Source organism: Zalophus californianus, chromosome 10, assembly GCF_009762305.2.
Source record: "Zalophus californianus isolate mZalCal1 chromosome 10, mZalCal1.pri.v2, whole genome shotgun sequence".
Classification (NCBI taxonomy): Eukaryota; Metazoa; Chordata; class Mammalia; order Carnivora; family Otariidae; genus Zalophus; species Zalophus californianus.
The window spans coordinates 6973791-7262148 of NC_045604.1; the positions used below are offsets into that span (position 1 = coordinate 6973791).

General features: G+C 43.8%; 3 protein-coding genes across 6 annotated transcripts; 2 read left to right on the forward strand and 1 right to left on the reverse strand.

Moving 5' to 3' along the window:
- Nucleotides 1–4122: 4122 nt before the first annotated feature.
- DDR2 (discoidin domain receptor tyrosine kinase 2) lies at nucleotides 4123–151888 on the forward strand. 4 transcript variants are annotated; one of them, XM_027612090.2, is made up of 18 exons: nucleotides 4123–4251; nucleotides 30381–30528; nucleotides 92177–92285; nucleotides 116940–117042; nucleotides 118472–118703; nucleotides 118998–119145; nucleotides 119527–119632; nucleotides 123507–123690; nucleotides 127278–127521; nucleotides 130361–130423; nucleotides 131218–131348; nucleotides 133821–134031; nucleotides 135444–135667; nucleotides 136879–137006; nucleotides 139121–139312; nucleotides 139602–139836; nucleotides 142968–143117; nucleotides 145086–151888. In XM_027612090.2, exons 2-18 carry the CDS (start codon nucleotides 30523–30525, stop codon nucleotides 145218–145220), a joined length of 2601 nt encoding a protein of 866 aa, XP_027467891.2. In that variant the 5' UTR covers nucleotides 4123–4251; nucleotides 30381–30522; the 3' UTR covers nucleotides 145221–151888. The 4 variants fall into 4 exon arrangements, with proteins under 4 accessions (XP_027467891.2, XP_027467890.2, XP_027467889.2 ...); XM_027612089.2 differs by lacking the exon at nucleotides 4123–4251 and adding an exon at nucleotides 4624–4771; XM_027612088.2 differs by lacking the exons at nucleotides 4123–4251; nucleotides 30381–30528 and adding an exon at nucleotides 83776–84142.
- A 4148-nt stretch (nucleotides 151889–156036) lies between these two features.
- Nucleotides 156037–187111, forward strand: HSD17B7 (hydroxysteroid 17-beta dehydrogenase 7). The gene is made up of 9 exons (XM_035722538.1): nucleotides 156037–156159; nucleotides 157851–158054; nucleotides 162641–162733; nucleotides 163758–163872; nucleotides 167460–167654; nucleotides 170576–170680; nucleotides 171423–171479; nucleotides 182327–182425; nucleotides 184855–187111. Exons 1-9 carry the CDS (start codon nucleotides 156125–156127, stop codon nucleotides 184954–184956), a joined length of 1005 nt encoding a protein of 334 aa, XP_035578431.1. The 5' UTR covers nucleotides 156037–156124; the 3' UTR covers nucleotides 184957–187111.
- Nucleotides 187112–211365: 24254 nt separating this feature from the next.
- CCDC190 (coiled-coil domain containing 190) lies at nucleotides 211366–216221 on the reverse strand. The gene is given in 3 exon segments (XM_027611943.1): nucleotides 211366–211951; nucleotides 212223–212349; nucleotides 216026–216221. Coding segments are annotated over 3 exon segments (909 nt in total).
- Nucleotides 216222–288358: the final 72137 nt, after the last annotated feature.

Genomic DNA, 288358 nt, shown 5'->3' on the forward strand with positions numbered 1-288358 from the left:
CTTGGGGTTAGAACCCAGCCCAGAAAGGGAAAAATTTCTTAGAGTTAAGATGATCTTTGAAAGACCTTCAAATTACTCACCAAGGCAGTATTCATGCTTCTATGGACATAGCTTTATAGGATAATTCTTTTTTATTTTTTAATTTTATTTATTTATATTTGACAGAGAGAGACACAGCGAGAGAGGGAACACAAGCAGGGGGAGTGGGAGAGGGAGAAGCAGGCTTCCCGCCGAGCAGGGAGCCCGATGTGGGGCTCGATCTCAGGACCCTGGGTTCATGACCTGAGCCGAAGGCAGACGCGTAACGACTGAACCACCCAGGCGCCCCTATAGGATAATTCTTAAACACACTAAGATTCTCAAGTGATGAGCTAAACTCAGGAAAAATACCAAAGGAAAGTCTATATGCAGCTGTCTGGATATTTAGACCATTCTGCTTTAAAGAGAACCAAAGTATTTCTATTGCCTACAAGATTTCCTCCATATCGATTTAAAAAAACTAAGCTTTTATACTTAATATATGGCAATGGATTTGTCTATTGTGGACAGATTAACCAATAACAAGGCATCTTATTTTAAGGATTGGGTTCTAAAATTGGTACTTAAATACCATATGACTCCATTGTGTACAGCGTTCTCTGATTTTGGTTGGTGAGGTATAATTTCTTTAAAATCCAGGGATTGTCAGGCTTTGTTAATTATCAGTGCAGCAGATAATTTGACCTGTTTTCTAACGTCTGACACCGTTTTTCTGAGAACTGACCCCCTTGTGAGCGGAATGGAGTGGTATTCCTATGTCATGACCCATGGCCTTCCATGATCCATGACCAGGATGAGTACATGAAACACACCTGACTAATCAAATTCTTCCTCTCAGGGTTCTGGAACTGGTCTTCAATAATACTAGTCATTCTCTCCTATTCATTTAAAATAAAGGGCTATACGGATGCCTGGGTGGCTCAGTTGGTTAAGCCACTACCTTTGGCTCAGGTCATGATCCCAGGGTCCTCGGATGGAGTCCCGAGTCAGGCTCCTTGCTCAGCGGGGAGCCTGCTTCTCCCTCTGCCCTTCCCCCTGCCCCCTGCCCCCTGCTTGTGCTCTCTCTCTCTCAAATAAATAAATAAAGTCTTAAAAAAATAAAGTAAGGGGCGCCTGGGTGGCTCAGTTGGTTAAGCGACTGCCTTCAGCTCAGGTCATGATCCTGGAGTCCTGGGATCGAGTCCCGCATTGGGCTCCTTGCTCAGCAGGGAGTCTGCTTCTCCCTCTGACCCTCTTCCCTCTCGTGCTCTCTGTCTCTCACTCTCTCTCTCTCAAATAAATAAATAAAATCTTTAATTAAAAAAAATAAAGTAAGGAGCTATACATTTGAGAGCTAAGGCATCATTTTAGGGTAACCATCTTCAAAAACACATGAAAGAATCAGAAAACCCTGATCTGTTGAAAAACAATAGGTTAAAGCAAGATGTATAGGGATAAGCAGGAGAGAGAGAGAGAGAGAGAGAGAGAAAGAGAGGCGAGGAGAGAAAGCAGTTAAATAGGAGCAGGTTACGGGGGGCTAACTTGTACTTTTAATTCCTTGTGAAGTTGAAATATACCAATTGGGTTTGGTTTCTGTGACTACTCCTATAGTCTTTTAAGATGTGCATGTGTGTGTGTGTGTCTTAAGCTAAATTAGTGACACCCTTTACTTCCATCTTCTATTTTATTTCCTAAAGCATCACAAAGGTGTCCAACCCTTGGCCATTTGGAGACAGGAATACCATAGTTATTTCAATTTTTAACACTTGTATTTACTTGAACTTTGGCTTGTAGACTAGAAAAGATCTTGAAAAGTCATCTTGCACGTTTCCTTACTTCTAATTAATACTGCATCTTGCCCATTCCAGATAGATCCCTCCTATTTTTAGTAAAGTCCAGGTAGTGGAATTCTATACTGTTTGGTAGTAATTCATTTTTAATGTAGAACAGCCCTCGTAACTAGGATGTATTACCTCCCGTGCAACACAAGTAATTCTGATTGCAGTGACTCATGTTTCCCCAGCCAAACCAGGGGGCAAAATCTGTTCACACAAGAGTAACAAAATGGTATTTCTTCACATCTGTTCCCACAATTTTAGGAATTTCAGCCTTACTTAAAACTCTATCAAATAGTTCTGAGAGTCTCCAAGAAATTTTTTCTGTGTATTCCACGAATTACTCCTCTCAGCTTTGAAGTGACATTTGCCTTTTCTTTCCTTCCAGCCGTGCTTCCTGTAGCAATGGCTGTCGCCAGGCCTGAGGAAACATACCCTTCTCCCCCAACCTGAACTGTCTTCCAGAAAAGGAGGCTTCAATCTGATAATTCCTTTTAATGCTTTAAATGTCCCCCAAATATTTTGGTAAAACATCATTTTCAGCTTTTCCTTTTATTTTTTTTGGTAGCATCTTCTTAGAGTTCAAGGTTAGACCCCAGATTTGGCCGAGAACAACCTGAGTGATAGACATGGTATTTTCCTTAGAGCTCCTCCTCACTTTTGACACAGCTTTGTTGCACTTGGGACTGTCTTTCATCCCTTGGTACTCACTTCACTCAGCAAATTAATTCTTCCCAGGAGTCTGCTTTGTCCACATGCCAGTGGACACTTGAGAGAGCTGCCCGTCCTTCCTCAACGCACACCGCCGTGTCTGGGTTCTGGAATCACCGTCACTGGCTCAAGCTGGAATCCTAGTTATACACACATGTGGACAAAAAATCCTGCCAATGGAGCAGAACCACCTTAGATACTGGTGATTGGGGATACATCCTTATAGGTAGCTCTTCTTTATTAGGTTCCCGATTTATGAAATTATTACCCTGTTTTCCACATTTGACCTGTGGTCTCACCACATCTGTGAAATTATAGGTCATCCTATGGGTGCGTTCTTTATGGTAATGCCAAAGAGGGAAACTACTATAGACAGAGATATTTGCGGAGGATTCTAGGACCCTTTCTATAACCAGATGTGTGGAAGTTGTCTTAAGCAAGCACACAGCCAAGTGCCCCCAAGTGCTCAATGTACATTTACTGAGTTAAGCCAAGCGTCCTGGCCTGAGTCACCCTTAGACTTGACCTCAGAATTTCAAAGTTAATTGAAGAAGAGCCTCCTTACGAGGTTGATCTTGCCTCTTTGTAAAATAGCCCCAGTTCTAGTTTTTTCTCTTAGGTCTTGTTTTCTGCCCGTGGTCCTCTCTGTGGCTGCCCTCGGAGCCACCTCCAGCTTCTCTGTGTCCTCTTCTGTGTGAGGCACAGCCACGAGCGGCCACCTTCTGACTGAGCGTAAGGGCCTTGTGAGGACTTACCATGGACAGCATGGCTCTTCCCGGCCATCCCGGGGGGGGGGGTCTCCTCCCTCCCCCCTCTTAGGAAGTATCTTCTGCTCCACACTTACTGGGAGAATGTCCTTCCATGGTCCCCTTTCCCTCTCCTTTTCCTGTGTACCTCTTTTCTCGCTCCTCTCGGGGGCTGTGCAATCCCAGAGTGGCTGTGCGTGCACCAGCAGAGAAGAGATGGTGATAGCTCGAGAGCCCAGGGGAAGGAAGTCTCCCTGGGAGGGGCCCGCCTCCCAAGGGTGGGTTAAGTCTTCATCAACTCTCTGTTGCCATCTACCCTCCTCCACAGATCCCTTGACCTTGCGTCTCCACTTGCCCTGCCTTCCTGTGCTCACAGACAACCAGGAGCTCCAGGGTAGCCCAAGCCTGGGTTTGGTGGGAAGTGATCCGGGCTTGGAAGGGTTAAGCACAGGAGCCTTGATGGATGGAGAAGATTATTAGGTATCTTTGAGGTTGCCGAGGAAGGGCTTTTCACTGTCGTCCAACACTCCCCTTTCACATGATTTCTGGCCATGGCCACGGATAGGAGCAGGGGGGCGGGGGGGAAGAGGAAAAAGGAAAAAAAAAAGATTTTTCAAAATAATTTTGAAAGTCCTTGTACACGCTTGTGTTTCCATCTGGCAGCACGAATCTAGGACAGCAATAGACCCTTAGAGGCAACAACCAACTGGGAATTGAGTGGAAAAAAAATAGGAATCCTAGACCCGCAAACTGTCCAGTTTTTTTGGTAGGAGAGGGAGTGGGGGGAGGGATTAAGTCAAATCTTTTTGGGGGAGGGCTCAGCTCTGGGCTTTCAGGGATAAAACACTAAAGATTAACTCCATGTGTGTGACCCAACTGTCCTGGAAATTTCAACTGGAAGAGAATCCAAACCTTAAGTTGTGCTTATAACTTCAGCCCAAGTAAGAAAAATGAGGTTGGAGGGGCACAGGGTGGGGACCAAGTCTTAGGTGGTGGGGGAGGGCTTGGGGATGGATGCGGTGGGGACAAGGCGGAAGAGAGCTATGTCTTTAATTCTGTCCTATGGTTATACATATTTTTTCTTCTATGAATGGGTTTTGCTGTAAATTATAGCTTTGCCCGTGGTCCCTTGGGTCAAAAGAAATAAGTCTCTAAACAGAAAACAGCTCTGATTGGTGACTTTCCTTCTTCCCTCCCCAACCCCCTTCCTAATTGAAACCAAATGTGCAATATATTGGATGCTGGGATCCCTGGCGCTCTCCCAGGAATCCTCAGAATGTGAGGTTTCTCTCAAAGCATCTTGCATCAGCCTGTGGATGTATGCCTACCGCCAGGCTCCTTCACCGGCAAAGTAGAAAAAGGAGCGCTTCACAACAAATTCTTTTTTTTGGGGGGCTGGGGGAACGTAGTGGATTATAACTCTGTTTTCTTCTTTCCAAATCTGTGTACTCCTGGATGAACGTAAGTTATGTGTTTTTGTTTCTCTTTCCTTTTTTTTTTTGTTTCTTTTCTAAAAACAAAAGCTCTGACTATGCTTCTGATGTCTCAGGAAAAGTTTCAAAAAGGAGGCAGAAGGGGGTTTCAAGCCAGGCGAGGAAGGGAAGGGAATGGGGCACCATAGACTCGAGAAATCTAAGATCTCACATTTTTTGTCGGGGGTGGGGTGGTCCTGGATTTATATTTACAGAGGGAAGAATAAAGAACACTAAACCAAAGAAGACGGGAGCAAAACAGACGAATCCACAGAGCTGCAAGGTCCAATAAACAGCCTTAGCAGGGTTGAAACTGTTGGCAGGCAGGACAGGCCGATTGCAGAGCTGGTTTCCTTCGGCGTGGACAAAGCGGAGCGGGGGAGCAAGGTTTTTAGGCGTTTAGTAGTGGTGTTTGAGGGTCCCGAGTTTTGGAGAGGACAACTTTTTGTTCTTTCGTTTTCTCAGCGGTGTCGCTGACTTGCTTGTGCGAGGGGCAGCTTGGGACGAGGGGTGCCTTCACCGTGAGGTTTGGGGTGGCTTGGAGGGGGCCTGCGTGGAGGGGGTGCTTTCCACCCCGCCTGGCTGGCCCGGGGTGCCTTTCCCTTTGTTATCCAGCGACTTGGGACAGTTTGCAGTTGGGACCTCTGCGTCCTGGCTGAGGTTCCAGAGTCCCATCCAGGGAGAAAGAGAGTTTTTCCAAGTGGGCTGAAAAACTCTCTGGCCAGCTGGCGGTTTGAGGCGGGAGCTCACACCGTTCCAGCCAGTGGGGGGTCAGCACCATTTTGCCGACTGCTTTCTGCGTCCTCTCCCTAGAGGAACACGGAGTTAGAGCCCCGGGAAGAGCCTGAGAGACCCATCTGGCCCCTCATTCTGCAGATGTCGGAAATGGTAGCAAGGAACTGACATGATCAGGGACGCACAGCGCGGTGGTGGGGCTCCAGTATTGGGGCTGGAAATGAAATTGGGGCTTTCTTTGCTGCCAGTCTAGTGCTCCTTCCACTACCTGCCTCTACTTTCTTGTTCCTTTCGTGGCTGAGATAATGGAGGCACTTTAATGAACAAGTCCCCTCAAGGACCTTAGTTACCTGACGGGAGGATGCTAATGGTGGTTCATCAGCTCATGGCATCTATGGTCATACAGTTGACCCTTGAACAACAGGGGTTCAGGGCGCCGACCCCTGCACCATCAAAAATTCACATGTAACTTTTGACTCCCCCCAAACTTAACTATGAATAGCCTACTTTTTTTTTTTTTAAAGATTTTATTTATTTATTTGACAGAGAGAGACACAGCGAGAAGAGGGAACACAAGCAGGGGGAGCGGGAGAGGGAGAAGCAGGCTTCCTGCGGGACAGAGAGCCAGATGTGGGGCTCAATCCCAGGACCCTGGGATCATGACCTGAGCCGAAGGCAGGCACTTAACGACTGAGCCACCCAGGCCGCCCTGAATAGCCTACTGTTGACCAGAAGCCTTGCCGATAACAAATAGTTGGTGAACACGTAGATTGTATGCTACATGCCTGCATATGTGTGTACATTATATGCTGTATTTATATAGTAGTGGAAGCTAGAGAAAAGAAAATATTATCAAGAAAATCATAAGGAAGAGAAAAAAACATTAGCAGTACTGTACTGTATTTATTGAAAAAAATCTGGATTAACAGACCCATGCAGTTCAAACCCGTGTTTGTCGAGGGTGAACTCTATTTGGTTGTGTGTGTGTAGAAAATAAAGAAGTTAACATCTGAGTACATACTATCGCCAGGCTTCACATTCAGAACTTTCTTTATATGTTTGATGGGTTTTTACAGTTCTGTAAGACAATTCCTCTTTTATAAGTAAGGATATTAAGGCTTAGCAAAGTGGAGAGAGTTGCTCAAGGTAATGCAGCTAATCAGCTTGAAATTCATGTATGCCTGACTCTAAGACCTGTGCCCCCCTTTTTTTTTTTAAAAATCATTTGCATTTTACTTTTTTAAATTGAGACCTAGGACATAATGGCTGGATATTTGTATACATTGCAAAGTGATCAGCTCACTCAGTTCAGTCACCCTCTGGATCCTCACATTGTTACACAAGACCTTGCGGTGAGAGCTAAAATCTGGGCCTCGCGTCTCGTGGCGATAGTGGCCCCCTCATTCCTCCGCACACACATTTGGTTACTTCCCCAGTCGAATTCCACATTCCCCTCCATGACCAGGAGGTGAAGGTGTCAGGCGAGGGGGGCAGCGTGGATTGTCTCATGGAGATTGCGTCTCTGCGCGCGTGGCTGAGTATTTATCTGGGTGCCAGAAGGGGGCTGCAGGTGGGCATCTCTGTGCGCTTGGAAAATACTTAACTCTGTTATGCAAGGAGCCTAGGATTTAGAGTCAGAAAACCTAAGTTCAGGTTCTGGCTCTATTTTTTACTCCTGGCAGGGTTGCTTTCCTTTCCTGCACCTTGGCCTCTGTATTTATTACGTGGGAATAAGGGCAATATTTTTCAGTATTATTGTTTGAAGAGATATTGGACACGAATGTGTTCTGGAGCCTGGGAAGGGCTTAATCATACCCGTTCTGATAATGATGATCATTCTAAATCCTGGCACGCAGTGTGGGACGGCCTCTGCCATGCTGGTTGTGGCAGCCAGGGCTGGTGTTGGCGGGAGGGCGGCTGTATCTGGCTGTGCATACAACTCTGAAATGGGAGGCCCCGGTCCCCGCGTCCACCTCCTTTGGGTGGAGGCCATCCCTCTTCCTGGGGAATATTTCCAGGGTTTCTATCTGAAACTCCCCTCTGGTGGCCTGGTTTGGCCATCCCTCTTCACCCAAGGAAAGCGGCGGGGGTGCAGGGGGACACCATGTTGTTCGGGCATCCCCTGCTTCGGTCCGCACCCCGTCTAACCAAAAGGGGAGTGTAGTCAGGAGCCATCCCTTGGTTTCTCCTCAAAGGAGATCGGCTTTTGAGGAGTTTTGTGTCTAGCTGAGGGTAGATCCTTGACCCAAGACTTTCTTGTCCCGGGCAGGTGCATCTCACCCGGTCTTTTACCTCATGTTCCCCCTTCTGTGCCTGTAGTCAGAAGGAATGCAGCCGCTCCTGGGGGTGGGGCAGGCGGGCCAGCGAGCAGTGGGGAGGGCCCTGCCCCTGCTTCGGGTCCAGATCTGCTTGCTTTATAAACGCCAAAGGTAAGGAAAGTGGGGGAAGGCATTTTCAGAATCTTTTACTAAGAATCCTCAAATTGAAACTTCCAACAGCATCTATATCTGTGAGATAATAGAATATGCGTATTGGTCTCTGCCCCCGGCTCTTGGCACAGGGCTCCCAAAGTCCTCCTCGTTTTCTAAGAGCATGATAAGAGCACTGGGGGCATTTTGGTTCCAGGCTTTGGTCTCTGACTCTGGTTCCTGACACAGAGCTCCTAAATCCCTCAGAATTTCCTGGGTGCTAGGAATGTCCTTTGTTCTAGTGAGGTGACTCTGGGGGCGCTCCTGGATAGGGTCTGGTCACCAGAAAGACTGAGCCCTGATTAGAAGCCTGGAATTTTCAGCTCCACCTGCTGTCCTCTGGGAAGAGGCGAGAGGCTGGAGGGTGAGTTAATGGTCCATCATGCCTATGTGATGAAGCTTCCATGAGAACCCCCAAAGTATGCGGTTTGGGGAGCTTCTGGGTCGGTGAACACGTCACGTCTATATACTGGGAGGGTGGCACGCCCCGACCCCACAGGGACAGAGGCTCCCATTCTCGGGACCCTCCCAGACCTCACCTGTGTATCTCTTCTTCTGGCTCTTCATCTGTCTCTCTCATCATACCCTTCTTTATATAATAAACTGGTAAATGTAAGTCAGGGTTTCCCTGAGTTCTGTGAGCCGCTCTAGCAAATGATCAAATCCAAGGAGGGGGTGGTGGGAACCTCTGATTTGTAGCCAATTCAGACAGAAGTTGTAGACCTACTGTTTGCATTTGATGTCTGCACCAGAGGGGGAGAGTCTTGTGGGACTGAGCCCTTCACCTGAGGGGTCTGCACCAACTCCAGGCAGTTTGTGTCAGAGTTTCTGGATGCAGAAAACCCACACAGCTGGTGTCGGAAGTATTGTGAGTGCATGAGTGGAGGAAACTGAGTTTTTCCTAGATGGTGTCTGAGCACAGAGTGGGAGCATCATCCAAAGGAGCCCCATCAGCCCCCGTTATCCTCCAGCCTCTCTGTGAACTGTCTTTCTCTCTTCTTCTACCCTGGACTTTAAGTCAGATGAATTATCCATCACACATAAAGAATATAGTTCAGACTTTTCCATATGATTGCATTTCTAATAGACATGCTAAAAAACAAAAGTGGTTGCTGCCCCCCCCCCCTTTGGTTAACATCACACCATTCTAAATTAGTATTCATTCTCAGACATGTTCCTCTAGCTCCTTTATGAGATCCACTTTCAGGAATTTTACATCACCCACACCTCAGACACGCAACCCAAACACATGTCTCACGGGCATCCAGAAGGCTCACCCCCATTTAAAAACGGACCTCCACAGCCATGCTGAAGTCTCGTGCCAGCTCACCTAAATGGTGACCATCCGAGCGCAGACACACTGGGTTCTTTATGCCCCTTGCCCTGTTGGAGGCCATGCACCATATGAATCGCCTCTCTCCCAGCGATGATGACTCAGTCCAGAAATGTGCCCAACATCCCCAGGCATCCAAGAACGTCTCTGAATTCAGCAACCATCCACAGCAAGGGCTGCTACCCAGTAAATTAGAAACCTCGGTGGAACTTAAAGATCTCCAGACCCATTACGTCAGAGTATCTCCATTTGGGGGTTGGGAACCAGTACTTTGAAGTGTTCCCAAAGTGGTTCTACTGTGAACCTCTCCTGGTAAATATCCACGTCTGTCACCTCAGCCACTCCTTGGCATGGATGAAGGGCAGGCTGCGGGGAGAAACCAGCCCGGACTACATCCCCCTTGGCCATCATCCTATAAAGAATTTAACTCTTAGTGCCTCCCTTCTCTCGTTGGCATACCTCCCTCCTCTAGTTGCCTTCTGTGAGCTTCCTGCAGACCTCCTCATGATGTATACAACCTTGCTTTTCCGCTTAAGTGGAAGCTTGTCAAGGACTCACACTCTTTTCAGTGTGAAGTCAGACAGACCTGACTTCCAATCCCAGTCTGAGCTCACCCACTCTGGGACCCTGGGTGACCTGCTCAAACCCCTTAAGTCTCAGTCTCCCACTCTGTGAAATCAGGATTATAATTCCCATTTAATGGGCATTACAAATGCCACTTGTGAGCACTCGGCATGATGTTGTGCCTGTAACTAGATGAGGTCCAGGTGGATAATTTATATTCAGTTCAGTGCTGCTGCTTGGTTCTCCTTGTTTTCCCATGGCCCATTCCTCGGTGAAGAACATTCACCTGCCCAAGTCCACTTCTGCCAGCAACACCACCCAAAGTGCTCTCTCAGCGCAAAAGACGTGGGTTCAAGTTCTGGCTTGGCCACCACTTATTAGCCATATGACCTGGGACAAGACACCCAATCTCCTTGGATCTTTTTTTCATATCACAGATTTGTTAGGAGAAACAGGTGCCGTTAGCTATTCAGGGAGGCCAGCGCAAAACCTCACACACGGCACACGCTCCGAAAAAGTGAATGCTCAGTAAATGGTGCCTCTCCTGTTCTGAGATGATCATCAGTTCCTCATGGGCTACAGGCCCACGGTGCGTGACCCTTGGGGACCGATATCTTGGATTGATTCCTTTCATTTGAACACCTTGGTTAGGTCACGGATGTGATTCGTTCGAAATTGGCCCTTTTGGATTTGAAATGACAGCCGTCATGTCATCCCTCACCCCCAACCCTCCTTCCCCCACCGCACCTTTACCTTTACCCAACCTTCCCCCTAATACTGGAGACACACCTGTGCCCAATACCATCTTGTCACTGGGAACTGATCACAAGAGTGGATTACTTGGCCTGGGGTCCACAGGACACCAGAAGAAAAAGAGAGTTGGCAGTTTTGGCAGGTAGGGAAGGGATACTAGATGTAATCCGATGGGCAAGTTAATCCCGTTACAATGAAAAGGTTTAGAAGCCATTACCATGCAAAGAGAATCCTATTACAATGAGAAGTATGAGTCACAGTGACGAAAGCTGTTGTAACTGAACGCAAAATGCATTCAGGAAAGGGAGAGATGAGCTAACAAAAGAGAAATTCACATTTTGTGCTTCTGTAGGAGTTCTCCAATAACGGACTGGTCCCACTAAGGGTTCCAAGCTGGAGGGACCATGGGGGGCAAACTGGCCTTGACTTGTTCGTGTTCACCTGTTTCCCCCCCCCTTCTCCTCACACCCAAGTCTCTACCTCCCTTCCCCATCCAGCTACACTTCTCAGAAATTTCATACCTGTTTCTCTCTGGTTGTTCTGGGGTCCCTCGGCAATTCTATTTTATTTTATTTGGTTTTATTCTATTCTGTGAGCATTTATTCATTGCCTATTAGTGTAAGACACTCTGTTTAACATTTTTAAATAGCCATAGCTTAATAAGGGAACTAAGATGTCCAGATGCCTGTCCAGGGACATTCACCAGAATACCCATCACCTAATGGCTAAAGTGATGGTCTCTTTCAACTTTCTCTGTCTCTTTTCATTCAGTGTGCATGCCTTTGGATTTGTTATGATTGAGCCTGTGTTATTCAGACATGACTTGGTTGAAAATAATTCTCTTCTTATTTTGATTTCCTTTCTTATTTTTGCTTTCTAACCTTTCTGTTTTGTGTGGAACTATTTGATGTTTCCAAGTTTCTGTAATTCTCCGAGCAATGGAGAATCCCAGCATTTGGCTGGGTATATACTTTTTTTTTTTTATTTTAAAGATTTTTATTTATTTATTTGACAGAGAGAAAGACAGCGAGAGAGGGAACACAAGCAGGGGGAGTGGGAGAGGGAGAAGCAGGCTTCCCGTGGAGCAGGGAGCCCGATGCGGGGCTCGAACCCAGGACCCCGGGATCATGACCTGAGCTGAAGGCAGACGCTTAACGACTGAGCCACCCAGGCGCCCCTGGCAGGGTATATACTTTTTAGCTGGAATCTCACCTTGGCCTCCCAGCACTGAGAAAGTTCAGGTCCTACCCAGCCCAAGTGTCCCTGAGTCTTGGAGGAGCAATGAAAAGGCAAAGAAGTTCTAAAATGGGCTTAGACTCACTCCGAAGCCCCTGGGTTCAGCTGGGCTTCTCCTGGACACACTGGGCAGGGTCTGCAGTGGATCACTCATTCACCAGTCTTGTGGATTGTATTTTGTGCCTAGAAAGACACCAAAGAAATGTCGGCAGAGTCCCTTGGAGCTATTGCTCAGAGGTTAATGCTACCTGCACTGTGGTGTGTGGGTCGAAGGGGAGGGCATGTGAAGAATAGAGCCTTGCGTGCAAAATGTAGTGAGGGAGAAGAATATGTCGTAAGGTTTTGGTCCCAGCACCATCATTTTCTGGATTTTCTAGAAGTCTTTTAACCTCATTGGGCCTCAGTGTCCTCATCTGTCTCCCTCATGAGTTTTTAATCCCCTCCTTTTTAGGTTTAGATAAGATAATGTATAAGAAGCTTTGTATACTGGAAAATGCCGTGCCTATGAAGATGGTAGGTGGCATGCCCTTCGGGACGCATTTCATAGGTAGCTAATCCAGCAAAATTTACTGGATGCAAGATTGTCTTTAGGGTCTTCATGGCTTAGGCAACCGAAAGTAAATTGAGATGGCAGATGGATTAAAAAGAAGGACAAAGAGTATGTGAAAGAGAGATAATGTCTACAATTTGAAAGTCTAGGAGTAGTAAAGGGGAGTTGCTGTTTTTCTAAATAAATGTATGAGTATATATAGCTTTGATTAAAAAATGTTCCAAATACAAACTAATTCCTTTGCCATATATGTATATGTGTGTAAATTTAAAGTTTATTGTTTGTATCTTAATTATAAATTTTTGTGTATTCATAAAAAAGATGGACAAATAATCTAGTTTTTTTTATTTCTTCTTTTAAAATTTTGAACATTGTATGAATTCAGAAGAATCAAACAATTAAAATCTTGGCGAGCTCTCTTATCGAAGAGAAGCAGTTTCTCACTGATATAATGTTTTTACTCCAATGGAGCTGATTTAAAAAAAAAATCAGATTTTTTTATCCATTATGAATTTTATAGCATTCTGGGAAGCTCTGTCATCACTCTTTTTTGCTCAATTCATTTATTTATTTCTTAGCAAATAGTTATTATGTGCTTACGCTCTGCTAGGAGCTATTCTAGGTTTCAGTGGTCAAGAAGACCAGTAAGATTTTAGATGTTTATGATCGTTCATTACCTTAGACAATCACTCCTTTACATTCTGCAGAGCAATAGTACGAATTCGGGCAAAATTCAGTTTGGAAAATCGGTATCCAGGATTAGGTTAATAAGATTTTGCTGTTTAAATTTTCACTGTAATTCAAAAATAGTTCTTGTATAGTGAGTATCAGCAGAGCCAGATGTTATACAAAAAATAAGATACAAAGTTTAATATTTTATTTTTCATAACTTCTTTTTTTAAATTAGTAGACTTTATATTTTAGAGCAGTTTTAGCTTTACAGGAAAATTGAGAAGAAAGCACAGGGTTCTTGCACACTCCCTTTCCCTTTGCACACAGCTTCCCTGTTAACATCTTGTATTAGTATTGCATTTCATTTTTCAATCAATTACTCAATATGTATTTATTAAATATCCACTTTATGTTCTACACTAGTTATGATGGAGGTAGAAAAGAGTAAATCATATTTACGCCCCTCAAATGGTTTATAATGTAGTATGTCTACAGGTTGGAGTCCCTCATTCATTAAAATTTTTTTGTTGTGCACTTAGTGCCTGCCTGATTCAGACTAAGGTTTAGTACAATGCCTGGACATAGTGGACATTCAATAATTATCTGTTGAATATATGAAAAATGAGAATGAAGGATCTAGAAGTAGAAGACATCATCTCTGTCCTTAGGAGCTTGGGGAACAACTGACACCTATGACAGGGACTAGAGAAAATTTCAGAAATAGATAAAATAGTATTGGATCTCAGTAAAGGTGACACTGATGTAGGCAAATAAGGCATAAAGAAATCGGCAACAGTCCCAGCTTCTTTACTGGGATTATCTTCCTTACCAGAGGCATACAAAGCTTAAGAGGAGGGGTGAAGGTTACAAGGCTGCTGGACTTGTCCTTGAGGACATACCCTCTTGAGATTGTGGGGAACAAGCGGATCTGAAGAAGAGAGCAGTGGCAGTTAAATACACTCAAGAGCAGATAATTGTTCGTAAGACAGACATAGTTCTACTTTTAGGATGTTTACATTGTGTAGAGTTTGTTAGGGAGAGAATGTTAAAATAACATCACAGAAAATTTGAAATCGAAATCCTAGTCCTAGTAAATCCCAGCAAGTTATTTTTTGGATATTGACAAACTGATTCTAAAGTTTATTTGGAGAGGCCGGAGACCCACAACAGCCAACTCAATATTGAAGGAGAAGAACGAAGACAACCGACAGCTGATTTTGAGGCTTACTCTGAAGTCGCAGACGATATGGTATAATCAAAGCCCTGTGGTGTGGGTGAAAGAATCGACAAATAGACCAATGGAACAGGATAGAGAGCCCAGATAAATACAGTCAACAGAGCTTTGACAAAGGAACAAAGGCAATGCAATGGAGAAAAGACAGTCTTCAGTAAATGGTGCTGGAACAACTGGATGCCTATGTGCAGAAAGAAAATGAATAAACTGAGACATAGATCTTTCAGAAGAATCATGGACCTAAATGTAAGATACAAAACTAAAAAAACTCTAGAAGATAATACAGAAGAAAGTCTAGGTGACCTTGGGTATGGCAATGACTTTTTAGACACAACACTAGAGATGTGATTCTTTCTTTTTTTTTTTAAATTTTAATTCCAGTTAGTTAACATATGGTATCATACTAGTTTCAGGGGTGCAATATAGTGATTCGACACTTTCATACATCACCCCGTGCTCATCACGACAAGTGCGCTCCTTTATCCCCATCACCTATGAAAGATGCGATTCTTGAAAGAATTGATAAGCTGGACCTCATTAAAATAAGAAACTTCTGCTCTGTGAAAGACAATGTCAAGACAATGAGAATACAAAACACAGACTGGCAGCAAATATGCCAAAAACACATCCGATAGGGGATGGTTATCCAAAATATGCAAGGAATGCTTAAAATTCGGTGATAAGAAAAGGAATAATCTGATTAAGAAATTGGCAAAAGACATGAACAGACATCTCACTAAAGAAGAACACATATAACAAGTAAGCATATGAGAAGATGTTCAATATGATATGTCATTAGAAAATTTCAAATTAAAACAACGAGTTACCACTACATACCCCTTAGAATGGCCAAAATCCGAACACTGACAACACCAAGTGCTGGTGTGGATGGAACCACAAGATCTCTCCGTCATTGCTGGTGGGAATGCAAAATGGTATGGCTACTTTGGAAGACAGTTTGGCAGTTTTTTTTTTTTAAATAACACTAAACATACTCTTACCATCTGATTAAAAAGTCATGCTCCTTGGTATTTCCCCAAATGAATTGAAAGCGTATGTCCACACAGAAACCTGCCTCAGATATTCGTGATGTTTATAGCAGCTTTATCTGTAGTTGCCAAATGGATAAACTGAATGGGTAAACTGTGGTCCATTCAGACAATGGAATATTATTCTGCAGTGGAAAGAAATTAGCCATCAAGCCATGAAAAAAACAAGGAAGAACATTCAATGCATATGACTAAGTGAAAGAAGCCAATCTGAAAAGGCCAATCTGCATTCTGTGTAATTCCCACTCTGCGACATTCTGGAAAAGGCAAAACTATGGACAGTAACAAGATGAGTGGTTGCTGGGCATTAGTGGGGAGGGAGAGATGAATATGCAGAGCACAGAGGATTTTTAGGGCAGTGAAACTGTTCCATATGATACTAAATGGTAAATACATGTCATTATAACACTGGCCAAACCCATAGAATGTACAACACCAAGAGTGAACCCTAATGTCAACTATGAACTTTGGGTGATAATGATGTGTCAGTGTAAGCTCACTGAGTGTTAGGAATGTACCACTGTTGGGGCTCCTGGGTGGCTTGGTTGGTTGGGCATCCAACTCTTGATCTCAGCTCAGGTCTTGATCTCAGGGTTGTGAGTTCAAGCCGCACAGTGTACCACGGTGGTGCAGGATACTGATGTGGGGAGGTTGTGTGTATGTGTTGGGGGGGTGGGGGTAAGGGGTATATGAGAACACCCTAGTTTCTGCTGAGCTTTGCTGTGAACTGAAAACTGCTCTGAAGGATGAAGTCCCAAATCCCAAATTTCTAGCATTTTGATTTCATCTTGGCTACCTTTTTATTTGAAGGCAGACCTTGTATTATAGTTATAATGATGAGCATTTATTTTGTTTTTAAGATTTTATTTATTTATTTGACAGAGAGAGAGAGAGAGAGAGAGAGCACACAAGCAGGGGGAGTGGCGGGCAGAGGGAGAGGGAGAAGCAGGCTCCCCGCTGAGCACAGAGGCCAACGCAGGGCTCAGTCCCAGGACCCTGAGATCATGACCGGAGCCAAAGGCAGACACTTAATCGACTGAGCCACCCAGGCACCCCATGATAAGCATTTCTATTTAAAAACTATTTTTCTTTTTCAGATAACTATTGCTATTGTACCCTAACTTTAGTCATATCTTATTTATTAAAGGTAACAGAGGCAAAACCCTTGCTATCAATTAAAACGATTAATAAAGACTAATTTAACAAGTTGATAGCAGATATTTGGGAAATCTATTTGTCACAGCATTCAAATTATAATAACTATCACCTGGAAGGATAATAATTTGTTTAATGTAACATGCAAATATTCTCACTTAAAATCATGGTGTGGTAGAAAGAGTGGGATAGGCCAGGTTAAAAGAGTAAGCTTTTTTTTTTCAAAGATTTTATTTATTTATTTGATAGAGAGAGATACAGCGAGAGAGGGAACACAAGCAGGGGGAGTGGGAGAGGGAGAAGCAGGCTTCCCGCGGAGCAGCGAGCCTGATGCGGGGCGCGATCCTACGACCCTGGGATCATGACCTGAACCGAAGGCAGACGCTTAACGACTGAGCCACCCAGGCGCTCCAGCTTTTTTTTTTTTTTTTAAGATTTTATTTATTTATTTGAGAGAGAGCGAGCGCGAGAGAGAGCACACGAGCGGGGGGAGGGAAGGGGCAGAGGGAAAAGCAGACTCTCCGATGAGCCGGGAGCCCGATGTGGGTCTTGATCCTAGGACCCCGGGATCATGACCTGAGCCGAAGGCAGATGTTTAACCGACTGAGCCACCCAGGTGCCCCAAGAGCAAGCCTTTTTTTTTTTTTTTCTTTTTAAAGTCTTTATTTTAAATTCCAGTTAACATACTGTGTAATATTAGTTTCAAGTGTACAATAGAGTGATTCAACTCTTCCATATAACACCTGGTGCTCATCAGAGCCCAGGCTCTCCTTAATCTCCATCACCTGTTCACCCATCCCTCCCAACCCCTGACCGCTCTGGTGACCAGCAGTGTGTTCTCTAGAGTTAAGAGTCTATTTCTTGGTTTGTCTTTCTCTCTCCTTCTCTTTCTCCCCCCTTTGCTTATTTGTTTTGTTTCTTAAATTCCACGTATGAGTGAAATCATAGGTATTTGTCTTTCTCTGACTGACTTATTTCACTTAGCATTATACTTTCTAGCTCCATCCATGTCATTGTAGATGGCAAGGTTTCATTCTTTTTCATAGCTAAGAAATATTCCATTGTATCCATACACCACCTCTTCTTTATTCATTCACCAATTGATGGACATTTGGGCTGTTTCAATAGTTTGGCTATTGTAGATAGTGCTGCTATAAACATCGGGGTGCATGTATCCCTTTGAATTAGTGTTTTTGTATTCTTTGGGTAAACACCTAGTAGTGTAATTGCTGGGATGTAGGGGTAGTTCTATTTTTAACTGTTTGGGGAATTTCCATATTATTTTCCAGAGTGATTGCATCAGTTAGCATTCACACCAACAGTGCACAAGGGTTTCCTTTTCCCCACCCTTGCCAACACTTGTTTCTTGTGTTGTTGATTTTAGCCATTCTGACAGGCATGAGGTGATACCTCATTGTGGTTTTGATTTGTATTTCCCTGATGATGGGTGATGTTGAGCATCTTTTCCTGTGTCTGTTGGCCATCTGCATGTCTTCTTTGGAAAAAGGTCTATTCATGTCTTCTGCCCATTTTTAAATTGGATTATTCATTTTTTGGGTGTTGAATTTTTAATTTTAACTGCCACCTATTAGCAGTTGGACTTTGTGCAAGTATATTTTGAACCTATCTGCATTTCAGTTTTCTCCTCTATAAAGAGCAATATGAAGTTTCCCTATCTTCTAGTTCAGTTATGTTAATCACTATCCATACCAGCACCCACTCCCCCATTTTTCACTTTTATAGCTGAGTCTTCAATCACTACAGTCTCCCTACAGTTCTCACCCAATCCCATGCACTCTGAATATCCTCCTCTGTCCTCTCACATTCACTCAGTGCTGCCCTTCTCTAAAGGCCAAGCTTAGTTTCAGATCCTCTGCCCCACTCAGATCTTACTTCTTGGAATCCCTAGTTCTTTTGGTCACAATCACATCGTCTAGCAAGGAACATGTCTTAGGTGATCTCTATAACTCACCTTGTAGCATAATCCGTAGGTATTTGCTGAACTCTCAATATATATTCTATTAAGATCTTATTATTTGCCTATCACAGCGTTATTTGTTGCTGGGAAAATTCTTAGAGGGCTGTAATTGAAGCCCCATGTACTGTAGTCTTTGAGGATGTAAAGGAGCTCAATAGATTTCTGTTACTTGGTTATTCGGTAAGATCAGTATGTCCAGAGAGCCAGGTTATGGAGAAATGGTGTAAGCACTGGGCTTTCTATCAGAAGTACTGGGATAAGTTCCTGCTTCTCATGAGCTGTGAAAATTGAAGAAAGGAACTAATTAATGTCTTCGTGAGTACAAATGAGGAGGAATAAACTCACATGTGAACACTTGGTACCTTGGGTATATAATGCACACAGGGCTGATTTTTTAAAAAGCAATAAGTAGAGAATGGTTATTCCCAGAGACTCAATTCACGTTCCAGGATACAGCACCAGATTTGGCTTCTCCTGGCTTGACGATGGGCAGAGCTAGGGTCTTTCTTCTGATCATGCTTCTTCTTTCGTGGGTTTGCTCAGACCTTTGGGAATAGAAGTGCTTACCTTTCACCTTCCCCTCCCACACTAGTGTTCAGTCTTCTCTGAAACCCCTTTCATTTAAAAAAATTATTATTATATATTTTTTTAAAGATTTAATTTATTTATTTGACACAGAGGGAGACACAGCGAGAGAGGGAACGCAAGCAGGGGGAGTGGGAGAGGGAGAAGCAGGCTTCCCGCGGAGCAGGGAGCCTGATGCGGGGCTCGATCCCAGGACCCTGGGATCATGACCTGAGCCGAAGGCAGACGCTTAACGACTGAGCCACCCAGGAGCCCCTCATTTAAAAAAATTATTTAAAAATTCTCATTTGAACATTTAGTGTCTTGTAAAAAGCAAATTAACTGTTCCTTATTATCATGTTTGGAGGTGAAAAAAGTTTTAAACCTTTTGTTCAGCCATTCATTACCAAAGGGACATCGAGCTAAGATATACATTCTAGACTTACGTGGGTCCCTCAAAGGAGTGTGAAAAGTTACTTTCTAATCTTTTCGCTGTGCTTTTGGTGATAAACTTTGTTTTTGCAGGATAGAAGGTGATCGATGGTCTTCCTAGTATCTCTTCACAACTTTCTGATGTTTACTTGCCTCCCTAATTTTCATGACGTAAGGTGCTAACTTCGGCCCCTCTAACCAGGTCCACAGGCACCCCACTTTCTCCAGAAAAAAGCGAGGCCTCTGCTGTACTATATGCTTAGCTGTAGGAAGTTCCAGCTCTAGGATACCAGGTCTCCTGACTTTCATTTTCTAATTGATCATGTAGTTGCCAACACTTATGATAGATACTCAAAGACACTCCGTGTCTGAAGTTATCCTGTGAATCACACGCAAACTTGTGATGACTGTGCACTTCCAGGTGATTCTGTCCCTGGGAGCTTTGGGCCTTGGGCAGATAATCTGGGAGATAACGGGAGCACTGAAATAGGCGGACGGTCTCATTTCCAGGCCCAGCTTCCCAAGTAGTATGATCTTGAAAGGGATTTCAGGGTTTAAGGTCTAAGTCCTCATTTGAGTTGGTCAGGGCAAGGAAGAGTCTGGTGAAGTCCTTAGGCAGGTAAATAGAAAAAAAGAGTTTGACGCTTTACAAATGGCCCCGCATTGGTTACCTGCAGACTGTGTGTAACACACGAGTCCTGGTTTTGAGGGAGATGCTGCATGTGAACAGTCTAGATACACTCACGATATTGCTTTGCACAAAGGTGATTAAGGCACGAGCCGGGGTACCTCCCAATTTCTTTTGAGAATAAGCTGATATTAGGTTTTCCAATCAAGTATTGAAAAAGTCGTAATGAAAAAAATAGAAACTTTAATGAATGTTCTTATACTTCATGCTATATTTTAGTAGTGTTTTTTTATAACAAAGTACTTGGCGGGGCGGGAGTGGGGAAGGTGCTATAAGACTTCAGTGCTCGGAGCCTCTAAAGGTTCTTGATCCAGTCCTTTGTAGGGGCATCAGCCATAACTGTCATCCCTGATTCGTTCCCAAATTTACTCAACCACAGGTCCTCAGAGCCATTGGGGAAGTACTATGATGCTCTTCAAAAATACATTCAGGGGCACCTGGGTGGCTCAGTTGGTTAAGCGGCTGCCTTCGGCTCAGGTCGTGATCTTGGGGTCCTGATACCAAATCCTGCATCAGGCTCCTTGCTCAGCGGGGAGTCTGCTTCTCCCTCTCCCTCTGCCGATCCCCCTGCTTGTGCGTTCTCTCTCTCTCTCAAATGAATTAAATAAATAAATAAATAAATAACTTTACAAACAACAACAAAACCCCAAAATACATTCAAATCCATCCCTATGATGAGGTTATTGTAGTTCCTACTGAGTGATCGGGCAACAAGCATTAGGGAAGAGCATCCACCCCACTGATCATGGGGTCTTAAAACACTTTCTTCTGAATAAATGAAGGTTAAATGACAGTGGTGACAAAGCATGGCGATGCCTAGGTCCACATCCTTTGCTTTGATCAGAGCTCAGCAATTCCCAGCCCTGCCGCTAGCCACGACTCTTAGGACCAGGCAAGTGGCTTCAAGTGTGAGGTGATTAGTGTTCCATATTCAAAAAAGATACTCTCTTGGCCAGCCCCCGACCGCCTGGGTTAGTAGCTTTGCTGATGCTGATATAGGGTGCTTTGGGAAGTTAATGAAATGGTACAGAAGGCTGTATGGAACAGACATTCTGCAGGGGTGGCTTTGGTCATGGGTTTCTGAAGGAGCGGAGTCTCTGTTGCTTACCCTTGGTGAAAACGCAGGAGCAGGCTTTTCATGGGAGGCAGGTGCTGATGGGATAGACTCAGCTCTCTAAACATCTTCCCTTGCAATTATCCAATTTGATGTTACTCAAAACTGAACAATATATAGACGTATTTGATAGGAAATTTTTTTTCAGCTCCTCAGAGTAATTGATTACTTAGATGTTGTTAAAATATGTATAAGCATAAAACAAACATAACTTTAAACTCGATAAAATAAATTAAAAACATTATTTTACTGTGTCAAATGATGTGGTCAGTTGAAACTAGCCACTAGTGTGGAGAGTAAAGATAGAGTGGAACCGTGTGGCCTCGGGGCCTAGTCTATGTTTAATCTGGGTTGTTATTTAAATGTAATTAATATGCATGCAAAAAATGCCCGTTGGTGTAAGTATGTCAAGCAAATTGTTAATAATAGCCTCAAGGGTTTGTAAGTTCAGGAAAATCAAATCTCATATTTAACCAAACTCTGCAAGTAGGAAATGGTCAAATGGCAGTTTTTATTTATTTATTTATTAGAGAGAGAGAGAGAGAGAGAGAGAGTGCGTGCAAGGGTGCGGGGCGGAGCAGAGAGAGAGGAACAAGCAGACTCCACGCTGAGTGCAGAGCTTGATGTGGGGCTCCATCTAACAACCCTGAGATCATGACCTGAGCCGAAATCAAGAGTTGACACTCTACTGACTGAGCCAACCAGGTGCCCCCAAATATCAGTTTTAATGAGGTATCATTTGATAATTTGTTAAATTGTCTATTCACTTGAAAAGGTAAGATCAGCCTGATGGTGATATTGAAATTGCTACAAAAGAGTATCTCACACAATTACTAATAGAATTAGAGACAGAACAATTCTGCTTTGTGTATTTATGCCTTGGGTTTCTGCTTATAAACTGGTAGGTGTTGGTATGTAAGAAGTCAGAGTCCACATCACGCATCTGCTCGCAGCACGAACTGATGTCTGTGGCGAGCCGATGGAACTGCCCCGTGCCATCGATGACTCAGCTCTCCCATCATGTCCTGTTTGTAGATTGGCTCTTGACTTGATCTGGCTCTCATTTGGCCTTTGTACAGTTGTGAACACGAGTGGAAAGGCAGGCACTGAAATTGCACAACTGTACTTGGTTCCCACCCATATTAAGAGTTTCAAACTATAGAATCGTAGATATAAAATTTTAAAAATTCTAGAAAGTTTATGGGCGGCAAGAACACAATTACACTTGGGGACACTGCTTTTAAACTAAATTCAGACTCCATTGTTTCTCGGGAAAGACTTTCTGCTCTCCCCACTCTCTTTTAAGTGTTTTCTTAATTAAAAATAACAATCATGGGGCGCCTGGTGGCTCAGTCGGTTAAGCGTCTGCCTTCAGCTCAGGTCATGACCCCAGGGTCCTGGGATCGAGCCCTTCATCGGGCTCCCTGCTCGGCGGGGAGCCTGCTTCTCCCTCTCCCACTCCCCCTGCTTGTGTTCCCTCTCTCCCTGTGTCTCTCTCTGTCAAATAAATAAATAAATAAAATCTTAAAAAAAATTAAGATATTCATTAAAAAAATAAAAATAACAATCATGATGAATTCAGAGTGATGTGTTTATTGTGTACCAAGATTTGGGTGAAGCCCTTTCTATACATCATCTCACTGAAGGCTTGTGAGAGTTGCGTGAGGTGGGTGTTTTTCTTATTTTATGTAGGCGGACACGTGGTGCGAATCACACAGCGGTTTGCATGCAGATCTCCCTTATCATCACACCCAACTTTTCCCCACTGCTTAGTTGCTTTCCGTAGGTGAACTTCCATTCCGTATCGGGAACTTCCCTTACCCTGGAAGTAGACACCACTGTTTTATAACAATCTCCTTACAAGCCTGTCTTTTTCACTGGCCAGTGGGTCTCTAACCTGAGTATACGTCAGAATCACCTGGAGGGATTTTTAAAAATGCAGATCCCAGGCTCCACTACAGGCTTAACTGAATTAAGACATTTTCTGTGCAGCGTTCGGGGACCCTGCACTTGTCTTCTAAACATCCTTCCCCAGGTGATTTTTATGGCCGGTGTTCCTCTGATGCCCTTTGAGTAAAATCGTGTCTGACTGCGGCTGCCTCTTGTGGTTGTCTTCTAACCACCTCTGCATCCCCAGGACTTGCTTGCTAAATGTTTGTTGAATAATTCAGAGAATGAATGAAGAAACAATTATCAATAGAGAATATGTTCTTGAGAAGAGCACTCTTTGGGCCAGACCTTTGGGAAAATGTAGAGATACATGTTTAAATATCATGTAATATACTCAGGCTAGACTCTACCCCGGGGCCCACACGTGGCAAGAAGCCTTCGAGAAGGTGGCAGAAAGCACAGCTCTGTCTTCCGGAAAAAGAACAAAACCTTGCCGGGTCCATTAGCATGGGGTAGAATCTGTCTTCCTCCCTTTTAAAAAAACCAAGATCAACTGAACTAGAAAAATTTGGATGCCTGGGAGGCCCAGGAAGAGGTCAGTTTCCCTAGTGTTTGATAGAGGAGAAGTTTTCTGCTTAACGTATAGTTCTGAGGTCAATGTGGATTAATTCCATTATTCAGCAAGAGGGTTTCTGAATGCTTACTAAGTGCCTTGAATGTAATAAGGCATGGTCTTTTTTCTTCCTGAATTTATGACCCCTCAGACAATTCAGGAAACAGTAAAGCCACACGAGTGCGTGCGGGGCTAGGGGCTCAGTGTCTTCAAGTGCAAGAGCTCACGGAAGTGCTGGTACAGCCGGGGCCCCTGGAGCTGGGAGTTGCATGAGACTGGCTAGAATCCGATAGGCAGAAGCAAAGAGCAGGCAGAGGGAGCCTTGGCAGTCAGACTGCTTATGGCTCGTTCAGTTAACAGGATGTGCGCCTGGGGCAGTAGAAGTTTGTACCGGGGAGCACAGAGAAGTACCATCGCCTAGATGTGTTTTCTTACATTAAGGGCAGCTTCGGATGTTGTGGAGTTTGGAACATTCTTTTTTTTATCTTGAAGCAGGTAAAGTATTGTTTTAAGAAAATTAATGTGACTGTAGCCTGTAAGGTATGTGGCAGGGGAGAAGGGATTGAGTCAGGAGACTCATTAGAAGGCTGCTCTCAGTCATCCAGATGTGGTTGGGTTTGGACCAGGCTGGTAGAGTGAGCAAGGAAAAGCCCAAGCAGCTGTGGGTCCCTGGACGCTGCGCAGAAAATGTCTTAATTCAGTTAAGCCTACTCAAAGGACACGAGGAGAGAGCATTGCTGGAAATGGTGCTGAAGCCCAGGGAAGCTCGCAGGCTGGCGATGTGCACCCAAAGACCCCATTTCCCCACAAGAACTCTTTGTTGGAAACCAGCGTCTTAAGCTCCTGACCAGGACCCCAAGTCAGAATTTCTCACATAGCTGTTTCACCCTTTGTTGTTGGCAGAACGGATGGCTCAGAAGATTCTGGGATGGCCTGCCATTTCTCTCTCCTTCTCTGCCTGCTGTCTCTTCCCCGCCTGGTTCCCACACTGAGGACCTCTCAGTCCTGACACTTCTGCGTGGGACCTACCGGGGGAAATCTTGCTAATTAGACAAAGGTGGTGTCTCCCAAAGTACAATCCTCGGCAACCTGTGGGTTTTTAAATAGACAACAGCAGGGGCAGGGGCAAGGGCCAGAGTTCTGTGGTCAAACAAGTTTGGGAAATATTCTTAGAAGAATGACCCACGTTTCTTCCCTGCAGGACTTGCCAAGGTCTTTAATATGGTAATAAGCATTTTGGCTGTCCAAGAGAGACGTAGCTTATAGCACTCCACAAATGTTTTGGACCATGGAGTTCTTTTTTTCGAGAAGTGTCTTAAGGGGAGAGGGCTTCATAGCATACATTTGGAGAAATTAGAGACTGTAGAGAGTTTGTCTTAAGAATAAGTCTCTTGCGGGGCGCCTTGCAGGTGGCTCCGCTGGTTAAGCATCAGACTCTTGATTTTGGCTCAGGCCATGATCTCAGGGTCCTGGGTTTGGGCTCCGTGCTCAGCCCAGAGTCCGCTTAAGATTCTCTCTCTCTCTCCCTCCGCCCCTCCCCCCACTCACGTTCCCTCTCTCTCTCTCTTCCTCAAATGAACAAATAAATCTTTAAGAATAAGTCTCTTGCACTAAAGGTTGGTGGTGAAATGGAGAGAAACAGGAGACTGGAATTTTGGTCTGAGTTCTACTACTAACTGGTTATCTGGTCACTGGGCTGCCCTGGGTCTGTTTCCCCAGAGGTTACACTAATACTAGATGAAGCCTTAAGTTCTTTCAGCTCCAGAAGTCTATGATCATGTGCACATTCAGAAGAAGAACATCGTCTGTGATTTTTCTACTCTGTAATAACACTGGGGGCAGAGACAACGGTGGGGAAAGTTGAGGGCAGAGGGGCAGGGACAACAAGATGAGTAAGATGTGGTTTGAACCCCGAGCTGATGATGTGGTTGGGCACAGTTCCAGGGCTGGGCTGATGTAGCAGAGATAAAAAGAAGTTTCCAGTTTGTTCTCAGGCCTCTCTGAGTCCAGCTGTGTTATCTGGTGCACGCGCAAGGCCGAGTTAGTGCGATTTCCCAGTGGTCACTTAACCATCTGGCTACAGATTTGCAGATGCGAGCCCTTAGATAAATCAGTTAGCCATCTGGGCCTGGGATTTCTTCATCTGCGAAGTAAGAGAGTCGGGTTAGATCAGAGGCTTCTGATGTTTTCTGAGGAGAAACTATTTTTGAGTTGTTCTGGTTCTTACCTGGAGATGTTCGTCCTCTTCCACCCACTCAAGGCAGATGGGCCCCAAGGTTTTGTCTTCATTTTTCTTCTCTTATTGTCAGATCATCTTATCTGCCTCAGACTTCACTTACTGCTTTTATGTGTTTGATGTTCAAATATGTGTCTCTAAAACTGAACCCTCTCTTGAATGTCAGACCCTAATTTCTACCTCTGTGCTCCACGTGTTTACCTGTTTCCATCTTAATAAAACCAATTCTTTTTTTTTTTAAGAGGGGGGAGGGGTGTAGAGAGAAAGAGACAGAATCCCAAGCAGACCCCATGCCCAGCACAGAGCCCGACGTGGGGCTCGATCCCACAACCTTGAGATCATGACCTGGGCCGAAATCAAGAGTTGGACGCTGAACAGACTGAACCACCCATGCGCCCCTTAAGGAACCCAATTCTTTATGTTCAAAACCAAACTCACCCATCTTCCCTTGCGTACCAGTTCCTCTTCTGGTTTTCCCAGGTTTTGTTAATAATGACATGCTCCTGGTCACATGCAGGTTGGAAACCCACACTTCTTTGATTCCTTCTTTCTTCCCTGCTATAGCGAGTCACTGGTCAACCCTCAATTCTCTCTGCATTACCATTTCTTTCTTTTCCCTTCCTGATGTCATTGTTCTAGGTCAGGATCTGGTCGGCTCCTCTGCCCCTTGTCTCTCCTCTAAAGCATCCCCCGTGCCAGATTGAGCCCGTTGCCTCTCTGAACCTGCCAGCTCTCTCATCCCTCTCTTCCAAGGCTGACAAAATCTTATTTATATTCCAAGAGGCAGCTAAGTGACGCCTCTTCACTCCTTCAGGCCTTCCCTGAACACCCCACTGGCCACATTTCTCCTTCTTTTAGCACCTTATTCTTGCCTATCTTATTACCCCCCAACCCATGTACATATATGGGTATAGCCCTTATATCTTATGATATAAATTATACACCTTCTTGGAGGCCAAGGGACACGTTTTCTTAACCTGTAGCACTTGCAGCACCTGATATGCACTAGGAGCTAGAAATGCCATTGGATAAGTTAATAGTACATTATTTACCCATTATTCAAAATAATTGTCTGTAAATCGAAACAACACATTCATCCTAATAACTGATCTAACCAAACACTAATAAGACAAAATAAAGAATCTGTAAATCCCGAAGTAATGAAATCTTGGCCTCGGTGTCTCACCATTCTCTCTTTTGTATCTAGTTTAGGGATGATTTTCTGAAGAATTTTGATTTTGATTTCAGGTACAGTATTGGGCTGATAAAGTCATTAACTTACAGTTAAAGATAACTTGTCTCTCTTGTGAGACCATCCCTAGGAAGCTGCTGGCTTTGCTACTTCATTCGTACATCAAACCCCAGGGCTGGTTTCCTTTCTGGCTGGAGAATCACGTGATGATGGGTTTCAGCGCTGGGGCTTTGGGAGAGGGCAGACCTGGCTTCGAGTTCTGACTCTGCCTTTGTTCTCTGTGCTGCCTTGCCAGTTTACCTCAGGTCTCCCAGACTGCAGTTTCCTCATCTGTAAATGGAGGTCGTGATACATCTGTCCTACAATTATTGCAGGTGCTCGTTCTACTCCCGGGAATTGTTCAGGAGTAAATCTCTTGTTTCCCATCCTCACCCGAAGGGCTCGTCCAAACCTGGTGGGTTTTCTCTCAGTTCTGTGGCTCTAAAAATGCAAACCACACTGTCCCATGTGACTTCAGAGGCAGACTGGAAAGTTGAGACAGAAATGCAGGGGATGTCGGTGCCTGTTTTCCTTGCCGGGGGGAGGAGGAAATCAGATCCGTGTCTCTGATTTAGAATCAGATGATGACAAACAGCTCATGAGATCCTTTTTGTTGGAAAAAAAAATTCTCTACCGGGCGCCTGGGTGGCTCAGATGGTTAAGCGTCTGCCTTCGGCTCAGGTCATGACCCCAGGGTCCTGGGATCGAGTCCCGCATCGGGCTCCCTGCTCCTTGGGAGCCTACTTCTCCCTCTGCCTCTCTCTCTCTCTCTCTCTGTCTCTCATGAATAAATAAATAAAATCTTTTAAAAAAAATTCTCTACCATCTTCTCTTGCCCCAGTCTCTGAGATCTCCAGGCTTCCTAAAAGGCTACACCACTGGGGTTTCCAGTGAAGAGCCAGCCCAGTCCAGGACATAAGATCAGTCTCCTGTCTTATGTCTGTTCATAGAACAATAAAGGAAGGAGGCTACCGATTGCCAAGCATTGAACACCTACTATGTGGTAGGCACATCTTATAGATAATTACGTTTACTCTTTTTTTAAAAAGATTTTATTTATTTGAGAGAGAGTGGGCACCTGAGTGAACGGAGAGGGGAGAAGGAGAGGGAATCTCAAGCAGACTTGGCCCTCGGCGCTGAGCTGAGGGGGGCATGGTGGGGGAGGGACACAGGAAATGACTCGATCTCATGACCCTGAGATCATGACCTGCGCCGAAATCAAGAGTCAGACGCTTAACTGACTGAACCACCCAGCCACCCCTAGATAATTACAATTAATCTTTTTTTTTAAGATTTTATTTATTTATCTGACAGAGAGAGACACAGCGAGAGAGGGAGCACAAGCAGGGGGAGTGGGAGAGGGAGAGGCAGGCTTCCCGCCGAGCAGGGAGCCCGATGCGGGGCTCGATCCCAGGACCCTGGGATCATGACCTGAACCAAAGGCAGACGCTTAAAGACTGAGCCACCCAGGCACCCCTACAATTATTCTTAACTTCATGAGATAGGTATCATTACTTCCATTTTACAAGTAAGTGGAAGCGAAGATTATATAGCTAGTAAATCTCAGAGAGAGGCAGTGAACCCTCATTGGTCTGCATCAACTTTAGCATCTGAAGCCTGCAGTGTAATTGGACCAAATTACCCCTATGAGGGGAGGGTTTCCTGCAGGTGAGGGGTATTCTATGTTTCTATGACAGGGAAGTTGTGACCTAAGAGGGTTAATCTCTGTTAACTTAGTACCACATGGAAATAGTTTTTAGAAATACTGTCTGGGGACACTTGGACCCTGATCCTTCCTTCTTGCCTCACGATTATGTGACACCAATGATAGTGAGTGTGTTTCCAGACAGGTCCATGTTTGTAAACATTCCTGTAAAAATAGGTACAGAGATTGTTAACACAAGTCTTTCTGGCACAGTGAGGTAAGCCCCAAGTATAATACTGGGTGAGCCCCAGTAGTATGGCAAAAAATTGGATACTTTCTCAAATTTTGAATACTTGGGCTGCATGCCTTCTTAGGGAACCAGAAGCCAGAGGAAAGCTGTAGTGATATATGTGACATCTGTTCTTGCTCCGTGTGGCCCCTTTATTCCCATTAAGCCCTGTGTCCTTCACTGAAGAAAGTGGCAAGTTACAGTAGCTGTTGAGCAACCCACCTGAATACCGTGGCACTGTGCAGAGCTGGGTGTTATTGTATCCATTTAGTGGAGGTCGAGAGACCCGCAGAAAGGATGTAACGATATATACTAAAATGCAATGCCTCCCAACACATGTAACAGAAAACCCGAGGTGAAATGTATAGAGTGCTCATACTTGAGTGTTAAAAATTAATAAAAACTCTACATTCATATATCTTCATTTATGTGTAGATAGTTCTAGAAGACTGTTCAGGCAACTGATAACTAGTGGCATCGAAGAAAGGCAGTGATAGTCTGAAGGAGAAGTGAGACCTACTTTGATTGCACGGAATGGTGGGTCCAGGGCCAGGGCAACCCTGGGAGCACGGGAGACCCTCTCAGGGGACCTACAAGAAGAAGACTATTTTCACAACAATCCCAAAATGTTTCCCTTTTTTTTTTTTTTTTTTTACTCTCAATCTCCCACAATTACATGGTGGAGTTTTCGAGAGGTTAAACTGATATGTGATATTGCAACACATTGAATTCAGAAGCAGATATGAGAATCTGTGTTCAATTAAGTCAGATACCAGAGGGATTCTTTAAAATGTAAAATAATGCCACTCTTCTCATTAAGTGTTTTTTGAAAATAGCTATTTTTATAAAAAATATTATTTATGTTAACACATAATCATCATAATAATTTAAAAATAATGTTTAAGAAATTAAAAATGAAAATAAAATTGAATAATAATTATCTTAAATAAACAATACATTTAAAATTTTGTTTTAGTTTCTAAGTTGATAAATATCAGTAGGTGTAAGAACCCTCAGAAACAAAATGTCTTTGAGATCCCTTTGGTGCCTAGGGTACTTGGGGGGGTTTGTGTTTGATAGGCACCCCAATGTCAAGTAGGAAAGGAAATGTGAATGAAGCAAACATTTGTAACGTGATACTGCTTTTCCTTTTTTCATCTTCCATAAAGGGGTATCTACAAGTGGTCTGGAGTTCCATGCTGTAGAAAGTTCCAAGGCTTGTGGCTTGAAGCAAAGACGTTGTGACAGTTGAAGAGACGCCAAGGCCAGCTGTTGTGGAGGATTCTGTTCCTCGGAGAATGTTCTGCACCCATGGATGTAAGTAGGGCCGGTTGCTGAGCCGGAGGGTGATGGCAGGAGGGGTGCCCTGAAGCCCCTCACTTAGCTGGCTGGTGTCACAAGGTCCATCGAGCATGTGGGTTCTGTGCCGAGAGCTGGTATCAGAGGAGGTCATGTATTTGATTGTATGGGAAAGCCAATGTTGAATGACAGCTCACACTTGACTGATCCAGATATGGCTACCCCCCAGGTTGGAGGGCAATCCTGGGGTGTCCTGGCTCAGGGCGTCCTCCCTGACTCTGAGTGGCCCAGGGTATCACGGCCTTCCCTGTCCCTACAGGACCCACTGGAATCTTGGGTTTCCCCTATTGATCTGGATCTCTCCTAATTTCATTTTTTTTTTATAAGTTGCCTTCTTCCAGCAATAATTTGAGGTGGCTTAGAGAAAAAATAATAATTCACAGATCTACTAACATCAGGGTCACTGAAGCAGAGTCCTGTGGTAAGGTTTGGAGGAGTCACACGTACAAGAGAACCTAGGCTAGGGTACTTCCGGCAGATAAAGGCCATGCTTAGCCCCGGGCCTCAGGGCAGCAAGAGGAGGGTGGTGCATCTCAGAGCTTCCGTGAGGAAGCTAGGAAGCGTTCGCCCATGTCGAGGTGGTCTGCTCTGAGCGAATTTTGCTCTCGAGGGGACTTCTCAGTTCATCCCTTAGCAGACTCGGATCCCACTAATGAGTCTAGAACTGTAGTCATTCCACGAGTCTGCCTGGATCTCGCAGAAGGCAGAAACTACATCTCCTTCATGCCCATAGCCCCGGCACCCAGCTCAGGGTCTGCTGCGCACGAGAGCCTCGGGGGAACCCGCTGACTTCACTTCTACCTACATCTCTTACGGCTTCCAATGAATGGGTGGCTGAGCGAATAACATGGACCCGTGAGTCCTTGCGAGTGAAGGGTGAGGGCAGGAGGGAAGAGCAGTATTTCCTGTCATCCTGCAGGAGATTTCTTCTCACTGTCAGGATGCTCATTGAATTATACACTCCTTCCGTTTATTATCCAAGGAATAAACCTCCTCCCCATTTCTCCTTCACCTCCTTGTGGCGATAAACCATCCTGGGTGCCTTTCTTCCCACAACTTGCCTTGACACGAATTTATTTCCCTCCTTCCCTTCCTTCCAATAGACTTCCAAGAGACTCTTGATCCTGGAGAGCTCAGAGGTCTTTAACTGGACCCTTCATGGTGTGCCGTTCAGAATGAATAATTCATAGCTACCTTTAGCTACTAACCAGAAGCTATTGCAGATTTTCTCTATTACACGAGATTCCTCAAATGTGATTTTTCGGTGGCTCCTACTGCTTTGCTTTTCAGAAACTGTCCCTGTGGACTTTTCTTCCCCTGCCACCCAATCCTAAGCGACTATTTCCAGAAATTAATATTTCAGCATCCACGGCGTGTGCTATATATAGCTTGTCTCGTGAAGCCTTGTCTGGCCGCCTCTCCCCACCTCCACTATCGTGTCACACCAAGAGTTTTCTCAAGTACCTCTGCTCTCCCAGGGAAGACTCCTCCTGGCCTCTTCTGGTCTCCAGTCCAGGCTTCCTCCTTTTCTGAGAATGACGGCACTAAGTATTTCATTCTGTTCCGAGGCTCGCGTCTCCGTTTCCTGTGTCTCCTATTAATAGGAGGAGCAAGTAATTTAGCATCTGAACGGGAACACTTGTGAGGGAAAGGGGGCGTTATTAATAGATACTCTGGAACATGGGGCTAATCCGAATGTATGGTCCCCTACTTTTCAGAGGTCTGGCATCACTTATGAATTCTGAGAGCAGAGGTTAACGATAGCCTTTGGAGAGAGACGCCTCCAATTCTGTCTGGTTGTTGGCTTTGCCCTCTCCCCCCCCCCCCCCCCCCCCCCCCAGTCTCTGGTGTAGATTTCACTCTGTGGACTGTTATAAAAGCCAGGGGAGAGCCTGTCCCCTCCTGGAGGTTAGAGCTCGCAGGGGACACTGTCGTGCTTGCCACAGAACAGGTGGTCCTGCTGGGGAGCCCGCAGCGCAGTCGGCCTGTCTTCCTTGCCTTTTTCTCCCCCTTCGTCCCCTCCCCTCCCCTCCCACTCTGCTCCTTCTCCTGTGGGTCTTCCTGCTCTTATTCGGCCTCCCCCTGCCCCTCCCTCCGTGCCTCCTCCCTCTTGCTCCTATTCTCTCTGCTTTTCTCTCTTTGTCTCCTGTCCGCTTGTCATTCACACTGTCTTCCTCTCCCTCTCTCTCCCAAAGCGTTGGAGGGTAGCTCAAAAGAGCAGTGCCGCCAATGTTAGCTTCTCCTTTAAAGGAAAAGTTTGTATTTCCAACTGGAACTTGATTCTCCTTCATGAGTTCGAAGCGGTCTTTTTCCCATTGCGAGTGTTGGCATAGGGCTGGTCTGTTTCTCATGAGTGTCTCGGATGGGAGGTCCTGCTTTCATGTGTCCTGGAGGGCATGTTGTCTAGGGGACGGCACAGCCTGGGGTGTTGGAGGGTGGAGGTGGGGTGGCAGTGGGGGTGGGTGGCGCTTGGAGCTGTGACCAGAACAAACCTGGTCAAACAAATGCAGAGTGCATTACGGTTGAGATGGATGAGACACTGTGACCACGTGGCTGCATAAGCCTCAACGTCTGAGATTTTGGAATATGGCTCAGATTTTGGAATATGGCGGTGCCAGGATTATTTTGGAAAAGGCAGGATCAGGGTCAGTGTCTAACTAATCAGAGAGCAACAGCTAGTGTGCCATGCAGGAGGGGAGACACCGGTTAGAAACCGAGGAACCAAGCCTGCCTAGGGGAAGGGAGGTCAGGTGTGTGAGAGGCTGGCTTAGAGGTTTCTGGAAGAACTGGGCTCCAACAACATTCTGAAAAGCATGAGCCACGGATGGACTGTGATGAAATGCGAGGGACGGTGGGGCCAGAGAGCAGCATGGGACCCAAGGACTTTGGGTAACAGCTTTACTAACAAAAGCAGTAACTGTTTATTGAACACCTGTGATGTGTAAGGGACTCTGCAAGTGACTTGAAAGCATATAAATTAAGTATGAGATCATCCCAGCCCATGTGCTCATGGCTGACAGGAAAGGGAAGGAACAAAAAAGAGAACCATGCTCAGTGCGGGGGGAGGCGCCCAGAGAGTGGTGAGTGGTGATGGAAGGGGACAGTACTTGTGGCTAGGTGGTCCTCGACTGTGGAGGGGGTGGGGCTGGGGCCCAGCCTGGGGGGCCGGGCAGTGGTGTAGTATGCAGAGGGGGCGAGGTATGGGTCGGTCATTGTCAGTGGAGCTGACCTCAGCAGCAAGGACATGGAGTGACCAGTGAACTAGGGCCGCACTGCCTCAGGGGTTGGGGGTTGGGGGTTGGGGGTTGGGGGTAGGGAACAAATGGCAAACTACGGGGAACAGAGGGTTGAGGAGTGCTGGGAGAGAGAGCTGGAAAGGAGGGTGGCTGCCAGACTGGGGAGAGCTCTGACCGCTGGCTGGGCTGTGACATCTGGACACCATCTTAGCATCTGCCTGGTCCGTGCTCCTCTTGCCCAGTGTGAGCGCACTTCTGAACCAGGTTTATGGGGGAACTATTCAGGCCCCTAAAAATAGACATGCATGAAACACTTGGAGCCAGCATTTTCTAAGGTGTCAGCCTCTTGTTTTTGCTTTGATCTTCACAGCTTAAAATACTAGATTTAAGGGTCAGCCACAGACCGCATTGCCCAACCCAGGGCTGCTAGCAAGAATCTTATTTCCAGCGTTTCAGTGTTGATCACTTATAATTTCTCATATTATATTAATTACCTTAGCCTGAGACTGTGGGCTGCAGGAATGATGTGAAGTTTCCTGACTGGCAGTATTCGCTGAATTTCCTTCTGTGCTTGAACCTACTCAAAGCTCCTGCTTCTTTGGGTGTGGAGCCCCTGGTTCTTCCTCCTGTGATGGGCGAGAGTGGGTAAGGGTAACCCTTCTAGACATTCATAGCATTGGTCAGGATTTTTTCACTGATGTCTCAGGGTCTTAGACATTCCTATGACCTCTCATATTGATTATTTTTTTAATGTGTATGAGCTCCCCTCTCTCACTCCCCGCACCGCCCCCCCGCCACCCCACCATGATAAAAAGATTGTAAGAACCTCTTAGCCAAGGTCTGAGTCTCTATCAGGTACTTTTGCTTTTGTGTACCATCTAGCATAGTATTACACATGTGTTCTGTGTTTGGGGTTAGAGAAAGTGGGTGGGTGGTGGTAGGCTGCTGGGACCCACCCACTCCCATGTTTCACCCCAGAACCGGGTCTTGTGGAGGATGTTCCAAAACAGATCTTCGCTAAATGAAGCATCATCCACTGACAGCATCCATGTTACCCAGGAGCTTGTTGAAAACACAGAGCCTCAGGCCTCAGAGTCTGTAATTTGACTGGTGGTTGAGACACACTGGTCTCCAGATGTAATGTGTACAAACCAGTGGGGGATCGTGTTAAAAATGCAGTTTCTGATATTATTTGAGGTTACTTAGATAACAGTAGAACAAGGAGGCATCAAATTTTCCTTGTACCAAAGCAGCAACCTCCTTTCTAAGGGTGTCAGTGAATCTCATTTCCTCCTCATACTGACGCTCATGCACAGAACAGTTTATATCAGGGATTCGCAAACTATAGTCTGTGGTCCAAATCCAGCCTGCTGCTTGTTTTTGTCAATAAAGTTTTATTAGCACACTGCTCTGCTCATTTATTTACACATTGCCTATGGCTTCTTTTGTGCTACACAGGCCAAGTTGAATAATTATGACAGAGACCTTTTGGCCCACAGAGCCTAAAATATTGACTCTCTGGACGTTTACAGAAAAAAAAAAAGTGTGCTGGTAAAGGCTTATGTGATGAACCCAAAATATTTCCTTGAAGTAAAGGAAATAGCTATAATCCTTTGCCCCAGTGGCAAAATTTGCAAGCCCATCTTAATCCATCATGGAGAAGCAGAGTCGTAAGACGTAATTCCCAAGTGGGCAATGAAGTATCTTGAGTCCCAAATCGATCCAGATAATGGTACCAGGGAGTCTGTGACTTTCCAAGTCCCCTTTCATAACAACCTCCTTAAAGAAATGATTGTAATTTTATCGAGCTGACTCCTTCCTCCACAAATTGATTCCATTAATTGTTCAAAGGAAACTTGACTTTCCTCAGGAATTGGGAGGAGCCGAGAGGACATTCTGAGTAGACACGTTGGGGACCAAGGAATCAAACAGCCTGGAAAGGGTCGGGTAGAACCTCCTGGAATAGTAACCTCAGCCCAGCCCCTCTGGGCTGTTCCCTGGGCAGCCAGACTCAGACAGCGTGGGCTTGGAGTCCTTCTTTTAATTCCCTGGGAGAATCCCACCACCTGTCTCTTATTTGGGGTTTTGGAATTGTGAAATGATGGCACACTCCGGCTCCAAGCTTGCTGCATGTGTATGCCAAGCATACAGAGACAGGAGGCAGAGGCTTGGGCCGAGGAGCAGGAAGCGGGGAAGCGGGGGCGCTGCTGGCAGGAGGCATCCGCTCTGCAAACCCAGTGGAGCAGGGGGCTTGTGGACGGAGAGAGGCAGTCCCATGGAAATGCTTGAGGATGTGGGCACCCTGCTCTGATCTTTAAGTCTTAGAAATCCTGGCTCTCCTCCTGCCAGAACCAAATTTCAGAGAAGGTGGGTGTAGGAGAATTAAGATCTTTTTTCCTTATCCAGAGTGCCCTGGGGCCAGCGTGGTTTAGTGTGGGCTTCTGTGGGGTTCTTGGTTGTAGCTCTAGGAGCTTTAGGCTTACCTAGTTTCTCTTCCCATTGTCTGCATAGCCCAGGACACCAGCAGGGTTTTCTTGAGGAGGTGGGGTAGATGAAAGTGGGGAGTCCCCTCCTCAATTCCAGACTATCTGACCTCCGACCAATTCTGAGAGGTTGTAGGAGTGAATTAGCCCCACTCGTGTTGAGACTCACCTGCCCTGTTGCAGGAATTCCCTGAGGGGCATTAGCTGATTAGCTCAGCTGGTCAGACCATGGGGGTTTTAAACCAAAGTTACTATTTGGGCTGACATTTCAGCAATTCCCTCCAATGGAAGAAGTATAAGATATTCATTCATCCATCCATCCATCCAGCCAGCCAGCCAGCCAGCCAGCCATTCATTCATTCATTTCTTCTTTCATTCACTGAATATCCACTGAAAGCCTACCAGGTAACAACAGGATGGTGGGAAAAACATGGACTGGAGAGTCAGACGAACCTGCGTTCAAATTCCAGTTTCCTCTCTATGAACCGACTGTTCCTCACTCAAGTTCCAGTTAGCAGGTTTCCTTCCTCCTCACCCCACTTTCCCTGCATCTCCCTGAATCTGCATTTGGGCCGGACGACCCCTTCTCTTGGTGTTGGCTGCAACTCCTTCACGGTCTGGCCACACACCATATTATGTGGAAATGATCTGTTTAGGTGTCAGTCTCTTTCTCCAGAATATAAAGTCATCGATAGCGGGGATCTTCGTTAGTGTTTTTTTAACCTATAGTTCTCGATACACATGGGTACTATGGTCGTTCTAGTATCTGGATCAGTTGGGATTCGGTAGAAGACAAGTGCAGCACAATCATGAAAATATGTGGAGATACCCTAATCCATTTTTCCTGAAGTGAATGCTTGAGCTGGGGGTGGATCTGGAGACCCAGGCTTGGGAGGCCCAGTTGGGGTGGATGGGTTGGCAGTGGACAGGAAGCTCTATGTCTCCCCCGCTATGTTCTATGCTCACAACAGTGGGGGCACATCTTATTTGCTTCTGTACCCCTTTATTTTCTTAAGCACAACTAAGGAAGTGAATAAGTAGACAAGTAGATTTTGATGGACACTACAAGTCCAAAATCTCATGCCCCTCAAATCTCCCCATATTCCTGGGCTCCTGGGTGGCTCAGTTGGTGAAGCATCTGCCTCCGGCTCAGGTCATGATCCCAGGGTCCTGGGATCGAGCCCTGCATCAGGCTCCCGGCTCAGTGGGGAGTCTGCTTCTCCCTCTGCTTCTGCCCCTACCCCCTGCTCATGCTCACTCATGTGTGCTCTCTCTCTCAAATAAATAAATAAAATCTTAAAAAAAAGAAAAAATATATCCCCATATTCCTGACATGTGTCTTTCTTGTCTTGAGAGCCTGGATAGCAGAACCATTATACAAAGAGCCTAGATTTGGGGAGAAGAGAGTAAATTCAGTTTGAAACATGTCGAGTGCGAGATCTGCCTGTGGAACTTGCAGGACTGGAGAACTGGAAGGAGGTGGGGGCCGGAGCCCTGTGACTTTTCACATGTATGTGTTAGCTCCCCGAACTAGATACAGAGCTCATGGTACAGCCTGTACAGTGCTTAATGTGTACCCATGAAAAAGCACATGGTACATATTTATTGATACATTCCAAAATATTGGACTTCCCATGTAAGTAACAGAGATCTGCTGCAGATGCTTGAGCAGAGCTGTAAGATGGTGTGCATTTTGCTCCAGGAAGGCCTGATTTTGCTGCAGTATACGAGGAAGATTGTAAGGGGAAGGAGGCAGAGGTGGGGGAGCTTGTTAGGAGACCAGGAAAGGGGCAGCTGGGCAGTGAAGGAGTCTGAGCAGAGCTGTGCCAGGGGGAAAAGAGAGGGGTTTTGACTGTGTGAGAGACTGGTGGCTCTGCTCACTCTACAGCGTTAGCTCTAGAGAAGTCTCCTCGCTCTGGGAGGAGCCAGGACTAGCCTTGTGTGGCTTTGGAACAAAAGCCAGCAGCTGCATCCAAGGGAAGATAATGAGAAACACACAGGCCATGAAGATCAGGAAAGCACCGTTAATCTTTTCGTTGCAAACTGTACTTTCCAAAGCCCTGGGCAAGGGTACAGAAGTCTCTGTGTGTGGACTTGGGTCCTTTACTAGGAAATACAAGATGGAATCATCCCCCTTAATCAACACAGAATAGACAACATCCCAGAATCTGAGAGGCTGGGAGAAGACAGGGTGGGGTAGGTAGTGAGGAAGGAGGGGCGGAGCACCCATCAGAAGACAGGAGAAAGCAAATGTGGTCCAGGGTGAGTGGACATTAAACTTCATGGAAGCTGTGTTTTCCCCTCCACAGTCTAATTTTATGGAGAATTTTCTCTTCTTCAAATATGAAATATTTTTGTAATTAAAGAAAAGCCATCCAAAGAAACTACTTTCATTCAATAAAAACTCTAGTTTTTAGAGTTATATGTTATATGTATAAGAACCCCCCCAATTGTAAATCAATTTGACGAGGTGTGTGAATGACCTTAAAAACCGTCCATACTATTTGATGTAGGAATTTCGCTTTTATGAGTCTGTTCTAAGGAAATACTCTGAAGGGGACAAACGTTACACACAACAATGTAGCATTTAGGGAGGAAAAAGAAAAATCTGAATGGCCAGCACTGAGGGTGTGGTTAAGTATACAGATCATACACCTTTGAAATGATGGTTTTGAGAATCTTAGATAACATAAGAAGGTAATTTATGGTTTTATATTAAGTGAAAGTAGAAGTTATAAAGTTATGGGGTGCCTGGGTGGCTCAGTTGGTTAAGCATCTGCCTTCGGCTCAGGCCATGATCACCAGGGTCCTGGGATCGAGTCCCACATCGGGGTGGGGGGGCGGTCCCTGCTCAGTGGGGAGTCTGCTCCTTCTCCCTCTGCCCCTTCTCCCTCTGCCCCTCCCCCTGCTCGCGCCCTCTCTCTCACTCTCTCTCTCTGTGACAAATAAATAAATAAAATCTTAAGAAATAAGTTGTAAGTTGTACAGAGGTATTTAATAATTATGTAAAATCCACAGAACAAAAACTCTGATGAAAAGTCATGATGTCAGAATATGAACTGGGTTTGATTTTAGGTGAGGAGACTGTAGGAGCCATTTTGGTTCTTCATCAAATTGAAAGTTCATAAATGAGCATGCGTGGCTTTTATATTAGAAAAGAAATAAAAGAAGTTATGTATTTTTTTTGTAAAAAAAGGGAATGCTCTTATAAAGGAGTATTTGTAGTTTTCAGAGAGAAAATACGAGAAATCTCAGTGAGCTCTTTCTTTCCCTGGAACTCTGAAGGTCTTTCCTCTCTCCCAGTCAGATGTCCTCACCTGTTCCTGGGGACAAAAAATAGCGACCTGAGCTCTGTTCCAATACACATAGGAGTTCTCTGTCTTCTACATGGAAAAAAGGCCCAAACCCATGGGTCTCATATTCAGTGCCTTTCAGAAGCAAATCCCAACCAATGTCTCCACCTTCACTTCCCATCAGTTCCCTACGTGTATTTTCTTCTCAAATCAGATCCTCCCCCTCCTCAGACTTGCTATTTCTTGTATGTGTCCCCAGCTTCCCATCTCTGAACCTCTGCTCGTTCTGGGGACAGCATGTTCACGGAGGGAGTACAGAATGCGGTCAAGCAGGCCAGGGGATGGATCGTGCTGTGTGGTCTTGGCAGCCATGTCACCTCTCTGGTTCTCAAATGGCACACCTGTGATGTGAGGGAGGTAATAGATGGTGGCCAAGCTTCTTTTGCAGCTTCAAAGCCGGGGGAGCCCTGATCCTTCAGCGTGCTAGCTGTGCCTAGTCATCCGTCCCTTGCCCCACATGTACCTGCTGCCTTAAGTGTCCCTCCCCTCCTCTCTACCTGTCCAATTCTGCACTGCCCACCTCCTTTTCCTTTTCCTCCATGCTGTGTCCCTAGAGGTTCTAATGACGACTGACTGCATGTATCAGTCCTTTGGCCACTCATGCATACTGCCTCTTGCCAAATCCATGGCTCATGCCAAGGATATAACAGATACTCCCCTTTGAATAAAAATTCAACTTCACAGGGAAGAAAACCCAAATTAAGTGACCTTTTGAGAAGAAGATGCATACTTCTCTAAATCCTTTGCTTCTGGTCCAGACAGAGCCCAGCCTGTGATCCCCACAGATTTCAGGGGAGAGGGGCAGACAGACCATTGACAATATTCCCAAAAATTCTAAGAAAAATCGGATAAGAGCCCACAGCAAATCTGTGTTTATTTTGAGTCAGAGGAATTTTTTTCTTTTTTGGCCAGCATATAAATGTGAACTTTACAGCTCCCGCTTCTGCCAGCCATTGGTTTGACCTTCCGTCCATGTGTGGCTCCCACCATGACCAGGGCCCCTCTCTTCCCTCGGATTTCTACAGATACCTTACTCCCCTCCTTTCTCTCCACTACCCACCCGCCCACGTCGGGCAAAATGAAGAGGTGGGCTGGGCAAACGGAGATGTACCAAAGCGCGGGGGTATCTTTGCCCTGTTCTAGCACAGAGGTCGCTCAAAAAGAAGGGCTCAGAGTCATCTTCTGACTCAACCTCACAAGAGTAGCCAGAGCGGCTGGGCAGTCCCCAGCTGTTTACTCTGTCTCTGCCCATGGAGCATTCTGTTTCCTTCTGTTTCTTTTTAACAGCACAAGAGACGGTGAGCTGCTTCAGGGCAGAAATCTTGCCTTGTTCATCTTTGCAGCTTTCTAGAACCAAGTATGGTGCTAAACCCAGGGTAGGCCTTAGTATTGGTGGACTGAGTGAGCACAGGAAGGACAGACATACTCTGATGGCAACAGGCCAGTGTGAACTGTGGAGGGCAGAGTAGACCATGGGTCCTTGCTCTGACTTAGTGGTTATGTGACCCCGGCACGCCTCTTCAGCATTGTGGGATTAGCTCCTCCAGCTGTTGAAAAAGTGTGTGTGTGTGTGTGAAGTGGCTAATGACTGAAAATGTGCACCTTAAGGAGCGTATATATAAAATCATCGGGCACAGGGTTGCAGTTGAAGAGCAGGAATTAATGTAACACCGTTTTCCTTAAATATTTATAAAATTAAAAAACCTGAAAATCCCACTGAGGGAACATAACCCATAATCCCAGCATTTAAGAATGATATAAAATGAGAAGTAAAATTTCCCTCCCCAGCCATTTCTTTTAACTCTGCAGAAACAACTGCTTTCCGTAACATTTCAGGCTCGATGTTTATTCTTTCTGATATGTTTCCAAAGTTGCACGGGCATACCTTTACGCGCACACCCCCACACCTTCCAAATGGAACCATCACATCTATTTGTCCATCAATTATCTATCTATCTACCCACCTATCATCTCTAAGTCAATTATTTTTGAATGATTACAGAATTAATCGCTGTTTGCATATGCCAGAATTCACCCCCAGTCCCACAGTTCCAGGGTTTTCTGATTACAAACAGCACTTCCTTATGCATACGTATTTGTAAGCTTTCGCACAGCATTTACTTTAGCCACAAGGCACCTCAGCATCTACCATCCTCCCGACTCATAACTACCAGGAGAAGGAAGGATAGGTATTGTTGGCCCATTTTACAGCTGAAGAAACAGAGGAAGAGAGGGGATAAGCACTTTGCCGGAGACCCACAGCGGGATGATGACAGAGCCGGGGTTTGTCAATGCTTGAATTCTAGTGCAGAGCCCCTCTTAGTACAGTAGCCAAGTGCACGATACAGCACTTAAATAAGACACTAGACCGGGGGGCTCCTGCGTAGCGCAGTCGGTTAAGCATCTGACTCTTAGTTTCGGCTCAGTTTGTGGTCTTGGGGTCATGTAATCGAGCCCCCCATCCAGCCCGCCCTTGAGCCCCCCCATCGAGCCCCATGACAGGCTCCTCGATCAGCAGGGATTCTCGATTTGCTGGAGATTCTCTCTCCCTCTGCCCCTCCCGCTTATGCTTTCTCTCTCTCTCTCTCTTTCTCTAAAATAAATAAATATTAAAAAAAAAAAAGAGTGGATCATGAGCAGGCTGCTGCATTATTGTATTTAGAAAAACCCCAGAAGAGTACAAAAAAAAAAAAAAAAATCTACAAAAAACTCAAGGCCAAACACATTTAAAAGCAGTCGTTTGGAAGAAATGCACTGGGAGCCAGGGAGGGGCCAGCACAAGATGAGTTGTTTCTATCTAGCTGCCCCTTCTTCTGCAGTATTCTCAAGATGATGTCCGAATGTGGCTTGGTAGCGTCGGTGTGGCAGGAGAATTACAAAGGACACCCCAACCATCCCAACAGTGACACTGACCCCCATCCCATCCCAGGGCAGCGTCTAAAAGGGGCCTGCAGGCGTCCGGTTAGGGTTGGCCTTAACTGACATCTTCCTCAATTATCGGCAGAAAATATCAGCTTTTAGTAAAATATGGAAAGAATATATAAAAACAGATGAATCAAGTGGCAGAGTCCCTGGAGACCAAGAATTACTGCACAGGCATTGGAGAGGGGCTGGACGGAAGGAGAACAGTTCAGCCTGGAAAAATGCAGACTAATGACAAGAGTGCGAAAAGTCCGAGGGGAACAGAGCCGGGCCTGGGCTGAGACAGGGAGGCACTCGCCTCCAGTGGAAACTGTAAAGGGACACCAAAAGACCCAGTGATCAAGATGAATAAAACTCTGGGGCGCCTGGGTGGCGCAGTCAGTGAAGCATCTGCTTTCAGCTCAAGTCATGATCCCAGGGTCCTGGGATCGAGCCTCACATCGGGCTCCCTGCTCAGCGGCGAGCCTGCTTCTCCCTCTCCCCGTTCCTCCCCCCTGCTTGTGAACTCTCTCTCTCTCAAATAAATAAAATCTTTTAAAAAAAGATGACTAAGACTCAAATACAATATTAAAATAGTCAACTTGGCAAACTATACCCCACGGGCTGGTGGCCCGTTTGTAAAAACAGTTTTGTTGCAAAGCCACTGAAAGTGAACACAGAACATCAAGGGGGCTGTTCATGCTAAGTCTCTGAGCTGCGGAAACCCGGGTCAAGTCTAACGTGAGAATGTTAGATGACACATCAGACCTTACTTAGTCTGTGATTTATGGGGTAAATACTTCGGAAGAAAATGAATGGATTTGACTATTTTTATTACTTTCCTAGGGCTGTCTTCACAAATTCCCACAAACTGGGTGGCTTAAGACCAGAGAAATTGATTGTCACCGTTCTGGAGACTAGAAGGCCCAAATCACGATGTGGGCAGGGCCAGACTCCCTTGGAAGTTTCCGGGGAAGCATCCTTCCTCCCCTCTTCTCCCTTCCAGGGGCTCCTGCGGTCACTCCAACCCCTGCCTCTGTTGTCCTAGAGCCGGCTTCGCTGTGTGTCTCTGTGTCTCTGTGTCCCTAAAGACGGGGTTTCAGATGCTGTGGGAGGAGCCCCTGGCAAAGCCGGAGGTCTGGCACTCACGTCACAAGGCAGCAGCCCTCTACCTGTCTTTGTTCTACTTTCTTCCATCTCCGCCATCTAGAACAGGGTGCAGCACCCAGCAAACACTCAAATAGTTCCTAACTGGATGCATCTTTTCAGGGGCCATGCTGCATTGTGTCATTCAGGGTCCAACCAGAGAAGCAGAACCAGCCAGAGATACAGGTCAAGAGGGTGATTGGAAGGACTTGGTGTAGGCGACCACGGGGGCTGCCTCTGCAAGACCCCAACCCACAGGGCCACCAGGGAGGGCAGGCTGGGGGTCTTGGGGACGGGCTGAAGCTGCTGTTCCCAGTGGAACTTCTTCTGTGGGGGAGTCTCAGCTCTGCTTTTGTGGCCTTTCAGTGGATGGAATCGGTTCCGTCCAGATTATCCAGGATAATCTCTTCCATAGAGTCAACTGACTATGCATTGTTGTCACATCTACAAGACCTCTTCACAGGAACACCTAGATTAGTGTTTTGAATAGCTGGGGACTGGAGCCTCACCAAGCTGACAGGTCAAAGACTAATGGCCCCCATGATTAAAGAAACTGCTGCCCCACTAGTTTCCACTCGGGCATTGACCATGAAGCTAATATCAGCCCCAAGACTTTTGATGATATTGACTGAATTCAGCTTTGCTGCCACCTCTGACCCTGACCAGCTACAAAACCTGAGCTGTTCTGTCGGCTGATGATACTCAAAGCCTCAGGCGGTCTGCAAGGGTAAGTGGCTCCTCTCTGATTTGCCGGAAGCAAGTGGTTATGTTAAGCTGAGGAGCCGGAACATTAATTTCAGAGATTTGACTCTGGTACAAGTTCTGTGGGACCAGAGGGTGGGGTGACGCTTCTTTCCTTTGGCCCTGGTGAGCACTCTGTGCTTGTTATGGTGGTTGAAATGCTGGATTTGATCTTTTCTCCGCGGGCCAGGAGGTTCACAGTAAATTAGGGGTGTGGTCTGCTAGGGGAAAGTGGCTGTGGCCTGGCCCCTGCTCGCTGTCGGCACACACACATGCTCTGGGACACGTGAGGGCGTCCTGTGGGGGCTGCCCCGGAGACTGTGGGCGGAGGCGCTGGGGCGCGGGAGAAACAGCCCTGGACCCGGAATGAGTTCCTGCTGCTTTCTCACCAGTGAAGTCCCTCCAGTCCCCTGTCCATTCCCTCGTTACTCAGGACATCATTTGGTCGGTGCCAGGCTAAACAGGAGGCTTTCAGGATTGAGTAGCGCTCAGGACAGATGCTGTCCCTGACGTTTCAGAGCTTCCTGTTGAGCCATTTCAAAGAGCAATAATGATCAGATCTTTGTTTTTTTCTTTTTTTTAAAGATTTTATTTATTTATTTATTTATTTATTTATTTGACAGAGAGAGACACAGCGAGAGAGGGAACCCAAGCCGGGGGAGTGGGAGAGGGAGAAGCAGGCCTCCCGGGGAGCAGGGAGCCCGATGCAGGGCTCGATCCCAGGACCCTGGGATCAGGACCTGAGCTGAAGGCAGATGCTTAAGCACTGAGCCACCCAGCTGCCCCAGATCTTTGTTTTTTTAACAAAGACTAGCCCACACGCGATGTTATGTGAGTTTCAGGTGTATAACGTGGTGATTCCATGATTCTTCGCGCTCCGCGGTGCTCACTGCACGTGCAGCCGCCATTGGTCACACACACAGCTATTCCAGGGCCATTGTGTTCCTGGGGCTGCGCCTTGCCTCCCCACGGCTTACCCCGTCCACAGCCGGAAGGAAGGTCATGTCTTTAGTCCTTACTGAAGGTTATCATTTCCCAAGGGTGTGCGGCGTGGATGTGGAAGTAGGGGGTTGGTGTGGGTTAGGGTTGGGGAGCCTCTGGTAGCCCACGATTGATTATTAATGCCTTTCCTTTTTTTCTGACCCTCTTTTCCTCTCCTATGAGACCCCTCCCTTGGCTGTCTCGGGCGGCCCCCTGGCCTGGGTCTCCCCTCTTCCGAGACCTCTCTCCAGTGAGCCTCTCTAGCCTGAACTTTGTTCAACCCCTTGTCTTGAATCTCCAGCTGCCTGATGGACACCTTCTCCTGGAAACCCCCCAGGCATTTCAAAGGCACAGCACCTGTGCAAGAACTTAACATTTCCATTATATTCCCCCTTCCCTTTCCTGTCTCTGATAAATGTATCACAATTCTATTTTTTTTTTCCCATTTGGGTCAAAAACTTAGTCATCTTTGACCTACCTTCCCCATCACACCTGCCGGTCCTGTAGCCCCGCGGTCTGTGTTCCCTTATGTCTCTTCCCTCTGGTTATTTGCTGCCCCCAGTGCCCAGTCAGACCGCCTGGGCCACTTTTCCCGACAACCTCCCTATTGCAGTTTTCCCTCGGTGTTGGTCCATCCTTTCTAGAGCTATCACTTCCCAGCTGGGGCATGCCACTTCCCAGCTGGGCCAGTTAGGGCCAGTGATTACCCACCCTGTGCTGTAGCTCCGTCATCTACGGAAGAGTCAGGCACATCTCACACAGTGGTGATGCGGCTTCTGTGAGTCAAAGCCCGTGTGTGCTTGTAAAAGTCCTTGACATTGTATCAGTGTTCCATCCAGGTAGACCCTCCGGCCTCATGTTTCACCATGTTTCCTCTCTTGTACCTTGACTTTAGCTTCTCTAACTCTCATTGTCTGTTATGTTCCTGAATTGTTGTTTACAAGTAGTCGGACCTACATGGAGTATGTGATACATGATGTATTTGTCTTTCTAAAGGTCCCCCTAAAAACTGTGTGTGTGTGTGTGTGTGTATGCACTAAACTATACACACATATAGATACACACAAATGCATATATATACTAAACTATATATACACACACACATACACATATAGATTCACATCTACCCTCTTCTTTGTTTCTTAACTGACTTCCAAATTAAAAAGACTTACTTAGGCAAATCCCTACCCATTGTGTGATGGTGAAAGAGTAATTTTTCAAAACTGTCCAGAGAACAGCTTCCCATCACCCTAATCATGTGACAGATGTATTTTCTAGCATACCAGTCTTTCTGATAAGGGTGGACTGTGCTGGCTCGTCTCAGGGAAAGGTGCCCTGAAGCACGTTCCCGGGGACCCTCTGTCCCTATGAGAGAGATCTACTTAGAGACCCCTGAAAACCTGAGATGAGCTCATGTAGATGGTTTCTGTGATGAAAATAGCAGTGTGAGGCAGTGCCAGGGATTTCAGGTTCCCAGAGTATAATTAGGATTTTTCCCGACTCATTGCACACTGTAATTTCATTGTTATGTGCATCCTTTAATTATGGGCTCTAATTGTCCATTTTAGTTCTGTAATTAGGTATAAAGATGTTAATTTTGTCGATATTATAATCAACTCAAATATACTTCCAGATTCTTTCCCCTACCCTACCTTTTAAAGAAAATTAATACATCATTAAAAAGTTTGTACATGGAAGGAGCCTCTCAGAGGGCACCTTTTGGGAGCCGATAGTCCCTGGTTCAGGAAAGCTATGGGAGACTTACCCCCCCCCCCCGCCATCTTCCCTGCAGACTGTGTGACTTAATGTCATAGAGATAGTACTGGGTCCAGAGCACTGAAGAACTCCTTTGACTCATCTTGAAACAATTTCTCTTGACTGGAAAATTTAAAGGTGACACCAATGCTTAGTGAATCTTGGGAGAGGAATGAACTAATGTTAGTGCAACTCTGGCTTTTTGCCTCTCTTTTGACTTATTAAAGATGAAAATATGATGCATTTTAGATTCATGGAGTTTGTATTTTTATTTATGTATGGGCAGCAGATTATCTATCTATCATCATCTATCGTCAGAGAGAGAGAGGGAGAGAGGGGGTTGTTTTACTTTAAAAAAAACCTCACAAGCTTTAATTGAACTAGAATTCATTTTACAAGTATTCTCAAGAATTCAGATCTCTCTTCATTTTTTCCTCTATAGGACTCTAAGAAAAAAATATAAACTCTGGGGGTTTAACTGGGGGACTATGCTATGCCCATTTTATCCTATATATTCTACATATTTACCTATTTGCCCCCATTGATAAATTTGAGCCAAAAGAGGTAGTGTGGTGGAGTAGAAAGGGCCTCACTCAGGGTTCTGGCCCCTTTTTCTTCTGCATTACTCAAATACACGGTGTGATTCCGCTCATCTCAGACTTCACAGGCTGTCTATATGCTTCTGTCTCTCAACTTTCTGTCTCCAGCCCCACCTCTCCCCTGAGGTTCAGACGCAGATAACAATCAGAACTCTTGGTATTTCCTCTTGGTTGACTCACAGGTATTTGCCTCAGGTATTTTAAGCTTGGTGTGTCTCAGATGAACTGACTTTTCCTCCAAACTCTTCGCCCATTTCTTCCCAAACTTGATCAGTGGCAACACATCCACTCAGCCAGTCGAGCCAGAATGCTCAGTCATCCTTGATGGTTTCTCTTTCCCCCCCGTGAGCCATTGGCAAGGCGTGTTTTGCACTCCAGAACATACCTCAGGTCTACCCACCTCCCACCCTCGCCAAGGCCATTGTCCCGGTTCAGGCTGCCATTACAACCTGCCTTGTGACCCTCAACCCATATAGTTTCTTGCTCTCCACCTTCGGGTGTCCTTCCCCACCTTTCTCCTCAGTGCTAGCAAATGCAATGGCCATAAAAAATAAATTAATTCATGTCACTCCCTTGCTTAAACTTTTTCATTGATTTCCTTTGTATAAAACTCAAACCTCTTACCATGGTGTATGCATCAGCTTGGGCTGCTGTAACAAAATGCCATAGACCGCGGGGCTTACACAACTGAAATTTACTTCCTCATAGTTCTGAAAGCTAGAAGGTCCAAGATTAAGGTCCAGCAGGGTTCGGCTTCTGGGGAGAGCCACTTTCCTGGCTGCACATGGCTGGCCGCCTTCTTGCCATGTCCCCATATGGCACAGAGGGAGAGCAAGTGAGCTCTCTGGTTTCTCTTCTTATAAGAACACTAATCTTATAGGATCTGGCCCGCCCTTATGACCTCATTTAACCTTAATTACCTCCTTGTAAGCCCTGTCTCCAGTAGAGGTTAGGGCTTTAACATATGCATTTTTTTGGGGGAGAGGGTCCAATTCAGTCCACAGCACACGGTTGTGAAGCTCTGTGTGGTGTGGAGCCCCCCCCCCCCCCCCCCGGCTCTGGTCGTCTCCAATCTGGCCACTGGGGGTTCTTTTTGGTTTGAACCAGCCAAATTCTTTTCGGCTTAGGACTTTCTTGCAGACTATTTTATTTGCCAGGAGCCCCCAACTTCCCTTGACCGTTCTCCTGGTGACTCATCCTTCAGGTCTGGGCTGTCATCTTCTCAGGAGCCCCCCTACTCCCCCCTTCTGCAGGTCCCCACCTACAGAGACCCTTGTCATTCTCAATCGCTGTGTTCTGGCCGTTTCTGTCACTGGACTTGGCGTGCTCCGATAATTCATAGACCCTTAATTCACTGATAGGATATCCAGCATTTAACATGGAACCTGGAAGATGTTAGATGCTCAGTAATAGTCCCTGAAGAATGAATGAAGGAGCAACAGGGATGTGCCTGCTAGGAATTAATAACTCAGAGCAGGACTGACCCACTTTCATAGGTAATTGATGAACAAGGTAAAGTGCGACGTTTTATCTTTTGGTGAGAATGGGCTATCCCTTTGCTGTACTGTTTCACCAACAAGTCCCCCCCTTTCCTCCATTTATTTTATTATGGTAAAATCCATATAAAAATTCTATGTTAAAAAAATTCTATGTTAACCATTTTTAAAGATATAATTTAGTTATATTAAATATACAGTTGACCCTTGAGCAATACAAGGGCTAGGGATATTGACCCCTTGGGCAGTCAAAAATCTGTATATAGCTTTTGACTCCCCAAAATATTAACTATCAATAGCCTGCTATTGACTGGAGGCCCTAACATAAGGGTCGATTAACATATTTTGTATGTTATATGTATCGCATCCTGTATGTTTACAATAAAGTCAGCTAGAGAAGAGGAAATGTTACTAGGAAAATCCTAAGGAAGAGAAAACATGTTTATAGTATTATACCGTCTTTATGGAAAACCATCGTATATAAGTAGACCTATGCAGTTCAAACCCACGTTGTTCAAGGGTCAACTGTATTCATAATATGGAACCATTACCACCATCTATCTCCATAGCTCTTTTCGTCTTGGAAAACTGAAACTCTGTACCCATTAAGCAGGAACTCCCCATTTTCCCCTCTGTCCAGCCCCTGGCCACCATCGTTGTCCTTTCTGTCAGGAATGCTTTCTATGAATACGCATCTACTTGGCCTAAAGGCTCATGAAGTACTCCCTATCCCTTTTGTTTTGAACGCACAGTCTAGTCAGAAGTCTGAGTTTGAGCAGTGCAGAGCACTGTACAAAACTTATTTATCATTTGCTCATTCCATTGTAATTGTTGTTGATAAAGCTAATATCAATGTTGGAGACCCGTGTAGAACTTCCTTTCTAGAACCGCTTGAACAGGGAGGGATAAAGGGTGCAACCCATTTTCATGATTGGGAACTGGGCAGAAACACGGCTTCACTCTGCACACTCTGCACACTTCCTGAGAGCTTCTCACGGTCCGGAGACTTGGAAGTGCCTGGTACAGAGATCACAGGCTAGCAGGCATGGGGCAGGTGAACAAGGATGGGAAGGAAGGGATGCTGTTGCTGGTGCAGCTCCCGCCACAGGTTTGGTGGGCCTCCAGAGGCATGGGGTCAGTTCTGTGGGGCAATGACAGTGTGAAGGGGAAAGCTGGTGATCCTATCAGGTTGGTGGTGCGTTTACCAGTCAGAAGGAACCGACCAATGGGCATAGGCCGGGAGGCTGGAGAAAGTCTGGGGCATTCAGGGAGCAACCCTGATGCAGGAGTTTCAAGGAGAATGTGCTTGGCCCAAAGACTTGCACAGAGTATGCACTCAGTTAATATTTAGTAAAGCAGTGAGTGGGTAACAGTGGCATGGGCGGTGGGGCTAGAGAGTTTGAGAGGCAAGATCATGGAGGGCCTTGTGTGCCATGCTGGGACCACGATGGGTTGGGGAGGTAGCCCCTGGGGTTTTCTCTAAGCAGTACAGAGGGAGAGGTAGGCACCATCTGGGCACTGATTGGATGTGTGAGCATGATTAAGTTGAATGTATGTGTTGGATGAAGTTGGGAAGTGTGTGTGTGTGTGTGTGTGTGTGTGTGTGTGTGTGTGCGCCCTTGAGTTGGAACATGTATGCATGTATATGTTTGAGTGAGTGGGTTGGAGTGTATATGTGTATGTATATGTTGGAATGCTATATGTTTTAGTGCACTGGGGTGTGTATGTGCGTGTGTGTGTGCACAAACTTGCATAAGTGCAAGTGAGCAGTCAGGAACGCTTTCTAATACTCATCTATTTGGCCAAAAGGCTCATGAAGTACTCCTTATGCCTTACTCCTGATCACATGGTCCAAGTCACACGCAGAAATGGGCAGAACAGCTCAGACCAGTAATTCTGTCCTGACTCACCCTAAGCTGCTTCCAGCCAAGTTAATTAATTGCTCCTTCCTCATTGCTCACACAGCACTTTCCTCTATAACACTTATCACACCACTATTCTTAAGAGTTTATATAATACTTTCCCCTTGCTAGCCTGTGAAATCCTTAAGGCTGGGAAAGTGTGTCATTTATGTCTCTTGTCCCCAGAGCCTAACTTACTCAGAAACATAGTAGGTCCTCAGCTAATGTTGTTGAATAAACTAAAGGAAAAGCTTATTTAGCTTATTTAGCCAAAACTGGCTGGTAACATAGAAAATCTCATTATTGCCTCCTGTATTTTGGAAACAGCGGTAATAATGGTTACTAATTTTTAAGAACCTACTATGTGCTAAGTACAATACCAGGTACATTATGTGCAATGTTTTCTAAAATCCCTGGAGTTTCAAAAATCCTAGGAGGTAAATATTATCAACTGCCTTCTACAGATGACACGGGGAGGCCCAGTAGGGTTCAGTCACTTGCCAGGTCACAGCTGGAAAGCAGAGAGCTGCAAGTGGAACCAGTGTCGTCCATCTCGCCATTCCCCGTGGTGCCCCATCCCCAGCTCTCTCTTCCCTGCATGATGGGAAAAGTCACTCCTTTCCTGTGAGAAATAAAAGGGTTTAATTTGGTCAAAAGGAAACAGTGTTTCCTCTGTGCTCAAGGGGGTTTGGCCAATCACGGAGAGGGAACCAAAAACAATATTATCCCAGAGACATGGCCAGTTTGGGTTAGCTCCAACTCTGGCTGTTATGAGCTGGTTCCCAGGAGTACAGGAAGAATGATAATCGTTCAGTTGAGATCCAAGCTCATGGCGGGTTGAGGATAGAGATTCCCCTTTCCCTCAAATGTTTGCCTTTTTCTTTTCTTCCCCAAGGATCCAGGCAGGATGCTTTCTACCCTCTGGGGAGCCACTTCCCAATTCTACTGTTACTGGTTTGAAAACTTCAAATTTATTGCGGGTTTTCTATTTCCAACTCTGTGTTGTTTACAATGGTGGGTTTAAACAAAATGTCAAGGACTTTCTATTTCCAGATCGCCTTGCATATGTAGTTGGTATTCTGTTAACATTCTATTTGTTGATGGCTTCCCATTGTCTAGTTACTCTTTGCAAGGCTTCATTCGTGGATAAATCGCAGTTGATCTTGGCAGGCTCCTCAGCTCTTTTCCCAGTGGGTTTCTTATTGTCATGGGCAACCCGGGGAGATGGAAGAAGCCCAGAGGAGCTCCTGCAGGGACAGGTGGGAGTATCCCAGGGAAGTCTTATAGCCGGGTCCTTCCTTCCTGACTTTTCTATATTCTCCAGCTTGGATGACTCATCCACACAGTCCTTCTATTTAGCATCTTGGGGCTGAACAGCACCTCCCAGGCGGCCTTCCGCTGTGGGAACCAGGCAGAAGCGAACATGGGGGTTATGAATTTTGAGGAAGTCAATGATTTCAGGGCTCCCAGAAGGTGTCCTACTTCTGAAAACCATTTCCTGGATATTATCTTTCTTCTCTCAGCTTTAGGCTTACTTCTCTATATATGCTGTTCATCACCTCTCTTATTTCATATTATTTATACCTATGTGCTGGGGCTTGGGCAAAGGTTTTTTATTTTTGAAAAATTTTATAGAAGGGAGATGATGAAGACTTGGGTGACTTGCAGGGACAGGGAGAATGAATTTGGTGAAAACTGAAGTCAGTAAAGGTCACTCACGGGGGAGACACTGGCTTCTGCAGACAGATCTTTCCACGTAGAATAGCCCTTTAAGCACATGGCTCTGATGCCAGACTGGCTGAGTTCATTAGTCAACTCTGCTACCTACTAGTTGTGTGTCCTTGGGCAGGTTAACTAACTTCTCTGAGCCTTAGTTTACTTAGATGCAAATTGGTGATAAGAATCATTCCTACCTCATGGGGTTGTTGTGGACATTAAATGGAGCAATATATACAGAACGCTAAAATGAGTGCATGACACATAGTGAACACTCATTAAAAAGCTATTATTAATGTTTGGTGGCTAAAGGCCTGTCCTACTTGGTGTGTCAACCTCTCTCAAATAAACAAACCCTCTGGGATTTAGCATTAGGGGCGTAGGCTTACAGAAAGTTAGGATGGGGAGAAACTTTAGAGATTGTCCAACCCGAACACCGAACAGGAATATAGGGCCCGGGGTCACAGACTGAGTGACTGAGGCATGAGTAAAGAGTGTCCAGGCTGCTGCCCAGAACACGTTCCTCACAAAGCTGCCTGCCCTCCAGGTGTGACCTCCCATCTCCCTGTCAATCCATCTCCCATCAAGCACTGGTACAATTTCTAGGAGAGTCTCTCAGATAACCAGGTAGGTTATGTTCGAAGACCAGTGAGGTCTGGAAGAAACTGTCCCAGCCCCTGGTCTCCAACTTGGCTTTGGTGAGGGAAGCTCCGTGGAGTTTGAGGGTCCCAGAGACCTGTGGGTAAAGGAGAGGTCTTAGGGTAATTTGACATGGAATGAGAAACACAAAAATTCTCTAAGACACAGATGAACATCCTATTTTTAAATCAAAGACTTGGGTAAAATGTCGTCATGATGCTTCCTGCAATGCTCAGGTGTGTTCTTAACAAGAGCGACACTTCCTAGCTAATTTCTTTCTTGCCGAAGGCTTCAGTTCATTGGTCTCAGATGTGACTAGAATGACAGTGGGGAAAACGGCTCCTTTGAAAAAAAGTGTAAAATTAATACAAGCCAACCTAGAGAAGTTTCCCTCTCTGGGGGAGAGAAATTTACACACCATCCTATCAGCTTGAACACATTCCAGTCTTTTTCTATCAACACAAAATTTTATAAAATTAAAATTATAGAGCTAGACATTTCTAAGAAAACTCCAGTTCTCTTCTTGGTTCAGTCAGGGACTTGCTGACTATTCTCAGGGAAGTCAGTCTGGCTTCTTTTGTGGGAGGAATGTTGCATCCTTACAAATGTGAGCACTGGACTCCGCTTCTGTGACGGAGTGTGGTAGAATGGAGAGAACATCGCTCTGGAGCCAAAAGGTCTGGATAGAAACCAGACTCTAAGACTGAGCTCTGCTTCCCCATGTGCTGGATGACCTTGAGGAAGTGTCTTAACCTTTCTGGATCCATTTTCTAGCTTTTCTAAAATAAATGACTGCCACACAGGAGTAGCATAGGCTGTTTAATGTGTACTGTGCTCAGCCTTGACAAAGGCGAAAGGTTTCCAGGGGCCCATGCTAAAATTTCATCTTTATTAACTGCAGTTTGGTTGATTGATTTATATAGTTTACAGTTGTTGATTGATTGCGAGTTTTGTTGTTTTTCTATATGCTGGTTCCTCAGGTCCTCTCCTCTCTGGACCACCTACCAGATCACTTTATCCCTTTATTTTTATTAATCAAGTCATTCGAGCCCACCCAGATCCCAGGAGACCCTGTGTGGATGATGGCGGTAGTAGGAATGTGAATGCTCCCGGCCCAGGGGTGTTCACAGCTGAAGGGAGCCATGACCTGTGTGCAGAACTCTGCTTCTCTGCCCTGAGTCATCTTATTAGCTGCTTCATTTCAAGAGAGGAAAGTTAATTTTGGGTCCTCTCTGGAACATTCAGGGAACTCTTGCCATATTCAGAATCGCCTTGAGCTATAACCTCATGAAGTCCCTGATGTGTCTGTGTGTCGGCTTTGGATCAGACCCAAGGTGCTGCCCTGTGCTTTATCCACAGTGAGGGTGGAGGGTGGGGAGGGTCAATGTTTATCTTGTGGGCCTCACTTGAGCTGGACACTGCTGCTTTGTTGGCTCAGGCTGAAGTACGCTTCTTCTCTTTTAATTGCTTAGGGACTCTCCCCCAGGCACTTGGTCTGCCAACAATTTTGGCCCCTGCATCTCAGGCCCTCTGGGATCGTAAGGAGAACACTATTTCCCCCTGCCTGCCCCAACCCAGCAGCAGTCAGTTATGAGAGGCTCGCATGTTTGCAAGAACTATCAGAACAAAGGTGTAGCCAGTGAACTGGAACTTTACTTCTCACCTTGGTGAGCAGGTGGACCTGTTAGAATATTTACAGCCTGTGCCAAACAACTCCAGGGCAAGAACTAGGCCGCATGCTTGCTGGCTAGCTCAGGCTGATGAAGCATAGTGGGTATAAGCAAGCACACTGGAGCCAGATTGGGTTGAAATTCCAGCTCCACTGCTGCCTGGATGTGTTAACTTAGGCAAATGTATCTCAGTTTTCTAATTTGTAAAATGGGTATATTTTGAAGGTTTTGAGGATATTGTGTTAAGGTTAGACAAACAAATACATTAGATCGAAACACATATTTTGAAAAACATGTTTCACACATTGCTGACATTTTAACTGTTTTGGATCTAAGACCTAACAAAGAAAGCAGAGTGCTCTAAAAACATGACTCAACTATGTGCTGTCTGTAAGAAATTCACTTCAAATGTAATGATGTAGGCATGCTGAAAAAAAAGGATGAAAAAGGTTATGTTGTGCAAATATTAACCAAAAGGAAACAGAAGTGGCTGCATTAATAGATGTTGAAATCCTCAACAAAATATTAGCAAATAGAATTCAAGAATGTATAAAAAGAATTGTACGCTATGACCAAGTAGGATTTACTCCAGGTATGCAAGGGTGGTTCAATGTGAAAAATCATACAATCACATTAATTGATGTAGAAATAGCAAAACCCCCTCATGATAAGAACTCTCAGCAGGTTAGGAGTAGAAGGGACTTGATTCAAAGCATTTATAAAAAGTCTACAGCTAACAGTGCACTCAATTGTGAAAGACCAAATGCTTTCTCCCTAAGACAATGCCATTTATAGTTACTCAAAAACACTGACGTGTAAATCAAATAAAGCTTGCACAGACCTTGTATGCTGAAATTTATAAGGCATGAGGAAAGAAATCAAAAGAAGAATTAAATAAATGGAGAGACATAGTATGTTCATGGATTAGAAAACTCAATATAGCCAAGATGCCAATTCTCCTCAAAGGACATACAGTTTTAATACAACTTCTATCAAAATTTTAAGTTTTAAAAAGTGAATATAGACTAGATTATCCTAAAATTTAGATGAAAAGGGCAAGGAACAATAATAACTAGAACAGTTTTGAAAAAGAAGAATAAAGTGGGAGAAATCAGTCTATCCTTTTTGAAGACTTATAGAGCCATAGTAGTCAAGACTGTGTGGTACTGGCAGAAGAGTAGGCATATAAATCAAAGGAACGCATTCAAGAATAGAGAAATAGATGACACAAATAGGCCTCTCTGTGGCTTTATCTTGCAAAAAATCTCTAGACTCAGAGTCAGGAGGTCCATGGTTAGGTATCAGGACTAGTATTCACTTGCGGCGTGGTCTTGGATGATTGACTCCTTCCAGTTGTAAGTCTTTGATTCTAGGTCTACATCACTTAACTTTTTCTGTTTCAGTTTCCTGTTCTATTTATTGGGGAGAACCTGCCCTCTCTCCCTTCCAGCTTTCTGTTTGACAAGGAATGACAAAATACCTTCCTATTTTTTGTATAAAGAATTCTATAAGCCAGAAGAATTGCTACACTGATTGTTGTAAACAGTACCCCTCAACACCATGAGGACTCCACTCTGTGCACCTGAAGCCAAATGCCAAGAACGTTAGTGTAATGTGTTAATGTGGTTTCTTTCTTCCCATCTAACACCATCAGTTCTTCATTTGGACTTCTTAAGCAGCACAAGGAAAAGGACTCACTTTTGAGGAGCTGTGTGTAGGGTTCTCTAAGGCCCAAAGTTATGGGTTTGGTTATGGGGACCTCTGAGAATGCCTGTGAATAAGAGATTTTATAGCAGTTTAAGAGAGGGGCGCCTAGCTGGCTCAGTCAGTTAAGCATCTGACTCTTAATCTCAGCTCAGGTCTTCATCTCAGAGTGGTGAATTCAAGCCCTGCATTGAGCTCCATGATGTGTGGAGCCTACTAAAAAAAACAAGAAGAAGAAAGAAGAAGAAGAAGAGGAAGAAGAAGAGGAAGAGGAAGAAAAAGAAGAAGAAGAAGAAGAAGAAGAAGAAGAAGAAGAAGAAGAAGAAGAAGAAGAAGAAGAAGAAGAAGAAGAAGAAGAAAGAAGAAGAAGAAGAAGAAAAGAAAGAAAGAAAGAAAGAAAGAAAGAAAGAAAGAAAAAGAAAGAAAGAGAAAGAAAGATATTCAGAGATAGATGATATGTGTAGCAAAGCTGACCACGTTAAGCTTCATTTTTTGTTGTTAATGTTATCCACACAAGGTGAAGGTTTTGGTTAAGGGCACAGGGAAGCCCCCAGGCTTTGGGCTACTCTAGTCCCTCCTCTGCCTGCCATTGTCTTCGTTTCATGACTGGTAAAGTGGTCCTGCTGGGTTCCTATGAGACTGAGTTGTACCTCTCTGATGTCTCTCCAAGGCACCCTGAATGTGGTAGAAGGAAGAGGAGGCAAGTCATTACCTAGACCAGGAATACTGACAAGGGTTTGTTCGTTCCTGTTTGCCTAGTTAGTACACTTGTCTTAAGCCTAAGAACGAGTGTGGCCCCCATGGCCTTTAAATGGCACCACTGCCTGGCTTGCTTTCCCTCCCCTGTGTACGTTTGCTGCTAATGATGTAGACTCTCCCTAGCAATGTGGACAGCTCACTTATTATTTCCGAAAGTGACCATGGTAGAGTAGCAATGTTGCTTTGTTTTGAGCTTCTTCTTCAATTTTGTTTTATTCATTTTATTTTAGTTTTTTAGTTCTGCATATTGTTAAAAGGACATAATCTTTAGAGGTGTTTTCCTAGCTGTCTTAGGAAAAGAGCTCTGATCTTGGAGCCAGTAGCCCTGGGTGTTCTGGTCTCAGTTTTGGTTTTAACTGACTGTGATCCTGTAATCATACTCTGACCTGTGTTCTCTTGTGACCCAGATTTCTGGTGGGGATGGAGGAAATGCCTGATGCACAGAGCCAGAGGCCATGCTGCCTGGGCCATGGTGGGGATGGGGAGAGGTTGAATTCTAAGACAGCGACCTTGTCGATTTTGGCCAAATTGCAGTTACACACCTTATCCCACAATGAATAACGAGTATTTGGGATACACACACCAAGCATTCATGGGATAGTATGGTGGATCGTTTTTGTGGGTACTCTTTTATATTTTGGTACAATCAGAGAAGAAAAACATGATGTAGGTGAGCATCTGGTGTTTTCACTCACAGCTTTTTGAAACTGCAACCCAATTTAGTAAAAGTTTCCAGGCTGACTCAGTGCAAAGGTGATTATTTTGGAAAATTTGAATGAGATTGGTTTGGGCAACCTCAGTGTTATGCAAGTAAAGGGATGGGGGCACTTGAAAGAACCTTTGCTTTGGACTCATTCTAAGTGACTTTTACCAATGGGAATACTTGAGCATGGGTCAAGAGGGAGACCAGGGAGACGAACATATTTCTCCAGTCCAAGCACCAGCACACACACATGGGCACACAGCCTTTTGTTCTGTTCAGTGTGAGACTTCTTTCTATCTCTTCTCCTTCCCTTTGCACAAATACCTTTACCCCCTAGTGTAAGTGGTATGCTAATCATAGTTAGCTGTGTATAGTGCCTGCTATTTATCAGATACACTACCCATGTTCTCTCGTTTAGTCTCATGGAAGCCATGTGCAGTAGATATAATTGTTATATTTTACTGATAAGGCAACTGAGGCACAGAGAGGTCAAGTATCTCACCCAAGGTAAATGGGTGGTTCAGCTGAGATTTGAACTCAGGCAGCACCTGGCTGTAGAAACTGAACTCATAACTATAGTGCTACACTGGCTCTATAAAATATACAAGTTTATTGATTTTAAGCCCTGTTCATTGCAAAGTGTTTATACACCATCTCTATTAAAAATCTGAGCTGTGTGTTATGAATGTGTCCGTAAGAAAGACTCTGCCATGACTCACAAAGGAGGGGCATCTTGGGGGTGCGTCAGGAGACACGATCATCCAAAAGCTGTCCTGGTTTGAACTGACTGCTGGGGCTGCCAGAACACTGGCTGGAGAAGGTCCAGGGAAGTACGAAGGGGAGGAAGGTAATCTGAGAGTGCTCAGCTCCCAGCGTGCCCCTGGCACCCAGCACCCGTAGCTCAGCTGGTTCTGGCTGAGAACCAGCCTGCTGGTGCTGGCTCTCCTCAGACTTTTGCCCATGGGTGGGTACCTTGGTGGCCTTGTGTCCACTGACAATGAGACCCAGACCCTCAGGTCCATTCACAGTGTTCTGCCAGAAAATTGCCCCCACTTCTGTTGTGTGACCCGGGTCTTTAAATTCAGTCCAATTGACTGGACTTTTTTCTGATCATCGGTGCTGGCTTTCTGTGCTGTTCTGTGCATCTCTTCAGGCTGGTGTCAGGGCTGGACCATGGGCTGGGACCATGGCTCTGGGGCCACTTGCAATGCAATTAACTGCTGCAAGGATAGTCAATGGAAAGATAACAATACACTGTCATGTAGCTGAGTCCATGACCTTGCACATGAATTCACGTGGGCGCCTACTGCATGTGGTGATGGCCAATACTTGTAGTGCCGTCCAAGTGCCCTGTCGGGAAGTGCAGTTATTAAACTCATTGTAGGGCACCTGGGTGGCTCAGTTGGTTAAGTGTCTGTCTTCAGCTTGCGTCATGATCCCGGGGTCCTGGGATTGAGCCTTGTGTCGGGTTCCCTGCTCGGTGGGGAGTCTGCTTCTCCCTCTGCCTCTGCCCTTCCCCCCAGCTGATATGCGTGTACTCTCTCTCTCTCTCTCTCTCTCGCACAAAAATAAATAAATAAAATCTTAAAAAAAATAAACTCATTGTAAATTGAAGACGTGTAGGCACAGAGGGTAAATAACTTACCCGAGGTCACATGGTAAACAAATGGAGGAAGTAGGATTGAAATCTCAGCAGTTAAGGCTCAGCACCTGTGCTCTTGACCACCAGGTTCTCCATCTCTCTTCTGCTAGGCTTTCTACGGGATGAGTGATGAATAACATAGGACCTTCCCTCAAAGACTGTCTCATTGACTTGGGTTTTTGGTATACTTTGGGTATACTTTAAGTTGATGGGCTTCTGGAAAAAATGTGAAGTGTCATTTCTAAGTAATGCTTCAGGCTCATTTTTCAAAGCGCTTACTGACCATGATGAACACAGAAGACAATGTCAAGCCATTAGGGACTAAGATCATTCGGTCCTATCTTATCATTTGCGGTATAATAATAACAACGGTTCTTGTAGGGCGAACACATCCTGTGAGCTGGGCACTTGTGAAACACTTTACATGTACTTTCTTGCTTGGTGCTTATGACTGCCCTTGGGGAGTGGACCACGATTGCCCCCACTTTATGGAGGAGGAAATTGAGTTCCAAGGATGTTATATAACCTGCTCACAGTTACACAGTTAGTAAGTGGCAGGGCTGGCTCAGGAACCCGAACAGCCTGGCTCCAGAGCCCCATGTTCTTAATTAATCACTGCTCCAGGGTCGAAGGATCACTGGATTTGGGGTTAGGACACTCACACTGGCTCTGACAAAATGTCTACATGCCCACTGCTGGCCAAGTCACATCTTTTCTCTGGTTCTCATCCATTCATTCATTCATTCAGCAGCTACTTCCAGCTTACCTACTGTGTGCCAGGCATGCTTGGCACCAGGCATGTACTGGTGAATAACACAGACCTGGTCCATGCTGGTGTTGAGCTTACAGTGACATGTTCAGTTTTCTTATCTGTAAAAGATGAGAATTAAAATATGTTAAAATAGTTCTCATCCCTATGAAAACCTATGCCTCTTTTTCTAACCATAAAACACCATTCCTTCCTTTGTGTTCTTTGAAATTTCCAAGTAACTGAATTGCCATGACTAAAAATAAGTTAAATCAATTATGATATTGAGTAATTTTTGTTTGAATCACTCTGGTCCTCATCCCTACCCCGAGGGTGATTCTGATACGCTGCCCGCCCCCTGCCCCCCCACCACCCCCAACCCTGGGCAGTCTTTCAGTGAAGAATCATAGGGATGGTATTTTCACTCTAATAACAAAGGGATCTACAGTTAATTTTTTAAGTTGCTTGGAAATGCCGGGGTTGTGCCTTTTGAATTTGTTTTCATTCTTTTGCTAGGTTTTGGCCCTTGGGTGTGCGTGGCAATTAAAACTTTACTCATTCCTTTTACTGAAAACCCCCTACCCCCACCAGGCATTGTTGTGAGTCATAAATTCTCTCACCAACGGACATTTCCTCATCCTGTTTGTGGAGGGAACACCAAGGGATGTGCCCGTGCGTCTGACACAGGGGCCCATAGGCTCCTCCTCATTCAGGGGCCTTGGGAGTGAGATGAGCTTTTGGCTTTACAAAGTGGGCCGTTTTTACTGAGATTTGCATAAGAAGTCATACTTCACAGACCTCTTAGCAACCCCAGCTGGCCCATGAACACCTCCCGAGGCTTGGGCTTCTCTAACACCCCTCATTGCCCTTGACTGTGCATTCACTACGCGGTGTTTTCTTGTGACTTCATGAACACATAAGCTCTCAGGGACAGTGTCATCACACAGTAAGTGAGCACCACATACTTGTTGGTTGGACTGAGGAGTTGAGAGCAGGATTCTTTAAAAATTTTTTTTTTATTTTGATAAGAACACTTAACATGAGAACCACCGCCCTCTTAACACGTTTTCAGTGTACAGTATGTTATTATGTATGGTATGCAGTGCTGGACAGCAGATCATTAGAGCATGTTCATCTTACTTAACTGAAACATTATGCCTGTTGATCAGTACCTGTCCATTTCCCCTCCCTCCCTGGCCTCCGGCAGCCACCATTCCAGGCTCTGATTCTATGGATTTGACTGTTTTAGATTCCGCCTGTAAATGGAATCATGCAGTACTTGTCTTTCTGTCTTTGGCTTAGTTCACTTAGCATGATGTCAATTATAATGGGAAGAGTTGATTTACTTGTGTTCTAAAAGGAGTGATGGGGTGAAAAAAATGCAATTTAATTCAACAGACACTGGCGCGGGCACGAGGCTCAGTGCTGTCACCTTGAGATGAATGAGACCTGTGTCTAACGATGTGCTGGCAGGTGTTTCATGGTGGGCTCTGTGGGGCTCAGTAGCCTTGCTGATTTTCATAGTGTAAAACGACTCTCACCGTGGTTAATTTCCAGCTGCCAACATGATGTCAAACCGGCTCACAGAACTCTCGAACACATAATAGCTCTTACGAGGCTATGCAAGCTTGTCGTGCATCTATTGCCACTGTTTTCAAAAAGTTGTCAGTGTAGACTCCAGCATAGATAAGAGACAGGTGCAGCATGATAAGGCAGAGGTGGCAGTATGTACCAGGTAGGAAAGGATCAGGGGGAGCCACATCCACACAGGGAGCTGCAGGGACAGGAAGGACGTGTGAAAAGGCCTACGGGTAGGTGGGGCTGGGGACCTTTGGGGCACCTCCATTGTGTTCAGGTCAAGGGGAAGGGCCTTGGAGGTCCCTTATGACCTAGGCTCACCTCACCGGGCTTACCTTTTCTCCCATGTTGACCCGCACAAACTTTCTCCTCCAGCCGGTCCAGCCCAGTCTTGGGGACACAGCGGTGCCTTGGCTCACACCGGTCTCCGCATTTGGAAAGCACTTTCCCTTCATCCCCATCTCCCTACTTTCCTCATCCTCCTTGACCAGCTCACAGAAAACACTAACCAGAAGGGAAAAGGTAGAGAAAATGGGTTTCATCAAACTTAGGAATTTATGTTCTCCAAAAGTCACTGTTAGAAGGTGAAAGGCAAACAACAGAGCCAGAAAAAAAAAATATTTGCAGCATTTTATAAGCACGAAAAGGCTTGCACTCAGAACATAGAGGCAATGCAGGAAGAGAAAGACAGAAAGCAGGGGGAGAGACTTGTGCAAGAACTCACAAGAGCGGGTGTCCCAGTGGCATGGATGAAAAGGTGCTTATCTGTACGAGTCAGGCCCTGGGAGGTGAGACACCACTACACACCCATGTGAATGGCCAAAGCGAATTAGACCTGCACTACCAAGTGTTGCAGAGGATTTGGAGGAATGGAAAATAACATATATTGCAGGTGAGAGTTGAAATTGCTACAATCATTTCAAAAACTTTTTGGCTGTGTTTACTAAAATTGAGCCTATGCATACCTTGTGACCCAGCAATTACTCTCCTAGATATATAACCCCAAAGGACATACATAGTTCACCTGTAGGCAGGTACTGGAAAGTTCATAATGGCATCATAGTAATGGCTCCAAATGGGAAATACCCAGATGCTCATCAACAGTAGAAACAAGTTATGATTCCACTCCCATGGTGGAATCCTATATAGCCGCAAGGAAGAATGACATGTTGCTCTGTATAACAACTGAGACAAAGCTCACAAATCTAATGCTGAAGGAAAGGGGCCAAACACTAAAGAATATAAATGGAATTATTCCGTTTATAGAAAGTTCAAAACCAGGCAAAACTCTTTATGGGGTTAGAGGTCAGTTGCCTGGGAGCCTCTGGGGAAGAGCAAGGTGGGTGGTGGTTGGGAGGGTCGTGTTGGAAGCTTCTGATGGTGTTTTCTTTCTTTCCCTGAGTGGTGATAACATGAGTATGTTCATTTTACTGCAATTCGCTGAGCTATCCGTGTAGGATTTGTGTACCTCTCTGTATGTCTTATATTTTCATTAACTGAAAAACACAGGAGCTGCTGAATGAAAGTGTTAGAAATAGAGGTCAGTGTGTGTGTGTTTCTAGACCGCTTCTGTGTTTTCCCCTTTAGTATTTTCTATTTTTACAAATTTAGTCTTCAGACAAAATATACTGAGAGTGACTATGTGCCAGGAACCATGTGAGATAACTGAGGATGAAAAAGGGAACGAAATAGAAATAAACTGCTGCTCTCATGGAGCTCCCATTCCCACGGGGACTGGAAGGCAGTTGAACACACAAATTCGTAAGATGTGAGGCGGAGATGAGCGCTATGAACGAACACAGGGGACGGGGGGCCGGGAGTCATGAGCTGGGGTGAGGATTTGGGCACCAATTAGGTGTCGTATTATGTCAGTTCCTGACGTTTAGGAATTTTACAATAAATATTAAATGAACGAATGCATGTTGAGGCAGATCCCGATGATACGACGAGAGTCTGGTAATATTTTTAATCGGTAGCTGATGGAAGGGTTTTACAGTTAAGACAATCTTCATCAAGTCACAAAAGCCAGACCTGCTGGGTTTAAATTCTTATTCCTGATAATTTTGCATTTCATAATTTCTCAAACACATAAATATTATCCATCAAATTTTAATGTTACCTTATTTCACTCAGTCACATGTAAAACATCAATTCAGAGAACTTTGAATCTGTGAAAACATTCAAATGCAGAGACCCCAATGTCTTGCTCTGGCAGCAAAGTGTTAGGATTATTGAGACTTATTTCTAGAGTTGAAACTTAATTTCTAGAAAACAAAACCTGCGTTAGACTCTATTAGTCTTGTCAGGTTTTGGGCATGCTAGGTGGATGTTCTTTCCAATGTGTCACAGCCCTTTCATATGGAAATGAAAGCTCTTAACATGATGAGAGTGTGGGAGATGCAAGAAGAAAGATCAAGTAGCCCTTCTTATGCCCACGGTTGGTACCCAGGTGAGACGGGATGCTCTTGATCCCTGCTTGCCCTGAGGGTCAGAGAGATTTGAGCAGGGACTTCAAATGGGCATGGGGCACTGTGCCGGAGTCTCTCCAATTGACTTTTAAAAATAGTTTCAACAGGATGATTTGGAGAATTATAAATGTTTGAGCATCAGATACACCTGTAGCTTCTGTCTATTAAGCACTTGCTGTGTGCCAGGCCCTGTAAGTGTTTTAAATAGACAATCTTATTTAATTGTAATACCAGTTATATGGGATCAATACCATTATATCCCCATTTTGCAGATGAGGAAATAAGGCCTAGAGAGATTGAGTGATTTGCCCTAGGTCACACAGCAGATTGGTGGTAGTACTGAGCTAGGAACCCAGTCCCTATTTTATTTTATTTTTGATCCCAGTATAGCTAACATACAGTGTTATATCAGTTTCAGGTGTGCAATGTAGTAATTCAACAATTCCATACATCACCCGGTTCGGTTGCTCATCACAAGTGTACTCCTTCATCCCCATTACCTGTTTCACCCATTCCTCCCCCCGGCCCACCCGCCCGCCCCCTCTGGTCACCATCAGTTTGTTCTCAATAGTTAGGAATCTGTTTCCTGGCTTGTTGCTCTCTCTCTTCCCCCGCCCCCCCCGGTGGTTTTTTTGTTCGTTGGTTTGTTTCTTAAATTCCACATATGAGTGAAATCATGTGGTATTTGTTTTTCTCTGACTGACTTATTGACTTAGCATTATACACTCTAGCTCTATCCACATCATTGCAAATGGCAAAATTTCATTCTTTTGATGGCTGCATAATATTCCATTGTATATATATACCACACCTTCTTTATCTGTTCATCAGTGGATGGACACTTGTGCTGCTTCCGTACCTTGGCTATTGTAAATAATGCAGTTATAAACATAAATTTGTGTTTTTGTATTTTGGGGGTAAATATCCAGTAGTGTGATTATTAGATCATAGGGTAGCTCTATTTTTTAACTGTTTGAGGAACGTCCACACTGTTTTCCAGAGCGGCTGCACCAGTTTGCGTTCCCACCAACAGTGTAGGAGGGTTCCCCTTTCTCTGCAGCCTCATCAACCATGGTTGTTTCTTGTGTTGTTAATTTTAGCCATTCGAACAGGTGTGAGGTGGTATCTCACTGTAGTTTTGATTTGCATTTCCCTGAAGATGAGTGATGCTGAGCATCTTTTCATGTGTCCATTGGCCATCTGGATATTTTCTTTGGAGAAATATCTGTTCATTTCTTCTGCTCATTTTTAAATTGGATTATTTGTTTTTTTGTTTTTGAGTTGTATAAGCTCTTTATATATTTTAGATACTAACCCTTTATCGGATATGTCATTTGCAAATATCTTCTCCGATTCCATAGGTTGCCTTTTAGTTTTGTTGTTTGTTTCCTTTGCTGTGCAGAGGCTTTTGATCTTGATGAAGTCCCAATACTTTATTTTTGCTTTTGTTTCCCTTGCCTCAGGAGACCTATCTAGAAAAACGTTGCTGTGGCCAATGTCAGAGACCTGACTGCCTGTGTTCTCTTCTAGGATTTTTATGATTTCAGATCTCACATTTAGGTCTTTCATCCATTTTGAGCTTATTTTTGTGTATGCTGAAGAAAGTGGTCCAGTTTCATTCTTTTGCATGTTGCTGTCTAGTTTCCCCAACACCACCATTTGTTGAAGAGACTCTTCCCCATTGCATATTCTTTCCCGCTTTGTTGAAGATTAACTGACTATATAAATGTGGATTTCTGGATTTTCTATTCTGTTCTCTTGTGTGTCTATTTTTGTGCCCATGCCATACTGTTTTGATTACTACAGCTTTGTAGTATAACTTGACATCTGGGATTGCAATGCTTCCAGCTTTGCTTTTCTTTTTCAAGATTGCTTTGGCTATTTGGGGATCTTCTGTGGTTCCATACAAATTTTAGAATTGTTTGTTCTAGTTCTGTGAAAAATGTTGTGGGTGTTTTGATAGGGATTGCATTAAATGTGTAGATTGCTTTATGTACTATAGACATTTTAACAATATTTGTTCTTCCAATCCATGAGCATGAATTGTCTTTCCATTTCTTTGTGTGGTCTTCAATTTCTTTCACCATTTCCTCTTTCTAATCATTAGGCTGCACTGCTTCCCATATTGAAAAATAAACCAACCAATTCTAGAGCTAAATACATCTTACTTTAGGGTATTTGTTGCTGTGGATTATTCATGGCATAATCCACCCATTATACTCCAGTACTGGTTAAAGGACAGGAGAGTTGTGATAGCAAATTCCCTGCAAATGTGGGCATCTGACCTACAGAAGACACTTTTTCACCAAGTAGCACCAAAATAAGCTTCACCAAGCAAGATTTCCTAACCTAAGATCCTTCAATTGTGGGCAGGGTGGGTAAGTGTAGTCTTTGAACAAAAAGTCTCCCCTCTGGGGAAATTGTGATCCTAGAGAGAAAGAGGGAGCAAATAGCTGGCCCTCTTTCCCTCTCTGGCCCCTGGGCTCAGCTCTGGCCAAGGGCGTGTTTGTTTGGCTGTGATTCTTTTCCTTCAGTTTCCCTCTGTAGGTGTCCTGTTTCATGAGCTCCAGGCTCCCGCCTGTGTCAGCCTCAGCCTCTGGCTTTAATCGCTGCTCCTTGGCCAAAGCCGAGTGATGCTTTGCAAAATGACACGGATTGGATGCGTATTTGGTGGGGGCGATAGCTGGACAAGCACCTCACCAATCCCTAGCCCCCAATAAAACTGACAGCGATACCCTCCTGGTTGGGGCCCAAACCACTGCCTTATTAAGAGAGGCCCCTTTCCTTTCTGCTCCCCACCCACATCCCTGCCACGGGCCCACTCTTCCTGCGGCAATCAGAGCTAGGCCTTGGGCCTCACAGCCTTCTTCCTGGCCCTGATCTCCACCCAGAGCTAGTTTCCTTGGACAGAAAGTACCAGAGTTTCCAGAACTCACTTCCCAACCTCTGGACCTTGAGTCCCTGTACTTAGTGGGACAGAGTCTACACTTCCTGCTGAGGTATCCCTCGAACCAGTGTCCCCTTCTTCTGTGGAGTCTCCTGTCCCCACTCTGTGGGTGGAGTGGGGTGGGGGGACACGTGCATCTGGATTCTGATTGTCATCTTAGGGGGAGAGTATAACGGAGAAGTAATGACACATTTATAAGCGACTCTCTCGGTTCATTTGTTTGTTGACTTCATAGGATCAGGATATTGGTTAGAGTGCGTGTCTCTTACAAGACATGGAATTAAAGACAGGTTTTTAAAAAAGGATTTTATTTATTTATTTATATATTTATATATTTATTTAGAGAGCACGAGCGGGGGTGGGGGGCAGAGGGAGAGGGAGAATCCCAAGCAGACCCCATGCCCAGCATGGAGCCCGACGCAAGGCTTGATCGCAGGCACCTCAAGATCATGACCTGAGCCGAAATCAAGAGTCAGACGCTTAACTGACTGAGCCACCCAGGCACCCCTTAAATATGGTTTTTAAGAAGAACCAAGGACTGCCTCTTGGAAGGGAACAGAGCAGCTCCCCAACTGGAGCCAAAGTAGCCTCCTGGGTAGGTTGTCAAGTCCAGATCCTAAGAGCCTCCTGGCAAGGAGAAATCGAGACTGCAGAATCTCACGCATGTGCTGAACACTGAAGTATCCCCCAGAAGTTTATAACTCGGGCAGCATCAGGACAGACTTGGAGAAACACATTCCAGGGAGAGATGGAATCTGACAATTCTGTATGCTAACCTGGACCGCCTCTTGTAAGAGTGAGGGAGGCAGGGCTCTTTGTCTTTGGTATGGTTGTTTTTGCTGCCAAGGTCTTATCATGTCATGATTATTTAATATGTATGAGCCCAAGCCAGGTACTAGGGGGAGTCAAAATATATTTACTGTGAAATGAGACAAACTCCACTTCTTTAAACAGTTCCAATTGTAATGATAAGACTTGAAGCTAAGCACTGTTCTATGTATTAACTCATTTCTTCTTCATGATGATCCTTTGGGGCAGTACTGCTGTTAGCGTCCAGTTCTTAGACGAAGAAACTGAGGCACGAGTGCTCTGTGACTCGCTTAAAATCACCTAGCTAGTAAAGGTCTGTGCTGAGATTTAAAGCCAGGCATCCTGGGGTTCCCCTGCTGAGCTGTGCTGCTTGCTCAGGATGTTGAAGGAGGGGATGGTAGCACTGATCAGGCTAGGGTTATCCATTCCTAATCCCGAGAATCTCCACTTCCTGAAAATAAAGACAACAACTGCCAATTACAGAGGCCCTCTCTGAGATTGAGAATAGAATAGATTGAGGATAGAACTAATTTGTTGATGACTGATGTTTGCAATTTATCTTCTTGTCTATGTGCGTGAGAACTGTCTTAGGACACTGTTCTGAATCGAAATTGACCACTGAGTGTGTGTGTGTGTGTGTGTGTGTGTGTGTGTGTGTGTGTGTGTGTGTGTGACTGAGAAGTGGGTGGGACAGCTGGGAGGCAGGGAGACGGGACAAATGGCAAAGCTCTGTGGGGTACTGTGTCCAGGGATCCAGTTCTCAGAAGCTGTCCAGGTAGACGCTCTACTTACCAGAGGGGATCAGCCCCTGGCTGTGGGCACACTTGCTGAATGCCTCAGGAGAGGCACAGTCTGAGACTCATATAGGATTAGGCATCCTAAAGGGCTGCCTGGCACAGAGAATATATTTAATTCATCCTTCCTTGTCCTTTATTTTCACTCTAGATGTGCCGTGGTGATTATTTTTCTGGGGGAGAGGGAGGACCAGCCCCTCCCAAGCTGGGTTGAGATCCAGCCCTACGACTAGGCTTGGGCTGTCTTCTGCCTGCCTCTCTCCTGCCTCCTGCTGTGTAGACATGGCTCCTTCAGGGCTGGGAGAAGGTGGTGGTTATGAATGTTCCCACCTGCCAAAGCTAATACCTGGGAAACTCGTAGGCACCCTGACACTCACAGCTCCCTTTCAGACTATAAGGGAGCTCTGAGGGTTCGGTTAGAGATTCCTCCCTAATTGTCCCTTTGCTAGCTTTGGAGGGCTTCTCTTACAATTTGAGGCTTCTTAAGAACGTGCTTCATCTCTAAAGGCCATCCTGAGGGTTTTCAGAGGAGAAGGAGGAGAGATTAGAAGACTTTCCCAAGCCTGGAATTGCTGTGTTTCATTGATAGGGTGAGGAGTTTTCAGTCTGTAATTCTTTTGGGGTTTTCTGTGCTATGAGAGTATTCCCTGGGGCTCTCCAAATCCTTATTTAACCCGGATTATCTGCCACAGGACACTCCGGGGGCAGCCCGTGCTACAGGAGGCTTGCATGGCCTGCTGACTTACGTCACTGCACCATGATGCAGGGATGCAAACATGGTGGGAGGGAAGGAGATTTAGAGAACCGACTAGAGGCATTTGGATTTCTCAGTGCCACCTCCAAAACTGTGTGCTGAACTGAATTGAAACTTGTTACGTTAGCATTATAATTCTAAACACTGGCCTAGCTAGGCCAGAATGATTTAATAGTTGCCTTCATGAGATCTGTGCTGGTTCCACTTGTATTCACTTATATCCCATTGTTCCCTTTCTGCGTTTGTTCTGGATGCTTCTCCTCCGTCCCCAGTATCCCTCGCTGGTTTTATCCTGCACTGCACATCCAGATTTTTGTGAAAAATGGACTGTAGTGGTTGCTGTAATTTGGGATCACTCCCTTCTACAAACGTTGGCTTTCAGGGGCATGGAGAATGGTTTGTGGCTAGATGTGGTTATGGAATCTGGTCCCTCCAGGCCGCCCAGCTGGTGGCTGGACCCTGCTGTGCCATTCTCTGTTCCTCGTCTGGTTCATTCAAAGCATGAGCAAATAAAAGCAAAATGTAGAGTTTCTCAACGTAGTCAACTTAAGCTTGTTTTTATTTCCTTTCTATTAGAATTGCTCATTATTTCTACAAATGCCATCAGTTTTATCCAAGCAAAAACCCAGTTTTAGCTCCATAACACCATGGATATAAGCCTAATTGCCGAGGCTGGTAACGTTCTTAGGCATAAAATGCCAAGATTTTTGGATGTGCAAACACATAGTTTAGATAATGCTCAGAAAGATCTCTTCTTCCTTATTAGCTTCTTTTATCACTTGCCCTGTTTTATCAATTGGGATGTGGCTGAATTAGTTAGAAAGTGATAGCCCACACATGCCCTGATTATAATCATTAGCATCTTTGAACAAATGTTGTTACTCACGAGACAGCTTCTTTAAACGGCCACGGACCATACAGAGGTGGGCATCCAGCACATTCACAGTGACCATGACTTTGCCCTGAGACTCTTCACCATGCTTCTTGTTTCCAGTATTGCAGGACTCTAACCTTAAAATTTGCTTTCCTGTTTTCAGCCTTAGCTCACCCCACACTTGATGTTCAGCAGCAATATCCTGGCTTCCCCTGGCAACACTATATTCTGCCACTTTGGGTAAATGTGCTCTGTCTTATCAGTCCTAGGCCCTATACTCAGGCTTGAGACCTCCTGAATGCTATGTCTCTTGGGCTATCATGGACCCCACAGCCATGGCCTAGATACTTTTGTATGTCATGACCCTTCTCAGGGAACTAAGCCGATATATATGATAGAAGGATATATAAGTATCCTTGGCTTAGCTCCCTCAGAAGGGTCATGACATACAAATTATCTAGTAAGCACCATATTGGAGATTCACACCCAGGGGACTGTTTTGTCCCTGAGACAAAAGCCTGAGACTTCGGGACTCTAGGATCATAGGAATGGTGTTGAGCTTTCAGGATTTTTTTTTTTTTTTTAAGATTTTATTTATTTATTTGAGAGAGAGAGAATGAGAGATAGCACGAGAGAGAAGAGGGTCAGAGGGAGAAGCAGACTCCCTGCCGAGCGGGGAGCCCCATGCAGGACTCGATCCCGGGACTCCAGGATCATGACCTGAGCCGAAGGCAGTCGCTTAACCAACTGAGCCACCCAGGCGCCCTCAGGATTTTTATCAGATGATGTCAGCCTTGGGACCCTGGTGTCCATGCAGACTTCTATACAAGAGGAAGTATTTGCATAGAAGGATGAGCATGTTTGGGTTGGGTCATTCATTCTTTTATTAAATGGACAGTAAGTATGTATGTCTGTTAAAATGTACATTCAAACCAAAATTTTGGAAGCCCTGGGACTGTAGGACTCTAATATTGGGATTTGAGACCATGACAAGCTGTTAGAGGAGATGGTTCGGAGGGGCTGCAGCTATGAGATGTTGCTTAGTCATTAGTCACCGGCAGGGCACTGTGGAGACATGCAGAGTCCAGGCCCCCAAACTGCTTAGAGCTACTGAGACAAAAAAAGAAACTATATGCTGTGTGATTCAAACCTGTTTTCTTTTCCGTATTCTGTCTTCTGTGTGTGTCGTGGTGAAACCAAATAAGACAAACACTGAGCAGTATTGGCTTATATTTCAGTGGTATTCAAGACCCTTATTAATATTTTAGGGTTTGGGGAGATCAGGACACAAGAGAAGGAACTGAAAAACAGAGGTAATTTACTAATGTATGTTTATAGATTCAAACACTTCAATAACTGGGACTTTATGACTGACACCAGTAGATCTAATTATTCTTTACAACTATTAAGTGGCCTTAAATAAGTTTACCATATTTTCTTGGAAGAGTGATCAATACTACTCTCCAGATCTCACTTCTGACTGAAGCTCAAAGTTACTTTAAACAATTTAGCTGTAGTAGATCAAAGTCCTGATATGTCACTTTTGGTATAGAATCTGGGCCAGATGGCGTAAGATGGAAGGTAACAATGACCAGCTGTGGTGTCTGCTTGTATAGGTGGTGTGATCATGTGAGGTTCACATGTCTACAAATCAGATGACTCTTGGGCCCTAAGTTATCATCGTGTGTGAAGCGTCAAATCTGCATCGGCATAAAAAAGAGTTCAACCCCCACAGTCCTCTGTGCCAGGCTGGTGTCAGCTCACCCTGTTTTGGGCACTAATGAACAGACACATAGATTATTAAAATTGGAAGGGATTTTAGAAGTTAGCTAGCCCGGTCTCTTGCACAGAGGATTCTTCCCTACAGTCTTCTAAATAAGATGATTTTTCAGCCTCTACTTGAACACTTCCTGTAATGGGAAGCTCCTACCCCTACAAAGAAACACACCCCAGTTTTGGATGGCTCTAATTTTTAGGATGTCCCCCCCTTATGTTCAGTTGAGATCTGCCTCTCTGCAACTTCCTTAGTTATGACTTTGAAGCTCTGTTGGGTGATTTAAATGCCTCTACTTCAGGAGAGTGCATCATGTATATGAACACCATCAACTTCTAGTGAAGTCTTTTTTTTTTTTTTTTTTTTTTGCCAGGTGAAACATTCCAAGGTCCTTCAATGAATCCTCTTATTTTCTTTATAGGGAAACCACTTCTCCCCTTTTCCCACTTGAACCTGGGGACTCTAGAGACTCTGCTCTCTTGTCACAGAGTTCAACACACCCTCCCTGAGGAAAGTCTCATTCTTCTTATGGCCCCAGCTGTGTCGTCTGGAGTTCTCCTTTCTCCTCTTTTCTTAGTTTCTTCCCAGCATCCTCACCACAGGCATTATTGGGCACAAAGTACTGAATCACATTCCTTGCTTTTGCTTTTTTGTAAACACTGTCACCCTTCCTTCCTTGTTGGATGATTTCTGCCATTTTCCTTTGAAAATTTTTAACTTCTCCCATCAGCTGGCACAAAGAGACATACTCTGTTGGGCCCTTTTCCTTCTCCTCTAGCTATAAAATCAGATTGTATTTACAGCTCCTGGAACCAGTGACTTAGAAAAGACCAAGAACAATATAAAGTCTTATAGAACTTCTTGTAGAAGTTGGCTGCCCAACTGGATTCACGAGTGGGGCTCTGAGTATAGACCGTTTACGGAATGTCTGTCACTACTAAAGTCTCTGGGTATGGAGTCTGTTGATGTGGGCTTAAAAAAAAGTAGCTGCTTCTGGCCACACAATCATTTTTTCTAGATATGTCTCCTCAGGCAATAGGTGAAGGGGATCGAGAAGTACAAACTTTCAGTTATAAGACAAGTCACAGGGATGAAAAGTGCAGCCTAGGGAATAGAGTCAATGACGTTGTAATAGCACTGTTTGGTGACAGATGGTGACTATACTTATTGCGGTGAGCCCTGAGTAATGTATAGAATTGTTGAATCTTTATGTTGTACACCTGAAACTGATATACACTATATGTTAATTATAATTCAAAAAAAGTAGCTGTTTCTACACACCGTTTAAGATTTTATCTTCTAACTATTTCAATCCCGTGATTCTTGTTCTCCTCTCAATAGCTATAGCTTTTTAAAAAATTATTTATTTATTTATTTATTTATTTGAGAGAGAGAGAGGGAATGAGTCAGGGGAGGGGCAGAGGGAGCGAGAGAGGGAGAAGCAGACTCCTTGCTGAGCAGGGACCCCGATGAGGAGCTTGATCCCAGGACCCTGAGATCATGACCTGAGCCCAAAACCAAGAGTCGAACCTCAACCGACTGAGCCACCCAGGTACCCCAGCTCTAGCTCTTTTATTTTCCGCTACAGATTGTCGTCACATGAACTTTGGAACTGCTCATTGTCCACAAGGAACTGAATATGAGAGAGGGCATGTCCTTGGTATGTCCTTTGTTTTACAAATTAAGAGACAGAATCTCAGGGAGAATATTGGGCTCGTCCAAGTTTACACCATTAGTTGAGTGGCTGGTCGGGCACCATTTCTGCTGAACCATTCAGCTAGCTCACTCTCTTGGCTTTTGTAGAAAAAGAGGCTTAAACTGTGGCATTTCTGATCTACATTTTGTGTGTGTGTTTGCAGGCATACCTCGTTTCATTGTGCCTTGCTTTATCACACTTTGCAGATATGCTTTTTACAGATGGAGGAAGGTTTGCGGCACCCTTGTGTCGAGCAAGTATATTGATGCCATTTTCCCAACAGGTTTTGCTCACTTTGTGTCTCTGGGCCACATTTTGGTAATTCTCACAGTGTTTCAAACTTTTTCATTGTTATTATATTTGTCATGGTAATCTGTGGTTATGACTCACTGAAAGCTCAGATGATGGTTAGCATTTTTTTTAGCAATACATTATCTTTAATTAAGGCGTGTACTTTTTAAAGACACAATGCTATTGCACACTTAATAGACTACAGAATAGTGTAAACATAACTTAAATATACACTGGGAAACCAACAAATTCATTTGACTCACCTTATTGTGATATTAGCTTTATTGTGGTGGTCTGGAACCAGACCTACAATGTCGTAAGGTACGCCTGTATACAGCTTTTCCTCTTTCCCACCCAGCACATTGTCTGGTATGTGATAAGTTGTCCATAAATGCTGGTTAAGGAATGTTTGGAGCCTTTTATCCTTTTAAAAGTTGGGAATACATTTAAGGGAAAAGGATCACAGTGAGCCATGAGGAATACAGTACACCCAGGGAAGTCAGTCTGTGAAGTTTGTTTGGAAATATATAAAGCATGGTGCGGAGTGCCATGGTGCCTACAAAGGATCTGTAACTCAGTCCCTTATCTCAGTGAGTTTATAACCAGATAAATATTATGTGGGATAAAATGGTGGGATCAAAACAGTGACAAGACTGAATCATATGAAAAAATTAACTTCCTGTCCAAGGCAGAATGTCATTAACATCAGCGAGGAGTTAAGAGAAGGGAAGGTAATGGAGAGCTTGCTGTTGTGTTGTTGTTCTCAGTAGAAGGGTGATGCGGAGGAAGGAAGGAAGCCAGATGGAAAATGAGAAATAGATAGGTGTGCTCTAGGACATTCTTGTCCATTTAGTACCAGCCACAAGTGGCAAAAGGGCCACAAACCCACAGTCCACTTAAGTTCCTGAGAGCACTTGAGAAGGAAAGACAACAAGTGCTTATGGACGCCCACTGTACATCAAGTCAGCAAATATGTCCCGAGTGCCTACTCCATGGCAGGCACTGTGTTAGGTGTTAGGGATTCAACAGTGACCAACAGAGAAAGGTCTCAGTTCATGGAGCCTAAATTCAAGTGCAGGCCAGGCCACGTGGTCTGAACCAGATATTCCAGGTCCTGGTTTTCATGTTCAATGGGTTTTTGTAGCAGCTTCTTCTCCCAGCCCCCAACCCCAGCCTTTTCCGAAGACTAACTTCCACTTGCTTAGCTCTGTCCTCTGTGAGCACATGGGGATCCCCACGAGATTGGTGATGCACATTCCGGCAGTAGCTGCCGGCAGGATCCTGGCAAAAGGAGCTCCATCCTTCATTTGACTTCAGACCTTCCACTTTCCTCTAAAATGTCTGACTGACATGGTGATTGAGAAACCATATCCGGCAAAGGACCTCAAGCTTAGGTAGGAAAGAGTTGCCTAAGCTTTGGGTGTTTGCTGTCAAAGACAAATTATTGGCAAATCTCCTCTCAACTTCCTTTTCTGGCAGAGGCACCTATTAGGGGATCAGGGTCTGGACTGGCATGGTGGCGAAAGAGCATCTGTCTGCCCCTAAGCCCTATCTGTCCTGACATATGTGTCGCCTACTTCCCCTAATCACTAGGGGATGCCTTGGAGCAGCAGGGTCTGCCAACCAGAGAGAGGGACAGGGAGGAGGAGCCAGGTTTCCGGGATGAGGGTACGCATATGGCCCTGCTCACTGTCTGTGTGGAGGATTGCTCAGTGTGCATGCTCTTCATCCTGACTTGGTCCACACCAACACCAAACAACTATATGATAAGGCCTCTGAACAGCTGCAGGTCCTTTTACAGAATATGAGTTTAGTAGGGACCCTCTGTGGTGAGCTGAACAGCCGAGTTCTTGCTTCTAGACCTTCTAGTGTGTGCCAGATCCCCCTGAAGGTTTGCCCTGTGGCTTTGGGGAAGTCCGGAGGGACAAAGTATCTGGCTCCCGGCCTCTCCACATTGCCCACCCACTCCTTCCCAGCTGATGAATGCTTGTTGTTCTGCTTTGTGGCGCCTCCCAGGACCCAGGGGGAGGCTTGCCTCATTTCTGCGGAGACCTTTGGCTGGACTTCTCTGCCTCTCCCAGAGGTGAGAGACTGTGGTTCCTGCAGCCTCAGGCTTGGCACCAACTCATCTCTGGTGGATCTAGGACCCAGGTCTCCAATCTTACTATGGCTAGGGCCTCTTTGTCCCAGAGTGACCTCTCGGGCTCTCCCGCTGACTGGCTCTTCACAGCCCCTGCCATTGGTGATTTTCATTCCAGATATGAGCCAATGGATTCCTGAAAGGGACTCTGTGGGCTTCTCTCTCCATCTCCGCTCTGGCCTCGGTCTGGCGGCGCTCTCCTCTGTGGGCTGGACAGGGGATGATGATGGACGCGGGCTGCCCGTTGTTTTTGTTTTGTGATATTTAAAGCAACCAAAGCTCTCATTACTATAATATAGTATGTGCCCGGGCCGGAGGGAGAAACAGAATCCCTCCTGGATCAGGGGGCAGTTCTGTTAGGTTGTGGTGAGTCTGGGGACATGTTTGGCACCACACCTGATGGAATTCAGTGTGTCAGGGCTGAGAGGGGCCTCAGAGCAACTCCACTCTTTCTCATCCCAACGTCTCATTTGAACAAGGGGGAGGCTGAGTCCAGTCAGGGAAGGGGATTGCCACCCACGTAATAGAACGGTGAGTGAGCAGAGCTGGGACTAGAACTCAGATCCCAAGGTGGATTTGCTGTCAGGTGGTGAAGCTTCTGCGCCTGCCCTTCTCATTTGTTCAAGATCCTTCTGAGGCCCTGAACCTAATTTCGTATTTGTAATTTTAGATGACACTTCTTGACGAAGTAGGCCTTTCCAATTGTCCAAGCTTCAAGAGCCGTAGAAACGGCTGCCTCTGACCAGAACTTTCTACTACCCTGAACCGACTGTGTGTGTGAGTTTGAGTGTGAGGGGAACAGGCAGATGTGAACACTGAGCCGTCCTGATGCTGGGATGCCAAACCCAGCTCCGAGGTGAGATACCTGAGAGGCTCCCGTCGGTCAGTGGGAAACAGTGAGCACCGTGGTGGAGTCAGGTGGGAATTCCCTCCTCAAGTCAGAGTCACATTGCTGGCAGTATGATGGAAATATTGCAAGTGGAGTAGAGTTGACCATACCTTTGTGCCTGATGAGAACATCCCATCAGACTGGTAGTAGGGCTGGCTGGGGAAAACATGGCAGGCACCGCTGCAGAACCATGTCAACCATCCTGTAAGTAACCGTAGATCGAAGCCCATTGCATGGGCTACCTGGGCGATCTTGGGCAAATTTTCTCTTCTCAATCTTTCCATCAGTACAATGAGGATAATAATAGTAATAACCTCAGAGAGCTATTATGAGGGCCGAATGAGGAAATTCAGGTAAAACTTAGCATGTTTCCTGGTATAGAATCTGTGTTCCATAACTGTTTATCATGTTCTCAAAAGTCCCAAGAAGTTGCAAAATATTTTTGCCCTGCAGGAGCTCATAGTCTTATTGAGGAGACAAGATTTTCACGCCATATGCAAGCACAATTAGGGAGCAGTAGAAGCCCCTATATGGCATCTGCTAAGGGTCTTGATGCCATGGAGTCAAGTCGAGGGAGGAGACTCCTTTAGGTTTGGAAGAAGTGCCGAACAGGAATAGGGACTAAAGGAGAAAGCCTGTGTTCTCCATCTTCCCAGCTGTTAGCTGGCCAACAGGCACTCTTGGACATTCCTGGACACTGAGGACCCCTCAGGTCACCTATTCACCCACCCAGCACCTTCCCTGTGTATCTCCAGACTCTCCGCTCAGCACTGGAAATTGAGAGAAGACCTTGATGAGGTCCCTCCCTTGGGGGAAGAACTAACAGCCTAGCCTGTATAGAAAGACTACAGCTAACAGATGTTATATCTGTATTTATTTATATCCTGAAACCAATCATCTGAGCCCCAAGTGGGATAGGCTGAGTCAGGAGCCTGGAACAAGTTTGAAGGAAAGCATGGGTCTACTTGGTGAAAGGGCGCAACTCAAAACCCATGAGCCCTTGTTCAAAGGAGCTGGTGGGTGTGAGTCTTCTGCTGGAGGAGTGGAGTTGGTTGCTTTAAATAAGATCGTTCTCTGACTGACGTGGAGAAGGCTCCAAGGCCAGGATGGGGCAGGCCCTTGGTTCCACACTCAGCCCTGGTGATGTGGCATCTTTGAGCTGGGCTGGGAAATGGGAGGAGTGGGCCTGGTGGACTGGGGAGGGGGGGTCTTTAGATGTCAGGGGTAAGCTCCAGGCACTGGTGACTCAATGGGGAACTTCCTGAAGGCAGATGGAATCTGCAGATGTCTCGTACCCTTAAATAAACTTATATTTCGTACACCTCTTGCTTCAGAGGCTGCCAGTGAAAGTAGCAGAGGAGGGAGGGTCTAGCCAGCCATGTGAAGGAAGCCCGAAATGGAAAGTATGAGAAACGGAACTCCTCTTGATGAGTGCCATTCGTATTTTGGCAAGGATTGCAGAAGCTCCAGGTACTGAAGGAATGACTCGTTGAAAGAAGGGGTAGGGACCAGGAAAGGAGCCCCAGACACGGTTCAAACCCAACTGCTGAATGAGGCTTTTGGGCTCTGTGATTTGGGCAGAAACTCCTGGGCCATGTTTGTCCAAGGCGGTGGGGCCCATGAGCCTTGGTGTCTCTGTGTCCCTGGGCCCCAGTTGTGTAACACCCAATGTTCCACATTGCCCTGCCAGCCCGAGAGTCAGGGTGAGATGGGGACTTGCTCATCCACCGTCTTGTTTGTTTTTCCACGTGTTTGTATGCACCAGGCCTGTGCATCTCCCAAGAACCGGGACTGATGCTCTTTGTTGTTTTGTCTTCAGGTGACCCAACCTGGCCGGGCTCACTGCAGATGCCCTGGATGTGCTTGTCACTGTGGTGGCCGGCCTTGTTTTCTTCTTGTGCACCATTCTACTTGTAATACCACCACTAAATAATAACTAAATATTAATAAGCACCTACCATCTCCCAGGCACTGCGCTGTGAGCCCTTTATATGCATCATCCCATCTAACTGTAACAGTGACATCATTTTCAACTTTCCCGATCTCTAGAGAAGTACATTTCAGCTAAGATTAATTGGTATCTGGTTGTTTAAAGGGTCTGACCTGGGAGACCGGGCTGGCTCAGTTGGGAGAGCATGTGATTCTTGATGTTGGGGTCGTGAGTTCAAACCCCACGTTTGGTGTGGAGCCTACTTAAAAATAAAATAATAAATACATAAATAAACCAATAAATAAAGGGCCTGACCTATATTATGGCTGAAGTTTTCACCACAGAATATGGTTGCAGGGGCCTAAGAGGTGAAATCCTCCCTGCCTGCCTCCTTCAGCTGATGGTCTCAGAGAAGGAGAGGGATCTCCCAGCTCTTTGTGGCAAAAGCCCAGTGGTTAGCCCGCCTAGCGGGAGGGCCTGGGGATGTGAAGGGAAAGACACTTAGATTGCTTTGCTGAAAGGGGAGGTCCCGGCTGGTGTCTGGGAAAGAGGATCCAAGTCTCCCTCCGTGGAGAACCTCCTGCAGAACAGAAAGCAGGGTTCGCTGGCACCACACTAATCTCCTCTGGGGTTCCGGAGAGTTTCCTATGGCTGGACGAAATAGAATCTATTCACGTCCCAGAGATGCTGTAAGCCCATGTTGGTGGGGCTTATGCAGGAGGCAAGCAGCTCGATAGCTCTGCGTTATTAAGGCACCAGCGCCACCAGGGACCTCCCCAGAGTAGGGCACAACCAGTGGAAGCTCTTGGCCTCACTGGCTTTGGGTGAGGGGTTGGAAGTTGTTGGGGGTGCGTGTGTGATCACACACCGGGACAGAACAGCCCTTCCCCGAACAGCGTGATCGCGTCACTGTCCCCACGAATGTGGCCACTGCTCAGCTCTCCTCGGCCCCAGGCTGGTTTCTGCTGGGCTGGTTCGCAGTTAAGCACGCAGGTCTTTTGTGACTTCCAAATGACTGCAGAGGAAGGACCAAGTCGATTGCTCCCGAGGCAGCACCACTCACAGGATGTACCCAGCAAGCTTTAGTGTGCTGGTCCAAGGCAAGGAGTTTGTGGTGGTGTTCTCGCCTGTTTTATTACCATTGAGGTGACCGGTCAATCAGCCCTCAGTGTTCTCTGAGCCCCCCCGTGTAGGTGCTAGCTGATACCAAAAAGAAAGGCATGGAGGAGGGAAGCATGTTTTTTGCCTCGAACTTGCAAATTTATTGAAGAAACAAGGCGTAGGCACAGTAAAAATAAAACAGAAATACAGACAAACACAGACATTTTGGAGCCAGGCGGTGTTCTAAGGGGTCTTTAGATGTCAGGGGTAAGCTCCAGGTGATAACTCATTCCATCCGCATGAGCCTCCTCTAGGAGCAGGTGCCATTACTGCCCTCATTTTACAGGTGAGGAAACAGGTACCAAGGTACCAGTGAGTGGCCAGGTCCACACAGCCTGTGGGAAGGACCCACGACTGAGACTGGGCAAGTGTGACTTTGGCAAAGGTGACTGAGAAGGAGCCACCAGGGAGGTCGGAGGCACAGCACCGGGTTCCCAGGGCCCAGGGGCCACAGGAAGTGGTGGCCCCGCTGGGTCAGGCGCTGCTCCCAGATTCACCGGTGAGCCCCTCCGCCCTGGGAAAGGCGTCTGATATGTAGACACTGTCTTTAACCTCACTCCTGGGATTAAGGAGGGAGATGCCTCCTCTGCTCCCCATTATTCCCCAGGTGCCCCCTTTTATGGGGCCTACGTCTTCTTCCGAGGCATTTGAGGCGATGGGAAGATTGGCCATAAGGAAAAACGAGGCAATCTTCAAAAACCAATACTTATGTTTGTGGGAAGCTAGGGCTCACTCAAGGAGGTTGTTCCAGTTACTTCTTACTGTATAGTCACCTCACAGTGTAAAAGGAGCACCACATCACTGTTACCATCCCTCATGCTCCTGAGGTGACCGGGCTCAGCGAGGCTGTGCTTGCAGCAGAGAGTAGGGGGGCCTCCAGTCATTCTCGGCGTGAGAGCGGAGGTTCCTGTTTGCTGGGACCTCGGCGAGGACTGTGGGCCCGAACACCTGCAGGCCGTGGCTTCCCATGGGGCCTGGGCTCCCTGGTGGCCTTGCAGCCAGGTTCCCCGGGCAGCTGTGCTGAGAGAGAGAGAGAGAGAGCGAGAGCCAAGTGGAGGTGTATCCCCTTCTGGGACCCAGCTCTGAAGTTCCATAACCATCACGTTTCCTGCATTCATTCAGTTAGAGGCAAGTCACTCTTTCGAGTCTGTTCGAGAGGAGGGAAATGGGGTACCTGCCCTCGCTGAGAGAGGGGGGCAAAATTTGTGGGTGCACTGGAAAACCACCGCAGAGATTTTCCACGTAACTTCACCCTGCTTTAAAGAAATAAGTTATCCCAGACAGACAGGGCCTAAGGATGGTGTGCGTGCTCAGAGTTTGGGGAAGGAAAAAGAGGAGGTAGGGCTGGGGCAGGCGGTGCTGACAGGAGAGCAGAGCTGGGGAGAGAGTGTGGATGACCAGGGGCCGGGCCCTGCCTCTGACCAGTGGTCACCTGTGACGAGGCCTCTCTGCCTCTCGGCTGCCCTACTTTCCTCACCTTTAACGAGAGGGGATTGAGATGGGCGAGCTCTTGGGTCTCCTAAGCTCCCACTGGTGTAAGTCCATAGTTCTGAGGACTAGTGTCTTTCCTTCATAACCTCCAAACCCTCGGACCCCTAGTCCCTCACACCGACCTTCCTGTGCCCAGTAACGCAGACAGGCAGCCCTCTGTGCCCCAGCACGTGCGCTGGGGGTGCGAGGAGCCTGGGACAGAGTGTGGGGTGGGGGAAGGAATGGGGGGCTGGGTGGGAAAATGCTCAAGTGCACGATGATGAAAGTCCGGGGTGGCAGGGAACTATCTAAACGAAAAACCAGGGATTGCTGGAGCTCAGCGAGGCAAAGTGAGCTGCCCAAGGACTCAGCAGGCCCAGGGGACTGGGTCACAGGTCTTTCTGGGTTGGGAAAATGCCCTGCTTTCACCAACGTATTTCCTCTCCTTCTTCCTCCTGCTCATTGCGTGGAGGCATTCGATCTGACGTCCTGAGCGCTTCTTATCTAGAAAGTAACATCAAATGATGCCACACAGTCAGTGTTCTGTGCTCCATTCTGTCCCTGGTGGGGGGAGTGTCTTCGGTGGCAGGGACCTCACTCAGCATCCTCTCCTCTCCCCAGAGGCCGAGGGAGAGAAAATGACAGCTACCTGGCTTTCCCCTCACCTCAATGACAGACTCAAGTTGTCTCCATTTTACAGTCCAAGGAGGAGAGGAGTGAAGTGTGCATCTAACCAAGGCAGCAGGATCCGGGCTCGCTGTCTCACCGCCTCTGAGCTGTGAGAGTTACCTTGGGTAGTCTGGGGCCTGTCCTGTGTGTAAACACTCACAGATCGGGCCATTCGAGGCCTCTGGCTTAGCACTGCGGGCCACACTTTGAGAAGCATGAGATGGGGCTTCCCAGAGGCAGGATGAGAGTGAGGAAGGCTTCAGTAAGTTTTTGGAAGCCAAATAACACAAGGCTGGCTGGTGTGTGAGTGTGTTTGCACGTGCACGTGTGTGTGTGCGCGCGTGTGTGTGTGTGTGTGTGTGTTTGGGCGCCCATCTCTTGCCAAAACCCCGCTCATTTCTGCATATTTGTTTGCTGAGTATTAAACACTCCAAAGATTGCTCTTTCGATTTGTTGAATCTGAAATGAAAATGAGTCAGCAGAGAGGAAAAACAAGCCCGAAGGCCCAGAATCGCCCCTGAGTGAAAATATACGGCTCTAAAGCAAGTGGGTTTTCTTCTCCCCTTCCCCTCCTCCCCCAGGTCTGAATCTCACACGCACACAGACACAAGTACTGGGCACAGCTGTTTGCACCCCGCCTCGTGCTTCGGCTCCGGAGACCTTATCTCTGTGCCCTTCCCACTCCTGCCTGGCGGAGACCCGCCCTTTCCTGCGGGAAAGGCCGTTTTAGGTGGAGGGGCCCAGGCTGTAGGCTATAGATAATTTTCTGGGAGGGCAGACACTTCCTCTTCAGACCCTATCACAGGCTCAGCAGAAAGGTCTCCGCTGGAAATCTGTGACTTTTTATTCCTTTTTATTCTGCCCCCCGCCACCGCTGCCCCCCAAGGGGTGGTCACTTCACGTTGTCTCCGGCTTTTGCATCTGGGAAGACCGACTGTCCAGGGAGAAGGCCCGTCTGCCAAAGCAGATGTGCCTCGCTTCATACCCAGGCTGTATTCCCGAAAACTCGATTATGACCTGGATTTAAGTATATGGAATCATATTTTGAATGTACCGGAAGGATTTTCTGTTCAAGGGAACCCGGCACTGGATCCTTGTGTAAAGTGAAGAACTGTTTTGTAATGCGGAGCCTCACTCAGTGATTTATGAGTTCAGTAAGTAGGTGGAACATTTTTGTATGCTGAATGTTAGTGTAATCGTACGCTGTGGAAACTTGTTATTCAAAGGTACCTGGCACTTCAGTGTTGTGCAAAGAATTATTCTGTAATGTGGATAAGCATTTCATGATTGATGAGTTTGGCAAGTTCAGACACTTCTTAAAGTGGGGTATACCTCTAGTTCTGCTTCAGAGAAAAAGACTGTTTGTGCTAATATTCAGACTTGGGGGAAGAAGAAAGCTCTACTGTCTGTAAGTTAGGGTCACTTCAAAGGCACTTAGAAGGAAGAGAAGTGCTTGAAGTTTCCATCCATTTTAGGGCAAGAGGTCCCAAGGGTTGCCTGCTCTCTCTAACTTGCCATATTATCACAGAGCGGAAACAATGGTGCTTTTTTCCCCCACACATAAATGCAGTTACCTATGATAGCTACATTTCTAAAAGTGTTTCTCTTTATATTTAAATATGTATCATCTAAATATCTATCTATCTATCATCTATCATGTGTATTCAATTCTATAATAAAGGAAGAGACAAGGCATAGGGCTCGTGTTTGGGAACCCCGAAAGGCTGTTGCTCGACCGGTATAGAGTGAGAGACTTGACCTTGCTGCTCACCCTTGCTCATTCATCAGCCCAAAGGCATTTCAGACCCCTCTCCTCTGTGCTCCATCCTCGCTTACCACCCTCTTTGGGCCCTAGAGTAGAGCCTGTTACTAGGGAAACTGTAACTTTTCAAGGCAGTTGGAGAAGAGGAGTGTGTTCGTCCCCAGGTGTGTATGACCTGGAGTTGCGGGTGGCATGGGACTGACCAGGAGCGAGCCCTCCCTGTGTGAACAAACTCTCCACAGGACGGGGTGGTGTCAGGTAGAATGTGCCTATGACTTGCTTTTTCACCATAATGTGGCTCTGTATTTCAGAAGGAGGCTTTTAGAAGTTCACCCAATTACCGAGATAACTTGTAAGAAGTTTGACCTTCTAGATTCTTGGTTGGTTGGTTTGTTTTCATTCTTGCTAATTTCTAGTTGTGGCTGCCACACTCCCATCTACCTTCCATTTGCTTCCTGGTTTTCCTGATGGCTTTGCCCCACAGCTTGTGCAGATCCTGGCGTGGGCAGACCTGACATGGAGAGCCAGCTGTCTCCCATCAGGCCTGGGGAGTCCTGGCCTGGGGAGTCGTGGCCCTGTGGAGTCAGTTTGGAGTGTGTGTTCATCCAGCTTGGCTAGGGGAGGGGATTTTGACTGTGAAGAGGGAAGTGGGTTCTTTATTACAAGGGACACATTCTTTCTGAGCTACATATCCATTGATATTCTTTGGAAAATATTGGGCTGTGAGTGGGTGAAGTGACATCAGTCCTTTCCTACTTTGTAAAGGGAGGTGGTAATCTTTCTCCTTAGGATTGTTGTTAAGGCCCAGTAATAATGCATTTATAAACACCTACTGAAGTGCAAGTGTTCTAAAAAAAAAAAGTAAGGTATAAGCAGCAATTCTCAATTGTTTTGTTTTTTTTTTGCTTCTACTTTATTCATGTGTAAGATGTACTAATCAATAATACCGCTCAATCCCACAAGTGATTCTTCAGATATGAGTTCCCCACGTACCTCTGACCTCTGGGATATGCATGATTGGTTGGAAAGCACCCTCCAGATCCTGATAGACTGCCCCTGGGAAATTGCTTTAGGTCAGAAAAACCAATATAAAAGACATTAACGAGGAACATATTTTCCTTGTTAAGAATCAAAACACGACCAATAAGGCGAGGGTTACCTTTTGATTACCATTCCCGGTCTCCTCTGCCAAGCACTCCAATCTCCAGTGAGGGGCCTACTGTTATCAGCACTGTCTCCTGAGGGTCCTCACTCTGTCTGTACTTACCCTCTTATTTGAGCACTGGAGTGAGCACCAGAGTGAAGCTTGTTATTAGCTTGGGGTTTACCCTTCTAGAGCTTTTGTGTATGTGTAAATGTATGTGAGTGTGTGTGCGTGCTTACCCATAAATACAGTGTGCTTTACATAAATCTTGTAACTTCTTTGTTCATCTAAACACATGTCATGGACACCTAACCATGTGACTACCCAGCTAATGCTTTTAAAGTCTTGCATAGTATTTCACAGTAAGAATATATCATAGTTTCTAGCATTCTCCTCTTCATAGAAATTTCCCCACGTTTTTGTTATTTAAAAAAAAAAATTTGTGCCAACAGTGTCTTCACATCCTCGAGAACACATTTCTCTCTCTCTCTCTCTTTTTTTTTTGATACTAGCCATCCTGACACGTGTGGAGTGATACCTCATTGTGGTTTTGATTTGCATTTCCCTGATGATTAGTGATGTTAAACATTTTTTTCATATATCTGTTGGCCATTTGTATGTCTTCTTTGGAGAAATGTCTACTCAAGTCCTTAACCCATTTTAAAATTGGATTCTTAATCCCTTATCAGATGTACACTTTACAAATATTTTCTCCCATTGTATGGATTGCATTTCACTCTGTTGATGGTTTCCTTTGCTGTGTGGAAGCTTTTTAGTTTGGTGTAGTCTTGTTTGTTTATTTATGTTGTTGTTGCCTGTGCTTTTGGTGTCATATCTATGAAATCATTGCCAAGGCCAATGTCATGAAGCTTTTCCCGAATGTTTTCTTCCAGGAGTTTTAAAGTTTCAGGTCTTACATTCAAGTCTTTAGTCCATTTCGAGTTGATCTTTGTGTGTGGTCTAAGATAATGGTCCAACTCCATTCTTTTACATGTGGGTATCTGGTTTTCTTAATGCCATTTGTTGAGGAGACTATCCTTTCCCCACTGTGTATTCGTGGCACACTTCTTGAACATAAGTTGGCCACAGCCACTATGGAAACCAGTATGGAGGTTCCTTAAAAGATTTAAAAATAGAACTACCATATAATTCAGTAATCCTACCTCTGGGTATTTTTTCAAAAGGATTGAAATCAGGATCTTGAAGAGGTATGAGCACTCCCACGTTCATTGCAGTACTGTTCACAATAGCTAAGATGTGGAGACAGTCTAGATATCTATTGATACATGAATGAAGAAAAAACGTGGTATATACACACAATGGAATATTATTCAGCCTTTAAAAAGGACATTCTGTAATATCAACAGCATTGATGAACCTTTAGAACATTATGTTAAGTGAAATAAACCAGTTACAGAAAGACAAATACTGCATAATTCTACTATATTAGGGATCTAAAATAGTCAAATTTATCTAATGAGAGAGTGGAATGGTGGTTGCCAGGACAACAGGCATAAAATTAAGATCGAGCAAGATGAATAAATTCTAGAAATCTGATGTACAACATTGTACCTACAGTCAATAATGTATTGAATACTAAAAAATTTGTTAAGAGAGTAGATCTTATGTTGTGTTCTTACCACAATGAAATAAAGTAAAATTTAAAAAATATTGCAAAGCAATTCTTTGTACACACACTCATTGTGCAGATACGTAAGTCTCTCTCTAGGGTAACTAATAATAAGTGGAATATATGGAGCATAGGTTATTATTTTGTTATAAAACATCAAATAACTATCTTAGCCTGCTGTTAAGTTTATGATGTTTTTGTTCTCAAAGACATTTAACATTTTGATGGAGATTTTTATCATTTGTTTTTGTTTTTGGATTTTGTTTTCTGCCTCATTTGTGTAGGCCTTCCTTACAGTGAGCTTCTAGCAAATGCTCCTGTACTTTCTTGAAATACTGTTAGAGTTCTACTTCTACATTTTGGGCATTCTTTTTTATGTGTGAGTTATGGATATACCTTTATTTGTTTCTGAATACAAATGAACCATTTCCCTGATTTTAAATACCCCTTATATAATATAGTAAGTTCCCATTCATATATGAGTCTTTACTGGGTCCCTATTCTCTTCATTGTTCCCTTTATATATCTCTGTGCCAATCCCATACTCAGGGCTTTCCCGACCACCTTACCTGAAGTAGCCCTCATTCACTCTCTACCACCTCACCCCACTGTATTTTCTTCATGGCACATATATCCCTTTAGAGTTCTTACTTATTTCCTTGTTTGCTTGTAGATTACATGCTCCACGAGGACAGCTCCAAGCTGCCTTTTTTAGCATGTGGAATAGCACCTGTAGACACTTAGAGAACAGTTACTGGAAAAATGGATGAAAGAACACCCCCTGACTGGTGATATTTGCAGTTTGAGCTTTATTTTCAAAGCTTGAATAAATTGTCAAAGGAATTTGTACTATTAACCAAAGAACTAGTTCTTTGGTTAATGGTACAGAAGGGCCTTTCTACCTCCTTGAAGTTCTTGCATGTATGTTTGTGGGTTCCTTTCACGTGTCACATTGCTTAAATATGGAACCCTTGGAAAAACTCACTCAAAGGGGCAGAAAAGGGTGATGTATGCTTATCATAAACCTTGGGTACACTTCCTTGCAGGGTGTGGAATTTAGTGTGGCCAGATGTAGTCACTGAATATGTGGCTTAAGGCAATCATTAATTCATGCTGCAAATATTTATCTAGCACTCTGGTAGGTGTTGAGAAAGCAATGGTGAGTAGAATAAACATGGAACTTATGGGGGTGAGGGGTGAGGAAGACCCTAATTAGACATGACAGCAATGAATACATAATTAGAAACTAGGATCATTTCTATTTAGAAAAATAATAAGAAGCTTTTAGTGCATGTAATAAGTAAGAGGGCCAGAGAGTATTTTACGGAGGAAGTGACTGTCGAATGGAGGTTTGATCCAGACAAAGAGAGCATGAAGCATTTTGGCAGAGGTCCTGAGGAGTGTAGCTCTGGTGACGTCGGCAGAGGCCAGATCAAAGGAGAGTGTAGTATGATGACAAAGACAAAACAAACAACAAAACCTATGTGGCTACTGGAGTAATACAGACCCTAGGTTCACATGAGTTTTGGCAACTGTCAACTGTGTGACCGGATCAGTTTTAACCTCTTCCTCCTCAATTACGTTGCTGATGAAAACTAACCTCATTGGGTTACCGTGAATATTAGATGAGAGACTCTTTGGCACATGTTAGAGATCCATGGTAGAGTTAGAGTACTTCTGTTCTTCTGTGTTTTTAGCTGCTGACACCTTACTTTTCAGCAAGCAAAGCAGAAATAATCACTTGTTTTGGAGATTCACAGCCTGAAACCAAGTAACAGTTTCCAAAAGGAAATTCAGTCAAAAAATTTTGAGCATCCAGTGAGTTCTGCTTCGTTCAGTTAAAAACCGTGTTTTAGTATCTGCTTTGTACAAAATATATTCTTTTGGAGATACAAGAATAAGCTATTTTGAAGGTAATGACTACATGGATCATTTTATAACTATGTTATGGAAGACCTAATGGAGGCAAAATCAGTGTGTGTTTAGGTGAAAGGAGTGAGGTGTGAAAGACATTCCTCATAGAAGGAACCACTGGGGAAGGTTATAGAGGGGAGAAAGGCATGGCCCACAGCTCATGAGAAAGGTGCCACAAGAGAGAATTGTAGGACTCCTCTACAAAGGGAGAGGGTGGTTAGCCAAGGCAGGGTTTGCAAGGCTGAATGGTTGCACGCAAGGAGCTTGGGTCTTTGTGGAAGGACATCGTGGATCATGGCCATGGCCAGTGTTGGATTATAGCCACAACCAATGTCTCCAAGATCTGCCTGTGCTTCTTTCTTGGGCAGATTAGTTTGGGGACTCATTTATGGAAACACTGTGTTCCTGCTGCTGGCAGCGACGAGGCACACTGGGAGACACATATTTTAGCCCATCCAATCAATGCCATGAAACCACCCCTGACCCTCACCACTTTAGTCTTGTGTGTTTGATTAGTTTTGTCTCCATCCTTTTCAGGCATCTGAATATCTGCTTTTTTTTTTTAATGACTTTTTTTGAGGAGGGCAGGTCAGAGTTCTACTGCCTAGAAAATATCATAGAAAGCTTCTGTTTCCTCAAAAGGGGTCTTGGCTCTGTTAGCGTATTATTTACTCCATCCCCACTATAGCCCATTATAATCCTACTCAGCCTTCAAGAACCTGATCAGATCAGATTTCTCCATGAAGCCTTCTTTAATCACCCTAGCTGAATGGGATTTTGTCTCCCTTTATAATTATGTATTATTTATAGCAGTAGATCCAATATTTTGCTGATGATTAGTGTTACCTGATGGAAACTTTTGAATAAAATTTTTATTCTCGAACAGTTTTATACTTACAGAATCAATGCAGAATTCCTGTTTACCCAACACCCAGTTTCCCCTACTATTAACATCTGACATTAGTACAGTACCTTTGTCATAGTGAAAGAGCCATTGTTGACACATTATTATTAACTAAAGTCTGTACTTCATTCAGATGTCCTCAGTTTTCCCCTGATGTCCTTTATCTGTTCCATGATCATCACCGAGGATGCCATGTTACATGTGGTTGTTATATCCCCTTAGGCTCCCTTAGCTTGGACAGTTTCTTGGGACTTTCTTGTATTTGTGATCTTGACAGTTTTGGGGATGACGCAATAGGAATTTTGTAGAATGTCCCTAAATTGGGATTGGTCTGATGTTTTTCTTATGATTAGACTGAGGTAATGAGTTTTTAGGAGGAAGATCACAGGGGCTAAGTGCCATTCTCATCACATCATATCCAGGAGATGTTGTGTCAGTATGACTTATCAAAGATGAGGTTAACCTCCATCACCTGGCTTGAGGTAGTATTCATCAAGTTTCTTCACTGAAAAGTTCCTTTCTCCATTTCCATTCCGGGCTCTTTGGGAGAAAGTCACTGAGTGTAGTTCACCCTAAGGGGTGAGGTTATGTGCCACCTCTTTAAGAGCCAAGTGTCTGCATAAATTATTTACAATTCTTTTGAACGGGAAATTTTTCTGTTCTCCCCCATTTGTTTATTCAATCATTTGTTTATATCAACATGGACTTCTAGATATTTCTTATACCTTGAGTTATAGTCCAAAACTACTTTATGTATTTTGTCACTCACATTGTTCCAGCTTTGACCGCTGGGAACTCTTTCACTTGGTTCCTGTGTCCCTTTGATACAACCCCATCACTTTTTTGGGTGTATACTTTCTTGATTTCTGTCACTAAAAGATTCTGTATGTGTCCTACCCCAGGCCTGGGATCAGCCACTTCTCCAGGGAACTCTGGTTTCTTTTATTGGAAAATGCTATTAAAAACCAAGATGGCGGCACCAAGACTTACTTGCTGCTCTTGTGGTGTCTGGCTTCTAGGCCCTCTGCGCTGATACAGCAAAGAGACACTTGTGTGTATACTAACCTCTATATATGCTATATCTTTAAATCTCTGTTAAGCTGAACATGAGTTCGTACTAATGTCTCAACTCTAAGCCCTTACCACACAGGTCATTTGGGGAAATTTAAAGATACAGAATCCCAGGTACCGATAAATATTGACCTTAGATCTTTTGAAAGGCAAACACATTAACATAATTGAATGTTTTTCTTGGTTTAGTATTGGAATCAGTATCAAAATTATGTAAACTTCGGGGCGCCTGGGTGGCTCAGTCGGTTAAGCGACTGCCTTCGGCTCAGGTCACGATCCTGGAGTCCCGGGATTGAGTCCCACGTCGGGCTCCCTGCTCAGCGGGGGGTCTGCTTCTCCCTCTGACCCTCTATCCCTCTCGTGCTCTCTGTCTCTCATTCTCTCTCTCTCTCCAATAAATAAATAAAATCTTTAAAAAAAAAAAAAAAAAGAAGTAGTTTCTTTAAAAAAAAAAATTATGTAAACTTCATAAATGTAAGTTCTAGTTTATCACCATTCACAATTTGGGTAAGTATGTATTGTAGTAAAACTTTGTTACCTGCCTATAGTTTTGCTAATTTTAATCCCATGACCTAATAGAGTTACATCATGTGACTCTTGAATGTCCCACTTGTTTCTCAAAGTCTGTGATTTGAAGTCCCAGATAAAGACTCTAAGAACACAAATATAATCCTAAAAATCATATTCATTCATGTTGATGGTATTTGTCTCACTCATTTCCTCTCCTCTTTCTTGTTTTCTCGCATTTTTTGGTGGGCTGCAGGCTCCAGTTCCAACACCATCTTCTGAGCTGACCTCCGTTCCCAGGATGCCCTTGGTGCTGCTCCTGCTGCTGCCCATCTTGAGTTCTGCAAAAGCTCAGGTTAATCCAGGTAACACAGCCATTGCTCAGCCACATGCTAGAAGACCAGCTGGACATTCAAGTCCATCAATGTTTATCTTGGGAAAGGCCCTGCCAAGGGTATCCACAGGGTCTTTCTTTTTTCTTTACTTTTCTTCTTTCCTTCTTTCTTTCCCTCTCTCTGTCTTTCTCCCTTCCTTCCTTTCTCTATCTCTTTCCTTCTTTCCTTCCTTTTCCTTCCTTCCTTCCTCCCTCCTTCCTTTCTTTCTTTTCCTCCCTTCCTCCCTCCCTCCCTCCCTCCCACCCTTCCTTCCTTCCTTCCTTCCTTTTCTTTCATGATATAACATGTCCAAAGCAGAATCAGAAACTAATGTCCTGTGTCTATGTAACATCTTGACTATTGTGAAAGGGCTCCTGATATCAAGTAGAGTGGAGTGAATGGGAATTTAAAAAAAAAAAAAGAAAGAAAGGGAAGTGGAAGAAGCAGCCATATGCTTCTGCATCTTCTAGGAAACAGAAGGAGAGAACTTTTTAGATGTCTTCTAGAACCTCTGCAGATTGGGTTTCCAGTTATTTTTCTATGGTTCAGGCCTGCATTTTACTTGGATGTCACGTTGTGCTTTTGGGACCCTGGTCTTGCCGGATCTTGGCAGTCTTTCCTACTGGGTGTGGCCATACTCAAAAATAGATGTGCGAAGAGAAATCTTTTCGTTTCCCCCAATTTTAAAAAATTAGATGTATGTTTTAACTTTAAATTGAAGCATATAGTTTTGTCACTTGTCTATTACACAGCAGTGCCTCTTAATGACCTGTGTAGTGCTGGTGACTTTGCCTGGTTGAGCTGTTGTTCTGATCTCTGGGTTCCTGCACATATCTGGGAGTCAGCTGGTTATTGGCTCGTCTAGGATGGCCTTGGCTCTGACGACAGGGCACCTTGGCTGTGCTCTCTTCCAGCAGACTAGTGTGGATATGTTTTCGTGGAAATTGCACACGAGCAAGAGCAGAAGCAGAGACGTGCAGCATTTCTCAAGCCGATGCGTCAGTCGTATTTGCTGAGATCTCATTGGCCAAAGCAAATGGCATGGCCACGCCCAGCATCAGAGTGGGCGGGCATAAAGAGTTACCTGGGACAGGCCTGAGTACAGGGAAGGGGGAGGGAGGACTGCCATCCATTTCTCGTGTGGACACAAATATAAATATAGGAAAGTACCCATAGTATAGGTGCTTAGTGCGATGAATTTTACAAACCGAATACATCCATCAGCAGGATCCAGATTAAGAAACAGAACCTCACCAGACGTCAGAGGCTCTCCTCGCGCTCCTTTCTAGCCACTTCTCCCCACCCTCACCCCAGGCTAATTGTTATCCTGCTTTCTAACAATATAGATTAATTTTGCCTGTTTTTGTACTTTATATAAGTGGAAGCAGATGATGCCTAAATGTTCTTTTGTGTCTGGCTTCTTTCATTCAGTGTGTTGTTTGTGATGTTCATTGCATGCAGTTGGCAGCTGTTTGTTTTCATTGTTGTATAATGTTACTTTGTTTGACTATTTTATTTATCCAATGTACTGTGGACGGGAAAGTGGATTGTTTCCAGTTTGCGTCCATTATGAATAAATCTGCAATAATCATTCTCGTAAAGGTCTTTTGGTAGAAGTCTGTACTCAGCCTTTTGGAGTGTACACCTAGAAGTGTAATTGCTGGGTTATATGTCACATACAATTGCTTTTCTACATACCGCCAAAGAGTTTTCCAAAGGGCTTTCACCCATTTGCCCCTCCATGGTCACATATGAGAGTTCCAGTTGCTGCGTGCTGTATTGGGATTTTTGAGGACATTTTTATTTTGTCCTTTTCCTACAGCATGTGGGTACATTGTGAACATTCTCACCCTCTTCCCCTCGCAAGAATTCTGTCTCCGTGGGATAGTCTTCATACCTGAAAAGGAAGTATCATCAAAACACCTTAAAATCAAAGATTTATTGGTTTAATAAACCCAGTGTCTTACTACTTTCTTGTAATGAGCTTAGTTGGTACATCTCAGATCTGAATTTTGACTCACCAGTCTTTCATTTTCCTCCTCCGTGTTCCTCTCACCTGGTTGAAGGGTGGTTGCTTCCTGCTCAGTGTAACAAGCCCATTGTCATCTCCCTGACTAGATCTCTGAGGAAGTGTTGCTGTGTGTGTGCAGAATGGTGGAAAGTTTTGGTGCCAGGCACATTGCAGAGACTGGAATGACATGAAGGCATTTTCATGAATATACCAAAAGAGCTAGCCAACTGTGTGAGAGGACACTGTGGTAGCCCTCTGGCAGGAAATGAGCTGTTTGAAGACAGTAAACAGTTATCTTTAAAACATTTTCTCCCTATTCCTGCTGTCAACTATTTCTATTGGCTCTTTCTGCCAGGGAAGAAGAAATAAAGGTCTTGACTTGCAAAGATCTTTATAGGAACATAGCATATTTGAGGTATGTTGAAGAACTAATCCTTCTCTCTTCCATGTCTTCCATTTTATCAAGGTAAGCTAGAGACAAGCAATGGGAAATTGTAATCTGTGTTAAAGGATCTGATCACAAAGCTTGGGGTTCGTGGAGTCTTAGGGCGTGCACACTGATTAACATAGGGTAGGTATATAATAAACACATGTTTATGGATTTATGGGTGGCTTTTTAGAAGTCCTTATTGGTGTTTCTTGAAAGATGGAAATTCTTGGCCAGTTAAGTTTTCCCCATAGGTTGGTCACATGGTATAAACAGATGGCATCTTGGACTTAAGCCAGGAGAACAGGGTTATAAACAGATCTGGTATAGAGCCAATTGTTAAAATATCAACACATATTTTAATAGATTATTTGCTATAAAATATTGGCTGGCAAATAGTAATTGGGTTAAGCATTAAACTTAATTAATAATATAATTAATCTAAAACAAGCTCATTCATTTAGGCCCACTTTGGAGATTTCATCATGGCAGCTGGCGTCACCCCACAGAGGCTGCAGAGTGGTGCTAGGGTGATACAGGTAGTAGATCATGACATGATGGCAGGGGTCTGTTGACTCACTGCTCTACAGCAGCAGAGCTCTGAGAGTGGCAGCAAAGCAGGTGGTGGGGCAGGCAGTAATGGTGGCATTTCTGGTAGTGGCAGTGTTGAAGGTGGCATTGTCCCTGCAGTGTAGGCTCTGCAGGTCCCCGTGGGAAATGCTGACACGCAGGAGTACGTACCCAGTTCTAAAGTGTGCAGTGTGCTGAGCCATCTTCCAGTTCTAACAGCCCACAAGGGAGCAGGTCCCGATGACTGTTAGTTCAATGGGGAAGTCATTGGAAAAGTTTGAGGCAGTTTCCTCTGTCAAAATCATGGCTCAGGAGTATCAGTTAGCTGGTGGCATCCCTGTCAAACAGTCATACCAACACTTTCTGAAAAACATTTCTACAAATCAACAAATGATTTGGATATTACTAGAACATTCTGACGAATGATTTGCAGTTCACTTAGAAAATAGTATTCAACTCATCTAGAAAGTTATTTTGAGGAAAAACCTGGTTACGAACCTGGCTTGGTCTTAAATTAATTGTGTGACACTAAGCATGCCACTGTACTTCTCTTTGTACTCCCTTAATCCTTTCACCTGTAGTGAGATGAAGTTGGATTAGATGATCTATGAGAGCCTTTCTGTCACTATGATTTTATGGTGTGGGAGCTTTACTGCCTGTATTGGAAGATGTGGATGGGTTTTGGGCTTGGAAGAAGGGTCCCTGATCTTGCATGGCTGTTCTTTGTAAGAAAATCTGCTTGTTCCCAACTCCCTGGCACTTCTCAGACTCAGGGATCTAAAATCTGAACTTTAAAATAAACTTGCCTTTGAGGTGAAGCACAAAGAAGATAGCTGATAAATATTTTTTAACATTTAAACCCTGAAATGCCCTCTAATGACAGGTTGGGTACAGAAAACCTGCCCCAGCCTAACCTGCAGGAGTTTCATAGTACTAGAAGCCTTTTGTAGGGCTTTTTTCTCTGGACGTGGGTCCAAGAAGAAGTCTTTCAGGAAGAAGGACTAGCATACCCAGTGGCTGGAAGGGAGGGAGAGGTACACATGGGCTGCCTGGTGGAGGGTGCTGAGTGAGGGACCCAAAGGGGCAGTTTTTCCATCCTCTCATGGGTCCTTGGGTCAAGTTTCCCCACCTTCCCAACTTGGGCTGGGCTACAGGACTTAACTGGAGAGCTTGGGAGTACCTCCAGGAGAAAGGGAAGTCTTTGGACTTCACAATGAAGCATAAGAATACTCTGGGCTGTAGTAGTTGTTTGATCAGCCACCAAGGTCAGACTCCTCCAGGCTTCTCCTTCGGTGGCCAGTCAGGGCCCAGAATCTCGTGGATTTCTAGGTAGCAGGATGGGTGAAAGTGACCTGATTACCCTGGACACAGAGCCCCTGGGGTCTGAGGTCCTAAAGACTCACCCAACCAACCAGATAATTGCTGTGATAATTGCTTTTACTTGGATAAGGGAGAAACAGCTCTTTTCCCTAACAGGCAACCCAGGCACTTAGGATCCATGGTGTGGAGCCAGGGCAGGGCAGTGCTGGGGCTTTCTGTTTCCATTCCACACTTTCCCCTCCTAGGAAGCAGGCAACTTACTAGCAATTCAGAGCCCTGGGGTGGGGGAATCCTCCTTCATTGTCTAGAATGTTCTACTTTCAGGGGAGGGACAAAGACATTAGGGGGTTGGGATTTTGAGAGGAGGAATTCTTCTCCTATAGACTCCACATTTGTTTTAGTTTCATTGTTATGGTTTTGTTATTTCCAGCATCAGTCCTACCTTCCAGTGAGTTCTTCAGGTCTAGGCAACTAGCATCTTAGGCTGTTTGTATTGCAATGTACCTTAGCAATATTCAAGTCCCTCTTCCGCATTTTACAGACAAAGGAAGTGGTGTCAAAGCGGGTGAATGATTTGCCCATGAGCACAGATCTAGCTTATGATAAAGCAGGAACCCAAGGCTCCAGTCTCCTGGCCCCGAGTTCATTCCACTAAAACCACCCAGGCCCGCGAGGGAACCAGTGAGGAAATGACCTTTCTCCAATAATCATATAATAGCTGGGCATCCTCATGGCTTCCTTTTTGTGACTGCCAGTGTGCATTTATGGGGGTGAGAGGTCATTGGGGTTTGAGGGACAGCCTGAGGCGGAGGAATAGAAGAAGACTAACAGGACCATACAGGGCTCCTTCTTGGAGCCTTGGTCTCATTCGCATGCCCAGCAAGCAAGGCTGGAGCTAGAAGCCCTTTGGGATTGACTCAGCCTTGCAAAGAAACCAAAGTACTAGAGATGCTCCGGTTCCCTTCTGCACAAACTTGTCCCCTTCTCCTCACCCCCTTGTCTCCCACCAAAGCAACATAACAAACATGTTAAGTTATGTATACACATTTCCAAATTGGAGAATCATTTTTGTTTCCATGGGCTCTCATAATTCATGTCCCCAGAGATGTGTGAGAGGGTTTGTGGGGCCTCATCTGATGAGACTGTAGTACTAGTTTCAGATTTCTGAAACCAGATCTGAGGTGCTAGTGCTGTGCCTGTGTGTGTGTGTGTGTGTGTGTGTGTGTGTGTGAGAGAGAGAGAGAGAGAGAGAGAGAGAGAGAGAGTGAGTGAGTTGGGGGCAGGGGAGAGAGATTGCTTGCTTGCTTTATTCAGCCTGAACAGGGCCTTCAGAGGGAGATAAAAAGTCTGGGAAGAGGCCTCCCTGCTTGAATTTCTCTTAAGCAAGCAAAGCCTGATGCTGCCCAGATTGGCTCTTTCTTGCTTGTATGTTTGTTTGTCAAGTCTAGCCTGAGGGTGGCCTTTGGTATCCTTCCTGCCAGTAAAAGGATCTTTCTCTGGGGACAACAGAAGCTCATCTGCCCCTCAAACATCCTTGGTTGTACCAAAGGGAAAAAGAGAATGCAGAGCTCAAAAAAGAGTACCAACTAATATCCAACGAGCACTTAATATAGTCCTGGTGCCATTCTAAGTGGGTGTCAGCAAATTTAATCTTCACAGTAGTCTTATGAATTAGATAGTCTTATTATTCCAGTTTTACAAAGGAGAAACTGAGGTAACCCACTCAGGTTTACAGAGCTAGCTAGGGGGCAGAGCGAGGTTGTGATCCACCTGCAGCAAGCATATTCTTGACCTCTGTGCTCTACTGTCTCTTGAAGTGTTAGACTCACAGAATGTTCATGTGCTACCCAAACAGGTCGGGTCTCCAGTGTGCTATTGGTTGAAATACTGAAGGTATGAGAGTGAGCCGGATATGAAAGCATTTGCGAGGCTAGGGGAAAAGAGGAAAGGAGAACATTTGAGCTTAAGGAAAGGCACGGAGCACAAATAGAAACGTAAGAGTGTGGAGATGTTTGTCATCAAGGGGTCATGAGGACAAAAGTGAGGTTAGGGTGGTACCCAAACCAGGAGCCACATAACTTTGGGATCCTCAGTATGTGACAAGTGCTTTCTGATAACAGGCTCTGTCTTCACCCTGTGATAACAAAATGCTATGCCATGTCCTTCCTCCCAGGATGCAGGTTCTTTCCACTGCCCCCACAACAGTTAGATTCCTTATTTTACTTTTTAATAAATTTATATCCCCTTCACCCATTTCTCCCACCCTCTACCCCATGCCTCAGGCAACCACCAATCTGTTCTCTGTATCTGTGAGCTTGTTTTTCTTTTGGGGGGGTCTTTTTTGTTTTGTTTTTTTAGATTCCACACATAAGAGAGATCATAGAGTATTTGTCTCTCTCTGTCTGACTTATTTCACTTAGCATAATGCCTTCAAGTTTTATTCATGTTGTCACAAATGGCAGAATTTCCTTCTTTCTCACGACTGAGATTCTGTTGTGTAAGATACCACAATTTCCTTATCCATTCATCCATTTATGGACACTTGGGTTGTTTCCATATCTTGGCTCTTGTAAACAATGCCGCAATGAACATTGTGGGGGGGGGGTGCATACATCTTTTTGAGTTAGTGTTTTCATTTTCTTCAGATAAATATCCAAAAGTGGAATTGTTGGATCACATGGTGGTTCTATTTTTTTAAGATTTTATTTATTTATTTGAGAGAGAGAGAGACAGACAGAGCACGTGCAAGAGAGCAGGCAGGAGTGAGGGGAGGGGGTAGATGGAAGGAGGGCAGAGAGGGAGAAGCAGGCGCCCTTCTGAGTGAAGGGCTCGACATGGGGCTCAATCTTAGGACCCTGGGATCATGACTTGAGCTGAAGGCAGATGCTTAACCAACAGAGCCATTCAGGAGCTCCCATGGTAGTTCTATTTTTTTTTTTTTAAGCTTTATTTATTTGAGACAGAGAGAGAGAGAGAGAGAGTGCACAAGCAGGGGGAGAAGCAGAGGGAGAGGGAGAAGCAGATTCCCCAGTGAGCAGGGAGCTGGATACAGGACTTTATCCCAGGACCCCAAGATCATGACCTGAGCTGAAGGCAGATGCTTAACTGACTGAGCCACCCAGGCACCCCCATGGTAGTACTATTTTTAATGTTTTGATTGAACTCCACACTGTTTTTCGTAAGGGCTGCACCAATTTACATTCCCACCAAGAATGCATAAGGATTTCTTTTTCTCCACGTCCTCACCAACACTTGTTATTTATTGTCTTTTTGATAGTAGCCATTCTAAAAAGTGTGAGGTGATATCTCATTGTGATTTTGATTTTCATTCCCCTGATGATGAGTGACGTTGAACATCTTTTCATGTACCTGTTGGCCATCTGTATGTCTTCTTTGGAAAATGTCTATTTGGATCTTCTGCCTGTTTTTTAATAGGATTGTTTGGGTTTTTTTTGCTATTGAGTTGCACGAGTTCTTTATATTTCTTGGATATTAGTCCCTTACCAGATATACGATTTGCAAATATTTTCTCTCATTCAGCAGGTTGCCTTTTCATTTGTTGATGGTTTCCTTTGCCGGGCAGAAGCTTTTTAGTATGATGTAGTCCCACTTATTTATTTTTGCTTTTGTTGCTTTTGCTTTTGGTGTCAGATTCAAAAAAATGTTGCCAAGATCCATGTCACCTATGTTTTCTTTTAGGAGTTCTATGGTTTCAGGTCTTATATTCAAGTCTTTAATCCATTTTGAGTAAATTTTTGTGCATGGTGTAAGATAATGGTCACGTTTTATTCTTTTGCACATGGTTGCCCAATATTCCCAACACCATTTATTGAAGAGACAGTCCTTTTCGCATTATATGTTCTTGGCTCCTTTGTTGTAAATTAACTGACCATGTATGTGTGGATTTATTTCTAAACTCTCTATTTGTTCCATTGATCTATATGTCTGTTTTTATGCCAATACCATACTGTTTTAATTACTATAGCTTTGTAATATATCTTGCAGTTGGGGAGCATAATGCTTTCAGCTTTGTTTTTCCTTCTCAAGATTGCTTTGGCTATTCAGATTCTCTTGTGGTTCCATACAAATTTTAGGATTTTTTGTTCTATCTCTTTGAAAAAACACCATTGGGATTTTGATAGGGATTGCATTGAATCTGTAGATTTCTTTGGGTAATGTGGACATTTTAACAATATTGATTCTTTCATCCATAAGCATGGAACGTATTTCTATTTATTTGTATCTTCTTTGATTTCTTTTATTAATGTCTTGTAGTTTTTGATATACAGGTCTTTCACCTGCTTGGTTAAATGTATTTCTAGGTATTTTATTATTTTTATGCAATTATAAATGGGATTGTTTTCTTATTTCTCTTTCTGATACCTCATTTTTAGTGTATAGAAATGCAACAGATTTTTGTGTATTGTATTTATATCCTGTAACCAGAATGCAGGTTCCTTTTGCTCTCATATTTTTTAAGGTTTTATTTACTTATTTGAGAGAGAGAGAACATGAGCAGGTGGAGGGGCAGAGAGAGAGGATCTCAAGCAGACTCCCCACTGAGCATGGAGCCCAATGTGGGGCTTGATCTCACGACCCTGAAATCATGACCTAAGCTGAAATCAAGAGTTGGATGCTTAATCAACTGAGCCACACAGGCACCCCTTGCTATCATATTTCAACAGATCTGAGACCAAGATGTTGTAAGATGTAGACCGGCAGTAAGCCTTCCTGGGTCCTCTGTCCAGATTGTTCCCCAAATTGGTGGTTCCTCTTGACCCTGAGGTCTCATTATAGATAGTGCAGAGAGTGAGTGCGGACAGAGTGTGATGCCAATGTGGTTGATGAATAGACCATGGCAATGGAAATCAAGAGACCTAGAGTTTGGTTCCAGCTCTGTCACTACCTAACTTTGTGACTTTAGATAAAACTCTGTATCTCACTTTGCTCACTTATAAAATGGGGAGAATAAACTCCACTATCTGCACTTCACATGGCTATTTTAGGAGGCCCAAATGAGATAAGGGAAGTTAAGGGGCTTTGGAAAGTTATATGCAAATATTGAGCGTTGTGATTTGTTACTTTTGGAAGAAAAGGAAAATAAAATAAACCAAATACCATAAAACAATGGTTTCTATTTAACAGATGATGGGGGAGGAAAGAGAAAAAGAGTTCATTAGTGACCATTATGGTCCCTTGTGGTTTCCAAGAAAGACTCAAGTTACCTTTGGGAATTGGGGGCTTCTAACAACCCTGAACTCTGGCCATCCTAACTCCAAGGGAATACAGGGCCCTGTGCCCAGGCAAGCTTATCCACAGCAGTGTATTTTTCTGGGGGAGAATAGTGTGATTGTTGACTTAGCTTTTGGTCCTAGCCAGCAGGCCTCTGAAGAGCATGGATGTGGCAAGATAGGCCTCCCAGAATTTTTCGTGGTTTGGACTCATACACAGTAAAGTAAAGTAAAAGTTAAGACATTCAAAACAGTGAGGTTTTGGGGGGGCTTAAGTAGGAGGTGATGAGTTGTTAAAAAATATGCAACTTTTCTTCCCCTGCTTCACAGATGTTTATGACTTTGGTCTTTGTCTTATTTGGTGCGGCAATGATCTCTTGCATATTCATGAACAACACCTACCACAGTCCTTGGCTTATACAGGCAATCAATAGGTACTTGAGGAGTAAGGAGAAGGTAGGAAGGAAGGAAGTCAAGGGGCTCCCAGGCTTCTCTGTATTTTTCTGCAAAAAAGTATCTAAATTATGCCATTTGAGACTTGATCTCACAAAGGTGTGAGGAACCTGAGAAGGAGTTCATTAGAATATCATCCCTTTGAAGGATGGGGATGCTAAGTACAGAGGGAGTGAGCCAGAAGGAGAATGAGGGACCGAAGTGCCCTAGCTGCAGCTGCTAGGGTGAAGTGTCAGAGGTCCAGCCTCCTGGTGTCTGAGGGCCGGGAGAGCTACAGACTGTGCCGGGAGAGAGCAGTCTCTGTGCTTTTCCCCAAATGCCTCAAGTCTCCCTGCTTTGGCCTATCAGCAGAGCATTTTAGCGGTTGTAAATAGAAGGAAATGTGCTTCCATTTACCTAAATATGTGGAAAGCTCTTACTTTTGGCATTATAGGGGAGGAATTCAGTCTTTCGGGTGCCATAGCCTCTATTCAAGACATCAGACCAAACAATGAAGTGTATTTTCTATGGACAAGCCTGGCTAACGTAAGAAATGATTCATCCTGGTATTGGAGGAGCCCTGGCCATGGGGGTAGGGCAGATCCACCTTGGGAAAGTGATAATTTGATAATTTTAATTTGTTGGCTTTTAGTAGGTTAGACCAATATTTAGGCCTTTATTGGAGCTTTTCTTATTGAGATACTTGCTCACCAGTGATAGATAGCTATGCATTTGGCAAATGTGCTCAGCAAGAAAAGTGTTGCTAGCTGGAGGGATCCCCAGTCTCGTTCAAGAGCTCTGGGATTTTGCCCCATGGGGACGCTTTGCCTGTGCAAAGCCCAGAGTCAGCCTTCTGTCCCTGCTCCAAATTGAGGACTGGCTAAATGTGGCTGCAGGAGTTATATCACCTCTCAGATTCTCCCTTCTCTGAAGTGCTAGTCCCTTGTGCTCACAACCTCTTTGGAAAAATAGCTGTGTGGCTATTCTGCCCATTTTTAACTTTTTTAACCTCAGGCAGCAAGCAGATGCTTTCAAATAGATGCTTTATGAGTTTTATCTAGGTCTTCCAGATATTCTCAGGAGGAACACTGGTTCCTGCAAGTGACTCCATCCCACCTGGAAACAGAACCAAAAAGTTCACTTTTATCTTGTTGCCATTGTGATTCATGTTAACTGATTATGGTGGGCTTTTTGAATTGGCTGGCGGGAAGCTCAGAGCCAAATTTGCGGCCCATCACTCGCCAAGGTCTAGATCCAGATGTAATATATTTCCAATATTAACCTTAGCTCTCTGGCTTATCTTATTGTCCCCATCCTCTTTCCCCTTAGCATACCTTTATTTGTTTGTTTATTATCTTACACAATTTTGGAAGCCAATTCCAATCTTTATTTTAGAATGAGAGTAAAAACAGCTAAAAAATACATAACATCAAACCTTTGTTATTACTGCTCTAAGCATTGCTCTGCTTTAAACCTTATGAAATACTTGATATACGGTAACTCCTATTTCCTGACAGCATTCCTATAAACAAATGCTATTATTACCATTAAGCTGAGAGGCTGAAAGTTAAGTAATCTTCCTAAGACCATAAAACCTCCGAATTGCTTAAGAAAGAGTGAATGTAATATTTAAAACAAACAGTCCCCTCTCTTCCTCCTTCTGGATGTCATTCCTGGAGCCCTATTATATTTCATGAAGTCCTTTGTATTCATTATATTAAATCTCTCTAACAACCCTCTTGGTAATATTATTAAAGATGAGGAGATTCAGGTTCAGAGAGGTTTAGTAACTTGTCTTGGCGTCCCATGATTTGGAAGTGGCAGAATCCAGTTTTAAGCTTCTAGACCATGCCCCAGTTTTCTTCTCAATTCCTGACCTTCATGGCTGTTCTGCTGTCCCTGCAACTCACCTCCTTGCTGGAAAGAAGGACGTTCCATTTCACTGTGAAGCCTTTGCTGACTTATTGAGCCAGGAAGAAGAATGTATCTTGGCTGACTCTCACTTTACTACCCTGGAATCCCATACAGCCTGGGGACCCCTCTTCTGCAATAATTGTTTTTGGGAAGTATTTTGGGCTTCTAGGAAAGCTGCAATTCGAAAGGGCTAATCCTAAGGAGAATTTCAACTTGGGCAAAAGGGGTGTTGGCAAAATAGCCCCGTGTACCTAGAGGAACCCAAATAATCTTCCTTGGCTCCTAGCAGAATCCCATTGTGTAGGTATTTACCTGAATAGTGAACCAGTTTGAAGTAGCCTCCAGTGTGGAGCTTGTGGGGAGCAGGGACCCAAGCGACAGCTTCTCTAATGGGACCATCTTGTCCTTTCTGGAATTGGAAGAATTCGATCCTGGTAGCCAAGGGTTGAAGAAAGAGGAACCAGGGATCAGGAAACCTCAATGTCAGTCCTAATTACACTCATCAGCAGTGCATCCTTGAGTAAGTCAGTTCACTTTTGGGGGGCTCAGAGGTTCTGATATTTAACGTAGAGCCGTTGGAGGGGTTGGTTCCTGAAGTCCCTTCCTGGCTTTAAAGTTTATGATTGCAGATGTTTTTTTAGACCATAGATTGTCTTGGGTCCCTTGGTTGACCCCAATAACCCTGCTCCTGGTCAGGCTCATCTTCCTGGTGCCCAGCGAGCCCCAGGTGTCAGCTCTCCATTCCTTGGGCCTCACGTGTGCCATGTGTGTGTGTTCCTGGAAGCGGCATATAGGACACTCATTGATGGGTAAGCCCATGGTCTGGAGCTAGCAGTGAGATGGTAAACATCATGGAACAAGCAGCCCTTTCAGGCTCTCAACCTTGGCAGCATGGTGTGAAAATAATTCTTGGGAAGCTGGGGCCTAGTGGCAGCTGTTTCTCCTGGCCTGCCTGCCGGGGCCCTACCAGCGCTCAGGATGGAGTGAGCCCTGCCTGGGCATGGGCAGCCGGCACTGGTAGTTTTCCACTCTGGGAAACTGGAAAGTGAATTGGCTTCTCTGTCCAGAAGATTGGCGGGTAGCGGAAGCGTCAAGAACCACCAAGACAACTCAGCAGGCAAAATCAGGACATACTTCTTTGCTGCCGGGTCTCTTGCTTCTCTTGCTATTCTCTGCCTTTTCATGCTTCCCTGTCTTTCATAATGTGGAGTTCAGAGACACATGGATGGGATCTGATAAAAAATGAAGTGGGCTTGGGGAAAAGCAAGGGGGCCTGACATTTAGGACTTGGCACTCTGAGTCTTTGCTATTGGCCGGGATCCCTTCCACAGAACGAGTTTACCAAAAATAGGCATACTCAATAGGAAAACCACAGTGGTACTGCTGAGAAGTGCCACGTTGGTTGCCCCGGGCCAAGGCTTATCCTGGTTCCAAAGACCCACTAGGATGAGAAAGGCCATCCAAGATCAGCTTGTCTATTTTCCTATGCCCTTTCTCTGAGGCCCCTGGGAATACTGATTCACCAAGAAACTTTGCCTAATGGCTGCTTTTCTGGCCCTTATCTCTGAATTCCTCATCCTTATCCTTAAGTTCTTTGGTCCTAACGTCTAGACCTCCAGAGCCACTCCCATTGTCTGAAGAAGGTTTGTGATACCTGTGGCTCAGAGCCTTGCTCTGGCATCGAGCTAGGGATCCACATCAAGGCATACAGTGTTATTCCCACCTCTTTTCCCATCCTCTGTGTCTCTTGTCACCAAAGTTTGGGGATCCCTCCTTAGTGCAGCTTGTTGGACAGTTATCCAGCGTCCGTTGACTAATATTCATGCCAGAGCTTCTCTTCCTCTCATGCAAATACCCACAAAGCCCTTGAAAGAGCATCCCCACTGCTTGCTGTCGTTTGGAGATGGTTGAGAAATAAGTCATTTCTGGAGACATGAATCAGTCACAGCACCTGCCCTTGAGAGTTCAACACATGTGAGCTCTCCATTCATCTAGACTTGTAGCCCTCCCTCCCTCCCTCCCTCCCTCCCTCCCTCCCTCCATCCCTCCCTCCATCCATCCCTCCCTCCATCCCTCCCTCCCTCCCTCCATCCATCCCTCCCTCCCTCCCTCCCTCCCTCCATCCATCCCTCCATCCCTCCATCCATCCATCCATCCATCCATCCCTCTACCCTTTTGCTTACTTATTTATTTGCCACATGGGTATTGAGCATCTAATGGGCACTATGTGTTGGCAGTTGCTGAGGAGGAAAAGGAAGAATCTGACATGATTACCGTTCTCAAAATTGCTTACAGCTTCCATAAGGAGGTAAACAAGGACAAGGGAACTAGAAAATCTCTGGTGAAGGTTGTTATCCAAAGGTCCCCCCACCCATCTCTTTTATCTCCCTGTCATATTTTGGTGTTTTTCCGTAGTTTCGTCATACTGTCTGAAATAGTACCAACTAATAATAGCTATGGTCAAATAGACAGTTTGATTGCCTATTTGATTATTAAAAATCTATTGCCTTTTGTCTCTCTCCTCTACCAGAATGTAAGATCCATGGGTTAAGTTATTTTATCTGTCCTGTTCAATACTGTATCTTCAGATCAGGAACTTATTTGTTAGATAAATTCATGAACATTAAATAAATTAACATTGACATTAAATACATACATTCGTTAAATCAATACATGAACAAAAAGATCAGTTGCAATAGGTATGTAATGACCTGGAATTACCAGGAAGTCTTATGTGTCTATTGGCTGGTTAAACATCATTAGTCAGGGCTACCCTTGCCTGATTTCCCAGGTCTCTGTTTTTAAGTCCCATAACTATGAACAACACAAAACTCTTCTTTTATTGCTTTTTTAACAGATATTTACTGAGCACTCAGTTAATGTCAGACACCTTACTAGAAATTAGGGAAACAACAGAGAGAAAGATAGACAGGCTCCCTGGCCATATGACACTTACTCTTTGGTGGAGAGACCAAAATTAAACAAATAATTATTCGTATTACAAGTGTGAGGAATACTAAAAAGGGAGCCAGTGCATTATAGGAGCATGTAACAGAGATTCCTAATTTCCCCCAGGGCTCAGAGGAATTCTCCGAGAGCTGGAGGATGAGTAGGAGTCAGCAGGTAAGGGAGGGGAAGGGAAGAACATTCCAGGTAAAGGGAACAGGACATACAGAGAGATCTTGAGGCTGGAAGGTACTTTGTGCATTTATGAAGTTGAGATGAGACCAATGTGCTGGGTCCTAGAGAGCGGAGATGTGTGGCTAGCCCAAGGTAGGCTGAGGCCTGATCCCGCAGACCTCATGGACCACACTGTCCCAGGAAGTCTGGAAAGCGGTTAGAAGGTTCCTGTCAGAATAAGGTTTTAGGACGCTCACTTGGGCTGCTGTGTGGAGAAGGGTTGGTAGAGGAACTAGGAAGAGGAGCTAGAAGGCATTATAGTAGTTCAGCTGTGAGGTGGCGGAGGTTGGGCCCTGCATGGGAGGCATGGAGAAGGAGACAAATAGCTGGACTCAAGAAATTCGCGGGAAGTAGGAGCTGTGGGATTCCCTAATTGACTGGATGACTGACTCCCAAAGGCAGGTTTACTTCTCACTCCTCAACTGCCTCCTCGCAGGAATAAACATGTCATCTGTCCTTCCTGTGCTGGTCGCCAGGCAGAGGTTCAGAGCCACGTGTGCCACAGCTCAGGGAGGCCTTCCAGTTCTCATCATGATGTTGCCACTGCTGTCCACACGTGGCTGTGTGAGGGAAGGCCTGGAGGGGACGAGGAGGAGGAGGGGCGCACCGACAGAGTTAGAATTGTGTTTTTTTTCATGTGGAGAACTGAAGTCTCCTTTCATCCCCCAGTTCTTCCAGTTATGAAACTGGGGCTGCATAAGAGTCACCTGGAGGGCTGGTGACCACATAGTTGGCTGGGCTTCCCCCTCGGAGTGATTCTGTTGGTCCGGGGTGGGGACTGAGGCTTTGCGTTTGTACCAAGTTCCCAGGTGGTGGCAGTGCCGCTGGTCCCCCAGCACACTTGGAGGATCGCATCCCGAACACCGTAGCAGATAAGGGAGCAAAGAGCCCGAGGGGTTGGGGGGGGTGGTGCTCCTCCGACACCAAATGGAGTATTCTAGGTGGGATCTCGCTCCCTCTCTTTCCGGCCCTTTCTTTGTTAAATATGGAAAGTACCTACATAGTTACAGTCAGAACACAAAATAGACAGGATTCCTGAGCCCAGGAGCTATCGACACGTTTCATAAAAGTGGCTCTGCTACAGCAGCTCTGTTAAAACTTCCTGGTTGCTGTTCCCAGGGTAAGCAGTGCCTTGGTGGAGAAGTTATTTGCAACAATATCATGACTCACCCCATGCGACCCTTTTTCTCCATTTCTGGTTTACTTTAGATGTTCCGAGAAACAGAAGTTCTTACTACACTCGTGGCCCAGTGACTGGAGATGCATGATAGCCAGGAATGAAAGCCCAGTAGGACTGTGAATGTGGGTGTCTCTGGACTTTGGAATGGCCCCAGAGAGTCATCATGTGTCCAGGCTGGAGGGACCTGGGAGCAGTGGTTCCCAAGCCTGGCTGCACAGCGAAATCACCTAGGAAATTTTTTAAATATGCAGGTTCCTGGGCAGTTTCAGATGTCCCAAAGACAAGACAAGTCTCTAAGAGAGGGCTCACACCAGATGTTCTACAACCTTCCCAAGCAACTCTAGAGCAGTTGGTCCATGGACTGGCTTTAGGGAACCCCTGCCTTGGAAAATATCTAATGCAGCTCCCTTGCTTTACACATGAGAAAACTGAGACCCAGCAAAGATGGGAACTTTGCTTAGATCCTGGAGTGGATTTGAAATCTCTTTATTTTCAGAGGTTGTGTAGCCGAGAGGGCAGTCTTTCGAGTCAGATTCTAACGTGACTTACTTCTTACTTGATGAATGGCCTTGGGCAGATTTTTTGTTTTTTTTTTTTTAAGATTTATTTATTTATTTTGAGAGAGACAGAGAGCATGAGCAGGAGGAGCAGAGGAAGAGGGAGAGAGAATTCTAAGCAGACTCTGCGCTCAGCACAGAGCCCTACATGGGGCTTGATCTCACGACCCTGAGACCACGACCTGAGCTGAAACCAAAAGTTAGTCTCTTAACCAACTGTGCCACCCAGGCACCCCCTTGGGCTGTTATTTAAACTCTTACCTATAGATGGGTGATTGGTGAGAAATACGAAGTAATGAGTGAGAAAATACCACATTGTCTGATACTTGACAAATGCTCTTATTTTATTTTATTTAAATTCAATTCATTGACATAAAATGTATTATTGGTTTCAGAGGTAGAGGTCAGTGATTCATCAGTCTTATATAATACCCAGTGCTCATTACATCACATGCCCTCCTTAATGCCCATCACCCAGTTACCCCCTCCCTCCCCCACAGATACCTTTAAATGGATGCTATTATTACTATACTTCATTAGGTTTAAGACATTGCTGACCCTACCATGTCTCACTACTTTGTGTAACTCTAAGAAAAAAACCCCAGACAGTAAAGCAATGACTCACCATTTGCTTGTAAGATGCATTCAGATTTCAGATATGTTAACGTGTGAAAAATAATAGGAAATATGCTCTTTCACTTCTCTTTCCTCAACCTGCACAGATTATTCCCATTACTAAATTAAATACTTCAATGCCAGAAGAAGCATACTTAGTGTGCTTGAGGAACAGCAAGGAGGCCTGGGTGGCCAGATGGGGAAGTCACTGGATGGGGGTCCAGGACAGCTGGGGACCAACTCTTCAGGTCCCTGGAGACCACACATGCATTTTGAATATTATTATGAATGAGGTGGGAAATTCCTGGAGGGTGATGAGCAGAAGAGTTACATGGTCTGATTTACATTTTCATAGATACATAGGACAAGGCAGACAGAGGAAGTCTGGATAGGAGACTGTTGTTCTATTCCTGGTGATAGGAGACAGTGGGTTGGCCTAGAATGGTAGCAGCATAAGTGGGAAATAGATGGGTTATGGGAACTTTTTAGGGTGGCTAACAGGATTTCTCATCAGCTGATGGGGTGGATATGGAGTATGAAAGGACTCAAGGATGGCCTCAAGATTTTTGGTTCAAGTAATTGGCAGAATGGGGTTGTTTGAAATGGAATAGTCCAGGGGGTAAGGTTTGCAGGGAGACATATTTTACTCAACTTTATCCTTACTCCTAATCTCTATCTATCTCTTTTTTCAATCAATATTATGAGCACCTATTGTCTCCCCAGATATGCACTGAGAAATAAAATTGAATACGATATAATCCCCCTGCCCCCCCCTTTTTTCCCCAAAAAGTTCGCCATCTGCAGGGGAGATCGGATTTCCACACAAATAATTATGACAAAGCACTATGTACCTAGGGCTAGAACACAAATATTAAAAATGTTGGAAATCGGAGGAAGGAGAATTTACCAAAATTGGTACTCTTCTTTCTCAAAAACGCTTGGTTTAGTTGCATCCAAGTTTGTTACATGGCAGCAAGAGAATGCTGGATAATAATTTAAGCTAGTCTTTCCACTTCAGGTGTGCGACCTCCTTGCTATACCTGAAACCACCAAGAAGGCTCTTTTCTCGACTTCCTGTTCCCTTTCCACGAAACATCCTGCCCTCTAAGAATCACGTGGCTCCCTGTCTTCCCCCACCCAGGCCTCTGCTCAAAGTCACCTCATCTGAGAGGCCTTCCTTATCTTTTTACAGGAAAGAGCACCTATTTCCTTTCCACACTTAATTTTCTTCACAACACTTACCCTGTTCTCTCATCTGTGTATTTATTTGCCTGTTGTCTGTTTCCCCACACTAGAATGTAAACTCTGACAAAAGGCACTTTGTTTTGTTTATGGCTATATTCCCATAGTGCTCCAAAAAATTGCTGAATGAATGAATGAATGAATGAATGAAAATGGGAACTCAAAAACCGCATGGACTCAGAAAGCAATGAGCAAACAAGCAGATTATCATGCTGGGGATGGAGATAGGACTGGATCCATGAACAAAGCTTTGGTTTCAGAAGGGAGGGAAGGTGCCAGACGCCAACTCTCTTACTAATCTGCAAGACTTCCGCATCAGCTTGGCATGTTGGGAGAAACAGCCTGCATCGTGTTGCACCTGTGGTTAAAGCAGAGGGGGTCCGTTGGGTACATTGGGACTAATTTTGGATCAGGACGGCTTAATAGCTGTGGGACTTTAACTGGTTTGTTTCCTTGCGTATAATTTTAGAATAATAATACATGCCCTATCTACCACATAGGGTTATCATATGGGATCAAACAGATGTAAACAGTGGGACACCACTTTGAAAACTGTGAAGAACTGTATTTTAGGAGTCAAGATAGCAATTGGGGGCACCATGACATGACTGATAGCCAAAGGAACAGGGGTTGCCTGCTTTGGCCAGCCAGGCCCCCTCCCTAGAAGGTCCTCGAGGGAAATATACACACAGGGAACAATAACAAAGGGAAAGCAAAGGTCTAGTTTATTAGTAGCTGGCTTGTGTCCCAAATGCCAATGTGAGTGTTCTGGTAAACTGGACTGGGGCATGTGGCATGTGGGATAAAGGTGTCCAGAAGTTCTTGCCATTAAGGCACTGATACTGAGAAGTACTAAGCACCAGGGCTAAAACACTTAGCATAGTCTTTGAGTCAGGGAATGGCCTCCACGACATGGAGGGGTGGACCACGAGAGAGGGCACACCCTGTGAGTGATTTCTGAAATGTTCATTGACCTCACTCATTGGTAATTTTGGCCTCATTGGCATCCTATATTAATATTTCCTCATCCCTACTCCTCCCTTCAATTTCACATTCCAGAGAGTTTAGAATTTGAGAATGTGATGCTTCATTCCTGAACAGCCCAGAATTACACTTGAGATTCAAGCATAATGATTATTTGTAGAACCTGTCACCTCAGGTGGAGAAATTATACATCTGACCAGAATAGACAAAATGATACTAGATCCCACATTCATCCCTTGATTCAAATTTGACTTGGAAAATGCACTGGACAGGAACCTAGAAGTATTTTAGTGGTGTAGATGGTCATAATTCTTGCCAAGATAGCTGTATATGGTTTTGCTTCATCATACTGTTTCTGGAAGTACCAGATGACATCACGGATGTTGTACTTTGTCAAATGCTCTTTCTGCATCTGTTGAAATGATCACATGGTTTTTATCCTTTCTCTTGTTGATGCAATGTAGCATGTTGATCGTTTTGCAAATATTAAACGACCCTTGCATCCTGGGAATAAAGCCCATTTGAGTAATGCTGATTTCATAGAATGAATGAGGAAATAGCCTCTCCTCTTTGATTTTCTGGAAGAGTTTGTGAGTGCTTGGTATTTTTTCTTTCTGAAATATTTGGTAGAATTCAACAGTAAAGCCATCTTGTCCTGGAGTTTTGTTGTTGTTGATGTTTGTTTTTGTAGGAAGGTTGTTGACCATATATTTAATTTTTTTAGAACATGCAGAGATACTCAGGTTATATATTTCTTTATAAGTAAGCTTTGGTAGTTTGTATCTTTCAAGAAATTTGACTATTTTATCTAAGTTGTTGAAATTGTTGGCATAAAACTGTTTATAATATTCCCTTATTATACTTTTAACATCTGTAGTATCTGTTACTAGGTAACTTCCCACATTCCTGACGTTTGTAGTGTTTTCTTTTTTCTCTTCCAATCAGTCTGGATAGAGATTCTTTTTGCTTTTTTTTTTTTTTAAGTCTTGTCAAGGAACCAGCTTTTGGTTTTAATAGAGTTTCTCTGTTGTTTTCCTGTTTTCTACTTCATTGATTTCCACTAATATATCTATTATTTTCTTTCTTATAATTACTTCGTATTTTATTTGCTCTACTTTTTCTAGTTTCTGAAGGTGAAAACTGAGGTCATAAGTTTTCAGATCTTTCCTCTTTTCTTTTTTTTTTCTTCAAGATTTTATTTATTTATTTGAGAGAGAGAGAGAGAATGAGAGATAGAAAGCACGAGAGGGAAGAGGGTCAGAGGGAGAAGCAGACTCCCTGCTGAGCAGGGAGCCCGATGCGGGACCCGATCCCAGGACTCCAGGATCATGACCCGAGCCGAAGGCAGTCGCTTAACCAACTGAGCCACCCAGGCGCCCCCTCCTCTTTTCTTAATATAGGCTTTTACTGTGGTTAATTTTCCCCATAAGTACTTCTCAAGTGGTATCCACAAATTTTGTTATTTTATATTTTCTTTATCTTACAGTACAGAATACTTTCTAATTTCCCTTTTGGTTTCTCCTTTGACCCATGGAATACTCACAGGAGTGTTATTTAGTTTGCAAATATTTGGGGATTTTCCAGATATCTTTCCATTATTTATTTTTCTAAATAGTAATTGCATTATGACAGAGAACATACTTTGTATGACTGGAATATTTAAAATTTGTTGGGACTTGTTTTATGATTCAGAATATGGTCTATCTTGGTAAATGTTACATATGCACTTTAAAAGAATGTATAGTCTTTTGTTGGGTAGAGTTTTATAAATGTCAGTTAGGTAAAACTAGTGGATAATGTTCAGATCTTCAATTTCCTTACTGATATTTTTGTCCACCTGTTTTACCAATTATTGAGATATAAGTGTTGAAATCTCCAACTATAATTGTAGTTTTATTCATTTTTCCCTGCAGTCTTTTTTTTTTTTGCTTCATTTGTTGTGAAGCTCTGTTATGTGCATAAATACTTAGGACTGTCATGTGTTCTTGATGAACTAACCCCTTTATTATTGTGAAATACCATCTTTATTTCTTCTCTTAAAATCTGTTGTGTCTGGCATTAATATAACCACTCCAGCTTTTTTTTTTTTTTTTAAATAAAGTTTTCGGGGCTCCTGGGTGGCTTAGTCGTTAACCGTCTGCCTTCAGCTCGGGTCATGATCCCCGGGTCCTGGGACTGAGCCCTGCATTGGGCTCCCTGCTCAGTGGGAAGCCTGCTTCTCCCTCTCCCACTTTCCCTGCTTGTGTTCCCTCTCTCTTTCTGTCTTTCTCTGTCATATAAATAAATACAGTCTGTTTAAAAAAAAAATAACGTTTTCACGGTATATCTTTTTTCATCCTTGTAACTTACCTCTGGTTTTCTGCCTTTTTTTCAGTGAATTGAATTTTTTTATTCCATTTTGTCTCTTATTGACTTATTAGCTATAAATCTTTTTGAAAATTTTATTTTGGTGCCTGCTTTAGGATTTGTCATGTACATCTTTAATTAAATAAAGTCTATCTTTAAGTGATATTATATCCCTTCACATATAATATAAAAATCTTCCAACAGGATAACTTTCATTTTTCCCTTTTCAGCCCTTATGCTATTGTTTTCATGTATTTTTTTTATATATATTATAAACCCCCCAGTATATTGTTACTGTTTTTGTTTAAATAGTCAATTACCATTTAAAGAGATGTAAATAACATTAAAACTCATCTTACATATTTACTATGTAATTACTGTTTCCAACAGGACATTTGCTGTCATTTTTATCTTTGGTCCTCTGTTCATAATGTGTTCTTTTCCTCTAGCTGCTTAAAAACTTTTCTCCTTATCACCTGTTTTAAGCAGTTGGATTTTGATGTACTCCAGTGTAATTTTCTTCATGTTTCTTGTGCTTCAGGTCATTGAGCTTCTTGGGTTTATAGGTTCATCAAATTAGAAAAAAATTTCCACCATGTTTTATTCAAATACGTTTTTTGTCTTCCTTTCTTCTCTTCTTTAAAGGAATCCATTTACATGTGTATCAGGATGCTTGAAATTGTTCCAGAACTTACTAATATTCTATTTTTTTGTTCATTGATTGATTGATTTTTTTTTGATCAAGTTCTGTCATTGTTTCATTTTGGATAATTTCTATTGCCGTCTTAATCTTTTCTTTAATGTGTGAATAACCAATCTTCCTTTAATCTTATCCAGTGCATTTTCTCACACAATCAAGTTTGATGTATATCCTTTCTATATGACCTATAACTCTCCTTATATTTTTATTTTTCTGTTATTATTTTTATTCAAGTATAATTAACAGACAGTGTTATATTAGTTTCAGGTGTGCAATATAATGATCCAACAATTCAACATTTCTCAGTGCTCATCAAGATAAGTGTCCTCTTGATCCTTTTTATTTGTTTCACCCATCTTCCCCACCTGCCTCCCCTCGGGCAACCACCAGTTTGTTTTCTGCATTTAAGAGACTGGTTTTTTTTTTGGTCTCTCTCTCTTTTTAAAATTTGTTTGTTCATTTGCTTTGTTTCTTAAATTCCACATATGAGTGAAATCATATGGTATTTGCTTTTCTCTGACTTATTTCACTTAGCATTATACGCTCTAGTCCATCCATGTTGTTGCAAATGCATTCTTTTTATGGCTGAGTAATAGTCCACCACTTCTTCTTTAGCCATTCATCAGCCGATGGACACTGGGGCTGCTTTCGTATCTTGTCTATTGTAAGAAATCCTGCAATAAACATATGGGTGCCTATATCTCTTCAAATTAGTGTTTCCATATTCTTTGGGTAAATACCCAGTAGTAGAATTACTGGATCATATGGTAATTATTTTTTAAATTTTTTGAGGAACCTCCACACTGTTTCCCACAGTGGCTGACCTTGTATTTTTGAACATGGACAATATAGTTATAACTGTTTTAATAGTCCTCTTCTTAAATTCTAACTTCTATATAAGTTCTGAATCAGTTTCAGTTGATTGATTTTCTCACTTAGAGGTTCTAGTTCTCTGCTTCTTTACACACCTGCTACTTTTAAAATTACATCGTACATATTTACACTAAAAAAATGACTCCTTATTTACCTGAAATTTAAGTTTAACTAGGAATCCTGTATTTCTCTGGCAACCCTAGATCCCCGTGGCCTCTCCAGACTCTTCTCTTTGTCTCCTTGATTTGCAGAATCCTCTAGATGCTGTCTGAGTTCTCACTCACTGTGCTACAGCCTGACTCTGTCACAGCAGTAAGCTGGTGCCACTGTAGGACTCATCTTTTTTGTTCCCTGTCTCTCAGGGATTGTTGTCCTTTGTTGTCTGATATTCACTGTATTGAAACTCAGTCTTTTGTATACTTTGTTCATTTTTTTGGTTGTTTCACCCGGGAGAGTAAGTCTGGTTCCTGCTACTCTGTCTTGGCTAGAGGTGGAAATCCTTCTCAGAGGCTATTATTTTTAGCCAGAGGCCAAAACATGGTGCCGATGGGGGCCAAAGCTTGGTGTTCAGTCCCTTCATAGGAGAGTTTGTTGGCTTTGTGCCATAATTCTGTGCAATCAGCTACCTAGAAAAAAGAATGTTTGGGGTCACAGGTGGTACCTGGTGACTGTGAGGATGATTCAGCACAGTCGGGAAACTGATTAGAAGTGCACATTTGCTAATAGGGGAATGGGGATGGGCCATGGGCTTATTACCAAATAAAAGGATAAATCAGCACAGTACATTATATTACATTACTTGTCAGATTTTGGACCAAAAGATAGGTGTGGCTGAAGGTCAGTGCTCAGGGGATTGGATGCTAGTAAGTTTGGAGGCAGGACCAGGGAGAAAAGGCTGAGTCAGGGTGATCAAACTGGGGTCATAGAAAGACTTTGGAAAATTTAAGTCCTCTGTTTCCCTGTCCAATAATCAATTATGTTATTCCTACAAGGGGCAGGGAATCTTCGGAAATAAAAAGAAAAGTATTTCCTCTCTGTTTTTCTTCGGTTTCTCTTGGTCCAGCCATATGCCGCTATCCTCTGGGAATGTCAGGAGGCCACATTCCAGATGAGGACATCACAGCTTCCAGTCAGTGGTCAGAATCCACAGCTGCCAAATATGGAAGGTGAGGATGGATACCCCGAGAAAGCCTGAGTCCTGGGTTGGATCCATTTTCTGACTCAAGGGACTGGGGAAGAAGGGTGGTATTTGGTGGGAGCTGTAGGCGTGAGGGAAGGACATCAAGTGCACCTGTCCTGTATGTTTTCAGGAAGAGAATTCAGGGCTTGGCACCATGTGCTGGTCTGGCAACCCCATCCTAGTCACAGGGCCTTGCGCGGCACTGCCCACAACAAATGGGTTCATTGATATGCAGTGGGTTTGCTTTACTCACCTTCTCACTATGAGCAACTGCAGGAAGCTGGCGACAGTGGTAGGTAGGGAGGTGCAGATGAGGTAGGACACTGGGAGCTAGGAGACCCGGTCCTCTTCTTAGTGGGTGTCTGTGAAACATCGCTCACAGTGCAAAGCATCAAGGCTTTAAGCATATACTGAGGGCTCCAATAAATTCTTCCCTTCTCTCAACGATACCTCATAGAAGGGTCATCCTCATCCATAAAGAGTATGGTGGGTTCCTAGTGGCCTAATAGCAGGGGTCCTCTAAAGCAGTGAACCCCCATGTCAGAAACTACTCTGCTTGTGAGGGCATAATCCTCCTCCTCCTGGAATCTAATTCTTTTGGTGTAAAGTGTTGATTTCTGTTAAGATGGAACACCCATAAGAAAAGCAGCCTTAGTAAACCTTCCCCATAATTTCTTAGTATGTGAAAGGTGAGAGTGATGGTTGGTGGGGTTGGACGAGAACAGCAATGAGTAGGTGACATCTGTGAGAAAAGGCACATTCTAGGGAAGAGGGAAAGTGGTAAGAGACTCCCCAAATAAGCCTTATACTGATTTCACAATTTTGCTCACTGGTAGCTCAGCTTGGAGGTAATAAAATGAAACCAGATTATTTATTACTCCCCTGATGCACTCCTACTCCTCACTCTCATAATGGGTTCCCATGGCTTTTTGCTGGGCTACCATGCCCATCCCGTTGGTTAAAATTCCACTGCATTACATAGCCCACACTGGGGATCTTATGATCCCTCTTTCCTCCTTCCTATAACTTCATATCCAAGCAAGAGGTGGCCACCCTTGTTATGCTGGGACAGAAAGTGGAAGGGGGTGGTAAAATGGCTCATGAGGGGAATATAGGGTAGAATGGGTTTCACTTCCCTTGAGGTCTTTAAATCAGGATGAGAAATAAAGACTACATCTGATCTGAAGGCCTCTAGGCCCTGGTGGTAAGTGTCTCTCTGTGTTTCATAGTGCCCCGGAGACAGGGGACTGACCACAGGTGGTGGCAGTCAGGCCTGAGGGGAGACCTGAAGAGTCTTTTCAGAGTGGGGTCCCAGCCTGCTCTCTTCCCTCAGGGTGGGGCAGCTTCTTGCTGTGGATTGGTGAACAACTCTAGTGTCACGGTTCCTCTCTGTCTCTCCAACCCCATGTCTCAAGGCTGGATTCAGAAGAAGGAGATGGAGCCTGGTGCCCTGAGGTTCCAGTGGAGCCCGATGACCTGAAGGAGTTCCTACAGATTGACTTGCACACCCTGCACTTTATCACTCTGGTGGGGACCCAAGGGCGCCATGCTGGGGGCCATGGCATTGAGTTTGCCCCCATGTACAAGATCACTTACAGTCGGGATGGCACTCGTTGGATCTCTTGGCGGAATCGGCATGGGAAACAGGTAGGAAGAAGAGACATCCAGACCCTGAGATGTCCAGGACCATATTTTGACTTAGACTAGAAGAGGAAGTGCACAGGCTGTCTTGTAGGTATGTGCATGCCCTTGTCAATGTGTGACCGAAGATGAGGGAGGGCGGGGTGAGGGGACCGGGAGGAGTAAGCAAAGCTGCTGAGAAAGCTGAAAGGATACATTCTGCCCCTTCAATTCAAAAGAGAGGGTCCATGAAAGGGGTGATGAGGAAAAGTCAGCATAACCTCATAGCATCTTCCTGCTCTTTCTCTTCTCTCTCCTCAGGTGCTGGATGGGAATAGTAACCCCTATGACATTTTCCTAAAGGACTTGGAACCACCCATCGTGGCCAGATTTGTCCGCTTCATTCCAGTCACTGACCACTCCATGAATGTGTGCATGCGGGTGGAGCTTTATGGCTGTGTCTGGCTAGGTAGGTCTCCAGAGAGAAAGCTTATAGACCTTATTAAAACCCCAACCCCTGGAAAATAAAGGCAGACAAGTCAGAAAGGTATGGGATTAGTAATCTCTGGAGTGAAGCGATTCCCTGTAGGTTAGAGTCAAGAAAGGACATTGTTCCTCCACCAAGGCCTGGTGCTCTATACACTAAATGATGCATTCTGAGTCATTTCACTGACTGCCACTGAAGAGTGCTCCTCGGTGGTGCTCCCTTTGTGCCCAGATTTAGTCCTGTGCAGACACACTGAACAAGATTGCACCCTTGAAGTCTCGTGTGGCTCCCTGGCATAGTTGGTCTGAGCAGTAGTTGCCTCTCCTTCCTAAGGCACTGACATATCTGTGTTTCCTTTGGCAGATGGCTTGGTGTCTTACAATGCTCCAGCCGGACAGCAGTTTGTACTCCCTGGAGGCTCCATCATTTACTTGAATGATTCCGTCTATGATGGAGCTGTTGGGTACAGGTAAATTCTGGGAAACTTTGGTCATCAGAATGGGAAAGTGGCCACTAGAAGAGAATATTTTAGTATGGCTTGGGATTAATAATTAATCAACCAGTGAACCAACTGGTGTTCATTTAGACCCTGTATTAGGCATTGTGAAATAATGTAGATGAAATAAAATAGGGATTCTTTATTTGCAAGGAACTTAGATTCTAGTTTGGGAAGACAGGGGAAACAATAAATTACACAAAACAAGAGCTGAAATCGTGGTATAGTTCTAAGTATGATAGCCATACTTTTTTTGACCCTTAAAACAGGAAATATGGTCTAACATAAATAATGGCCTACTTATGGACACAAAGGACCGGGAGAATTGAAGTTACAAGTAGACTAAATTGGACAGGTCAAGAAGTTTGGGAAGAATGAACCCCATAAATGTAAATGCTCTGGCAGTTGTGAAAAGGAGACTCATAAGGTTTATGATAAACAAGGAGAAATTCTAGGACGATATGATTTAGGGCAGAGGAGGCAGGTAGAAGGGAGCGGAGGTCAAGGGGAACAGGGCTGAGGACAGGAATGGCCTGACTATAGCAGAACCTCGAGCTGGGAGCAGCAGGAAGGGCCAGTGGGTAGTCCTGAAATGGACCACGGTGGAGAAACTGATCAGACACAGTAAGAATTTAGGGTTGGATGAGAGCTGTTCCTACCTATCTCACTTCACACCGAGCCTTGCCATTCTTCTAGTCCACTTTGACACTCTTCTCTCTCTTAGCTTGGTCTTTGTCTGCAAAGATTGAGCCTGGGAGAGAGGTTAGGTTCAAACTAGATGATGGAGGTTTCTAGTGGTTGGCAGAGGATGAAATTAGTCTCAGGAAGAGGAGTGAGGGATTACAGCACTTCCATTGTTTTAAGTGTAAAGAATAAACTCCTGCCCCCCCCCCCCGCCCCCAGCTGCCATCCCCTGAGTGAAGACCTGACTCACCCAGTAGTCGATTTCCAGCTACTTCCTTTCCATCTGCTTAGTCACTGTTGCTCCCCGTTCACTTAAACTGTTCTGGGCATCATTTCACTCAGCCACTCCCCAACCGGCCTTTATTCAAGGCTTAGAGAAAAATCAGAGATCAGTTGAATTCATTTTAGGTTAATAAATCTTTGCTAATCCACTGTTGCTACCTACAGTGAATTTGGCCAGACTTGGTAGGTATTCAAAAATATAAGGAAGTCCTGGATCCTACCTTTAAGAAGCTCACAGTTAGGAATGGGTACTAAACCAGGATATAAATTACTGTGATACAAGCATAGGGGTAAGAGATATCTTATGAGTGCTCTGGGGTTCAAAGGAAAGAGTAAGCTAGGGTAGGAAAGCACAGCACTGGGAGTGAAAACACCTGGATTCATGTCATCAAAGTTACTTCCGTTTGTTTAAGTGATAAAAGTGTATAAGAAAAGCATTTTGTAAAGGTAAAGTGATAAATACATGTAAGTTTTTATCTGATTTGGACAACCAGAAAAGACATGGAATGGATGAAATCTGAAGTGGGCCCCAAACGAGGGGTGGAACTTTCACAGGTCAAGAATCTTGCAATGGCATTTGAGGCAGAGTGAAGAGCATAATGACAAAAGAATCACACTGTAAAGTTTAGGGGAATGACTGCTAAAGATCAATCATTTTGTTGACCACCAGTCATACTTATGTAGCAAAATAGTAGATGAGAAGCATGATTGGAAAGATGATGTCATATTTTGGAGGAACTTGAATGTCAGGGCCAGGAGGAGGAATTGTTTTTTCTTCAACAACATAATCGTCAACAGAACAAGTCATTGAAGATTTTTAAAGCTGGGGAAGGACAAGACTGGAACTGTGCTTTAGACAGATTGATCAAGCAGCTCACAAAGGTTAGATGTGAGTGATAAGAAGAGGTGATGAGGGACATTTTCTAATTGCAAACCCTGATGAAAAGAATGAAGGACCAAGGCCAAAACGGGAGGAGGAGACATTCACGTAGGGACCATTTGCAATCTGATTGGGTGTAAATGAGGAAAAGAGGCAGATGAAACCTTGGGGATGGCATTTATTCATCAACAGTCATATTTTGGTACATACGGTGCGGCAGGCACTTTCAATGAGCCACTGAACATGAAAGAGAATACAATGGGCAGGAATTTCACTTAGGTGAAAGATTTAGTTTAGAAAGAGATAGTGATGGATTTAGTTTGGGATATAAATTTAAGGGACTGGCAGGATATTCAAATGTATAAATAAGGCAGGTACTGGTAACAGAGGAAAGGTCAAGAATAATTGCAGAGATTTCAACACAATCACCTTCCACTTGATAACTGAGGTAGTGGGGTTATCTCTTTGGAGTGTGCCTGAATGATGAGGCATAAGTACCTGATTCAGAGTCTTGGGAATAGATAGTTTTAATAGCAAAAGTTATTTTTTTAACTAAAAAAATTACAGAAGTAGTACATGCTTGTTGTAGTAATTCTAACAATTCTAAAGGATATGAAGTCAACCGGAGTAAGTTTCTGTCCTTACCCATCCCCATTTGATTTAATTTTGACTAAAAGAAATTAACTTTTCATTTGTGTTGCTTTTCATAAGTTTCATGGGGATTTATTGTTCTGGGGACAATGGGAAATATATTTATTGCAAGTAAACTTATGTTCTCCTAGCCTTCTGATCTGTAGAGAGAAGAAAAAGATGGCAAATCCTTGGAAGGGAGATCCAGGCTCTGGTCACTGTGGATAAGGCCAGTCAAATTTTATAATTTGCCAAACATTTTTCAATGAACAAATAAATTTAAAAGTGTATCTGTAAGGCTGGCATAATCACTCAATTATTTTTTTTGTGAATTCATAACTTTTACATTACCTCAAGGGGCACATGTATTATTGCTCGAGGGTGAGTATCCCAATCTCTTCATTTGGGAGACTCCTGACTTAGAGTTTGGCGCTTGAAATGCAGAGCTTGGGAAGAGAGAAGTCCTAGTGGAGAGTTCTTGCTCTGTGTCTCCATGAAAAGAAGCCAAATAGAATAGAAATCCAAAAAGAAATAGCCAAATTAACATAAATACACAATCATCCCGTATACCAATCAAGAAGAGCCTTACAATCAGAAGTGGAAAGCCTGCCAAGCTAGAAAACAAGACTAAATCCAATGCCTGAGACCCTCATGTAATTCATGCATTTTATTCCATGAATCTAGTATTCTCCAAATTTAATTAAAATTACATATAAATTAGTATTTAAATTTGGCACCGATTACTTTTCTTCCCCCCTTTAGTTTGACATCAAATTGAGTTGTTGGATGTGGGGTAGAAGAGGGCATGACTGGCTTCTCTGGAATTGATTCACTGAAAAATGGTAACATACAGTCAAAGGAGAATCAGAAAAATTTCCAACAAGCTCTGGGACTATTTATTGAGTGATGGTCAAGTGCTGTACCTACTATAGTGTTCATTCTATGCATCCATCCATCCCTTCATTCATTTACTCATTAATGGATTAATTAATCAAATCAAATAATTAATTAATCAAATTATATAAAAACATATTGTATTCAGTATACAAGAATAGGTAAGGATACAATAGATTATAGAAAGCTTTTCTTATAAAATGATAAATTTTGTTTAAAAGCTTTGCTACTAAAGGAGTAAGCATTGAGTATTTTGTAAAATTCATTTATATGAAATTCTTTGTTCTCCACTGATGCCAGGATAAATGCATCAATACTATAAAATATACTGGATTTTTCATAATCCTTCAACCTTCAAGATAATCAACTCTTACAAAACCCGGGGTAAAGAAGCTGGGAATAAAAGCTCTTCTGTGAATGTGCGATTAATTTCAGGTTCCTCTCTCCCTTTCCCTTCTCTTCCCCTGGCCTGAGCAGCATGACTGAAGGGTTGGGCCAGCTGACAGATGGGGTGTCTGGCCTGGACGACTTCACTCAGACCCACGAATACCATGTGTGGCCGGGCTATGACTACGTGGGCTGGAGGAATGAAAGTGCCCCCAGTGGTTACATCGAGATCATGTTTGAATTTGACCGCATCAGGAATTTCACGACCATGAAGGTCAGTGGTATTAGGTGTGGTGGAACGTGTCCAGGGAAGCCAAGATAATGGTGTAGTGAAAAGGCATGCTAGAAAGAACCTTGGGTGGTGTCAGCGGAACTGGATTCAAATCGGTATTTTGCCACTAACAAGCTACATGCGTTTCCAAGTCACTTCATCTCTGGGCTTCTTGCTTCATTTGTAAATAAGGGGGTTAGACTAGGTCACTGTTTCTCAATGTTTTCTGTTACTGTTCCAACATCAGAGTCTACAGACCATTAGGCACAGTGGGTCCGGTGTCTAGAGCCCACAATACTTTGAAGACCTAACTTCTTTTAACATCAGGGGGAAGAAAGAACTCTTAGGGTCAAACCTCATTTTCATCTGTTTAACAACACGGTTTTAAAATGCAGTTTTAATTTTTTTTACGGAGGGAGGGGCTCACAAAAGCAAAAGTAAATAGGGCCCATGGAAATCATTTTATGGCCCTGCCCAGTGCTCCCCAGGGACATCCTTTTATCAAGTAAGGCTGGCTCATTGCCACTCTAATTCTCAATGGAAGAATGGAGAAATTCTTTGGAAACTGGAAAATCGAGAATTTGTATTTTTTCTTTGGAATCACTTTTCACACCTACCCTGTTTCTTCCTCCCCTGGGCACTGAGAAATCGTGATAGAAGGCTCTGCACTCTTCTGTTTCCAGAGTTCTTTGTTTCCTTATCTATTGCAATGGCACATCTGTCTGGTTGTCCTACTAGATTTCAAGTTCCTCCAACTTGAACTCTAAGCTTGAGGAAAACTGGGGCTTAACAGTAGAAAGTCCTTTGTTGAATGTAAAGGAGGCCCCCGAAGTTTTGGTGGTTCATGTGTAACTCTTACTGGTTTATTGAGGAGCATGAGAGGACTCCAGTATGAGGCCCAAGAGAGTGGGCAGGTGAATTTGCCCTCACACATGGATCCCTGCTTATCTGTTATTTTCCCTATTCATAGATGGGTACAGAATATTAATGGCCAACAAAGTGGTGACGCTGCCTCTATCTAAATCCCCTTGGGATGATTTGCAGTTCAGTGGAAGAAGGCACTATTTATTTGCAAAAGGAGGTATGTAGGATGAGATGAGGACCCAGAAGAATGAAATCTGTGTTATCATTAAGGGTCCCTAGTAAACCAAAATTTGTTAGTCTCGGCACAAACTTGGAGCCAAAGAGGAAATCCATGTCTGTTATATTACCCTCACATGTTAATGTGATAATATCGCCTAACTGGATTAATAGCTATTAGTTAAATGAACAAACATTTAGGATGAGAACAGAAGGATCAACACATGCCCATCTGCCTGCATATTGTTCAAGGATGGCTCCTTGGCAGGTTGTAAAACGTAAGTGTGTGCAGTTGTGTGTGACACATTCTTCTTCACAGGGTTTTCTGGAGGGAGGAGGGGAATATGCATAGTGACAAAAATATACCTCCAAGGAAAATTTATTTCTATTGCCGAATAGTAAGATATCCACATGAACCTGTGAACAAGTATCTCAATTCACAAAAATATACCATTGGGATAATTTTTAGTCCCATAAATAATAAAATGTATTTTAAGCTCTCCACAAAGTTATAATATTTAGTCAATAGACTTTGATCTTCCTGAGTCCCCCATACCTCCTGTTTAATTAGTTTATCAGAGGTCAGAATTATTCAAAAGCATATTGTGCAGTAAGTAGGTACCAGAAGCTTCTAAGAGCTATCTTAGGGTCAGTCCTCTCGAGGCCAAACAAGTCTCTAGCATATTTTAATTTTTCTGAGACAAAAAAAAACAAAAGATGACTTTCAGGTCCCCAACATCTTCTAGAAAGTAGTTACTGGTTTCTAGGCAAATTACTGTCATTCCCCCCACCCCTTAAATACAGTCAAAATATTCTATTGAAATATATTAATGTCCTTTTAAAATGTATTGTATTTATTAAATAAATATGTAAATCCACAGGGGAATGAAATTCTATACTATTTATTTGCATTCCAGGAGAATTCCCAAAACATCTGTAGGAGAGATTACTACCTCCCCCACAGGCTACTTATCCAACAGTTTGCAGATTGCAAAAAAAATCTGAAAAATCTGTTGAAGCTGTAGATGGTATTTTTTGGATTTTTTTTTCCTTAGCCTTGCTCCATTGACTTGTGCTCAATAAACTGAAACGGTTAATTCATCCCAAGGAAGATACTAATAGATGTTTTCATCATAAGAACTATTTACAGGAAAATCCAAATGGAGAAGTTAAGGCAGCTTGCTCCATTTCTGTGTGGCGTGGTACTGGCAAAAGCACTGGACTAGGAGTCTAGGGTTCTAGACTCCATTCTGTTGTTGACGGGCCATAGGCAGGTCACACCTACCTGAGCACTAGCTCATTAAGAAATAGAGAGTCAGAGTAGGTGATTTTATTCTGTTCTTTCAGAATATCTCTGCTCATTTCTTCGATCACAACATTTCTACAATCATTGCTGCTGTTTCTTCAGCTAAACATAAATTCTCAACGGTAGTCCTGTAGTTGCCATCCAGAAAGCAGAGGAGGGTATCGACGACAGTCGGAGGGTTGCAATGCAGGGCCTAAGCAAGACATTAAAATTCAAATAGCAAATATGTTCCCAGAATGGCAATGAGGCTTTTCCAACCTATGAGGTTTTAATTCAGGGGCTAGTGACCAATGAAGCTCCATTTTCCACGTACGACTGAGCCAGAGGAAATGTGAGTGAACTACCACCAGGGACCTGACCTAGTTACAAATATGTACATTCCATTTTTGAAGGATGTTGAACACACCAAGGTGCTCCAGATGACTGTTGTGGGATCTTTGTTTCTTATGACCCTTTTTAAAAGCCATACAAATGTCCTGGTGAAAGAGTCAGGCCGCAGGCAAGAGGATGCAAGCTACTTTTGGCAAGACCTTCTTTTCTCATCTCAGAAAATATCCCTAAGGAAGATTCCATGCCCTCATCAGAAGGGCTTGACCTAAACTGAACTTCATTAAGACAGATCATTAAGTCTTGTGTCTCTGGCTAAAACATGCTAATTAATACACGGCCCCTGAAATGAGATTTCTAAAGAGAAAGATGAAATTGTTCTGGAATGTGTGTGAGTTCAGGTTTCTCGACTAAACCTGTTGGAAGGAGTGGACCGGCTTTAGCGCGGACCTGGGAGGAACCAGGCAGGAGGGCGTCCCTTTACCTCAGCCCAGAATAGCTCGCTTCCGGGTGGACGGACAGTGTGTAGGGGAGGGTTCGAGATGTGGGAGTGTTAAGGGCAAGGAAGGCCCCCGAGAGGATGCTGGTCCAGCCCTCACTTAACTGATGAGGCAACAGGAAATGAGGTGGCCGGGGGCACACAGTTGCAGAGAGGGGACTGGGGGAACTGCGCCGGTTTTAGAGGGTCAGACCAGTGTATCACGGCCGCTGTGAAGAGGATGGAAAGGCAAGTCCAAGAGACTGCAGAGCAACTATTCACCAGGTGCGGGGCTCAGAGAAACGGGCAGGTGGGAGATTTTACCAGGTTAGGTTGCCCTGTGTCCCCGTGCCACTTATGGGTGTCAGCCTGTCCCTCACATGCCTCCTTCTCTGCCAGGTCCACTGCAACAACATGTTTGCCAAAGGTGTGAAGATTTTTAAGGAGGTGCAGTGCTACTTCCGCTCGGAGGCCAACGAGTGGGAACCGAACTCCGTGTCCTTCCCCCTCGTCCTGGACGACGTCAACCCCAGTGCTCGGTTCGTCACGGTGCCCCTCCACCACCGCATGGCCAGCGCCATCAAGTGCCAATACCACTTTGCTGATACCTGGATGATGTTCAGTGAGATCACCTTCCAATCAGGTTGGGAGCCGGGGGGCCTCCTGCGGAAGTGGGAGCAGGGTGGTGGGGAGGCAGGTGCGTGCTGGAGCTGCTCATTGGCGGTATCTGAGGAAGAGGGTTGCACAGTGGTTTCTCATCGGTGGATAGAGGAATCTTCCGCACGACTAGAATATTTACTGGGCTCTCACATATTTGTTTAAAAGGCATGTAAAATAAAGGATTAAAACATGAGAGCACAATGAGGTAAAATGGTGTAAATTAAGCCGGTTAAGGGGAAGCACACTATTAAAGTATTTAAGTGAAAATTTCTAAATATATACAAAAGTAGAGAACAATGAACCCTCGTCAGTCTCTCAGCCTTACTAACCACTGATGATGTGCCAATCTTGTTTTATCTATTTCTCCCTTGTCACTGTAGTATTTTAAGCAAATTTGAGACATTATTTGATTTCATTACTAAAAATTTGAGAATACATCTAAGAAAATAACATCTTCTTTATAAGCATCATGCCTTATAAGCATGAAGCATTATAACATCTCACACCATTTGTTAATAAGTAATTCCTTAATATTATCTAATAGGCTGTCCACAGTCTCCCCACCTCATCATGGGGAGGTAGTGTTAGATTCTTTCACCTTTAGTGATGCTAAGATTGATTTCTGGGCTCAGGTTATCCCCACAAACTGGTGACCACTGCTTGAACTACTTATTTCATTAGGGATTGCTAAATGGTGATTTTCTAATTCTTGCATTCCTTCTGCATTTATCAGCTGAATTTCTTCTGACTACATGCACTCACTTACTCTGAGATACAGTTCACATTGGAAGGGCAGGATACATGATTAATTTTTTTTCCCTTCATCAGTTTTCAGAGTTGATGCCCCAAGAAATTTCAGTAATGTCTAATGAGTTTTGTTTTTGTTTTTCATACTTGTTTTGCTTTTTAGTATCATTATGGACTCATTGCTTTTTTTAAATAAATTCAATATGTTTAATCAATTGCAATTATTAATTCTTTCTGATGCTCACATTGTCTTGCATTTGACCAGAGCACACACCTTTAAGCTGGCTCTGTGGTCTTTGGATCTGACCCTATAAGCCTTTGATAAATGTCTTATTTTCTGGAAGAACAAAATTACCCAAGTTCTTTTTGAACGTTTTGTTCCATATGTGAGACCAACCATTTCCTTAAGCAGTTGTGGTTCCTTTTAGTGGCGAATGGTATTTAGAGACCACAACCTGGACAGTAGGGATTGTGCTGAGTCCTGAAAAGTTAAAAGGCTTTTAGGACATTGTCTATATCACCGCAATGTAGATGGGGTACAAAACCCACACAGTGATTTTTCAAAAGATGCTCAAAGTGATACCAACAATAAGTGATCAAGAAAGAGGGCAGTAGAGAGTGGCTTTTTAACAGTGTCAAAAGAGTGATCCTTGCACTGGACCTGGTCAAAAAGTATAGGCGAAAAATAAGGGAAGATAGGAGGAGAGACTAATGTAAAGATAAAGCAAAGACCCCATGCTTCCTGATTTAACTTTTATTTTTAAAAATTTTTATTTATTTATTTTAAGATTTTATTTATGAGCGAGAGAGAGATGAACAGAGGGAAGGGGGACAAGCAGACTCCATGCTGAGCATGGAGCCCAACATGGGGCTTGATCCCTGACCCTGAGATCATGACCTGAGCCAAAATCAAGAGTCAGATGGTTACCTGACTGAGCCACCCAGGCTCCCCTGACTTAATTTTTAAAAGAAGAAAATTTCAAGATGTTTTGCTCACTAAGATGTACTGATAAGGAAATAGAACATCTGTTTAGAAAAACAGGTTTGGCGCCTCACTGCCTTCTGTTATAAAGATTTAATTTAAGAATAAATGGATCGATTATTTTATATGAAGTATTTATTAAGAGTAGAGATTATTTAGATGTTCAAAAACAGTGGCATTACATTGTGTTAACTGGAAGACCACAGATTCCCATCCATCCTCAGGGATTCTATTTTCTTGGCAGAGTAATTAGTATACTTACCCTGTTGTAACCAGTTGCAGCTAAGGACTACAGTTTTTGACTGCTGGGAATCTCTTGAGTTTTAAATCTGATATCATGATAATGTTCATTTCCACTGGAGCCTGAGGACCCAACGCAGAAAAGTACATGTAGATGCTAGATACCTCCCAATTTGCGTAATATTGCTAAGAAGAAGAAAAATTAGGATTTATGGAGAGCATGCTTCTTGAAGGGAAATGCATATTCTAATTCTTGACCTCCTTGGTTAGACAAATCAGAGGGGAGAATGAGTTGCCAACGTCAGTCTAGCAAATATGCTTTGGGGGTCTAGTTTTAGAAGCTTATACATCACAGTAAAGGACACCCCAGTATCAATAATCTACCTATAAGGGTGAAGGCTTGATTTATAAATTAAAGGGCTAGGTCAATGAGCATAGTGAAAACAACTTAATTTCCTTGAAGGAAAGAGCCTCTTAGCACTATGTCTGTCCCATGCCTGCTTATACCCATCATGTTCTCTCTACATTTTCCCGAATTTGAGTCTGACTTCCTGTGCATGCTTTATGATAATGCATGGTCACAGCCCACTGAGCCACTGTTTCTTAAACTTTTTTTTGTACCATGACACCTAGTATCATTTAAACAAACATTTTACAAAAGAAGAGTTGCCCTTACTGTCTAGATGAACGGTGATTTTTAAAATTTAGAATATTATATGACTTTATTTTTAAGAAAGGCTGATGGCAACCCACTAAATTGATTTCACAATGTGCTAGGTCACAATCTACCTCCAGAAAAAACACTACTTAGCTGTCTTCTCCCCGGCTCTGACTCACGCTTGTTTTGTAACAGATGCTGCAATGTACAACAACTCTGGGGCCCTGCCCACCTCACCTGTGGTGCCCACAACCTATGGTATGTGTGATTTCTAGTTATAAAAGTTAAAGTTGAAGAGGCCTTCTAGAGGATGAAGAAGGGTGGAAATTTGCAAGGGCCTGACTGTCTGTGTAGGAGGCTTTATACCAGCTGGCTTTGGATGAAGGGGTTTCTGGAAAGGTAGGCTCCAAAGTAAAGGGCCCAAACTCACTCTCCTCACTGCTGGTTCATGTGACTCTTCAGCTAAAGCAGAGTCTGGAGTTGTTCCAATTGCTTCATGGGAGTTTGGGTAGCTTGGAACAGAAACAAGGCAAGGGACATTTCTAGGTAAGACCCATAGTGGGGATCTCAATGAATGGATGGAAGTCCATTAAACAAAATGGTAGTCTCTCTAACTGGAGATATATGCTAAAGTGTATCCAGGGCTTCAGATGGTCCCTGGCCATATGAGTCAGCAATCTGGGAAACACATATGATCACATGTCTCCAAAGGGACTCTTCACCTATTTTTCATGAGGTGTGATTATGAGCGAGTAGATCTAGGCTGTGGTAATAAAGGAACAAAATTTGGGGACCAAAGGAAAACCTCTCCATTATCCTGTCTGATACATGTGGAGGAGGAGGCTATGGTCCCAAGGAGGAGGTGTGTATGATGGAAGAGCAAAGTCATACCAGAGTAGCAAGACCAAAAGTAAGCAGAAGTGTTAAGGTGGCATCTTGCAGAATTATCCTGAAGGAAAAGGTTCTACCTTTCCGTCTCTGGCCCAGTACCTCATGCTTTTCCTTGCCCCGTGAGATGATGATGTTCTCCATCTTTCTCTTCCTGGTTGCAGATCCAATGCTTAAAGTCGATGACAGCAATACCCGGATCCTGATTGGCTGCTTGGTGGCCATCATCTTCATCCTCCTGGCCATCATTGTCATCATCCTCTGGAGACAGTTCTGGCAGAAAATGCTGGAGAAGGTGAGGAAGTGCAGAGCAGTCATGGGATAGGAACCTGCTCCATTTGCCTTGCCTAAGCCATTGTTACCCCAGGAGAAAAGGCAAACTACAAGAACTTATAAATGCTTAGAGTGTTAACTGAGGCCACTGAGAAGCCTGGGAGTGGTGAACTTGGTGCTGAAGGGAGTCAGAAAAGAATAAGCTAAGTCAATTTTCTCATGTTTGGAATGGAGATTTTGGAACCTCCCTAGAAAACCCAGAAAACTCTTCCTAATACATTGACTCTCAACTCAAGCATCTCCCTTGAAGGTTTTGATCCACTGGGTTTAGAGGGGAGTGCAGGCATCTGTAGTTTTTAAAAAAATTAACAGATGCACAACTGCTACCTAGCTAAAATTTCTGATAATGCTATTCCTTTTCTTCTGTTATTTACACACGTGCATGTGTGGTGCAGAAAAACATTCAGCCTCATTAATATCCAAGCCAAGTTTTTCATAGTCCTATTTCTACTTCTTTATGTGCTTGAAAGCTATGCTTATGCCTCCCTCTGGGTCCCTCCTCAGATTTGCTTTGTCCAATCTAGCTTATTTGAATACGTTTTTTACACATTTGTCTAACATTTGACAATCTGCGAGGCCTTTTTTCATGTGTGTTATTTTACTTGAACCTCATTGAATAACAGTGAGCTGGGCCTAGTAGTTATATTTAACTCTTTTTATGTTGAGAAAATGTGATTGGCTCAAGATCATACAACTGATACCCTATTTTCTATGCTCATTCCAATTGTCAGTCTTGAAATTTGTCAACTTCCAAATATATATAATCCCAGCAAAGACGGGATATCTATGGCTTTTCCTGGTTTCTTAGTCTAGATGGCAACTCTCTGGGCACTTCGGCTAAGTGTCTGATGCTCTTGGGGCCTGCTGATGATTAAGTGTTTCTATAGTTGGCCATGGACATCTTCACTGATCAGTGAGTTCAAATGGATGTGGACTGAGAGGTTATAGACACTCTGAGCTGTGAGGCAATTCAAAAACTTTCTTCTAGAATGCTGGAACACACTGGGTGTCTAAATTCAGGGTGAGGGGCAACAAAGAGTGCTGGTGGTAGTAGAAGCTGGTGGGCTGCAGGTTCATGGGACGGCTTGAAGCCGAAGTGTGTCTTACTGAGTATTTTGTTACGACTGCGTTTTAACTGGGAAGAGGGAATCTGTGTTCTCTACTCTATGAACTGTTTTTCTCTTCATTGGAGCCAGAATTTGCCATACTTCTCTCTGTCTTTCTTGGGAGTCTAATTGGAATATGTCCATGGACTGGAAGAGGAGTGTTGGATTGGAGACCCTTCAAGTAAAAGGGAGAGCAACAATTTTGCCCTGAAATACTTAACTTGGTCCTTCAAGAAATTCTTTCTACCCTGTATATCCTAGTTAAGACAACTCCAGATGCTCTGGAATGACACAGGACTTTTTCCTGGTGACAGATTTGTGTGTGTGTTTTGTGTCTGTGTGTGTGTATAAAACCCTTAAGCATACACATGTATTCCAAGAAACATTATTCAAAATAGCTTTAGACTAACCATTATTTGTAGGATCCTTTTGGCAGTGTCCTTAACATTTTTTCTTTGAGAGAGTTAACCCATTTTTATTGAGTACCTACTATGTGCTGGGTTCCATGTTCAGTATTGGGGGTGTTACTGCAACAAAGGACTTTTCAGTCCAGGGGACGAAGCAGACATCTAAGTGTCTCCATTGAGGACCCAAAGTGTGTTTGTTGGAATGGGACATTGTACATGTTCAAATCCAAATAGTCACATATATTCAGATTTTGACATTTTCCTTTGGAAGGAACAGGCAGGTCACATTGGGTAGGATGCCAAAACAATTTGTTATTTTATTCTTTTTCTTCTTTTATTAGGTGTAATTCACCGCAGTATCCCCAGGGATTTCCTTTCCCATTTTATAGCCATTTTATTTTTGGTTAGTAAAAATGCAGGATTGAGGGCATATTACCCTAACCTACAGTGCCAGAGTGATCAGGTAGACTACTGACCCATCATGTTACAGCACATTTGTTGAGTGAATGGGCATTTTAATGTGTCTACACAAAATCAAACCAATTAAGGGATAAGTCTGCAAAAACCCAGTACTTAATAGAACATCGAAAACTCTGCAGGTTTGAGATCTGTGATTGGCTACTGATAGGTTCTCATAGTGTCAGGTAAATAATGCTTATACATGCTTCAGTGAAAGTTAATGAATGTTGGTAGCACAGAAGTTAGGGGGTCAGGCTCTGCCTTGAAGCAATCAATGAAGGATTATTCTAAGTTTCTACGACCCAGGCATTTGTGGAGCCAGACTGCATCCCTGTCACTTGTGCTTGCAAGTTGAAGAGTAATAGAGAGGTACTTCACCTGAGTGGAAGAGCTGGGTCTCAGAAGAGGAGGAAGCCATGATCCCCTTTGTGCCAACATGCCTTCCCCATCCTTCTCATTCAGGCTTCCCGGAGGATGCTGGATGATGAAATGACAGTCAGCCTTTCCCTGCCCAGTGAGTCCAGCATGTTCAACAACAACCGCTCCTCATCGCCAAGTGAGCAGGAGTCCAATTCCACTTATGATCGCATCTTTCCCCTTCGCCCTGACTACCAGGAGCCATCGAGGCTGATACGAAAACTCCCAGAGTTTGCTCCAGGGGAGGAAGAGTCAGGTGAGGATGACACGGGGGCAGAGAATGAAGGGAGATGTCCTGACAGGCACTATGAAGGTGTGACACTTGGCTCCTACTCAACCAAATCTGGTTTCCATCGAGAGAAGTCCACATTTCCCCGAGAAGTCCGCACTGTCTTCCTAGATTGATCTGCCACGGCTCCTACCCTAATCTGAGTGCCTCTCAGGTGTTTGATCACATAGTAGGTGTTTAAAGGGACCCTCAGGTCAGAAGAGAAAGAAAATAAATAAAGGGTGTCACTAAAGTGTTCACGCCGGAAGAACCTAAGCAGTCACTAGTCTGGTCTCCTCATTTTCCGTAGGAAGAAGATGAGGAGGCCCAGGTAGGCTACTCACCCACTACCAAACATCATTAGCCGTAAATTCAGGACTAGCATTTCACCTGGAGAAAATAAATTAATGAAGCTAAAGACAACCTGGAATTCCCAGTTTTCTAGCCCTCGAGATAACTGAGTTTATCTAATTTTTGTTTATTTCTCTTTGGCGGAAATTTATTAGCATAATACAAGATCTTTTGCGACAGCAAATATTTCTTGCCTTTCTTCAAGGAAAGCGTTGCTTTGGTAAAACAGTGCCAATTGATTCACATCCAGTGTTTTTTAAAGAAGTGCTGCAGAGTGACATCAGAAGGGATTCTGGGGTCATCACTGAGGCTCAGAGCAGCTTTTCCAGAAGGTCCGCAACTGAAGAGTGACCAAAGCCAGTAGAAGAACTTGTGTTCAGGAGAGAGCCAGATGGAGAAGTAGACAGGACTGACTGGGAGCGCATAGGCTTTTCAAGGGCTCTTCTCAAAGGAAGAGAGGAAGCTCACATGTATTTATCACTCAGTGGATAGCAAACACTGAAGGAGCGCATTGAACTCAGGGAATTTTACAGAGATAGCGAGAATAAAGGATGTAAACTAATTTATTTCCTAGGCTGAACTAAAGTAATTTACCTATTTTCTAAAGTCTTAAAATATTTCCCCTCTCATATTTTAATTTTTTTAAGGAAGGATGTGTCTTAAACTAGATCATCGAAAATTATTTAATCCCTAAAATGGGTTATTAAATCAATGATAGTGTCTTAAAATCATAGAAATACGTGATTAAGTCTTCCAACTCCCTGCCCTTATATAACATAAACTGTCCTCTAGCTTCACCCACAATCCCCTAAGATTAGCCAAGGAGGGTGTTAATGATCACGTAGTTTAAGAAGAAGAGAGAAAATGATGTTCCACATTCCGAAGGCCACAAGAAAGGGTCTCTGGAGGAACCCTTCTCTGAGTGAGAATGGCGTGGAGTAGCGTAGCCTGTCTTCAGGGCATGTCCTGGCCTTCCTCTCAGATTTTCTTCCTGGAAGGATCTCCAAAGATGCCCCTTGGAGTCGGACTCATTGCGGGTGTCTTCCCAGGCTGCAGTGGCGTTGTGAAGCCGGCCCAGACCGGCGGGCCCGAGGGAGCACCCCACTACGCAGAGGCTGACATTGTGAACCTGCAGGGGGTGACCGGAGGCAACACCTACTCAGTGCCTGCTGTTACCATGGACCTGCTTTCAGGGAAAGATGTGGCTGTGGAAGAATTCCCCAGGAAACTCCTAACGTTCAAGGAGAAGCTGGGAGAAGGCCAGTTCGGGGAGGTGAGTTGAATCTTTTTCTGGGGTCTCCAGTTCTTGGTATCCCAAAGATAGTGGTTGAATAAAAATAGCCAGGAGAGCAGAAAAAGTGCCCCTTCCAAAGTGGATTCATGCCAGAATGTCTCCTTCACTCATCTCTCCTTGCCTTGCCCTCTAGAAGGCTGGGATTGGGTCCACCTCATTTTTGTGGAAGAGCCCGCAAAGCTTCCTGGGTCTTCTGATTTCTGTATAGTTTTTAAAGCCAGCAAGTCACTAGACTTTGGATATCCTGAAAAACATTCAGTATTTTCAAATTTTTTTTACGATAGGTTACAGAGGGTGGGGACCCGTAAGATGTGATCATCTTTGATAAACTGTCCAAGAACATCCTGCTACTTGATAGCCACTTTGTTTTCCTCCTTTTCATGGGAGTTACGTGTAAAGTGGTCAAAAACAACCTCGCCCCTGACTTGAGTCCCAGACTCGGCCACGAGGGAATGAACTGCCAACTGAGATAAGGAGGAGCACTCTTCCCAGTCGCCCTCCATGTCACAGTGACTTTGCACTCTTACATCAGTCACGTGAACCTTCTGAGAATCCAAAGCCATGATTTAAGTGGCAACAGGAGCCCTTCAACGGTGCCATCTGAACTCCAGATGAGATAGAAGAATGTGTTCTTGGCTTTCGGTGTGGGTGGTATGCTTTGCCCTTGGGTAGGTTTGGTGTTGGTGGAAGAGTTCATGGCATCTGTTTGTGATGTCATATGTACTCCTCCTGTCTCCGGGGTTGAAAACACAAGCTCATTATTCTGCACTAATACAGAGGGGTTACTTTTAATGCTAACGCCATACTAAGGGATTACCTTAGAGAAGAAATGTTCTGTATGAACCAGTAACTAAACTTCCTTGAATCAAAATGGGAGCATTTATGCCGAGCGACATTTTATAGTGGACTGTACTGGAGTAAAATGCTATGTTGTAGATTCATTCACAAATTTAGCGTTCCAATCAATGTATGTTTCTTTTATAAAGTAGTAACATGTCATATTAGCTGGGTAATTTACCCCTGTTTGTGTCAGCTATTTGAATTAAAGGTATGTTACATGTACCTTAACAGTCTTTTGATGATTTTGCTTGAGTTGTAAGAGTTAGCTTATCTCCAGGAAATGCCCAGCAAGAGTACTGAGCCATCTTCCAGAGAAACGCTGATGCTGAGACTAGATGACTTTTGTCTAGGTTCATCTCTGTGAAGTGGAGGGGATGGAAAAATTCAAAGACAAAGATTTTGCCCTAGATGTCAGTGCCAACCAGCCTGTCCTGGTGGCCGTGAAAATGCTCCGAGCAGATGCCAACAAGAATGCCAGGTCTGTGGTCTGCGTTTTGATTTTTCCTTTATGTATTTCACCTTCAGGATCAGGAATACTTCCGGAAACCTTTGAGCAATTTTTTTTCTTTTGAGATGGGAAGGTCTGTGAGCGGCCTCACCTTTGACTGTTGTGCTCTCTTTTTCTGATGGGCCTGCAGGCCTCATCTCTCTTCTCTATCTCTGGCAAATGCAGGTGTCCACTTTCCATTGAATTAGCGGGTTGACTTCTGAACTCCCTTTGCACAGAGCCTGAATATGTGCTCCTTCGACCATGATGAACGGACGTACTCCCGAATGTCATTACCGCCTCTTGGCTGACTTCCACGTTCACACACAACTTTCTTGCTAAGTGTCCTCCCTTCTCCTTTATTCCTTTCACTTTCTCATTCCTTTGTTCTCTCTTTTATGCTCCTTTTCTTCTATGTCCAGCAACCCCCAAAATGAGAAGCGACCTCTACTTGGAAAAGTATCCATGGACCTCAAAGCAAAAGGATCCTACAGGCCTTTAGCAGTGTCCCAAACTGGCTAATAGTCTCTTGGATCCTTTACTACATAAATTGCAGTTTCCAGCCATACTCCATTGTCTGACAGCCTTTCCATTACAGTAATGGTGAGTTAATCCTCACCCAGAGAGGCATGCTGGTTGAAAGCTGGTTGTCTGTGTCTCAGGAAAGTCTGCACATCTGGGTAATGTATGTGTTTTCCCTTTTGTGCTGACTTGATTTTGTCTCACTGATACTCAACGTGAGAGAAAGCTTGTTAGTCCTCTTCCCCAAATTATTGGAAATGCCAAGAATGGTGGGTAGAGTTTCATTAAAAGTCTTGCAAAAACTAATGATGTATTGTATGGTGACTAACATAACATAATAAAATAAAATAAAATTTAAAAAATAAATTAATTAATTAAAAAAAAAGTCTTGCAGTAGACAGGATGTGGAATGAAGAAGAAAGAAAGGTGAAGGAACAGAACTGGAATTTTAACTGTGAGAACCTCAATCTTAAAGACATTAGTATGCATGAAAAATGACATCCTCTGGGTCCCTTAGAGAGAGGGAATATTCTTAATACTAACCTTAGCACACAATTGGAGAGAGTAGCAAGAAGAAAAAAAACATAAGATATAACAAAGCCTTTGCCCATTGTTTTGGTTGGTGAGGTTTGGTGTCCCTCCACCTGTGCCCACTGCAATTTAGCAGTGAAGGGTGGCCTAGACTCTGGTCTCCACAAGCTGTGGAAACCCCTGGTTTTGAGTGGAGGGGGAATTAAAGAGGGGGTGTGTCACATCAGGACTACATTGATTTCAAAGGTTTTATATTGACACAGTATGACTCCCAATCCAGGGTTCTTAGAAAACTCACAGGAGATTCATAACTCATCTGCTCTGATAGTTTTAAGAATGTGCGCTGGTGGTCTCACTGACCCAAATATTGTTCCTGGGCAGGTGAGAGCACATTTTGAGACTCAGGGGTGGGGTCCTCAAACAGTTCCAGTCTTGGTCAAGTGAGTACTGTTTTTGAAATGACTCCACATTACCACCATGAGCTTTAAACAGCTCTGTTTTGAACAGGCTGCTCAGTGTGTGTTATGACTGACTGCTGCTGTGTCCTGTACTACAAACAGCCAGTATGAGAAAAATAAAGACTTACCAGACAAACCAGAGGATCATTATTCACTTTATAAAAAATTTCTTTGCTTTATTAGTAGAGTGAGTCCATGGCTTTTAAAAAGGTAAATACCCCAGTACACTTAAGATATGATTTCCAGGGAAAGATTTCATTTTGCAGACTAGTTTTTAGCAGCATGTATTTGATTCAGCAAATGGTAATCACTTTCTACGTGGTGAGCCTTTTGTTGGATTCTAGGGATGCAAATGTGAGCAGGTCATGGTTCATGTTCTCAAAAAGATTATAGTTGCGTAAGGGTGCATACTATTCTGGGGTGTATAGAATGAGATAGTTTCTAGGCACCAACTTCTCTGTCCTCTCAAAGGTTATCCCAAGGGAAACAAGACTCGGGATAATGGGTAGGACTAGGCTTTGCTGTGTCTTTTTCCCCCTCTTGTCTCTAACCCTGGCAAACCTCTGGGTTTACCTATGTCTGTGTCGTCCAAAGGAATGATTTTCTTAAGGAGATAAAGATCATGTCCCGGCTCAAGGACCCAAACATCATCCGCCTCTTAGCCGTGTGCATCACCGACGACCCGCTTTGCATGATCACTGAGTACATGGAGAATGGAGATCTCAATCAGTTTCTTTCCCGCCACGAACCCCCCAGTTCTGCCTCCAGCAACGCACCCACTGTCAGGTATATAAGCCAGGTCTCCCATCTCTTCCCTGTGTTCATGAGATTAACCTGGGCTCTGAAGATGGGGAGCAGCGAATGTTAAAGTTCCTCAGTGTTCTGGCATGGCAGGGAGTCTAGTAATCAGGAAATAATGGTGCCGCTGCCCTTTGGGAGAAAGCAAAGAGAGTCACTGAGAACAGGGAAAGGATGTTGAGGTTGAAATTCCAGTTCTTCGGTACCACCTGTAGAAAGAGTGCCTCTCACGGCTTCCTCTTCCCATAGGCCACTTTCTTCTTTTTTATTCCCTCAGTTATGCCAACCTGAAGTTTATGGCTACCCAGATTGCCTCTGGCATGAAGTACCTTTCCTCCCTTAATTTTGTCCATCGAGATCTGGCCACACGAAACTGCTTAGTGGGTAAGAACTATACCATCAAGATAGCTGACTTTGGAATGAGCAGAAACCTGTACAGTGGTGACTACTACCGGATCCAGGGCCGGGCAGTGCTCCCCATCCGCTGGATGTCTTGGGAGAGCATCTTGCTGGTGAGTTCCTCACAGGTTTTTTTTTTTTTTTTTTTTTTTTTTAAGATTTTATGTATTTATTTGAGAGAGAGAACAGAGTGAGAGAGAGAGAGAGAGAGGAAGCATGAGTCGGGGGAAGGGCAGAAGGAGAGGGAGAAGCAGACTCCCTGCTGAGCAAGGAGCCTGACGTGGGACTTGATCCCAGGACCCCGGGATCATGACCTGAGCCGAAGGCAGATGCCTCACCGACTGAACCACCCAGGAACCCCAGAGTTCCTCACATTTTTAAGCCCTACCTCAGCAACTGACGTATAGGCAGGTGCACATGGCCCATAGGGACAAACCTGTAGGGAGCAAACAACAGATGCTGATATTTTCTCTGACTTGAGATAATTTACTTGGTGTATTAATTATTATTATTTTTTAACACTTGCCTATTTCTGCTGATAAAATGTAACACTCTCACTACAGGACACTTGGGGAAAAGGTTAAAAATGCACCTATCATCATAAGGGATTTAGGATCATTTTTTTTCTCTCTACCCTTTCGACCTACTGATTGGTCTTCATTAATCTAGGTTATTAAAAACCTTATCAATTAATGATATCTACACAAAATATTTTTCTTCTGTATTAACTTCATAACCATGTTTCTAATGAAGTATTTAGACTGACGTCTATATGTTTCTTTTAATGATTATCACTGTTTAGTTTTTATTTTAAGTTCATCATTTTTTGCTTTATAATTTTTATTCAATTCTTGGTATTCTGGACCACGAGTGAATAATTTTTTCCCAAATGTCTCTCTTGGGGGTATATTTTCTGACCATGCATATTTGAGACATTTTATTGTTGATTTTACACCACTTGGCTGATTCATGGAATTATTAGACTTTAAACATTTACTTCCTACAATGCTGTGTACATGTAATTTTGTCTTTTGTCATTTAGTATTGAAGAGAAAAGCCTGAGAGCAACCTAGCTTTTGTTCATTTGTAGTTAATCTGTTTATCTCTTGTTCATATTCTCAAAGGATTCATTAATTAAATTTGAAATGAAAAAATATGTATAGTCATTCCCTTTCTCTCACCAAGATAACCATTATTAGTATTTTGGCATATTTCCTTTGAGGGTTGTTCTCTATACACACATTTCTGTGTATGTGTATATGTGTCTATGTATATATGTATGTGTATATGTATATACGTGTGTGTATGTGTGTATGTGTATATACGTGTGTGTATGTGTATGTATGTGTATGTATGTATACATGTGTGCGCATATGTATGTGTATATACATGTGCGCGCGTACGTACGTGTATGTGTATATACATGTGTGTGCATATGTATGTGTATGTACATGTGTGCGCATATGTATGTGTATGTGTATATACATGTGTGTATGTGTGTATACGTATGTGTGTATACGTGTGCACACATATGTATGTGTATGTGTATATACATGTGTGTATGCACGTATACGTATGTGTATGTGTGCATGTGCATATGTATGTGTATGTGTATATACACACATGTGCATATGCACGTGTGTGTATATACGTGTGTGTGCATATGTATGTGTATGTGTATATGCATGTGTATGTATGTGTATATGTGTATATATACAGTAGTCTCCCCCTTATTTGCAGGGGATATGTTCCAGGACCCCCAGTGGATGCCTAAAACTGCACACAGCTCTGAACCCTATACATACTATGTTTTTTTCCCATACATACATATCTATGATAAAGGTATAATATGTATATTTTAATATTTTAATATAGAAATCAGGCACAGTAAGAGATTAAAAACAGTAACTAATAATAAAATAGAACATCATAACAATATACTGTCAAAAGTTATGTAAATATGGTTTCTCTCTCTCTCCAAAATATTGCACTGCACTCACCCTTCCTTTTGTGACGATAAAAGATGCTGCAGTGCCTACATGACGAGGTGGAGTGGGTGCCTTGTGAGGCACTGTGATGTAGCGTTAGGCTACTACTGACCTTCTGATGATCCATCAGAAGGCAGATGCTCTGCTTCTGGACCGCTGTTGACTGTGGGTAACTGAGATCGTGGAAAGGGGGACTGCTGGGTACAGATAATTACATTCCATAACCAGGATGATGCTATGCGCATACAATTCTATATCCCTAGCATTTCCTATGTCAGTAAATATTCTTCAAAAACATGGTTTTAATGGCTATGTAATATTCCAGTGTATGTATCTATACAATAATTTAATAACATCTCTGTAATTTGATATGTAAGTGCTTTCCAGTTTCCCACGATTACGACCGATGCTGTGATATACCCCCGTTTACATAAATCCTCACAAGGATCTTTATCATCTCTGTATGTGAAGCACATATTTTACCCACCTCTAATGTGATTAGTGAGCATTGCTCCCTTTAAAGGTATTGTATAGTGTTGTGAAAGAGGATTAGTGCGAGATTCACAGGATCCTGTTCTATATCTCGGTTTTTCCATTACTCATGGCCTTACTCTCTAGGAGATTTTTAGTAAACCTCCCTTGTCTCACTTCTCTGATCTGAAAAAGTAAGAATGAATAACATCATGTACTTGAGTGTTGTATTTACTGAATAGGAAATTTGCACAATTTTATGCGTGCCGATTACACCTGAATCCCATTGCTGTCACATGCTGGTCTGCCCTTCAAGACTGGGACTTTCACTGACTTGGGAAGTGAGGGTCCTGGATTCTCCCAGAGACCTCTCCTGGCACTTAAACTAGATTCCTCTACCTTTAACATAAAAATGATTGCCTTTTCCCATTCTTATTTTGCCGTTCCCATGGGCATTTTCCCAAGGTTGCCCTCCGGCCTGAAGTTTGAGCTTCTGACACTCAGTGGGAGAGTCAGATAGCTTCTGGCTGCACCTCTTTCAGCCCTGGGATCTCATCGGCAGGAGAAGCAGACCTAAGCTGAGAACAGGAGGGCGAGACAGTGGCCTGCAGCTTGATGTCAGAACAACTTGACTTTGTCGTTTTAGATTCTCCATACACATCGTGGCACTTTTAGTGTTTCTTGGCCTGGGTAGTGGAATGGGGTAAACAGGTCACGTGGATCTTTACCTGCTCTTGTCACTCATAGGCTATTCTGGTTTCCTCTTCTTCTCCTTGCATAAACAGGGCAAATTCACGACAGCGAGCGACGTGTGGGCCTTTGGGGTGACTCTGTGGGAGACATTCACCTTTTGCCAGGAGCAGCCCTATTCCCAGCTGTCAGATGAGCAGGTCATCGAGAATACTGGAGAGTTCTTCCGAGACCAAGGGAGGCAGGTGAGAACTGCTGGGGATGGCCAGGTCTGGATCTGGGTGCTCCAGAAGGCGAGAGGAAGAGAGTCTTGACTTAGCCGGTTAGCCTGAGCTGGGATGGGCCACGTGGATGGCAGTCTTTGGTCACTAATTATCCAGATGACGTGAAAGACCGAGAGGTACCCCGACTCCTGCCCAGCCAGCCCTACACTCTGCTTTATCCATATGGCAACCCATGGTCATTGGAGGATATGAGGGGTTAGTTATATCAGGAAATAAAATCCTCTCTCTCTCGTGTTTGCTCTATTTCTTGATCTAGACTGTGTGGTTTGTCCTCCTGGTTGAAATACATACAAACAAAAATATAAGTTTTCAAGTGAATAAGGAATTTATTGGCAGTGGTTAATAATTTGGTTTGGACTAAATATTTAGCAATGTTTCTAGAATTATATGCCCAGAGACGATCAGGTGCATCCTGGACCGTGGCCTCTCAGAACTTGGGAAAAGCTGGATCCCCATGCTGACAAGGATCCCAATTCCCAGTCAGGATAGTCTAAGACTTCTTTGGCTGGCTCAGTTTGTAAAGTCCCTATGAGATGTAGGATTTAGGGCTTGTTGAGGTGGCTGGAGTGCTGAATCTCCCAGAGTGGCCCGGCCACAGCACCCTGGAACATGGCAGCTCAAGCTGACAGCCGGGGATGGGGAGGACGCTTTTGCAGAAAGAAAAGCTCCCTTCTCCGATGGCTGAAGTGGCTTAAATACATTGAAGCAAGAAAAGATAAGGGAAGGACAAGAGATAAGACAATAAGGAGGTTGAAAATAAGAGGGAGAGGTCCTGGATTTCATTTTATCTTGACACTTTGTAGAGATCTTGGGAGCAGGGGATCCAAATTATCTTCTTGGTTATAAAAATAATTGCTTTCTTACCATGACAGAGGGCAAAGTTACTCCTCTGGGCAGAGATAAGTGGGTGGACCAAGGAAAAGAATTTTTTCCTCCTGGACCAATCCGTCATGACCTCAGGTTGACCTTGTTTCATTTTAATTTCTAACAATCTCCAGGATTTTTCTTTATTTAGTTTTGAATACTCTGCTTAAAAGGGCCCACCGTTTCGTCTTCACTAAATACTAGTAGTGAACCAAATATATTTTCACCAACCACCAAACGGTCGAATAGTGAAGTTTAGTATTTGAGTGAAGCCAAGGTCAAAATCAAATATTAGTATTATATGCTGAGTAAGCTTCTTGCCTATAGGTGTGAGTTTAAATTGTCAATAAAAATTTATTAAATTGAGCACATTAATTACTAAACATAATTTATCAAATTTACACTTGATTACATTTTACAACATTTAATTACTTTAAGTTTTATTACTAACATTTCAGTATTCACATTTTAAATGTTTGATATTAGAGTGCAGGGACAGTCATTTCTCAACCCTATCAGCTGCGAGGTGGACTCACTCTGTGGACAGCAGACTCCTCTCTGTGGCCCAGTCTGGGGGAGGGGGTCACAGAGAACATGACGGTAGGAGCGACATGGATACATCCTGGCACATGGATACATTGCAGGGCCTGCGTCCGGCTAGGGTCCTATTACAGTGGAGGAGCTGAGACAACGTGCCGCCGCACCTCCCCCCCCCCGCCCCCCGCCCACCATGATTGGCTCGGCCAAGATCAACCTCAACGTGCGTGGGCCATAAACAGGATTTCGTGTTTTAACCACTTGCTTTTCAGTCTGAGACCTCTTTTTGCTTCAGGTTCATCTTTTGTGTGGTGACAGAGACCTCAGAGTGGTTCATCAGGAGATCCTTGTCCAGACAACGAGGCACAAGGGAAGGGGATGGGGCCAAGACAGGAGTGGGAAGAGCAGACACCAAGCTTGTTTCAAGTTCAAGCAGGGAGGGAGGCAAACAAAATCACAGTGCAACTACACTTCCTTTTTGCCCTTCTTTTTAACATTCTTATTTTTTGTGCACTTTTGTTTTCAAAGACTTACCTCCCCCAGCCTGCCATTTGCCCTGACTCTGTGTATAAGCTGATGCTCAGCTGCTGGAGAAGAGACACCAAGCACCGTCCTTCGTTCCAGGAAATCCACCTTCTGCTCCTTCAACAAGGGGACGAGTGATGCTTTCACTGCCTGGCGACATTCCAATGGCCCAGGTCCTTCTCATGAGACCTACCACTCACCCACGCCTAAGCCACTCCATCTGGACATTGAATGGGCCTGGGAGACGGAGGCTTGTTGGCTTCTCTCTCTCTGTCCCTGGCCTCCCTTCACTCCACTCCCTCACTCTCTATTCCCGACCCATATATACTCTTTTTTTTTACATTAAAGAACTAAAAAAAGAAAAAAAAAAAGCCTAGGGCAGATAAAATCTAGTAAAGAAATCTTACTTAACATACCAAAGTGTTGGATAGCAGGCTAGACAATTTAGATAATTTATAAAGGTTAAATATGCTATGTTTATAAATGTGCAGATGCTACAATATTTTTCCCATGTCACCTTTTAAAATGTATTTTCAGAACGAAAAACTTGAAGAATACTAATGTCTTAGGAAACATGAGATGAGGCTTAGGGAAAACACTCGGTAAGTGTGGAGAATCGGATGCAATGGTTGGTATTCAGCAACTGATCATAGATTTCTTGGTTTCCTAATTTGACCCTCTGGACATGTCCTACCCTCTGTGTTTCCCTCTCCTGTCAAAGCAGATGATACATGCTTGAGAAACTCCCGCTTCTTGGAGCGGGTGTTTGTTCATTTGTGGGCAGGGGTCAAGGGTAAGGTCGATATGGTCTATATGTGTAGGCAACACAGAGGACGTGCGTAGGAGAGAATGTCTACTGCAAGGCTGTATGAAGGGGAATTGTCACTTGCCAAAAAAGAATCTCGTGCACGGAAGGATTCTTGAACAGAGAATGGATATAGGAAACGAGGTCTGTGGAGGACAGGTAACAGGTGTGCTAGTCACCTGTGATTTCTGCAGAGGGTCCTCTTCTTGTTCAGATGTTATCAGGTGTGTGTTTCAGTGAGAGCCTGGTTTTGAATCAGTAAAGACTGGTGTTTTGATGTCTGGATCACAGGCCCTTTAATTCATCTTCTCTAAGTGGATACATCCCCTAGGGAACCCATGTCTGAAGGCTGTGTGTAATAGGGAGTAGATCTGCGCATTTCCAGAATGTTGACCAATGAGGGCCAGTGAGGGAAAGTTACAAGCAGATAGATTTCTACTCCTTATTAGAGAAAGCCTAACCAGCAGAACACACAGGGTGAATGGGCCACCTCCAGAGGGTGGGGGGTGGGGGGGGGAGTCCTTTGTCACTGAAGAGCTTCAGATGTAGGCTGAAGAATAGGCAAGAGAGATGTAGGCTTTCAAACACAAGGTAAATGGTTGTGTGAGATGATATTTAATGTCCTTTTAACCCTAAGAGTCCTTGATTTCAGGGAGACACAGGGTGAGCACGAAAGAGAAGTCATTTGCTGCTCCTGCTTCATACACACTCTGGCCTCAGAGATGGTGCGGCCAGCAGAAGAGAAATCGGGACGGTCTGGGTTCAGAATTCATGGAGACTGATACACTGTCAAATGAGTCCCCTCAGAATGGACTGTGAGCTCCACAAGGGCTCAGATTTAGTGAGAAGCAGGAAAGGGGGCCTCTCAAGTTTTTCTGTAAGAAAAACTTACAGAATAAACTTCCCAAGCTCAGAAGAAATAGTCTTGATTCCTTGGGTCTGTTTCTGGAGCCCTCACCTGGTCCCCCTTGTGCACAGTCGCTCAGGGACTTGACTGTTCTTCCTTGTTCAGCCTTCAGCATTGCTCCAGGCTGCAGCAGAAGCAAAGTTCCCAAATCCCCCAGATGGTCTTCTGACCCTAGTGAATACCTGCCCCCAGTGAATACCTGCCCCCATCGCTGTCCTTTGACTCTGGGTTCCAGTCTCTCCCAGGACTAATTTTATGGAGATTGTAGGTTTGGGAGTCAGGAGAGCGTTGGTTTGGGATCTTTGGTCCTACTTCTGCCCCAAGCCAAGTGTGTCACCTTGGACAAGTCACTTTACCTTTCTGGACTTCCTGTTTCCCTCTCTGTAGAATGAGGACTTTGGATTAGATGGTCTTGAAGCCTCTCCCAGTCCTGATATGTGCAGGGTGGGTTGGATAATCGACAGTTGATACGGATTGCCTTATCTGGTCCTCTCCTGCTCTGAAAATCGTGGTCAGCACAAGGAATCATGCAGGGAACTCACTATAATGGTAACAGACACAGCTGCCACGGGTACAGTGCTTTGAAGTGTTACCAGGCATTTCCACAGACATATCTCAGTTCATATGTGCAGGGCCAGACACGTTCTTATCCCCTATCCTCTGCCTTCAAGACCAGGGTTAACTTCATGTATTAGAGAGTTACCTAGAGAAACAGAACCAATAGGATACATATACATAGATATATATAATTTATTATAAGGGATTGGCCCACATGATTATGGACTTTCAAGGTCTCACCATCTGCCTCCCGCAAGCTGCAGACCCAGGAAAGTTTTGAGAAACAGAGGGCAGGAGAAGACTGACATTCCAGCTCAGCAGTCAGGCAGAGAGCGCAAATTCCCCCCTCCGCAGTCTTTTTCATCTATTCCCCCACCCCTCTCAGTGGATGTGATGAGCCCCCGCCCGGGGAGAGGGCAATGCGCTTCACTCAATGCACCCGTTCAAATGCTAATGTCATCTGGAAACACCCTCACAGAAACACCCAGAAGTAGTGTTTTATCCGGGCACTCCCTGCCTAATCACCTCACTTCAGTAGAATCAAAGGGCCTTGAAATCAGGGCAGACAGCCTATCCTCCTTCATCCTCATGCCTCTGGGAGGGCTCCCTGCAGACCGTGCCCCACAATTTCTTGTGTGGCGAGAGAATACATCATATCCCCGTCTTCGCCTCATCTCGCCCCTTCTTTCTTCTTACCTTTCTGCCTCAATTCACTGCGTTCCATGGTCCCATATTAAAAAAAAAAAAAATACTGAAAATCAACTTAGTGTGTCTGGATTTCCCTGGCCTTGAGTCACAGAGTGATCTGTTTCAAGTGGCTGGCAAGCATGCGTTCTCCCGTACAGTGACCCTGTCTCGGGAGGAGGACACTCATTGTCCGGCACCGAGACTCTTTGATCACAGGCCCAGGTCTAGGGTCTAGCCCTGTGGTCGGACCCAAAGAGCCTCGCTGCACAGACCCAACAGACCCAACAGAGGACGTGGTGAAGGCTTAGTATGTCGAATTTAAAAGCAGCTCCAACCTCGATGACAAGAATGTAGCTGGGAATTTTTAGAAATGTACATAGGAAAAGGGACAGCCAACCAGGGGCCTTTGTTACGTGTGTAGTGAGTTGTCCTCTTGATGACATACATGAAATAGTTTATGTCCAGATTGTGTTTGTGGATTTAAATTTATACTTTTGCCAGTGAATGGGCTGACAAGTAGGTCCACATCTTGATGTGCCGTCCAGACACATATGCAATCAGATGAGATCTGAAGTGGGAAGAGGCACCAGGGAGAGAATGTGGTTTTTGTGCCGTGGAAAGGTCACTTACAAGTGCACGAGACAATGTAACAAAGAGCATTGTATGGAAGTGGAGTCAAAAGTGAAGCAGTGAATGTGCACGTGGCTGAGTGGGGGAGGCGGGTGGGAACCAGAGAGAAGGCGACACAGAAAGAGCTAAGGGAGGGTATGCAGGGAAGGATGCAGGGCGGGGCAGGGCGGCAAGGTAGAAACAGGTGGCGCAGGTGAGAACCCGTGCTGAAGCATGAAAAGAGGTCCGAGAGAGGGCAGGAAAAGCAAGTGTCTTGAAGATAAAAAGGATAGCTGTGTATAGAGAAAGAAATTCTGAATGATAGAGATTATAAAAGTATTTATTGAAAAATGAAAAGGCAGGTGCGACGTATGAAAAGGAGGGGAGCTTTTCAGAGTTTTCAGAAAGGGCAAGTCCTGACAGAAACACATAAGCAGCCATCAGGGAAGGGTCTTCGCGGTTCCGAGGAGGTGGGGGAGGGGGCCCTTAGAGCATCAGTGGCTTCTGCACCCCTGCAGGTGCTGGGGATCCCCGTGGCGGGAAGAAACCAACCCTTTGCCTGAACTAGACTGGTTCCCGAGTGCCACTTTGGAAATGAAGACCTAGAGATAGGGAATTTATGGCATTTCATGGGTCTCTTTCCCCCTTCTCTTGTTTCTGTTAACCATATCCCCTTTAAATAATGCCCATCACTGCTGTGCCCAGAAAGGCCACAGGGAAACATTGAAACAATGGGCTGAAATTAGACAAGACTGGGTCTTGTTTGATATCTACGCAAAGAGGTATGTGCCACGTTGGAACCATGTGTTTTTCTAGTCCCATCCAGACTTCCCACAAGAAAGCCATGATGTGGGGCTAAGCCATGTGTTTTGAGTAAAGGGGAACAGAAGAAGGGGAGTGTCTGCAAGAGGGAGAGATGAAGATGTTCCAAGGAAATATTCTAAAACAGAACAGCATCTGTTTTTCCCAAAACTGAAAAAAAAATGAAGAAACTTATAGTTAGGGCTTAGATTACTCCAACATAAGTCTTTGATCCGAACTTGAATTTATCTTTATGTACCTGCCATCTTGGTCTCTTCAGTAAGACCCCTGACTTCTCGCAGGGCATATGGTAGGTCCCAAAATATTTCTGGAATTTGCAGATCCTGATCTATGCTGGGAAATCCTTCTGAATTGAAATTTAACATTTTTATAGAAACAGATGAATGTCTTTTCCACTTGGTAAATGTCTTGGAATGCTGAATCAAGACAGAAAGAGACTAGAATGGTTAACGGTGATTGGATTTTTGGCATTTTGAGTTCTCTGGCACAATTAGCTGCATTGCTTGGTGGCAGACAAGTGGTGGGTAATTATTTACTTGCTGTATCTTAAAAAACAAAACAAAACAACTTGTTGTTTTGAAATACTTTTAAGACTCGTAAGAAGATGGGAAAATAGTAGAGCAACCCTACCCTAACACCAGGCTTTCCCCATTGATAACATCTTCCATAGCCATTGTCTATTTTCAAGCCCAGAAGGTTGACATTCGTAATACTCTTAACTAAACTACAGACCTTACTCAGATTTCACCAGTTTTTTTTTTACATGTACTTATTTAGTTTCTGGATACTTCATCCCTTTCTAATTTGTAACCCGGCCTTGCTTGGATGCAGCAGGAAAAACACTATCTGGATATAATTCTACAAAATTCTAAAGAGAATATCACACATTAATCTGTTCCTTTATCAATGAGCAATATCCTGCCTAGACTGCTTCCACATTTTCTGACTAGTTTGGCTCTTTAGCATCTGGAACAATCCGAGAACAACTTAGAAGGATTTGGAAACACGGAGACAGTGAGACCTGCATGGAGCTTGCTGGCTAGAGAATCAGGTGTGGGGCATTCTGGATGGTCCCCGCAGTTCCTCTAAGTGAGTAGGGTTTGTAATGGTGGCAGTCGGGGGACTTCGGGTAAACCAGTATTTTGGGCAAGAGCTGGGTGGCCCTTAGTTAACGGCGCCAGGGCTGGCTTGTGGAAGGAATAGGGTACAATGGCAAAGAGTCCTCTAGTGTGTGATGAAACACAAAGTTCAGAATGGTAGAGACATTTCATTTGCCAAAATATCAATTCTTAAGTGGAATAACAGCTACATTGGACCAAATTAACTGTAAACACAGAAATAACCTGGGGTGGGGGGGAATTGAAACAACTGTGAGTTTTGTGATGGCATCTTTCACCTGCCCTATTTGTGGGTCGCAAGATGATTCCTGTGTTCACACTACCTACCGCATGTCCTGTCAAGTTCCAAGCACATGGCAAGCACTCAATAAATATTTGCTGAGTATTGTTTTTGGAATGAATAAAAGGCAGAAACCGAAACTTGTCATCCAACATAACTGCGGTGAATTTAGGTAGAACTGCTTTGCTATAATGCAGAGGGTTTATTTTCAAACGAAGAAAGAGAGAAGAGTGCCCAGACTCGTACCTGGTGAAGTACATTCTCCATTTGTATATTTTCTAAGGATGAAATGGATCTATGGAGATACCTCATTCTTTGGGGTAGTTAGACAGCAGTGCAAGGCAGTTCTCTACAAGATACCCCATCAAGAGCAGGGAGGGACTCTGGCCCCAAGCCCAGCCTCTTTGAAACAAGCTTTCTGGTTTCTCCGGCAGATGCCTGTCAAGAACCTCTAAAGGAGAAGGATCAAAGTCCCCAGCTAGCCTGTGCTTACCCGTATTCACAAAAGCATATGAGGGAAGAATTTGCAGAGACCCAAGGGAAAGCACAATGCGATAAGGCAATCACCTGTTTTCTTGAAAAGAGGCTTAGAAATAGTTGGAATTGGGTAGGATTCCTGTAAACACACCCAAGAGTTTGTAACCTAGCCTATTCACTTTATGTCCCTTACTACTCATGATATCCTGTTCTTCTACCCTGTTGTCTGCTAACTTTTTCTGAGGATTGAGTTTCTGAACCAACAAGGCTCACTCTTCCTATGAGGAGGGAATATCTGGGCCTCGTTTTGTAGGCTTTGGAGGATGATGTGTCTTGTCAAGGGGTAAAGAGCAAACCAATTGATCTCTGCTTAAAACTATCATAGTCATTCCAAAATAGAATACATAAAAGTTCTCTGTATTAGAAAAAGAAACAAGATACCAATTGTATATTTTCTTTTCTTTATTTATTCTCTGTAAGTCTGTCAGATGATAAATTGTAAATAACAATGATTAAAGAAATATGCTACTGATGGATCCTTCTTTCTGTGTCAACAGCTCTGGGCTTGGTTACCTTTACTCCTTACAGTCTCTTTGGAGACCTGATGGGGCACGGGAATGGAGCCAAGGAAGTGTGGTGTGTGCGTGGTGTGCGTGCCTGTTCGTTGGGGGATATCCAGCAGAGGGTTACTTACACAGGCTTCTCACATATTACTTGACTGTTTATTGGAAGAAAAGCATCTTGGTCCCTGGCACATCCAAACGTACTAGAGATTGGGATTCTGGGTTGTCTCATTAGTCCAGTTCTGGAGAATCCAGTCCAGAATTAATTGCAGATGTTTTATTGTTGTTGTTACAAAGTGGTCTTGTTTGATACATAGAAATCTCTTCTAAATCCAAATGTCATCTGGCTCAAGACCACCCAGGCCCTCAAAAAGCAACAAAAACTATGAACAACCAGAATACAGACGTGGTCTTTGTAAGAGAAACTAAGATGAACCAATCCCCTACCCCAAAGAAAAAAACATGTTTCTTACTTGGTCCCTGAAGAATATATTTATCCTTTTAATTTTCTGAATAATGACATATTTTTTCAGCAATGGTTATGATAGATAAGAGAATGGATAAAAATTCTCAGAGAATCCTCAGAGGACAACAATAATTCACGAAGGCACACTCTGCCCCTCAGAGTGTCTGGTTTGATTCTAGGGCTAAAGGCCAGGGATTCAAGTATCTGTGCAGTGGGAGTGGGGTTGGAGGCAAAGGAGGAAAAAGTAAACAGGAACAGCAGAGATGTTCAAAGAGATACAATTGTATTGTCAACACCTGTTGTCAAACTTTAAAGGAAGGTATGCGTGATATGTATTTGTACACGATATGGCATCTATATGCCATGCATTGATCTGAGTATGTAATTTGTTACTGATTGATTGCCACTTAGAATTTTATGTTCATTTTATATTTGATAAAGAAGTCTACACACCTATTTTCTGGTCCTTGAGTCGCATGGAGTAACTCCTTATGTCTAAGCAACATGTGTACCTCTTCCTATCCAGTGAAATGGGTAGAATCCCATTCTCAGAGTAGGTTTGGGCCAGGCTGAATGTGTAGTGATTTGAAGAGGAGACAGATGAGAGACCCACGAGAAGAGCTATGTGGCCGCACCGGCAGCTGTTCCTTTGCCTCTGTTTTTAACCAGAGGCAAGTCAGTTCTGAGAGGTTTCTAAGGACCCAGAATAGAGCTCTGTCCTGGGTGCTAACGGTACCTTTACTCATCTTTGTCTACCTAAGGACTGTGTCAGGCACCATCAAAGGAACCAGAGATTGGTTTCAGCATTTAGGGGAGAGGCAAATTTACTTATAAGGTAGTAAATAGTCAAAGGTAGGAGTGCTATATTTACTCTACTCTGTTCGAGGGGCCAAGGTTTGCCAGGGGTACACGGGGTCACTGCGTACAAGGTTCCTCTTCCGGTTTCCAGGAAAACAGCCCCATAAACAGTGTAAACTCAAGATGACTAATTCGGGACGATGAAAGCCACACTTACTCACCTTTCAATGAACTATATATTATAAACGTTACTGAGGTGTCCTACATGTGATTAAATATTTTTAAAATACAAAATTCAATGCCATCTGTTTCAACAGATTTCTGTTCTCCTGGTCTCTCCGGCACCTCTAGTGGTTCAGCCCATCCTGTGAAGGTTCAGGAACCTTGAAAGGCCCAACCTGAATTGAAACAGGGAAGCAAAGAGCAAGGTTTCCTAACTTGGACTGGATGGACATCATGCTAGTAGGGGACTGCCACTCTTGCCCTGGTCTTCCTGTCTTCACTTAACTCACACTGGGTCCTATACTGGCTGTCATCCCAAAATTGTGGTGATGCTGAATCTCCAGAGCCTGGGCCCTCCCCCTTCTTTGTAGGAATGAGTTTTTCATAGGACAGCCCCGCAACTCTTATTCCTTCTACATGTCACTTCTGAGCCCTAGGACACTTTAAAAGGATCCTTTGGGTCTAGACTGTAAAGATTAGGGTTAATTTTACTCTAGGACTCCCGGAAAATATTGTCAAAGCGTGGTCTCTTTAGAATAGTTGTAAGTGGCATAAGGGTAGGAGCTGAGTTCCACGCAGATAACAGTAAAGATGTTTTAATGATTTAGGAATCTAATATTCAAATAATTGATTTATGTTCTGAATATAATTTTATTGGTATAGGATAAAGTATTACTAAACTAGCCGATATTGTTCCTGGACAGAGAACCTGTTCTGAACTCCGGTTCAGCTGTTTGCCACTTGAAATCAACACTCGAGAGACAAGTGATGGTGGGAAAGCAAAGGTTGCTTTATTCAGGAAGCCGGCAACCTGGAAAGACGGTGGACTAGCTTCTCAAAGACCATCTGCCCCATCCAGACCAAGGTGGAGGCTTTTAAAAGGGAAGGCATGGGGAAAGGGGCGGGGGGAGGGTTGCATGGAGGAGAAGCAGGTGCCCAAGCGGTTAGTTGTGGTTAGTTGTATGTCAACATGACCCTGAACAGACCTGCTGGTATTCGTGGCAGCTGTTTTTGAACGTAGTCAGACCTTATCTTCTGGGAAAGTTCGGTTCTTCACTCCTTAAGGCCAGTGGTCTGCCAATCGCAAGGAAAGTAGGTTAGTTCTGTTGCAGAACATGGGACTTAGGTCAGCAAGCAAGGAGCGCATAAACATGAAGTGAGCTGGAATGCTGTTACAATATCAAATTAATCAAGACCTCTATGATTTCAAAAGCCAGTATAAATTATATCAGTCTCACGTTGCTTAGGGATCATTGCTTTGCATAAATAATTGAAACTTTGAAAGAGGCCATGAAGTAGATTAAAGTACGTTCCCTAGGGTGCCTGGGTGGCTCAGATGGTTAGGCGTCCGCCTTCGGCCTCAGGTCGTCATGATCCCAGGGTCCTGGGATCGAGTCTCGCATCAGGCTCCCTGCTCCTTGGGAGCCTTCTTCTCCCTCTGTCTCTCTCTGTCTCTCATGAATAAATAAAAATAAAATCTTTTTTAAAAAAAGTACGTTCCCTAGAACGTACATGAGGTGTGGAGTTACTTAGTGTGAACCTAGACTAGTGATGGTCACCTTGCTACCAATGCACGATAGAGAAACCTAGAGTAAGCCTTAGAAACTTTAATAGCAGTTTGGCAGAAGATTCTTTTATGTGTCATAGCTAATAATAAAAAAATTGGGGCTTGTATTTTGTACCCTTCGCTTTTTATTTCATTTTTCTAATAATGCTTTTGTTACTGTATTTTCCAAAAGTACCCATCTGGGATGGCTTGGAAAAACAAAACGGGTCCTTTACCACAGAGTTTGAGAAACACTTAAGTAGGAGCTTACAGTATACCCTCGCAATGTCCTATGAAGTTCTTAGATACTCTGATTCATACCACGTTCCAAATTTTGAAAATTGGTTATTCATGCATGGGTCCACATAAAATTAATGAAATCAATGTTCACTTTTCCAAAGATGATTTTTTATTTTTTTTAAGATTTATTTATTTATTTGAGAGAACCAGAATGAGAGAGAGAGAGAGAGAGAGTACATGAAAGGGAAGAGGGTCAGAGGGAGAAGCAGGCTCCCCGCCGAGCAGGGAGCCCGATGCGGGACTCGATCCCGGGACTCCAGGATCAGGACCTGAGCCGAAGGCAGTCGCTTAACCAACTGAGCCACCCAGGCGCCCTAAAGATGATTTTTTAAAGAGAAAGAACTGGTCCGGGATCAGAAGCTGGTCTGTAAAACGGCGCAGTGCCTGGATCTACACTTCCAAAAAGGAGTGGAAAGCAAAGCAGATAATACCCAAACTTTGATTCCTAGACCCAAATCTTGCCTCTAAAATTAAAGCGTTCTTGTGCAAATATCCCGAGCCCTTCCGGCAATAAAGTGGCAGGCTGCTGTCCCCTGCGTGCCACGAATCCCGCACCCGAGCCCTCCGCTGAGGGAACACCCGCCCAGCGGCCCGCAGGCGCCTCCCGCACACCTGCGCCGCCTCGGGACGACGAGAGTCCGGATTGGCTCGGGCCCGGCCCCGCCCCTCGGCCTACCTCACCCCACCCTGGCCCCGGCTCCCGGAGCGCACGGCGGGCCGCGATTGGAGGGCCCAGCGGGGAGTCGATGACGCGAGGGGAGCGGGGGCCCCTCCGGGCTCTGATTGGACAGCGGCGGCGGCGGGGCCGCGGCGGGCGACTGGATTCCTCTGCTGCGGAGGAGGTGGCGGGGCCCCTGCGCGGCTCGGCGGCGGGGAGGGAGACCATGCGGAAAGTGGTGGTGGTCACCGGGGCCAGCAGGTGAGGCCTCCTCGGCGGCCGCGGCGGCGGCGGCGGGTCAGGAGTCGCAGGGAGCGGGAAGTACAGGGCCGGGCCACCGCAGGCGACCGCCCCTGGGAGCACGCGTCCCCGGCCTTGCCCGGTGGGACCTCGCGCGAGCCCCTGCCCCGCGGTCCCCGGGTCCTCGCTGCGCCCGCTCCGGGCGTGCGGCGGCTGGAGGCGCACAATAACCAGTGCTGGCATTGAACGTGACGGCGGAAAGGAAAACTGGAGCGTCGCGGGGGTCCTGCTGGTGTCCAGGACGAGGGCGCTTCCCACGCGGACCCCGCCTCCTCCAGCTGGTCCGTGTCGACCTCGGCGCCCGGCGCTTAGCGTCGCCACCGTCGTGTGCTCCGAGTGTTGTATCTGTGCAAGGCTTTGCCCCCCAGATAAGGTTCAACACCCATGAGCAGTGCGACGGGGTGGGGGGGGGAGGTGTCATTCCACCCAGCACAAAGCTAGACACCTAGACACGCTCTTAAAAAAGTAAACCTCTACCTGGCGAGGCGTGGCAGGAGTGCAAATAACCATCACCGCCAGTTCCTAATTATTCCAGGGCCGCCCGTGTGGACTCTGCGCCTCTTCGGTCCCCTGCTTTTACTCCTCATCCACACTTCTGTGAAGAATGTGGGGAGGATGACACCGACCAAACCATTCTGCCTGTTGCAGTGGGAGGTTTGGAGGGATTGAAGCAGAGGATATGTCAAATGTCATCTAAAGTCAGTCCGCTTTCGCTTACTTAGCCGCATCCATGTAGGCTCAGCCGGCGTGGCAGGCGTCTGTGAGCGCCCTGAACAACTGGCCGGGTGCTTCCTAAGCTGAAGTCCCGTTAGCGAGTCGACTGTTTTTGTGTTTCTTTTTGTTAACGTATATTGTGACGTATGCACTTGGATATTTATTGTAAAGACCTACTATCCTCAAGTGAGGAGGAATAAAGGTAAATATATTTGACGGTCTGTTGGCAAGGCCCAGGCTTTGGTTGTGCTCAGCGCCGCTGGTCTGAGTGGTGTCCTCATTTACTGTGTGGTTTCAGATGCCATTTCTGAAGTCGTTTATCTGTCTTTGTCTTGTGCCCTCATCTTCCTGCTCTTACCTGGTGCCCATCTTATGTTTCCTCTTCCTACCTGCTGCTTAATCATGTTGAGTTTTTTCTCTTCCTGTTACTCGATCATAGTAGTTGAGAGGGACTTGCCTCCTGCTGTGTTACTGTAAGATTCACCCATTCCTTATTGGGAATTGCTTGTGCTCTGGATGGTGGCAGCGATACCAACAGGTAGTAGAGCTCTTGCCCTTGAGGAACCTAGACAGCAAAGTAAAACATGCACGCAGGAAACGGCTAATGCGATGCTCGTTTCGGCTCTTGCTGGTGATGTACTCACTCCCTTTGAGGAGTGTCGTAACAAGTACAAAATGCAATCCGCCCGATGAAAAGACAGCGCTCGTGCTCTCTCAGAAACAAACTGGACAGCCTCCCTGGCGAGTGACTGACTATTCAAGTTGTGTGTGGGGGCGTGTCCCTCCTTCCTTGAATAATGTTTGAGTCTTCTTTCCTCTGCCTGGGGTCCTCGTGGCAGCTCATGTTGACAACGGCGGTTTTCTGGACCAGAGAGCAATGCCTCCTATTTGGCGCCATCTGAATGAACGCGTGTTCTGTCTCCGAATTGTCCTCACAGTGGCGTTGGCCTCGCGCTCTGCAAGCGGCTGCTGGAGGAAGACGATGAGCTGCACCTGTGTTTGGCGTGCAGGAACGTGGGCAAAGCGGAGGCTGTCCGCGCGGCGCTGCTGGCCGCTCACCCCGCCGCCGAGGTTAGCGTCGTGCAGGTGGATGTCAGCAACCTCCAGTCAGTCATCCGGGCCGCCGGGGAGCTCAAGCAAAGGTATGCCTCTTGTTTGACGGGTTTTCTCTCACGCGACTGCATGAGACAGCAGTGAATGAAGTAAAAAGGAGAGGAAAACCTAAACATCTTATACCAGGTGCAGTGTAAGAAGTTACGCTGAGGAGATCCGTACGGAGTGACCCGTGGTGTCCCAGGAGCACATTTTCTTGCTCAGTCATAATCGCGATGATTCCTTGAGGATTAATTTGAATACACCTTGATGTGTGATTAGTTGTGTGGACATGATGGTAACAACTCTGTGTTTTATGTATGGGGATTGCTAGCCCATTTGCATTTCCCTGTTGCAGTTGCACAAGTTACAAAGCAAAGGTAGAGCTGGTTTTCTCACCCCGCTCTTCTAGTTTCAGCCTTAGCCTCTTGTGAAATGTCATTTCTCCTAGAATTTTCTGCCACATCGTCTTCCTCAAACACCGAGGAGATTTTCTAGGTTCCATATCCCCTTCTCTTCTATAACTTTGAGTTTCCAAGTCTGTGAAGCTGTACAGTAACCGTCCTTACTGAGGTAAAGACCCTACAGTCAGTATGGAAGTTTTGAGCTCGAATCAGGTGATTTCAGGCATTCCTTTCCCCGAACCTTCTCAGCCAGCTGTCTTTCTGTTTTGTATAGATTTAGTTATATTTCCTCACTTAGCAGAAAAGAACTTTCATCCTCAGTCAAGAATAGCACATCCCAGGCCAACAGACACATGAAAAAATGCTCCACATCACTCGGCATCAGGGAAATACAAATCAAAACCTCAATGAGATACCACCTCACACCAGTCAGAATGGCTAAAATTAACAAGTCAGGAAACGACAGATGTTGGCGAGGATGCGGAGAAAGGGGAACCGTCCTACACTGTTGGTGGGAATGCAAGCTGGTGCAGCCGCTCTGGAAAACAGTACGGAGGTCCCTCAAAAAGCTGAAAATAGAGCTACCCTGTGACCCAGCAATTGCAGTACTGGGTATCTACCCCAAAGATAAAGATGTAGTGATCCAAAGGGGCCCCTCACCCGAGTTGTCATCATGCACTGAAATAAAGTTCTCAGACAATGATCCGGGCGGACGGGCAGGACCTGCCTCTGTGAGGGGGCAGCAGCTGGATTCTGCGTGTAGCTTTTGTTTTGTTTTGTCAGAAAAGCAAGGACAGATGCCTCAAAGCATGGGAAAGGAGTACAAAGGAAGGGCAGTTATCTTGAAGACGTGGGGTACGCCTGCACCTTCCCCTACAAGCAGGCACGTAGGAAGGCAGTCACGGGATAAGGGAGAAGCAGGATGTTTGTGCTAGCAATCACCCGAGGCAGGAAGGGAGACTGAGGCTTACATTCTTTCCTAGTTCTTAACCTGTGCCCTGCCCCAGGAGATCATGGGTTCCTGTTCGTACCAGGCTATTGCATTCAATAGCCCAAGACCAGGAACGCTGCTGATGTTTCAGCTGTTTCCTTAGTCACCCCTGAGGGCTGACAATACATTTTCTAATAACTCCACACCAGTATTTATGGCAGCAATGTCCACGATAGCTAAACTCTGGAAAGAGCCCAGATGTCCACTGACGAATGGATAAAGAAGATGTGGTATGTGTCTGTGTGTGTGTGTGTGTGTGTGTGTGTGTGTGTGTGTGTGTGTGTGTGTGTGTATGCAATGGAATGCTACTCAGCCATCAAAAAGAATGAAATCTTGCCATCTGCAACGATGTGGATGGAACTGGAGGGTATTATGCTGAGCGAAATAAGTCAATCAGAGAAAGACAATTATATGATCTCACTCATGTGGAATTTAAGAAACAAAACAGTATCATAGGGGAAGAGAGGAAAAAATAAGATGAAATCAGAGAGTGAGGCAAACCGTAAGAGACTCGTAAGCATAGGAAACAGGGTTGCTGGAGGGGTGGGGGTGGGGGAATGGTGGTAACTGGGTGATGGGCATTAAGGAGGGCACGTGATGGAATGAGCACTGGGTGTTATATATAAGACTGAGGAATCACTGACCTCTACCTCTGAAACTAATAATACACTATATGTTAATTAATTGAATTAAAAAAAAAAAAAAGAATAGCCCTTTCCAGTACAGCGACTTTTGAGATTTTAGGTCGTAACATTCGTAATATTAGGTCACTTAGCAGCAACTTGAGGCAGCAAGGCTGTAAGGTGGGAGGGAGCACGGAGGTAAGGCACACCTGCCATCAGCATTTCAGTGCAGCTTCTGTGTGTTCATTTCATCCGCGGAAGCGCTCCTGTTGGGATGAGTGCTCTCCTCCAGACCTAGCAAACGCTAGTTATAGTGATATTCACAGATGTGGGAATGTGTGCCGATGTCCACATACATCTATTGCTTTATGTCGAGACTCTCCCGCCCTTAATGGCCCAAGTGATGGTCTGCGATTGTAGACCCGAATTAAATTACAACTGAAGAGAGCTTGGGAAGAGCCCTTCTGTTGGCTAACGCAGCACCATTCCTGACACCTGGGCTTTCTGGCTGTGTGCCTCTCTTCTGTACGCTGTGTGCAGAGGAAAAACTAGTGAGAAATTGCAGTTCTGCTTTATCTGGAAGAGTGCAGTTGTGTCGATCATTTAATCTTTGAGAGTAGTGAATAAGCCGTTTTGCTGAGGGCAGACCTGAATTTGGTGTTCTGCTGCTCTTTCCACTCTTGGCTGAGCATTGCCTTTCCACTTCGGGCAAAATTTGTTAATGTTCTTAGATGGCAGTTTGCACACTAGATAATGGAACAACCAACAGTTGATGGGCCCACGTGCATCAGGGAAATACAGATCAGAACCACAATGGGATCCCACCTCACACTGGTCAGAATGGCTAAAATCAACAAGTCAGGAAATGACAGATGTTGACAAGGATGCCAAGAAAGGGGAACCCTCCTACACTGTTGGTGGGAAGGCAAGCTGGTGCAGCCGCTCTGGAAAACAGTATGGAGGTTCTTCAAGAAGTTGAAAATAGAGCTGCCCTATGACCCAGCAATTGCATTACTAGGTATTTATCCAAGGGATACAAACATAGTGATTCAAAGAGGCACCTGCACCCCAATGTTTATAGCAGCAATGTCCATAATGGCCCAACTATGGGAAGAGCCCAGATTTCCACTGATAGACGAATAAAGAGCCCAGATTTCCACTGACAGACGAATAAAGAATACACACACACACACACACACACACACAATGGAATACTACTCAGCCATCAGAAAGAATGAAATTGCCATTTGCAATGATGTGGGTGCAACTAGAGGGTATTATGCTAAGCAAAATAAGTCAGTCAGAGAAAGAGAAATACCACATGATTTCACTCCTATGTGGAATTTAAGAAACAAAACAAAGGAACCTAGGGGAAGGGAAGAAAAAATAAGATGAAAACAGAGAGGGAGGCAAACCGTAAGAGATGCTGAACTCTACGAAACAAACTGAGGGTTGTTGGAGGGGAGGTGGGTGGGGAGATGGGGTAACTGGGTGATGGGCATTAAGGAGGGCACATGATGTAATGAGCACTGGGTGTTATATAAGACTGATGAATCACTAATTCTACCCCTGAAACTAATAATTCACTATATGTTAACTAAATTGAATTTAAATAAAGAAAAAAATAGATGGGTCCACACGACTTTATGGCGCTTACACGGATGGATGGCCCCGTAGTATCCACATCAGCATTTTAAACAGAAAGTTTAGTAATTAGAGTCATTTGGCTGGTAATTACTTATAGAATGATAAAGAAATGTTTGTGTGCCATCTGTGTTGGTAACGTGGATGTATTTTAAGGTAGCTATGGCCCGTATTGTCTTGGACTATACAGAAGGGGGCACGGAGATAGTGTAATGCATAGAATTGTAGGAGATATTATGAATATTCATGGTGCCTGTGAGTATCCTGAGGGCAGGCTTGGCCCTTGTTCAAGAAGAGTACACTAGATTAAGGCCTACAGAGGTTTAAAAATGAAAAAGCTCTCTCAAGTCAGCATGTCACTGTTCTCTCTATGACAGGTGTCCTGGAAGGAGCTTTCCAAGAGTGCTATACCCCCATTCAGCTTCTGTCATGTGATTGTATTCTTGTGAGCTTTCATCATTTTATGATACAGAGCCCCTGGCCACGAACAGCGAGCGGTTTCCACATGGATTGGTTGCTTTAGTAGATATACTGGCATTCAGGTTCCAGCATTGATGGCTCAGATTGGGTGATTACTAATATTATATAAATTTTACTTTTCGATAGGGAAGATGTGACTGTAAAAAAAAAAAAGTAGACAACTTTCTAAGACCAGTTGGAGAGTGGGTTTAATAGGCAGTGGGTTACCACCTGCAGTTCCTAATTGGGAGGGCAAAGCTAGAAGGAGTCTTGATCTGAAAAGATTTAACTTCAAAGCCCATTATAGCTCCCCAAATTCTGTTTGAAGCCACTGTCAAAAAAAAAGAATACTCAAATATTTACTGTGGCTGAAGAAACAGCGTTGAGAAAGAAGTGGTGTAACCCTGATGTGTCATGCGTCCCCTTCGGAAAGCATTTTCTGTCCTTTGTAGGCTTTCTTTATTCCAGTTGCTCTAGAGAAGATGAACAATCTTGTCTTGGTGTTTTCCTTGCAGGTTTCAGAGATTAGACTATGTCTATCTGAATGCTGGGATCATGCCCAATCCACAGCTGAATATCAAAGCACTTTTCTCTGGCCTCTTTTCAAGGTAATGTCCATTTTCTAGATGAACTGGGTGAAAGGAATCAGTTGTTTGTTTGTTTTTGCCTGGTTTTTCCCTCAGTAGGTTAAGTTAGGGGGCTGAGGGGCGGCTGAGAAGAATAAAGACAGGAAGTGTTGCAGGGAATGGGTGCTCTAGGTCTCCAGGACATCCCAAGTGGCTAGAGGCTTCGGAAGGTCCGTGTTTGGTCTGCCGGGATGTGTCTAGTAGCAAGAACATCTCAGAATCTGGCAGAGTTGTCAGTGAGATTGTCCGAGTTGTCAGTACCAAAGCTGCTTTGGAAGCATTTCCCAGCTCTGTGGCAGATAGTCTGCCCCAGAGGCAGGGGAAATGCATAGAACCAAAGGTCTCCCCGGGAGATTCTCAACACACAGTAGCACAGTGGCTTCCAAAAATGTTTGATCACAACCTACAGTGAGAAATAAATCTTATCTTGTGACTTACATACTTAGGGCATTCTTCGTACATTGCTACTTTTGTTTTGCTTCTCTTCCATTACACACACACACACACACACACACACACACACACACACACACACACACACAGGTCTTGACCTAGTAAATGGATCTCACAGCAAATCACCGTGTTAATGTGTTCAGTGCTTTAAGAATTCCCAGTAAAAAACCAACCTGTGTAACTTGGGAAGTTAACCATCATTTTGTGAAGGGGAAGACTTTTTCTCCTTTCGCACCGCTGTTATTTCCCCAGAGAAGTTCACCTGCAACCTGATGTGGAAAAAAAGTGAAAAGAGTTTTAGCAGCAGATTTTTTTGAGTCAGGTCCAATGGGTAGTATGAGTTATAATATAAATACTTCTCTGAATTGGGGGAAAGGAAGAATTTTTGCATCTTATTTATATACACACAATAACACAGTCTGAGAAATAGGTATTTTTATAGGATCAAGGAAAATGTAGTTTTGGGCTGGGGAGGGTGGCAGGGAGGGTTTTCCAGTATTTTCAGTATTTTTATTCCTTTTAAAAGGCATACAATTGTCTTCTCCTGTTTCAGAAAAGTGATTCATATGTTCTCCACAGCTGAAGGATTGCTGACCCAGGAAGATAAAGTCACTGCTGATGGGTTCCAGGAGGTGTTTGAAACCAATGTCTTTGGCCACTTTATTCTGGTAAAAGGACTGGGCTCAAGAAGCTCATATTAGTGCTGGAATCCTAAAGGCTGGCTTGGACATGTCCCAGGCCTGTTTGTTAAGCTCATTAATTTATGGCTAGCATGAAATCCTTGAGTATTTAAATGGGGTGATCACTGCACTCTGTGAAAACATTGCTTCCCTAAAGCATTTGATTGATATATTTTCTTTTTTTTTCTTTTGATGTCAATTCTAGAGAGCAGAGACAAAGTGAGAAAGAAACACACAGGTGCCTTCAGAAACAATGTACAAACTGTGAGGAAGTGTACCCGTCCTGTTCTGAACGGCCTTTGAAACTGGGCTTGGTGCCAGATAGGATAGGGGAGTGGGCAAGCCACTGTTAAACAAGAATCCATAATTAGTCTCTTATTATCTTGATTTCTGATTCTTCGCACCTATACCGTGTGTTATGGTTCCAGGCACCCATATACATGTAAGCAAGAGACGTGTAGCTTGTCTCACCTGTTCTGCGCTCTTGCTCAGGCGTAATCCCAGGGGACAGCTCTACTGTCTAGATTAAGTAATGCCCGACTGTGTCTCTGGTGGCCTGTCATTCCCCGGTGTTGGAGGAACCCCGATGCTGGGTTGGCCTGCACAGAGCCTGTATTTCTGACGCCTCTCTATTCACCGCCACTCTTCTTCACCTTCAGCCCCATTTCCCTTAACATTGGAACTCTTTGAGCACTCGCCTGTATTTACAGTAAATGAAGATGTAGGCGAATGTTGGGATATTGTGGACCCACTAAAAGAAATGAGAGAAATGTTTTGCACTTATGTGGGACAGCCTCTCATATTTTATTATGAAGAAGAAATAGCAGGGGCCTGTATGTATAGCGTGAGCTCATTTGTAGAAACAGAAGAAAATCCATCTCGATGTAGTGTATATAAATGTATATAATATTTCTAGAATGATGCAGATAAAACTGGGAGCAGTTTTAGGCCTTGATGAACTGGGGTGCCAGGATATCAGGGATGAGGGGGAGCTTCGTGTTTCATTCTCCTACCTTTAGTGCTATTCACTTCATGTGATGTGGTGTCACTTTTTCAATGACAAAAGTTAATTAAAATGTAAAGTTAGAATGGGATTGAATTCTTGTCTGGTCTTTCTTTATACCTTTACACAGATCCTTTATCTAATATTTCCTTTATCTTTTTACAATACTCGTTCTTTGCTTTCTTTTTGAATTATTAAATTAATTGGTAATGATAGAAGATAATTATCACTAGTCTGTTAAATTTTTGATAAATCTAGTGTTTAAAAATTAAGTTGTGGGACGCCTGGATGGCTCATCAGTTAAGCATCTGCCTTCGGTTCTGGTCTTGATCTCAGGGTCCTAGGATCGAGTCTCGCATCAGGCTCCCTGCTCGGTAGGGAGTCGGCTTCTCCCTCTGCTGCTCGCCCTGCTTGTGGTCTCTTTCTCTCTCCCTCTCTCTCTCTGACAAATAAATAAAATCTTCAAAAAAATAAAAATAAAATAAAAATTAAGTTGTTCAGAAGATCAGGTATTTGGGTCATCTGTATTGGGGGAATGGCAGAGGAGTCATGGCCGTGGGCATGATGATCATAGGTGTCCTGATGACATGACCTATCCTTGTGTATCCTTATATAGGGAGGCATATCAGGAGGGGTTTTGGAATGGATTTATCTAATAAAGTCATCAGAGGGTTACAGATTAGGTTTAAGAATCTTACCACTTCTTCTAGGACACAAACTCGGATTCTAGGTTCAGGTGTAAATGCATCATCCATCCCCAGTTTGATTATCTGTAACGTGACCAAACTTTTATCATTGTTATAAAGAGTAGAGGTAATTTCCATGAAGTTCCAAGCACAGCATAGTATTACAGTCCAGGAACCAGTTAACTGATTTAATCTCGTATGTATGAGTTATCTTGATTGCATTTGACTTATTTGTTCATTGCAAATGTGGAGCGCCTCTGGAAGCTTTCCTAGGTTTTTCTGTAACACAGTTTTTGTTTTAGAATAGTTTTAGACTTACAGAACTACTGCACAGCTAGTACAGAGAGTTCCTGTGTTCCCCGCCCCCCTCAGTTTTCTCTACTTGTCACAGTAGGAGAACCAATACTGATACCTTATTATTAATGGAAGTCCAAACTTTATTCAGCTTTCTTCCATTCTGCCTAATGTCCCCTTGTCAGTTCGAGGACCCTTTCTTGGACACCACGGTACGTTTAGTAGCTGTCTCCTCAGGCTCCCCTTGGCTGTGACAGTTTCTCAGATTTCCCTTGTTTTTCATGATCTTGACAGTTTTGAGGATTCCAGCTGAGGTATTTTTCCTCAGTTGGGATTTGTCTGAAATGTTTCTCGTGGTTAGACTTGAGTAACATGTTTGCGGGAGGAGGGCCACAGAGGTGAAGACCATTCTCGTCACGTCATGTCACATGAAATGTCACTGTGACTTGTTAGCATTGACGTTCTCTCTGATCTCCCAGCTTGTGTTTGTCAGGTTTTTTCATCGTGAAGTCTCTCTTTTTGTTTTTCTCTCCCTTTCCGTATTGTACTCTTTGGAAGAGACTCTGTATAGCTCGCACTTAAGGGGTTGTGTTTGACGCCCCAAAGGGTCGATTAGCTACATAAATTATTTGGAACTTTTCTGCAAGAGAGATTTGTCTGTTCTCTATCTAATGCTTTACTCAGTCATTTCTTGGTCAAGTGTATCTCAATAAAGCTGCGAAAATCACTTATATTCCTATGGGCTTGTGGATATGTAGTTCCTACTTTGAGTTGGAAATACTACTTTATTTTCTTGCCCAAATTATTCCAATTTGGGCCACTGGGGGCTCTTTGCATTGGATCCTGCATATCTCTGATACAACCTCATTGGTGTGGTTTTCTGTTTTGAGCATGTTCTTTCTGGCACTACGAGATGGTTCAGGCTCATTGGGTATATTTCCTGCCCCAGTCTTAGCATCAGCCATTTCCCTAAGGAGATCTGGTTCCACTTTTTTTTTTTTTTTTTTTAAGATTTATTAACTTATTTTAGAGAGAGAGAGAGACAGAGAGCTTGAGCAGGGAGAGGAACAGAGGGAGAGAATCCTCAAGCAGACTCTCCACGGAGCGTGGAACCTGTCATGGGGCTCCATCCCAGGACCCTGAGATCATGACCTGAGCCAAAATCAAGAGTCAGATGCTTAACTGACTGAGCCACCCAGGCATCCCAAGATCTGGTTCCTCTTGTTAGACAGTGGTATTAGAAACCAAGATCTGGTGCTTGTTGCTACTGATGGATCAGTAGCTTCTAGGCTAACAGAGCAGGGAGATACACGTGCATGGTAACCCCTGTATATGTAAGTACCTATAAGTATTTTTATATGTAACCATCTCTATTTTTATGAAGCTAAACATCAGTTCATACCGATGCCTCTAAGCCTAACTCTAACCCTAACCCGCATGGGTCGTTCAAGCCGCCCTCTCTCGCGTGTCTGGAGTAGCCCCTCCAGCAGTGACATTCCTGTTCAGCTCCAGGATACGTTTACATTGGCTTCACAGCTGTTATCCTGTACTCCTCCAATAGATGTTGATCCATTTTGTTGCTTTTTTATCAGGTTCAGGAACTGGAAGCTCTCCTCTGTCACAGCGACAGTCCTTCCCGCCTCATCTGGACATCATCTCGCAATGCAAGGAAATCTAATTTCCACCTTGAGGACATCCAGCACAGCAGAGGTCAGGAGCCCTACAGCTCCTCCAAATACGCAATTGACCTACTGAGTGTGGCGCTGAACCGGAACTTCAACCCACGGGTGAGGCCCGGCTCGGTGGCGCGGGAGCGGCCGCGGGTGAGGCCTGGCTCAGCCTAACAAAGCACGTACTTGAGGTGCTGTACTCCTTACCTGTGTATGGCATTCAGTGCCTTTCCCCTCACACTGAGTGTAGGCCTGAATATTCCCATTTTCATGTGAGGACCCCACAGTTTGGAGAGGTTAGGTGATTGACCCAGTCATACAGCTAGTTAATGGTCGCGCTCAGAGTTGAGCCTGGGGCTATTTGACTATAGGTTGGAATTTTCCCACTAAACCATGCTGTGTTCCAGGGGTTTTCATATCAGATGCTATAGGACCTTCAGTAGTTACAAAGCCTTCTGGATAGTGGTGATCTTTGGTGAGACTCCAGAGCTCTGTCTCTCTGAGGACTCTGGGTTTTGGGGGTGTTTCTTTGGAGAAAGCAGCCCTTGCCAGGCTCATTGTGGCCTCTGATCTGGAGCTTACTGCTCCCTGGATGTCTTTCCTGCTCAGGTCTAAAACCTTCACTGAAAATCTCCAGTCTCTCCCATGGCATTTTCCTTTGTTTGCTGTTTGAGTGTGGGGCTGTGGAGAAATTTAATTCCACTAATATTTACGGAAGACCTACCGTGTTTAGGGCACTGGGCCAGGCCTAGGACTGAGGAGAAAGCAGAAAGAAAAAGGTGACCAAGAAACTTTCTGCCCTTGCAGGACCTTCTCTGGTGATGCATCAGACACAGTCAGAGCCTCCTATGATGATCTCGAGTGGGTTTATCCTGTCTGTCAGATAGAACTCTCTCTCCTGGAACCCTGTCTCTTAGGAAAGAGGATGGTCTAGGCGTAGAAGCTGAGAGCATCTCCTAGAACTGGATTTGAATGCTTGGACAGATTATTTCATCTCCCGATGCGTCAGTTTCCTCATCTGAAAAATAGGGATAAAAATAGTGCCTGCTTCACAGATTTGTTGGGAGGGTCGAATGAGAGGGATGGTGTAAAGCATTCACAGTAGCTACTAGTCTCGGAATGTGCGTGTGTGCGTCTGTGTCTGCACATGCATGCACATGTGGGTGTCAATGAGTGGGGGGAGGGTCTATCCATGTGCACACGCTGGGTTTGCGGGTGTGTGTATATGTGTGTGCTATGATTGTCCATGTGGTATGTGCGCGTGTATGGGTGTCTTGTGTGTACGGGAGGCGCGTGGTCTACACGCGTGTACATGTGCCCGTGTGTGTTTATGTTGGCTATCATCATCGTTACGATTATTATTACTATTATTATTATTATTTGAGTTCAGTGTGTTGGTCCAGTGGTTAGGCTCCTTCTGAGGTTTCTTCAGATGTTTGTAAAGTTGTCACGACTGCTTGTGCTCCGGAAGCTTCCTTTTGGGGGCAAGGCCAGAGTGGATTAGCTTCTCTTTTCATAAAATGTTCTGGGATTTCACTTAAGTTTTAATCGTCAAGGAAGCTTTGGGATTTCATCTTTTACAAGAAAGAGAGATTTAGCTAATACTGTTGTCTCCTAAAGCCTGTATGATTGGTTTTCAGCCCACGGCTTTTCCTCCTTGGCTTTTAGGAAGGGGGAACGACATCCTCTTGAAGGCTTGTATCACCGGGAATGCCGTTGGTCCATGGGGCCACCTGCTAGAGCTTAGTCATCACCTTTCACCCACGTCTCATAACAACACTCAGGTTGTCACAGCTGATCCTTGTGACGTGTAGGGGGACTGGGTTCTCCGATGAGGCTGCCTCCTTGTTTGTTTCTTTTGTCGCTCAACATCAGAACATTACAGGGGTCAGAGACCCAGGATTTCAGTTCACAGATGTCTGTCTTTAGGACTGAAGAGTCCCTAACTGTTCCTAGCTAGCTCCCAGAATAAGAAATCTTCCTTAGCTATCGCTGGGGGAAAATGTGTTACTCTCCTGGGGAGAAGTTTTGGTCTCTGATGAGTCCAGGCTCTTCCTTGTTTTCAGAGGACCTTTGGTAAATCACGGGGACTTCCAGGGATTAGATAATCTGTCAGGTGCCACGGAGCCTCTGCAGCCCCGAGTAAAGGAAGAACATCCTCCAGCTGCTCTTGCTCGGGGTGCTTTCTGCCCACTGAACTGTTTGGGTTATACTGGTACTTCCTATTTTCATTTGAAAGAAAAAATAAAAGTAATAAAAATTAGAATTAAAATGGTCAATAGCTACATAAGGTAAAATGTACTAAAAATTGAATTAAGTCAACTAGTAAAACCAATCCCAGTGCTCCAAGGATTGGTAAAGCCCACACAGGGCCCTTCCTGTTAGCACACGCTCTGTGTTAATTGGGCTCTGTTCGAGGGCAGATCTTTCTAAAATGACAGGTCCCAGGCTAAGGACCTGATGTAGAACTCTTTAGTTGGGGGAGGTGCTTTGTGGAACCACATGCAGCCCTTCGTTCACCTCTCATAACAGGAACTCCCTCCTCAAGCTGCAAGTGTGCAGCTTATGTACCTGCAGGGGAGCAGACACAAACTTTAGGTTTAGCTGTCTGTTCTCTACTAGACCAGAAACTTCTTGAAGGCAGAGACTGTATTGTAGGTGTCTTTTTTATCTGCAGTGCTTATTATGATCGATAACCCGATCTTCAGTTAAGCCAGTACTTGACAAACTCCAGTAACCAGATCCTGCTTTTCTCTTCCAGCCCCAAGCTGGGTTATTCTTTGTTCTGTGAGTTTCTGGAGAACAGAGACCTTGTCTTCCTCATCTTTGCATCCTGAGCGCCTCTCCTCGTGAGTCCTCCGGACATGATTCTTTCACTGCAATGGTTTGCCAGGCTTCAGGGGCAGCTCAGAGCGTAAATCCTTCATGCCCCGGCTTCCTGATTCGTTTGCCTATCTCCTTTGTTCACAAGCCCGTGGATGGGCTGCATCGAATCCACTGCATTTGAACCTTACTTTGGCTCCTCCCTGTGCTCCCAGGGTCTGTATTCCAGCGTGGTGTGCCCAGGCACAATGGTGACCAGGATGACCTGTGGAATTCTCCCTCCCTGTGTGTGGACAGTCCTGCTGCCCATCATATGGCTGGTAAGTGATGAACACTTAACTTCAGCTCTTCGACCCGGGACCAAAAGGGTGTTTTTAAGGGTTGGGAACTGATTTAAGAAGTTGAACCAGAAGGTGGCAGAGTTTCATTTCATTTGCGGTTTTTGAAGTTCCTTAGTGTCTCACCTTCGCTTTGTACACCCTGCTGTCCCCCTGCCTCACCATCTGAATGTCCCCTTCTCTGTCAGGGGCTGTGTCTTTGATCATGCACCATAGCTCCCAGGAGTTCTAGGATGACATAATTTTGAGAAACCTGTGTTAAGTGATATTAAACTGATTTCTCCGAGCTCTCAATGTGGTCATATGCATTAAAAGTTCCCAAGAAGGGGATGGTTGTGCACTGTATGGCCACGGAACCATGTTTTTGCTTGTTTCTTTTGTTTTGTGCTTTGAGCGTCTTGCAGGACCAGTGTTCCTTCCCCACTAGAAAATGCTGCTTATGGGAAATGTTTCTCTCTTGCAGAGCTCTGCAAAAAATGTCCCTCCATGATGGCAGGTATAAGAACAAAATGAGAAGGAATTATGCCTCCATGTTAAAGGTGGTTGGCTCAGAGTGATGGAGATTAAGTGATATTTCCTTTTTAGACTTCTTTAGTTTTCGATACTTAAAAAAAATGTTCTCTGATGAGAAATGCAGATTATCTTTTTTAGTATATAAATGAATAATGCTTTTGTGACTCTGTTCTACACCGCCACAAAATGACGGTTCTTTTCTTTTCCTCAGCTTCGCTTTTTTGCAAATGCTTTCACTTTGACGCCGTACAACGGAACGGAAGCCCTGGTACGTTGCTGGAGTTGCAGTTGCTTGTATGGTTGCTTAGCGGGTATAAATTGAAGTTCACTGGGAGTGGAAACAATCTCAACAGAAAAGATAAGCTCTGTGAGTAATCAAAGGTCCTGTTTTGGACTAAGGGAGACCATGAGCCTGAGGACAGAGTATGAGGAGTGGAATTTAGAAGGATAGTATCTACCATAGCCTTGGATACCATGTCGTATGGACAGCATTTCTGCAGAAACAAGATACATAGCAGCTAGAGGGCAGAGCAGCGGAATACCGCAGGGGCAGGCAAAGCAAGATGGTAGCCAGGCCAATGGTTCCCATGGAGAAGGTGCGTCTTGCAGGCCAAGAGTACAGGTGACACCGTCCAACTCCATTTCCTTCTACAACGATTCTCTCCTCTGTTTAAATATTAAGAGAATCAAGTTGTTACTATATTAGAAAGGCAGTGCCTTTCCTTAAATGGCAAGTGGATCACGTGTGTTTCCTCATCAATGGCAGACATTACTGATTACTCAAACGATGTCTCTGATGATTCGTCAACAAAAGGCCTCTAAGGCACCTTCCGCTCATGGATCAGAATTGTCCCACGAGATGCAGCTTCTTTGTCCTCTGTCACTGTAGTGCTTATTCTTACTAGATTCTTAAATCTTGGCTCAATTGAAATTAACTAAGGAAAACATTGAGGGAAGCAGTTGGCATTCTTGCTTCGGTAAACGTTGCAGAAATAAATGCATTTGTCGTAGGAACACAAATTGATTGTCAAAGCAAGTGCTTTTAAACCAGTTTTAATTAGTCCTTCATATATTTGCCAAAGCATTAGAAATAGTATGTGGTCCTTTAGAGATTACTCATTCTACAGATCTCAGATACTAAAAATCAAGTGTGGAGGTCAAGTATATATTGACTATCAGTGGTGTGAAGAATAGTTAGAAGACAAAATCTCCAGTTACTAAGGAGCTTAGGGTCATGTTTCGGGGAAAAGAAAAGAATATAGAAGATGCAAGAAAATAAGACATTTTGTCATCAGGTGGTGAGTAGTTGGACTGATCAGAAAGGAGGATCCCTGGAAGCTGGGCTGGTGGGAGCAGGCTTTTCTCACGAAGTAGGGCTTGATCTGGGCTCTGAAGGATGACCTGGATCTGGATAGGACAGCATGACCCATGGCACAGTTTAAAAAATCTGTGACCCTGCTGGAATTTCCTAAAATGTGGATGGATGCCTCCGATTGCCACTTAGTAATGGTTGTAAATGCTGGTAGATATGGATAGATGAGGGTTTGGGCCTAGCGCATGTGTGGTAAGAATCTCTGCAATCCTCAGGTGAGTTTCAGCTCCTTATGTGGACTGAGCTGGAGTGGCCGAAGGCACAGTGGTTCAGCGTGTGGACTCTAGAGTTTGACTGGTTCTGTTCAAATCCCACTTCTCCAGTTTCTGGCTATGAAATACTGGGCACAATTTTTCACTCATTTAAGCCTTTTATTATCTGTAAAACAGGAATTATGGGCATACATGAGAGGAGGCTTACCGTAAAGGATTTTGTGTATTTCAGCACTTAAGATTTTTTAAAAAATTTATTTATTTATTTTTTTACTTTTTTTTTTTTTTTTATTAACATGTAATGTATTATTTGTTTCAGGGGTACAGTTCTGTGATTCAATAGTCTTACACAATTCACAGCGCTCACCATAGCACACACCCTCCCCAGTGTCCATCATCGAGCCACCCCATCCCTCCCACCCGCCTCCACTCCAGCAACCCTCAGTTTGTTTCCTGAGATTGAGTCTCTTATTGTTTGTCTCCCTCTCTGGTTTCGTCTTATTTCATTTTTCCCTCCCTTCCCTGATGATCCTCTGTCTTGTTTCTCAAATTCCTCATATCAGTGAGATCATATGATACTTGTCTTTCTCTGATTGACTCATTTCGCTCAGCTAATACCCTTTCGATATATCCACGTCGTTGGAGATGGCAAGATTTCGTTTTTTTGATGACTGCATAATATTCCATTGTGTATATATACCACTTCTTTATCCGTTCATCTGTTGATGGACATCTGGGCTCTTTCCATAGTTTGGCTATTGTGGACATTGCTGCTATAAACATTGGGATGCAGGTGCCCCTTCAGAACACTACATTTGTATCTTTGGGGTAAATACCCAGCAGTGCAGTTGCTGGGTCGTAGGGTAGCTCTATTTTCAACTTTTTGAGGAACCTCCATACTGTTCTCCAGAGTGGCTGCCCCAGCTTGCGTTCCCACCAACAGTGTAGGGAGGGTTCCTCGTTCTCTGCATCCTCGCCAACATCTGTTGTTTTCCTGACTTGTTAATTTTAGCCATTCTGACTGGTGTGAGGTGGTATCTCATTGAGGTTTTGATTTGTATTTCCCTGATGCCAAGTGACGTTGAGCACTTTTTCATGTGTCTGTTGGCCATTTGGATGTCTTTTTTCTTAAAGATTTTATTTATTTGTCAGAGAGATAGAGAGAGAGGGAGAAAGCAAGCACAAGTAGGGGGAGTAGCAGGCAGAGGGAGAGAAGCAGGCTTCCAGCTGATCAAGGAGCCCGATGTGGGACTTGATCCCAGGACCCCGGTCATGTCCTGAGCCGAAGGCAGACGCTTAACCGACTGAGCCACCCAGGCGTCCCCATTTGGATGTCTTCTTTGCAGAAATGTCTGTTCATGTCTTCTGCCCATTTCTTGATTTGATTATTTGTTCTCTGGGCGTTGAGTTTGATAAGTTCTTTATAGATTTTGGATACTAGCCCTTTATCTGATACGTGATTTGCAAATATCTTCTCCCATTCTGTCGGTTGTCTCTTAGTCTTGTTGACTGTTTCCTTTGCTGTGTAAAAACTTTTTATCTTGATGAAGTCCCAATAGTTCATTCCTGCACTTGCTTCCCTTGCCTTTGGCGATGTTTCTAGGAAGAAGTTGCTGTGGCTGAGGTCGAAGAGGTTGCTGCCTGCGTCCTCCTCAAGTATTTTGATGGATTCCTGTCTCGCATTTAGGTCTTTCATCCATTTTGCATCTATTTTTGTGTGTGATGTAAGGAAATGGTCCACTTTCATTCTTCTGCATGTGGCTGTCCAATTTTCCCAACACCGTTTGTTGAAGAGACTGTCTTTTATCCATTGGACATTTCATCCTGCTTTGTCAAAGATTAGTTGACCATAGAGTCCATTTCTGGGCTCTCTATTCTGTTCCATTGATCTGTGTGTCTGTTTTTGTCCCAGTAGTACCATACTGTCTTGATGATTATAGCTTTGTAATAGAGCTTGAAGTCTGGAATTGTGATGCCGCCAGCTTTGCTTTTCTTTTTCAACATTCCTCTGGCTATTTGGGCACTTTTCTGGTTCCATATAAATTTAGGATTATTCTATTTCTTTGAAGTAGCATAGACATTTTCACAATATTTGTTCTTCCAATCCATGAGGATGGAACGTTTTTTCATTTCTTTGTGTCTTCCTCAATTTCTTTCATGAGTATTCTGTGGTTTTCTGAGTACAGATTCTTTGCCTCTTTGGTTAGATTTATTCCTAGGTATCTTATGGTTTTGGGTGCAATTGTAAATGGGATCGACTCCTTAATTTCTCTTTCTTCTGTCTTGTTGGTGTATAGAAATGCCACTGATTTCTGTGCATTGATTTTATATCCTGCCACTTTACTGAATTCTTGTATATATGAGTTCTAGCAGTTTTGGGGTGGAGTCTTTTGGGTTTTCCACATACAGTATCATATCATCTGCAAAGAGTGAGAGTTTGACTTCTTTGCCGATTAGGATGCCTTTTATTTCTTTTTGTTGTCTGATTGCTGTGGCTAGGACTTCTAGTACTATGTTGAATAGCAGTGGTGATAGTGGAATCCCAGCCATGCTCCTGATCTTAGAGGGAAAGCTCTCAGTTTTTCCCCATTGAGAATGATACTCGCTGTGGGTTTTTCATAGATGGCTTTTATGATATTGAGGTATGTACCCTCTATCCCTACACTGTGAAGAGTTTTAATCAAGAAAGGATGCTGTACTTTGTCAAATGCTTTTTCTGCATCTGCTGAGAGGATCCTATGGTTCTTGTTCTTTCTTTTATTAATGTATTGTATCACATTGATTGTTTGTGGATGTTGAACCAACCTTGCAGCCCAGGAGTAAATCCCACTTGGTCATGGTGAATAATCCTTTTAATGTACTGTTGGATCTTATTGGCTAGCATTTTGGTGAGAATTTTTACATCCATGTTCATCAGGGATATTGGTTTGTAATTCTCCTTTTTGATGGGGTCTTTGTCTGGTTTGGGGATCAAGGTAATTTATGATCAAACTCATAAAATGCGTTTGGAAGTTTTCCTTCCATTTCTATTTTTTGGAACAGTTTCAGAAGAATAGGTATTAATTCCTCTTTAAATGTTTGGTAGAATTCTCCTGGGAAGCCATCTGGCCCTGGGCTTTTGTTTGTTGGGAGATTTTTGATTATTGCTTCAATTTCCTCACTGGTTATGGGTCTGTTCAGATTTCCTATTTCTTCCTGGTTCAGTTTTGGTAGTTTACACGTCTCTAGGAATGCATCCATTTCTTCCAGATTGTCTAATTTGCTGGCATAGAGTTGCTCATAATATGTTCTTATAATTGTTTGGGTTTTTTTGGTTTTATTTGTTTATTTTCTTCAAGTTTTTTTTTATTATGTTACGTTAATCACCATACATTACATCATTAGTTTTCGATGTAGTGTTCCATGATTCATTGTTTGCGTGTAACATCCAGCGCTCTGTGCAGTATGTGTCCTCTTTAATACCCATCACCACGCTAACCCATCCCCCCCACCCCCTCCCCTCTAGAACCCTCAGTTTGTTTCTCAGAGTCCATAATCTCTCATCGTTCGTCTCCCCCTCCGATGCCCCCCCCCCTTCATTTTTCCCTTTGTATTTCATCGGTGTTGGTTGTGATCTCTCCTCTTTCATTCATGATTTTATTTATTTGGGTCATTTCTCTTTTCGTTTTGGTAAGTCTGGCCAGCGGTTTATCAGTCTTATTAATTCTTTCAAAGAACCAGCTCCTAGTTTCGTTGATCCTAGTCTACTGTTCTTTTGGCTTCTATTTCATTGATTTCTGCTCTGATCTTTATTATTTCTCTTCTCCTGCTAGGTATAGGCTTTATTTACTGTTCTTCTCCAGCTCCTTTAGGTATAGGGTTAGGTTGTGCATTTGAGACCTTCCCTGTTTCTTGAGAAAGGCTTGTATTGCTATAGACTTTCCTCTTAGGACCACCTTTGCTGCATCCCAAAGATTCTCAACAGCTGTATTTTCATTTTCATTTGTTCTGATGAATCTTTTTAATTATTCTTTAATTTCCTGGTTGACCCATCATTCTTTAGTAGGATGCTCTTAGCCTCCATGTATTTGAGTTCTTTCCGACTTTCCTCTTGTGATTGAGTTCTAGTTTCAAAGCATTGAAAATATTCAGGGAATGATCCCAAACTTTTGGTACCGGTTGAGACCTGATTTGTGACCCAGGATGTGATCTATTCTGGAGAATGTTCCATGGGCACTAGAGGAGAATGTGTATTCTGTTGCTTTGGGATGGAATGTTCTGAATATATCTGTAAAGTCCATCTGGTCCAGTGTGTCATTTAAAGCTTTTATTTCCTTGTTGATCTTTTGCTTAAATGATCTGTCCATTTCAGTGAGGGGGGTATTAAAGTTCCCTACCATTATTGTATTATTGTCAATGTGTTTCTTTGATTTTGTTTTAATTGGCTTATAAGTGGCTGCTCCCATGTTAGGGGCATAGATATTTAAAATTGTTAGATCTTCTTGTTGGATAGACCCTTTATGTAGGATACAGTGTCCTTCCTCATCTCTTATTGATTTCAAATCTAATTCATCTGATATAAGGATTGCCACCCCAGCTTTCTTTTGATGTACATTAGCATGGTAAATGGTTTTCCACCCCTCACTTTAAATCTGGAGGTGTCTTTGGGTCTAAAATGAGTCTCTTGCAGACAGGATATGGATAGGTCTTGTTTTTTTATTCAGTCTGATACCCTGTGTCTTTTGATTGGGGCATTGAGCCCATTTACATTCAGGGTAACTATTGAAAGATATGAATTTAGTGCCATTGTGTTACCTGTAAGGTGACTGTTACTGTACATTGTCTCTGTTCCTTTCTGGTCTATGTTACTTTTAGGCTCTCTCTTTGCTTACACGACCCCTTTCAATATTTCTTGTAGGGCTGTTTTGGTGTTCGCAAATTCCTTTAGTTTTTGTTTGTCCTGGAAGCTTTTTATCTCTCCTTCTATTTTCAATGACAGCCAAGCTGGATATAGTATTCTTGGCTGCATATTTTTCTCATTTAGTGCCCTCAATATATCATGCCAGTCCTTTCTGGCCTGCCAGGTCTCTGTGGATAGGTCTGCGGCCTATCTAATGTTTCTACCATTGTAGGTTGCAGACCTCTTGTCTTGAACTGCTTTCAGGATTTTCTCTTTGTCTCTGAGACTCGTAAGTTTTACTATTAGATGTTGAGGTGTTGACCTATTTTTATTGATTTTGAGGGCGTTTCTCTGTGCCTCCTGGATTTTGATGCCTGTTTCCTTCCCCAAATTAGGGAAGGTCTCTGCTATAATTTCCTCCAATATACCTTCTGCCCCCCTCTCTCTCTGTCTTCTTCTTCGGGGATCCCAATTATTCGAATATTGTTTTGTCTTATGGTATCACTTCTCTCTCAAATTCTCCCCTTGTGACCCAGTAGTTGTTTATCTCTTTTCCTCAGCTTCTTTATTCTCCATCATTTGGTCTTCTGTATCACTAATTTTCTCTTCTGCCTCATTTATTCTGGCAGTTAGAGCCTCCATTTTTTTTTTTTTAAAGATTTTATTTATTTATTTGTGAGAGAGAGAGTAAGAGATAGACAGCACGAGAGGGAAGAGGGTCGGAGGGAGAAGCAGACTCCCTGCTGAGCAGGGAGCCCGATGTGGGACTCGATCCTGGGACTCCAGGATCATGACCTGAGCCGAAGGCAGTCGCTTAACCAACTGAGCCACCCAGGCGCCCTAGAGCCTCCATTTTTGATTGCACCTCATTAATAGCTTTTTTGATTTCGACTTGGTTAGATTTTAGTTCTTTTATTTCTCCAGAAAGGGATTCTCTAGTATCTTCTATACCTTTTTCAAGCCCAGCTACTATCTTTAGAATCGTCATTCTGAACTCTAGTTTTGACATCTTACTAATGTCTCTATTGATTAGGTCCCTGGCAGTCAGTACTGCCTCTTGTTCTTTTTTTTTGAGGTGAGTTTTTCCGTTTTGTCATTTTTGTCCAGAGAATAGATGAATGAGAGAACAAAATGCTAAAAGGGTAACAATGACCCCAGGAAAATATACACCAAAGAAATCAGAAGAGACCCAAAACCAGGGGGGAAAGAAAAAAAAAATACAGTCAGGCTGGTGAATGGAACAGAGCCACACGCTAGATTTTGGGTGTATTTCGGTCTGTTAGAAGAAACTGCCTCCCAAAATTTTAAAGAAAGAAAAACTTAAATATATACAAAAATAAGGGTAAATCGATGAAGGGATGGAATACCACTGTAAAGATGAAAATTGAAAAGGATTTTAAAAAAGGAATTGACAAGAAGTTGGTTGAAAAAAGAAAGAAGAAAAATTTTAAAAAGATAATGTAATCAGGCAAGCCATACACTAGAGATTTAGGATATATTTTGGTCTTTTAGAAGAAACTGTATCCCAAAATTTTAAAGAAAGAAGAACTCAGATATAAATAAAAAATAAGGTTAAATCCAATGGAGGGATAGAATATGACTGTAAAAATGAAAATTAAAAAAGATTTTAAAAAGAATTGATAAGATGGTTGAAGAAGGAAAGAAAAATTAGAAAAAGAGAAATAGAAAAAGAAAAAATAAAGAAAATTAAAAAAAATTAACTTTTAAGACTAAAGAATCATGGTAAAAAGCCATGGATTCTATGTGCAGTATTCCCCTAGTGCTGGAGTTCTGCTCTTCTCCTTGATGGGTAAACTTGGTCTTGGTGGGCGGTTCTCACTGATCTTCTGGGGGAGGGGCCTGTTGCCATGGTTCTCAAATGTCTTTGCGGGAGGCGGAATTGCCCCGTCCTTGCCGGGTTGGGCTCAGTATTCTGTTTGAGTTTGCTCTCAGGAGCTTTTGTTCCCTGCAAGCTTTGGTACAGCTTTGGAGGACGAGAGTGGAAATGGTGGCCTCCCAATCTCTGCCCAGAGGAGCCGAGAACTTGGGGCCCCGCTCCTCAGTGCACCCCCAGAGAAAAGCAGTCCATCACTCCCGTCTCCGGGGCCTCCAGCTGCACTCCGTGCTCACCCGGCCTGTGACCGAGCGTTTCTACCTCTGGCACCCGACTCGGTGTGGAGTCTCCAAACCCAGCAGATCCCTGCGGTGCGCTTCCGCACCGCTCCTCCCGGGGGAGGGAGGGGAGTCTCCCCGGCTCTGCCGCTTGTTGGGTCCCTGCTGGAGGAGCAGAGGCCCGACTGGGCCGCGGATCACAGTTTATGGCCACCCCGAGCTGAGAGCCTGCGCCTCGGCTCCGTCTCTGCAGCCGGCTTCCCTGCTCTGATACCTGGGAGCTCTGCCGCACTCAGGCACCCCCGGTCTTTCTGTGACCCCGAGGGTCCTGAGACCACACTGTCCAGCGAGGGTTCCCCCCCCCCGCTCCCCGCTTTGCCACTGGAGTGACGTCCCTCAGCGGAGCCAACGTCTAAAAGTTCCGATTTTGTGCTCTGCGGCTCTAGCACTTGCCAGAAGCGGCCCACGGAGGGCCCCCTCCCCCGCTGTCTATCCTCCCGAATATCGCCTCGGATTCACTTCTCCGCACGTCCTACCTTCCAGAAAGTGGTCGCTTCTCTGTTCAGAGAGTTGTTGCTACTCTCTTCTTCGATCTCCTGTTGAGTTCGTAGGTGTTCAGAATGGTTTGATCCCTATGCAGCTGAATTCCTGGGACCAGACGAAATCCAGGTCTCCTACTCCTCCGCCATCTTGCTCCGCCCTCCTCAGCATTTAAGGTTTCAAGGAAAACTATCTCAATGAAAACAGTATAGTGCTGGCATGTGACTTGACAGATCAGTGGAATAGAATGGAAATTTGGGACAGGCCCTCACCATACAGGGACCTGGTCTGTGACAGTGACGGCCTTCCAAATTAGTGGGGGAGAGGGGTTATTCAGGTTATGTTGCTGAAAAAGATAATTTCTTCATACTTCATACCCAAATAAAATTCTAGATAACAGATTTACACATAAAAGATACGATTACTAGAAGGAAATATGGGGACATGTTTAAATGGTTTAAGAGTGTGGGGGCTTAGCTCCTCCCAGGAACTGCAAGAAAAAGGACTGAGCATTTTTTTTTTAAGATTTTATTTATTTGAGAGAGAGAGAGAGAGAGAGGGCATAAGCGGGGGTGGGGGCGGGCGGGGGAGGGACAGAGGCAGAGGGAGAAGCAGGCTCCCCGCTGAGCAGGGAGCCCGATGCGGGGCTCGATCCCAGGACCCTGGGATCATGACCTGAGCCGAAGGCAGACGCTTAACGACTGAGCCACCCGGGCACCCCTGAACATTTTGATTACATGAAAGTAATCAAATTTTGCATGACCAAAATCCTCACTATAAATACACTCCAAAGCCTGACCACAATGTGGAAGAAAATTAGCTGCCACTCGTATCATAGGAAAGGGTTCATTTTTATACTAGTTAAGGAGATTCAGCCAATCAAGAGAAACAGCCTGCTGGAACGGTGGGCAAAGTGTATGAACAGAGAGAGAATCTTTAAACTGTCTTAATCCCATGAAAAGGTGCTCAACCTTATTCATGCTAAGAGACATGGAAATCAAAACTGTAATGAAAGACTGTTTCTCAGCTTTAATTAGTAGAGATGAGAAGGTTTGGCATGTCACCATCCTGGCAGGGCCGTTGGGAGCAAGCATTCTCCTGCACTGCTAAGGGGAGGTAGACTGATGAAGCCTATATCCAGGACTGTTTAGCAAGATCATTCAAGATAACACACACCCAGCCCTTTGACCCAGTAATTCCATCTTTGTTATTTATCTTATAGATGTACTCAGATTCACGTGAGGTGATGTATTCATCATTCACTGCAGTGTGGTTTGTAATAGCAAAGACTGGAAACAACGTGTATATCCATCATTTGGAAATTGATTGCATAATTGATGGTCCATCCATGAGATGGAATACTGGGCTTCTTTAGCAACGAACGAAACAGCTCATTTGAACATATCTCGAAGGGCCTATCGTTCAAGTGAAAAATGCAGAGTATGGAATAACGTGTATATTTTGCTTCCATTTAAGTAAGAGAAGAGGATATATGTGTTTTTAAGCAAACAGATTTTCTTTGGAAGAATATGTAAGATACTAGCAAGAGTGTGTGCTTCCAGAGAGGACAGCTAGGTGGCCGGAAAATCGGGAAGGTAGGGAGACTCACCTTTTGCCATGTACGTCCTCTGAATGGTGTGCATGGTCATGCTTATCTACTAAGAAAATGAAATATTACATCAGTGACCTGTACTTACTTTGGCCTGGGCCGAGTATCAACTCTGAAACAGCTAGTCAGTGTGCTGTGAACTCTAACTTGGGGATTAAGGAAAGAGACAGCTAAAATATGAGGCTTTTTCTGCTTTAAATAAATGTTCAAAGGATACTATTAAGCAGGTTACACTGGTGGCTCATGAAGACATCACCGTAAGCCGATGATATTCAAGAGAATTTTTAGAGTTTGTTTAGAGCTTGGTTAAGTGCTGATTATAGATTCCCCACAGCCTCACTCATCTTGGGCCAAAGAAGAAAAAAATCATTGACATCCTCTCCCTTTCCAGGTATGGCTTTTCCACCAAAAGCCCGAGTCTCTTAATCCTCTGACCAAATATCTGAGTGCCACCACTGGCTTTGGAAGTAATTATGTAACAACCCAGAAGGTAAGCATGTTCACGCTGTTGCATGGAGACCGTTTGCTGCTCGGCTGCTGAACTGGTCCCCGGCTCCCTGGCTTCCCTGTCTGGTCTCCCTCTCTGGTCGCTGGCAACACCCTGGCCTGTTTTCATCCCCGTCTGCTCTCTCTGGCCTCTGAGCCTCGCATGCCCTCTTCTGTCCACCTGAATGCCTCTTACCCTTCTTTCAACTGATTGATTTCTGCTTGGGCCTAAGATGTCAGCATGTACTTCTGGGACCCATCAGACCAGGTCAGGTGCCTCCATCATAGGCTTTCTTGCCATCTCATACCTCTTCTGTGTAGGATTCACTCAGTGTCGGACTCCTCTGTCTGAATATAAGCTCTGTGAGGGGGAGGATTATACCGCCTTCCCTAGCATGTAGCCTTGCACATAGTAGGTGCTCAAGAAACGTGTTGCAAGGTGGATGACACAAAGTATCTTTCTGAGTGAAGTTCACTTCCCTGTGAGTATTCAGTTCTGCTTGTGACAATTATTTGCCTCAATCCATTGGTATTTTCAAGAGGCAGGGGATGAAGTATGGAAAAAAAGAACCCTTTGGTGCTGTGGTTTTTAGACTCTGTATAGTCTTCTAAAAAGAAGCCAAACATGGAGTTACATATAAGAAAATGAGAAAATTTATTTTGAACTTATAAAGCTATTTTTCTTGTATTTTTGTCATGAGTAAGGTTTATCTCAGCCTCCTGTTTTCCACTGCCTAGTTTATGTGGGAGGCACTGGCATAAAATGAAATTAGATTGAGACAAATAATTTCTCTCAGCGATGTCAAATAATTGGCAGTGATCTTGTCTGTGTCAGTAGCTTGAGGTCTAAGGGGAACCATTCCCTTGCTTCCCATGGTGTCTCTTTACTAAAAATGAACCTATGAACCTCCAGTGTTTTCCAAAATACGTTCTGTGGGATTCTAGTTCCTTGAGAAGATTTGCAAAAAGCTGTTTGTTGGCCAAGTAAATTTGAGAAATGCTTCATATTTTACTCCCCACTTTCAGAGACTTCCACAAAGCACATTCGCCCACGGAAGGCTCCGAGGAGTTGCCACAGTTCACGTGTGTGCGTGTGTGTGTGTGTGTGCGTGCGCGTGCACAATGTTTCGTCCTACCGTTTATAATTTTTTCTTGACTACGTGACTTTTTTTTTCTTCACATTTTATGTAGTACTTAATATCACAGAGAACACACCTTGGGAACTCTATTGTAAATTAATAAGCTTCCTTTTAAAAAGGCCCTCAGAGTTTGTTTGAACATACTACCGATTAATCTCGAGGGAATGACTAGGGAGAAAAATGCTTCATTCTATAAACCAAAATATTGTATTAGCATTTTATGGAAATGCACTGAAGAAAGTGTTTTAAAAATGTTGATTAATTTGGGGAAGTCCACTTTCTCCTCTGTTCAAAGGTGGGGTTGAAGGAGCTCTCTAATGCCTCTTCCAGTTCCAATACAGAAAAACTCTGACGAGATTTATAATGAATGTAAGTGTTAGTTCCAAAATGTTAAGAAGTTTTTAATTTTCAGCCTTTCAACTTTGTGAAGAAAGAGGATTTTAAAAAAGTTTAGGTTCTGTGTTGACCTGAAAAGAGATATCGCTTTATTTTTTTATAGAAGCTGAGAGTTTGCTTTTACATACAATGTGTCAGTTAAAATTAGATTTTCTACATGAAACAGAGGGTGTGAACTAACAGCAGATTCAACTGGATGGAAGCTCAGGTTTCTCGCATGTAAGAGCAGTTTTGGAGAGTGGTCGCCTTGGGCTGGTGTGGCAGCTCCCCAAATTGCCAGGCACCCAGGGTCCTTCAGTCACTCCTCTGCCATCCCTGGGGTGTGACCCTCATTCTTTGGCTCAGGAGAGCAAGACGGAAGAAGGGGGAAAGATGGGGGTGCCCATACCTTCGAAGGGGACTCGTGGGCAAGACTACCCACTTGCACTCAGATCTCATTGGCCAGAGCAGGGTCACTTCCGTGGAGCCTGGCAACGTAGGCTTTTAGTCTGGAGGCCGGTGAACCCGGCTAAAGCTTGGGCTCTTTATGGAAGAAGGTGGACATTAGGTGGATGGCAGTTTAATTGCAAAAAAAATTTTTGATTTTTCTCTTTTGTCCTCATATCTCATTTGGCTGATGTCTCCTATAACTGGATACACAGGAGTTAGGGGAGAGAGTGAAACCAGATCTTTCAGTCTTGCTGTGTAAGGGCAGTATCGGTGGCTTTGCTGAGGGTTGAAGTTTGGCCTGAACACGTCCTCAGGATCTCAGAGTCAGGAACCCCAGCCCTGACCTACCAGCCCTGTTGTTTTTGTTTATTTGTTATTCTCTTACGTATGTTGAATACCTTCCTTTTACACAAATGCCATTCGTTTTATTTTTCCTTTCTGTTCATCCCTATCTTTGCTTCTTTTCCAGATGGACCTAGATGAAGACACTGCTGAAAAATTTTACCAAAACTTACTGGAACTGGAAAAGCGTATTAGGGACACCATTCAAAAAACAAATAATCAGAGCTGACGATGACACTCTCTGAAACATCGCATACCTACTGTGCATTCTGGGTTTCTGTTGAGTTGGGTGATGTGCCTGTGTGGTAAAGAGTGAGCTGTAATTGTCTCTTTTCCCTCCTTTCAGGATTGTCTCTAAGACTGTATGCGTGCACATGAGAAAAAGATTGATAAGTAAAATATGAGTTAGCTGTTCTCCAGAATGTGCTCGAGTCACCCAACCAAGGATGTGTTTGTTGGTTCTGCCGACTGGAGCCCAAGCTCCACTTGGTGGGATGAGGTGTGGACTCAAGTAGTCATGACACAGGCACTCACCAGCCCTGCAAATTGGCCTGCCGGAACAGGAGCAAGTACTGTGCACTCTCTGAGTGGTAATCTGAGCTTTGTTCCTTTTCTTATGGACAGTTTTCTTAGGTCTTGTACCTTATTTCTTCCTCCTTGTGGTGCTTCTAAAAATCCCGAGACTGTGGGGCATCTGGGTGGCTCAGTCAGTTAAGGCGTCTGACTCTTGATTTCACCTCAGGTCATGATCTCAGGGGCGAGAGATTGAGCCCCGAGTTGGGCTCCGTGCTCAGCATGGGGTCTGCTTGGGATTCTCTCTCTCCCTCTGCCCCTCCCCCCGCTCACGTGCACACACGTGCTCTCACTCTCAGATAAAGAAAATCTTTAAAAGTCCTGAGATTGTTAGAATCCTAACAGTCCTAGTACAGATATCCATGTAGTTAATCGCAGGAACAAAATTATATATGTGTTTGGGCACTTGAATTCTTTCTTCCTTTGGAAGTGTCTTTCATTGAGGTCGAGGTGGTCTGCGTTAATGTTGGGCCTGACCTTTAACACCATTTGCAAATTTGTTCATTGCCGACCAACCTGTTTTTCATGATATACTTTAATGTATGCAAATGTGCAGTAAAAACTTATTTACTCACATTGTTTCAAAAGAATTTTCCAGTTGAATAATTGCAGGTGGGATATCTGCTGGTATTAGCAGTGGTTGGAAGTGGTTTGCATATAAAGACAAAAATGCTAAGATGCCTAGATGTTTTTACCCTACATACAACCACTATACCTGAAATATAATAGAGTGAGCAAAATTTGAATGACTTGATAAAAGTGAAAAATTGTATGGAAATGTAGTTTCTCTATATTCTAAGTATGAATTTTTTGGTTATAGTTTCCCTCATTTTGTTGGTAAAGATATTTTTAATAAAGTTAAGCCTTCTGTATGTGAAAACGAGGGCTGAATGCTTCTGCACACTCCCTGCTGTCCTTGAGAAGGGGTGAGGTTGGAGAGCTGAGAGCAGCGCTGGGTTGTGCTCTTGTGATCACTCACGCTGCAAGTGTGTGAGAAGCACTTTATGGTCAATCTCAGGTTCCTCATCTATAAAGTGGAGTCATGCTCTTTCTGCTTTCTCTGTTCGCGGGTGTGGAGGAACGTTAAATGCCATAACACATGTGAATGAATAAAGAGCATTTTTGAGAATGATAACAGTACGGTTTTTCTTAGAGGTGGATAAGCCAGAGTGTCATGGTTCAAATGATGCAACATAAGGCGCTGAGCGACATTGTCCTGTCTGACTGAGAGTTCGGTTTTCTGAGTGTTGAACCTTCACTCAGGAGGCAGCATCTAGACAAGCAAGAAGGCACCGGGGCAGGAGCATGGGCGCTGGGATGGGGAGGACACTGGATCAAATTTGGGTTCAGTCATTAACTAACTTGATAACTTAGGGCAGATTACTTCAGTTTATACCTTGATTTAATTACAAAAATATCGCTACCCGTGCTTACCTTGAAGAATTGGAAGACTATGTCCTAGTAGATGCATAGTCAGTACAAACTATTATTTATTTCTGTTCTACTGTAAGTGCCCAAAAGGAGACTTTAAGTGGGAACTAAATCCTGGTATCATGCCATTTATGATGTATCAGTAGGTTGGTACTCTGTATATTTTCTGAGCCATTTTATCAAATTTCCTTGAAATGGAGAACAAATCACGGCCCCCCTTTGCCCCTCCCAAGTGCATACCCTAAGTGGCATACCTCAACAGTTGGTTCTTGTCCTTAAGTTATCCCAGATTTCAGTTTTTATACCTGAACTTGGCTACTAGGTTGAAGATTCAACTACTAGGAGTTGGGCTCCAGGAGATGCCTGATTTTTCTCTTATAAATGGCTAATCAGATTTCTTTGGACTGCTGCACTTACTCTGATTTCCATGATGGATTTAGTACAGGTCATTCATTCACTCTGCAGCTGTGTATCGGGCACTGGCTCTATGCCCAGCACTCTTGGGTTTTAAGGATAGAGAGTGGACATGTGAAGATGGAAGGGGACATTTCAAAAATGCATTTAATAGCTGTTCCAGAAAGAAGAAATTGAGAAATGCGAAAGAGGCAATATTTGAAGAGAGAAAAGCCGAGCGTTTGTCAGAGTTGATGGCAGCTATGATCATCGCATTGAGGAAAAATGACAAGTCTCAAACACAAACAAACTCAGATACGGTGAAACTGCAGAGAGCTGGAGAAACTGACTTGCCAACCGGAGAAAAGAGATCACTAATGAGAGTTCTTGAGACTAACAGCAGATTTCTTCCCGTGTTACTTTTGAGAAGACAAGAAAAAAGTAAGTGCTGAGTGATGTCAAACCCATCTGAGCTGTAACTTCAGAGTGAAGCTGAAATAAAATTTTGAGACAAAAGTTGCAAGTTTATCTCTAACCCTTACAGCAGTTACCTCTAACATTCCTCTTTTGGAAAAGATGCCTGGAAGAGGTATTTGAAAAAGAAAATCGAATCCTACAAGGGAGAAGTGAGGGGCAAAAGGAATAATGATTAAAGATATTTGCAAACATGTAGATAAGCCTTCAACTTTGACTTTGTAAAATAATAATAAAAATGCCTAGTTTCAGAAGGAAAAAGGCAAGGTGTCCATATGCAAGCTGGGGGAGTTGACTAAAGATATTCAAGACATCAGGGGCACTTTGATGGTTCAGTTGGTTAAGTGGCTGACTCTTGGTTTCAGCTCAGGTCAGGATCTTGGGGTCTTGGGATCGAGCCCTGCGTGCTCGGTGAGGAGTCTGCTTCAGATTCTCTCTCCTTCCTCTCCCTCTGCCCCTCCCCCCACTCATGCACATTCTTTCTCAGTCTCTCAATAAATAAATCTTTAAAAAATATTCAAGATACTGCTCAGAAGAAAGAGGTTTTGGTTAACTTTTATTTTTTTTAAGATTTTATTTATTTGAGAGAGTGAGCACGAAGAGGGAGAGGGAGAAGCAGACTCCCTGCTGAGCAGGGAGCCCGACATGGGGCTCTATCCCAGGACCCTAAGATCATGACCTGAGCCAAAGGCAAATATTTAACCAACTGAGCCACCCAGGCTCCCCTTTGGTTAACTTCAGACAAAACATCTAAGGTACCTATTAGACTTTTAATGGCAACCTTATGATGCACAAATAGGATATACAATTTCCAAATCAGAAGTGGTGTAAAAAAAGGAACACCCACGGGACGCCTGGGTGGCTCAGTCATTAAGCGTCTGCCTTTGGCTCAGGTCATGATCCCAGGGTCCTCGGATCGAGCCCCGCATCGGGCTCCCTGCTCGGCGGGAAGCCTGCTTCTCCCTCTCCCACTCCCCCTGCTTGTGTTTTCTCTCTCTGTCAAAGAGATAAATGTAATCTTAAAAAAAATAAAATAAATAAGGAACACCCAAGCCATCCAAAAAAGAATGGAAAAGGGGAGAAGGGTAGGATACACAGAAAAAAATAAGAATAATCAAATTAGATCTTTAAAATATATTTAAACAGGTCAAAATGAATATAAATGGGATAAACGAGATAGTTGAAGACTAATTATCAGAGTGGGTTAAAAAAAATTTTTTTACAACAACTCCTAAAATTTGAGAGTATATAAAGGTTGAAAGTAGGAAGTTGAGAAAATGTACGCCCAGCAAATCTAATGGAAGCCAATGAGGCTGCATGGGGATGCAAATACCAGATAAAATAGACTGCAAAGCAAAAGCATTTTAAAGGACTAAGTGAGTTCATGCCAAATGACAAGATAAAACACCATGAAGTTAATATAAGTATAAACCTGTGTGTATCTTTAATGCTTAAAATATAAAAGGCAGAAGTTTCCAGAATTACAAGGAGAAATTGGCAATTTCACAATTTTAATGATTTTAATAGACCTCACCTAATGGTTTTTTAATCACACAGAAATTCAGTAAGCATATGGAGGATAAGAACACAATAAGCTCTTTCTGATGAATATGTACAAGGAACTCACCATTGCAGAGAACCTTATTCTTTTCAAATCCACATGGGACAATTTAAGAACTAATCAAACGTTAAGACGTCAAAGTAAGTCTCAGCAAATATCAAAGAATGTATGTTATTTGGACCATGTTTTCTGACCACAGTGCATTTACAAGAAGGTAACAACAACAAGAAAGAACAATAAAGAAAACCACTACTATGTGCCTGGCACGTAGTAGGCTCTTGGAGTACCGAGCCAGAGTTTACGGAGGCTCTGCTATTACTGTCTTAGAAATCACCTTGTGCTAATACGTATAATTACTTCTCAAGGGAAAGACTTAAAAAGTACTAAGAACAACCTGAGTGTAGAAGGAGTCTTATTCCTAGTAATGAAACTCCACACACACACACACACACACACACACACACACACACACACACACACACATCCATGTTTTTTATTTGGCACCTGAAAATCTGAGTTATATCCGTTATCTGATAAGTTGCATGTTTTTTATAGTTATGGAATAGAGACAAGGGTTGGTTGATGATGGGAAGTAACATACTGGTTTAGAGAGAGCCTGTCTCACCATCCCTTGAGGTTATTCCTTGCTATCTAATTTGACTCCTGCTTCAAGGACAGGAATTCTGGAAGGTTTTATGGAGGATTTGTAGTGGGAAAGAAAAGTCCTAGAAACTCTTGATGTTCAAGAAACACACATTTTTGTTGTTGTTGTTGTTAGTGGTTCACAAATGGGTTTAAATGTGGGTAGGTGTCCTAGATACAGCTTTAGAAAGAGGCCATGCATAGATTTCTTTCTTCCTTGGGCTAGGAAGTACCTCTACCCCATTCTTTTCTATTTAACAACTTCGGAATGATGCTATATTCTTCTATGTCTTGGATTGCAAAATGATTTCCATTTATAACTATCATTTGCATTCTGTAATTGAAAAGAAAGCATGTTTGCAAGCACACATTTTCTCATTTCTGAGACTTTCAGAAAGGAAAAATGATTATTTGGTGGGCTATGAGTAAGAATATAAAATATTAAAAAAATAAAAAAATACACCAACAATCTTATGTGCATTAGTTCTGAGCCAGGCTGGATGGATGGAGATTTGAACAGATATGAGGGGTAGGAGGAAAGGAAAAGAAAGGGAGCAGTTGATTTCAAGGCAGTACTTCTTTGCCCTGCTTACAGCTGGAGGTTAAGCTCATTCCAGAGAGATTTACAGAGAAGTAGATGTTCTCTGTTATAAAGAGCTGAGGATAAGTCCTTTTATTTGTGGCCATCTATGACAATTCAGGCACATGGAGGGAATCAGAGCTAGATTTTCAAGTTCAGAGTAGAAAAGGTTGAGAAAAATAGCACATCACCAGCAAGAGACAGAGGTGGCAGGTTATTCGTAAGGGACTGGGTCAAACATTGTACAGGAATAGGGTTATCATGACCAATCTGTTCTTCCAAGTGTCCAGAAATGGAAATATCTACAATAACGGAACAAAAATCAAGATGAAAACATTGGAGTTGTTGAAAGCACAATAGAGACATGGGCAAAAGGATAATATTATGACAACTGCCCTTCACATCATACAGCAATTTAATGGCATAAATAAATGACATTGCAATCATCCCAAGTTCTGTCCTGACTCCTCTGCCACTTTCAAGTTGAAGTTGAAGCCAAGTCTGGGAATACAAGCAGCTCGGTCTTTCTTACCTGGTGTGGGTGGGCTCCAATGCCCTGACACTTCCTGGAGCTCAGTTTTCTCTGTCATTCCCAGAGTATAATGAGCACCGAACCTACAAGATCCAGACCCTTCCGTCCTCTCTACAGGGGTGAGCTCTTTGTGGAACAACCACACCCCTGAGCTTCAACTCTTTTTTCCTTCACGTGGCACCCCTGAGCCCTGGACCTTTCATATCGAGTCTATGGGACTGGCCCTGGAATGGGACTATCTGATTTCCACAAGTTTGGGAGCTGTCAAATACTAATCTCTTGCCCCCAGAGGAGTTGAAGTGGCAGAAAGGTAGGGGCTGAGTTCCACTTGGATCAATGACAACTCTGAATCGTCCAGCAATTCAAATTTCAAACAGCCAAACAAATTGGTATCAGTGGTTTATTCAAAATAATTTTGGGACAACAGGCTAGTAATCAAAAGAAGTTGGAGTCTTTCTTACTTCATTGATGTGTAGGCAGAATTCAAAATATGCCCCCCTGATCTTTGCCCAGAGTGACTCTCTTGTTTGTGTTATCTTTGTGGCACAGTTGACCTTATGATAGGGAGATTATCCCAGATTTTTGAAACAGGCCCAGTGTAATCACATGAGCCTTTCAAAGCAGAAGGCAGCAGAGCTTAAGTCAGAGAAATTTGAAGCTACAGTAGATGCTGTCCTGTGGCCTTTCGAGAGACAAATCACCATACTGTGGAAAGGCCATGTGACCAGAGAGGATAGGTGTCCTCTAGAAGCTGACAAACAGCAAGGAAACAGGGACCTCTCACCTACTGTGCAAGGAGCTGGAATCCTGCCTGGCCAATACCTTGATTTTAGCCCAGTGAGACCCTGAGCAGGGAATCTAATCAGGCTGTGCTGGACTTCTGACCTACACAACCGAGAGAGAATACATTTGTGTTGTCTTAAACCACTGTTTGTGACAGTTTGTTATGGCATGCAAACAATTCGTTACATCAAAATAAATTCCAGATGGATCAAGGAGGAATGAATATAATTACAAAAGAATTAAAACTTCTGTACAATAAATTATCATAAATAAAACCAAAACAAAATACAAACAACACGTTGGGAAAAATCTGGAACACATTTTGAGAGTCAGTGGGGTAATTAACCTAATACTTAAAGAATGTCCATAAATCAATGGTAGATTCTAAAGATGCTTAATCTCACCCATAATAAAATGAACTCAAAACTACGTGAGTTATCACCTTTTCACCAATCATATTAGCAAACATCAAAAAGTTTTGTTTGCATGTGAAAAGAACAGGTGGACAGGCATTTTTAAAATAAAGATTGTATTTACTTATTTAAGAGAGAGAGCGCATGTGGTGTGTGGGGGGGGGAGTGGGCAGAGGGAAAGGGACAAGCAGAGAGCTGATGTGGGGCTGGATCCCAGGACCCCAGGATCATGACCTGAGTTGAAGGTAGACATTTAACCAACTGAGCCACCCAGGGATCCCAGAACAGGCATTTTTATTTAATATTGCTTGTGATGTAAATCGTTTACTCCTTTGAAGAGCAATTTGAGACTATCTGTCAAAGTTTAACATGCACATTTCATTAGCAACTCTAGTTTTTCAAATTTATCTAAAGATACAACAACTCATAAATATGTACAAAGATATCTATACAGGGCTCCCATCACTGTGCTAAAACCGTTAGTGCTGAGTGCGCTTCAGAACTTAAAATTGCTGGGATTTTAGAAAAATAAGTCCATGCATACAAAACAGTATTTTTTGTTAACAACTCTAGTGGGAGTTGGGATAACAACCTGTAATCAAACCCAGTAATATGTCAGCAAAAAGATATAAAGATATATGAATTCACATTAAGTAGTATAAAGACTATAAATAGATTCACATTCGTTCAGCTGTAGTTTAGCTGCCAAATGACTGTGCCAAAAATTTGAAAAGACTTTCAGTTTTTTAAGCTGTTTGAGCTTTGGAATTGCAGACAAGGGATTTTAGACAAGAACATTTATTGCAGCTTTTTTTTTTTTTTGTCCTGCAACAGCAAAAGAGTAGAAAGAACTTAAATGTCTTTATCCAGCCACAAGGGTACTGGATAAAGAATGATGTCATAGCCATAAAAATGTTAGAAAAATATTTAAAGTCATAAAAATTTATTAAAAAGAAGTAAAAAGAATATAAGTAGGAATATATGGGTTGATGTTATTAAGTGAATAAAAACAAGATGCTGTGAAGTGTGTCTATTTTGCTTCCATTTATGTCACACACACACACACACACACACACACACACACACACACACACACACAGAATCTTAAAGCACCGAAAGAAACCAAGGTTTTATGACAGTGACTGGTTGTTCTGGGAAGCCGAACTAGACAAGCGCTTTCCTCTGCATTTCTCTTGCATTGAATTTGAAGTTTATATGTTTTATTTTATTTTTAATTGCCAGCATGTATTACTCAGAAAGAAAAAAATCTCTAGGATATTAAACGGTTCGATCAGATTTCGCTGCCTCCAGGCATCCTATATTGGGTGGCCACCTCCTCTGATGGGGGTATTTGGGAAGACGGCCCTGGGAAGCAGAGAAAAAGTGATGGGGGGAAATGGATTGAAATATTTTCTAGAGGTTCCGTGTTAACTGCACGCTGTTGAAGTGGTTTACCTCTTCTACACCGTGAAAGTATATATCCTGTTATAGTACATACAGTTCCTTACCAAAACCCAGATTACTTCCCGCTTCAGCCGAATCAAGACAAATGGAGAGTTTTCTGGAGGGTGACTGCAATTAAGAGGGTTGTGGCAATGGAGGGAAAGTGGAGGAGATGCCGGATTGGAACGTGGACTCAAAAATGACGCACTGGCTCGACGTCTCCATGCAAAACGAAGCGAAAGAACAAGTGGACTAACGATTCGAAATGTTAGCTTGTGGGAACAAAGCTCTGGGAACAGCTCGAGCCTGTGGCAGAGGACGCGTGCAGAGGCCACGGGAGGCTGCGCGCACCCAGGTGCAGACCCAGGTGCCAGGTGGCCGGAGCTCTCCCGCCGGGTGCAGCGCGGGGCACGTGGGGCACAGGTGCAGGGGGCGGGGACCCCGGGCTGTGCCGTGGGCGGGGCCGCAGGGTCCGTCGCGGGTGGAAATCAATTCTGGGAAACCGCAGGGTGTGGTCCCGCCGCTGGGGGCTCACTCTTCGTGGCCGCCACGCCGATGAGGAGGGTGGTCTGGGTCATGGGGCGAGCAGGCGAGCCCCTCCCCGGCGGGCCCACCGGAGGTATCTGCGGGCTGCCCCCCGGGCGGCTGCCACCCGGCCCCCCAGCTCGGCCCCCAACGGCTCCCCGTGCGGGGGCTTAGGGAGCGCGCAGTTGAATGAAGCCCGATTCAGCCGCCACCGAGCTGTGATCCACGTGTGATGGACAAGAGCAGCCACCCTTTCTGACTCCGACTCCGCTCAGAGCCCCAGCGGGTAGGCCTGACCCCCGCGGTCAGGCGATGGTTTCGCGTTGGGTGACGTGTGTGGCTTCTCTCCCAACTAGATCTAATAATCTAGTGGGATAGGAACTGGGGAAGCTTGTGCTGAGCGCTCGGTGGTATCTGTCAATTCTTGTTCGATGACTAACCGATTGCAGGGAAGAACTCTACCTTTTGAACACGGACAGGATCAAAGACAACCAGAACGCCAGTGCCTCGTCATGCTGCCTCTGTTCCTGGATGTTTCACTTACTTGCCTTTCCAGTGCAGGGCCGTGGAGAGAAAAGGCTTTAGACATCAAGCAATACATTTTGTTACTTTTGGAGTCGGCGTTAGAGTCTCTGCGGGTGCTAGATTTAAAGGGTTCAATAGAAATTACACAACACTGATCATACTTACCTATACTCTGTATTAACTGGAACGGCTTTTTTTTTTTTTTTTTTTTTTTTAGATTTTATTTATTTATTTGACAGAGAGAGACACAGCGAGAGAGGGAACACAAGCAGGGGGAGTGGGAGACGGAGAAGCAGGCTCCCCGCTGAGCAGGGAGCCCGATGCGGGGACCATGACATGAGCCGAAGGCAGACGCTTAACGACTGAGCCCCCCAGGCGCCCCTGGAACGGCATGAGAGCACCTTGGCGGCGCCCAGCAAATCCTCGCCCTTCCCTCCCCTCCCCGCAACAACTCCAGAGCGAGAAAGCAATAGAGTCAGGGTTCAAACCCAGTTCAAAACCAGTCTAGTTCCAGATGCTGTACTCCTAACTACTGCACTAAAAAGTAAGTCCTTTCTCATGACAGCATGATACGTGCAGCTTATCCTTGTGTGTGTGTCTGTGAATGACTGTGAAAACAAGGCGTTAGATTCGGGGCTCACAAAGCTGCCGAAGGGAATGTTTCACAGCATGTGTTAGAGCATGTTTAAACATTTGTCGCCATGTGGGATGGAGGGGGGAAGATATATTTAATAAGTCATGGCTATTGTCATTTAAACACACAGTCTCATTTGCGCCTTCGGGACACCTGTATCCTTGGGCACCCACTCTTCCTAGCGTCTCCTTCCTGGTCCCTATTTTGTATTTCCTTCATTCTTCCTTCAGAAATTCCAATGGGTTCAAGGAAAAGAGAGTGTCACAAAGCCAAACACAGACTTAATTACACTGAGCTCCTCTTCTTAACATTAGCTATTTGCTCATACTGACTGAAAAATGAATTCATTCAGACATCCATGCAGAAAATATAGGTTGTTCGCTCCTAACTGTGATTACACTTAGTTATGATACCATAGTTGCTCCTAAAGGACTCAAAAACTGAGAAAATACAAAGTAGATAAAGTGGGTCGTGAGGCTGCTGTCTTTACACCTGCTATTGACGGCTTTAATCCCCCTCGGTTCTCGGGTCTCGGGTCTCAGTGGCACAATCAGCGCAAGAAAACTAGCCTCAGGATAAACTCCGTGGAGAAACGGAACCGGAAGACTCCCCTTCGTCGCCCGTATCCTGAGGAAGTGCTTACTAGAGCTTGGGCTCCTCCCTCCCTTTCACTAAGGGATTTTTGAGGTTTTAACAAAAATCTCTCCTTGGGCTCCTGACTGGAGTCTAGATGGTCAAAGTCAGGTTTTTGAACCTGAGAAAAAATGCCCCTACCTGACACCATCCCAAAGTGAGGGTGTAAAAGGTCAAGCGAGGGTGGAGGGGGTAAGTCCCAGGGAAAGGTTGTTATGAGGAGACATGGTGTCTCATGTGGCTGAGGGAGGAGCAAGGGCGCCGACTGGCAAGGTGGTAACATCAAGATTGATTGGAAGTCCTCAAGGGTCTTGCAGTCAGTAGGCGCTGACACTGTGGGTCACTTCTACCTTATTCAAACACGTTCTCACAGAGCTTCCTGATTATCTTCCTACCTGCCAATTGTTCCTTTCCCCCTTGGCATCCAGATTACAGTGGGTGCCATCTAAATGTTCGGGTTCCCTGGAGGGCAGTTCTTAGTCCTTGTGGTTTGCATACACCTCTGGATGCACACTGCCCCTGTCTACACTGCTGTGTGGCCGGAGACGCTGCCATTATCGATGATCAACCACACTCCCCCGCCGTCTCGGCTTCCAGTTGGTTTTAGCCATCAGAAGGAGGAGGTAGAGATGGCAAGATGGGAGGAAAGGAAGGCTGGAGTATTTCCCTCCTGGGCCCCTCCCTGCTAGGCCAATGTTCGGATTACCGAAGGCCACAGTGCCAGCCAGGGACCCCCTTAGAGCTATAGCTGCAGCCATGGTTCTCTCTCTCTCCCTCTCTCTCTCTCTCTGTCTGGATTCTGTTCTTTCTTCTTGCCTTTCACTTAGGAAATTCCGAGGATTTTAGGAGCTCTGTGCCAAGAACGGGGGACAAAGGCCAAACGTGTATGTCTTATTATTAATCACAGTATCACCTTACCGTGTCTACAAGTGAGCTGGTTTTCAAGATCCAGTTTTGTCTGTTGTGTGTCCTCGGTTTCTAGAGCTGGAACATGGCCTATGTCACCCTGACCGTCCACCTCAGCTCATCGGGACGTCATCCTGAGGCGCCGTGAAATCTCACCTCAGTCTTGAGGACCCCCTGCGCCGCAAAGGCCACGAAGGAGCCTACGGCTCTTCCACATGCACCACTGACTGACTGTGGCTTTCAACAAGGCCTTGGACCAACAGGTGCGTCCTGTTTTGGTGATATGGAAATGGCAGGGAAAGACTCTTTATTACTGTTGAATTCCTGATCATGAGACTGACCACCCGATAATCGCTCTCATTTCAGAAAGAACATTACAGACACTTGAGCAGAATTGCTGTGAGGACAAGGTAGAATCCAAGTGTGGCTAGTTGGCACGAAGGAACTTTCTGGAGCAGTGAATAAGAGTTCATGGCTCTCTACTTACATGTAGCTCTCTCTTGGCATTCTGAAGTTCCCCGGGGCATCTCATTTATCTAATGAATGATAATAAAGCAATAGCTATCTGTGATGGCACCGTTCTGGACTCTTTATCTGTAATTAGCTCATAAGCCTGAGAGGCAGCTTATGGATATCTCCCTATTCCAGACTGAGGCACAGAGAGGACACTACTTCCTAAGGTCACACGTTGGGGTCTGAGGCATTAATAAGCCCCTGCTGACTCTTCCTTCCAGTTCACACACTGTTTGAGTAACAGGCACACAGGGATTCCCAGATTAACTTTATTTCTGGCAAAACTGGACCTGAGGCTAAAAGTAGATTTTCCAAGTCCTTTCTCTGCGAACTGAGATGACCCTGCGTGGATGCAGGTCTTCAGCCTTCCCCCGGTGGCAGAGCCTGCCTTCCGTATGCGGGCCGGAGAGAGAAGAGCTTATGCTGCTTGTGGCAAGCCAGCTCTGAAAGAGCCGAGCACACCTGTCGTTCCCTTTGCTTAATCTCACCTAGGAGTCATCTCTCCTTCCACGGGGAGGTCTGGAAACTTCCGAGCAATGTCATGGGGCCCCATGTCACGGAGCCTTTGGAAACTTTGGGTGTACGTATGTGAGAGAAAAGAGCGGAAAAGGCCATATGTATTCCTATGGAAATAGTCTCGACCTCAGAGACTCTCTGAGTGAGTTTCCTGGATCAATGGAACCATTGTTCCATTCCTTCAAGAACCATTGTTCTAGCATGAACGACTGCTTCTTGGTGTTTTCTCTAGGTTCACCAGGGAAACTTGTGCTCCCAGAAAGTTCTGGAAGCGGTCAGAAGTGGGTGTAACTAAATTATAACGAGGGGCCCAACTAGGCTGTGACTTCCTGCTTCGTTCTTTTTTATCTAATATTGATTAATCTGTTGGAGACCCCGAGTTCTAGTTCTGAGATTTCCCCACCTAGGGACTTCGTGTGTTAGTTCTAAAAATAAGATAGAAACCCAGCTCTCCTAGCTCTTCTGAGCTCTCCTTGAGATAGGACTCATTACTCTTTTTTGGGGGAAGTTCTGGGTCAATATTTATGAAATGCTTAGGACAGTATCTGGCATCCAGTAGCTACTGTTATATTAGTGTTTATTAAAATAAATAAATAATGAGTTGCCAAGGGCCGGGATGTTGAGTCTAAGGCTATTTACCTGATCTTCCCCAGAGCATATTATGAGCTTCTGACTTAACCACATAAGGAGCTCCATAGGAGTTGTGCTATAAGGGATAACAGACTTCTTTCTGTCCTGCTGACTAGGGGAAGAAAGGCAGTAGGCCTTTTTTATTTGGGGCATAGGTCAAACATGGGCTCCCTCTCATACATTGGCATTTTCTGGTCCTCGCTTAAATGGATAAAATTAAGATGAAAATAATTTGTTACTGAAAATAATTATTATAAGGTTACATATGATAGTTATTATATAATGTAATTATGTAGACTCCTATATGTCTATAACATGAGTGTTATCTTAATTATTTAAAATTAAGATTTAACATAAATTAAAATGAAGATTACATGTAATAAGTTTTTAAGAGAAATTATCCGTAGTTAAAATAAATCACCAAAAATTAAACTGGATAAAACAGCAAAGCAGTTCCGCTGTGGGTAGCAATCACCGAGGATCAAGCTGTGCCTTTATATGAAATAAAATAAATAAAAGCCAACATAAATTCTGTGCAGACAGAGATGTTCATTACAGGGGCAGACTTTTCTGGAGTGAGGGGACCCAGGCAAGGCCTCTCGGTGTGAGGCTTCTCTGGTGCTGGAAGTTCCTACCTCAAGCTAGAGAGGATGGATAGTGTACCTCCGGGGAACACTGCCCATCCCCCAGCCATTTCTTAGGTAAAGGCACAGGATAGCTGCCAATGTTTTTATACCAGAAGTTTCTGGGGGAGTAGAGCCTTTCTTTTATAATCCATCTCTTTTCGTATAGTGGACACAGAGTACAGGGTTGTTAACCAGATTTCCATTTTCACAGGAAATTAAGGGAACGCTTACTTTGGATGGTACCTTGCAGATGCTAACAACTTACTACGTACTGAGGGCTCCAGAGGCCCCCAGCACCTCTCCCCGCGTCCTTAGGGCCTGTCTTCCCCTGCAGTTTGCCCAGGGGCAGTGACGGCCAACCTGGCATGTGGAATTCTGCCTCCCTTCGTGTGGAGGCTGCTGGCGCCTGTAGTACCGTGGGCGACTCAGAATTGTCATAATCAGAAAAAGGTATTCGCTTTGGATCATAGAAGATGCATTTCAGCTTTGGGAAAGGGAGCAAGCAGATCTTTATGTAAATTGAAAGTTTCAAGAGTTTTCCAAGTTTATTGGTTCTTCACTTTGACTTTATCCTACCAATTCTAGTGGGTGCTGCCTGGCAGGGTTTTCATCTGACAGGCGTGTTCGGGCCCCCACGGGGATTTTCTGAGGCAGTGTTCCAGGTGCCTGCAAGCATCTTAGCACTTCCTGTCTTAAGAGATAGGAATGTTCCCTCATGTTGGCTGCTTGGCTCTGAGAAGCCTATAAATGTGGGAATATGGGCATATCATCGGAGACACTATTTCCCAAGTGTGTTCTGTAGGAATGTGATTCTGCTGCAAGATGCTAGTTGGTAATAAAAGCAAGTAAGCAGGAAAGAGAGGAAGGGGATAGGAGAGGGAGGGAGGGAGGGAGGAAGACAGAAAGTAAGAAAAAGGGAAAATTTCCATAGGAATTTGTTGTTTACTGTGGAACGTCCCAAGATCCTTGTTATGCTAATACCGTGTTACCAAGGTCCCTCCCCGACCCCAGGACACAGGTGTATCCCAAATGCATTTAAACCCAGATTCCTTTTTTGAGAGCATCTTGTGGCCAGAATGACCTGTGGATACACTTTGGGGGCTGTGCCCCGCCCTTCAACAGAAACCAAAAGGCAGAAGGCTTCTCTGTATATTTATTGTTTTTGTAATGTTTCTCCTTTCTGACAATGCTTAGAAAAAAAAATTTGGAAAGAAACATGCTAACATATTAACAGTGTTGCCTCTTCCTGTTGGGACTGTGTATATATATTTTAGCACCACCCCCGCCCCCGCCCCCCCCCTCCCGTAACACTTTTTGTACTTTGTAAAAATCTAAATTAACATACATGATTCAACCACAAAATGATTAAATAAAAATTAGGCCTTTATGACCCTGGCTAAACTACCCAGATATTGCAAGTTGTTAGTGAGTGACTTATCACTCTTTGCTCAGCTGTGCTTTCCGTGAATTCCTTTGCGGTGACGCCTTCCGGTGGCACAGATGAGTTGGTAACCGCTAGAACCTCAGGATCCTTCTTAACACTGTCATCCAAAAGCAGCTGTTATTACGGCCCATGAGAAAAGAACCTATTTGCCAAGGCTTTCTTGCTTGCACGTTGGTGTGTCTGTCCCCTGCCACAGGCTCTCTGGGAGCAGCCCCAGGCCCTTGGCGCAGGGCGAGTGCTGAGTGAGCTATCATTCCTCTCTGTGCATTTCCCACACTAGCTCAGTCGTCCCTGCTCCGAGTTAGTACCTTATAATTGTTGGCTGGACGAAATCAAAGTAAAGGATTTAGTGAAAGGGAAATGTATAGTCTGAGGGAGAAATCTTACACTGATTTTCTCATGAGCCTTTCTCTCCTTTTGAAAATCGCCAGGAATACTAGTAAGCATCCTATTGGGAGCTCTCACATTTTGCATTTTAGAGCACTGGGGGTGGAGGAGTCCGAAGGGCAGGTGTTCTAGTGGTGATGGGAAGGGAGATCAGTCCAGAAAGGCTTCATGCATCAGGTGGGACTTCAGTGGGAATAAAGGGATTTCAGCATAATCTAAGTGTTTAGCTAATGTGACCTTTTCCTGATTTCTTATGATTTGGGCAACAGGAGACTATCACCCAAGACCTTATCGGATTCTAACATGATGTTTAGTTGTTTGCAGGTGACAGACATGAGAAAAAGTAAGTGTGTGTCACGCACTCAATATACACACTCAGATAGACCGTGTTTCTTCAGTTCTAAAATTTACATTTTCATATTTCAACTTCTTTGAAATTGCGATATATCTTCCAGTCAACAGCATGTCAGTTTAATTGGCAGCATGTTTTTCTTTCATACTAGAAAATAATGGTGCGTGTCATAAAATATGGTATCCTGGGTCAGATGAAATATGGTACTGAATATTCATGTGCCTATTTCCATGTATAAACGGACATGCTTGCGCATATGTATCTCTGTACTCACATCAGTGTTGGAGCTTGTGTGAGAGATGCAGTTCGCTGTCCTCTTTGGTAATTTGGGAAGGATGAGCTGCTCTAGAAGGCACAAGGCTTAGCCCTTTATTATGTGTCTAACCCAGGTTTGGATGTGTCTGGACTCCAGTTTTATTAAGAAAACTAGACAAATAATAATTCTATGCCAAGTGATGTCTAGAACACATGTTGAATTAGTTATGGTTGAGGGGTCTGTTTAGATCCATGTCTTACCAACCCATTTCCAAGTCCCAGGCGATTAGGGATTTGCATCTTGTGTTGACACAGGGCGTGCTAAGTTCAACTCCATAAGCCTAAGGGAAGGAGACAGCTATAATGGGACTTTGTTTCATTTAAATAATTCACGAGGATATTGCTCATCAGTCTGTCCCACTTCCTTCCTCTGGCTTACTTTCCAGGTACATGCAATCCCTGGAGAAATAGCAAATATAAGAATAAGGGACCTGGAAGGTTGTTCAGTGTCAGCGAACAGTGCCACAGCCTCCCTCGGCTTCGGTAGGCATGAGTCACACACATTCCTATTTCTTCTCTTGTGGGGCCTGTTCCAGCGAAAGTGGGAGTCTCCCGGTCCACTCACCAACATCACAGCACTACCACAGGACTTTGAAACAATGAAATCAATCCCCCCCAAAGTACAGTTGACCCTTGAACAAACAACATGTGGGTTAGGGGCATCGACCGACCCTCACGTTCCCCCGAGCAGTCGAAAATCCGTGTGTAACTTTGGACTCCCCAAAAACGTCACTACCGATAGCCTACTGTTGAACAGAAGCCCTACCCATAACCGAAACAGTCGATTAGCACATATTTGCTATGCTGTATGTATTATATACTGTATTACAATCAAGTAAGCTAGAGAAAAGAAAATGTTAAGAAAATCATAAGGAAGAGAAATTCCATTTGTAATATTTTTTGAAGAAAATCCCCTTATAAGGGGACCCACACAGTTCAAACCTGTGTTGTTCAAGGGGCAGCTGTAAGTCATGTGAACATTGTTTAACTGAAAACTTTTAGTAGCGAGGCCCCTGCCTCTTTTACAAGCCCTTTCTCTGCCTCTTCTCTCTAAGCTTAAGCCACACTCTTCCTCCTTCAGGACCCCTGAACCCCATGCTTCTTCACATCTAAGGACCTTTGCTCAGGTTCATCTTCCTTCTAGAAACTCACCTCACCCCCTCCCCTTTCACCTTAAGCCTTCCCCGTCTCTCCAGACGAGGTCAGGCCCCTTGTTCTAGGCTTTCTTAGCACCTGTAATGTGTTAGCGCTCGTTATAACTGCGATGAAAAAACTAATTGAATAATCATTTTCTTATTGTTTGGCTCCCTTGCCAGAGTAAAAATGCTCCAAGAGGGAGGGTTACATATGCATGTTTTCTGCGTTCCCAACACCTGGGACAGGAACTTTATATAGAGTAGACAATAAATACACATTGAATGAACGGCCAAATAAGGAAAGCTCTGATTAGCTGAAAGTACTTTTCCCTTAAGAGGTGAACTACTTTTTTTAAAGAGGTGAACTACTTTTGAAGTCATCCTAAAGCCGCTCTGACTTTGAGCACCACCAGCTTTGGTAGTTTGTAATAGACGCTGTTGTTTTGAAGGCACAGAAAATGGACTACAGAAAGAGGGAAGGTCTTCTTAGACTCAGAACTCAAAAAGGTTCTATAATAAGAAAAACTCATTGTTAGCCTGCAAAAACTGTATGTTATTTTATTGTGGTTCCACCCAAGGCTTACATCAGTTAACTTCTTCATTTTTCGCTCTCTTGGCTCTTGTAAAGTGTGTGGCGAGGTCATCGATTTGGAAGGGAAATTGGGAGGAGACAGAGAGTGGTGTGTTTTCCAGACAAACACCAGCCTATCAGATGTCTTTATTGGATTAGATTCACAGGCACGAACAAATAGCCTGGAAGTTGGCCGAGCATACACTGATCATGCCTCATTTCCTCTTCTTTTGTAATGAAAGGCCGGACCTATCACATCGTGGTGCTCAAGAGGGATATTTGTTAGATGAATGAATTAGTGAATTCTCAAACAATAGGGCAGTGGGTGTTTTGTCCCCTGGCCAGCAACTTCCACATTGCATCTCTTATCTTGGCTGGGTGTTGGAATGCTTCACAAAAGTCGGGCCCCCTAGTTGTATTAAAACTGATAAGATCACAAGGTGAGAGAATGAGGGAGCGAGACTGATTCTTGGGAGAAAGAGAACGACGGGACCAGAGCCACAGCAGGGGTGTGATCTAAGATCCAGGCATGGGGCGAGGTTTAGTCTCCTTGATGTGTCCTGGGCCACGGACACATTACAGTATGTTGCCCTCAATCTTTTCTTGTTGATAGTTTGATAGATGAGCCCCTAACGGGTTCTCTTCCCTCAAATTTTTCTCTCCTTAATCTTTGCCAGAATAAACAATTTCCCCCACCACTAATTTCTTTTCTACGATTTCCATCAAGATGCATCTCACACGCAAGCCTACTCAGCGGGTCCAGCTGAGCACAGCCTCCCCTGGGCTCCAGGGTTTGGCCACCTGGGCTTTGCCCAGGGTGAGGCGAGGGCTGTACCCTTCATGTGGCCCCAGTCCCGGGAAGTGGCACCATCTTTCATGTAGATGTCCAAGCCAGGAACTGGAGTCCATCTCAGTCCCGAATCGCATCCTCCCTTCATACCTACTCAGCCGCCGGGTTCTCCTCTCCTCTTTTCCTCCCAAACATTTTTCATCCTCCCCCTCTCTACAGCCTGTGCTTAACCAGTCCTTCAGCCTCTTTCGTATGGACCAAGCCTCCAGTTTTATCCCTGTGCTCGTCCTGTCCTGCGAACTGCTTCTCACCATTGTGGCCAGAAAGGCGTATCTAAGCTGCCCACGGGCTACCTTTCTTTCCCTCAAAGTCGTGAAGTGGCCAGACCCAGGCAAAGCCCACGCTCCTTAGCATGGGATGTCCATTTTGTGCCGGTTAGCTCAGCTTATTTATGAGTAGCGTGCCTTCTCATTCTCAGAAGTGCTCCAGGTTGGATGGTAGATGACGTAGTCACCCAAAACCTAAAGCCTTTAATGATCTGCCATCCACATACTTCTCCAGCTCTGCCTATGGCTCCTCACTGCCTGGGCTTCCCCCTCAGTCTGCAGCAGGATGACTACAGTTCAGGGAATCATAGGCAGATATGACAGTGTCTAAAAGATGAGCTCAACCATTTTCTCTCTGTTGATTTCTTGGGAATGGGAAGACCTGTCCCAGAGCCCTTGGTTGACTTCTCCTCAAGTCTGATTGTCAACAACAGAGGCACATGCCCTTTCCTGAATGAGTTCCTGGCAGGCAGAATAGAATTACCACGACTGGTTTTTTTTTTTTTTTTTGATCATTTGGGGGTAGAATAGGTGTTAGAGAATGGACAACAATTTATTTTATTTTATTTTTTAAAGATTTATTTATTTTAGAGAGGGGTGGGGAGGAGCAGAGGGAGAGAGAAACTTAAGCAGACTCCATGCTGAATGTGGGACTCGATCCCATGACTCTGAGATCACGACCTGAGCCCAAACCAAGAGTTGGATGCTCAACAGACTCCGCCAGCCAGGCACGCCTACGATGTCAATTTTAATTGAATTCATCTTTGGGTCTGTTTGTTCCCCTCAACAGCGAACTCCTTGAGACAAGGGCCTGTGCTGGAGCCCCTGGCCCAGGGCTTGGTGTTAGCAATTTTTGTTGTTGAACTTTCGGATGGAAGTAAGCAAGGTGGTGTGATGTGGGGAGAGCAGGAGCTTTGGAGGTACGCAGAAATAGGCTTGATCCCAGCTCTGTATTTATTGCCTAAGTAGGATCCAACTGGACTTCTGAATTCAGATTTCTCATCTGTGAAATGAAGCAAAGATTACCTCCCAACACAGGTAACCTATGTAAAGTGGCTGAAACAGCCACAAACATTACCTCACCTTCTTACCATTTTTGTCATTTTACCTTGAGAGAATTTTTGAATGAGGCTGTTGTCACGTGTGTGTGTGTGTGTGTGTGTGTGTGTGTTTGTGTGCGCGCGTGCGTGGGGGAACGCTTAAAAGGAAAATATTGTCTATGAAAAGTGTCATTCCTGCTATTGCCATCTGGAATTTGTAAGATCTTTGCTGATTATTTGACCTACATGAGAAAAAACCCCTCTCCTAATCTAGTTTTTATTCCAAGACAGTGTTTCTAAGGTGTGATTAGTGAATTATCATAGTCTCTGAAGATGATTTATGCACAAAAATGTCATGGTCATATCATTTGGGGGAATTCAGCATGACATAATTTCTCCCCAGACAGTCATCATAAACTTAGCCTATTAAAGGTTTAGAGAGGTCCCCAGGAGAGAGATTTGTTTTCATTGTTTAACCCACGTTTCCCTAAACTTATTTTTTTATTCAATTCAATTTAGTTAACATATAGTGTATTATTAGTTTCAGGGGTAGAATTTATGATTCATCAGTTGCATATAACACCCAGTGCTCATTACATCAAGTGCCCTCCTTAATGCCCATCACCCAGTTACCCCATCTGCCACCCCCCCTCCAGCAACCCTCAGTTTGTTTTCTATGATTAAGAGTCTCTTATGGTTTGCCTCCCTCTCTGTTTTCATCTTATTTTATTTTCCTTCCCTTCCCCTATATTCACCTGTTTTGTTTCTTAAATTCCACATATGAATGAAATCATATAGTATTTGTCATCCTCTGACTGACTTATTTCACTTAGCATAATACCCTCTAGTTCCATCCACATCATTGCAAATGGCAAGATTCCATTATTTTTGATGGCTGAGTAATATTCCATTATATATATATATATATATATATATATATATATGTATATGTATACACACACATATGTATATGTATGTATGTATATACCACATCTTCTTTATCCATTCATCTGTTGGTGGACATCTGGGCTCTTTCCAGAGTTTGGCTATTGTGGACATTGCTGCTATAAACATTGGGGTGCAGGTGCCCCTTTAGATCACTACATTTGTATCTTTAGCAGTGGAATTGCTGGGTCATAGGGTAATTCTATTTTCAACTTTTTGAGGAGCCTCCATACTGTTTTCCAGAGTGGCTGCACCAGCTTGCAGTGTAGGAGGGTTCCACTTTCTCTACATCCTCACCAACATCTGTCATTTCCTGACTTGTTAATTTTAGCCATTCTGACTGGTGTGAGGTGGTATCTCATTGTGGTTTTGATTCGTATTTCCCTGATGTCAAGTGATGTGGAGCATTTTTTTTCATGTGTCTGTTGGCAATCTGTATGTCCCCAAGCTTAGTTTAACCCAGAGTCCTTTTTTTCTCTAGCACTTTGCAGCATCTGTGGGAATACCCTCTGGCAAATAATAGTCATCTAATAACCCCTGGCTCTCAAGTTTACATGCTCGAACCTACCATCTTTCCTACTAGGGAAGGTCATTGGTTTACAGAGTGAACAGACTTTCAACTCTAGATCAAAGTCTTGGTGGGAAATTCACTGAAAGCAAGTATTTTCATTTTCTGTTTGTTTTGAAAAAATCATTTCGTACTTCTGGACTGAGCTTGAATTGGTTCATCTCCAAAGCCTTTACCAACTCCAATACCCTATGGAAAAACTCCAAGATGACCAGTATAAACAAGATGGTTATTTGTATGTTACTAAACGCAGGCTTGTTTATTTTCTTTTTCGTGATAATTAGGATCAAACAGTAAAGTAGGGTGAGCCATAGAACTCTTCAACCTAGGGATTCTGGTCACTCTGAATCAGATTTCAGCAGGCATGTTCTCCTGAGTGTAAATTATTTATGACCTCTGCAGGGCTGGCTCTGAGGCAAAAGTATAGTAGATATGGATGGACCATTACTGCTTGTTTTCTATACTGAAGGAATGTCTGTTGGGAATCAGTTGTTATAATAGAAGAAAAAGTTACTTATCTTGGAGTTGCTCAGATAATTATGAAAGAGTCTTGATTTTAGAATTGAGGTCCCTGTTGTGTTTTTAATACAGGGGCTTGCCTCTTCTTGGGTCCTGAAACCAGTAGCTAGCCTCTGCCCAAGGACAGGGGCAACGGGGGCAGCAAAGCTCAGATCTGTCAGCTTTTCCACTTATGAGGGTCCCAGCTGGCTTGGAAAGGGACGGAGGTGGGACCATGAGATCGTATGTCTTACTTGCCAGTAATTCCTAGAGGAGCCCTAGTTTGCTGGTCTCTTTCCATCCATAGCTTTTCACTCTCTTCCTATACATGTTAAATGCCTTCCTTTTTAATCCAAATTTTGTGAATTTCCTTTTCCTTCAAGACCCAAGTTATATCTATTTTTGCTTTCATTTCCAGATGGACCTGGATGATGGCACTGCTGAAAAATTTTCCCAAATTTTCTAGGATGTGAAAGACATATTGGGGTGACGATTCACATCTATCCGACACTGAGGGTGAAGCTCCCTGAAACATCATCAGCTCCCACGTGCGTGCTGAGCTCTGCGATGTTGTTGGTGGGAGCACGTGTAGTGAACCAGCACCGGAGACCATGGGGCCCCCGGGTTAGGAGGGTGTTGTTATGTGTGTGTTTGTGTGAGTGCAACCCCCTAAAAAAGGAAGGGAAATCCTTTAGGAAAAACATCATTCAAATATGAATTCTTATACATATTCTACAAAACTCCACCTAATCTTTGATGCAGTAATATTGAAATAACTGTTGGAATCACTCATTATTTTCTGCTCATACTAGCCTAGTTGCTAGAGCTTAAGCTGAGAGAGAAATAGGCACCTGGTTCCTACGTCCTGTGGCTCTCTCCAGGTCAGACTTCAGCAAGAGTGTGCACAAATTTCCCAGTAGTGAATTGCAAAATTTAGTATCTTTATATGTAGCTTGCCTACGTTTTCTATCACACACTTTTGGAATAATATTTTATTAGAAATAATTTTGAGTCGAGAAGCTCCATGCTAGTATTGGGTTTGATTCCAAGCAGTGTGTAAGTACGTCTGGAGTCTTTATATGTGTATTTGTATGTGTTTTCCTTTTAGTGGGAAGGTTTCTTCCTTGCCCAGCTTCATGGTACACCTTGAATGGAATTAAACCAGAGTGATTCAAAGTAACTGAACTAATGACATTAAATTTCATCCGCAGTTTCTAAGTGGTGCCAGGTTACTGGGACCCAGAATAGTGGCGCATTCACAGCACCGGCAGGAAGATGGGAGAACTGGCATCGAGTTCACATAACATCCAATTAGAAAAAATCTTTTCTCCTATAAATCTCAGGTGGGCCTCAGCGGCATCTGAGATGAAGACTTGTAATCAGCACCTGTGTTCCTTGTACTGCATGTGTCTCAGCACGACACCGCTCCATATAGATCCGACTGAGAGATCCCAGCTCGGTGAGATGTAACCGTGGGGCGGGGGCTTTTCTCCTGGGAACTGCGACCAACTTTGCTTGATACTCTCTCAGGCCGAGCCAACAACTGCCAGTCCCTTCTGTTTTACCACTTTTATTTTTGGTAGATATTCTTCAACCACATTCGGTATTATTACTTAGGGTCCTTGTCCAATTTAAAGTCCTTCTACCTCACCCAGTGCAGCTCGGGCTCTGCGCAAGCGTGAGGCCCAGCCTCCCTGTCTCCCTCCTTCTGCCCTAGGCGTCCAAACGCCTGCGCAGGGCTGGGCTCGGGCTGGGGTCTCACGTCTCTGGCTTCCCTTTGTTTCACGGCAGTTCTTGCTACACTGGCGGTCGTTGGCCATGTAGGGCTGTTGACTTCTGCTTGGTTGGGATGGAGGCTCCCCGGTCCCGGGGCTCTTGGTGTGGGGGCCAAGCCCTCCAAGTTCCCCTCCCTCTGCCTTGCCTTCACCCTCAGAGGGGCTGTTGTTCCGGAGTTACTGGTAGCACGATACCCGATCACTGAGGGTTGTCAGGACCTTTGAGGTCCTTCTCAGCAGCCTCCACAACCTTGGGACCCTGGGTGAGAGGCCGAGCGACCGACCACCTCAGCGTTTCCAGACGCCTCTGCCTCCGGGTGAAGCGTTGGATTCCCTGCTCGCTGGATGGGTTCAGGTAACAAGGTGAAAGCCCCCTTTTCCTTCCCGGGGAGGTACATGGAGAAGACATTCTCCTTAATACATCTTTGTTCCTCATTCACATTCCGGTATGAAGAGAGTCATTTTGCTTATCACGAGCCTCAGTTTTCTTTTCTGTAAAATGGAGACAAACTGTCTCCCTGATTTCCTACCCTTCAGAGGCTCTTGCCAAGATTTAATGCAGTGGTATATAGGTCGGGGTCTTTTCACCCCCTCACCTGGCTTGTGACAACCAAAATCGTTTCTGGACACTGCCCAGTGTCTTTTGGGGAGCACACTTATCCCCAGTTGGGACCAGGGTAGGAATGAATGACGTTCATTCCTGTGTTCCGTTCCGTCCTGGAGCTCAGAATACCTTGTGGAGACAAGGGCTTTGAACTGTCCTTTAGAATGTGATGAGTTAGGCCAGCCAAGCCCCCCCCCCCCCCCCCCCGCAGCGGCTTTCCACTTGATTGTGGTGAGCTGTGCCAATAAAAGTATCATGTCTGTTGTATCAAAGAAGGAAAATGTATTGGACTCAATGATGAGAATATAAAATCTGTGTGGTTAGAAGATTTGTAAATGCACAATTTTGTGGCAACGCAGGACCTGTCATTTAAGATAGTGTGTACAATATTGGAGCAGGAAACGCAGACAGATCTGGGCCTGTCTGATGTAGGAACACACAAGCACAGTTACTATGAGCACTGTGCCGAATGTTTATTTCTCGAGTTCACAAGACTGGGGTGTACGTGGAGTGGGGGGTTTGATGGTGTGTGTGGAGCAGGGGTCCACGCTGAGGCCACGCTCCCTGCTGCCTTGGTGATGGTCGCGTCCTCCAGTGGCTGGCCCAGAGGAAAGGCCCACGGAGAAGTGAGATAAATCATTTTGGAAACTCACCCTTGGAGTGTGATTGTGATGGAGACAGACGGGGTTTAAGCAGCAGACAAGGAGGAAGGACATGTAATAAAGGGCTGGGGCAGTTTGCAGGGGCTTCTCTACCCTGGGGGACCCTGTCCTCTGCTAGCCCGGCGGTCACGGGCCAATGCGAATAAATTAAGTGTCCATGAATCAGTTTGGTCTCCCAGCCTACCTTCATCGGTTGCTTTGCTTCTTGGGGGGAAATGTTGGAGGAAATAATGTAAATTGTTTATTATTCTTTTATTAGGATCCAAAAAGTGTGATATGAGCAGGTGGAAAGCAGGAATGAGGAAACTAAAGTGGAGCTGCCTGGGAAGAAAGGAAGGAAGGGAGGGAGGGAGGGAGGGAGGGAGGAAGAACGGACTTTGGTGGGCAAGCAGGTTTTATTTATGGAACCTATGAGTATACCTATTTCCAACGGTGTTCCTATTCCGTTATAAGTGAACAGAGACAGAACAGCTGTGTCCTTGTGCCAGCAGGTGGCACCATAAGAACCTCCTATAGGAAAAGGGGTTGGCCAATGTTAAGCGGGACCCTTCATATTTTTCCTTTCAGGAAAAGTCTAGTCGTCAGAGTAGATTCCTAGTTTTGCTGACATCAGCAACATGTGCACACCCCTTAAAGTGTTTTCAGAAGATTCATCTCTCCCCTCATTTTTCATATACTTGTATCGCTCATTCAGTGAAAGATTCTATCCCCGTAAAAGGAAAAAAAGAAAAACCTGAGGGTTTAAAATAAAATTGACTACTATTATATATATATAATGACATATGTGTGTGTATATGTATATATATAAAATATATCTTAATTACTGAAGTTACTTGAGGCACACATCTCTTTACTGAGTATGAAAGATGTTCTTGTGAGGTTATGCTAGTGGTTAGAGACGAAGGAAGCCCGCCCTGTTCTCGTACTCCTGTCCTCTGGGCTGGAAGGATTCCTTGTGCCCGAATATCTCCCCAATACTAAGCAACCTCTCAGACTCAGGGGGAACCCTGTGCCAGAGGTAGTGGGCATTTCTGACCTTCACAAACAGCTCTAGGAAGGTAGGTGTTATGGACTCGTGTTTCTAATTTCCTGCATGTTCCCTGGGATTCAGGGGACTTTGTCTGCCAGCATTGGGGTCTGGCTTCAGGTTGGCATCCTGTGATCTGGCCTCATCAGTGTGTGCTTTTCCCCTCCCACCAGCTGGGCTGAAACCAGGGCCTTGGCCTAGGGTGTTGATGGAGACGACTTGATCTTGACACAGAATAGAGATGCCCTTGTTGGAGTCTTTGCCCTTTGGGGGTCTTAGACAATCTTTCTCTCGGGCTTGTGGCTTCTCTGCTGTGAAGGGGGAAGCTTTGTAATTTTGAGAGAGTGACTGTTCTTTGCTTTTCACGGAGTCCTTTAGGCCAGTGTGATCGAAAGGAGGCATCTGGGACTTGATTTTATATATTTCTTGGGTCGAGTTGGTGGCCAGTGCTCTGGGGAAGGAGGTAAAAAGAAGGGAGATCTCTGAAAACCAACAAAAAGGCCCATATTTTGAATTTCCCAGTTGTTAGACCTGTTCCCCTTCTGTGTGGTAGCTGCTGAGGTAATGAAGTGGCTGAGAAGGGGGCGGTTCCAATATGGGGAAGTGTTTCATTGCTTAAGGAGGAAAGGCAGCATTTTCTCAGGGAGAGGATGATTTAGGGAAGTCAGTTGGGAAGAGGGATTCAATGGTGTCTCCATGAGTTTAGTAAACATTTTTTTTACCTAACTTTATTTGCCTGCGGAACTCGGTGCTTCTGTCCTCCTGGCGGTGAGGGCACAAGGACATCTTCTGGTCTCTTCTGAATTCCATTCCCCAAATAAGAGGAGAGCTTTTTCTTGATAATATCTGCTTTGAGTTAATGAATAAGTGTTATGGGTTGAATTTTGTCTTCCCTGAATGTCATATGTTGAAGTCTTAACCCCACAGCACCTCAGAATGTGACCCTATTGGGATAGGACCTTTACAGAGATAGGCAAGTTAGGAGGAGGTCATTAGGGGGAGCCCTAATCCATGACTGGTGTCCTTATAAAAAGGGGAAATTTGGACACAAAGACACAGAAGGGAGATAGTGTGAAGGGATGTAGGGGCAAGACAGCCATCGACACTCTGAGAAAGGCCTGAAGGAAGTCCTTCCCTCACAGCCTCTGGAGGAATCAACCGTCCACACACCCTGATCTTGGACTTGTAGCCTCCAGAACTGTGAGGCAATAAATAAGCCACCCAGTTAGTGGTTCTCTCTTACGGAAGCCCTAAAAACTAATCTAGTAAGAGAAGAAGGGAAGGGATGCTGGACCGGCAACGGGTTCTCTGACCAGAGAACCAACATATGAACACCTTCAGACCACATACACAGCAGGCTGATCTGGCATGCTGCATGAAGACAGAAGAACTTAGAGCAGTTCCCCAGGGTTGACCTAGAACATGTTAACAAGGATTTAGAAACACTGAGATCAGAGGTTTAAACTGGCTAGAGGCCCATGGAAGTTTTGTTTGAATGTTTTATTTGACAAGCATGGGGTTTTCAAGACAAAATAACTGGGTGTGAGCAATACCCAGAGGTGGTGCCCTATTGTTTCCTTCGCCTCAATTATGTGCCCTCCTACTTGCCTCAACCATGAGTTGTAACTGCTGGCTATGATGAAGTGGGTTTTTCACTCTTTGAATAAATGTTTCAGCATCTTGTAGTCATGGCTACTGGGGAGGACCCAGTTAGTTTTCAAGACACCTCACGAATTGGTCACTTGGGTTTGAAAGTCTTGCACTGGTTTGGGAGTGAGTTCCCCGGATCTGCACTGGGGTTAGCAGGCACCAGGCAGAGGGAATATGACCAGATAGGGGACTAGAAATCACATTCAACTCCTAATACTGTTTCATCTCATCACTTCTTTGCGAGGTAGTCAAGACAAGAGGTGTTTGGTGAGCCATTCTTCCTCTGTTATTTCCTTGAGTGTGTGCCTGTATGTGTGTGTGTGTGTGTGTGTATGTGTGTGTGTGTGTGTGTGTGTGTGTGTCTTATCCATGTAAGAACTTCATCTATTTCCTATAAACCAAGAGATTTTAAGCTACTTCTCCCAGCTAGACCATTCTTTTGCAGTTTAGATCTGTTGAGTCAGCAGGCTTGGAAATGAACATAACTTTCCTCTGAAACTTGATCTTTCTCCCGTGTGCACTTGTGGAGGCATGGTACCTGTATACATCCAACTCTCTAACTCATCAAGGATGTTTGGATGCCTCCTTTGTGCCAGGCAATATACTCTTGACTCTGGTTTTATTTCCCCCTGAACATATCATTAATTACAAAGCTCTGACAATTCTACTTTCTAAATATCTCAGAATACTCATTTTTCTTTACTTGGCTAATTCCCTAGTTTAGGTCTGAACTTTAGGAATTCTCTTCAACATTGCAGCCAGAGTGAACATGTAATCTCCCTACTCCCAGACCCTATAGGGTGAAATCTAAACTCTTTTGCAAGACCTATGAAACTCTTCATGATCGGAGACACCACCCCCACCACTTTGCCTCCACACTGTGCCTTACCTTCTCCTCGCCCCTTACCCTCCTCAGTACTGGACTGTTGGAAGCAAGTCATGCTCATGCATGCATCTTTGTACATACTGTTCCTTCTGCCAGGAGTGACCTCATTCCCTGTGTCCCTATGACAAACCACACGCCCCACCCCGCAAGCCCACTCCCATTCTCCTCTAAGATTCTGCATACACACTGCCTCTCTTGGGAGATCTTACCTAAGTCCCTTTGATAGACAGGAATCTTCTTTCGTTCCTGCCCTCTGGAAACAAATCTAATTTAGCAATTAGCATTTTCTATTATAATTTCTCACAAGCACAGCTACCTTCCAATTTAAACGTGAGCATCTAGAGGACACAGACCAAGTTTTTTCATATTTACATTCCTGCATCTATTGGAGTAGCTATAGTGTCCCATAATAATCTGTCTTAGTATTACCTCAGTTAAAAATGTGGGTTTTTGAGCCTAATTCCTAACCTGCTGATCCAAATCTCTACAGATGAGGATTGGGAATACGCATTTTAGACAATCCACCAACTGGCGTGTAGCCGAATCTCAGTAACAGTTTCAGTAAATGAATCATGGGAAAATATTGCCTGGTACAGTGCCTGATAAATACTGAGACATAATACATATCATTTCTTCTCCTTTTCCTTAAAATTTTCCCCCTTTCCCTTAATTTTACTGTTAAGAATCCAAGGCTCAGAAAGAATATGACTTTCTAAGGGACATAGAGACAGAGGCCCCTGAATCAGTTTTCTGCCTCTTGGTCCAGACTCTACCCACACCACCTGTCCCTGAGGCAAATGCTCTACTCAACCAGGACAGTCACCTACCTTGGCCTGGCCTTTTGCATACCTTCCCCGCCCCACTCCATGAAAGTGGGTATAATGTCTTACGTGTTTTTTTGAGAATAGAAGTGAGATTCAACCAGATGGCTTGTAAGGTTCTTTTCCAGTCTGTGAGCTCTCATTCTAGTTTGTTTTAACCATTTATTACAGGGAAATGGAAAACAGAGAAGTTCAGCTACTTGCTCAGAGTCCTCTTTAGGCCCAAAGATGCAGGTTAGAAATAATTCCCAGGCCAGCTGTTTGGACATTACTTTTCGTTCTTGTGTCCATATATGAGCCATGTAGACCTAAACAAGTTGACATCAAATAGTGACACCTGGCTTTCCTCTGGAACATGCTCCGGCATTTTCAGAGCTTCTGAGTTCCAGCACCTGCCTTCAGTGAGAAGGGGCTGTAATTTTGCAGAGCTGGGATGAATCCTTTCTATGCTGAATTTTGAAGAAATATCAAAATCAAATTATTTTAATGATGAATGTCGTTTCTGCAAACCGTACAGCTACGGCAGTTTCAACAAAGCAGTAGGAAAGTTTTAGTCCTGTAACCATCTTTTCTTGATGGATCCATCAATTGATTAAGTGATAAGAGTAAACACTTATATAATACTTATTTCGTGTTTAGGTACTATCCCAAGTGCTTGCTGAATCCTCGACTAACTTCACAAGGTGGGGAACATCATTTCCATGTTACACTGGAGGAAAGTGAAGCACAGGCAGGTCCAGTAGGCCCCCCAAGGCCTCAACAGGTGGTAAACGAGAGTCAGGACTTCAACCCTGACAGTCTGGGTCCAGAGTCTGTGTTCTTAGCCGCCATGTTTTAATGGGATCATTGAGTAGGGGGATTTTCTTTCCCAATTGTTATTGAATGGTGTAGACAGCTCTGGAGGGTCTGAGATTCTGGACACCACTGTGTAGTCCCTTGGCTCTGTGATGATCAGTAGCTACTAACTAGAAACTAGTTTTTGAGGTTAGTTCCATTCTTGTTATCGCTACTTAAGTACTTACTTATCTCTGTTAATTGGACAGTCTCCTAAATGATGTACACATTTGGAAAGGGTTATTCTTTGGAGACAGGAGGCTTTATGGAAGAGCATTGTTAAGGCGATGGCTTGTCGCCCTGCCCTGCCTCTCCCCCATCCTGGAGGCCTCACCTTGTTGCAACCTCTGCAGTTCTTTCTGGAGCTGTCTCTGCTCCCGGGTCAGCAGCTTCATATGGTACAGGCACATGTGCTCCAGTCCCTGCAGTGTTTGGCTGAGTCTGGCTTCGGCGCACCTGGCATTCTTCCTCTCCAAATCAAAGTGTTTATACACAGGACCCATGACCATGTGCCTCTCCGTCCTCTTCATGGTCTAGAGACAATAATACAAGATGCTGTCAGGCACCACGACTAACCTGATAGAGCAAGACAGGGAGACCCTGACCCCTGGCTTTTAATCAGGTTTCAATGTTTGAATCCTGTGTGTTTCTGAAACGACAGCTGCCCAGTCACACCACTGGGAAATTTTGCCCTATACTAATGAATTCCTAGAGTGACACAGAAGATGGGGTGGGGGTGGGGGTGGTGGTGGAAATTGTTCCTCTGAGGCTCAGGGCCCTTGCCAATAACATAGTGATAGATGATAGGCTCCCCACACAGCCCCAGTCAGAATGCCATAAAGATCAAGCATACAAACAACTTTTTGGGGAAAAAATAGAAGTACTTTCCTTATATAAAGCATTATTTACCCAATAAGAGAGTCTCTTCCACTATTCTTCAAAAGCCTCCAAAAAGCCTGGTGAAGGGTCTGGAGAGGATGTGAGACTTAGGGCAGAGCTATTCTCTGGGACCCCTTTTGGTTCACTCATTCACACATGAATGGGTCCACACAGCCTGTAGCCTACCAGATGCCAGGTGCTATGCTAAGTGCTGAGAGTGGTGGTGACTGAGTCATAGTTCCCACTCCCAAGGGCTTTCAGATTTGTGACTATAGAGTCTAATAATAACACACCAAATCTGAAGAGTAGGACTCTACTGGTCACAAAACAGTGCAGGCATCCCAAACCAGTAGTCTGGGCAGCAGTGCTGAGACTACTTGGGTTGGACATCCTCACTCATCTTCTCAGAGCTCTGGTCCTCCCTGCCCTTCTTGTACCCTGATGACCAAGCCCTTCCTTGGCTTGGCTTCCTCCTCCTGAAACTCGATCACACGTATAGGCAGGACACATCCTCCCCTTCTTTGAGATCTTCACCATACTTATTTCAGAGCTAAGATCACAATATGTGCCCAGGATATAAGTGGATTGCTCTTGATGGAACTTTGGTGATAATAATGCAGGAAAAAGCTTAGTGTTGAAAGAGAGGATAAGGTCAGGACCTAGAAAGGACACTTTAAGACAGCTTGCTTTATGGTCTAAAGTGTAGACTAAACTTGAACCAAAGGACAGGTGGGTAGCACTGACCTACAAACCCAGAGTTCTCGCCATGAGAATGCTGTTCTTATCTTTTGCTATGTCAGGCTGAGTCTGGATTAGTGAGCTTGTTTTTCTTCAGGAAATTTCGGAGTTTGGTACTGGGGAGTGGGGAGGGAGAGGCCGTGGGGGAGAGTGTTAAATACACTTGAAAACTCTCTCTCATGCCACCTCCCCGGGGCAGGAATGCTAACTCCCTGGACATGGGCACCAATCCCAGAGCTCTAAATAGCTCTGTGAGTTAAGGAAGACTGCCAGCTTCCAGCCGTCCCTAGTGGGGCCCACAGTGCTCCTTCGGGGCTGTGTCCCTGGGAGCCAAGAATGAACGCAAGAGGTGTTTTACTGTGTTCCCAGTCTCTCTCCTGCCTCACCCCGCTTCCCTTTTTGCCACCTCACTTGCCATACCCACTACTCCCCCTACACACCATGCTCATTCTGACTTCTTGGAAATCAGGTCAGGGCCCTAAAGAAGGCACCTATTTCTTGGTTTTTGGTTTTTGGATTTTTTTGGGGGTCAGAGGGTGCACATTTTTGTGCAGGAGAGTAGTTATTTTTTTTATTGTGCATTGTTGCACATCATACTGACTTTTCTTAGGCTTCTGTCCATATTGTGTACTTCAGAGCTTATTAAGGTTTTCTGTTGTGACATCAGAATAGGGCAAAGTGAACTTTAAATAGACTTTTTAAAAAATTTTTTATTGTTATGTTAATCATCATATATTACATCATTAGTTTCTGATGTAGTGTTCCATGATTCATTGTTTGTGCATAACACCCAGTGCTCCATGCAGAATGTGCCCTCTTTAATACCCATCACCAGGCTAACCCATCCCCCCACCCCCCTCCCCTCTAGAACCCTCAGTTTGTTTTTCAGAGTCCATCGTCTCTCATGGTTCCTCTCCCCCTCTGACTTACTCCCCCTCATTCTTCCCCTCCTGCTATCTTCTTCTTTTTCTTTCTTTTTAACATATGTTGCATTATTTGTTTCAGAAGTACAGATCTGTGATTCAACAGTCTTGCACAATTCACAGCGCTCACCATAGCACATACCCTCCCCAGTGTCTATCACCCAGCCACCCCATCCCTCCCCTACGCACTCCAGCAACCCTCAGTTTGTTTCCTGAGATTAAGAATTCCTCATATCAGTGAGGTCATATGATACATGTCTTGCTCTGATTGACTTATTTCACTCAGCATAACACCCTCCAGTTCCACCCACGTCGTTGCAAATGGCAAGATCTCATTCCTTTTGGTGGCTGCATAATATTCCATTCTGTATATATACCACCTCTTCTTTATCCATTCATCTGTCAATGGACATCTTGGCTCTTTCCACAGTTTGGCTATTGTGGACATTGCTGCTATAAACATCAGGGTGCACGTACCCCTTCGGATCCCTACATTTGTATCTTTGGGGTAAATACCCAGTAGTGCAATTGCTGGATCGTATGGTAGCTCTATTTTCAACTGTTTGAGGAACCTCCATACTGTTTTCCAGAGGGGATGCGCCAGCTTGCATTCCCACCAACAGTGTAGGACGGTTCCCCTTTCTCCACATCCCCGCCAACATCTGTCGTTTCCTGACTTGTTAATTTTAGCCATTCTGACTGGTGTGAGGTGGTATCTCATTGAGGTTTTGAATTGGATTTCCCTGATGCCGAGCGATGTTGAGCACTTTTTCATGTGCCTGTTGGCCATTTGGATGTCTTCTTTGGAAAAATGTCTGTTCATGTCTTCTGCCCATTTCTTGGTTGGATTATTTGTTCTTTGGGTGTTGAGTTTGATAAGTTCTTTATAGATTTTGGATACTGGCCCTTTATCTGATATGTCATTTGCAAATATTTTCTCCCATTGTGTCGGTTGTCTTTCGGTTTTGTGGAGTGTTACTTTTGCTGTGCAAAAGCTTTTATCTTGATGAAATCCCAATAGTTCATTTTTGCCCTTGCTTCCCGTGCCTTTGGCGATGTTTCTAGGAAGAAGTTGCTGCGGCTGAGGTCGAAGAGGTTGCTACCTGTGTTCTCCTTTAGGATTTGGATGGACTCCTGTGTCACGTTTAGGTCTTTCAAACATTTGGAGTCTATTTCTGTGTGTGGTGTAAGGAAATGGTCCAGTTTCATTCTTCTGCATGTGGCTGTCCAATTTTCCCAACACCATTTGTTGAAGAGACTGTCTTTTTGCCATTGGACATTCCTTCCTGCTTTGTCAAAGATAAGTTGACCATAGAGTTGAGGGTCCATTTCTGGGCTCTCGATTCTGTTCCATTGATCTATGTGTCTGTTTTTGTGCCAGTACCATACTGTCTTGATGATGACAGCTTTGTAATAGAGCTGGAAGTCCGGAATTGTGATGCCGCCAGCTTTGCTTTTCTTTGTCAACATTCCTCCGGCTATTTGGGGTCTCTTCTGGTTCCATACAAATTTGAGGATTATTTGTTCCATTTCTTTGAAAAAAGTGGATGGTATTTTGATGGGGATTGCGCTGAATGTGTAGATTGCTCTAGGTAGCATTGACATCTTCACAATGGTTCTCCCAATCCATGAGCATGGAATGTTTTTCCATTTCTTTGTGTCTTCTTCAATTTCTTTCATGAGTATTTTATAGTTTACTGAGTACAGATCCTTTGCCTCTTTGGTTAAATTTATTCCTAGGTATCTTACGGTTTTGGGTGCAATTGTAAATGGGATTGACTCCTTGATTTGTCTCTCTTCTGTCTTGTTGTTGGTGTATAGGAATGCCACTGATTTCTGTGCATTGATTTTATATCCTGCCACTTTCCTGAATTCCTGTATGAGTTCTAGCAGTTTGGGGGTGGAGTCTTTTGGGTTTTCCACATACAGTATCATATCATCTGCAAAGAGTGAGAGTTTGACTTCCTCTTTACCGATCTGGATGCCTTTGATTTCGTTTTGTTGTCTGATTGCTGTGGCTAGGACTTCTAATACCATGTTGAATAGCAGTGGTGAGAGTGGACATCCCTGACGCGTTCCTGACCTTAGGGGGGAAGCTCTCAGTTTTTCCCCATTGAGAATGACATTCGCTGTAGGTTTTTCATAGATGGCTTTTATGATATTGAGGTATGTACCCTCTATCCCTATACTCTGAAGAGTTTTGATCAAGAAAGGATGCTGTAGTTTGTCAAATGCTTTTTCTGCATCTACTGAGAGGATCCTATGATTCTTGTTCTTTTTTTGTTAATGTATTGTATCACGTTGATTGATTTGCGGATGTTGAACCAACCTTGCAGCCCAGGGATAAATCCCACTTGGTCGTGGTGAATAATCCTTTTAATGTACTGTTGGATCCTATTAGCTAGTATTTTGGTGAGAATTTTTGCATCCATCTTCATCAAGGATGTTGGTCTGTAATTCTCCTTTTTCATGGGGTCTTTGTCTGGTTTTGGGATCAAAGTAATGCTGGCCTCATAAAATGAGTTTGGAAGTTTTCCTTCCATTTCTATTTTTTGGAACAGTTTCAGAAGAATAGGTATTAATTCTTCCTTAAATGTCTGATAGAATTCCCCCTGGGAGGCCATCTGGCCCTGGGCTTTTGTTTGTTGGGAGATTTTTGATGACTGCTTCAATTTCCTTAGTGGCTATAGGTCTGTTCAGGTTTTCTATTTCTTCGTGGTTCAGTTTTGGTAGTTGATATATATCTAGGAATGCATCCCTTTCTTCCAGGTTATCTAATTTGCTGGCATAGAGTTGCTCATAATATGTTCTTATAATTGTTTGTATTTCTTTGGTGTTGGTTGTGATTTCTCCTCTTTCATTCATGATTTTGTTGATTTGGGGCATTTCTCTTTTCTTTTGGATAAGTCTGGCCAAGGGGTTTATCAGTCTTCTTAATTCTTTCAAAGAACCAGCTCCTAGTTTCGTTGATCTGTTCTACTGTTCTTTTGGTTTCTAGTTCATTGATTTCTGCTCTGATCTTTATGATTTCTCTTCTCCTGCTGGGTTTAGGCTTTATTTGCTGTTCTTTCTCCAGCTCCTTTAGGTGTAGGGTTAGGTTGTGTATTTGAGACTTGTCTTGTTTCTTGAGAAAGCCTTGTATTTCTATAGACTTTCCTCTCAGGACTGCCTTTGCTGTATCCCAAAGATTTTGAACAGTTGTGTTTTCATTTTCATTGGTTTCCATGAATTTTTTTAATTCTTCTTTAATTTCCTGGTTGACCCACTCATTCTTTAGTAGGATGCTCTTTAGCCTCCATGTATTTGAGTTCTTTCCGACTTTCCTCTTGTGATTGAGCTCTAGTTTCAAAGCATTGTGGTCTGAAAATATGCAGGGAATAATCCCAATCTTTTGGTACCGGTTGAGACCTGATTTGTGACCTAGGATGTGATCAATTCTGGAGAATGTTCCATAGGCACTAGAGAAGAATGTGTATTCCGTTGCTTTGGGATGGAATGTTCTGAATATGTCTGTGAAGTCCATTTGGTCCAGTGTGTCATTTAAAGTCTTTATTTCCTTATTGATCTTTTGCGTCGATGATCTGTCCATTTCAGTGAGGGGGGTGTTAAAGTCCCCCACTATTATTGTATTGTTGTCAATGTGTTTCTTTGCTTTTGTTATTAATTGCCTTATATAATTGGCTGCTCCCATGTTAGGGGCATAGATATTTACAGTTGTTAGATCTTCTTGTTGGATAGACCCTTTAAGTAGGATATAGTGTCCTTCCTCATCTCTTATTACAGTCTTTGTTTTAAAATCTAATTTGTCTGATATAAGGATTGCCACCCCAGCTTTCTTTTGGTGTCCATTAGCATGGTAAATGGTTTTCCACCCCCTCACTTTCAATCTTGGGGTGTCTTTGGGTCTAAAATGAGTCTCTTGCAGACAGCATATCGATGGGTCTTGTTTTTTAATCCAATCTGATAGCCTGTGTCTTTTGATTGGGGCGTTGAGCCCATTTACATTCAGGGTAACTGTTGAAAGGTATGAATTTAGTGCCATTGTATTGCCTGTAAGGTGACTGTTATTGTATATTGTCTGTGTTCCTCTCTGATCTATGCTGCTTTTAGGCTCTCTCTTTGCTTAGAGGACCCCTTTCAATATTTCTTGGAGGGCTCGTTTCGTGTTTGCAAAGTCCTTTAGTTTTTGTTTGTCCTGGAAGCTTTTTATCTCTCCTTCTATTTTCAATGACAGTCTAACTGGATATAGTATTCTTGGCTGCATATTTTTCTCGTTTAGTGCTCTGAAGATATCATGCCAGTCCTTCTGGCCTGCCAGGTCTCTGTGGATAGGTCTGTTGCCGATCTAATATTTCTACCATTGTAGGTTACATATCTCTTCTCCCGAGCTGCTTTCAGGATTTTCTCTTTGTCTCTGAGACTCGTAAGTTTTACTATTAGATGTCGCGGTGTTGACCTATTATTATTGATTTTGAGAGGGGTTCTCTGTGCCTCCTGGATTTTGATGCCTATTTCCTTCCTCACATTAGGGAAGTTCTCTGCTATTATTTGCTCCAATATACCTTCTGCCCCTCTCTGTCTTTCTTCTTCTTCTGGGATCCCAATTATTCTAATGTTGTTTCGTCTTATCGTATCACTTATCTCTCGAATTCTGCCCTCGTGATCCTGTAGTTGTTTCTCTTTTGCTCAGCCTCTTTATTTTCCATCATTTGGTCGTCTATATCGCTGATTCTCTCTTCTGCCTCATTTATCCTAGCAGTTAGTGCCCCATTTTTGATTGCATCTCATCAATAGCCTTTTTGATTTCGACTTGGTTAGATTTTAGTTCTTTTATTTCTCCAGGAAGGGTTTCTCTAATAACTTCCACGCTTTTTTCAAGCCCAGCTAGTATCTTTAAAGTCCTGATTCTGAACTCTAGGTCCGACATCGTAGTAATGTCCGTATTGAGTAGGTCCTTGGCTGACGGTACTACCTCTTGTTCTTTTTGCTGAGGTGATTTTTTTCGTCTTGTCATTTTGTCCAGAGGACAATAGATGAATGAGAGAACAAAATGCTAACAGGTTAACAACGTGCCCAGCAAATATACTGTATACAAATCAGAAAAGACCTGAAACCAGGGGAAAAGAAAGGGAAAGAAAGAAAAAAGAAAGAGAAAAAAAAAGAATAAAAAGATAAAAACAAAAACAGAACAATACAAAAAAAGCAGAATATGATCATATATGATCAGGCTAGTGCATAGATCAGTGCCACACACTAGATTTTGGGCGTATTTTGGTCTGTTAGAAAAAAGTGCCTCCTAAAATTTTAAAGGAAGAAAGACGTATATGTTACAAAATAAGGGTTGATACAATGAAGGGATGGAAGATGACTGTAAAGATGAAAATTATAAAAGATGTTATTAAAGGAATTGATAAGATAAGAAGTTGTTTGAAAAAAGAAAGAAGAAGATTTAAAAAAAAAAAGAAAAAAGGGAGAGAATGTGATCAGGCAGGAGACTAGAACAAAGCCATATAGTAGTGATTTAGGGTATATTTTGATCTGTTAGAAGAAACTGTATCTCAACATTTTAAAGAGAGAACAACATATATATATGCCAAAAATAAGGGTAACTACTATGAAGGGATAAAATATGACTCTACAAATGAAAAATAAAAAATGTTTTTTTTTTTAAAAAGGGATTGATAAGATGTTGGTTGAAAAAGGGAAAAATAAAAATAAAAAAAAACAGTTAAAAAAATCAACTTTGATGAACTAATGAATCATGGTAAAAAAAAAGCCATGAATTCTATGTGCAGTATTCCGCTAACGCTGGAGTTCTCCCGTTCTCCTTGATCGGTAAACTTTGTCTTGGCTTGCTGGCTGTTCGCGCTGATCTTCTGGGGGAGGGGCCTGTTGCCGTGCTTCCCAAATGTCTTTGCCGGAGGCTGAATTGCCCCGCCCTTGTCGGTCTGGGCTAAGCAAGCTGCTCGGGTTTGCTCTCAGGAGCTTTTGTTCCCTGCAAGCTCTCGGTACAGCTTTGGAGGACCAGGGCGAAAATGGTGGCCTCCCAATCTCCACCTGGAGGAGCTGAGAACTCGGGGCCCCGCTCCTCAGTGCGCCCCCAGAGAAAAGCAGTCAGTCACTCCCGTCTCCCCGGTCTCTGGCCGCACTCCGTGCTCACCCGGCCTGTGACCGAGTGTTTCTATGTCTGGCACCCGACCCCGTGTGGAGTCTCCAAACCCAGCAGATCCCTGCGGTGCGCTCCCGCGCAGCTCCTCCCGGGGGAGGAAGGGAAGTCTCCCCGGCTCAGCCGCTTGTTGGGTCCCTGCTGGAGGAGCAGTGGCCTGACTGGGCCGCGGATCACAGTTTATGGCCACCCCGAGCTGAGAGCCCGCGCCTCGGCTCTGTCTCTGCAGCCGGCTTCCCCGCTCCGATCCCTGGGAGCTCTGCCGCACTCAGGCACCCCCGGTCTTTCTGTGACCCCGAGGGTCCTGAGACCACACTGTCCAGCGAGGGTTCCACCCCCCGCTTAGCCACTGCAGCGACGTCCCTCCACGGAGCCGACTTCTAAAAGTTCCGATTTTCTGCTCCGCAGCTCTATCACTTGCCAGAAGCGGCCGACGGAGGCCCCTTCCCCCGCCATCTATCCTCCCGAATATCGCCTCGGATTCACTTCTCCGCACGTCCTACCTTCCAGAAAGTGGTCGCTTCTCTGTTCAGAGAGTTGTTGCTACTCTCCTCTTCGATCTCCTGGTGAGTTCGTAGGTGTTCAGAATGGTTTGATCCCTATTCAGCTGAATTCCTGAGGCCAGACGAAATCCAGGTCTCCTACTCCTCCGCCATCTTGCTCCACCTGATGTGGATCATATCATATTAACAGACTACAAAAGAAAAATATATAATTAGTGTCATAGGTAAAGAAAAAAGATATGATAAAATCCAGAATTCCTTTTTGGTAAAATCTCTTAAAAAACCTAGACCAACAGAAACTTACTCATAAAGGATATCTATAAAAAACTGATGGCTAACCATCATACTTAATGGTGAAAGATTGAATTCTTTCTCATAAGATCATGGACAAGGAGAGGCTGTCTACCTTTACCACTTCTATTCAGCATTTAGATTAAATTTAAATTTAACAAAGCAGCAAAACCACTCTTGGCATTGGTGATAATATGCAACAATGGAATCTTTCATGCATTGTTGCTGGGAATATAAAATTGTATAACCAGTTTGGAAAAGAGTTTGGCAGTTTCTCATAAAATTGAACATATACTTACATATGACCCAGAAATTCCACTCTTAGATATTTAACCAAAAGAAATGAAAGCATGTACTCAGCAATAAAAAAACCCAAAACACTGACACATACAATGGCATGAATAAGTTTTACAGACATGATACTGGTGAAGGAAGTCAGATACAAAAGAGAAACTGATTCTATATATTTGAAATATTAGACAGATACAATTACTCTGTAGTGACATATTAGATAAGTGGTTGCCCAGGTTGAGAGGTGTGGATGAAGACTGATTGCAAAAAGGAATGAGGAACTTTCTGGGGGAGGCAGAGGTGGTGATTATATGTTGCATATATTTGTCAAAACCAACAACCTGTAGACGTCAACTGTGAATTTTAAGGTATTTAAATTATATTTCAGTAAAATTGATTGAAAAAAAAACAAACTAATTTCTTCTTGTCAAAAAGAAGCAGGAGACTTCTGCTTCCACCATGAAGGATTGACTTCTATAGGAACTGGCCTTCTCCCTTAAAAACCTAGAAAACTTAACAGAATATATAAAACAACTGTTTTCAGACATTGGAAAATAGGCAATGCAGGTTTGTGATCCCCTTGAGATAAAATACAAACAAGGTGCACTCTGTGACTGCCCCACATTAGTGCCTGGAAGCAGTTTTCAGGCTGCGGTGCAGGAAGGGGCAACTAAAACAGAATCCAACTGTGTCTTTGAGTTGAGCATCCGGAGAATGACGTTTGGACAGGCTGGGGTGGCTGGGTGTGTAGAAAAGAGTACCAGACAGGAGGTAAATACTTGGTGGGGAGCAGGGAGTCCAGAGATCTGCAGAGGGGTCCCTTTGAGTCTTTGGCTGATCTACTCATGCAAGGATGAGATGTCCAACAAAACTGTGGATTAATAAATAAAATGGGGTATGTTCATATAATAAAAAACTACTTATCCATAAAAAGAACTACCAATACATGAAACAACATGGATGACTCTCAAAAGCATTGTGCTAAGAGAAAGATGCCCATACAAAAGAATAAATCTGGGTGATTTCACTTATAGAAAATTCTAGAAAAGGTAAACAAAGTGATAGAATGCAGATAGAGTCTGCTTGGAGCCAGGGTGGGGAGCACAGATGGACTTGAAAGGACAAGAGAAAAGTTTTTGGGTGTCCTGGAGATGTTCTAATCTTGATTGTGATGGGTTTACATACATGTTTTCATTTGTCAGAACTCTTCAAACTATGTACCCAATATGGGTGAATTTTATTGGATGAACATTAAACCTAAATAAAGCTGATAAAAAAAAAAAAGACATGAGACTTTCCAAGATGGCGGAGGAGTAGGAGACCTTAGTTTTGTCTGGTCCCAGGAATTCAGCTAGATAGCTATCAAATCATTCTGAACACCTGTGAACTCAACCAGTGATCTAAGAAAAGAATTGCTGCAATTCTACAAATAGAAAAGTGACCACTTTCTGCAAGAATGACAAGATGGAAAAACTCACCTCAAAAATGAGAGCAAGAGGCAGTACTGACTGCCAGGGACCTAATCAGTATGGATATAAGTAAGATGTTGGAACTAGAGTTCAGAATAATGCTTATGAAAATACTAGCTGGACTCGAAAAAAGCACAAAAGACACTAGAGAATCCCTTTCTGGAGAAATAAAAGAACTAAAATCTAATCAAGTAGAAATAAAAAAGGCTACTAATGAGATGCAATAAAAAATGGAGGCTCTAACTGCTAGGATAAATGAGGCAAAAGACAGAAGGCAAGGGAAACAAAGGCAAAAATGAACTATTGGGACTTCATCAAGCTAAAAAGCTTTTGCACAGCAAAGGAAACAGTCGACAAAACCAGAGACAGCTGATAGACTGGGAAAAGATATTTGCAAATGTCTTATCAGATAAAGGGCTAGTATCCAAAGTCTATAGAGAATGTATCAAACTCAATGCCCCAAAACCAAATAATCCAATCAAGAAATGGGCAGAAGACATGAACAGACATTTCTCCAAAGAAACATACAAATGGCCAACAGACGCATGAAAAAATGCTTCACATCACTTGACATCAGGGAAATATAAGTCAAAACCACAATGAGATACCACCTCGCACACATCAGAATGGCTAAAATTAACAAGTCAGAAAACGACAGATGTTGGTGAGGATGCGGAGAAAGGGGAACCCTCTTACACTGTTGGTGGGAAAGCAAGGTGGTGCAGCCGCTCTGGAAAACAGTATGGAGGTTCCTCAAAAAGTTGAAAATAGAGCTGCCCTACGACCCAGCAATTACACTACTGGGTATTTACCCCAAAGATACAAATGTAGTGATCCGAAGGGGCACCTGCTCCCCAATATTTATAGCAGCAATGTCCACAATAGCCAAACTATAGAAAAAGGCCAGATGTCCATTGACAGATAAATCGATAAAGATGTGGTATATATATATATACAATGAAATATTACTCAGCCATCAAAAGAATGAAATCTTGCCATTTGCAATGCTGTGGATGGAACTAGAGGGTATTATGCTGAGCGAAATAAGTCAATCAGAGAAAGACAATTATTATATGAGCTCACTCATATGTGGAATTTAAGAAAAAACAGGATCATAGGGGAAGGGAAAAATAAAATGTCGGGGAGTAGGAGACCTGGATTTCATCTGGTCCCAGGAATTCAGCTGGATAGGGATCAAACCATTCTGAACACCTACAAACTCAACAGGAGATCAAAGAAAAGAATAGCAACAACTATCTGAACAGAAAAGCAACCACTTTCTGGAAGTCATATTTCATCCCTTCATCATATCAACCCTTATTTTTGTACATATATAAGTTTTTCTTTCTTTAAAATTTTGGGAGGCACTTTCTTCTAACAGACCAAAATACACCCCAAATCTAGTGTGTGGCACTGATCTATGCACCAGCCTGATCATATTTGACATTTTTGTTGTTGTTGTTGTTGTTCTGTTTTTGTTTGTTTTGATCTTTTTCTTTTTTTTTCTTTTTCTTTTTTCTTTCTTTTCCTTTCTTTCCCCCCTGCTTCAGGTCTTTTCTGATTTGTTTAGAGTATATTGTCTGGGGACGTTGTTACCCTGTTAGCATTTTGTTCTCTCATTCATCTCGTCTCCTCTGGACAAAATAACAAGACAGAAAAAATTACCTCAACAAAAAGAACAAGATGTAGTACCGACTGCCAGGGCCCTACTATATACGGACATTAGTACGATGTCGGACCTAGAGTTCAGAATCATGATTTTAAATATACTAGCTGGGCTTGAAAAAAGCATGGAAGTTATTAGAGAAACCCTTTCTGGAAAAATAAAAAAACAAATCTAACCAAGTAGAAATCAAAAAGGTTATTAATGAGGTGCAATAAAAAATGGGGGTGCTAACTGCTAGGATAAATGAGGCAGAAGAGAGAATCAGCGATATAGAAGACCAAATGATGGAAAATAAAGAAGCTGAGAAAAAGAGAGATAAACAACTACTGGATCACAGGGGAGAATTCGAGAGATAAGGGATACAATAAGACGAAACAACATTAGAATAATTGGGATCCCAGAAGAAGAAGAAAGAGAGAGAGGGGCAGAAGGTATATTGGAGCAAATTATAGCAGAGAACTTCCCTAATGTGGGGATGGAAACAGGCATCAAAATCCAGGAGGCACAGAAAACCCCTCTCAAAATCAATAAAAATAGGTCAACACCCCAACATCTAATAGTAAAACTTACAAGTCTCAGCAAAAAAGAGAAAATCCTGAAAGCAGCTTGGGAGAAGAGATCTGTAACCTACAATGGTAGAAACATTAGAATGGCAACAGACCTATCCACAGAGACCTGGTAGGCCAGAAAGGACTGGCATGATATATTCAGAGCACGAAATGAGAAAAATATGCAGCCAAGAATACTATATCCAGCTAGGCTGTCATTGAAAATAGAAGGAGAGATAAAAAGCTTCCAGGACAAACAAAAACTAAAGGAATTTGCAAAAACGAAACCAGTCCTACAAGAAATATTGAAAGGGCTCCTCTAAGCGAAGACAGAGCCTAAAAGCAGCATAGACCAGAAAGGAACACAGACAATATACAGTAACAGTTCCTTTACAGGCAATACAATGGCACTAAATTCATATCTTTCAATAGTTACCCTGAATGCAAATGGGCTCAACGCCCCAATCAAAAGACACAGGTTATCAGATTGGATTAAAAAACAAGACCCATTGATATGCTGTCTGCAAGAGACTCATTTTAGACCCAAAGACACCCCAGATTGAATGTGAGGGGGTGGAAAACCATTTACCATGCTAATGGACACCAAAAGAAAGCTGGGGTGGCAATCCTTATATCAGACAAATTAGATTTTAAAACAAAGACTGTAATAAGAGATGAGGAAGGACACTATATCCTACTTAAAGGGTCTATCCAACAAGAAGATCTAACAATTGTAAATATCTATGCCCCTAACATGGGAGCAGCCAATTATATAAGGCAATTAATAACAAAAGCAAAGAAACACATTGACAACAATACAATAATAGTGGGGGACTTTAGCAGCCCCCTGACTGAAATGGACAGATCATCGACGCAAAAGATCAACAAGGAAATAAAGACTTTAAATGACACACTGGACCAAATGGACTTCACAGACATATTCAGAACATTCCATCCCAAAGCAACGGAATACACATTCTTCTCTAGTGCCTATGGAACATTCTCCAGAATAGATCACACCCTAGGTCACAAATCAGGTCTCAACTGGTACCAAAAGATTGGGATTATTCCCTGCATATTTTCAGACCACAATGCTTTGAAACTAGAACTCAATCACAAGAGGAAAGTCAGAAAGAACTCAAATACTTTGAGGCTAAAGAGCATCCTACTAAAGAATGAATGGGTCAACCAGGAAATTAGAGAAGAATTTTAAAAATTCATGGGAACCTATAAAAATGAAAACACAACTGTTCAAAATCTTTGGGATGCAGCAAAGGCAGTCCTAAGAGGAAAGTCTATAGCAATACAAGCCTTTCTCAAGAAACAAGACAGGTCTCAAATACACAACCTAACCCTACACCTAAAGGAGTTGGAGAAAAAACAGCAAATAAAGCCTAAACCCAGCAGGAGAAGAGAAATCATAAAGATCAGAGCAGAAATCAATGAACTAGAAACCAAAAGAACAGTAGAACAGATCAACGAAACTAGGAGCTGGTTCTTCGAAAAAATTAGCAAGATTGATAAACCCCTGGCCAGACTTATCCAAAAGAAAAGAGAAATGACCCAAATCAACAAAATCATGAATGAAAGAGGAGAAATCACAACCAACACCAAAGAAATACAAACAATTATAAGAACATATTATGAGCAACTCTATGCCAGCAAATTAGATAACCTGGAAGAAAGGGATGCATTCCTAGATATATATCAACTACCAAAACTGAACCACGAAGAAATAGAAAACCTGAACAGACCTATAACCACTAAGGAAATTGAAACAGTCATCAAAAAATCTCCCAACAAACAAAAGCCCAGGGCCAGATGGCGTCCCAGGGGAATTCTACGAAACATTTAAAGAAGAATTAATACCTATTCTTCTGAAACTGTTCCAAAAAATAGAAATGGAAAGAAAACTTCCAAAGTCGTTTTATGAGGCCACCATTACCTTGGTCCCCAAACCAGACAAAGACCCCATGAAAAAGGAGAATTACAGACCAACATCCTTGATGAAGATGGATGCAAAAATTCTCACCAAAATACTAGCTAGTAGGATCCAACAGTACATTAAAAGGATTATTCACCACGACCAAGTGGGATTTATCCCTGGGCTGCAAGGTTGGTTCAACATCTGCAAATCAATCAACGTGATACAATACATTAACAAAAAAAGAACAAGAATCATAGGATCCTCTCAGTAGATGCAGAAAAAGCATTTGACAAACTACAGCATCCTTTCTTGATCAAAACTCTTCAGAGTATAGGGATAGAGGGTACATACCTCAATATCATAAAAGCCATCTATGAAAAACCTACAGCGAATGTCATTCTCAATGGGGAAAAACTGAGAGCTTTCCCCCTAAGGTCAGGAACGTGTCAGGGATGTCCACTCTCACCACTGCTATTCAACATGGTATTAGAAGTCCTAGCCACAGCAATCAGACAACAAAACGAAATCAAAGGCATCCAGATCGGCAAAGAGGAAGTCAAACTCTCACTCTTTGCAGATGATATGATACTGTATGTGGAAAACCCAAAAGACTCCACCCCCAAACTGCTAGAACTCATACAGGAATTCAGGAAAGTGGCAGGATATAAAATCAATGCACAGAAATCAGTGGCATTCCTATACACTAACAACAAGACAGAAGAAAGAGAAATTAAGGAGTCGATCCCATTTACAATTGCACCGAAAACCATAAGATACCTAGGAATAAATCTAACCAAAGATGTAAAGGATCTGTACTCAGAAAACTATATAATACTCATGAAAGAAATTGAGGAAGACACAAAGAAATGGAAAAACATTCCATGCTCATGGGTTGGAAGAACAAATATTGTGAAGATGTCAATGTTACCTAGAGCAATCTACCCATTCAATGCAATCCCCATCAAAATACCATCCACTTTTTTCAAAGAAATGGAACAAATAATCCTAAAATTTATATGGAACCAGAAGAGACCCCGAATAGCCAGAGGAATGTTGACAAAGAAAAGCAAAGCTGGCGGCATCACAATTCCGGACTTCCAGCTCTACTACAAAGCTGTCATCATCAAAACAGTATGCTACTGGCACAAAAACAGACACACAGATCAATGGAACAGAATAGGGAGCCCAGAAATGGACCCTCAATTCTATGGTCAACTAACCTTTGACAAAGCAGGGAAGAATGCCCAATGGCAAAAAGACAGTCTCTTCAACAAATGGTGTTGGGAAAATTGGACAGCCACATGCAGAAGAATGAAACTGGACCATTTCCTTACACCACACACAAAAATAGACTCAAAATGTTTGAATGACCTCAGTGTGAGACAGGAGTCCATCCAAATCGTAAAGGAGAACACAGGCAGCAACCTCTTCGACCTCAGCCGCAGCAACTTCTTCCTAGAAACATCACCAAAGGCAAGGGAAGCAAGGGCAAAAATGAACTATTGGGACTTCATGAAGATAAAAAGGTTTTTTTTTTTTAAAAAAAAGATTTTATTTATTTATTTTTTTGAGAGAGAATGAGATAGAGAGAGAGCATGAGGGGGGGAGGGTTAGAGGGAGAAGCAGACTCCCTGCTGATCAGGGAGCCCGACGTGGGACTCGATCCTGGGACTCCAGGATCATGACCTGAGCTGAAGGCAGTCACTTAACCAACTGAGCCACCCAGGCACCCCAAGATAAAAAGCTTTTGCATAGCAAAAGGAACAGTCCACAAAACCAAAAGACAATCGACAGAATGGGAGAAGATATTTGCAAATGACATATCAGCTAAAGGGCTAGTATCCAAAATCTATAAAGAACTTATCAAACTCAACACCCAAAGAACAAATAATCCAATCAAGAAATGGGCAGAAGACATGAACAGACATTTTTCCAAAGAAGACACCCAAATGGCCAATAGACACATGAAAAAGTGCTCAACATCGCTCAGCATCAGGGAAATCCAAATCAAATCCTCAATGAGATACCACCTCACACCAGTCAGAATCGGTAAAATTAACAAGTCAGGAAATGACAGATGTTGGCAGGGATGTGGAGAAAGGGGAACCCTCCTACACTGTTGGTGGGAATGCAAGCTGGTGCAACCACTCTGGAAACAGTATAGAGGTTCCTCAAAAAGTTGAAAATAGATCTGCCCTATGACCCAGCAATTGCACTACTGGGTATTTACCCCAAAGATACAAATGTAGGGATCCGAAGGGGTACGTGCACCCCGATGTTTATAGCAGCAATGTCCACAATAGCCAAACTGTGGAAAGAGCCAAGATGTCCTTCGACAGATGAATGGATAAAGAAGAGGTGGTATATATACCCAATGGAATATTATGCAGCCATCAAAAGGAATGAGATCTTGTCATTTGCAACGATGTGGATAGAACTGGAGGGTGTTATGCTAAGTGAAATAAGTCAATCAGAGAAAGACATGTATCATATGACCTCACTAATATGAGGAATTCTTAATCTTAGGAAACAAACTGAGGGTTGCTGGAGTGGGTAGGGGAGGGATGGGGTGGCTGGGTGATAGACATTGGGGAGGGTATGTGCTGTGGTGAGTGCTGTGAATTATGCAAGACTGTTGAGTCACAGATCTGTAGTTCTGAAACAAATAATGCAATATATGTTAAGAAAAAAAAAAGAAGAAGATAGCAGGAGGGGAAGAATGAAGGGGGGAAATTAGAGGGGAGACAAAGCATGAGAGAGGATGGACTCTGAAAAACAAACTGAGGGTTCTAGAGGGGAGGGGATGGGGGATGGGTTAGCCTGGTGATGGGTATTAAAGAGGGCACATTCTGCATGGAGCACTGGGTGTTATGCACAAACAATGAATCATGGAACACTACATCAAAACTAATTATGTAATGTATGGTGATTAACATAACAATAAAAATTAAAATTAAAAAAAATAAAATAAAATGTGGGCTTCTTTAGATCCTGATTGCCACAAACCAACTGTGAAAATCATCTCTGGGACAAGTGGGAAATTTGAACAGAAAATGGGTAGTCGAAGATTTCAGGTGTTTTGTCAATTTTACTGGTTGTGATGATGGCAGATGCTTATGTTAATGAAGCCCTTATTCATTAGAGGTACATACTGAAGTGTTTATAGATGAAAAGACGTGAGCTTGTATTTTGTATCTGTTCTAAAATCCTCCAGTAAAAATGAATTAAAATACTAAAGCAAGTGCATCCATGTCTGCGTGTGTGGGAAGAAATGACACAAAAGTGGCAAAATGTTGATAAGTGTTGAACCTGGGATGTGGGCATAAAAGTGTTTATTAGATGAGCCTTTCTAATTATGAATATGTTTTAAATTTTCCATAACAAGCAGTTAAAAAAATTTTTTTTGAGACAGCAGATTGAGGGGAAGGCTTATTATATTCAAAGGAGTGATCTGTACATTTTTAGTTGGGTTTTAAGCAGCAATGATGGAAACCAGAAAACAGTGGCATATCTTCAATATTCTGAAAGAAAATAAGTGTCAACCTAAAATTCTATACACAGTAAAATAAAAACATTTTCAGACAAATAAACACGAAGTAGATTTTGTTCTGCTCTAAATAAAATTCTAAAGGATGTACTTAAGGCAGAAAGAAATGTTCCTAGATGTAGGACGAAGATGCAGGAAGGAATGAAGGGCAGAGAAAGTAGTAAATATGTGGGCACATCTAAATGAATACAGGCTGTATATAAATAGATTTGGAAAATAAAATACTTAATGCACCGTAATAAAGCACTGAGCTTTCAAAGTGGTAGTGTGGTAAATTGTTCTGAGGTTCTCTTGTAGCCCAAGAAAAGGGTAAAGACTCTAATTAACATTATATGTCCATAAATTAAGATTCATGTCATCATGTCTGGGGTAACTACTAAAAGGATTATATAAGAGAGGATGATTTACGAAATAGTACAGGATAAGAATCAAAATGGAAAAAAAAAACAAAAAAAAAAAAAAAAAAAAAAAAAAAAAAGAATCAAAATGGAAAAATCAATAAATCTAAAAAGGGAGCGAGAAAGATGGGGAAAGCAGAAAGTACAAAATAAGATGGAAATTTAAGTCCAAATAGATCAGGAATTGTGTATATAAATGACTAAATGCTCTAATTAAAAGTCAAGAACTGGGCGCCTGGGTGGCTCAGATGCTTAAGCGTCTGCCTTCGGCTCAGGTCATGATCCCAGAGTCCTGGGATCGAGTCCCACATTGGGCTCCCTGCTCCTTGGGAGCCTGCTTCTCCCTCTGCCTCTCTCTCTCTCTCTCTCTCTCTCTCTCTGTCTCTCATGAATAAATAAATAAAATCTTAAAAAAAATAAATAAAAGTCAAGAACTGTCAGACTGGATTTTTTTTTTTTTTTTAAAGAAGAGTGCTACTTGGTACTAAAATGATTATAAATATAAATACAAATGGAAATGAGGAAATCATGTGACATTTCTCTGCTAAATGATGGTTACTGAGATGATCCAAATATTTTAATGTTGTTCCCCCAAACATGAACTTGATATTTATAAGGTGAAACTTGAAATAAGAAAAAACACATCCAGAATTACAGTGGAAAATGTTAATTCACCCATATCAGTAATTAGTGGAATCAGTTAAGAATCAGTAAGGACATGGGACATTTGAACAGCACAGTGGCAAACTTAATCTATGGACATATAGAGAAAATCACCTTGCTTTTAAGAAAGGTTCCTGGAAGCTGCCACAAGATATTTCTGCTTACAATTCATTGACTTGAACTTGAGCTGGCTTCAAGCAAGACTGGGCAATGTTTTTGTTTTTTGTTTTTTGTTTTTTGTTTTTTCTTTTTCTGAACAGCTATGTGCCCACCTTGGCACATAAGTTTTTAGGGTTTCATTACTTTGGAAAAGGAGAAACTTAGGAGACAACCAGTAATCTCTGCCACAGACACTACTATGCAGAAACAGGCAGCTAAGAGTTACTGAATGTTCACCCCTCTTACTGTGTGACAGGCTACAATCAAATAAGCACTAATTGGTACAAATGTTATTATAAATGCAAATGCAAAGTCTAAAATCACTGGCAGTGCTCTCTTATAAGGTGGTTTATCCAGATGGTCCGAATATGTTAATATAATTTTTTAGATTATATTTAAAACAAAGCACAAGCGCATGCATGCATGCTTTTTCTTTTTTTTAAGATTTTATTTATTTGTGAGAGAGAGAGAGAGAGAGCACGAGCAGGGGGAGGGGCAGGCAGAGGGAGAAGCAGGCTCCCTCTTGACAAGGAGCCCCATGCAGGAGCTCCACCCCAGGACCCTGGGATCATGACCTGAGCCGAAGGCAGACACTTATCCAACCAAGCCACCCAGGCTTCCTGTGTGCATGCTTCCTTATAGAGAAGTTCAAAATCCCCCCATTATGTTTATGGACACCAATTTGAAAACACCTGGCTCAGAGAATGAGGTTCACTCGCATACAGTTTCAAGACACAACCCTGGCCTCTCTTACTCTCCCCCATCTCCCCTGTGTTGTTTGCATTTCTCCAAAGAAAACATGAATTAAGGTGCTACGTTCTGGCACAGACTATGTTTCTTCTCTTGCTGACCCATTCTCCCTCCCTGGGCTCCTTCTTTGTCCCCCTTGGAGGAATAGGAGTGTGCCAACAGGACAGGCAGGTGCCCTGTATCTTTCCAGACTTTTCTGTCTGCTCCCTCAAGGCATGTAAAACATATAGTTCATTTGACGTTATTATTACTACTACTATGACACCCTCCAACAGGAGCCACTATTACACTGCAGTTTTTAAAGATGTCAGTATCCTTTTAATGATTTATTTGTCTCTTTCTCCCACTGGTGTGCATACTCCTTGAGAGAGGGTCTTGAAAAAATTTTTGGTGTCTTCAGCGTGCAGCACAGTGCCTGACTCATGATAAGTGCTTACTACATGTTTTCTGAATTAAAACTTAATTAGGAAAAAATAGCGAGTTAAATCATCTCCCCTGAAAACTTACATAACTCAGACTTTTAATTTTCCTATTAATTAATAACCAAGAGGACGTCAGTGCTTCCCTTATCAAACTGAAAAGGTGAGAGTGTTTTTAAGATAATGCCAAATATATTACTAATATTTTGAGCTGGGAAAACCATAGCCTATAGGGTATATCCGTGCTTGTAATGGTTATCCCATATTGGTTGTTAAGTTGACTCATTTTCCCCTTTCATGCCCCCTCAACTGGCTCATTCTCGATTTATAGCTGAACTTTTGTCTTTCTATTTGATATTAAAACAGACATTTTGTGAGCTTGTCGGGCTTCCAAAACCCAGCTGCCTTTACCAGAGAGGAAGGGGTGCAAGGAGGTGCCCAGGACGTGTTTCTTTGGTGAGATGGCTAAAGCAAGGGGGCTGGCTAACATCTCCTTATTTCTGGTAATGAGACTTCAGCTTTCAGCACATAGTGATAAGGTAACAGTTGTGGCCACCCTTATCAGGGAAAAAGCATACGGCGTTATTGAACTAATACACTCCTAATCTCCCCATCTGTTTAATGGGTAACTTTACACAGTATGTGGATCTCCTTAGTGATAGAGGCCTGTAATACCCACCCCACCTACAAAACCAAACATCCACCTCTCCTCTCGCTCTGAGTGCTCAAGGGGGACTGTATTAGTTTTTTAGGGCTGCCATAACAAAGTGGGTGGTTTAGAACAACAAAAACGTATTCTCTCGTAGTTCAGGAGGCTGGAAGTCTGAAATCAAGGTGTTGACCAGGGCCATGTTCTCTCCTGAGCCTCTGGAGAAGGAATCTCCCAGCTTCCAGTAGCTCCAGACACTCCTTGGCTGGTGGCGGTGGTCTGCCGAGGCTTGCTTGTATCCAGCTCTCTCCCTTCCATGTTTTTGTGTGTCTTCTTGTCTGGTCACATTGGATCAGGGCCCACCTAATTCAGTATGAGCTCATCTTAAATTGATTACATCTCCAGAGACCCTATTTGGAAGTAAGTCACATTCATAGGGATCTGGGGTTAGGACTTACATCATTTTGGCGGCCATGGTTCAACCCATGATGGGGACTTTTTTAAAGAGGCCCTGTGGAGCCCTTTCTTTTGGGTCAACGTTACTCAATTTTTTATTTCCAATTTTTATAAATAGGTAATTTGTATATTTTTAAAAATAAAAAAATTGCTGTAATTTTAATGTTTGCTATATTCATTACTGGGAGTTACACTATTTTAATGATCCAACATATATCCTGTTAATCTATTTTAAATCTTCCAGTAACATGACACCTGTCTTAATCTACCATCTTCACCATTTGATTTACTTATTTCTCTTGCCAATACTCAAAATTTTTCCAGCTGCTTAGCCTTGTCACTGTCACTGATTCCTCTTTTTCTCCTTGACCTACTTATCCATTACTAAACCCTCTGAACCTGTCCCCTAGAATATTCCTTGCTTCCATTTCTTCCTTAACACTCGCATGCCTAAACCATGGTAACGAAATCCTATCTGATTTCCCGACCTTGGTCTCTCCTCACACCACCAGATTAGTATTCATGTGACCCCATCGTTTAAAACCTTTCTAGGATATGCCTTTGTTTGATAAATAAAAGAAATGCTTTAACCTGGGAGAATTGGAAGACTGACATGGAAACAACCCTATCGCATTGATGTAGAAGAGTTCATGTTCTGTATGTCTTACCAGTATGGTGTCCAGGACACATGATATTTACAGCAATGTACACAGTGATCTCCAACATGCCCAATCATTGAAGAAATCTAAAATTTTGTCACTCACAAGGGTATTTCCTACAAGGGTAGAAAATAGAATCAGTATAACTTAAAGGGATATTGAATAAATATTGATATAAAAGATCTTTGTAATGATGTTTAATATTTGGTAGGTATGACATTAAGGTCTGCTTCATGCAGTAAATTTGGAAAATATGGAAAAGTGTAAGTAAAATAGTGAAAAAATGACCTGTGGTCTTATCAACCTATTAACATTTTGAAATGTCTCTGTCTAGTCTTTTAAGGAAGAAAACTGTCTAATGAAATGCTTTTCTATCCAGGCCACCACAAACCCCCTACCCCTCTTATTATTCCTACCTCTTTAGTCTCAGACTATTTTAACTTAACCAATACATGCCTATTCCATGCTCAGTGTTTCCCACAAATTCTTTCCTTATGTGTAGGGGCTGAGTTGAGGCTTCTTCTCCCCAAACCAATCTTCCCAGGAACTAGGGTCTTGAAGATTTTCCAAACCATCTTGAATCTTATTGCGCCACCTGCTGGAGGGAGAGGAAGGGAGATTACAAACCAGCAGCTTCTGTGAACCTTCCAGAAGAGATCTTTGAGAGGGATGCAACAGCGTGAGAGAAGAGGGTCATGGCCGCTCTCCATCGAGACCTACAAGCCTCCCCAAGCATTCTGACCTTACTTCTTGCTTCTTGGGAGTAGAGGTCAACTTTGAACTCAACTACCCTGTGCAGAGGAGCTGATGTCCCTCTTTTTACGATCCCATCTGACCCAGTCCCAGAGATGGACAAATTAAAGATTTCCTTGACTCCAAAGCTCCATTCAACCTTCCCTCCATTAAGAAGAGAAGCCTGGGAATGGCTTCGGGGATGCAAACAACTGAGCTTGGAAGCTCCCAGAGGAAGTAGAAGCAATGAGGGCAGAGTGCATATCAGCTTCTCCCTCCATGCAGAAGATGGACATACCCATTTCAGGTTCCTTCCTGCACGTCTCTCCCTCTGCTTCCATCCTACCCTCATTTCCTCCATCTTTGCATGGGACAGCGGTTCACAGGCTGTAAACTCTTGCATTACTTATCAAAGAGGTTACTATCTGCTAGAGTCCTTTCTTAAGATTTTGCCCTTCTTACCCTCACGTCTGCTCACTTCCTTTTAAAAAAAAAAATTATTTGAGAGACAGCGCATGAACATGAGTTGGGAAGGGCAGAGGAGGAGGGAGAAAGAACTTGAAGCAGACTCCACACTGAGCGTGGAGCGTGGGGCTCGGTCCCACAACTGCGAGATCATGACCTGAGCCGAAACCAAGAATTGGACGCTTAGCCGACTGAGCCACCCAGGGGCCCCACATCTCCTCACTTCGTAATGAGCCAAGAGTCAGAGATTTGCTTTTGCCCTTGGTCACCCGTTCTGAAATCCCGTCACTGTCACTGTCCAGTTCCTCCCACATCAACTGTTACTCTTTCTGGGTTAATTCAACATGTGCATTGAGCAGTACGCTGTGCTCGATAGCAGGAGAGCTGTGGAGAAAGGTAAAAATAATCCTTGCCGTAAGGAAGTGAACATCAAGTTGAGGGGAATAGCAGGTAGAAAGATGAAGAGACTTCAAAATTAAGCTTCTTCACCTCTTTAATGTAGTCTCCATACCAGGATCATGGAACAAAACAGGCCACATGTTTGGGAAAACTAGGGCCAGAGAGACATGACTTGAACCAAGTGCCGTGTGTTCCGGAAACCAGCAGAAGCATCTGAGTTAATGTGGGGACCATTTGTAATTAAAACCAAGAAGCCAGATTTAACACAATAAGGTCTGGGTTGCTCTTTTGCAAGTAGAGCGAAAAGACTTTTTTTTGGTTTGCTTTTACAAGGAATATCTAGGTTGGTCTATACGGTCATCGGAAGAACATTAAATTTCTGAGGCACCAGGCGTGTTAACATTTTAGGTGAATTAGGAGGGAAATATGAGGGAGAGGTGCCTTGAAGCTGAAGCACCTGCTTTTCTCTCCAAGCTCCGCCCTGCCTGCCCACGTGCTCCACCTGCCCACCCACACTCCCTAAACCATCTTTTGCTTCCTGTTTCCCTCCCTAAGACCAAGGCTCATCCTTTCCTGATTCTAAATTCAGCAAGATTTGGACCAAAGAGAATGCTTGGGGATTCAACTGAGGTCCGAAGTGGCAGAATTTTCTTTTCTTTTTTAAGATTTATTTGTTTGAGAGAGAAAGGAGGGGGAGGGGCAGAGGCAGAAGGAGAGAGAGAGAATCTCAAGCAGACTCCCTGCTCAGCACAGAGCCTGAAGTAGGGCTCCATCTCATGATCCTAGGATCAGGACCTGAGCCGAAATCAAGAGTCAGTCACTCAACCAACTGAGCCATGCAGGTGCCCCCAGGCGGCAGAATTTTCAAGACACAAGAAAAGTTTGGGGTGAGTTTGTTCTTCTCTCAGGTAGGGGGTGTGAAGGTGGGGAGGGTTTGAAGACAAGACTCAAGGACATGAACACAGTGGGTAATGGAGAGTGCTTCTACCTTGATATACCTGAATCTTTAGGCCACGTGTGTGCGTGGTCCAGGGAATACTTACTATCACATGATGATGATGATGATGATGATGATGATGGTGATGATGATATCCAGTCCCTATTTTGCTTTCAGTTTTTGGAATCATCCTAAAGGTGTGTTGGAATTAGGTTGCATGGGCTCCAGAAATCACCATAGGCAAGATATTAGTTTATGGCTGGAATTTCAGTTGGATGCCTCCAGTTAAAGCTATTCACATGAAAACCTGTTGTAGTTGTGGCTTCTGAGTCTGACACGGGGTGGCGCTCCTAACCCACACGCTGGGCGTTCGGGCCTCGGCCGGGCACTCAGGTGCTGGAAATGCTGGGAAAGTCTGGGAAGTGAAGGCTGGGCTGGAGCCCCGGTTCCCACCAACAAGGGACCCCCCCCCCTTCACCTTTTTCCTATGGTTGCACACTTGCTGGTCCTAAAGTCCTCCAGACCGTGTTTTGTTAAATGGGGCTTTCATTGTTTAATGTAATTTATGCTGCAGCATTTTTTTTTTTCATGATAGAAGTTGGGATACATTAAACTACTTTTTTTAAAGGATAAAACCATGCCACATGATTTAATTTTCTCCTCTTTGATGTTAGAGTGAAATAAACACGGCTTTTCTGTATTAACCAAAGAATTACTTCTGCAGGGCCCTGCCCAGAGGCCCACATCAACTCTTCATTCTGAACCTCATAAGCAATTTTGAAGCTAAATTCATAAAATAACAGAATGAAAGAACTTTCTAAAAACCATAAAATGATGATTGTCACGATAAAGTTTGCCTGGGCAAGAGGTTTAACTTCTTTTAAATTGCTAAGGACTTTCCTGCTATCATTTCACTTATTTTGGTCATCAGTTCCTTCTTGATGAAGCTTGTCCCCAATTTGTACCTGGCTGATGCTGGTCCTCACTGGGTAGAGGGGTGCAAACACCAGCAGAGCTGATCAGCCTCCCCGTCATCCGCCCAGACAGAGCCCCTCTTAAGTCATGGTTCCTGGTTTTCCGTTTATCTGAACATTGGACGAGCACCTGTTTCCCCCCTCAGAAAAGAGCCTCCTTTGCTCTCTTAGCGTTTTCCTCCTGCCTTGGCTTGCTCCAAGAGTTTACCTTTCTGACACCTGTCTTCACAGTCCCGGGCCATAGTAGATGCAGACTGGCTCCTTATTTTATACATAATATATGTTAATATATTATTCTATTAATATTTGTACATAAAATAGTAACATAATTAAGAATATATATTATTACTATAACGCTAACAATATAGACATACATATAATATATAGAGAGACATATGTATGTTATATGTATTATATATATAATATAGAGAACACTCCATTCATCTACTTTGGTTTGTTTTGTGCTGATGCCCTTTATTCCTTATTTTTCTATTATTTTGAGGAACGTCCACTCTTTTTACATATATATCTGATTATATGTTTCTTTCTTTCTGAACTTAAGTCTGCTTTCCTGAGAGCCCATTGGCCACACAGAATCACCTTTTTTTGTGTTAACAGACTCCAAGCTGACAGTTCTTCTACATCTCTCTCTCTCCATAGAGGACCAATATTTGTCTGTTTCTACTTTTCCAGTTCTTTTTCCTCTAAGCCCTCAAATTTTAGTTTGTAGTAACCATTTTCCCTCATGCTTCTGAAAGCCAAACTTGTGAGCTATGAGAACATAGGAGATGGAATTTAAAGAAATTACTTATTAATACAAATGAACTTCTTAGCAACATGTCCAGCACATAGGTGGCACCCATCGAGTGAAAGCCGTTATTTAGCATCCAGTTTAATCCAATACACTTCCAATGCCGGCTTGATGCCCAACACTTTGTACAGGAGATGTGAACATAAATAAGTCACGATCTCTTTGAGAATCTCGAAGACTAGAGCAGCAGAGAGGCATCTAAACTCATCATGGAAAAACAATGGGATCACTCTAATTAGGAATTGCTGGGGAAAGGGGTGAACGAGGATGAGAAGAATCAGGAAGGTATTTGTAGAATAATGACCAGCAAGCATTGCGTGTCTCATATGGAGCAGGTGCTGTTTTACATCTTTCACAGGTATGAGCTTATTTAGTTATTAAAGCAGCTGTGTGAAGTAACTACTAGGTAGTTGTCATCCTCACGCTCCAGGAAAGGAAAGTAAGGGGCAGAGAGGCTAGGAAGCATCGGCTAGGGGTGGGATTTGAACCCAGGAGATTTGGCACTCAGAGGTGGTGGTCTCAACCCCTCTCCTGCTTCCAGCACATTGAAGAGGTTGGGGGGCAGCAAGAGGGCCTTCCAGGAAGAGGGGACAGACTGTGCTAGTCATGGAAGCAAGAAGACATGTGAGTCTTCACAAAAGCCCAGTTAGCTGTGGCAGAACAGAGGCCAGTCATGGGAGGACAGGGCTAGGGGCACTCAGGACTTCTCAGGACCTTTGTCCTAATCTTCTATTTTGGACGTCAGGAGGAAACCCTGACCCGTCCTGGGGAAGGGAGGCGCATTTGGGCACCATGCCACCTAGAGCTGAGGAGGGTGGAATTTGCTCCTGTGTGTCCCATCCTCTATATGGCCATCAGCCTTTCGACACCACGTTCGGCCCTCTATGGGTTCACGGACAAAGGGCTGTGGAGGTAAGCACAGTGTTTTCTCTGCGGCCCCTGTTGAGGGCCTTAGCAGCTCCCAGAGCAACCTCCTCTCATCTAAGGGCTGGGCTGTTTGTGGATGTGACTATTGCAGTGCAGGTGGCTTTCTGCTTGGATTACAGTCCCGGACGTTCGGTATCTCTCATCTGGTCCTGCTTTACACCAAGCCCCACGGGCAGCCGTGTCCCTGAGAGGGTGATTCTGGGGATGTGTGTGTACGTGCTCCTTCCAGGTAGGCGAGAGAGGATAATAGAGCAGGGGTGGGATGGCAGGAAGGAGCCAGCACACCTTGCCCAGAATCTGCTTCAGCCAGCAGCCTGTATGCCTGTGTCCATGTCCCCACATTCTGCTCCTCCCTCGGTCCCCGTGGGAGCAGTGTCTCGTGTCCGAAGCAGATGCTTCCTCAGTGTGTGATTTCCAGCTTGAGACATGCAGGCTGGGAAAGGCTGTCGTTGATAACTGGATTCAGCTGCCTATTATGGCTATAATGGGCTCTCAAGTCCAGATGGCTGCCCCTTGGGCCACCCCGCATCTGGCTGAGAATGCAGTGAGGCACGTAGCGGGCCGGGCGCGGGCCTGGCCCTCCAGGGGAGGTGAAGGAGGGAAGAACGCTCTCCATGTGTCTGGGATCCTTCTCCCCCGCTGCCCTTCTGCCCCCCACCCCCACCTCTGACCCCAGTGCATGAAGACCAAGGCGAAAACGAGACTTCTGGTTCTGGCCTCTGATTTCTGCTTCCCTGCCTGAGATGGCAGGATACGGGGGCTTTCGTTAGGGAAAACTTGCGAAACTTCCAGTTAAACTTGGCCAACAAAAGCCCTCTGAGGCTGGCATCCGTCTATCCACTGGGTCACCCTTTGGTCGCGTGAACAACCTGAAAGATCAGATTTGCTTCCCATTGACCGTGGCGACCTTGAAAACGTCTGGAAGATTGCCAGCCACAGGGAGGCAGTAATAGGCAGGTGCCCTATGCAATCTGACATGACAAATCAATCTTTGGGTATGGATTTTGGGGAACGTCACTGCTGTGCAGAGCCAGTGGTTTTTAGAGTCGAGACCTGCTTTAGCCATCATGTAGTATTCCCACCCTACTTGCCTCATTGTCCAGGAAAGGATCTGAGATGCAGAGGTATAAAAGAACTTGCCCAAAGCTGCACAGTTAGTTAGAAACAGAGCTAGGATCCAAATCCAGGTTTTCTAGCCCAGAGCTTGGTGTTTTCTACCCAAAGCACACCTAGACTTACATTCCACCCTCCAGCAGCTGTGATAGATTCGTTTCTAACAGAGTGAGGGCAGGCTGTGGCAGACACACAGTGATCACTGGTAGAGAAAGTTATGCAGTCACAACCAGGGATGATTTTGAAACTCGATTCATTCCATAACCCGGGATGGAATACCTATTGCGTACAGTCCCCCACTACACTCGTGGCCGGGGCTCGGGAACTTGGTTCTCTGTGGTCTCCTTGTCCTGGTATAAGCCAGGACTGGTTCCAAACAGAATCAGGATCAGGGACATTTGTACTGCCAACATCGGTGTCTTTTGTCATTCAGTGTTTGGATTTGGCCTGTTTCTAAGTTCTTGACTCCTTTTATTCTGTCCGCTGATGCCTAGCCCCTCCCGTCCGCTGCTTGATCTTCTATAATTTAGCATATAATTTAGACCCCTGGTTAGTGTCACTGATGGGCACTGTGTTCTTTCCCGTACTCTGATCCCGGCTTACTTGCCCTGGTGTTGCCTTTCTGCCTCCACACTCATCCCATCACCTTCGACTCCCCTGGGACCATCCTCTAGGTTTCCATTTTCCTGCTACCCAAGGCCAAGTAGGACCTCCCTTCCTTGAACTCAAGGCATCTAAGCCGTGGGCTGAGTTGCCTCTTACTGAAGCAAAGTACACAAGTGTCCTCAGGAACAAGCAATCAAGGGTCACTTTCAGGCTAAGCTACCTGGGCGTCAAAGTTAAATTGCTGGAATCAAACAGATTTTGATTTTGATTTTGAATAGAATCAACAGTTTTTGATTCTAAAATGATAGGGGATGAGTTGGCAAAAGAAGAGTGAAATATTAGTGAGAAAGTGACTATTTCATACCAAAGACTTTTAAACTTTGTTCTGAAGTATCACTTTTAAAACTGATGGTTGTTTAACATTTGTTGATTTTACATGGCTTGATAAATATATTTTTATTTTTGTTTTTTATTTTATTTTTTTGAGAGCATGCACACAAACAAGCTTGGGGGAGGGGACCAAGGAGGAGCAGAGGGAGAGGGAGAGAGAGAATCCCAAGCAGGCTCCACACCCAGCACAGAGCCCAACGTGGGGCTTGATCTCACGACCCTGAGATCATGACCTGAGCTAAAACCAAGAGTCAGCCACTTAACCGACTGAGCCACCCAGGTGCCTCAGTATATTTTTATTTTTAAAAAAGGAGTAGCAAATTCATCGTAACCTATCTGCAGGGTTTGAGCACAGGGTCTCTCCTAGATTCAGTAAGTGAGACTATGTCCAGGAATGCGGGCCCACAGCTCAGCGCTCTCACTTAGCAGCAGCCTAAGTTTTTCCATCAATGTTTTGAAAGGCCAATAACTCCTTGAAAATTTAGTCTTCAAAATTGAAGTGGCTGCAAATGCCAGGCACAAAGGAATTCTGAGACCATGTAGAGATCAATTCTTGACTCCTAGCCGGTGGTTCCCCAACTTTGCTGCACTTTGGGATCCCCTGGGGAGGTTATAAAACTCCTGATCACACTCTCTACCAGTGAAATTGAATCTCCCTAGGGGTGAGGGGAGGCAGCTCTAGAGGGCTTGTTAAAACAAAATAGCTGGGTCTCACCCTTGGAATTTCTAATTCAGTGGGTTTGGGGCAAGGTGCAGAAATTTGCATTTCTAACAAGTTCTCAGGTGATACTGATCTGGGGGCCACACTTTGAGGACCATCGGTCTACTCTGTACATCAAAAGCAATGGCCCTTATTTAAAACATTGTTGTCAGCAGAAGCTGATGAATGAGCCCTGCCTTGACATTTATCCTTATACCTTTTGCATGGTGAATATTTTTGCATGGTGAATATTTTTGCATGGTGAATATTTGCAAAACCAAAACCAAAACCAAAACCAAAACCAATTAGATTTACTTCTTACCTATTCTGTATCTGTGGGGCGGTGACAAATACATTTGCCCCTTAAAGGAAAAACATTACATTCAAACACTTAGAATCCAGCTTTTCTTTTGCGGGTGCATTTTCCCCTAGCGGCAAGAGATCTGTCAAATGGCGGTGTCATGGGCTGGTGTTTCTGACATCCAGTTTATTGCCCCTTAGACAACAGTGATGGGTTTGTGTCGAGGAAAATGCTCGTATTTTCTAAAACTAGATGTCTTGTTATATTTTCAAGGAATCTTGATAGAGCTCTCTTTTCAGGGAGTTGATGGCTGGATTTTCCCTTGGTGGGGGCTGTTTTTCTCTCTCTCTGTGCTTGTGGGTGGAGGCGGACATCCATCAGGGTCTAACAGAAGTTTATTTAACAGCACAGGGCAGGGAGGGATTCCAGTTCAACTGCCTTCCTCCTTTCCTGTTTCTATTTTGGTATTTCTTGTAAACAGACTAGATCAGATTGATGCCATCCATCCTCCAGTCATGGCCTGTTGGGGAGAGGAATGATACAGCCCCAAATGTATGGAGCAGGTCCGTGCTCTTCTCCAACAGGCCAGAATTGGATTCTATTGGGCAGCTGCCCTTCGTGGGTTCAAACCGGGAGAGTTTCTGGAAGTGGGCAGCAGCTGGGCCAACCTAATCATTTTGATCAAGAGAGCCTCTACTGATTAGGGATTTGCAGAGACGAGGGGTTGCCGGGTCTTGGTCATGCTGTGCATAGCACATCATTATGTTGTTTAACTTCCTCTGACCTTATAATTCAGGCCCCAGGGAAAGTAGAGAGTGGGAAGTAGATGGTTGAGGGAGATTGCTGAGTTCTCTGGCCCCTGCTCCACAGAGGTAAGTCCTGGCTGGTTTGTTGGCGCTTCTTGCTGTCCTTCAGCTAGGAAGAAGGGAGGGGTCTGTAAGGTTCACCAGCATGCGGAGCCCTATGGATTTCCCGACAAAGTAGGAAGAAGGGACCCCCCCCCCCCCGCAGTGCAGATTTTTCTTGGACATTCCTGAAGGCTCTGAGATTTGGCCTCAGTCCTGCACCCAAAATTATGGACAAGCAATGAAGTCCAGTTGTGCCAAAGAGGGGCAGGTGCCCAGACCTGACTCAGGGCAGTCACAGAAAGTGGCGCATTTTCCATTCACAAATAACTCTGGACCTCCTGCTACATGTCTGGTACCACGCTCAGCAGTGAAATTATAAACATGCTGGACCTCATGAGTCTTGTAGGTTTCAGTTATTACCATGTTTATCTCTGTGCTCAAAATACATTTCTGGAGAATTCGGTAAAGACAGTGGAGGAAAAACCCTCCATTCTTCACTGTGTTGTAATGGCTGGTATCCGCTTTCCTCCCATGTTTATCCCACACCACGTATGTTTCAATGCTGGGCCACGTCCTGGAGATTAAGAGATGTACAAGCTGCATTTCCTGCTATTGAGGGGCATGTGGTTCGACCCACAGGTGAAACTTAGAACAACAACCTCTTTAGGACTATTTGGATTTTAACTGTTTTGTAGGTGGAACCTGGGAACTTTCTTTTTGGAGAGGTGGCCACTGTCTAGCGGGAAGAGCAACTATTTAGGTCTATTAACCAAATGTCCCTATTGCTCCTCCTGGCTACTGACACTTCTCACTCCTTCCGCCAACACCTTTTTGCCCGAGTCACATGGCTGGTCTGTAGGAAATTGAAGGCTGGCCAAAAGCTACAGGAAAAAGTAGATCATGCCGGAGGCCACTTTACCTCATCAGAAACCTCAGCACCATTATGTAAGACCGTTCCAAGCATCCTGGGGTGTTATTTGTCTCTGGGTAGCCAGTAATAATATTTACCTCTTCGGTGGGTGAGAACAAGTGAGATGAGATGGTTTGGTTTGACTTACAACTCTTTTGGAAAAGCCCAAGTTTCCTTAGAAACCTCTTCATTCGTCCCCTCCTGTTGGGAATGGCTACATTTTTAGATGGGGCTGTCCTTTGTGGCAACAGGAACCCTTACATCTACGAGGAAGTGCTGGGGAGTGAGGTGAAATGAGACATGGTCTTGAGTCATGTTTATTTTCCAGGATAAGAAGTGGTGGTCCTATGGCTCGACACACTGCCTCCTACACCTCATGGCCAAAGAAATTACCCCCAACACTGGTGTTGATGAAGTTAATTTTCTGTTTAGAAAACCATTCCCCTGTTTTTCTAAGGCTCCGTGTTATCTGTTGAATTAACAAGTCTTACCCTGGTATTCTCAGCCCTTGCTTTCATCAGAACATTCCTGAATGATATTTCCTCCCATTATTTCCAATTGTGTGGCAATCGAGACCGTCCATGGGTCTCAGGTTTGCTTACTGTTGTTATTATTATCACAAAGGATCACTGAAAGGATGGAGACCTGTTGGGCCACCTTTTGGAATTTAATAATACATAAACCCCTGTGGTATAACATTTCATATTGGCACAGTATCTGTTATAAGTAATCACAGATAACATCCGAGAACCCTGGCTTAATGGGGTCATGGATTCTGACCATATTTCTGTAGAAGAAATGGGGTTTTCCTGAAAGGTGATTGATGTTCCCACGGCCAATCATCCTACAAAGTGTTGGGACTCACTACATAATTTGCCCACCCAATGCAGAATGAAAATGGGAGCCCTGAGTAGGGATGGGATATCAGTCTTCCCTTTCCATGGCTCACTGCCCTGAACCCTGGTAGACAGGCAGACGTGAAGAGATTGCAACCTCGGTGCTGGGACTTGGCAAGAGCTCCCCACTAAACCCCTGCCCATCACTCCTGCTCGCCTGCCAACTGCTCTTTGGTGTTGCCAGCCCATGTGGAGGGATGGCTGCCACCCTGACCTGGCCCAGACACCTGCCCCTACTCTCCTGTCATATCTAGGATGCCCATCTAAATGGAGTGGTCACCCTGGGCAGAGGACAACAGCACTCATGGGGCAGGTGAGGAGAGGGAGGCCAAGAACTTGCCCCTCTGCTATTATACAAAAGATAAAATTATTAAGAATTCAAGATGGTCGCCACGGAGCATTAAGCCCCAAGTGCAGAGCACTTCTGCCTCCATCACAAACCCATGAAGGCAGCCCTGGCGGGACTTAGTCTTGGGACAGAAATAGGCAGGCTGGGTGTCCCCCTGTCTCTGGGCCAGAACGGGACAAGCCTGGGTTCCAGGGTATCGGGAAGCTGGTCATGGCTCCCAGTGCATGGTCAGTGTAGGTCAAGGAGAGGGACAGGCTGACATCTGCTAAGGGACCGGCTCTCGCTTTCCAGGGCCTCTGTTACACCTGGTCACCCGCTGTCCAGAAGCTGAGATCATCCCACCGATGTAGCGTCAGGAGGTCAGTATAGCCTAATGGTGCATCACTGCCTATAACTTTCCCCTCACTAATATCCTCACATGGGCCTTTTATTATCTCACATCCTCACAAGGTCGGGGGGGGGGGGACGACAGTACAGTAACATATGGAGAAAGAGACACGGAGAGAGAGACCACATTCACGTAACTTCGGGCACAGTATATTGTCATAATTGTTCTATTTTATTATTAGTTATTGTTCATCTCCTACTGTGCCTGATTTATAAATTAAGCTCAAGCACAGTTATGTATGTATAGGACGGAACATAGCGTGTATGGGGTTTGGTGTTTTCCGCAGTTTCAGGCATCTGCTGGGGGTCTCGGAATGGGTCCCCCATGGATAAGGGAGGGCACAGTAGTTAGGTGAGTCCAGGCTATGCTCAGGATGGTGTGGTCCAGAGGGAGCTGTGTTCTCCCCCTCGCTGTCAGAAGGCATGGAGTGGGCGGTTCAGATAGGCCACCAGTGAGGGGCAACACAGTGCTTCTGCTTTGGGCAGCTGCTCTTGCAGCAAGTGCAGGGCAGAGATGGCTTGTTCTGGCAGCTGGGGCAGCTTTGCAACCTTCTATGGCCCCCAAGGCCTGCACGAGCATCTTGGCTCTATGCACGAGCTGGGGGAGGAGCTGGGAGTGATCTTCTATTTACCACTAAGCACACAGGGAGATTTGGGAATGCATCAGGGAGGGGAAGCTCTAGGGAAAGACCGGACCTTTTGTTAATCTGGGCACATGAATAATGATAACTAACACTTCTGAGTGCTTGTTGTGTGCCAGACCCTGTCTGAAGAATGTTTTATGCATTCATTGAATTCTACAGGATAGGACTGTTGTTCTCCCCATATTACAGATGGGCAAACTGAGTAAGAGAGAGGTAACTTTCCCAAAGGTCACACAGTTGGCAGGTAAGTGGTAGAGTCAGAATCTGGCCCAGGCATTCAGGTCCAAAGCCTGCACTCACCACTGTACCATACTGCCCTCTCACTGTGGGGCACAGGGCCAGAGGCTCTGTGTACATGGTAGGAGTTGTATTGTGATGGATGGGTTTGCATTGCCATTATTTCTTTCCAAGAAGGTACAATTGGATCTACTGATCATATACTTTATAGTTACAGGTTCTAGTTTTCACAAATGTAATCTCTTTGCATCCTGATGACCTATGAGATGGGTAAGGCAAGATTACTATAAAGCGTTGGCTCTGCCATCTTCTGCTATGTGACATCAGGCAAACTACTTAACCTCTCTGAGAGTCTGTTTACTTCATTTCACCTCCTCCTTGTGGGTCAATATGCTACTTCTATTCGCATTTTTGAAATGCACAAAAATAAGTTTATGAAACTCCATTCTTATCTTGGAGGACCCCTTAAACTTTGGGGTTCCAAATGGGGCACATTGATCAGTTCCAAGTTATAGCAGCAATCTCTTACTCTTTCTAAAGGGTTTCCTTATTGTTTCTGTCTTACATCTGGGGGACACCTTAGAGCTCCTACAGCTCACACTGCCTGTCCTGAAGCTCCTGGATTGTGAAGGGTGAAGCCATGGAGGGGAGGGCACTAGAGTGAGCTTTCTCGTGTGGCAGAAGCACTGCATGGTAGAAGACAGGAAATAATTGAATATGCTCTTAAGTATGGGTTTATTGACCATATCAAATGTAGTTCTGCTTTCTCCAAGTCCCAAATTCAGGCTGTTTTTCTTCTTCATGCTTAATTACAAGTGTTTTTAATTAGATGAATTCCATTAATGGCCAATTAAGTTTCAATTTAGAGGTCACATGCAAACACTGGCAGCCCCCTCACAGCTTGGGCTCTGTGCAAAGTGACCCAGGTCTGAGCTTCCATCTGCTTAATGTTGCTTTGCCCATTAAGGGAAGTTAATGCTTCCTAATTGTTTGCTTTGGGAGAGGAGCCAAGTTATGTCCTTTCCTCAACCACCTGTACTTTCCCAGCTGCAGTGGGAGCTGCTGGGCAGGGGAGGGAGGAGAAGGAGGGGCAGAGAGAGGGGGAGGTCTGCGGGGACTACCAAGTGAAGAAGGGGGCCCAGAGGAGTGACTTCTCAGGAGTTCAGGCAGTCTGAGAGCTGGCAGGACCTCTCTGTGACCATGTGTCATGAAGAGGGTGATGCTTTGGGTTTCTCAGGCCAGCACCTGAAGGAGGCTTTTTCTGCCTCCCTCTATGGTTTGCCTCATATTAGCATGTGCTAATAGCTCAGCCAAGAGGCCTGGGTCCAGTGGAGAGAGGTGGGTGGTCCTGGGGTGGCGGGAGGGGGGCACATGGGTAGCAGGAGGGGTCCCAGGTTGTGGTAGAAATGGTGTGTGCTGATAAGCAGGAGTTTCAGTGAAAACCAATGAAAATTCAATCTCAGCATGCAGGGACTTCTTCCATATGCCAGATAAGGGGAAGTATGCTTTTGGAGGTTGGGGGATGAAGGTCTTCTTGCGTAAACCTGCTTATTTATAAACGATAAACATGGTAGTCATTACACCATGACCAAGTGGGATTTATCCCTGGGCTGCAGGGTTGGTTCAACATCCGCAAATCAACCAACGTGATACAATACATTAACAAAAGAAAGAACAAGAATCATAGGATCCTCTCAGTAGATGCAGGAAAAGCATTTGACAAACTACAGCATCCTTTCTTGATCCAAACTCTTCAGAGTATAGGGATAGAGGGTACATACCTCAATATCATAAAAGCCATCCATGGAAAACCTACAGCGAATGTCATTCTCAATGGGGAAAAACTGAGAGCTTTCCCCCTAAGGTCAGGAACGTGGCCCAGATGTCCACTATCACCACTACGATTCAACATAGTATTAGAAGTCCTAGCCACAGCAATCAGACAACAAAACGAAATCAAAGGCATCCAGATCGGCAAAGAAGGAGTCAAACTCTCACTCTTTGCAGATGATATGATACTGTATGTGGAAAACCCAAAAGACTCCACCCCCAAACTGCTAGAACTCATACAGGAATTCAGTAAAGTGGCAGGATATAAAATCAATGCACAGAAATCCAGTGACATTCCTATACACCAACAACAAGACAGAAGAAAGAGAAATTAAGGAGTCGATCCCATTTACAATTGCACCCAAAACCATAAGATACCTAGGAATAAATCTAACCAAAGAGGTAAAGGATCTGTACTCAGAAAACTATAAAATACTCATGAAAGAAATTGAGGAAGACACAAAAAAATGGAAAAACGTTCCATGCTCATGGGTTGGAAGAACAAATATTGTGAAGATGTCAATGCTACCTAGAGCAATCTACACATTCAATGCAATCCCCATCAAAATACCATCCACTTTTTTCAAAGAAATGGAACAAATAATCCTCAAATTTGTATGGAACCAGAAAAGACCCCGAATAGCCAGAGGAATGTTGAAAAAGCAAAGCAAAGCTGGCGGCACCACAATTCCGGACTTCCAGCTCTATTACAAAGCTGTCATCATCAAGACAGTATGGTACTGGCACAAAAACAGACACATAGATCAATGGAACAGAATCGAGAGCCCAGAAATGGACCCTCAACTCTATGGTCAACTAATCTTTGACAAAGCGGGGAAGAATGTCCAATGGAAAAAAGACAGTCTCTTCAACAAATGGTGTTGGGAAAATTGGACAGCCACATGCAGAAGAATGAAACTGGACCCTTTCCTTACACCACACACAAAAATAGGCTCAAAATGGTTGAAAGACCTCAATGTGAGGCAGGAGTCCATCCAAATCCTAAAGGAGAACACAGGCAGCAACCTCTTCGACCTCAGCCACAGCAACTTCTTCCTAGAAACATCGCCAAAGGCAAGGGAAGCAAGGGCAAAAATGAACTATTGGGACTTCATGAAGATAAAAAGCTTTTTTTTTAAAAAAGATTTAAAAGATTTAATTAATTTATTTTTTTGAGAGAGAGAATGAGATAGAGAGCATGAAAGGGGGGAGGGTTAGAGGGAGAAGCAGACTCCCTGCTGAGCAGGGAGCCCATGTGATACTCAATCCCGGGACTCCAGGATCATGACCTGAGCTGAAGGCAGTCACTTAACCAACTGAACCACCCAGGCACTCCAAGATAAAAAGCTTTTGCACAGCAAAAGAAACAGTCAACAAAACCAAAAGACAACTGACAGAATGGGAGAAGATATTTGCAAATGACATATCAGCTAAAGGGCTAGTATCCAAAATCTATAAAGAACTTATCAAACTCAACACCCAAAGAACAAATAATCCAATCAAGAAATGGGCAGAAGACATGAACAGACAGACATTTTTCCAAAGAAGACATCCAAATGGCCAATAGACACATGAAAAAGTGCTCAACATCGCTCAGCATCAGGGAAATCCAAATCAAAACCTCAATGAGATACCACCTCACACCAGTCAGAATGGCTAAAATTAACAAGTCAGGAAACGACAGATGTTGGCGAGGATGCAGAGAAAGGGGAACCCTCCTACACTGTTGGTGGGAAAGCAAGCTGGTGCAACCACTCTGGAAACAGTATGGACATTCCTCAAAAAGTTGAAAATAGATCTGCCCTACGACCCAGCAATTGCACTACTGGGTATTTACCCCAAAGATACAAATGTAGTGATCCGAAGGGGTATGTGCACCCCAATGTTTATAGCAGCAATGTCCACAATAGCCAAACTGTGGAAAGAGCCAAGATGTCCTTCGACAGATGAATGGATAAAGAAGAGGTGGTATATATACACAATGGAATATTATGCAGCCATCAAAAGGAATGAGATCTTGCCATTTGCAACGACGTGGATGGAACTGGAGGGTGTTATGCTGAGTGAAATAAGTCAATCAGAGAAAGACATGTATCATATGACCTCACTGATGTGAGGAATTCTTAATCTCAGACTTAATCTCAGACTCAAACTTAAAAAAAAACAGGGTTGCTGGAGTGGGGGTGGGGTGGGAGGGATGGGGTGGCTGGGTGATAGACATTGGGGAGGGTATGTGCTGTGGTGAGCGGTGTGAATTGTGCAAGACTGTTGAATCACAGATCTGTACCTCTGAAACAAGTAATGCAATATATGTTAAGAAGAAAAAAAAAAGATAGCAGGAGGGGAAGAATGAAGGGGGTGAAATCGGAGGGGGAGACAAACCATGAGAGACGATGGACTCTGTAAAACAAACTGAGGGTTCTAGAGGGGAGGGGGGTGGGGGATGGGTTAGCCTGGTGTTGGGTATTAAAGAGGGCGCGTTCTGTGTGGAGCACTGGGTGTTATGCACAAGCAATTAATCATGGAACACTACATCAAAAACTAATGATGTAATGTATGGTGATTAACATAACAATAAAAAAATTTAAAGAAAACATGGTAGTCATTAATCCACACACTGTGATTTCAAGGATGCTCAAGTATTAGAATCCTAGAAAACCGATGTTGAAAGGTCCTTGAAGGGGTTACTTCAAGCTTCTAAATTTGCTGTTGGAGTAAGAGAGGTCCCAAAAGGAAGGGTGATTTGCCTGAAGTTGGGAGCTGGGGAGTGGCAGGGAAGCTGAATACCCCAGGTCCGGGGACTTACGGCCAGTATTTTTCCCTTTTCATGTGTTGTCTCCACCCACATTCTTGAACAATGTCTGTGATCTTTCTGTAGAGAGAAAAGAAAAGCTTGTCTTTCCCCCTCTTTCTCTCTCTTTCTCAGTATTGGGGGTTGATGTTATGACAGTATTGTTCTCAGCAGAAAGGACTGAGTCCATCCGTCCCCATCTGCTCCTATACCTACTGCAGCTAAGCTAAGTGATGAATGACTTAAAAACCCAGTAGCACACTGTTTAAAATTTACCTTAAATTGTAGATACCTGATAGCTAGATCTCTTGAGAATGGGTTTTGATGAGCAGAGGAAAAGAAACAGTTCAGTGGGTAGACACACAGGCAAGAGGGCAGGGATAATTATGGGGGACACCCAGCTTCCTTCTTTTGCCCTCCTGAGAATTTTGTGGTAGATCTGACTCTGGTTGCTGGAGCAGACTTGCACTGTTTTTAACTGAATAGTTGATCATTGATGGAGACATGAGCATATGTAGGTAGTTAATTAAATTTAAATTTATGAATCTTAAAAATAAGACTTCATTACCCTCTATTTATAGAGCATGCTGACTGCCTATGATATAAATAGGTTATCGTAGGAATAAATTAAATGTTGAGTCACAGACTCTCTCATGTTGTGACTGCAAACACATAAGCATCACTGTGATCAGATTTACAGACAACTTCATACGTCTTAGGTCATGAGAGGCTGTGTCTGCCTTTGATTACTTTGTATGATGACTTTTGCTTCTTCCACATTAAGAATAGGATAGTCAAGTTTTCAGGAGTTAAGTGCTTTGTTCATGATAGAACCAGAATTCTGTGGACTGAGCATGCGCTTTGGAATCAGACACCTGCCTTTAAATCCCAGCTCTGCCATTGACTTCCTAGATGTGTAGCCATGTTGAGTTTCTGAACTCTGTGCCTCAGTTTTTCATCTGTAAGATAAGAACAAAGATATCTAATAGGGTTGTTATGAAGATCAAATAAGATAACGTGGGATATATGCAGTGATTCACATACAGAAAGCCATTGGTAAATGCGTTTTTTTTTTGATATAGTGTTCCATGATTTATTGTTTGTGCATAACACCCAGTGCTCCATGCAGAACGTGCCCTCTTTAATACTCATCACCAGGCTAACCCATCCCCCACCCCCTCCCCTCTAGAACCCTCAGTTTGTTTTTCAGAGTCCATCATCTCTCATGGTTCGTCTCCCCCTCCGATTTCACCCCCTTCATTCTTCCCCTCCTGCTATCTTCTTCTTTTTTTTTTCTTAACATATATTGCATTATTTGTTTCAGAGGTACAGATCTGTGATTCAACAGTCTTGCACAATTCACAGCGCTCACCATAGCACATACCCTCCCCAATGTCTATTACCCAGCCACCCCCTCCCTCCCGCATGTATTTACTTTTAAAGATTTATTTATTTATTTTGGAGAGCGAGAGCACACTTGGGAGGGTTGAGGGAGGGACAGAGGGAGAGGGTGAGAGAATCCTAAGCAGACTCCCTGCCGAGCACGGAGCCTGACTTGGGGCTTGATCCCATGAGATCATGATCTGAGCCAAAACCAAGAGTTGGACGCTTAACCTATTGAGCCCCCCAGACCCCCAAGGTTCACCTTTAATTAGTCCTGGGACATCCCTTCTGTGCAGACAGCATTCCCAGAGAGTGCCATAGTATATAAAAGGCCCCTTGGAATAAACCATTTGTTACCTTGCAAACGGGCAGAGATTAAAATGAAATATTCAGCGTGAGTGAGGTGAGCACTCTTAAACACAGCGGGCAGAAGTAGAAGTCTATATTACTTATCAAAAGAATCTTCGGAAAATATTTTTAATATGTAAAAATTTTTAATTTCACTTTCACTGATCCATTCCCAGTTGTTGGAACGGTTATCATTATGCTGCATCTTGTGTAATGTTATATAGCCCTTTGAGATTATGTTTTTGAAGACTCTCTAATGATTTAATCTGATGGTCCAATATTAAATACAAAATCAGGAATCAAATCTATATCGATAGACCTAAACCTATAATGTATGATCAGTTTTATAAAGGTTGTAGCTGTGCCTCAAATGCCTGAAATAAATAAACCAAATACTAACAGGGATTATCTCAGACCACTGGGCTTACTACTGACATTTTAATTTTCTTTCTTATACTTTTCTGTATTTTCCACATTTTCTACTGTAAAAGATGTATTTGTTGTCTAATTAGAAAATATTATGTAAAAAAAAGAAAAAGTAGAAAGGGTATCTGGTACTTTCTGATTTAATGAAAAACAAAATATTTTAAGAATCTTTTCCAAAAATCTCCCTTATTCTTCCTGTGGAAAATAAAATTGGCATTACAGATGGTTTAAAGATTTAAACATAAAAATAACTCATGCTTTTCAAATGAAAGCATTGGTTGATATATTAATAATCCTGGAATGAGCAAAGCCTTTAATCAAGAGAGAAAATCTAGAAGTCACATAGGAAATACGAGATAAACTTGACTACATAAAGAAATTTAAAAAAATCTGTTTGGCAAAAAGAAATGCTTCAAATAATGTCAAAAATCAAATCACAAACCAAGAAGAAAATATCAGTAGCACACATGACAGCTAATTAACATTCTTAATTTACAAGGAGACCATCTAAATCGGTAAGAAAAAAATAGATGACTTATGCATTAGAAATAAATCAGTAAGAGAAAAAGAGATGACTTATGCATTAGAAAAATGTGGAAATGGATTTCTGTTTTTGGTAATAGTAGGATAGGTACCCCAGACCCACTCTCTTGCGTTAGGTAGAAAATCTATCTAAAGATAACCGGAAAACTTAGATGATATTGAATAATTAAAGGCAAGATCTGGGAGAATATGGAGTTGTAGAGGGGTAAGTGCATAATTTCCCCTAGGGGCAACTGCCAATCTGGAAAGGACAGCTGAGTTCCTGATCAGACCATTTGACAGGGAATGCCCTGAGAGGAGCCGGATTTCAGGTGTTTGAGTGGTTGGGGAGGGGGGAAATGGTAATCATAAAGACTATGGACTCAAATGACTGTCTTCAGTGTCTTTAATGCACTTGAGAAGATTGAAAGGCTGAGGGTAACCCAATCACCAATTCAAAGTAAATTATGGAGGACAGAGGGTCTTTTTTATTGTAGAAAGAACAGAGAATAAGGTCCAGGACTTAATTATAAGGGGAGTAGAAGACCAGAGAAAGTTGAGATCAAAGCTGAGCCCCTGATGCGCACCGTGTCTTGATATAACCAACAACCTCTTGGTGGTGAGTTGATCACAGTGGACTCCTCCCATCCTTCCCCTACCTCTATTGCACTGTTACCCTTTACTGCTTGGACCCCCTCTTGTCCTTCTCTCCAAGAGATGACCTGTTCCCCTATATCTTGCAACATTTTCCCATTTTGACGTTTACTCTCTGCTCTCAAGGAGGTGGTGTGGTAGAACAGAAATCTCTGAAGCTTGTTCAAGTCCCGGCTCTACCAATAATTGGTGTGATTGTGGACAAGTTACTTAATAATAGCAAAAATAATTTAAGACCAAGTATAAACCAGACACTGGCCATGCACATCTCTCTCACACAATTCTTCATTTGAAATCTGAAAAACAGAGGTTTGAAGGGGGCTAAAAAAATGTGCCCCAAGTTACATAGCGGGGAATTGGCAGAGTTGGGATTCCAACCCAGATCTGCCTGTACTCCAGACCTACCCCATATTGTTTAATTAAAACATCTGAGCTTCAGAATCTCCAGTTGTAAAATGTGAATAATAACATCATCCTCATGAAATTTGAGGGAAGATGAGCTGAAATGCGTGGAAGTGTTTGTTATTTAAAGTGCACTAATAATAGTAGCGAGTATTTATTATGTATTATATGCCAGACGCTGTGCCAACGACAGTATTAGCTCATTTCATCCTGTGAGGTAGGACTATTATTATAGCCATCTTATGGTTGAGGAAACTGAGGTACTGAAGGTCAATCAGTGTTCTTGTGTCTTCACAGCTTCTGGGTGATGGTTGCAGGCTCTGTCCTTGCACAGTTTGGTTCTTAAGCAGAGAGCCTGTGCTCCAGTCATTATACCTTACAACCAATGTAACATATTATTCTTTATTCATTACATTGTGGGTTGTTTGCTAGGGCTTCTGTAACAAGTTTCCGCAAAGCAAGTGGCTTAACCAACAGGAATGTATTGTGTCATAGTGTGGGTGCTAGAAGTCTGTGATCAAGGTATGGTCAGCATTGATTCCTTCTGAGGAATGATTGCAGTGGACTCATCCCATCTTTCTGTGGGAGGAGAATTAGATCCATGTCTTTCCCCAGCTTCTGGTGGTTCACTGATAATCTTTGGTGTTCCTTGGTTTGTAGAAACATCACCCCAATCTCTGCCTTCATCTTCATGTGGTGTTCTTTCTGTGTGTGTCCAAATTTTCCCTTTATGTAAGTACGCTAGTCACGTTGGCTTAGGGACCCACCCAACTACGGTATGATCTCCTCTTAACTAAGTGCATCTGCAAAAAAACGTATTTCCAAATCTGGTCACACTTGGATATATTGAGGCCTGAGACTCAGTCTATGAATTTTGTGGGGGACGCAACTCAATCTGTAGCAGGGCTCATCAGCAGAAGCATGTCAGGGCGATTTTTCATTGCCATTCTTTCATTACCTGCAGAATGGCAGATTTTTTGGCAGATGGTGGTATGGCGACAGAAGTGCCTTCAGAGATGCAGGGGCTGCCTCGGCCTTTGGATGTTTTCTCAACACCAAGAGGCCAGGTTGGCAGGTCTGGTGGCTGGAGTAACCCAGCTGATTGGGAGGCTGTGTACACACTGTACGCTCTGAGGGATAAATGTGATTGACGTGTTTTTAATCATTTCTGCTTTATTGCTGTTTGTTCTGGTCAACAGCAGCGTCTATATTAAGTTCGCCCTTTACATAATGTCTCATTATGTGTAAAGTTGGAGAAAACTTTTGAGAGGGGGGCCTTCTGCCTTTTAGCAGGGCCTGGTAACGAGGGAGCTGGGCTGATGGTCTGGAGACTGTAGACGTGGGCAGGGCTTTTCCCTTCTTTGGGCTTCAGATTCCTCATCCTATAACTTTCTGGGGTATGTGGGTGCCCCCTTTGTCTTCCTAACCCATCCTGACCCCAGCTGTCACCTGCAAGTCATAATCCCTGCTCCCAGCTTGTTCTCTCTTCAATCAGTGTGGTCCAAACAATTCTTATACACGATGACCACCTCCCCCAACCCTTTGGACCTCGCACGTGGAGGGGAAGATACACCTTAATTTATGGCAAACTGTCATCATCGGTCTGCTCAAGGACTGTCACTTGCTCTGTTTCCTTTTAGATGAATTCCCCCTTCCCTCTGCCCTCCTCTGGAAACACTCTGATGTGGTGTTTGTTGTTTCATTGAGTTTTCCCATGCTTACGTATATTTAACTCACAAAGAGTATTTTGCTTGAGACTCTTAACACTCACAGTAGAGATTATTTTTGGCTCACTGATCAAAAGTGGCTTTTTATTTTCTACTAAATTCAGAAATTCTGGTGACCTCACTTCATTTTTCAGAGGAGGGTGAAGTGACTTGCTCAGTGTCCCAGCCCACAGGGCCGCACAGGGACCGGGAGCCAATTTTTCTGTCAACTTCCATCGGGGCTCTCTCTGCTCAGAGTACCGGATATCTGTGTAAGGGAAGCTACAGGAACTGAGCTTTGGGGAAGGGAAGGAGGAGGGGAAGGAATGAGAGTCGCAGGATATTCCCAGAAAGGCTGCATCAACCTCCGCATATGATTTTGTTAAGTTTCACAAATACAATTCAGACCTTAGGCCAAGAGATACTAATACATTGAGACGCATCCCTGTCCTCAAGTGGCTCACCGTTTTGGCAGAGGCAGACTTGAAGAGAAGAGCCACATGGTAGATCAGAGGCTAAAATAGAGGGAGGCCAGAAGAGACCATGGCGGCGAAAAGGACAGAGCAATTGGGCCTCCCTGGAGGTCAGGGCAGGTGGTCAAGCCCAAGAAGAACATTTTAGGCAGGTACAAAGCCATGGAGGAACGAAGCAGCCACAGCCTGGGGTGTTTGGGAAACACCAGATGTTTCCTTACAGCCAACAGTAATGAGGCAGTAGTCACTCCTTTCTTTCCAGGGTGAGCTTATCACCTCCGCAAGCTGCCCTGAAACCCAATGTTTCAGCTGTGCTCTGAGGTGGTAACTCGTGCCGAGCCTCGGCCGAGAAGAAAGGAGTTACTTCAAGAAGATATTCAAGGTTCTCACTCTTGGCCCAGTTTTCACCTGTATTTCCAAGAGGCTCCCAGTGACCTCTGCCTGGGCCCCTACCAATGACATTGTTGAAGCAGCTGGCTTGGGCTCCCTTAACCGCCCATAGACCGAGCTAAAGATCCAGGCTTGTTCTCTGTCTTTGGTTGGCACAGCTGCCTCCCTGTCGACTCCCAGAGTTCTAGGCAACCCATTAGGGCCACGGCTGCCGGGATGGATCCCTGGTCCCCGTCCTGCTCCCTCTTGGGTTATCGCTTCCAGCGATACACCTACACGCCCTCTGTCCTACCTTGGAGGCCCTGGGGCTTCTGTTTCTTTCCTCTTTCTCTTATTTGAGGGACACCATTCCCTTGGCCTCTCTCGAACTCAGGGGAAAATTCCATTTTAGCCGCCGCTTCACTGTCCAGTGGGATCCTGGTGCACTGCATTTCCATCTCGAGGCCAGAACCAGTGTTACATCACATTCCCCAGAATAGCTCGAGCCACTCTGCATTACCAAGGACTGAGTCTCTCACCGTGGATTTAGTGGGGATACACTGGGTGTTATAAAGAATAGCTACATGGGCCTCATACAACAAGGTGTTCCAAACATTCTGCTTCCATATTACTTTTGGATTTCCCAAATCCACTTCTGGATGACACCTGTCTCATCCCGTTTTTAAAAAATTCCTCCACAGCTTCTAACCTAATTGGTTTAGAACCTCTGCCTGCAGAGAACAAGAGCAAGGCAGAACTCAGTCCAACTTACCAAAATATCCCCCCAAACAATGCTCGTCTTAGGGGCAGGCAGTGGCTAATCCACTACTATGAAAATAAGTTTTTGTTGAAATCTCAATTCACTCTGGCGTTCAATTTGTCACTTTCTGTCCTTGTTAGAGTCTCCATCCTGTGTTTACAGCTTTTGAGGACAATGATTCACTCAACAGCTATTTATTGAAAGCCTACCATGTGTACTCTTGCCTAGGTGTGGAAAATTTCGTGGTGTTCCTTATCTTCAGGGAACTTACCTTCTGGGGGCAGGGAGGTTGCAAACAATAAACAAGTAGCAAGTGAATAAGGGAGGTAGTTAGGGATTGTGATAAACTCCACCCAGGAACTAAACACTGGAATTCTTATGTACACACAGCATCCCCTTCATGCCAGGCTCCATGCTAAGGCCTTGACCTGTGTTCACCCACTGAACCTTTAACAGTCCTGTGAGATTGGTACTGTCACACCATTCCACCTGTATAACGACACTGTGAGGCAGGCAGAGCAGGTGTTTTTACTTGTATTTTAAAATCACATCAGAGAACCCCTAAGCTAAAGCCACAGAACTAGTAAGTGGGGCCAGGATCTGGATCCTGGTTTTGTGGTTCTAAATAACATGCTCTTAGTCCAGACGATGCTGTTTCATGTGTTGACGGGTCGATTAGAGACAGTGATGAAGGGAGAGTATTACCTGGAGAGGCCGGCGGGGCTCTGAGAACATCGCCTGTCTATATTGTGGGGCAGTTTGCACATGTTCCTTGATTACCATGGTGGGTGCACGTGTCCATGTCTCTCCCTTGATAGTCAGTTCCTGAGGGGCAGGGATTGTGTTTGTCTGTTTTCTGTGCATCCGTCCGCCCACAACTCAGGGCCTCACACGGTGAGAACTGAACTGAGAAGCTGTATGTTGGGGGAAGGCATCAAGGGGGCGTGACCGCCAGTCGAAACTATGAGTGGGACCCTGGCACTCAGAAGCTCCTCACCCCTCCCCTGTCCTTAGAACACGCATTCCTCTTGCCTTTCCTGCTCCCTGAGGCCGCCCCAAGGACACAGCCTCGCCACAGTGATGTGGTGTTGACACATTCTGAGACCCGGGTCTGGCTTCTATATAAACGTTTAAGATTTGGCGGACGGGCACAGAGATGTAGTGGTTTGCATCTGTCCAAGACAAGCCTCGTACAGAAGTTCCCTTGCTTGTTACACCTGCCACCTCCAGCCTGCGATGGCCTGCCTCTTTCTTTGGTCTCTCCCGAAGTGGTTCAGATTATACCTGTGAAGTTGTAGCAGCGCTATCCAATAGAAACATAATGCAAGCCACACATCCAGCTTTTCTAAATTTTGTAGTAGCTACCTTACAAAAAGTAAGAAGAAACAATGAAAACTTTGTTCTAACAATATATTGTCATTTCAACACATAATCAATATAAAAATTATTGAGATGCTTTACATTCCCTTTCTCATACTAAGTGTTTGAAATCTGGTGTGTGTTTTACATTCATAGCATATCTCAATTGAGATTAGCCACAGGTGAGGCGCTCTGTAGCCACCTGTGGTTAGTGGCTACTGCACTGGACCGTGCAGAGCAATATTAATGAGACCAATGAGTGACTCCCAGGGAGACCAGACCAGGTATCAACTATGCAAATTCCAAAACCAGTTTGGATCTCCAGCCATGTAAACAACTCTCAATTTATCTCACCTGGGCAAAGGATCTCTGCGTCACTGGCCTTTAAAGTGAGGCCTGGTGGAAAGCATTTGTTTTAGACAGGCTCCCCACTAATTATGTAACCTGGAGCAAGTTACTTCATCTTTTAAACCCATTTTCCTTTTCTGTAAAAGATGGACCCCCCCCCCCCAAATTTCTTGCAGAGTTGAAATATATTTATATGCCTGGTACAACATAGGCACTCAATAAATGATAGCTCTCATTAAATATTTTATTTTGTGATATTAGACACATTATTTCTTTGCTGGAATAAAAGATCTGACAAATGAGATCCCTAGAAGATATTAGTTGCCCCACAAATATTGATGCGGCACCTGCCATGTGCTCCACACTGTTCCAGGCGCTTAAGACACATTAATGAACAAACAGACAAATGAGATGTGCTGTCTCCCGAGTAATTAGCACAAGGCCCTGATAGGAGTGACCCATAACTCTGTCTCCAGGCAAAACTTGCCAGCATTTCAACATGAATCTTACGTCAGAAGAGAAACAAGACTAGAAGGGCAGCAAGAACAGAATGCTTCCGGTCAGTGTGTGGGCACCTGCTGGGGACACTAATCAAGCTCTCGAATTACCTCATCCCCAGACTTCTAAAAGGGGTTCAGCGCTGCATGGCGGTGTTGCAGCTGTACGTTGCCCATGGTGGTTCTCCTTGGAATATCCTTATTATTTGAAGATACACGATTTAAAATATTTTAACATGAAACCAACCCAGAAATATTTTGAGGTAAAATGCAAAATTCACATGATGTTTTACACTAACACATAAGACTCCAAAGAAATTGCTAGGTTCTGGTGAACATTTTGGCTACATGTCAGAAAGATTATATATTATGGTTTATTTTAATACAGAATACCTTGATGGGAAATTCTGGGAAGGAGCCCATTATTTTGTACTCCTTCTCCAACGTATAGAAACTGTTTTAGACTCTGATCTTGCCATGAGGTTGTTTTAATCCCTCTGTGAACAGAGATGGGTGGATGCTGGAGTGGGGAGAAAGGAGTGTTTTATCACTGGTTTACTCAAATCTGATGGCGTAGGTCCAAGATAAGAGTCTGCAGGTGCTCCATTCTCTGCCTGTACTTGTAGTTCACTAGGCTAGGGACTATGTCCATTCAGTTCCATGTCTGCAGTCCCTGCTTCTCTTCCGCACAAAGTGAAATTACGTTAAGGCTTCTAGAAGAATCACAAATCACGGCAATGTTCCATATAAACAAAGTCATCAGAGAGAAAAAAACAGATCTAAGTACTATTCAAATTGTCCAGTGCTGGATGATGCCCGCAGCACTACCTGCTGTTGATCGAGTCCCTGCTCCCAGGAAGCCAGGGACCACAGGACCTGGGCTTCAGGGCAACGTATTGACAGCAAGAGGCTATTCTCTGTTCAACTTTGTGGAGAAAAACTCTTCTGTACTTGCCCTGAGAGTTTGCAATCTTGGCCAATAAATGCTGAATTCAATAAAACAATTATCTTTTTAAAATATTTGTTCAGTTACATGTTGAATCAGCCCTGGAGATGGCTGGCATCCCTGCCAACCTAACCGGTGAGCAATAATGATGACTCACTTTGTATAATGGTTTATGAATGACAAAAGTCTTGTTCATATATTATTCTCTGTGGTCTGCACAACAACCCTATTTGGCAGAGATGGAAATGCGTCCCCCGATACCTATCCCCTTATACCCCATGATACTGTCATCTGCAGTTTTTCGATGGTCTTTCAGAATAAATGTACCTCCAAGCCTCACCTGATTTAGAATTTCATTCTGTGTGGCCAGACAATATACTTTGTATGATTTCAAATTCTTTTAAGTTTATCGAGACTTGTTTTATGGCCTAACATATGGTCCATCCTGAATAATGTTCCATGCACACTTGAGAAGAATATATACTCTGCCGTTGTTGGATGAAGTGCCCTATAGATACGTTTTAGGTTTAGTTGGTTTATATCGCTGTTCAGACCTTTATTTCCTTGTTGATCTTAAGTCTGTTCTAGCCATTGGTCTAGCCTGTTGTTCTAGCCATTACTGACAGTGAGTATTCAAATTTCTATTATTACTAAGTTGTCTGTTTGTCCCTTCAATTCTGTCCATTTTTTGCTTCATGTATTTTGGGGCTCTGATGTTGCATATATGTTTATAATTGTTATCTCTTGTTGAATTGAACCCAACTCAAGGGTCCTTCTATGTCTCTGGTCACAATTTTTGTCTTAAAGTCTGTTTTGTCTGGAATGAGTGACTACACTCCAGTCTCTCTTGGTTGTTGTTAGTGGGGTATATCTTTTTCCAGCCTTTAACTTTCAACCCATTTGAGTTATTGAATCTAAAGTGTGTTTTGTAGACAACGGATAGTTGAAACACTTAAATAAAATTCATTATGCCAATCTTTGTGCCTTCACTGGAGTGTATGCTTCATGTAATTACTGGAAAATAAGATTTAACTCTGCCATTATGTATTTGTTTTCTAGGTGTCTTTTTTTTCCTTCTTCTCTCCCCTCATTATGGCCTTCTTTTCTGTTAAATAGATGCTTCTTCAGGTACCGTTTTAATTTCCCTGTTATTTATTTTACCATCTTTAGAGTTATTTTCTTAGTGATTGTTCTGGGATGGCAATGCACATTTTAAGTTATCTAATCTAGTTTACCAAGTTAATTACAACAGTGTACTCTATACATAGCTCCATTCCCTTCCTGCTCCTTTGTGCTATTATTATCGTACAATTTATATTTTTACATATTTGAAATACACCCAGTTGAAGACTTGGGCAGTGCACATGGGATTGTCCACATCAGGAACAGCAGACATGGAGGAGGGAAGTGGGGAGCAGTGAGGCAGGTGCCACAGGGAAGAAGGTCAAAGTGAAATGCAAAATGAAACAAAGGGATATAGAGAAAGGAGAAATTCATAGACTTGTGGCTAAGACCAAACAAAGTAAGACATGAATGAGGGGGGAACATTTTAGACTATTATTTTTAATACTATCAGTATTTTTTTAAAAAAGTAATCTCTACACCCAAATGGAGCTTGAACTCACAACCCTGATTTCAAGGGTCCCATGCTCTACTAACTGAGCCAGGCAGGTGCCCCTATCAGTGTGTGTGTGTGTGTGTGTGTGTGTGTGTGTGTGTGTGTGTGTATTTTTCTTTTTTTTTTTTTAACCCGGGAAGAAAATCTAATTTAATTTTAACTTTTTATCAATTTTGAATTCTAATTTCTGCATAGAACCTTAATAATGGGTATGAATTCATATTGTATTATTTGGAATATTGTATAACATCCTCTGTTGAGAAACTGTCAGACTCAAGGACTCTGTAGCCAGAGTTCCCATGTTCTAATCCTCACTCTACCATTTCTAAGCTACGCTGTCTTGGACAATTTACTTATAATTTTTGTGCTTTGGTTTATATTCTTGTACATGGGAACAATAGTAGTGCCTCCAAATATGGTTTTGGTGACAAACATACTCTGTATATCTTGCCTTTTCTTCTGATTCTATGGGTTGTATTAGATTGTCCTTGACTCCTACTGCACAGGAGAATGGATTCAGGAATAAAATAGGCAGAGGTTTTGTGGGGAGGAAAGAAGAGGCATCATTTAGGCCTTGTTGCTGTATGCTCTAACCAGCTTTGACCAAAAAAGTTTGCAATGGAGTATTAGGTCTTTCCCAGGTTCTTAACTAAACCAGTACTTTCTTTTGCATCTTGTTATAATTTCTTGTGTTCGTGTTCATCTGCCATCAGTGGCAAGCATGGCTGGGTGGGGGAGGGGCAGGCTGTAGTGCCATTCAGCCATCAAAACCCTAGCATGGCTGGACATCAAAAGGCGTCTGTGGGATTTCCTGTCTGGCAATCATCTTCTCCAGGACAAGATACCCCTCCCCCTACCATATATATCCCAAACGTTGTTATTTTGAAAGCTTCCATAAAATATAGGATAGTTAACGATCTCATTAAAGTCCAGATGGTCTTTATGGGGAATATCCTGTAACCAGGTTAATTTTTTCGAAGTCCTGTTCTTTTAGGACCTTGGGAAATGCTCATCATTTGATTAATGAGGGGGCTAGAAACACTGCTTTAGCTGGTTTTTGAAGTTCTGCATAGACCAAGGTGTTTGGGAGGCTATGCAAAATGCATCCATTCATCCTCTTGTAAAGCAAAGAAGACTTCTAGTCTTGAACTCATCTTTGTATTGCTATGTATAAGCTGAAAACATTATTATTTGTTGAATCCTTACTGTATGCCATACATTGTGTGAGATACTGCCATCTCTCCCAGATCACAGATTTTCAAAACTAGAAATGGCCATGGAGAGCATCTAGCCCAATGTACAGATGAATAATTTGAGTTCCAGAGAGGTGAGGGTGTTGGGATGCAAGAACACCAATGAACTATATCCCTCTTTTATGCCAAAGGTCTGTATCAGTTAAAATATGGTGAAAGAGTAAATTGGAGCCCAAATATTACCTATATTGTTGATGCACCCTGTTACTAGGTATGGCTTTTATCCATGGACAAATTTTCTTGGTACTGAACCTCAGTGTTTAAGTAGATCCACTCACTCAGCCACACTGAAATGAGGGAGGCTGTTCTTATGGGAGGAGTCCACCTGCCCAGGAGCAGAGCAGAACACCGTCCCTGTGGACAGCTAGCTTGTCAGAGGAGTGGAAAAGCAGAGGGATGGGCAAACAGCACTCGCTCTCCACGGACAGGGGATGAGTGAGTGGGTGGAAAGGAAGCCAAGAAGGTTATGCTTCTTAGACTCCCTGTGCACAGAAGAAAATATCGAGAATGTATGTGTGTGGGAAGGAGAGGGAGGGAAGTGTCTTACTACTACCCACCCCTCTAACAAAAAGATTTACCCAAATCAATAAAACTCGTTAAAGCAGAGCTGGGACCAGAACGGAGGACTGTGGTTTGTCACTGTACAATTCTGTTCCTGCCAATAAAGAGCTAATTTTGAAAATGTCACACTGCCTCTATTATAGACAACAAGCATCAGAGAGGCCAAAGCAGATGAGATTCTCAGATTCTCCTCACAACAACTTTGTGCAATAAGTGTTATTATCAACATTTTGCAGATAAAGAGATGTACGTTCAGAGAGGTTAAGTAGCTTGCTGGTGATCACAGCCCTGGAATGTGGTGACTTTGGGATGTGAATGCAGACTCACCCAACCCTACAGTCAGCCCCTCCCTACTACACCACGAGCGCTCCCAGTGGGGTTAAGGACAGGTGCCGGGAGCGCTCCCAGTGGGGTTAAGGACAGGTGCCGGGAGCGCTCCCAGTGGGGTTAAGGACAGGTGCCGGGTGAGTGCCCTAACAGTTCACTGGAAGGCAAAATCTCTCCTGAGTAGAAGACACTGAGTTCAAGTACAAGAATTCACAGAGGAGTTGCTAGAAGAGGTAAGAGATTTCTGGGGAAATGGATTTCAGGAAGCAAAGCTGTGGAATTGGGAATCTGTACAGCATTACTGGAGAGAAATTAAGTAAACCAACTATTCTGAAGCTGAGGATTGCCTACCACGTTCTACCAAAGTATCAACTTTCTCAATTTGCTATATTCATATTGAAGGCAGACACAGAGCTGGGCCTTGGACCCAGGCCTGAGAGAAGTGTGAATCAGCCCAAGACAGCCAGTCAGGGAATAGAGGGTATGGGGCCCCAGCCATGAAGATGGTTATAGGAAGACATACAGCATGTGCCAGAGGAAGTTCACAGGCCATATACAAAAGAGGAGGAAAATGCAATGCTAATGCTGGAGGGACTGGGGCAGGTAGGGATCTGCAAAGATGCACAGAGTGGTCGATATGAAATAGGGCCATGGAAGGCATGAATGGGCATGAGAGCAGCTTCTATCTTTCCTGGACCATCAGCTCTGACTAGTGTCCCTATCATATGGGGTCTGAGTCTAGCCCTAAAAGGCTGCCTCACGCTGAATCAAAAGACCAGTAGGTCATATGGATTTTTTTGATTCATCAAGAATGAGGAAATCAAGCAACTGATAGCACATATTAATGGACAGATAGGATTTTTTTCAGAACAAAGTATCTACTTTATAGAAAAGACTTCTAAGGAATTCTTGATGATAAAAGATTTGGAACCAAAATATCAAGTAATGATCTCTAAGATCTTTCCCATTTAACATTCTGTACATTTTTTCCCCTTGTTTTTCCTATTCCCTTCTTGCCAGAGCCTGAAGTCATCCAAATACTGTTCCTTCTTAAGAATTCTGGTGAGCATTCAATAAGTTATTATTAATATCCTTATTGTTATACTGTTATAACATGACCTATTATAATTATTAAGTAATGCAATGCAATAGTATTCTGAAATGCTGTTTTTTTTTCTCTTAGTATTTCCAATCACCTTATCATTCTTCCCTCCTTTAGGTAGCTAGGTCATACACATGAACACATATTATACTAGAAGTGGAGAGAAGGTTTGAATTTCAGAAGCCTGGGCTCTGAAAAGATGCAGCTCACAGAAGATGCAAAATGAGTCGGATCTGTTTCTCATGCCCCCAAATGATTTAAGGTTTACTGGAGTAGATGAGGCAGTGGGCTGGACTGAAGGAGGTGCACATCACAGAGGAAGCTAGAAATAAATAGGTATTCTGGTTTCTAGGATAGATTTAGAGATTCAGCTGCAGAGAGGACCCGCTGTTCCTTTCTTCTTGGATGGAGGACAGTGAGGCAGTGATACTCCAGATCAGAAGGAGCTATATGGAATGCCTAGCCTGATAGGCCTGGGAGGGTCTAAAAATCGCCGTTGTTCATCATGATGTGGGAGCCAAGAAGCCAGAGAGAAGCATGAATTTGGTGTAGGACTATGGGCAGCCCCGCTGTATTTCCACAGCTCATGTGACATGGGAAAAGAAACACATCGATCCCAGAGGGGGACACGGAGTTCTTTGAGAAGATCCCAATCACACAGGATCTTGGGTTGAGAATGAGGGGTGATTCAACAGTGTCCCTCATGGAACCGAAGACTGGTTAGGAACAAAACCAGCAGACAGATGCCTGTCCAGATGGGTAACAGCCCAGACTGGGGTTGCTGGTCACCAAACTGATTGAGCCAAAGTTTCTGCCTCTTAGTAGATTAGGGATGCCATCTGTAGATTTGAAATTGAGTTATAGAAAAATAACATTGTATTCAAACACTTTAGTTTATAGATTAAAATTCTGTGGTGTGGTTAGTACCTTTAATTAGATTATTTAGAATCTTCCCAAAGATCCTTTAGTAACCTCCTCCCCTAATTGATGTTCTTAACTTCCCACCAAGTCCAGGACACACAGGACATCCCTCATGTCTGATGGCAACACCTTTCACAGTGCTGTGTTTTTCTTTTATCCCTGTTCCACAGATGAGAACTTGAGGCCAAGAGACTAAGTAACTTGCCTGAAGGTACACAACCGGCCATTAGAGGAAGGAGGACTTAAATCCATCTGGTTGTGATGTCCCTGTTCTTTCTATAGACCACACCACTTTTTAAAAAGATAGGCCTGTCCAAGGTGAGTTAGGCAGAAAATGAGAGCGACCAAGTACAGGGCACCAATCCAAAATTGTTTCTGGGCCAGTTGCCAAATTCTCTTCGAAATAACTGTGATTCACCCACAAGAAGGAAGGAAGCTGCTTACAAAGAATAAAAATGTGTCTTCTAGTACGAGGCAGTTAAAGTCTGGTCTCCTTGGGTCAAATCCCCTTTATGGCTCTTTGGTGCACATACAATGACTCAAATTATGTCTGAAGGAAAGGCTGTTTATTCTAGGCTGTATACTGACGGGATAAACCCAGGACACAGTCTTGCAAATTTGTAAACAGAATTCTCCAGGTAGGCTCTCTACAGCAGACTTCTTTGTGTGTCTGCCCAGAGTGGGCACAGACCCCAGAGGGACCTGGCCCAAGGACCCCGTTCCAGGTACAACAAAAGACTGACAGCATGCCTGCTAAAGCCCATCGAATTCTTCTCGGGTTGTTTACTTGTGGTGGTTGTTGAAGGCCTAATGGAAGGTAGGGAGGTGGTTGTTAGCTTAGTTCATTTCACGGGCTTTAGGGCCCTGGACAGATGCAGCCCCCTTACTGCAAAAAGCATGGTCAATGGGCACGTAGGTTGCATTGGGTAAGCCAGACTTTCTCAGCAAGTGAATAGGAGGATGGGGAATAGAAGCCCTGATAATTCAGTAGCACCTGCATGAAGTACTGTATCACCAGGTTGGTTGTGTGTGTGCATATACAAAACAATTAAAAAGTAAAACTACACAGAAACATTGGCTTCAGTTCCTGATTCAGAAAGATACTAACATTTCTACTTAGCCCCCCTCACAATAGGAAGACTTACATTAGGGTTTACTGTATGGTTCTGTTTGGTTCAAATCATTGCCTTTAGCAACGTCTTCCCTTATTCAGTGTTCTGACCTTCCCTCCAAGTCCAGGACACCGGACATCCCTCGTGTCTGTGAGCAACACCCTTCACAGGGATGCGCCTTCCGGCTGCCACATGGAGCTTTTCTTTCACACTGAATCAATTCCTGTGAAAAGTCTTTGTCACTCGCCATGTGATGTTGCTTCTGAGGGTATGCGCTATCCTAGCAGCACGTTCCCCAGCTGGACCATGAGCCATCTTCCTGTGACTCCACTCTGACCTCCCTCCCTGTGTTGCCCTTCTACTGTGACTCTTTTCATCATTCCCTCTGAAACTCCTGTTGCAACAGCTTCCTCATGCACCAACTTCACCCTCCGGAAATAAGTCTTGGATTTTTTTCTTGTTCTCTTTGAGAACTGCATCTACCCTCTGACTTCTTTCTTGTGTGTGTGTGTGCGCGCGCGCGTGTGTGTGTGTAGTTCTCATCTACTAATATGCCCTCAAGACATTCCAAACTGTTTTTTGACTAGATTTAGGTTAATGCTAATAACACTAGTAGTAATAAAACACTTTGGAGTTTACAGAGCACTTCTTACTGTGACCTATGAGTGGACTTAAAGGTGTTCAGTAGTGAAAGTTCTGGGCTCCTTGATAGCAAGGAGTTGTTAGGTTTAAAATTCTGGTTCAAGGGAAATTGACTCAGCTAGCACTCGGTTCAAAGGTTGGTTTTATAATTGTTCCCAAGTCATAAAAAACAGAAACCAACCAACCAACCAACACATAGACAAAGTAAAAATTGCAGCAGGCAGTTTCTGAGATTACACTTTGTCAGAAGATGATCTTCCCTAAATTCTTGATTTGCATGATCCTGAGCTTCAATATCAGACACAGTAGCAGCTAGAGGGACAATAAAGAATTGATAACTTAAGTTATACTTTTCCAACTACTGCGTATGCAGAGAGGAAGTGTCCTCTTTTTTTCTGAAAACACCATACTCAGATGTATGTTCAATTTGTAGAGACTGAGGAACTACTGAAAATTGGGGTGACCCAGCCCAGAGTAATGACAGAGATACTTGCCTTCACAAGCCCAACTGCCTGATTCCCTGCTTCCTTCTTGAAAGAAGTGGTTGCAGTGTTCCTAGTATGTATATGTGTGATATGTGTGTGTGTATCTTCACACACCCTTCTGTGTGTGTTCATATTCATATGCTTTAACTAGCTTCGTAGCAAACTAAAGTTTATAAAAATAGTTAACATTTATTGAGCAACAGTAATGAGGCAGCACCTCTGCTAAGCACTTTACAGGTGTCACCTAATTAAATTATTGTCCCCTTCCCCATTTATCAGCTGAGGATATGATGGTCAGTGATTTAATCAATCACGACTGTGTAATAAAGTCTACAAGAAAACCCAAAAGGATGAGGTCAGAAAGCTTCCAGGTTGGTGAACACATGGAGATGCAGGGAGAGTGGTGTGTTTGGGTTGGGGAGGGGGGCGAGGAAGCTCAGGGCCCTTCCCCCACACCTTGCCCTGTGCATCTTTTCTATCTGGCTGTTCCTGAGTTCTAGCCTCTTGTAATAAACCAGTGATCTAGTAAGTAAAATGTTTCTCGGAGGTCTGTGAGCCATTCTGGAAAATTCATTGAACCCAAGGAGGGGGTCTTTGGAACCAGCCAGTTGGTCAGAATTCAGGGTAACAAGCTGAAATTTTGATTGGCCTTCTGAGTTGGAGGAGGTTGTGGGAGCCTCTGGTTTATAGCTAGTCAGTCAGAAGTACCATGTACAGCCTGGGATGTGACTGACATCTGAAGCAGGGCGCAGTCTTGTAAGACTGAACCCTTAACCTGTGGAATCTGATGCTATCTGCAGGTAGGTAGATAGATTCAACTTAGAATTGAGTTGAATTGTGTTGAATTGTGGGATACCCAGATGGTATAGCCTCATGACGAATGAAGTTTACATCTGAGCTCCATGTACTTTCTGGTATCAAATCTTCAATCTCTCACTTATATGGATGAATCAGTTGTTTTCTCAAAACAGGGCTGGTAATTTATTTATAATACAATGTTTTCTGTTTGCCTGTTCCTGGGAAGGCCATCTCCTGAATTATCCACCTGCTTAATTGACCCCATAGATGGTCTTTGGAGAGTAGCATTTCTAACTTAAAATCCAATAAAGGTATGTTTTTATGATTCAAATGCTTATTGAAAATTCAACATCTGAAGCTTTGATCCATCTCCCATTTTAATTAACATCTTTCTGCATAAGTTGTGGAGATTTTCAATATCAAACCTGTATGTAGGGATTGATCGTTTTTCTACCCAACAAAAAACGGGTGAGTGACTTTCTGTCTTTCTCTCTCCTCTGAAACCCACCCCCCTTCTCATCTTTGGTTTGCATCTCTCTTTGGGTACTTATAAATCTGTATATTTTGCATTATTTTTATCTGTTTCTCCTATTAGAATGTGTGTCTCCTTGAGGATGGAAGCCATATCTTTTTCATTTTATACTTTTCTGTGCCTAATGGGGGCCCTTGCACAGTATCTGTTCATGATTTTGTCCCTTTTGTTTATTGCTGTATTTCCAGAAACCTGGAAAATCCCTGGCACAGGTATTTTGTTGAGTGATGAAGTTGATGGTGTTTATAGCTGGAATTTTAGTCATTTTGATGAAGAAGAAATCCATGTAAAAGACCAGACAGGTAGTAGGCACTCATGCACTCTGTCTGAATTAGAATCCATGAGTTATTGAATATAATGAATAATTTAGAAAATGCAACATTAATAATTCATATTTAATCCAGGCTGAACACTTGGTGTCCTTTCTGCCTATTTTCCATTATGGATGCCCATTTGTCTGAAAGTTCCTAAGTCATGGAAGAAAGGATGTGAGGACTTTGTGTAATTATCCCCACCCCCACCTCAACCCACACACAGGAAGTTGTTTTCAGGAGGGGAAGGCATGGGGGAACAGAGGAAAGCCAGAGGTTATGTGTGGCATTTTCAGAATACAGGAGAGTTCCAGCTCCGTGAGGACTGCCAATGTCATTTGTGAAGTCAAATGAAAATGCAGGGCCCCTTGTTAACAAATTATCAAGAATTTCAAGATGGCGGCCACAGAGCATTAACCCAAGCACAGGACCCTCTGAGGATGGGCACTGGTGGCACGTCCATGCGGCCAGCCTCTGTGTGAGGGTTTGCCACTATGATCCTTCTGGCTTAGTTTCAGTTAGTCTGTGGAGGAAGTAGTAACTGTGGAAGAAAGAAATGGCTTTTAGGTCTTCCTATAGGTTGTACCACTGAGATTAATCCTGGGATTCTTCATATTGGAGCTGGTATTTGCTGAGGCAGGGCACTGGCTGTTGGGAAGAGAGATGGAGCTGTTGGCATTATGAGAGAATTGGTAGGGGGTACCACGGGGCCCTTTAGCACTACACGATGGAGACACAGACTCTCACCTGAGAGCTTGGGAATGATCTTGCCAACAAGTGCTCTTATAATTGGAGCCCCAAATATCTGTACAGAGGCCTGAATTCAGTGCAATTTTCAATTTAACATGAGTTCCTTAGTTGAGTGTCCACAGATGTGACCTGGGACATGTGAGCTACCACAAGTAACATGCAGCAGATAATGGGCATCACGGGGAGCCTAGCCAGAAGGTCTGCACTGTAGCACTGGCTTGGCCTTGGGCACCTGTGACCCTCTGGGCACCCTTCTCTGAGTCTCCACTTCCTAAAGAGAGTCAAACCAGCTGATTCCCCCAATTACCTTGCAATATCAAGAGTCAAATAGAAGCCATGATTCTGGTGGTGTTATTTTTACTAAGCACACAGCACTTTCATACATGATACTTGATTCTGCAACTGTGGAAACCGGACCTTCTGTTTTGCAGTTCGGGCTCCTTCCACTGCCCCAACGCTGCCTCTGGCACAGATGCCCTTATTATAGATGGGAAGTGAGCTTCACATTGTCTCCAGCCCATGATTTTTTCTCATACTGGGTTTACTCTCTAGGATACTCTGTCCTGAGTGTCTAGGTGGGGTGCAGACACTGAAGAGGTGTCCGTGAGTCTGCAGGCCCAGGCAGGGTGAGACCTGGCCTCTGGGATGGGAAGTGGTCTTGCTTCCCCTGGAAGCAGATGTGAATCAATGTTCCAGATGTCCAGGGGACATCTCTGAGCACATTTGGACTCTGTTCTAACTCATGTTAAATCCTCTACATGCCTCCCAGGAAAAGAAGGAAGCACATTCTTGCTCCTGTCACCAAGGGAGAAATAGAGAAACAAGAAAACCAACTCCACAAGGCAACAAACTGGGGTGACCGAAATCAGATGCTAAGCTGTAGAGTCTGATGTGACATATCCACCATAGGCTCGGAAATAGCCCAGAGCCCATGACCAATGGGAGCGCGAGGCCATCAGTGTCAAGCTTGGGAGGGAGGCAGGAAGTTGGGCCTCACACAAAACCCAGATGTAAGGAGCTGTGGTTTCCCACAAGACTTCTGGCACATTTCCTTTTTGCCCAGAGTCACAACACGGGCTGTTATGCTCAGCTGGTTTGTTGGCCAAAGGTGATTCTACTGAGACATTTGTCACTGTTGTAATTTGATTAGCATCATGGAGAGAACATGGTCTTTGGGTCTGACACACTGTCTGTGTGAATTTGTAAAATGGAAACTACCAAAAATGACACTGTTTTCAGAGGTTGATTTAAGGATTTTGTAATAAAAGATATGTGAAAGTCTCTGGAACTTGATGGTTACAAAAAATTAGGGTTAAATTCTATACCATCATTAAAATAGTTAAAAACCTGTAAAGTCAGTCGGCTGAGTGTCTGCCTTTGGCTCAGGTCATGGGATCGAGCCCTGCATCAGGCTCTCTGCTCAGCCAGGAGCTTGCTTCTCCGTTTCCCTCCCTCTGGTCTCTCTCTCTCTCTCTTTCTCACTCACTCTCTCTCTCAAATAAATAAATATTATCTTTAGAGAGAAAAAAAAGAGCAGTTCCTCTTTAACTACAGAGGGCCTGCCATAGGGACTGAATCAGTGCTGTGAAATCTTAGGATCCATAACTAGAGTTTGGTATTAGATTAACGGAAAAGCCATGGAGGCAGGACACAGAATGAAACTGATTTGATATCAGTCATCAAGTGGACCAAGGAGAGTATGCAATTCACTTGTGCTCAGGGCCTCTTTAATTCTTGAGCAAGAAAACATTAGTTAAATTGGTGGGACGTGATGTCAAGACAAAGCATGGATGGTCTGAAGAAGGATGTCAGGTCAGGATTGAGGAAGAGGAGGGATTGCTTACACTGTCACTCAAAAAACATTTATTGGGCCTTCATAAGCATGTATTAGGTGCAAGGCATTTGAAGTTGCCTTCAAGTTATGGTCTAACAAGAGATGCGGGCCCATCATAGGCACTAGAGAGCAAAATGCCAAAGAGAAGCAGAACAGGAGTTCAGATGGCACAGAGCTGAATGGCTAGGTTCGCCAAGAAAGTAACATTTGAGATAGTTCTTAAAGCAAGTCCTTCAGCCTGTGGGTTGAAAATTTATTGCAAGTGAGAAAGACAAGAAACTGCACACGGTAAGAATAAGTATTATCTGGAAGTTTTGTTTCCATGTATGTAGTAGGTCAAAATGTACATTTCTTATTGGGGTTTGTAAAAAAATAAAGAAAAAGATGTCTGAAAGTGCTTGCCTTAAGAGTGGAGTAGGATTTGGACATGTTTCTTTGTCCTTTGTACTGAGCTATTTCATGTCTATTACCATCCTCACCCTCTTGCCTTCCCAACACTGATTTGAACTGTAAAACTCAGTTTTGCCTCTTTCCATAGGACTTTCCTGACCCCTCCCCCTCTCCCGATCCCCCCACCTCAGTGTGGGCTGAGTGCTCCACACCCCGGACCACAGCCCCCTCTGCTCACACATTTCACACAACCTACCATCAGATAGCAATTGTTTTTACTCACCTGTTCTTTCCTGCTGGGTGGAAGGCTGTGTCTTCTTCAGGGCTAGCCTTATGGGTTTGCAACCTGGGTGGCCACACAGCGTTCCCGACTTGGAAAGAAGGGCCCTGTGCTTGTCATGCACTACTGTCGCTATCTTGAAATTCTTAATAATTTTAAAGCAAAGGCTGAATTTTAACAGTGTAACAATTGATGCAGCCAGTTCTGTTCTTCTTTATCCTGGCATAAAGGGGCCCAGCTTGGTCCACAATGTACAAGAACCACAGATGAATGAATAAAAGATGAATGAATGTGTGAATTAAGGCCCATCATGTACTGAGAGCCTCTTATGTGAACCCAAGCACGGGGCTGGCCCTGGGCATACATGTGACGTCGTTTACGTGTCTGCAGAACTGGGGACAAGTGACTCTGGCAGAGGGAGTGGATGTAGGCAAAGATGGAAGATGGGAAGATCCAGGAAACTGAGGAACATGGGTTAGTTCAATTTCACAGAAGGAGAAGGATTAGTGGAAGACGTATCTGGAAAGTAAGACCAGATCATGGAGGAGAGCTGAGAAGTTGTCCTTTATTCTGATGATAATGGAGGGTCCAGGAACAGTTTTGGATAATCTGAGGGCATGAAGAAAAGCATTTGAGCTGTTCAATTTATTTATTCAGCTCTCGAAGAGTAAACAAAGAACCTATTTATCTTTTGGGAACGGAAATTTTGGAAGGCTCCATGAAGTCAGTGTCAGACTGCATTTCATGTGTTTCTCCAGAAATGTGAAAACCAAATGTTACAAGTTAAAAAGCTTTTCAAAATCAAATATTTTAAATGCATCAAGAGAGACTGTTATTTCAAAGAATTTTTTTTAAACAATCATCAATTTGATTTACAACTTTGGAAAGATATTTCTTAAGATGTGCTCTTCCATGATTAGGAAGAAGTTGGTGAAGAACAAATCAGGTCATTTATAAAATACCAATATTTGGCTTCATTAAGAGAAAAGGCAAAGATTGCAGCAGGCACACTCATGTTGGGAGAGCCTTTCTGGGGAAGGACATGTGCATCTGCTAGAGAGAGATTAGACGTGGTCCAGTCACTCAACATGTGAGTCCAGCAAATCGCTCCGTGACAGAGCAGACTGTATAGACATGTTGGGATGACTTCTGCAAGAAATTGATGGAATTGGATCTTTCAAGGTCTTATTTAGACCCAACTCCTCCTTTTACCAGTGACAAAACTGAGGCACAGGGAGACGTGCTCCTGGCCGAGGCTCACAAAGCCAGTGAGTGGCCGAACCAGGGCTCAACCAAGGCTGATTAGGTTGAATTCTGAAGATTGTTGCTAATTTCCAGTTTTCGTGGAGTTAGATAAATTCCTTTCGGTGATTGATGCTGATCAGGAACTCACACATTGCCTTGGAAATAATAAACATTTGAACCCTTAAGTCTACTCATACGTGGTGTGTGTGTGTGTATGTGTGTTTTTCCCCCTTTTTCCTCTGCCATCATGGAATCCAAAATAGAACAAACAGGTTTTAGATATTCAAACTCTGCCTAGCTAGCAATTTACAGCTATCCCTGTCTAAACATGTTGTATATCAAATATCTAAATAGAGATCAGAGTCATTTTTCTTTTCTTGCTGCCAGTAGATAAGTAAATAGAAGGGGAAAAAAGAGCAAGAGAAAAAATAGAAGTGAAAAAAATGTCATTTGCTTAAAGTAAACGAGCTTTTATTATGGCCCTGTGAGATAAGGAAAAAGCATTTTCAGACAGTTGCTCTGGTGATAAATCGTGCAGAGGAGATTAGAGCTTTGAAGAGATAGGATTGGTGCAAGGTGCAGGGATTTTTTTTTTTTTTTCCTGTGGGGAATAGATTTCATTTCTAACCTTTGTAGGTTGCATGCGGCTCCTTCAGCAAATGTTATTCAGCGAATTCAAACCAACAAGTTTTTGAGTACTTGGAGCGTGCCACGCCGTGTGCTGGAATTGGGGATATTGGAGTAAAAGAGGAACATTTCTTATGTTTAGGGGCTCACAGTCCTAGTGGGAAAGACAAAGCAGTGAATAAGTACTACAATATGGTGTGGGTGCTATGATAAACATGACCTTTGAATATTAGAATCACAGAGGAAGAGCATGATGCCGGCACTGGAGATCTGGGAAGGCTTCCTGGAGGAAGTGACGACTGTGTGCTGTGGAAATGGAAAAGCTTTGAGGAAGGAAGGTGCTCCAGGTAGTGGAACAGCATGTTCAAAGGCACAGAAGTTTGGAGGACCCTGCTCATTCTGCCTAGGTGGCAAGAAAAACTTGACGTGTTTCCCATCCATCTTTCCCTGTGAGAAAACAAAGTGATTCCCCATCGCTCTTCTGATCCCATAAAATTTTAAAGGATTTAGTAGAATGTGTTAGAAGATGGCAGTTTTGAAAATACAGAGTGTTAGAAAAATACCAGACATGAAGTGATCTGGTCTAGAGACCTGACTGCAGCCCTCATTGTTTATGTGATCTCGGGTGAGTTGTTAATCTCTTCAGGCTTAGTTTCCTTATCGGTTAAATGGACAGATAATAATGCCTGGCTACATCACAGGCTCCTTGTGCCAATTGATGTTAACAAACTGCAAAGTACTATATGACACAGTAAATGTTACAAACACGCACACTGGGTGTGCGCACACATACACATAATTACATAGTTAATTCAACAGTAAATAGACTATAGTAGTGCTTATGACCCGGATGTTTTGCTCAAGAATTGAGATGTCCTCCACACTGCAAGCCACAGATCAATCAAAACCATGAATCTGATCTGTTATATTTCCCTATTTAAAACCCTTTTGATACCCCCCTCTGTCTATCAATGTTCACACTTCAGAATATGATATGCAAGACTCTCCAGATTTGTCCTGTTACTTTCTAGTTTAATCAACAATTTATTTATTTTGTACTTGAGTAAGAGCAAGACACCATGAGATCTCTCTCCTCCCTCCCTTCCTGCTCCTTGTTCTTCCCTTCATGCCTGCCCCTCCCCCTTAAAGTTCTGCCTGTGGTATATTTCATCTTCTGCCAGCACTAGGGACCATTTGGAAATACACAGACGATCTCTAAGCTCTGAGATCTGAAGCTCTTATTGATTACTAAGGAGTTTCTCTCCTGTGTACTCCACCTTGATCTGTGAAAGCCTGGATAACATAGTAGCTAGTAGAGATGGGTCTTAATGCAAAATCTGTATGCTTCTCCGCATCATCCCTTGCATAACACTATCCTCCATTTCACCAGGGGTGAAAGTTTTTGGCGTATTTGAGGTTGATCTTATAAAATAGGATGTTAATTTTTGCATTTTCAAGATGTCATTTGTCTAAATACTTGATGTCCAGTATGTGTATTTGAATGCAGTGCTCACACAGTCTACTAAAACACCCAGCCATTTATAACAAACAGTATTTTCCAGACATCATCCATACTATACAGTCACATTTTTAGTAAAACTCATACATCTAAAGGGCCCTTCGGGTTATTCTGCACAGAGGAACAACATGCCCATAGAGGTGGATTCAGTTCTTCACTTTATGGAAGCAGAAATGCTTTCAGCTTTTCACAGATTCTTTTTTTCTTTCTGTGGTTGAACTTCATTTATACCCTTTCTCCTACCTCTTTCCTAACTCACATCTTTTCATCTGCCTGGCAATAGGGGCTCTGTGGTGGCTGCTCTGGTTCTGCCAGAGCAAGTGGATGGATCTGGCTGCAAAGCCCCTAAGAGCTCCTGTGAACATGGCAACCCATGCACGGCTTCATTTTATCTCTGTGAGGAGAAGGACCTAAGAGAGGGGAGGTGGATTGACTCCACCCCCATGACTTTCCGGAGAGAATTGAAGACAAGTCCCCAGGCATACACAGAAAACCCAGTTTTTATATTTAATTTTTTTGATTGTTAAAAACATTTATTTATTTTAGAGAGCGAGAGAGGAGGAGAGGAGCAGAGGGAGAGGGAGTCTTAAGCAGACTCCACACTGAGTGCAGAGCCCAACATAGGGCTCGATCTCACGACCTTTAGATCATGACCCTAGCCAAAATCAAGAGTCAGACTTAACCAACTTTACCATCCAGGCACCCCAGAAATTCCCAGTTCTTAAACTTTATTGTATTGAATCATTTGGGGAAGTTTTTATGAATTCATATTTCCCACCTTATCCCTAGAGATTCTGATTCGAGGCTGCCATGGTGAGTGTTTGTGTAGTGGAGGGTGAAATACAGAAATAATTGCACATGCTAAGAAAAAAAAATCCTGCTCTATTATCTGGAATATCTCAGGATATGGAAATCTTGTCATGATGGGGGTAGGGACAGGGAATGCAGATAGAACTGATTCATCAGCTTAAAGCCTTGGTGAAGCTCTTTGTTTTATTTTAAGTCTTCAGCAGGAAGGGGTCTCCAAGCTTCCACAAAAATTACTTGCCACAGACCCATGCATATGCTCTGCCAATGTCAGCATCAATAGTGTGTGTGTGTGTGTATGCATCTGTACCTACTCTTTGCGCTTTGGAAAACACAACACATCCCATATTATTCCTTTTTTGAATGGAACAGCCACTGCCTGCATGGGTGTCTCCGCCTTAGGGATGGCTTATTGATCAAGTGCTGTGTGTGTGACTGGATATGCCCTTTAATGGGACCCTTCTTGTATCCTTAGCCCCCAGCTGAGCAGCGACCCCTGCCCCCACCACATACAGAAAGAACCTTACCTTGAGCTTTATTCCACCACATTTTTCTCCTTTCTGCCACTGCTCTGCCATTAGGTTTAGCCAGCCCTTCCTACTCTCTGCCCTTCACTAGCTTCTCAGTGACCTGTACCCTTATAACAATCCCTGACTTAAAAATTATCATATGACCCTCCAGCCTAGTGCAGTGAGTCTGCTATGTCTCCTGAACTCTTGCTACTGTCCGGATGTGCTTTGCTGTCATGAAGCTGGGTTATGAGCACTAACATTAAATATTTATGAGTTTTCTATGTTGTTGACTCATCTAAGCCAATTTGGTTACCAATAGTAGGCATTCACCATTGGAGAGGGTTGGAGACCCCCAATAATCCTGTCACTAGATTATAAGGAAAGCAAAAAAGTAGACCAAATTCTGCCTTAAATGTTACATTTATCATATTAAATAAACATCTATTAACAAGCAGGTGCAACAGTTCATAAAACCTATTCTGTAAGCTCATTCAAGATTCAGCCTCTGTTCTTTCAGATGATCTGACCACACCAACAATATTCTGGAGGCAGGATTATAGTTGGCATCAGGCAACCAGAATTCTCCAAACAAATAGCTCAACACAGGACCATCTAGGGCACACAGGCTACAGGCCTCGCTAGATTCTTATATCTTACTTCATACAGGTGAGGGGAGTATCTCCAAAATATTACAATCCAGATGTTTTCAACACCAATTTTCACCAAGAGCAACTTGGTATTACTAGTATCTGTGAAGCTAACTAAAATACTCATGTTTTTACCAATTAAAACCTGTTTCTAGATTTCATTAACACTAATTAGCAAAACTTCTGATATTAATGGTCAATAATGATTGGCTGAATTTTTGTTAGAATTTCCTATGAAGTTCAGCCTTTTGAAGGAAATATTACCTAACCAGTATTATGTAAATAGTTAACTAAAGCAAGTAATTGCCCCTAAAGGGCAGCTTAAATTAATCCACACTGAAAACCTTATGATGAAGTAAATTACAGACATCATAGTACTCGGTCCAGGAGATAAAGCAAAAAACAGCACAGCAGAGCTAACGCCTGGGGTCAGGCTTCTAAACAGAGCTAAGCCATCTGGGTGGTGGTCCCCTTCCCCAGACAAGTTTCTATACATCGTCAGAAGAGTTGTTATGTTTTCTTAGATCCCACTAATTGTAAAGATCATCATCTTAACCAATGTGAATATATCTGGGAGAGTGAAAGGGCCATCAGTTTTTATTCATTCGATCAAACTTGGAGACATTAGTTTGGTGAAAATTAATTTAACCAAATGGTTTTTCTCTTACTGCTCATGTTGCACTGGGCAAGTGAAGCAAGGAGGTAAGCCAGAAATAGGGGTTGGGTCCCTGGGGCCATGTAGAGGCCTGTCTGAGTATCCTATCTGAAGTGATGAGGGTGAAAAAGGCAGAATGGTCAGTGTGAGCCAAGTTCTTGAAGAACTGTAGAAAGAACCTAGAGGGCTACTTTGGTGAAGGATCTCCAGGACAGTTTGCCCTGTAGAGACTGAGACTTTCCAATCAAAATGTTACATTTTTGGTCATCAAGTTTTCTTCCAAAGCAGACTTATAAAACTCGATTATAATAGGGCAGTTCGAATTTAGATGACAATTCTATGTTTGGAATGTAATGGTGCCCTTGAATTTAAGTCACATATTTTATTTATTTATTTATTTTTAAAGATTCTGGTTTTAAGTAATCTCTAGACCCAATAGGGGGCTTGAGCCTACAACCCCGAGATCAAGAGTCTCATGTTTTACTGACTGAAACAGCCAGGCTCCCCTAAGTCACATATTTTAATAGGGTTGATAGATTGCTTGCACTCAAGTAGCCTAGAACCTGAAGGATAGTCACTTTCAATTAGAGCCAGGGTTATATCCATCTGCCTTATGAAGTGGAGGGTCTAATGATCATCTTTCTGGGCCAGACTGAAGCAACAAGTAATTCCAAGAGGACTGGCAAATCCAGTATAATGAGTAAAGGAAAGCTGCATCCTAGGCTGGTTATCTCTACTTCAAAGCTTGTACTCTTCCATACAGGTGATGTATGGAGGCTGGGTATTATTAGGGGAGGAATTGGTCAGGGAAGGTAGTTAAGAGCCATTTTCCATGGTTTAGATGAGAGACATGGTATCTGTGTTGGTAAGAGTGAAGCTGAAGAGAGGTAGACAGATTCAGGACAGATTTTAAAGGCAGAATAGATAAAATTTTATCATGGTTTTGATGTGAAGAGTAGGTCATGACAGAACAGAGCAACTAATACTGAATTTTAGATGTTTGGCTTGAGCCCCCAAAGTGGATAATGTCTCATTTTGTGAAAAAAAAGGAAGATTTTAGAAAAAAAAATGTTTTGGCCAGGGTGGGTAGGGTTTTAAAGAGGAAATGGGGAGTTTTGCTTTGACTTTATGTTTTTAGATGCCTGTTAAACGTGCAAGTAAAATAGTAAGTCAGCAGAAAGATAATCATAAATCAGTGCAACATCCTTTTGACACTTCTAAGTCAAATTTGTTGCAAAGTGTAATCTTAAATCATTAAAATTGATATGAGTATAGAAGGTTGGGATAAGGCACTTATATTTCAGAGAGTTCTATTAAAAATTACGATTTGGAAAAAAGAACAACAGTGCGTCCTTAGGGGAGCCTGGCTGGTTCAGTGGGTAGAGCATATGACTCTCGATCTCAGGGTTGTGAGTTTGAATTCCACGTTGGGGGTAGAGTTTACTTTAAAAAAATTTAGAAATTATAATTTAGGTCTTAGAGAAGTTGTTGGTAAGCCATTTTTTTCTTACAGTAGTTTTATAACAGGGCAAATTGTGGAGTCTTTATTTTAGGACAAAGTAGGAGGTTTTTATCTATCTTTTTAAAGGCTTTTTCTGAGTCTATCCTCTCACTTAGGAAACTGTATTCCAACTTCCAGGAGCCTGAACAAAGGCTACTTGTATTGAAATTCATTTTGCCTGCATTTAAATGACCACCAGTGGCCTAACCCGGAAGCCTAGCCACTCTTCATAACAAGTGGGTTTTTTTTCCCCCTTTAACAAAAAAGTATACACTAAAGTCCAAACAATCCACTTAAATAACCTTTGGGAACATGGCCTGCTAGTTTGCACCTCTCCACCCAATTTTCATTTAGGAGGTAGTTTCAGGGAGGAGAATAGGCTGAAAGGACTCAGCTGTGTATCCAGACAGAATTTTAATTGGAATGTGAATCATATTTGGATAGCAGAATAGAACTTGCGATAACCCAGGTTCCCGGGAACAGAGATCACACCTGAGTTGGAGAGTTTAGAAGTGAGAGGCTCTGCAATGCATGTCTGCAGACATATTGTTCACAGTGTCCTCTATGAGACTTGTAGCTCCTGAGACATGGAGGCCATGGAGATGCTTAAAATGCCATCTACAAATGGAACGTAGGTGGTGTGTCATGGAAAGAAAATGGAATTTAGCATTGGACAAGCCTGGATTTCAGTCATATGGCTTTCCTGGTCATATGGCTTTCACCTATGTAAGAAAGTCATTTAACCGATAGGAGTTTCAGTTTTCTTACATATAAAATGAAGGTGATGATTTGTATCTCATGAGTTCAGCTTGTTTAGTGATTCATACATTCATTCATTCAACAAATATTTTTGGAGCATCTACTATGTACTAGACATGTGTTAGGTGTTAGGTGTTAGGTGTAAAATGACAAGCAACACAGACTTGCTGTCATGGACTTAAATGGGGGACAATTCCATAAGCAGTTGCCATAAAGTGGAATTATTTCACCATTTGAGGAAACAGATATTGGAGTACATGGGCTTGGGGGATGGGGTTCTGGAAAGGCCACCCAGAGATGTGAAGGGGAGATGGATAGATGGAGGCAGAACATATCTCTGCCCCGTGTCTCTTCTATTTCATCACTGATGTCCCTGTTGCTTCTCTCTTTTTTTTTTAAGATTTTATCCATTTTTTAAAGGTTTTATTTATTTAGTTATTTTTCTTTAAATTTTTTATTGTTATGTTAATCACCATACAGTACATCATTAGTTTTGGATGTAGTGTTCCATGATTCATTGTTTGTGCATAACACCCAGTGCTCCATGCAGAACGCGCCCTCTTTAATACCCATCACCAGGCTAACCCATCCCCACCCCCCTCCCCTCTAGAACCCTCAGTTTGTTTTTCAACGTCTGTCGTCTCTCATGGTCCGTCTCCCCCTCCGACTTACTCCCCTTCATTCGTCCAGGTTTTATTTATTTATTTGACAGAGAGGGAGACACAGCGAGAGCAGGAACACAAGCCGGGGGAGAGGGAGAGGGAGAGCAGGCTCTCCGCGGAGCCGGGAGCCAGACCTGTTGCCTATCTTGTCCTAACATTTCTTTCTTCTCTGGACAGAATCATCTTAGACAATCAGGCAATAAATCTCTAAGCAATATAGAGTCCATCTTTTTGAGCTGTTTCTTCTCCTTGGGAATCCTCCAAGGTTAAGTTTGT

Coding starts and splice junctions, on each gene's coding strand:
- DDR2 (XM_027612088.2), top strand. Junction 139,313..139,601: donor AGCAACGCACCCACTGTCAG/GTATATAAGCCA, acceptor TTATTCCCTCAG/TTATGCCAACCTGAAGTTTA. Junction 139,837..142,967: donor CTTGGGAGAGCATCTTGCTG/GTGAGTTCCTCA, acceptor TTGCATAAACAG/GGCAAATTCACGACAGCGAG.
- HSD17B7 (XM_035722538.1), top strand. CDS start 156,125: ATGCGGAAAGTGGTGGTGGTCACCGGGGCCAGCAG. Junction 167,655..170,575: donor ACCGGAACTTCAACCCACGG/GTGAGGCCCGGC, acceptor CTGTGCTCCCAG/GGTCTGTATTCCAGCGTGGT. Junction 171,480..182,326: donor ACAACGGAACGGAAGCCCTG/GTACGTTGCTGG, acceptor CTCCCTTTCCAG/GTATGGCTTTTCCACCAAAA.